The 276,691-nt window shown below is 38.7% G+C and overlaps 1 protein-coding gene and 1 non-coding gene across 7 annotated transcripts; both read left to right on the plus strand.

Moving 5' to 3' along the window:
• The first annotated feature begins 1,523 nt into the window (after positions 1-1,523).
• Positions 1,524-195,191, plus strand: MBD5 (methyl-CpG binding domain protein 5). 6 transcript variants are annotated; one of them, XM_061183814.1, is made up of 14 exons: positions 1,524-1,560; positions 12,360-12,481; positions 88,873-89,047; positions 99,449-100,121; positions 103,588-103,690; positions 104,756-104,936; positions 109,323-111,458; positions 123,674-124,000; positions 124,379-124,699; positions 126,332-126,540; positions 129,828-131,036; positions 141,540-141,613; positions 150,527-150,602; positions 153,608-153,756. In XM_061183814.1, the coding sequence occupies exons 4-14, from the start codon at positions 100,009-100,011 to the stop codon at positions 153,677-153,679; spliced, it is 4,821 nt and encodes a 1,606-aa protein (XP_061039797.1). In that variant the 5' UTR covers positions 1,524-1,560; positions 12,360-12,481; positions 88,873-89,047; positions 99,449-100,008; the 3' UTR covers positions 153,680-153,756. The 6 variants fall into 6 exon arrangements, with proteins under 6 accessions (XP_061039797.1, XP_061039801.1, XP_061039788.1 ...); XM_061183818.1 differs by lacking the exons at positions 150,527-150,602; positions 153,608-153,756 and adding an exon at positions 194,996-195,191; XM_061183805.1 differs by having other exon boundaries at positions 123,674-124,699.
• TRNAR-CCU (transfer RNA arginine (anticodon CCU)) lies at positions 52,145-52,217 on the plus strand. Its single transcript has one exon. It is a non-coding gene; the product is annotated as a tRNA-Arg (tRNA).
• Positions 195,192-276,691: the final 81,500 nt, after the last annotated feature.

The raw sequence follows: 276,691 nt of genomic DNA on the forward strand, positions 1-276,691 counted from the left end.
CAAGAGGGAGGAGATATGGGGATATATGTATATGTATAGCTGATTCACTTTGTTGTACAGCAGAAACTAACACACCATTGTAAAGCAATTATATTCCAATAAAGATGTTAAAAAAAAAAAGATAATGAAGATTGGTACACTATACAACAGATTTTCAGTATAGCCCTATGTTGGAAGAAGATGACGTCTAGGACTTTCATAGGTAGAGAGGAGAAGTCAGTGCCTGGCTTCAAAGCATCAAAGGATAGGCTGACTCTCTTGTTGGGGCTAATGCAGCTGATGACTTGAAGTTGAAGCCAGTGATCATTTACCATTCTGAAAATCCTAAGGCCCTTAAGAATTATGCTAAATCTACTCTGCCTGTGCTCTATAAATGGAACAACAAAGCCTGGGAGACAGCACATCTGTTGACAACATGGTTTACTGAATATTTTAAGCCCACTGTTGAGACCTACTGCTCAGAAAAGAGATTCCTTTTGAATATTACTGGTCATTAACAATGTACCTGTCACCCAAGAGCTTTGAAGGAGATGTACAATGAGATTCATGTTGTTTTCATGCCTGCTAACACAACATCCATTCTGCAATCCATGGATCAAGGAGTAATTTCAACTGTCAAGCTCTATTCTTTAAGAAATACATTTAATAAGGCTATAGCTGCCATAGATAGTGATTCCTCTGATGGATCTGGGCAAAGTAAATTGCAAACCTTCTGGAAAGGATTCACCATTCCAAATGCCATTAAGAATATTTGTGATTCATGGCAAAAGGTCAAAATATCAACATAAATATGAGTTTACAAAAAATCGATTGCAACCCTCATGGATGACTTTGAGGGGTTCAGGACTTCAGTGGAGAAAGTAACTGTGGATGTGGTGGAAACAGCAAAAAACTAAAATTAGAAGTGGAGCCTGAAGATGTGACTGCATTGCTACAATCTCATGATAAAACTTGAATGGGTGAGGAGTTGCTTCTTAAGGATAAGCAAATAAAGTGGTTTCTTGAGGTGGAATCTACTCTTAATGAAGATGCTGTGAAGATTGTTGAAATGACAATAACTTAGTTGATAAAGCAGCAGCAGGGTTTGAGAGGATTGAGTCCAGTTTTGAAAGAAGTTCTGCTGTGGGTATGGGTAAAATGCTATCAAACAACATTGCATGCTACAGAGAAATTGTTTGTGAGAGCAAGAGTCAATCAATGCACCAGACGTCACTGTTGTCTTATTTTAAGAAATTCCCACAGCCACCCCAGCCTTCAGCAACCACCACCCTGATCAGTCAGCAGCCATTAGCATCGAGGCAGGACCTTCCACCAGGGAAAAGATTATGACTCACTGAAGGCTCAGATGTTTGTTAGCATTTTTTAGCAATAAAGTTTTTTAATTAAGGTATGTACACCGTTTTTTAGACATAATGCTATTGCACAATTAATAGACAACAGTAGAGGGTAAACATAACTTTTATATGCACTGGGAAACCAAAAAATTTGTGTGAGTTGCTTTTTGAGAATAATATTTGCTTTATTGCAGTGGTCTGGAACTGAACCTGCAATATCTCCGAGGTATGCCTGTACCCTCTCTCCTCACTTCTGTGAAAGTGCTAATCTTTCAAGACCTAATTCATTTACTAGCTTTTCCTGACTACTCCAGTCAGGACTTTGAATTCCTGTAATACTTACTCAATGCTTATTATACAACAGGTTGTATTTTTAATATTTGTTTGACTAAGTCTTACACATAAACTTTTTAAGAGTTCAACATGCAGAGAAGCAAAAAAAAGGACATTTCGGGCAGTGGACACAGTGTGTACAAAGGCACAGGATTATGAAGTAGCACAGAGTATCCCAGTAAATGCTAGGTTGTTTACTATAGCTGGAATGTAGAATATATACTGGGAATGTGAGAAAAGTAGGAATCAAACCATGAAAGAATATATAACTCATGCTACGAAATGTACATCCCACCTGCCCCAGCCCCTACCATAATTAATGGGAATTCATCAAAGAAATCAAATAGGAAAGATTTATTGTATTAGTTTTAATCAACTTTGATGTAATTTCTCTAGGTTTTAATATTCTTCATTTTCTTAGATCTTATTTTTATTTTATATACCAGTAAAATTATCATATTTTTATGCAGTCTTTTTTCTTAATCTAGTATATATCCTCCATATACTTAATGTATATACACATATATACATAGACACATACAGAGAGAGGAATTGTTCATTGCTTTAAAAGATGGGATTACACACACACACACACACACACACCTGCACCTTGCACTTCTCACTCTACAGTGCTTTGTGGAAATAGCTCTAATTTATTTTTCTAATGACTGCAATATTGTGTAGTATGGAGGTACCAAAATTTTTTTAACTATTCCCCTATTTGTAGACATTCATCTTGTTTCCAGTTTCTTTATATTTTTTAAGGAGATATAGCTAAATCAAACCTTATGTTTATCTGACTAAATTTCACTGTAGCCTATGATTAATCCACCATAAACTATTAAATAATCCATGTAGGTTTGGGTATATAAGATGAAGTAAACTTATATTGATAATTTCTTATTATGATACTGTCTCATATCCTCTGTTTGCTACCAAATTGGTGGATATTTAGGAGTTGTTCCGAGTAGTAATATAACATCATAATGCATGAAATAGACCCATTTGATGACTCAAATTTTAAGTTGAAGTATAGTGATACCTTATATATTAAAAATAGGGAAATTACAATAATATTTTCCAAACTGAGTTGTTAACAGAAATTTTATGACAAAAATGTTCCATGGTCAAATTATTTGGGAAAACATACTGAATTGTACTGGGTTCTGCAAATGTTTGCATTTCTCTAAGAGTGTATTATTCCATGAAATGCCATTTGGTAAGGAGTGCTCTACATTATTCTAAAATAATATAGACATCTGAATTGTGTTCAGACATATGAATAGATTTTCACAGGCCATTTTTTGTGACACCATTTTGATAGACCTGTACTGTTGGTCCCCCGGTAGTACAGGTCTGGGAAAGATGACCCACTCAGATTGCTGCTAATTTGTCTAAGTGTTATTCCCAGTACCCCTCCCTATAGTTAATACATCTATCAATCAATCACAAAAGCTTGGAATTCCAGTGATACTGGATTATGAATATTTTAAAGCATACCCAGTACCTTCTTTACCTTCATAGTTTTGCAAACTTCCTGTTCCATCTGCCCATAATCCTCTCTCTCTTGTTATGTTTCTGTATATTAAGATCTCAGTTTTCTTTAAATGCTCCCTTGTTTTTGAAGCTTTCTCCAGTGGGAATTAAAACCATTCCTTTTCTGATTTTCTCATACCGCTTTGCCTTTCTTTCAGTAATTTAACTTCCTGCCTTATGATTCACACAGTTGTTTTCATGTACATTACAGTAGATGTTGTGCCATGACCTCTAGTTCATGTAGAGGAGCTCATAGACCAGCTGAGGGAGCAGATATATAAATAAATTTATACAATGTGATGTGATATGTATTTATATGGTACACAATGCTAGTGGTAAAAGGAATGACATGAGAAACTATGGACTAAAACGTTTGAATGTAAATTAGCTTATATAACTAAGATTTTAGCTTTATTTAGAATGTTTAAGTCTAGAACTGAAGTAGAATGTTGTACTGGTTATTGTACATAACTTTCTCTTCCACTTAGCTTATAATTGCTCTGAACACCTGGCCTGTATATTACTTATTTTGCTGTTTTCTATTGTACCTAGCACTCCTATAGATATATAGAATACATTCAATAAATGTTAAATTGAATTAATTTTTAGAAGCTGCTATTTTAAAAAAATTTATTCTCACAATCTGAAATTTGATATTTTATGTCTCCATATTCAGACTGCTATTTTATTCTTAATTTAAGACATAGTTATAGGGAAGGCGACAAACAACATTTTAAAATATTATTTTTTGACTCTCAGAAGCACTTTCGGAAACTGTAGACTTACTCCATGGATACTGCCTTTGCACAAAATATTTATGGAATTGCTTTTGTTCCTTAACATACTATTTTGCATGCACATACTAGTTTCATCTGAATTCTTAAACCAACTAAATGTCATGTCAAACTAAGCTTAGTGGGTCAAAAGTTATGTATGCCTTTTGGGGTCAGAAACAACAAGGGATCTTGTGTGGTACAAAAGTTAACTGTAGAGGCAATTACAAAAGAGAAATTCCAGAAATATTTTTCACAATTCTGGCATTTCTGGGCTTGGTTTACAGCCTCCGAAGATAACCATTTTGAAGGACAAAACTGACTTAAAGTATATTTATTAAAATACAGCATTCTTCATAGTCCAGTTTATTAAGAAGAGTTGTTGGTTTTGTTGGACTGGAATTTAAGCATTTTATTATATTTCCTGACTAATTATCTGTCTAATACCATTTTTAATTGGTATTAAACTTTTACCAGTGACCCTGATATTATAACTTGTTTTTCATTAAAGAATAGCATTCTTATCTCATCATTTTCTTTCTTTAAAAAATGCCATTACAGCCCAGTTTTTTTTTTTTTTTCATTTTGTATTGGATATTTTCCATCATGAAAAAAATGTATACATTCATGCTCATGATTTTCTCATTATTATATTCATTGTTATAATTAGGTATTGATAATGGAAGATGAGACCAAAGTCATCCTTATTACCTGATTATCTGATCCTTTACCTAAAGGAGCGTAATCTAGAGATAAGACCTAGGAGATATCAGATGAAGCAAATACTGTAAAGCAGCATTTATTTCCATTGCACTTATTTCGTTTCTGAGAAATGAAACAGGAGTTGAGCTAAAGTTTACTTTTGCTTTAGCCAGAAAAAAAAGAATTGTCAGTCAGATTAATCCTGTAGACATGAAGAGATGGATCTATTTAAGAAAACAAATGCCTTTTTATAGCCTTTGAGGTCATTTGGGATATCATTTATTTCTAATTTTTATTCTGACTTCAGAGTATTTTATTTTATACATTTATAAAATCAGCTTTTATAGGGACTAGGTACCATTTTTCAATTTCTCTTTAATTCGTGTTTTACTTATAAATAATAAAATAATTGTACTACTCTAGACTTTACTAATTAAGACTGATAAAATTCACTTGTAAGTAATTAGTACAGAATACATATTTTCAAAAGGATTCAAATAGGTTTATGGAGCATGCAACTTTAAATATCAAAGGGTAAAATAGAGATTTGGGGTGACTAGCCTAACCTTTTAAATTTGGTAGGTAAGGAAGCCATCTGAGCTGCTGTCACATGCATGACCTGGAATAATTTGGAAAATTGTGCATTCTTATATTTTTTATGCATAATATATATTCACAAATACTATCCATCATGTCCAGATTTTTAATAAGGTACTTTGATTTTTGTGAAAATAAGTTATAACTATTACAAGGATAGTATACTTTGTGAAGAAATTGGGCTTATGTTATTACAATTTTTAACAATTAACATTTGCATACTCTTTTACGTTTATCCAAGATTTTTATATTTATTATCTCAGTTGATCTTAGAAACAGTAGAGATAATACTTACATGGTTGGTAGGAGTTAAGACTCATTTAGCTGAAGAACACTCGCCCTCTCTGCCCTCCCCTCCCCCCGCCCCTCCCTCCCCATTCCACACACACAAGCTTAGGCTAAAAGGAGATATTGTGGTTTATAGGATAGAATGGTCTCCAGAAAGACTAATCTGAGGCTCCCAGTTCTTATCCCCTGAATTGGCTTCATTGTCAGCTCCACTCTTGGTGTCACTGACAGTTTTGAGTGTCAGTGGTCCTGATCTGATTAAGTATCCATCCTTGGAAACCTCACTGTGGACAGAGGGATAGGGGGCTATGCTGACTGGCTTTGGCAGTTAGGCCCACCTCTAAAGCTGTCGAACGGGTGAGTTGTCAAAAGGAAAATTGGTATACAGTTAGCAGAAGTAGCAGGAAAGCATGGTGGAGAGGCAAACTTCAAGTATCCACTCCAGCAGGTATTATCATCTCCACTTTACAGATGAGAAAATGGATAGTCAGAGAGGCTAAATGACCTACCCAAACTTAGGTCCTCTGGTTACAAATCCTGCTCCAGGCTGCCTTAAAGGAAAAGGAAAGTAAGAATGGATAAGACAAAAGAGGTGGTTCCAGATGTTTATTTCTAGTTTGTGTTTTGAAGTGAACCGGGCAATATTGATTTTAGGGTGATGGTTAGGGTTAGAGTTGTTGAACAAGACATTTGTGGGAAATAAAATGTCGTAAGGTCTGTGCAAGGGAGTAGGAGGAGGTACAGTAGACATGATCCTTAACATCCAGAGTTAAGATTTTGGGATTAAAATTAAAATAGCTAGCATTTATTAACCATTCCTTATGCCTCAGGCACTGTGCTAAACACTCTTCCTATAATATATGTTAACACTCACAACATTCCTATGAAATGAGGATTTTACAGATAAGGAAGCATAAACAAAAAGAGGTTTAATATCTTGTCCAAGACTATATAACTAGAAAGGGTTAGAGTCAAGGTTTGAACCCAGGAGATCTAGAACCCACCACAGTGCCTGTTTTTGTTTTTCATTGTTACCAGTTAAAGTAGCAATGTTTAGTTACCTGCCATGTGCTGGCTGCCATAGCAGATATTTGTCTGGTGTAACACCTGTTTTCTAGAAACTTATCTTTTAAGGTTGGACAATACAGCAATTCATACGCAGCCACATTTAAGAATTTAAATTTGAATAGCTAAGTTCCTACAGATCATTGTTAGTTAATTTTATACTGTTTTGTTCTATATTTATCAAAGTTACACATGCACATAGTTTAAAAAATCAAGTAGTCCTACTAGACTTATTTTTAAAAGAAATTAGCAGTTTCCTGTTCTATACCTCTTTTCACCATTTTTCCAATTACCAGAAGCAATCACTTTTGGTTCTTTTTAGGTGTTTCTTTTAGTATTTATGAAGAAGAATATCTCTAAATAAATGATTATATTTCTACTTCTTGATTTTTTTTCAGCTTCACATTTAATCCATTAATTTCCCACTGCTCATGTTTAAGGTGATAAGAAAGGGGATATCTAGATAATACATAATTGGGGCTTGATGACTGTGGATTCCATAGATCTGACTGTGCTGTTTTGTTCAGGAACTCCCAGTGTCAATTTATTGAGAACCTTCTTTTTAATCCAGTTAGATTCTCCAAAGAAGAGTCTTTCACTCTCCTACCTAGAGGTTATAAGATGCGCTACTAGTTTATTTAACAAACTAAGTGCAAGAGGACTTGGGATCTCATATTCAAAGTATAAAATTTCATTCAGTTCTGTTTTCAGTAGAGTACTCTGCTGACCAGAATTCTCCAAATTTCCCAGTTTGGGAACCTTCTGTTTTACCACTCCAAAGAATAAACATTGTCTTCTGCTAGGATGATAGAGGGAGGGGTACTTGTCCAGTTGTGGATGGTAGAGAGGGAATTCTAGAGACTAATTCTTAAACAGACTTCCAACCAGCCTTGCTCTTATTTCTACCTTTAACCTACTTCCATAAGTCTGGGTGCTACCAATTACTAAGTTTCTTGGAAACTGTAATGCAAATAAAATTTTTTCCTGGCTTTACCTCCTACTGGTTTAAGATTTAGTTTGTTTGGATTTGCTAAGTCAGTTAGCTGTAGCCCTTCTGCCGTCTAGTTTCCAAATTTTGGTACTGTCATTCATCTCTCATTCTCTTTTTCTTTCTTGTTTCATGCTTTTTAATGAAATATTTAATATTATATTGTATTTTAATGTGGTTTTGAAAGGGGATGGAATTAAGTATATGTTCAATCTACCATCTTTAACCAGAAATCAACATTATTATCTACTGAGTAGTTTTTTCTTTCTAACATGTGTTAGATTTGAGATAAATACCTCTGTTTAAAAATATCTTTTTTAAAAAGACAATTTCTATTTTAAGAAAATGGGAAATTACCATATCCAATCCCTATGCTCAGTCTCAGAGTAAGATTTGAAGAGATTGCTGTTTATGTATCATATATTTTTTTTAAAATTTATTTTGATTGATTGATTGATTTTTGGATGTGTTGGGTCTTCGTTTCTGTGCGAGGGCTCTCATCTAGTTGCGGCGAGCGGGGGCCACTCCTCATCGCGGTGCGCGGGCCTCTCACTGTCGCGGCCTCTCCTGTTGCGGCGCACAAGCTCCAGACGCGCAGGCTCAGTAGTTGTGGCTCACGGGCCCAGTTGCTCCGCGGCATGTGGGATCCTCCCAGACCAGGGCTCGAACCCGTGTCCCCTGCATTGGCAGGCGGATTCTCAACCACTGCACCACCAGGGAAGCCCCTATGTATCATATATTTTATATTGAATGCTTTTATTATGACACAGGCCTGCTTTCTTCACAGTGTGTGGGGATGTTTAGTACTCCATTGCCCTGGGAACAATAACCAAGAGCCATATATTACAGAGCTCAATATATTAGAGTCAGGACATGGACAAGATTATCAAAATTTCCAAATCAAAAACTGGGCAACATTATTTAACCTTTAGAGGAAGTAATTGTTTGTTTCATTATCTTAATACATAATATATATTATATTATATATATATATACATATAATTATATACATAATATATGTATACAATGATTTTTGGTTATTAAAGACAATGTCGTGTGTACATTTCATTATTTCACTTAATACAGTATAACATAATTTTTGATTGTCGCACTATGTTTTATGAATAAAGATTCAGAGACTCAGAGAAGTTAAGTTACTTCCCCAGATTCTTACAGCTAGTGGGTGACAGAGGTAGAATTTGAACTGAGGATTCACTTACTTCAAAGCTAATACTCTTTGGAAGTGGGCGTGTATAATAAAATCTGGAATTATGGGACCACAGTAAAGTTCCCCAGAACTTGGGGGGAAGTCACAGAAAGGTTGCTATCAAAAACTGTAACCAGCAGAAACTAACACAACATTGTAAAGCAATTATACTCCAATAAAGATATTAAAAAAAATTGTAACCAGAAAATCACACCATTTATTCTTTGTACATTTTCACACAACCATTTCATTGAATCCCTATAACAGCCTTATGAGCTATGTAGGTTTAAATTTTATTCAGTGTGTAAAATACTGTTTGCCTATGTGTGGAACAGAATTAACTCACAAACCTCTTCTCCTGGTCCCCCCACCCCATCACTTCCATAGATAAAGGAAAACTTAATCTTACCAACTGGTAGCAACTTGGTCACTTCTGAGTTAAAATTGAGTCAATTTAGGCTTTAAACTAAGATTCTTCTTCTTATCCTCTCCTTCCCTTCTGCTCTTCCCCAAGTTCCTGGGGAGACTCGTATCATCCTGATATCAGCGGATAAGCATGGGCTTCCACATTCTTCTCTCTGCTTGCTGGTCTCTGCTGAGTTACTCAGGGCCCTTGGCATTTGGGCACCATGTGCCGTCATCCACTGAGATGTGTTTCCTCTTGCTGGGCCTCTGGACTTCATATACTTAGTCTACTGCTGCGGTTCTTGCTGTGGTCTCCAGTTGTGAGGACCAGGTACTCTTCACCCTGTTTCCTCAAACCCCAGTCTCCTTAATGTCTGCCAGATCAGTCTTAGCCACTTTTGCACCCCTCTCATGGCAAAGGCTTCAGTAACTTTTCAGATGTTCTGCCACAATGCACTGGTACTCTCTGAATCCAGAGATGTCTTCAGACAAATCCTCCCAGCTACCTTTCTCAGTCGTCATCTTCAGTACTCTACATTCAGATACCTCAATGCTCTTTTTTGTCTGGTGGCCAGTATTTTTTTCCTTTCCATGGGAAAACACCTGTTGTGTCCTCTTGCGTTCTTATCTACTCTATAGTTTTTACAGTATAAGCTTTATGAAAATAATATATAATAATGCAGCTCTCTATGTACTGAAGTCATCAATTGACAACATATTACATAAGGAAAGCAAGGTATAGAACAGAGTGTATAACCTGCTCCATTTCTGTAAATACATGTATAGATATGGCAATGCATTAAACATTTCTGGAACAATACATGAGCGGTAGCAGGGATTGCGTCTGGGGAGGGAAAATAGATGTCTGGGGGACAAGACTGGATGGGAAATTTTTCACTGCCTTTTTATATCTCTCAAATTCTATATCATGCAAATAACCTATTCAAAAATAAATAAAAGATAATTATAAAACATTTATAATTTGGCTTCTTCAGTCCTGCCGAGCTCCAGATCATCTGATGCTCAGCCACAGACAGAAAGCAGCTCTTTTGGCAAAGCTATCTTTTTTTCCCTTCTCTGCTTCCTGATGTGCCACTCTTTCTTGTAGAACTTTATTGAAGGCTGCATGAAGCAGCAGCCTGCTCCAACATTCTGAATTTTTCCCCTTCATTAGAAGGGAAAACACTTCAGTAGGAAGATGGCCTGAGTCCCAAATATATCAGATGGTGGTTTAGCCACTTTGCTGACTTGCCAGACTAAGATAGAGGGGTCCGCACTACCCTTCACCTGACCTCTTTGGCCAGGCCAAGACTGTATTTTAGGGTCTGTTACTTGCAAGAATTTTTATTATCTGCAGGCCTATCACACTGAATAGATGTTTAATTAATTATGATGCATATAAACGCATGAATGAATAATTTTTACTTACAGGAATAATCCACCTAATTTTAAATGTATTAACTAATAAGGATTTTAAAAGTCTGTATTTTAAATTTCCCAACTGTTCAGTAATTATAGCTGTCTTTTTTTCCTCTGATTCCAAGATCCAGTCCAGGATCATGCATTGTATTCAGTTGTCATATCCATTTAATCTCCTTTAAACTTAAAAAAAAGAAAAATTCCCAGACTTTTTGTGTCATGTTGTTGACATGTTTTAAAAGTCTGGGCAAATTGTTTGCAAGATGTCCCTTAATTTCGATTTTTCTGATTTTTTTTTTGATTATTAGATTGAGATTAAACATTCTTGGCAAGAATATTCCATTGGTGATGCTGTGCTTTCTCAAGGTATCATATCAAGTGTAAGAGGAGATTAGTAACACAGTAGAAAAGCACACTACTATGGTTTGATGGAAGGTCCAGTTTGAGTTTTTCAATTCTACTTGCTTTATCTTTACACTAAACAGGTAATTGCTAAGTGGTTTGTACTTAAATAGACCAGGTAGCAGGAAATAGTATTATATCCAGTCCATCTGCTATCATTTTGGAACAACAAAAAGTTGCCTTTTTAAATTTATCAGTTCTTGTGAGTTTGTAACAGTTTGGGGAGCTCTGATAAAATCAAGTTTCTGATTTGCAAAGCTGAGGGCCAGGTGGTAATAATATCCATTCATAGCACTGAAGTGAGAATTACTTGAGATGTTAACGGAAGTAAAATATCACTGAAAGTAATATGCTCTGTGAAGAGTCTCTATTAATATAATCAACCCCACTCAGGTATTTATCTTTAAAAACCACATATATGGCATACACTATTGTTATTGTATCTGACACTGTTGTATTTTATGAATATAATCTTTATAATAACCCTTCTACTTGGGTACTGTTATTATCCCTATTTACAGATGAGGAAACTAAGGCACAGAGAGGATAAGTAATGTTCCCAAGGTCATATAACAAATAAGTGGTAATGGGGAACTTCCCTGGTGGTCCAGTGGTTAAGACTCCACGCTTCCAATGCAGAGGGCCTGGCTTCAATCCCTGGTCAGGGAACTAGATCCCGCATGCATGCCGCAACTAAGAAGCCCACATGGCACAACAAAGGTCCCTCATGCTGCAACTAAGACCCGATACAGTCAAAAGGAAATAAATAAAATGGTTAAAATGGTAAATTAAAAAAAAAAAAATAGGACTTCCCTCGTGGCACAGCGGTTAAGAATCCGCCTGCCAATTCAGGGGACACGGCTTTGATCCCTGGTCCGTGAAGATCCCACATGCCGCGGAGCAACTAAGCCCATGCGCCACAACTACTGAGCCTGCGCTCTAGAGCCCGCGAACCACAACTACTGAGCCCGCTTTCCACAACTACTGAAGCCTGTGCGCCTAGAGCCCATGCTCTGCAACAAGAGAAGCCACCACAATGAGAAGCCCACGTACTGCAATGAAGAGTAGCCCCCGCGCACCGCAACTAGAGAAAGCTTGCGCACAGCAACAGAAACCCAATGCAGCCAAAAATAAATAAATAAATAAATTTATTTTTTAAAAAAAAAGTGGTAATATTTCCAGCTGTTTTTCTGTGAGACCCCACTTGAAAACAGGCAGCAGCCTGTATAGCTCCACTGTGTACTTAAGGATAATTTTCATTCAGCCTGTCCTTTAAATAAATGTGTGTGTCTATGTTATTTCTGTTACAGAGAGAAGAGGTACTCCTTTATAGGGACTCGTAAAGGCATAGAGCATCTAGAGATTTACCGCCTCCATTACGCTGCTGGGTCTCACAGCACATGTTATGTTTTTATCAGTTTCTCTCCAGAAGGTAGGAGTTGTTTTCTCTCCATGAATTCTTCATACAATTATAGTTTTCTTGTCTGTGAACTTAATATTTATTGAATATGAAAAACATCTGACATCTATAGATTAAAATGCCAATTGGGAGATTGGGGTTGACATATATACACTAATATGTATAAAATGGATAACTAATAACCTGCTGTATAAAAAAATAAATAAAATTCTAAAATTCAAAAAATAAATAAAAATAAATAAAATGCCAGACTTCTCAAAATAGTTAAGACATACAAACACCTCTAAAGAATATTTCTATTATAAAATTAATACATGTTCATTGTAAAAAAAAAAAAAAAAAGACAATTCAGAAAAGTATAGTAATCTTACCACCTTGAGATAAGTACTTTTTATATGTTGTCATATGTCTTTCTGAATTTATTGATATGTCTATATGATGCATAATAATACATATATAATTATTCATTATATATTATATACTTATGTACATATATTATGACTAGAAATAATAAAATATAAATGCTCCTTGGCTAGAATGCTTCTTTTTAAATTTTTTTAAATTTAATTTAATTTAATTTTATATTGGAGTGTAGTTGATTTACAATGTTGTGTTCATTTCAGGTGTGCAGCAAAGTGATTCAGTTACACATATACCTGTATCCATTCTTTTTCAGATTCTTTTCCCATATAGGTTATCACAGAATATTGAGTAGACTTCCTTGCGCTATACAGTAGATCCTTGTTGATTGTCTATTTTATTTATAGTACTGTGTATATATCAATCCCAATCTCCCAATTAATCCCTCCCTGCCACTTTCCCCCTTGGTAACCATAAGTTTGTTTTCTACATCTGTAACTCTGTTTGTATTTTGTAAATAAGTTCATTTGTATCATTTTTTTAGATTCCATATATAAGCGATATTATACGATACTTGTCCTTCTCTGTCTGACTTACGTCACTCAGTATGACAATCTCTGGGTCCATCCATGTTGCTGCAAATGGCATTATTTTGTTCTTTTTTATGGCTGAGTAATATTCCATTGTATATATGTACTACATCTTCTTTATTCATTCCTCTGTCAATGGACATTTAGGTTGCTTCCATGTCTTGGCTATTGTAATTAGAGCGGCAATGAACATTGGGGTGCATGTATCTTTTCAAATTATGGTTTTGTCCAGATATATGCCGAGGAGTGCGATTGCTGGATTGTATGGTACTTCTATTTTTAGTTTTTTAAGGAACCTCCATACTGTTCTCCATAGTGGTTATACCAATTTACATTCCCACCAACAGTGTAGGAGGGTTCCCTTTTCTCCACACCCTCTCCAGTATTTATTGTTTGTAGATTTTTTGATGATGGCCATTTTGACCAGTGTGAGGTGATAACTCATTGTAGTTTTGATTTGCTTTTCTCTAATAATTAGTGATGTTGAGCATCTTTTCATGTGTTTCTTGGCCATCTGTATGTCTTCTTTGGAGAAATGTCTATTTAGATCTTCTGCCCATTTTTTGGTTGGGTTGTTTGTTTGTTTTTAAATATTAATTAATTTATTTATTTATTTTGGCTGTGTTGGGTCTTCGTTTCTGTGCGAGGGCTTTCTCTAGTTGCGGCAAGTGGGGGCTACTCCTCATCGCAGTGCGCGGGCCTCTCACTATCGCGGCCTCTCCCATTGCGGAGCACAGGCTCCAGACACGCAGGCTCAGTAATTGTGGCTCACGGGTCCAGCCGCTCCACGGCATGTGGGATCTTCCCAGACCAGGGCTCGAACCTGTGTTCCCTGCATTGGCAGGCAGATTCTCAACCACTGCGCCACCAGGGAAGCCCTGTTTGTTTTTTTGTTATTGAACTGCATGAGCTGTTTATATATATTGGAGATTAATCCCTCCCTGGTCACTTCATTTGCAAATATTTTCTCCCATTCTGTGGGTTGTATTTTCATTTTGTTTATGGTTTCCTTTGCTGTGCAAAAGCTTTTAAGTTTCATTAGGTCCCATTTGTTTATTTTTGTTTTTGTTTTCATTACTCTAGGAGGTGGGTCAGAAAAGATCTTTCTGCAATTTATGTCAGAGAATGTTCTGCCTATGTTTTCCTCTAAGAGTTTTATACTTTCCCACCTTACATTTAAGTCTTTAATCCATTTTGAGTTTATTTTGTGTATGATGTTAGGGAGTGTTCTAATTTTATTCTTTTACATGTAACTGTCCAGTTTTCCCCACACTACTTATTGAAGAGACTGTCTTTTCTCCATTGTATATTCTTGCCTCCTTTGTCATAGATTAGTTGACGATAGGTGTGTGGGTTTATCTCTGGACTTTCTATCCTGTTTTATTGATCTATATTTCTGTTTTTGTGCCATTACCATATGGTTTTGATTACTGTAGCTTTGTAGAATAGTCTGAAGTCAGCGAGCCTGATTCCTCCAGCTCTGTTTTTCTTTCTCAGGATGCTTTGGCTATTCAGGGTCTTCTGTGTTGTAAAATTGTAAAAATTTTTTGTTCTAGTTCTGTGAAAAATGCCATTATTAGTTTGATAGGGATTCCATTGAATCTGTAGATTGCCTTGGGTCGTATAGTCATTTTGATAATATTGATTCTTCCAATCCAAGAACATGGTATATCTCTCCATTTGTTTGTGTCATCTTTGATTTCTTTCATCAGTATCTTATAGTTTTCAGAGTACAGGTCTTTTGCCTCTTTAAGTAGTTTATTCCTAGGTATTTTATTCTTTTTGATGCGATGGTAAATGGGATTGTTTCCTTAATTTCTCTTTCTGAACTTTCGTTGTTAGTGTGTAGGACTACAGGAGATTTTTGTGTATTAATTATGTATCCTGCAACTTTACGAAACTCATTGATGAGCTCTAGTAGTTTTCTGGTAGCATCTTTAGGATTTTCTATGTATAATATCATGTTATCTGCAAACAGTTTCAGTTTTACTTCTTCTTTTCCAATTTGGATTCCTTTTATTTCTTTTTCTTCTCTGATTGCTGTGGCTAGGACTTACAAAACTATGTTGAACAAAAGTGACTAGAGTGGACATCCTTGTCTTGTTCCTGATCTTTGAGAAAATGCTTTCAGTTTTTCACCATTGAGAATAATGTTTGCTGTGGGTGTGTTGTATATGGCCTTTATTATGTTGAGGTATGTTACCTCCATGTCCACTGTCTGGAGAGTTTTTATCATAAATAGGTGTTGAGTTTTGTGAAAAGCTTTTTCTGCATCTATTGAGATGATCATATGGTTTTTTTTCTTCAGTTTGTTAATGTGGTGTATAAATTGATTGATTTGTGTATGTTGAAGAATCCTTGTGTCCCTGGGATATATTCCGCTTGATCATGGTGTGTGATCTTTTTAATGTGTTGTTGGATTCGGTTTGCTAGTCTTTTGTTGAGGATTTTTGCGTCTACATTCATCAGTGATATTGGCCTGTAATTTTCTTTGTTTATGATATCTTTGTCTGGTTTTGGTATCAGGATGATGGTGGCCTCATAGAATGAGTTTGGGAGTGTTTGTTCCTCTGCAATTTTTTTGGAAGAGTTTGAGAAGGATTGGTGTTAACTCTTCTCTAAATATTTGATAGAATTCACCTGTGAAGCCATCTGGTCCCAGACTTTTGTGTGTTGGAAGTTTTTAATCACAGTTTCAATTTCATTACTTGTGATTGGTCTGTTCATATTGTCTATTTCTTCCTGGTTCAGTCTTGGAAAGTTGTACCTTTCTCAGAGTTTGTCCATCTCTTCTAGGTTGTCCATGTTATTGGCATATAGTTGCTTATAGTAGTCTCTTTTGATGCTTTGTATTTCTGTGGTGTCAGTTGTAACTTCTCCTTTTTCATTTCTAATTTTATTGATTTGAGTCCTCTCCCTTTTTTTGCTGATGAGTCTGACATAAGATTTATCAATTTTGTTTATCTTCTCAAAGAACCAGCTTTTAGTTTTATTAATCTTTGCCATTGTTTTCTTCATCTGTATTTCATTTATTTCTGATCTGATCTTTATGATTTCTTTCCTTCTGCTAACTTTGGGTTTTGTTTGTTCTTCTTTCTCTAGTTGCTTTAGGTGTATTGTTAGGTTGTTTATTTGAGATTTTTCTTGTTTCCTGAGGTAAGATTGTATTGTTATAAACCTCCCTTTTAGAACTGCTTTTGCTGCGTCCCATAGGTTTTGGATCATTGTGTCTTCATTGTTGTTTGCCTCTAGGTATTTTTTTATTTCTTCTTTAATTTCTTCAGTGATCCATTGGTTGTTTAGTAACATTGTTTAGCCTCCATGTGTTTGTGTTTTTTACAGTTTTTTTCCTATAATTGATTTCTAATCTCATTGCATTGTGGTCAGAAAAGATGCTTGATATGATTTCAATTTTCTTAAATTTACCGAGGCTTGATTTGTGGACCAAGATGTGAACTCTCCTGGAGAATGTTCCATGCGCACTTGAGAAGAAAGTGTATTCTGCTGCTTTTGGATGGAATGTCCTATAAATATCAATTAAGTCTCTCTCGTCTAATGTGTCATTTAAGGCTTGTGTTTCCTTATAGATCTTCTATGTGGATGATCTGTCCATTGGGTAATTGGGGTGTTAAAGTCCCCCACTATTATTGTGTTACTGTCAGTTTCTCATTTTATGGCTGTTAGCATTTGCCTTATACATTGAGGTGCTCCTTTGTTAGGTGCATATATATTTACAATTGTTATGTCTTCTTGGATTGGTCCCTTCATCATTATGTAGTGTCCTTCCTTGTGTCTTGTAACAGTCTTTATTTTAAAGTCTATTTTGTCTGATTAAAAAGCTGCTATTCCAGCTTTCTTTTGGTTTCTATTAGTATGGAATACCTTTTTCTATCCCCTCATTTTCAGTCTGTATGTGTCCCTAGAGCTGAAGTGGGTCTCTTGTAGACAGCGTATACATGGGTCTTGTTTTTGTATCCATTCAACCAGTCTTCTTCTTTTGGTTGGAGCATTTAATCCATTTACATTTAAGGTGATTATTGATATGTATGTTCCTATTGAAATTTTCTTAATTGTTTTGGATTTGTTTTTGTAGGTCTTTCTTCTTCCCTTTCTGTTTTGTTCTCTTCTCTTGTGATTTGATAACTATCTTTGGTGTTGTGTTTGGGTTGCTTTTTCTTTTTGTGTGTGTATGTATTGTAATTTTTTGGTTTGCTGTTCCCATGAGGTTTTGATATAGCAGTCTATAAGTGTACAAGGTTGTTTTACGTTGCTGGTCTCTTTCCCACCTAGGGAAGTTCCTTTAACATTTGTTGTAAAGCTGGTTGTTTTTGTTTTATGTACTTTCTTTTTGCCATATAAAGTTAGCATTTTTATGAGGTTAAATCTATCATCTTCCTCATGGGTTCTGGTTTTGGTGTCTGCTGGTACATTGGCTTTTTTTTTGAACTGTGTATATTACGGACGGTTTTAAACACAGAATATTTGGCAGAATAGTATAATGAACCCCCATGTACCTCAGTCTGGCTTCAGTAATTAAGAACTCACAGCTAATCTTGTTTCACTTATATCGTCTGTATTATTTTGAAGCAAATTCAGATATTAAATCATTAAATACTTCAGTATGCACACTGACTTTAAAGGTATTTTTAACTAACCTGTATTTTACATCTGCCATAATTTGTCTTGCTGGAATCACTGACTTTCACTACAAGATACTTATAATGTTAAACCAAACGTCAGCATTAGTTAAGATTATTGTTACATAATTTAGGATTTTAAAATAGCCTCTATGAGAATTTAATTATACTAAATACTTATGTTGCTCCTCTCTCATTGATTAAATATACATATCTGTATGATATCCATATAACTTTTTTGTTACTAAAGTTATATCTTAATAAAAATCTTCAGCTTCCTTTTTTACTAAAGTTATGCCTTATTAGAATCTATAACTCTTCTTATACCATGATATAAATTTTATTTTCCTGTCCTCATAAGGCACTATCCTAAATTGTGAATTATGTTACTATATTAAAAAGACTTTCCAAGCCTTTTGAGTAGAACTTTGTATACGCCCCTCCAGAAACATAACAGGGTTTGTTGTTTTTTTTTAATCCTTGGATTAGATAGAATTTCATTTGTTATATGTGGTTAATATCTGATTAGTTTTTGAGCTATCAGTTCAGAAGAAAGCAATACCATCTTAGGGTCTTCTTTGGGGTTTGATACTGAATGTAAAAGTTCATCATAAGAAGTTAAGAAAGTATCTCATGATTACTAATGCCAGAAAGAGACAGAATATCCTTAGACATGATTCTTATTCAAAGAAGAAGGATAAAAAAACCAGAGTTAGTCTTAATTGGAAATAAGATTGTCAATACATATCAAACGCAGAGAAGGAAAATAAATCTGAACCTTCGTCACAGCTAAGTAATATCATGTAAGTTTTTATAGTTAAGAGAGTCCTTTGGGTTAATATTGCCAGATTATTTCATTTTATAAATGAGAAAACAGAAGAGCAGAGAGCTTAACTGAAGCTTATCCAAAGTCACAAGAATGTTTTTTTATCCAGTTTTCTCAGAAGATATTTAAGAAGTATTATAAATAAAAGGTTCTAAAAAGTTATCATTATTAGCAACAATAACAATTATTCAGTGCTTACTATGTAGCAGTCAATCTACTAAATACTTTGAATTATTTATCTCATTTAATCCTTACAGTGTGCTTTGAGGTAAAATCTTTTATTATCCCCTTTTATATAGGTAAGGAATCTGACTCTAACCCAGGCAGTCCGAGACACATAGCCCTCACTCTTAATTGCTGTTATTCAGAGAAGAGACTCTTAAATGTTATAATCAGTAAGAAATTGTATTTCTCTATCAACTAAAGTAGACAGAGTTACTGGAAGAACAGAGAGAGGATTCCAGCAGTCAATCCTAGAGATAAAGCAGGAATGGAAAGTTTTGGCAAGATAGATGGCAAGAAATTACATGCTAAGGGAAAAAAATGTGAAAGGTCTAATTAAAGAAATTTGTGGCATGATTTGGCTCTAGATTATTCCCTTATTTTCAGGGAATACTGCATCCCTCAATTCATTTTTGCATTTATAAAAATTATTTTGGTTTTCAAATAAAAAGATGGCTTATCTTTTTCATAAATTAATGAGGAAAGCAACACTCAAAACATGTTGACTGTTGCTCTAGGTTTTAATGTTTGCTGCAGTTCATGTCTAAAGGTGCACATGAATTAAACAAAAAAATGAAATCATGAAAGAAGAAAGAATTTTTTTAAATGAATTTGCAAGTTTAGTTCTAAATAGCAATCACAGTTTTAGCTTGAGGCTTTTCTGGGTGATTGTGAATAATGATTAGGTGAGATTACAGACCCCAGGCAAAGCCCGAGGACATTAATCCTCCTAGACAGTCATTTATCCTCAAAATAAATGGTCCTTAGTTTGTGGAGTATTGTTTGAAATACCAGAAGGAATCAAGACTTGAGTCTGTCATTTTATCCCAAGGGTCATCTCAGGAGTCTGAAGCTTAAATGTTAAGATAAATGTTTACCAAAATGAAAACCGTTGGCAGGCTTTTCATTTACTGTTGCTTTATTTTATTTTTACTGCTTTGGGGGTATGTATTTTTATTCACCCTCAGATGGAATTATGTATAAAAAATTGTAACCCCAAGAAAGTAATATCACTATTGAAAATTGTGTTCAACTGTGTAGAGCATCTATTCAGGGGAAATGGGTAAGTTTTTTTTAAAAAGATAACAAATTCCACCTCTCATTTTTATTAGATTTTCATGGAAATTTATGTTTGAGAGAATTCTGATTTACTACTCTTTGCTAAAAACATTCTTCTAGCCCGATCTTATCATGTAAAATTATGAACTGGTTAGTGTGGCTATTTTGAAAGCCCTGAAGTTTTGAATTCGTGGATAATTATGTATTTTCAGTTACCAAAATCTCCATTTCCTTCCATCCTTATAACTCTTTGCTCTAACTCTTCTCTAAAAACTTTGTGACTTAAGTTCTTAAAATGACTCCACCCTCTTTTAAAACATATTTACATAATAGATAGTAAGAGGGAGGAAATTAACAAACTAAAACATTTACTTAACTCACCCAATGTATGGAATAATAATGATGATAATACTAATAAAAAGGGTAGTGTTCTCGTAATCATCTAATAACATGAAGAAGGGTAACGAGGCTTTATATAGGGTTTACTATATGCCGGTCACTATTCTAATTCACATTCTAACTCAAAACTCCATTATTATCCCCATTTTTAAATGAGGAAACTGAGTCAATAAGAGATTAAATAGTAAGTAGTAAATTTGGGATCAGAAACCTGAACCAGGGCTTGAGGGAGCCACAGTAGAAAATTCTCAGTCCTACATGGTCTCACATCAATACATATGAGGCTTTGTACTGGGAACATAGTGGTAAATGAGGTAGGCACAGTTCCTGATTTCATTAAACAGAAAATTACACAATTTATTTCATTTCCACATTATAAGGTAATGCAAGAACATATGTAGGGACCTCATATAGTTTGGGAAAATCAGGCAAAGGATCTCCGAAGAAGGGGCTTTTTGGCTGAGATCTGAGGGATGAGTAGGATCCACAAGGTCAGGTGGAAATGGGGAGTAGGATAGGCAGGGGCCACACTGTGACTTTTATGGGCCCTAGGCACGTTTGCCTTCATGGGCCCTTTCCTCCATAAGAATATTAAAAATCGTATTTTGTGATTATACTGGTATGAAGACAAATATGTTAATATTATATACTAAAACATTTTCTTTCAACGAAAAGTGGTTTTTTTCCTTATTTTAATAGAAAGTAAAACATTTTCATGGACTCCTGAAAGTATTTTGGGCCCTAGGCACTTGTGCCCGCTGTGCCTAATGGATAAGTCAGCCTGGAGGTGAATATTGGGCCAAACATTTCAGATGGAAGGAACAGCATAGGGACTTGCTTGCTCAGGAAACTGAAAGGGGGCCAGTGTGGTCAGAGCAGAGAGTTCAGGGGAGGGAGGCATGAAGTGAGGCTGGTGAGGCAGGCAGGGCCCTGTAGGCAGTGTTATTTATCCTAAGAGCTTCCAAAGGGTGTGTGTGTGTGTGTGTGTGTGTGTGTGTAGGTAGGTGGGTGTGCTTAAGTCAAATTAATATATGCACATGGTTAAAATCAATAGTTCTTTGGTTCCCCTTTTCCCACTGATGCCTCACTTCTCTTTCCACTTTTCCTTCTGATATTTATCTTCATTTATCCAGGTAAAAGTAATTTGCTTCCACCTCAGATTTTTTAATTTATCACTTTTAGGCATCATATAGTAACGCGCACACACATACACACACACACAAATAAAGGAAGCATTATAAATTCACTCACTTACCCTACCCCACCCCTACCTTTTGTCTATCATTCTTCATTTGGTTTTATCTCTATTTTTGGTTTCTCTGTTGTAACTGTGGATACAACAGTATACCTTTATAATACCTTTATTTCTTATCCCATTAACTATAGGTGCTGCTTTGGGATTGTCCCCTCTAGCAGATGAGGATAAGTGTGTCCACATTCTCCGTGGTTCTGTTCTCAGTTCTTTCATTTTTGTATTTCTAAAATTGATGCCATTTACATCTATTTTATAACCATAATTAAGCATTTATATATTATTGTGTGAAAAGTGCCTTTGCATTTTCTGTTCCCACCACCTGGAACATCCATTCACCCACAGGACCACATTGATTGATCCTGCCCTTCCTTAAGTTCTTGACCCAAGTGGCAGCTGCTCAGTAGGGCTGTTCCTGACCATCTTATCGGAAATAGCAACTCCCCTACCTAGGATTCTTGCTTTACTGTCTGTTGTATTTTTCGCTGTAGCACTTATTGTTAATACAAATCATATATTGTATTTCACTTAATTTTTAAAATTATTGTCACTCTCCCCATCCTTGAGTACAGCTTCAAGGAGACAAGGATTATCTACTTTAATTTCTTTGATTTTTTTTTGGTTTACTATTTTCCCCCTCACTTTTATAATCTCAGTGGCTAAAATAGTGCCAGATACAGAATCATTTGAATTAATGATTAATTATAGTCCCAAGTAGTCTTCTTTGATTATATGCCCTTACTTGGGCCATTTTTCAGTTTTCTTAAAATTTCTGATTGCCTGTTTTTGTTTTTCTTGCATTGTTTTTCTTTGTCATATTTCCAATTCTTTCCAACTCTTCATTATGTGAAACATTCTGGGCATCTCTTTTTGTTTTTGTTGTTTTCCCTGGGAACTGCTCTTCTAGATCCTTACATCCTTTGGCTGCACAACTGTCATCCTAAGGCTTCCCTTTCCTCCTCTTCTCAACCCACATTTTTTCTATTTTTCATTGTACATCCTCCTTTAATGAAGCATATCCCTTAGCAACTTTCTAAGAAAGATTATATGGATGATAAATTTTTTGAACTTTCACATGTTTGAATGTTCTTTATTTTATTCTCACTAGAAGTGTATCCAGGTTCTAACATCAGAAGGTGCAAGCATGGGAGCAGGGCCTGACTGGGGGAAAAGGGAGAAGTGAGGTTTGTGCATCAGTATTGGAGAGGGAGAAAAAGCATTAAAAGGTGCCACGTTTGACTACTTGCTCTACATGAGACACAGTCTAAAAACTGACATTTTGTACCACTTCTACAACTGACTGTTTTTATAATAGTCTTAACAATCATTGTGTTAAAAATTGTAGAAAGAGTACCGCCTTTGAAGAATGTGCTGAGGATAGGCAGTTGCTGCCTATCTAACTGCTTGCCATCTGAATTGTAGGTTGTTTGGGATTCTAGGGTACAAATCATTTTCCCACTGAACTTGGATGGTGATGCTCCACAATCTTTTAAAATTTATTTACACCAGCCTGAGTTAGTCCTTTGTAGCTCATCTGTTCTTTCCTTCTGGTAACTTTTGGGGTCCATTCTTGTTTTTCTTGGTGTTTTCAGTTCCCAATGATGTGCTTGGTATAGGCTTTTTTCTGTTCATGTTGTATTCAGTGAGCACTTTCATCTGAGGAGTTTAATCCCTAGAAAATCATCTTGTACTATTTCTTTAGTAGTGTCCTTCCTTTTTTTCTTTTTTTTCTTCTTGTTCTTTCCTTCTGTAACTGTTGTTATTCTATGAAGGACCACATGAGCTGAATGAACATCTAATGTCTCTTCTTTATAATAATATTTTCTATTTCTTTTAAAATCTATTTCCAGGCAATGCTCTCAATTCCTAAAACCAAACCAAAAAAAGAGATTCATAGGAGGGTTGAAATATAAAATTATGTTTTCATTTTCCAAGAGTCTTTCATATTCTCTGGGAGTTTTGTTTGTTTGTCTTTGTTTGTTTAAAGATGAAGAGGGTAGTGATTAAGAGCACAGATTTTGGAGCCAGACTGAGCTTGAATCCCTATCTTCCACTTAGTAACTCTGTGACCTTGAGCAATTTTAAATTCTCTGTCTCTGTCCTAATCTGAAATGGGGATAATAATAGTCTACTTATCTCAGAGTTCTAAGGATTAAATGAGTTTGTAAACATAAAACATTAAGAATAAAATCTGGAATGTAGTAAGCCTTATATGTATTTGCTATTATCATTACTATTATAATCATCACTCATATTATTTTGTGTATGATGTCTGCTCACTGTCCCTGAGGATACTAGCTAGAGTTCTTTTTAAAATTCATCTTTTTTCCCTAAGTTACCCATTTCCTCCAATTCAGCTTCATTTTTCTGTTTGCTTTTTTTTTTTCCCCCTCTTTTTTATGCAGGAAGCTTTCTGTAAATATCTGGTAATTCTTAGATACAGGTTCATATATAACAGTGAGGAAGTAAACAGCTGATTGGGAGCTTTGCATACAGAGGCAGCTTTTCCCGATTTCAGGTGTTTAGGGTGGCTAGGACAGGGACCCATTCATTACAATCGAGAGTCCCTAAATGCCAGAGATAAAAGCTATTCATAGGATTGATTTTCCCCAAGAGGAACCCTTTGATTATTTCTTTAGGAATGCCTTGCTTCAGTGGATGTGGGTGCCAGCTGTTCCTTAGACAAACCTTAAATTAATCCCCCCGTTTTCAGCCCCACCTCTCACTGCTGCTCTCATTGCTGCTCTCTCACTGGGCATCCACGAGCCTTTGAACCTCTCTGTAGTTCCGCAGATTGATGGGTCCGATCTTAGCTTTTGCCACTCCATGTCTACTGTAGGCTGAGGTTTCCTGTGCTCCACCGCAGCATTTTTCTCTCTGTATTTTCCTGTTCACATTAATTTTTTGAAATCTGTTATCTGTTGATGGTCTGTCCCCCATACATTGTGGTGTCACTTATTTTTTATTCCTTTACTATCATTTTAGTAGGTCTTAAAAGAAGTAAAAACATGTATGGTCTACCTCCCATCTTTAACTAGAAGTCATTGAATGTTTGTAAGTAGAAAAATGACCAGATCAAATGTCATTTGAAGTATAGCAGCATAAACTAACTAACAGACTAGATTTTCCTGGATATAATTATGTGATGCTTACAGCACCTAGCACATGATATAGATAATAAAACTAGTTATTAAAATAATGACATAAATGTATGTTCTTAGACATAAATAGATCAGTATTTAATGAAATAAATATTATCATATTACATAAACATGAAATATTAATATGTTATATAATATATTATTCCCCAGGCTAAAACGGAAGTAACTTTCTTCAGAAATCATCTAATCTCTACCTACTCTAGCAGTGCTTTCCATCTGTTGCTGAATACCAACCTATCTCTTATCATTGAATATAAACGTGATTTTGCATAGAATAGCAGTAAATTAGTCTTAAACCAGCCTTTGACTTCTGGAAGCTTATAATCCTTTATTTGCAGTAAGATGACAGCTATGAGGATCAAAATACTATCTCATAGGGTGGCAATGGTGATTAAATGAGATAAAATATATAATTTCATTTTCCCCTTCTTCATACTGTGGACCCATTTTTAAACCACCTCTAGAATATTTCCATAACTAGATTAAATTTGCTAATCCAAATCCCCTAACCTGTATCTATATGAAAATTTTGGTACTTTAAAGGGGATTGTTGCCAGCTCATGGAATGTTACATCTAAAAAGTGTTTTTCCTGCTTTCTTGTTGTCTTAAGCAGCTCCTTTGGGTACTTGATTAAAAGATACTTGTAAGCTTTAGTGCTGTTAAAGAAATATACATTGATTATAGCCAAGTCTTTATACTATGAATCATTTCTTTATCAAAGTTCTATCTTTATAAATTCTAGTCACTTAAATGCAGTTTTTTAGTATCTCCCATCTAATTTGTTTCGCTGTCATGTGTGATTTCTCTTTAATGTTATTGAATAGATTAAGAAAAATGCACTTAGACAAGTTGCTTTCATTTGAATCTCTGTTAAAAAGAAATATACATACATAAAAATTATAAGTGGTAGCAGAGTTTTATTATAGATTATTAGGGTCTCTCATTTACTTCCTGTCTTTTACGTAACCTGGGGAAGGGGAAAGGAGAAATTTTAAATCCGAAACCTAATAAATTCAGTAGATTTCAAGGAAAATAATAAAAATTACAGTAAAGAAGATTCCAGACTCCAGATATCTACAACTATGTGATTATGGCTTAAAGAAATTGCAAAACCACTATGCATTTTTCATAATTAAAATATATTGTCCACCCTTCGAGTTTCCTTATATAAATAAAAAGATTGTAATTTCAGATATCATTATTGTCATACCTATTTGCCTTTATTGTAACTGGAAATTTTCAGTATCTTCTTCTTGTCTCTTTCTGACTGTTCAGTGCTCACACACACATACAGTGTGTGCACATACACACACACACACACACACACACCTGAGGGAGTAGTAAAAACAAAAGGCATTTTATTAAGTAAATAACGCTCCTCAATGGTTTTATTTGTTTTAAATAGTAGATCAGAAGTTCATTTTTAGGGCACTAGCTTCTATTTTTACATAGGAATTATTTTTAAAACCATACTATGCTATTTTCTTTCATAATTTGAATGTTGTTATGATTTCTTGGTAGCACTACAGAAATCTTCCTGCTTGTTTTTTTTTCTATTCACAGTATTCAAAGTGAGTCATGTGACCTAGATATTGAAAATTGAGGTAGAGTGTGCTACATTGCTGATATTTACTGTGAAACCTCAGAAACTGCTTCCACAGGCTAGAATTACCGGGTGCACACCGTTTAATATTGCTGCACAATCATTTTTAAAGCTGGCATTAAAATATTGTTTTAAAATATTCAAATAATAGAACATAATGCTTTTATATTCCAGTTTAGAATGCATAAATAATGATTGTTCATTTTAAAGTTTTAGATCACGCTAGATAAGACTCATTATGGATTTTTCCCCATTATTTACCTTGTGTTTAGAATTACAGTAATCTACTTATTTTGAAATCTAACCCCAATAAGGTGCAATTAGTCTGTTGCTATTTCCTAATTTTGGGTGAACTCTGTTAAATTATTAAAAATAAAATAGTATCTAGAGTTTGCAGTATAAAATTGTGCTCATCAAAAGAGAAGTTATTTTATCATCTGTCAGATTGGTGTAGAGCATCTCTTCAAGAAGTCAGCTTTTACATTCAGGAAGCCATATTCTCCCAGTGTGGAAAGCTGTTTCACCATTTAATACTTTTGTGTAAAAAATAAAACCCAGAAAGGAAAACACTGAATGAATTAAAGCATCTGAACAGGTGACTGACTTTCAAGTCATGTATGTACTGAAAGAATCTGATTTGTTTTCTCTTTACTCACTGCAAAAATATTATAAAATAGAAGAAATAACAGATTACATAACAACTCTTAGCTAAGAAAATTACAGCACAAATGTGCTAAGGATCAGCTCTGTAGTTTTGTTTGTCCTCTTGATGACAGAAAGATTAGCTTACCAAACTAATTCATAGGTTTCTTTATATAGCCAGGGAAAACTACAGAGTACCAGGGCAGATGACCAGAATCCGTACTGAGAAGTCTAAGACCATAAGCTGGCAACTCAGTGCCTAAAATCCAATCTGAAGTACAAGGAGAGGCAGAAATAAGTAAGGAATACAACCAGGTTTGGCCAAAGCTGGGTAGAATGAGATGCAATAAACAAATAAACAATAAGCAAATACAAGAGAGTGGCCCAGAACCAGGACTCTAACAGAAAGTGTGGGCACAGCATATTAATACCTTTCGGGGGAGTGGGAATGGGAGGCATTATCAGGACTAGAAACTTATTATAATTGAACAGTACATCTAGCTCTGATTTGTCTCCAGCTCCTGGATGAATTTGCTCGTCCTTTTTCCCGAATCAGTATTTCCCAAACTGGTGTTTCATGGAGCAGTCTTCTAAAAGCTGTATCATGAAGTCCAGGAGAAAATATCAGTTGTCAAGTAAATCTGGAAAATGAAAATACACACACACATATATATTCTTCATATTTTTCTTTCTTGAAAATTCATAATGCCCTTATCATGTAAAAGTTTCTTAGTAGTCCTGGAAAAAAGAAATCTGTAAACCCAACCATTCCCAAACATGTTTGACCTGGAACAGTATTTTGCATTATATCAAGTTCCATCTTTTAGAGCTGTGTTCTCCAGGATACCAGTTTGGGAAACTAACTGTCTTGTTTTATAAGTATTTCAATAAGCTGTTGCAAAGCCATTTTTAAAAGGTAGGATATATGCTGAATAAACGAATGAATTTGTCCAATATTTACTAATATAGTTGTTTCAACTTCGCACAAGATCCAGTCTTTGATACAAGAAGGGCTCACATTATTATTTGTATAGTCAGACAAATAGGAAATCACTATAGCTACTTATTTTTAAAGGTCACTTAGTGTGTTGAGTTATATAAGCTAGACTCTACAACACAGAACCACTGATCCCATATTTGGGGCAGCAATCACTATTCATTAATAAGAGCATCAAAGCATGTTTCACAACAATTATATTGTGCTCTTAGTAATTCTTGGTAAAGAAGACTCCAACTAAAAGGGTCCTGAAGTGGTCTTGTGTTAACAAGACACACAGAACTGCCAATAGCCAGGAGATTTGTACTTTCTGTTCTGGATCTGCCATCAGCTGTCTATGAGACTTTATAAAAGATATTTCTCTTCTGAAAAATGAGGAGATTACCACTTCCCAGCTAGATATTAAGAATGAACTTCTAAAAAATTCTAAGTTCTGTGCTCATTCTGTACCCAATATTAATGTGAATTTCCAAAAGATGGATGTAGTATTAAAAGTTTCTGTTACCCTATATTTTAAGTGATCTTCCAAACATAGTTTGGGAAATACAGGACTAAATATATTCCAAAATTCCTTGTAATTCTGAAATGTTATATTCAATTATTCTAAATTATATATTTACATTTTTCTCCTTACAAGAAAGAGGACAGTATATTTATAAGCAAAGAACTTTACCGTGTGCTCATGAGGGACCAGAGCTGTTTGAAAAATGTCCTAGGTTACAGCATTATCTTACAACAACTCAACATGTAATTAGATCTTTTTAATTTTTAATTAATTAAAAATAATATATGCATGATTTTAGAGTAGAGTGTTAAAGATTTTTAAAGTTGTTATATAGTATTGGTCTTTATGATTTCTAGATAAAATACTCTAAAATCATGAACATATTATTTTTTACTTTAAAAAATTGCATGTTACAACTCTAAGGAAATAATAGCTAAAGAAAAAATAGTTTTTCCAAAATAGAAACCGTGTTGGTTTTTGTCACTTAATTTAGTAGTTCATCAGTGTCATGTGTCATCGCATATTCTTCTAAAACATTTTTGAATATGACATTATAGTAACTTTCTGCTATTAAAAAAAACAAAAATAAAGGAAAAATATTTTATTTCTTTGGAGGTAGAGTGGAGCATAGAATGGTTGGGATTTTCTTAAGGAAAATTTAGTTGCAAAAAATATTTGGGACAGGAGACCGTTTGAAAAGATTCTCACTGGCCAAATTTGAGACAGTTTGAGCATCAAAATAAGTAATGATGATAATGAATTATAACACACTGAATAAAGTAAGAATCCAACCATTAAATGAATAAATAAATGAGAGAGAAGAGAAAGCTCTTTCTTAAATTAGAATGACAACTAATACAAGAGATCAGATCATGGAGTTAGAAAACCATCAATGGGATGCTAAAATTAGTGGGTAAAATTTTACATAAAATACTTCCAAAATATTTCCCCATGAATAACTTTTTAACTATAAAGGAAACAATCATTTGACAGTGGAGAAACCGGTGGACATCACATTAACAAACTGATCAAATTTAACACCATCAATATTGTGTTAAACTGACATTTCATGTGCCTCCTCATATGATACACTTGAAAAGCACACAGCATTACCTCTGTAGTATTCCCGCCAAAATGCATAACGCAAAGCTAATCATGAGGAAACATCAGACAGACTCAGAATGAGGGACATTTAACAAAATACCTGGCCTGCATTCTTTAAAAATGTCAAGATCAAGAAAGACAAAGAGAGGCCAAGTAAAAGTTCCATTTTAAAGGAAACTAAAGAATCTTTAACAACTAAATGTAATGTGTGATAATGGAACCTGGCCCAGGGGATTTTTTTAAAAAGTGTAAAATGCTAAAAGGGCATTTTTTAATAGTTATCAAAAATTTAATATGAACTATGAGTTACATATATTAAATTTCTTGATTTCAAAAATTGTACTGTGGTTATATAAGAGAATGCCCATGTTCTAAGGAAATGCTTACTGAAGTTTTCAGAGGTAAATTGGCACATTGCTCCAATTTACTCTCAAAATAAGAAATTAGATAAATAGATAAGATACTTAGATGACAAAACAAATGGGGCAAAATGTAAGCAATTGAGGAATCTGGATGATGTTTCTGGAGAGTTCCTCATCCTATTCTTGCAACATTTCTCTAGGTTTGAATTTATACCAAAATAAAAAGTTTTAATACTTCTTTGAACTCGAGTATGCCACTGAGAGTTAAAGCCTGTTTCATTATCATGGGTCAAATTGTTCCAAGTATTTAAGAAAAAAGTCCAAACGTTAGAAATGTATTCCTTGCTCTTTGTCCAAATTGATAAAATTATAAAGCTAAATTAATATGGTGATTAATCCCCCCCCAAGAAAAGGTAATTTATAGTGTATTTGTGAGCCATGTTAAATTCTTTTTTTTAAAGATTTATTTATTAGTTATTTATTTTATTTATTTTTGGCTGCATCGGGTCTCAGTTGTGGCCCGCGGGATCTTCATTGAGGCATGCAGGATCTTTCCTTGCGGAGCGCGGGCTTCTCTCTAGTTGTGGTGGGCGAGTTTTCTCTTCTCTAGTTGTGGCGTGCGGGTTCCAGAGCTCGTGGGCTCTGTAGTTTGTGGTACGCAGGCTCTCTAGTTGAGGCGCGCGAGCTCAGTAATTGTGGCATGTGGGCCTAACTGCCCCACGGCATGTGGGATCCTAGTTCCCTGAACAGGGATCAAACCCATGTCCCCTGCATTGTAAGGTGGGCTCTTTACCCCTGGACCACCAGGGAAGTCCCTCATGTTAAATTCTTCATGTTAAATGTACCATATGAATTCAGGGTATTAATATTTTAAGTGAATGCACTTAGAGAATGTACAATGGACAGCTATTTCAAGACACACATAAAACTTAGACTACATCCATTCTTCCCAACCTCCACCCCACCTGCCACACGCTTGTTTATTCCTCATCCTCCACTTTATGTGGCTAATTCAAGTGTAACAAGAGCTTTGTCCAGTAATCTTTTTTGCCTTCTATATTTTGTAATCATTGTCACCGCTCTATAAAGGTGATAGTTTATGTATTAAATTAAGAAAGGTTTTTTTAAAAAGACTTTCTACTAAAAAAATTACCTAGTTTTTGATATTTTCTTTGTGTTATAAATTACTATGTTTTATTTTTTAAGTGGGATAATCATTAAATTATCCTTTTAAATATTTTGAGTGCATTGCCATTTTTTAAAACCTGGCACAATATGTATATTTACATTATGTATGTTATTTACATGTATTATATGTATAGTTACATAAAGGAAGTAAAAATATGTTTTACTTCTTTTACCCTTCTCAAAGTATAAATCCTGCCTTCTTTGGACACATAAGCTATACAGTCTTTATACACTAATTAATATTTGTTTTCTTTTCAGAAGTTACATTTGAGAGTTGGTTGACATTGTGAGTTGGCAAGTCAGAGTAAAATTCAGAGGACTAAATTGTACTGTGGTTTATTTTTTTAAAGATATTTTCCGTTTAAAAGATAATCAGGAGACAAAGACTGTACTAGATTCAGGTATCAACTGGTATAATTTTTGAATCCAAGAGTCTACACCAAAAACAAATGTATAAGAGGGGTAAACTAAGAGGGACAAAGTATGTGTGAATATGTGAGTATGTTTGAAGCAGGATTTTTAAATTGTTTTGATGTTTCTGTGTAAGAAAGAATATTATTATTATTATTATTATTATTAGACCATACCACACAGCATGTGGGATCTTAGTTCCCTGACCAGGGATTGAACCCGTGCCCCCTGCAGCGGAAGCTGAGTCTTAACCACTGGACCACCAGGGAAGTCCCAAGAAGGAATATTCTTATTCTTAACATTATAAATATTGAGAGAGGTGGAGGATTGTTTTCTCACAGAACATTTAATGGCTCTCTAAGTAAAGGTAAATATATAAGCATTTCAGCAAATGATTTTTTTTTCTGTTGAATCTTATTTTTTTTAATTCCAGCAAGAACTTTATAGTCTACATTCAAAATGTATTGTATAAAACATGTCAGTAATATTCTTGCCCTTTTAACAACCATATAATTTCTCTGAGAAAATGGTCCTGTGTCATCATGTAAAATTATTTTATAGAATTAAATCTTGGCGCTCTTATCTACATAAGAAAGGATTCAGCACCAATGTTGACCTATTTTTTTTTTCTCATTCAGGTTTTTTTAGCAAGAGAATAACTGTCTCACACCAAGATTTGAAACCAGAATTTTATCGTAACATATTTAAAAAGAGAAACTAATTCTTGTGTTTCTGTAATCTGAATATCAGGTTATACCATATCAACAGCCAGCAGATGGAGAAAAAAAAAAAATGCTCTGGGAAGCTAGGCTATAAATACTAGGTTAATTCCAGAACTTCAAGATTTTCAAAATTTTGCTAAAGCTTCTATAAACTCTCTGATCTTTTAGTAAGAAATTCATAGTTTAGAGTGGGAAAAAAAGGCACAGAATCTCAAGTTGAGGTCTGTATACTTGAGGTGGTTTCATCATCCTCTTATACTTCTGTGAAAGCCATTTTTGGTTCTCTAATCTCCTCACTGGTGTCGGTTCAAAAAAATCGTTCAATTGGGAATAGAAAAGTGATTTTTTTCCCCCATAATACCAGTGTTGTGACTCTCTTATACATCTAGTGACCTTCCAATTAAAAAAAATCAATGTATTAAATTTACCCTTAGTGTTAGTAATTGAATGCCCCGTTGGAAAAGCTGCTTTGGCTTTCATTCATTAAGTATAATTCATGCACATGTGTGCCAGGTTCTGTAGTTGGATTAATGTTGCAGACATAGAAGATATAGTTCCCATTCTCAAGTTGCTTAAGACAAGCTGACTGAACCATAACAATGCAATATAATAAATATGATAAAAGTAAGCACAGTGTACTATGGAGGTATGTAGTAATAGCTCCTAACCCAAAGTGGGTAGTTGTAGAAGTCAGTGATTTTGACTACCAAAGATGGGGTTAGTAAAATATGAGGTGAATTCTGTGATCCAAATCAGCTTTTTTCAAGACAAACATTAGTCTTATTAACATTACCAATGTATTGAATGTCTGTGATATGTTAAATGTTACAACAAATGCAGTCTTATCATCTATATTAGATATCTTAATAATAATGAGAATTTTTTTCCCTAAGAAAATATTTGTCTTATTTCTTCTGATTGTTGGGCTCTTTATGCCAATTCAGGGCACACAACTCTCACGTACTCTTGGCTTTCAGAGATACCCAAGGAAAACTATGGATTCATTAGTAAAAATTCATCCTTTACTACTATAAACCCAACTCAAACTCATGTCATACTAATGATTGTTGGATCATTCCCTTCATCCTTGTGTGTGAAGGACAGTAAATCATGATTACATTGTGAGCCCTCAGTGGTAGGAAAAGCATTGTGATGTAGTGTTCTGAAAAGTAGTAGTAATGAATTTGGAGAAACAGCCTTGCACAGAGAGGGAGATTTCCAAACACAAGAAAAAGGGAATACAGAAATTAAGATGAAAGATAAGAAGGTGGGAAAGGTTAGCAGAGAGAACATGAATTTAAGTGAAGTAAGGTAAGTGGAAGAAAATGTAGTAGGCTCAAAAAGTTTGAGGACTTTAATAGTTAAATATCATGCAAAAAGACTTAATGGAAACTCACTTGAAGTTGGGATGTTGGGCAGTCTTTGTTATTTTCTACAATTCTGTCTCTGATTTTTACCAACTCTGCTACCACGGTAACTGAGGAAAACTACTTTAGCCTTTGATCAGTTGTTCCAATTAGCTGTGTATAGTGTAACGAAGGCCTATATCTTATCTTTAGTTGCATACTGCAGTAAACACATAGTTTAGTCGTATATAGTCATCTAATTTTTAAAAGAATTATGTGTTGATATGGCTACAGAATTAATTTTTAACTTTGGTAAGAACAGACTTTAGTGGAAAATGAAAGATTTGTTCTATAATATCACAGGAAAGCAAGCAGGCCCAATTTTTGAATAAGCTGAACCATTCAACGTTTTCAGGAAGCAGAGGGAGAGAATATCTTTGAGAAGGTTTTGTTTACTTATTTTTTATTTCCACTCATGATTTTAGTAGATCTCAGTCAATTGGGGGAATAATACCTCTTGTTCGGTGATACCATTTCATTACAGTGAGAAGTACACAGTGAATAACTGGATAATGACATAACATAGTAATGATTCTTGTTGATTTATATCTCATATGGGGAAAAATAAAAACATGTTCATTTGTATTTGCTGTTGAAAGGAGAGGTTTTACAAGTACCATTTTTGTTTTCACTTATCATGCATTACATCTATTATCTTTTCAATAATTGATAAATCATAAGACTTTTTGGACCAAAGTATGTTGGAACCTTTAGGATTTTGAAAATTTCAAACTGATGGTATTGATATGACATAAATGTTGATGATGGCTTAAATTTTAAAATGGACAAGCTTCTGTCTACCTGCAAGTCACCTTTTTAGGAGATTCTGAAACCAGTTACATTTACTGAAAAATCCCCAATTAAAATGTGAAGCAAGTAAAATACTCTCAATAGTCATCAGGTGACTATAATCCTTTTTTTTGTATTTACCAATTAGAATTATTCTTAATACTGTAATTGGCTTTCCACACCCTCCTTTTTCAGCACAGTCCTTTTAAGTGTTGAATATAGGCTTACCTGATGACATTACTGATATAATATATTGAGATACTTCATTGCGTTGGAGTGACTTACTAGATGCCAATTGGCCACACCCAGAATGTTGCAAAGCTTAGAACATGGCACACAGGCCTATTTACTTGTTCCAGACTAAATAAGTATCTTTGTGTATGTGTGTGTATATACACATATGCCCATGTATTCCTTTATTTCAATGATCTTTATTACAGAGATAGAGGGCGGAACAATTCTGAATGTATATGTAGGTGTTTAACAATCCTCAGTCATCATATTATCTTTTACATTGTAAAAGACCCTTGAGCAACATTAAGCAATATAAGACCATATTCTGTATTTCTTGTTATTGGTCTAAGGTATCCTGTTTTCTTTTTTTATTTTTAACCTCGATAAATTAGTTAGTTAACAGGTGCTTGTTCAACACTGGCCCCTGTTGACCTTCCATTTAAGTGTTTCCCCATAGTAGGAGAACCTGCAGGTGACCAGTCTACTCCCTTGCCCTGGGTTTGAGGTGTGGAGGACAGAGTACATCCTCTCAGGACCCTGGGATACTGAAGAAGATGATCTTTCAGATAGATGTGCAAATTGCTGCCGCAGATACACAGTAATAATAATACAGATTGTACTGTCCTCCTGAATTGTCATATCTAGCCTCCTTTCTGCCACACATACATATGACTATACTTATATTTTAGAGCATTTCTTTTTTTTACTCCTAAGTGTGCTTTTTTCTTAACATTAGAAAACAATACTATTTTAAATACTTGATCACTATTCCAGTATAATGATTTTATTTTGGTTTCAAGTTAACTTCTTAGCTAACATCATTTAATGGCTGTTGTATACAAATATTATGTTAAACATTGATCCTGAATGCCACAGCCCTGGACTTTTATTTTAGCATCCTTTCCAAAGTATAATACATGTAATTAATGAAAATTCTATAAGCACCAGCTCCAAAACACCATGGTTTAATAGTACATCTTAGGCCTACTGCTGAATCATTAGTAACAAGAGAGTTTAGGGAAGAAATATTTTTAAATCATATATTTTTGTATCACTCAAGATTCTTTATTACAAATAACATAATCCTCTTTGACCAGTTTAACATTAAAGGAAACACATTAAAAGGTATTAAGTAGGTAACAGACTCCAGCAGGACCAGAGAGCTGGCTCTGAAGTTAATAACATTTTCCAGGCATCTTTCAGGAGCTCCTCTAGGGAAAAACACTCTTTTCACTGGCACCCAGCACTTACGATGCATCCGTCTGAACACCACTACTGTCCCTGAAGAATATCCCAAAGAAATACTTGATATTTCCACCAACAAATCAAGTTCTCCAAGAAGAGTTGTATCCTCAGGTTGTTTGCTTCCAATGTCCAATCACACTCTGAGAATTTGATTGGTGGAACCAAAGATACTTGCCTAGCTGCAAGACAGTCTCAGAATGCTAGTTTTCTGATCTCTACCTTGAGAAGATTGGTATCGTATTGTAGAAAGTTAACAAAATATAAAGAAAGTGTTCAAAACTTTGTGACAGCCAGGGTGACCAATGCCATAGACAACAGTGAGCTAGGTTAATTTTCATTTTAAATCTTCTTTGCAGCATTTTATATTTTTAGGGGTCACATATAGGTCATCGTCTTTCTCTGGGAAATTTATCCCAATCTTTGCCTTCACTAAGCATCCAAATTATTTTCTCAGTAAATCACCCACCATATATTAACTTCTCTAACCACCATTCATTTGTGAACTGATGGAGAGGAGCACATCTGTAGTGTAAGGCAAGATTTCTTGCCCTTAGCACTATTGACATTTCAGATGGATAATTCTTTGTTGCTGGGGACTGTCCTGTGCATTATGGGGTATTTAGCAGTATCTCTAGCCTCTACCCATTAGGTGCCAGTAGCAGACACACACACACACACACACAATGATAATTAAAATTCTCTTCAGAAATTGACAAATGTCCCCTGGGGTGCAAAATCACTGCCAGTACTGAGCTCTGCCCACCAGAGCAACAGCCAGCTCTACCCACCACCAGTCCCTCCCATCAGGAAACTTCCACAAGCCTCTTACATAGCCTCATCAACCAGAAGGCAGACAGCAGAAGCAAGAAGAACTACAATCCTGCAGCCTGTGGAACAAAAACCACATTCACAGAAAGATACACAAGATAAAAAGGCAGAGGGCTATGTACCAGATGAAGGAACAAGATAAAACCACAGAAAAACAACTAAATGAAGTGGAGATAGGCAACCTTCCAGAAAAAGAATTCATAATAATGATAGTGAAGATGATCCAGGACCTTGGAAAAAGAATGGAGGCAAAGATCGAGAAGATGCAAGAAATGTTTAACAAAGACCTAGAAGAATTAAAGAACAAACAAACAGAGATGAACAATACAATAACTGAAATGAAAACTACACTAGAAGGAATCAATAACAGAATAACTGAGGCAGAAGAACGGATAAGTGACCTGGAAGACAGAATGGTGGAATTCACTGCTGCGGAACAGAATAAAGACAAAAGAATGAAAAGAAGTGAAGACAGCCTAAGAGACCTCTGGGACAACATTAAACGCAACAACATTCACATTATAGGGGTCCCAGAAGGAGAAGAGAGAGAGAAAGGACCCGAGAAAATATTTGAAGAGATTATAGTCGAAAACTTCCCTAACATGGGAAAGGAAATAGCCACCCAAGTCCAGGAAGCGCAGAGAGTCCCATACAGGATAAACCCAAGGAGAAACATGCCGAGACACATAGTAATCAAATTGGCAAAAATTAAAGACAAAGAAAAATTATTGAAAGCAGCAAGGGAAATACAGCAAATAACATACAAGGGAACTCCCATAAGGTTAACAGCTGATTTCTCAGCAGAAACTCTACAAGCCAGAAGGGAGTGGCATGATAAAGTGATGAAAGGGAAGAACCTACAACCAAGATTACTCTAGCCAGCAAGGATCTCCTTCAGATTCAATGGAGAAATCAAAAGCTTTACAGACAAGCAAAAGCTAAGAGAATTCAGCACCACCAAACCACCTCTACAACAAATGCTAAAGGAACTTCTCTAGGTGGGAAACACAAGAGAAGAAAAGGACCTACAAAAACAAACCCAAAACAATTAAGAAACTGGTCATAGGAACATACATATCGATAATTACCTTAAACGTGAATGGATTAAATGTTCCAACCAAAAGACACAGACTCGCTGAATGGATACAAAAACAAGACCCATCTATATGCTGTCTACAAGAGACCCACTTCAGACCTAGGGACACATACACACTGAAAGTGAGGGGATGGAAAAAGATATTCCATGCAAATGGAAATCAAAAGAAAGCTGGAGTAGCAATACTCAGATCAGATAAAATGGACTTTAAAACAAAGATCGTTACAAGGGGCAGGGAAGGACACTACATAATGATCAAGGGATCAATCCAAGAAGATGATACAACAATTATAAATATATTTGCACCCAACATAGGAGCACCTCAATACATAAGGCAACTGCTAACAGCTATAAAAGAGGAAATTGACAGTAACACAGTATTAGTGGGGGACTTTAACACCTCACTTACACCAATGGACAGATCATCCAAAAGGAAAATTAATAAGGAAACACACCTTTAAATGGCACAATAGACCAGGTAGATGTAATTGATATTTATAGGACATTCCATCCAAAACCAGCAGATTACACTTTCTTCTCAAGTGCGCACGGAACGTTCTCCAGGATAGATCACATCTTCGGTCACAAATCAAGCCTCAGTAAATTTAAGAAAATTGAAATCGTATCAATCATCTTTTCTGACCACAACGCTATGAGATTAGAAATCAGTTACAGGGAAAATAACATAAAAAACACAAACACATGGAGGCTAAACAATACGTTATTAAGTAACTAAGAGGTCACTGAAGAAATCAAAGAGGAAGTCAAAAAATACCTAGAGACAAATGACAATGAAAACACGACGATCCAAAACCTATGGGATGCAGCAAAAGCAGTTCTAAGAGGGAAGTATATAGCTATACAAGCCTACCTCAAGAAACAAGAAAAATCTCAAACAATCTAACCTTTCACCTAAAGGAACTAGAGAAAGAAGAACAAACAAAACCCAAAGTTAGCAGAAGGAAAGATATCATAAAGATCAGAGCAGAAATAAATGAAATAGAAACAAAGAAAACAAAACAAAGATCAATAAAACTAAAAGCTGGTTCTTTGAGAAGATAAACAAAATTGAATAACCATTAGCCAGACTCATCAAGAAAAAGAGGGAGAAGACTCAAATCAATAAAATTAGAAATGAATAAGGAGAAGTTACAACAGACACCGCAGAAATACAAAGCATCCAAGAGACTACTGAAAGCAACTCTATGCCTATAAAATGGACAACCTGGAAGAAATGGACAAATTCTTAGAAAGGTGTAACCTTCTAAGACTGAACCAGGAAGAAATAGAAAATATGAACAGACCAATCACAAGTAATGAAATTGAAACTGTGATTAAAAACTTCCAACAAACAAAAGTCCAGAACCAGATGGCTTCACAGGTGAATTCTATCAAACATTTAGAGAAGAGCTAACACCCATCCTTTTCAAACTTTCCAAAAAATTGCAGAGGAAGGAAAACTCCCAAACTCATTCTATGAGGCCACCATCACTCTGATACCAAAACCAGACAAAGATACTACAAAAAAAGAAAATTACAGACCAATATCACTGATGAATGTAGATGCAAAAATCCTCAACAAAATACTAGCAAACAGAATCCAACAACACATGAAAAGGATTATAAACCATGATCAAGTGTGGTTTATCCCAGGGATGCAAGCATTCTTCAATATATGCAAATCAATCAATGTGATACACCATATTAACAAATTGAAGAATAAAAACCATATGATCATCTCAATAGATGCAGAAAAAGCTTTTGACAAAATTCAACACCCATTTATGATAAAAACTCTCCAGAAAGTGGGCATAGAGGGAATCTACCTCAACATAATAAAGGCCATATACGACAAACCCACAGCAAACATCATTCTCAATGGTGAAAAACTGAAAGCGTTTCGTCTAAGATCAGGAACAAGACAAGGATGTCCACTCTCACCACTATTATTCAACATAGTTTTGGAAGTCCTACCCACGGCAATCAGAGAAGAAAAAGAAATAAAAGGAATACAAATTGGAAAAGAAAAAGTAAAACTGTCACTGTTTGCAGATGACATACTATACATAGAGAATCCTAAAGATGCCACCAGAAAACTACTAGAGCTAATCAATGAATTTGGTAAAGTTGCAGGGTAAAGAATTAATGCACAGAAATCTCTTGCATTCCTATACACTAATGATGAAAAATCTGAAAGAGAAATTAAGGAAACACTCCCATTTAGCATTGCAACAAAAAGAATAAAATACCTAGGAATAAACCTACCTAGGGAGACAAAAGACCTGTATGCAGAAAACTATAAGACACTGATGAAAGAAATTAAAGATGATACAAACAGATGGAGAGATATACCATGTTCTTGGATTGGAAGAATCAATATTGTGAAAATGACTATACTACCCAAGGCAATCTACAGATTCAATGCAATTCCTATCAAATTACTAATAGCATTTTTTACAGAGCTAGAACCAAAAAATCTTAAAATTTGTATGGAGATACAAAAGACCTCAAATAGCCAAAGTTGTCTTGAGGGAAAAAAACGGAGCTGGAGGAATCAGACTACCTGACTTCAGACTATACTACAAAGCTACAGTAATCAAGACAATATGGTACTGGCACAAAAACAGGAATATAGATCAATGAAACAAGATAGAAAGCCCAGAGATAAACCCACGCACCTATGGTCAACTAATCTGTGACAAAGGAGGCAAGGATATACAATGGAGAAAAGACAGTCTCTTCAATAAGTGGTGCTGGGAAAACTGGACAGCTACATGTAAAAGAATGCAATTAGAACACTCCCTAACACCATACACAAAAATAAACTCAAAATGGATCAAAGACCTAAATGTAAGGCTAGACACTATAAAACTCTTAGAGGAAGACATAGGCAGAACACACTATGACATAAATCACAGCAAGATCCCTTTTGACCCACCTCCTAGAGAAATGGAAATAAAAACAAAAATAAACAAATGGGACCTAATGAAACTTCAAAGCTTTTGCACAGCAAAGGAAACCATAAGATGAAAAGACAACCCTCAGAATGGGAGAAAATATTTGCAAATGAAGCAACTGACAAAGGATTAATCTCCAAAATTTACAAGCAGCTCATGCAGCTCAATATCAAGAAAACAAACAACCCAATCCAAAAATGGGCAGAAGACCTAAATAGACATTTCTCCAAAGAAGACATACAGATGGCCAAGAAGCACATGAAAAGCTGCTCAACATCACTAATTATTAGAGAAATGCAAATCAAAACTACAAAACTCACACCAGTTAGAATGGGCATCATCAGAAAATCTACAAACAACAAATGCTGGAGAGGGTGTGGAGAAAAGGGAACCCTCTTGCACTGTTGGTGGGAATGTAAATTGATACAGCCACTATGGAGAACAGTATGGGGGTTCCTTAAAGAAATAAAAATAGAATTACTGTATGACCCAGCAATCCCACTACTGGGCATATACCCTGAGAAAACCATAATTCGAAAAGACACATGCACCCCAATGTTCATTGCAGCACTATTTACAATAACCACGTCATGGAAGCAACCTAAATGTCCATCAACAGATGAATGGATAAAGAAGATGTGGTACATATATACAATGGAATATTACTCAGCCATAAAAAGGAACGAAATTGGGTCATTTGTAGAGACGTGGATGCATCTAGAGACTGTCATACAGAGTAAAGTAAGTCAGAAAGAGAAAAACAAATTTCATATATTAACGCATATATGTGGGACCTAGAAAATGGTACAGATGGAACCAGTTTGCAGAGCAGAAACTGAGACACAGATATAGAGAACAAACGTATGGACACCGAGGGGAGAAAGTGGCGGGGGGTGGGGATGGGGGTGGGGGTGTGATGAATTGGGAGATTGCAATTGACATGTATACACTGATGTGTATAAAATGGATGACTAATAGGAAAAATAATTAATTAAAAAAAAGAAAAAGACAGGCAAGGCTCCTGATCTCATGTAGCTCATATTCTAGAACAGTGGAGGATGAGGAGGCAGACAATAAACAAGTAAATAATAAATGAGCAGAATATTAAAAAAAAAATTACTGCCAGTTGAGAGACACTAAGTTGCAACTGTGTTTTTGCTTACACAAATAAATAGAAGCCGCCTTTGACTACTTTCTCTGTGTTTCTCACCATTGATGTTGTAGTTATATGTCTCTCACTGCTTCCCCTAGATTCTTTTCATCAAAATGTAAGAAATTGTATAAATCTAAAAAGGAGGTTGAAAAAGTATCTCTTCTGTGTAGCTTCCTCCAGTACTTCCCTTTTGCTTTGTCTTCTGTCCCTTCTGCAGGGTGTAACTGTTCTACATCCTCTCCCTTCTTCAAGGGTAGTCTTGACAGTGGATACCTATAGGAAGGAAGGGAGAAAGAAAGTTAGTTCATATTTTCAGTTTAAACTTTGTGCCCCAGAAATTTGGTTAATTGAGTGAGTACATATTTCTTAAGCTTATCGTTGGAACAAATGAAATACAAGTATCCATTTTGTCATTACATTAAATTTTCTTGAAAAGGTGTTCCCAGGATACAGAAATTAGCTATTATGTAGTCAAGATTTGGGATAGAGCCTGGAAAGCCTCTTTAAAAAATCTTCCAATGTTTCCTTTTGTAATTCAGAGCGTGCACAGGGAAATATAGGTAAGCCACATAAATTGCCTTTTTCTTTTCATGCTTACTGCAGTATTCATTAATTTATATATATTTTCACTCCTTAAAAAATAGTTTATATGAGTAAGATGATTTTATATATTAATTCTTAACTATCCTAAGCAAAGATAAAATAGTAAAAAAAAAAATCAGTTTAAGGACATTTGGTTTCCTGATAAATTTCAAAGTTGACATGAATCATATTGCTACTTTTTCAAATTAACCTCCAAAATTGCTAACCTGTTTTAAGAGTTTAGGAGCATGCTTTTCCAAAATTGAAAAGTAACATCTAATTTCCTTATTTTAAGCATTTCTTTTACTGCTTAATAAGTTGTAGCTTTGCAAGTATAAGAACATGATTAAATTTCTTTTTGTATTTCTTTTAAATAGAATGAATAATTCAGCTTTTTACAAGAATAGTTTCAGTTTTTATACTGTATCATAAATAGCTCATCAGCCATGTTAAAGAGATTTTTTTCTCCTTGCCAGAAATAAAGGTTTTTCTATTATTAAAAAAGAGAGAAAGAGAAATGTTAATGTTATTCTGTCTTGAAATAATTCACTTGAAATAATTCACTAATTCTAAACAATACCTTTTTATTTATTAATTTTGGCTAACTTTATCTTAATGTATCTCCAGAGTGTTTATTATTCCAATTAAACTCATTTAGAATTTGGTATAGCTCAGATATGTTTTAACAGTATATATAGGAAAAATACTTATTTACAAATGTGTGATTAGGTAATCACAAACATATAATTTTTTGCTATCCGTTGACCTATTTGGAAAGTAACAAATATTTTGTGGCTTACATCTTCCTATTTTTAATATTAGCAAGGTTAGAATTTTACATAATGCATCAAATGAAAAGAATTTGGAGAGATTGAGGTACACTGTGTAAAATATAATTAAACATAAGAAATTGATATTCATGTTTTATTATTTATGGTTAAAATTAAAGAAAATATTTAATTAGAAAGAGAAGAGTAATACATTCTTGCTCAAGTCTGAATTATCATTAAATTTTTTACAAAGTATTATTTTTATTATAAAATAATACTATTTTGAAAATAGTGGAATAAGTAGAAAATCAGAATGAAGACCTCCATTTCTAGCAGTGTAACAGATTACTCTGAAGGGCTGTCTTAATTCTAAACAACCAAATCTTGCATAAAACTTAATATTATTTCATTGTTAGGTTCCACAGGTTGAAGTAAAATCTCAACAAGCAAGGAAAGAAAAAAACTTGGACTGAAACTAAAGCATGAGCAGTAAACATACAAAACAGGGGGGTTGTCTTAATGGCAAATGAAAGTAAAAACACTTAATCCAGAAAGAAACCTATAGGCCAACAACAAGATAAAGAAGCTGGAAGAAATTCTCACTGAAAGCCCCCAGGTGGTGTTTTTTTCCTCCTGTTTTATTTACAGATTATGTCAACCATATATGTGTTCATAATCAAAGTCCAGCAAACACATAAGGAAATAACCCATTGTGAGTGAGATTTAGCAGTATTGACCTAAAACAAATAGACTGCCAGTTATTTCTCCAGGGGAAAAAAAGGGGGTTAATTTGGGATCAGCAGAGAAGTGCAATTTGGAGTCTGCATCCATGGTGAGCCACATGCAAGTCTCCACAAAGCAAGGAAAGGAGAACTCCTTTATAGAAGAGAAAAAGAAGTTGGAAGGGCTATAGTAAACTAAGAGTTTATGATTGGCAGAATTGTTGCCAGGAAAGAAGAGAAGTCTTTCTTCTTCCTCTAGGCTCTGCTGTCATCTCAGAGAGCTCTCTCTTCTGGTATCACGACTCTGTTTAATTGAGGTTTCTGTTTATTAATTTTTACAGTAGAAATGACAAATTACAAATTTAGACCCCAAGGACTGTAGATACTGAAATTATCTGATGTAGAATATATAAAAGCAAACCTGAAATACTTTTAAAAATAAGCCAACAGAATTGAACTTACAAGTGGAAAATTTAATTGTCAAAATGAAAAAGAAATCCTCAATGGATAGGTGTATTAGTCAGTATCTAGTCAGAAAAACAAGAACCATTCTAATTATTTTATACAGAGACAATTTAATACAGGGAATTGGTTACACAGGTTATTAGAAAGGACCAGGAAAGCAAAGAGAGGATGACTGGCAGAGCAAATAAAAAGGAAAAAGAAGTAATAGCCAGAGCTCAGAAGCTGCTAACATTTCTTGGTTGGAGCCTGTGATCCTAGACTCACTGAGATGCTGTTGCAGTCACTTTTGGATCCACCAAAGTGGTGTCATCTCAGCCAGAATTACCAAAAAGTCACACTGCCTCTTCTCAAAATGCTGGGTTCCAGAATCACCTCTTCCCTGTTGCCCAAATAGCAACTCTTTCTTTATAATCTGCAAAACGTGTCAGGGAAACCAGGTATTTTCAAACTCCTCACCTCATACAATACTAAGCAGAGCATAGAACAGTGGAAACAATGAGGACTTTAAGAGTCAACAGACAAATAGTGGGCAGAATGGGTTATGTATCAGTTTGAACACAGCTGAAGGGAGAATTGGTGGGTTAGATGGGATGTTTTAAAATGACAGAGTATATGAGAAAAACAAATACATTGAAAACATGAAACAAAGGTAGAGATTTGTAGGCTTAAATGGGAAATTCTGAGACTAATCAAAGTTTCCCACAGAAAAAATAGAGGAAATGAAGGATAGACAGTATTTAAAGGGCTAATAACTGATAATTTTCCAGAAATGGTGAAGAATAGAGTCTACAAATAGCAGAAGCACAAGATGTAACAAGCAAGAAAAATAAAAAGAAATCCATATCTTGAGATTGTATGGTAAAACTGTAGGCTATTCAGACAAGAAAAGGTAGTAAAAGCAGCCTGAGGGGGTAAAAACACATCAGCTGAAAAGAAACAGTGAAATGGACAACAGACCCCTCAAAAGCAACAATGGAAGCTAGAAATCAATGGAATATCTTTAAAGTGCAGAGAGAAAATACTTGTCAATCTAAAATTGTATGCCTAGCGAAACTTTTTTTCAAGCCAAAGTTCTAAAAAATGTAGACAACAAAAAACAGAGTTTACCACCAACAGACATAAACTAAAGGAACTTCTAAAAGGAAATGATTAATTAAGAAAAATATCATTAAAATGACAGAAAAAAGGAAATAATTTCAAAGTCAAATATATGATGCTAGAAGTAATGATGAGTGAAAAAATTGGCAGATAAAATAAATCCAATAAAATCTATATAAAATACCATTACTACTAGTAATAATAATAGATATTATTTAAAGTTTCGGGGGTTGAAGAAAATGGAAAGAATGTAATGTTAGACATCAACAGCATGAAAGCCTGGGAAGGGATACAGCAGGGATTATCAGTACGCAGAGTAAAATTTCCAAGGAAATTAAAAGAGTATAAAAGGAGTGTATGAGGGCAATTCCATGGCAGACCAGTGGTTAGGACTCAGCTCTTTCACTGCTGGGCCTGGAGTTTGATCCCTGGTTGGGGAATTATGATCCCACAAGCCACACAGTGCAGGGGAAAAAAAAAAAAGAGAGAGGGTATGATGTCCAGTCCAATAGAAGGGAGAAAATGGAATAAGTTCCAAACAAATAAAAACTATACCAATCAATTTTTAAGGCAAGAAGAGATTTTTTTTTTTAAGTGTAGAAAAGTGGGACCAATAGAAAGCAAAAGGTGTAAGGTAATTGAAACAAGTCTAAATACATTAGCAATTACAATCAATGACACTCTGAAAACATAAAGACATGAAAAAGTTAAAAATAAAAGGTAGTAGAAAGTTATACTGGGCAAACACCAAACAAACAAAAGCTGGGGCATCAATCTTAATGTGACAAGCATGACTAGAGATAAAAAGAGTCACCACATAATAATGAAAGGTTCAATTCACTAGAAAGATATATAACATGCTCCCTGGTTTCAAACGATATTACAAAGCTATAGTAATTAAAACAATATGGTATTAGCATAAAAACAGGCATGTAGATCAATGGAACAGAATAGAGATCCCAGAAATAAACCCATGCATGTATGGTCAATTAATTTACAACAAAGGAGCCAGGAATATACAATGGGTAAAGGATAGTCTCTTCGATAAATGGTGTTGGGAAAATTAAACAGTCTAATGAAGAAGAACAAAAGAGGACCGCTTACATCATACACAAAAATTAACTCAAAATAGGTTAAAGACTTGAACACAAGACTTGACACCATAAAAATTCCTGGAAGAAAACACAGACAGTAAGCTACTTGACATAAGTCTTGGCAATAATTTGTTGAATTTGACACCAAAAACAAAACAAAGCAAAAATAAACAAGGGGGACTACATAAAACTAAAAAGCTTCTGTACAGCAAAAGAAACTATCAACAAAGTGAAAACACAGCCTACTGAATGGGAGAAAATAATTGCAAATCTTACATCTGATAAGGGACAAATATCCAAAATGTACAAAGAACTCATACAACTCACTAGCAAAAAATAAAACTTAAAAATTGGGCAGAAGATCTCAATAGATATTTTTCCCAGGAAGACATACAGAGGACCAACAGGTACATGAAAAGATGCTCAACATCATTAATATACAAGGAAATGCAAATCAGACCACAATAAGATATCACCTTACACCTGTTAGAATGGCTGTCATCAAAGAGTAAAAAAATAATAAGTGTTGGCGAGCATGGAGAAAATGGAACCCTTGTGCACTGTTGGTAGGAATGTAAATTGATGCAGCCACTATGGAAAACAGTATGGAAGTTCCTCAAAAAAATTAAAAACAGAATTACCATATGATCCAGCAGTTCCACTTCTGAATATTTATCTGAAGAAAGTGAAAACATTAATTTGAAAAGATATATGCACCCCCATGTTCATTGCAGCATTATTTACAATAGCCAAGAGATGGAAACAACCTAAGTGTCCATCAGTGGATGAATGGATAAAGAAAATGTGGTGTATATGTACAATGGAATATTATTCAACCATAAAAAAGAATGAAATCTTGCCATTAGAGACAATTTGGATGGAACTCAAGGGCATAATGCTAAGTGAAATAAGTCAGAGAAAGACAAATACTGTATGATTTCACTTACATATGGAATCAAAAAAAAAACCAAATCAAGCTCATAGATACAGAGAACAGATTGGTGCTTGCAAGAGGTAAGGTTTGGGGGGTGAGAGAAATGGGTGAAATTTAAACAAAACAAAAACAAGTGTTAGAGAACTGACATGCCTAAACTTCCCAACAATCAAGCCAAACTAAAGAGATAAAAGGATGAAAATATATATAACAATGTTAAGCCTCTATGCCCATAAAAACATGGCTTCAAAATATATTAAAATATTAAAATTCAATAAAATTAAAGGAAGAAGGTGGTAAATTCAATACCATAATAAATTTTAACATACATTTGTCTGATTGAACTATGTCCCCAACAATTAGACAGTATGCATTCTTCTCAAGTGATTACTCATTTACAAAAATTCACCATATTTTTTAACCACAAAATGTCAATAAATTTCAGAGAATTATCTTACAGGCCACATCTTCTGACATATAAATAAAAGTCAATAGCTAAAAGATAAATTTTTAAATGACTATATGTTTGGAAATTTAAAGAAAAGAGAGTTTTGAATAACTCACAAACCAGAAAGGAAATACTTCTAACTGGACAAAAACTAAACATATCAAATGTATAGGATACATAACCTTAAATGCTTACATTAGAAAAGGAGGGAGGCTGAAAGTCAATGACCTAGGGTTCCAATTTAATGAGTTAGAAAATGAACAATAGCTTTAAAAACCAAAAGTAAGAATGAGATAACAAAGAGCAGAAACGAATGAAATATAAAACATTTAGCAGGTGGGATCAACAAAGCCTGAAATTCCTTCTTTTAAAACACCTATGAAACAGATAAACCTCTGGAAGTTTAATCAGTTAAAAATTAAAGAGAAAAAGCAGAAATAAATGATATTATCAGTTTTTTTAAAAGGTACACACCTACAAATCAAGTTAAAGGAGATTAAAGGATAAGAGGATACTCTAACAACTTGATACCAATAAATTTTGAAAACTTAGGTATAATATACAACCTCCTAAGAATTATCGCTTACCAGAAATGACTCAAGAACCAGATGAAAACCAAAATAACTCTGTAATCATTAAAGAATTAAATACTTTGTTAAAACATTCTCATTAAAAAAAAAAACCCCACTATTCTGGCAGAGTTACAACTGACCTCTGACATTTCAAATAAAAATTATTTCAAACTTACATACTCTTCCAGAGAAGAGAAAAAGAGTAAGTATCCCCAAATTCAGCAAATACATCTATATCAAAACCTTAATATCCAAACCAGACAAAGGCAGCAAGAGAAAATAAAAGTACGATTCATTCTCACTCACGAATGTTAATATCAAATCCTAAACAAAACATTAGCAAACTGAATACAACAATGAATAAAAGGAAAAAATAATCAGGACTAAGAAGGGCATCAAAAGAATGCAAATGTGGTTTAACATTAGGGGGGAAAATCTGTGTCATTTAGCATATTTACAGGAGAAAAAACGTCATCTCAATAGATTTTTTAATAATTTAGTTGACTCATTCAACTAAATTGGGGGAGGAATAAAACCTCTTAGCAAAAGTGGGAAAAAAGGGAAGATTCCCTAACTTCATAAGGGGTATCTATCAAGAATATGCAGCAAATATTATTCTTACCAATGTAATACAGACATTTTCTTTAAAATTGGAACAAGACAATTTAACATTGTAGTGGAGGTCAGAGTCCCCACAGCAAGAACAGAAAAGAAATATCAAGTATAAGCATTTGAAAGGAAGAAATAAAACAGCCTTCATTTGTAGATGACATGATTGTCTACATGGAAAACTCAAAATAATGAACAGGTAAACTGTTAGAAATAATATGAGAGTCTAGCGAGTTGACTGACTATAAAATCAATAGACAAAGATAAGTTGAGTTTCTAATGTTAAAAAAGTTAGAAAACATGCTGTTTAGTACAGCCACAAAGACTTAAAGTACATAGAAATAAAATGAACAAAAGTACGCAAGGTCTCTATGAAAAACTATAAACTTTATTGAGCAACAGTAAAGATCTAAATGGAGAGTTGCACTAATATATTAGATTCAGTATACTCAGTTTTTTCCAAATTGATTCATAGATCAATATGATGCCAGTAAAAAATTGTAACAGGGTTTTTAAGGAATTCTACTTCGGAATATCTACTTGCTATTAGCCTCTCTTGGAATTCCTTTTTATATTTCTATAAGAAAAGCAAGAAAAGTGTCCTGAATAGGAAACAGGCATGGTCATAAATCACATAATCTGTAAAGTCTGCATTTCAAGCCAGTAAATTGAAACTCCCGGGACTCTTTAAAAACCTAATAATGGAAGAGACCAAAGAAAACATTCCGAGGTTTCTGAATATTTTATTTAATCTTAGATAGTTGCAAGTTATATTTCAAGGTATTTTTTATCTTCTAGAAAGGACTTGGAGAAATGTTGATTATTTTTTAGATGTTTAAGAAAACAATGTTAAAGAACAATACTTACTAGGAAAGACATCTGTATCTAAAAACAGTTTTATCACATGAGTTTATATTTCAGCACACACAAAAAAATTTACAGGTTTAATTTGCAGCCAGCTATATTTTTGACATATTCTTGCTTTACTAGACTGAATGACTCAATGACTTAATATTTCTCTCTGCACTGAATGCAAGGAATTTTACCAACTACCCAATAACTTAATGTAATTTATACTGTTTAAATCTCTTTTTCCTGCCTGAAAGTAAATTTTGACTCTAGAATGCTTTTCTTTTGGCATCATATATTTCACAAGTAATGTACTTTGGGGGTCACCTAAAACAAAAAATGGGTTTCTTACCAGCAGATACCATTCCCATCTAATATGTTCAGTCTGCCTGATTTTTAGTAAGCATGTAAGAATTAATGGAAGTGCCCAGATATTTTTACAATAGGCTTATTTCTTCAATTATTCTGTATTTTTTCAAAGCTTAATAGCCTGAAACCTAATAGATATATTGATAAAGTTGTGGGATAAAAGCAAATATTTACAAATCATTATTCTGAAAACAGATGATATTCATTTGTTTCAGGTTTTGCATTTCTTCCTCAAGGGATATAGATATATAACATGTATTCTCTAAGGGAATGTTTCTGTTGACCTTTATATGTATCTATTTTTTTCAGTTCTCTCTGAAGTATTGAACTGTTGAAAAACAAATAGAACATTTAATAATTTTTTCCTGTAGCATCCCTCAATCTGGTGTACTATATTATATAAATTTCTTTTTTTCTTTTTTTACTTTTTTCTCACAAAGTAGAAATTACTTCATTGGTTTTTTTTCTGAATATAAAAGTGGTGCTACTTATTGCAGATGTCTGTTTTTCTAATAACGTAGACAAAAGTTTATATTAGAACGGGTTTTCTGGAAGATGTGATATCACATTTTATTATTGCCATAGATATTTCTGTAATAAGAACAATGTAGGCAACACACAGTAACATAACATAATTCCAAATTCCAAATCTTTGTTATGGGATTTGATTGGTTTTTATTAACAAAATCAACTGGGGAACTGCCAAATACTCTTTCTTTTTTATATTTTAGACCAGTGTTCTTCAATATGTGGCATTTAGACTTCCACTTCTATCAAAATTACCTGGAAGTGCTTGTTAAAAAGTGCAGATGCCTAAATGCTACCCTATAGTTTCTCAGTTAGAAAACTGTCAGTCTGGGCTGCACATATGCGTTTTAACAAGCAGCACTGGTGATTCTTAAGCACTCTACAGTTCCAGAACCACTAATGTACACTATAGCCTGAAAACTGAAGAAACTTTATTCTCTGCTTTTTTTGGTATACTTCATCTTCCAAGTTACTACTTTTTTATTGAGGTATAATTGATATATATTATATTAGTTTCAGGTATACAACATAATGATTCAATATTTCTATATATTGCAAAATGATCATCACAATAAGTCAACTTCTATTACCATACATAGTTACAAAAAAATTTTTTTTCCTTGTGATGAGGATTTTTGAGATCTACTCTTTTAGCAACTTTCAAATATGTAACACAGTATTACCAACTGTAGTGAGCGTGTTGTACATTACATCCCCATGACTTATTTATCTTATAACTGGAAGATAGTACCTTTTGACTCTCTTCATCCATTTCACCCACTACTGACTCCCCACCTCTGGCAACCAGCAATCTGTTCTCTGTATCTATAAGCTTGATTTTTGTTTTGCTTTGTTTCGTTTTGTTTAAATTCCACATGTAGGGAATTCCCTGGCAGTCCAGTGGTTAGGACTCTGCACTCCTACTGCAGGGGGCACGGGTTCGATCCCTGGTCGGGGAACTAAGATCCCACAAGCCGAGTGGCATGGCAAAAAAAAAAAAAATTCCACATGTAAGTGAGGTCATATGGTATTAGCCTTTGTCTGTCTTATTTCATATAACATAATGCCCTCACATTCCATCCATGTTGCCTCAAATGGCAAGAATTCTTTTTTTTTTTTACAGCTGAATAATATCCCATTGTATATGTATACCACATCTTCTTTATCCATTCATTATCCATTGATGGACGCTTGGGTTGTTTCTATCTCTTGTCTATTGTAAATAATGCTGCAATGAACATGAGAGTGCATATGTCTTTTCAAATTAGTGTTTTCACTTTCTTCAGATAAATACTCAGAAGTACAACTGCTGGATTATATGGTAATTCTATTTTAAAATTTAAATTCTATTTTAAAAATTTTGAGGAACCTGCATGCTGTTTTCCATAGTGTCTGCACCAATTTATATTCCCACCAACAGTGCCCAAGGGTTCCCTTTTCTCCACATCCTTGCCAACACCTGTTTTTTGGTGTGTGTGTGTTTGTGTGTGGTTTTGGTTGTTTTTTATTTTTTATTTTTTGTCTTTTTGATGATAACCATTCTGACAGGTGTGAGGAGATATCTCATTGTGCTTTTTATTTGCATTTCTTTGATGATAGTGATGTTGAACACCTTTCCAAGTTACTTCTTAATGCTATTATATCTGCATTACAGCCCTTAAACAGCAACTCAAACCAAGGAGAAGCAGCCTCAGCTCCGACTCTGAGCTAAATGGTCTTCCCTACACTAGTTTACCTGAGGAACTTCTCTTCATCCTTTACAGCCTATGGCTGCCCAGTGTTTGTCTGTCAGGTCTGGAGTACAGATAGCGTTTGTAAAAATCTGTCCCATTCTTTCTTGTTACAATGAGTTTAGGAATTATTATCTCTTGATTTATTTAAAGAAATATTTTAGTCCAGTATTAACTTAGGGGATAATGTTTACAGTGAAAGATTTGCTTTCATTCTTTAATTCAGTGTAACTGCAAATTGGAGCAGCTTTTAACTAAGTTCAAAAAAAAAATTCACTGCCCTTCAGCCTCTTAAATACAGCTTGTAATTCTCTACCAGGGGTTATGGTATATTTCTAAATTTTAGCTCTACGTTACTAGGATTTAGTTAGTTCCAGAAACCTTATAGGCTACAGGCCTTCTGATATCCTTTTTGTTATGTAGAGACCAAGGGAGGTAAAGATAAAGACCTTCCAGCAAATTATTGAGCTCTCACTCCTGTAAGAGTTTCTGGATAAAAGAAATAAACTGTCAGCGTGTTTTAGAGAATTGAGAAGTTTGACAGTCCTGTGGGGAAGTATTCCTATCTAATCTTTTAAATGTATGTCCATCTATGTTTTCCATAGTTTTCGGAATCTCCTCTTTAATTCCTGTGATACTACAATAAAGAAATAAATCACCTCCAGAGTCAAAAATCTGAAATTAAGGAAAGTAAACAGTACACTACTCAAGCTTTTCTCTTCCCCTAACCAGTTAAAATAACAAAATAGAAAAGCAACATGGTCTGTGATTAACATCTCCCTTTTCCAAAGGCATTGCTAGCCTTATGTCATCCTCACAGGTTAGCAGGGAGTATACGTTGAAGCCATGAGAAACAGATTGTGTACCCCCCAGCAGTGAAAACAACGAACTGCTAATTTCATTGGTTCCTATGCATTATAAACCAGTGCTTCTAAGTTATCCTAACAGGTTAACCAGACATACCAGATTTGGGGGACCAATGGCAGACATCTCCTTGTCCAGGACTCCATTCTCTTCTCACTTTTACCCTGATTTGGGAAGTCTGATTTTCCAAGCCTGAGAAGTCCACCAACTTTGAAAGAAAAAGTTCAGCCTCCTCTGAGATGAACTGGAGATAAAATCTTCTGACTTAAGATTTTACAAATAGCAAATGCATTTTTGCATTTACAAACATATGAGGTCATATTTTTGCTTTTCTTCCATACTAAATTCACCATGGAGCTGGATTGTTTTTTGCGGTGTTATTTTTATCTGACTAGCTAAAATTATATTAGCTTCATAAATAACTTGGGTAGCCTTTATTCTTTTTGTATTTTTCTGGATCAAATTACATGAAATAAGAGTTCTATATGTCGTAAAATTTGGTCGAACCTACCATCATAGCCATCTGGTCCTGGGGTTTCTTCACAGGTGTGGTCTTTGACTGTTACTTCAATTTCTATATTACTTATTCAAGTTCTTTATTTCTTCTTGTAATACTTGTGATATTTTACATTTTCCTGGGAATTTATTTATTTATAAATTTATTTATTTCATCTCTATTTTCAAATATTTTAATATATAGTTGTTCATAATACCCATTCTCCTTTTTTAATCTTTTGGTGTCTATAGTTATTTCCTTTTTTAATTCTGTATTTTGTTTATTTGCACATTCTCTTGTCTTTTTTTCAGTGTTGCCCAAAGTCTGCTTATTTTATTAATCTTTTCAGATAATCAGCTTTTGGGTTGCTATTCTTGTTTGTTACTATTGTGGAGGTTGTTGATGTTGTTCTCTACATCACCTGCCCCTATACTTATGTTTCCTTCCTTCTTGTTTCTTTGGGCTTGCTCTGTGGCTCTTTTCCAACTTCTTTAGCTGGATGCTTAACTTCATTTAGTTTCAATCTTTTTTTTTTTTTTTTTTTTTTGATAAATGTTTGAGCTATGGACTTCCTTCCAGCTCCTGCATCAACATGTGTCCTTTCTTTCTTAGGATCACTGAGCATTAGATTTTCAGTCCTGTTCAAAGCAACCCTTTTCACTTGACTTTTCTTTTCCTGACTCCTCCACGGCTTTGCTTTTAGTCCTTGTCTTAGTGTTGGAGTTTGGGATTCGAGGAACAGAAACTCATTCCCATTAAGAGAAAAGATGAGTTAATGTAAGGATACCAGTGAACCGTAACTGGAAAGTTATCAGATACCAAAGCAGTTCTCTGTGTCACTCCTTTAGAGGGACATGGCCTCTCTTGGAGCCTCTGCCTCTACCCCCACACATCTCTATTCTCTTCTGTTTCTCTAAGATCTAACTTCCTTATGCTCTACCTAACAGATGATTCCATCATCCACTCATGGTTTTTATTTTGTCTGACTTCAGCTTTAACATTGCTCATCACTGCTGCGCTGTTCCTTCTTTTTTTTAATCATTACTCTTTCATCTGAGTTTCCACTGCTAATCAGCCAATTATTTCCATATTTCTTAGTTCATACTCGTAACAAAGAGAATCCATTTGGCTCAATTCATCTTTTTTTTTTTTTTTTTAAACATCTTTATTGGAGTATAATTGCTTTACAATGGTGTGTTAGTTTCTGCTTTATAACAAAGTGAATGAGCTATACATACACATATATCCCCATATCCACACCCTCTTGCATCTCCCTCCCACCCTCCCTATCCCACCCTTCTAGGTGGTCACAAAGCACCGAGCTGATCTCCCTGTGCTATGCGGCTGCTTCCCACTAGCTATCTATTTTACATTTGGTAGTGTATATATGTCCATGCCACTCTCTCACCCTGTCACATCTTAACCCTCCCCCTCCCCCTCCCCATATCCTCAAGTCCATTCTCTAGTAGGTCTGTGTCTTTATTCCCATCTTGCCACTAGGTTCTTCATGACCTTTTTTTTTTTTTTCCCCTTAGATTCCATATATATGTGTTAGCATACTGTATTTGTTTTTCTCTTTCTGACTTACTTCACTCTGTATGACAGACTCTAACTCCATCCACCTCACTACAAATACCTCCATTTCATTTCTTTTTATGGCTGAGTAATATTCCATTGTATCTATGTGCCACATCTTCTTTATCCATTCATCCGATGATGGACACTTAGGTTGCTTCCATGTCCTGGCTATTGTAAATAGAGCTGCAATGAACATTTTGGTACATGACTCTTTTTGAATTATGGTTTTCTCAGGGTATATGCCCAGTAGTGGGATTGCTGGGTTGTATGGTAGTTCTATTTTTAGTTTTTTAAGGAACCTCCATACTGTTCTCCATAGTGGCTGTATCAATTTACATTCCCACCAACAGTGCAGCAGGGTTCCCTTTTCTCCACACCCTCTCCAGCATTTATTGTTTGTAGATTTTTTGATGATGGCCATTCTGACCAGTGTGAGATGATATCTCATTGTAGTTTTGATTTGCATTTCTCTAATGATTAATGATGTTGAGCATTCATGCAGCTCAATAACAAAAAAACAAACAACCCAATCCAAAAATGGGCAGAAGACCTAAATAGACATTTCTCCAAAGAAGATATACAGATTGCCAATTCATCTTTTCTTAATAGGTCATTAACCAATTTATATGCCTACTATAGTCAATCACCTGTACTGAGGGGTGTGGGCAAGACACTTTCCCTTAGGGAACAGGCTCCAGCCGTCTCTAATAGTTCTCTCGTTCTTATTTATTCAGTTTCACTCCATTAGCTCCTTCTCCTCATACTTTAATTTTGTTTTGTCACTCTAAAAAAATTCTCTTTTGATCCTGTTTTTGTCTGCCTACCATCAACTCATTCTTCTTTTCACCTCATCCATTGTATTCAAAAGAACAATATTTGCAGTGTTCACATCCTTGTCTCTCATTAACTTCTCATCCCACTGAAATTGGGCTTCCTCTTTTATTATATTCCTGGAACTGCTCTCATCAAGGGCACCAGTAATCTTCTAATTGTCATATCCAGTGGAAATTTTTCAGTCCTTATTTCACGGCTGTTCTTCAACATTTGACATTCACGGCAACTTTCTTCTACAAATATTCTACTCCCTTGGTTTCTGTGAATCTACATTCCATGGTGCTGCTTGTAACCTTCTAACTATTCTTGCTCTTTTTCTTTTTGCAGGTTTTTTCTATGCCCTCCACTTAAAATGTTGATATTCCCCAGTATTCATACTTACCCATGACTCTTTTTCTCTGTGTTCTCTCTATTTTTATGGTTTCAACTGTCATATATAAACTATTGATTCCAAAACTCCCATTTCCAGGCTAGACTTCCCCACTGAACTTCAGATTCATATATCCAGGGATGATCTTTGGGCGTCTCCAAGTCAACATAACCTAAACTGAATTTATCATCCCTGCTCCCTAATATGTTCCTCTTGTATTTTTTGTTTCATTTGTTGGTATAGCTATTTATCATTCAGACAAACTAGAAGTATGAAAGTCTTCATAGTCCAGGGTTGGGAAACAGAAGACACACATGCTTATTACAGGCATAGGATTCATGAGCACATGCCGACACTGCCTCACCCCATTCTCATAATAGGTATATGGCTTTCATGGTTATTTATCCTAATGAGGTTGGATGACATCACGGAATCCTTTTCTACATGGTGTTGTAGGCAACTACTGTCAATCAATTAGGCTTAGTATCCGGCTTATTCTTCACCCAACTCTTTGTGCAGTCACCTTTAGGACTACATCAAGAGCTTTCTTGTCCTGTGTTTTCTGGGTGGGTTTGCTGGGAGGCATCCACAGAAGATCAAAAAGTGGAAGAAGAGTGATATTGAGATATTTATTTTTACAGGTGTCGTCACAGTGAAAGACATAACTCCTGTCAATAGCCTCTTCAATTCCAGAAACTGCTCTTTTCTGACTTAGGGGTGTAATGGGTCTTTGGTATTGCCAGCCCCGGGGTCATATACTATCCCTTGCCAGTTCCCCTAAATCTTCTCCACATCTTTGCAGGTAAAGTTTTTCACAAATTACGCAATTTGAGTGTACTGTTGTCTTATTTTCTGCTGAAATCGCTATATCAGATAGCATGTGAATTAAAACTTATTTGCCATCCCTTTCCTAGACTCCTTACATCATCCTCAGGCCCCACACATCCATATAATAACTAAGATTTGCTTATTTCAGAACCCAAATATTGCTCTGTTGTATTCCTTCTCTCTAGTTTCATTCTCAGAATCCTAGTTCAGGCCCTCAGTATCTCTCTATGAGATAAAAATGTATGAAATGGGAAAGGATTGATATTGAGGCGGACTATTTAGCAAAGGTTGCCAATCCCTAGCAAACTGATTACATGGCCTACTTGATTATATTTGGTTTTATTATTCTCTGGTTAATTCACGAGTGTGTATTCTGTGGCCCCTATACTTTTGCCTTCTGCTTCTTATATTTTAAAAGATCATTGTTTTGGGGCAGGGGGTTGTTTTATTTATAAATATAGGAACCTTTTATCTAATGGAATCCTCTTATATAAAATAAAAGTGGAGCTGGTTCTTGTTAAAGTAAGGTTAGCACTTCAGACACAATAGGAAAATTACTGCTCAGCATCTATTACCAGTGCTTAATAATTATTTTTCTCCTGTCTGTTTCCTCCAGCTCTAACTCTACTGCCATCCTGGCTCTGTGCCAAATTAGCATGTATAAATATTCTCACCTGACCTTAGCCATGATACATTAATAAATAGGCTGTTGCATTTTGCTAACAGAGAGTTTGTTCTACCTATATTCACCAGGGTAATCAGAAACTGGTTAAGATGAGATCCTGGCTCTCATTCTATCTGGGGAAGATGATTTTTCAAGAAAGATTCTCATTTCAAAGGCATTTGGAAAGTCTATCTATCATAAGAATTTACTTATTCTCATTTTTCTATGAATTAAAGAAACTTGATGAGTGAAATATGGAAGATTTTACAGTTTGTCAGAATTCCCCATTCTTTTTCTTTATAACCTTTTTTTTTTTTTTTTTTTAATTTTTGGCTGCATTGGGTCTTCGTTGCTGTGCGCGGGCTTTCTCTAGCTGCGGCGAGCAGGGGCTACTCTTTGTTGCGGTGCGCGGGCTTCTCACTGCGATGGCTTCTCTCGTTGTGGAGCATGGGCTCTAGGTGAGCGGGCTTCAGTAGTTGTGGCGTGCGGGCTCTAGAGCGCAGGCTCAGTAGTTGTGGCGCACGGGCTTAGTTGCTCCGCATCATGTGGGATCTTCCCGGACCAGAGATCAAACCCATGTCCCCTGCATTGGCAGGAGGATTCTCAACCACTGCACCACCAGGGAAGTCCACAGAATTCCCCATTCTAATGTAGGCTGAATATCACTCTCTGATAAGTATGATCCTGTTGGCCCTTCTACCAACTATATTGTACAGCAAGATTTTATATCATATACTATAAATTATATCCCCTCCATCTTCCACTTGATCTTATTTTTTAAGGTGGTTTTTTAAAAATCCCTTTAAGGATATTAGGATCCTAATTCTGTTCTGCAACCATCAACCATTCTTCCATCTCAGAGTTTCTTCATCCTAGTTAATGGAAAATGGCTATTCGGATAGGATTGCAGAGAAGAAGCCTTTCGATCTGCCAATAGAGAATTCTAATAGGAGATTGAACTTGGACATTGAGTCATAAATCTGTAGTCATTCAGTCAATAATGAATATATACGACTTTTGAAATGTCATCTAGCTCTTATTTTACCATCTGGTCCACAAGCTTTCTAATGACTTTGCCAAATACCTTCTTAAAATCAAATTTACTAGGGCTAGAGTATTTTTCAGACCTGCCAAGCAAGTGATACTTTCAGGAAATGACTGAAGTTAGTCTAACATGACTTGTTCTTGGTAAAGATGAACTAGCTCATAGTTATCACTGTCTTCCTTTCTAAACACATGTAAAGCTATCTGTTCATTAGTTCCTTCCAGAAATCTTGCAGAGCTTAAAAAGCACGATTTAAAGCCTGACTGGTTTATAATTTGAGATCTCCACATTCTTTTCCTTTTCAAAAAAATTAGAGTTTCATTATCTAGTCTCTTATCATCTCTTCTAGTCTCTGTAGTTCTTCAAAGATTACCATCATCCAGGGCTTCCCTCATGGTGCAGTGGTTAAGAATCCGCCTGCCAATGTAGGGGACACGGGTTCGAGCCCTGGTCCGGGAAGATCCCACATGCCACAGAGCAGCTAAGCCCGTGCGCCACAACTACTGAAGCCCACATGCCTAGAGCCCATGCTCTTCAACAAGACAAGCCACCGGGGCTTCCCTGGTGGTGCAGTGGTTGAGAATCTGCCTGCCAAAGCAGGGGACACGGGTTCGAGCCCTGGTCTGGGAAGATCCCACATGCCGCGGAGCAACTAGGCCCGTGAGCCATAATTGCTGAGCCTGCGCATCTGGAGCCTGTGCTCCGCAAGAAGAGAGGCCGCGACAGTGAGAGGCCCGCGCACCGCGATGAAGAGTGGCCCCCACTTGCCGCAACTAGAGAAAGCCCTCGCACAGAAACGAAGACCCAACACAGCCAAAAATAAATAAATAAAATAAAATTAAAAAAAAAAAAAAAAAGACAAGCCACTGCAATGAGAAGCCCGTGCGCCACAACGAAGACTAGCCCCAGCACGCTGCAACTAGAGAAAGACCGCGTGCAGCAACGAAGACCCAACACAGCCAAAAATAAAATAAATTAATTTTAACAATATATTTTTTAAAAAAGGATTACCGTCATCCATCCAGTCATTTCATCTCCAGGTTCTCTCATTCATTTCTTTCAGGCAGTCATGTAGGTCAAACCCGTGCCCCCTGCAGTGGAAGCACAGAGCCTTAAGCACTGGACCGCCAGGGAAATCCCTGTGATTTATTCTTTAAAAATTTTTTTTGTTTTGAACTAATTTTAGACTAAAAAGAGAGTTATAAAAATTGTGCAGAGCATTTCCATGTAGGCTTTACCTACCCTCCCATAATGTTAACATCTTGCATAGGGCATAATCAAGTGATCAAAGCTAAGAAATTAATATTGATGCAATATTATTAACTGAACTATAGACTTTATTCTGATTTCACCAGTTTTTCCATTAATGTACTTTTTCTTTTCAAGATACAGTCCAGGATCCCACATTACACTTTATTTTCATGTCTCCTTAGTCTCCTCCAATCTGTTAGAGTTCCTTAGTCTCTCCTTACCCTTCATACCCTTGACCCTTTGAGTACCAACTACTCAAGCATTTTCTTTAATGTCCCTCAGTTTGGGTTTATCTGAAGTTTTGTCTGATTAGATTGCCATTATGCATTTGTGGGACAAATATTTGGAAGTGATGTCCCCTTCTCAGTGCATTCTAGCAGGTGGCGCATGATGTTGATATGTCTTTCTACTGATGATGTTAACCTTGATCACTTGGCTTAGTGGGTGTCTGTCAGGTTTCTCCACTGTAAAGTTGCTATTTTCCCCCTTTGTAATTAATAAACATTTGGAAGGAAATACTTTTATGCTATGCAAATATCCTGTTTCTTCTTATACACTCGTCTACTATTTTTAGCATTCATTAGTCACGCCTGCCAGAGTTATTACTGTGGTGTTCTAATAGTGATGTTCTGTCTTCCTCATTTCTTCTGCATTTATTGACTTATTCTGTAAGGAAGAGTTGATCCTTCTTTTATTTATTTTTAATGGTTTTATTGTGATATAGTTGACATACAATAAACATATTTAAGGAGTACAGTTTGATGTTTTAACATATGTGAAACCATCCCCACAATTAAGATAACTAACATATCCATGTCCACCAAAAGTTTTCTTATATTTCTTTATAATCTCTACCTCCCTTATCTCCGCACCATCTTGATGTCCTCAAGCAATCACTGATCTGTTTTCTGTCATTATAGATTAGTTTTCATTTTCTAGAATTTTATATAAATGGGATAATGCAGTATATACTCTTTTTCATTAGGCACTTTTCGCTCAAGATGATGACTTTGAGTTTTATTCTTGCTGTTACATGAGTCAATAGTTTTTCGTTTGTTTTTCTGAGTTATATTCCACTATATGGGTATACCACAGTTAGGTTATCTGTCTGTTCACCTGTGATGGATATTTGGGTTTTTTCAGTTTGGGCTATCACAAATGCCCCTTCTACCTTTCTTTTGATTAGTGTTAATAGAATTTATCTTTGTCATTTTGTTGCTATGTTTAAAGTATGATTTTTGTAGGCAGCATTACTTTTATTTTTTACAAAGTCTGACAACCCCTGCCTTTTTTTTTTTTAACATCTTTATTAGAGTATAATTGCTTTACAATGGTGTGTTAGTTTCTGCTTTATAACAAAGTGAATGAGCTATACATATACATATATCCCCATATCCACTCCCTCTTGCATCTCCCTCCCACCCTCCCTATCCCACCCTTCTAGGTAGACACAAAGCACCGAGCTGATCTCCCTGTGCCATGCAGCTGCTTCCCACTAGCTATCTATTTTACATTTGGTAGGGTATATATGTCCATGCCACTCTCTCACTTCGTCCCAGCTTACCCTTCCCCCTCCCCGTGTCCTCAAGTCCATTCTCTATGTCTGTGTCTTTATTCCTGTCCTGCCCCTAGGTTCTTCAGAACCATTTTTTTTTTCTTTTTTAGATTCCATATATATGTGTTAGCATACGATATTTGTTTTTCTCTTTCTGACTTACTTCACTCTGTATGACAGTTTCTAGGTCCATCCACCTCACTGCAAGTAACTCAATTTCCTTTCTTTTTATGACTGAGTGATATTCCACTGTATATATGTGCCACATCTTTATCCATTCATCTGTCAATGGACACTTAGGTTCCTTCCATGTCCTGGCTATTGTAAATAGTGCTGCAGTGAACATTGTGGTACATGACTCTTTTTGAATTATGGTTTTCTCAGGGTATATGCCCAGTAGTGGCATTGCTGGGTCATATGGCAGTTCTAATTTTAGTTTTTTAAGGAACCCCTATACTGTTCTCCATAGTGGCTGTATCAATTTACATTCCCACCAACAGTGCAAGAGGGTTCCCTTTTCTCCACACCCTCTCCAGCATTTATTGTTTGTAGATTTTTTGATGCTGGCCATTCTGACTGGTGTGATGTGATACCTCATTGTAGTTTTGATTTGCATTTCTCTAATGATTAGCAATGTTGAGCATCCTTTCATGTGTTTGTTGGCAATCTGTATATCTTCTTTGGAGAAATGTCTATTTAGGTCTTCTGCCCATTTTTGGATTGGGTTGTTTGTTTTCTTGATATTGAGCTGCATGAGCTGCTTGTAAATTTTGGAGATTAATCCTTTGTCAGTTGCTTCATTTGCAAATATTTTCTCCCATTCTGAGGGTTGTCTTTTCATCTTGTTTATGGTTTCCTTAGCTGTGCAAAAGCTTTGAAGTTTCATTAGGTCCCATTTGTTTATTTTTGTTTTTATTTCCATGTCTCTAGGAGGTGGGTCAAAAAGGATCTTGCTGTGATTTATGTCATGGAGTGTTCTGCCTATGTTCTCCTCTAAGAGTTTTATAGTGTCTAGCCTTACATTTAGGTGTTTAATCCATTTTGAGTTTATTTTTGTGTATGGTGTTAGGGAGTGTTCTAATTTCATTCTTTTACATGTAGCTGTCCAGTTTCCCCAGCACCACTTATTGAAGAGGCTGTCTTTTCTCCATTGTATATTCTTCCCTCTTTATCAAAGATAGGGTAACCATATGTGCGTGGGTTTATCTATGGGCTTTCTATCCTGTTCCATTGATCTATATTTCTGTTTTTGTGCCAGTACCATACTGTCTGGATGACTGTAGCTTTGTAATATAGTCTGAAGTCAGGGAGCCTGATTCCTCCAGCTCCGTTTTTCTTTCTCAAGATTGCTTTGGTTATTTGGAGTCTATTGTGTTTCCATACAAATTGTGAAGTTTTTTGTTCTAGTTCTGTGAAAAATGCCATTGTTAGTTTGATAGGGATTGCATTGAATCTGTAGATTGCTTTGGGTAGTATAGTCATTTTCACAATGTTGATTCTTCCAGTCCAAGAACATGGTATATCTCTCCATCTGTTTGTATCATCTTTTTCTTTTTTCTTGAATTTTTGAATTTTATTTTATTTATTTTTTTTATACAGCAGGTTCTTATTAGTTATCCATTTTATACATATTAGTGTATATATGTCAATCTCAATCTCCCGATTCATTACATCACCACCACCATCCCCCGCCGCTTTCCCCCCTTGATGTCCATACGTTTTTTCTCTACATCTGTGTCTCAAATTCTGCCCTGCAAACCGGTTCATCTGTACCATTTTTCTAGGTTCCACATATATGTGTTAATATACGATATTTGTTTTTATCTTTCTGACTTACTTCACTTTGTATGACAGTCTCTAGATGCATCCACGTCTCTACAAATGACCCAATTTCGTTCCTTTTTATGGCTGAGTAATATTGCATTGTATGTATCTACCACATCTTCTTTATCCATTTGTCTGTCGATAGGCATTTAGGTTGCTTCCATGTCCTGGCTATTGTAAATAGAGCTGCAATGAACATTTTGGTACATGACTCTTTTTGAATTATGGTTTTCTCAGGGTATATGCCCGGTAGTGGGATTGCTGGGTCGTATGGTAGTTCTATTTTTAGTTTTTTAAGGAACCTCCATACTGTTCTCCATAGTGGCTGTATCAATTTACACTCCCACCAACAGTGCAAGAGGGTTGGTTCCCTTTTCTCCATACCCTCTCCAGCATTAGTTGTTTGTAGATTTTCTGATGATGCCCATTCTAACTGGTGTGAGGTGATACCTCATTGTAGTTTTGATTTGTATTCTCTAATAATTAGTGATGTTAAGCAGCTTTTCATGTGCTTCTTGACCATCTGTATGTCTTCTTTGGAGAAATGTCTATTTAAGTCTTCTGCCCGTTTTTGGATTGAGTCGTTTGTTTTTTTAATATTGAGCTACATTAGCTGTTTATATATTTTGGAGATTAATCCTTTGTCTGTTGATTCGTTTGCAAATATTTTCTCCCATTTTGAGGGTTGTCTTTTCATCTTGTTTGTACTTTCCTTTGCTTTGCAAAAGCTTTTAAGTTTCATTAGGTCCCATTTTTTAAAATATTTTTTTATTTCCATTACTCTAGGAGGTGGATCAAAAAAGATCTTGCTGTGATTTATGTCAAAGAGTGTTCTTCCTATGTTTTCCTCTAAGAGTTTTATAGTGTCTACCTTACATTTAAGTCTCTAATCCATTTTGGGTTTATTTTTGTGTATGGTGTTAGGGAGTGTTCTAATTTCATTCTTTTACACGTAGCTGTCCAGTTTTCCCAGCACCATTTATTGAAGAGACTGTCTTTTCTCCATTGTATATCCTTGCCTCCTTTGTCATAGATTAGTTGACCATAGGTACGTGGGTTTCTCTCTGGGCTTTCTGTCATGTTCCATTGATCTATATTTCCATTTTTGTGCCAGTACCATATTGTCTTGATTACTGTAGTTTTGTAGTATAATCTGAAGTCAGGGAGGCTGATTCCTCCAGCTCCATTTTTTTCCCTGAAGACTGCTTTGGCTATTCGGGGTCTTTTGTGTCTCCATACAAATTTTAAGATTTTTTGTTCTAGTTCTTTAAAAAATGCCATTGGTAATTTGATAGGGATTGCATTGGATCTGGGTAGTATAGATTGCATTGTTTTGGGTAGTATAGTCATTTTCACAATATTGATTCTTCCAATCCAAGAACATGGTATATCTCTCCATCTGTTTGTATCATCTTTAATTTCTTTCATCAGTGTCTTATAGTCTTCTGCATACAGGTCTTTTGTCTCCCTATGTAGGTTTATTCCTAGATATTTTATTCTTTTTGTTGCAATGCTAAATGGGAGTGTTTCCTTAATTTCTCTTTCAGATTTTTCATCATTAGTGTATAGGAATGCAAGAGATTTCTGTGCATTAATTTTGTATCCTGTAACTTTACCAAATTCATTGATTAGGTCCAGTAGTTTTCTGGTGGCATCTTTAGGATTCTCTATGTATAGTATCATGTCATCTGCCAACAGTGAGTGTTATACTTCTTCTTTTCCAGTTTGTATTCCTTTTATTTGTTTTTCTTCTCTGATTGCCATGGCTAGGACTTCCAAAACTATGTTGAATAACAGTGGTAAGAGTGGACACCCTTGTCTTGTTCCTGATCTTAGAGTAAATGCTTTCAGTTTTTCACCATTGAGAATGATGTTTGCTGTGGGTTTGTTGTATATGGCCTTTATTATGTTGAGGTAGGTTCCCTCTGTGCCCACTTTCTAGAGAGTTTTTATCATTAATGGGTGTTGAATTTTGTCAAAAGCTTTTTCTCCATCTATTGAGATGATCATATGGATTTTATTCTTCAATTTGTTAATATGGTGTATCACATTGATTGATTTGCGTATATTGAAGAATCCTTGCATCCCTGGGATAAATCCCACTTGATCATGGTTTATGATCCCTTTCATGTGTTGTTGGATTCTGTTTGCTAGTATTCTGTTGAGGAATTTTGCATCTACATTCATCAGTGATATTGGTCTGTAACTTTTTTTGTAGTATCTTTGTCTGGTTTTGGTATCAGGGTGATGGTGGCCTCATAGAATGAGTTTGGGAGTGTTCCTTCCTCTGCAATTTTTTGGAAGAGTTTGAGATGGATGGGTGTTAGCTCTTCTCTAAATGTTTGATAGAATTCACCTATGAAGCCATCTGCTCCTGGACTTTTGTTTGTTGGAAGATTTTTAATCACAGTTTCAATTTCATTACTTGTGATTGGTCTGTTCGTATTTTCTATTTTTTCCTGGTTCAGTCTTGGATGGTATACCTTTCTAAGAATTTGTCCATTTCTTCCAGGTTGTCCATTTTATTGGCATAAGGTTGCTTATCGTAGTCTCTTAGGATGCTTTGTATTTCTGCGGTGTCTGTTGTGGCTTCTCCTTTTTCATTTCTAATTTTATTGATCTCAGTCCTCTCCCTCTTTTTCCTGATGAGTCTGGCTAATGGTTTATCAATTTTGTTTATCTTCTCAAAGAACCAGCTTTTTGTTTTATTGATCTTTGCTATTGTTCTCTTTGTTTCTGTTTTACTTATTTCTGCTCTGATCTTTATGATTTCCCTCCTTGTGCTAACTATGGGTTTTGTTTGTTCTTCTTCTTTCTCGAAGCATAAGGTTAAATTGTTTATATGAGATTTTTCTTGTATCTTTAGGTAGCCTTGTAGTGCTATAAGCTTCCATCTTAGAACTGCTTTTGCTTCATCCCATAGGTTTTGGATCGTCGTGTTTTCATTGTCATTTGTCTCTAGGTATTTTTTGATTTCCTCTTTGATTTCTTCAGTGATCTCTTGGTTATTTAGTAACATTTTTTAGCCTCCATGTGTTTGTGTTTTTTATGTTTTTTTCCCCTGTAATTCATTTCTAATCTCATAGCGTTGTGGTCAGAAAAGATGTTTGATATGATTTCAATTTTCTTAAATTTACTGAGGCTTGATTTGTGACCCAAGATGTGATCTATCCTGGAGAATGTTCTGTGCCCACTTGAGAAGAAAGTGTAATATGCTGGTTTTGGATGGAATGTCCTATAAATATCAATTAAATCTATCTGGTCTATTGTGTCATTTAAAGCTTCTGTTTCCTTATTTATTTTCATTCTGGATGATCTGTCCATTGGTTTAAGTGAGGTGTTAAAGTCCCCCACTATTAATTTGTTACTGTCAATTTCCTCTTTTACAGCTGTTAGCAGTTACCTTATATATTGAGGTGCTCCTATGTTGCGTGCATATATATTTATAATTGTTATATCTTCTTCTTGGATTGCTCCCGTGATCATTATGTAGTGTCCTTCCTTGTCTCTTGTTACATTCTGTATTTTAAAGTCTATTTTATCTGATATGTGTATTGCTACTCCAGCTTTCTTGTGATTTCCATTTGCATGGAATATCTTTTTCCATCCCCTCACTTTCAGTCTGTACGTGTCCCTAGGTCTGAAGTGGGTCTCTTGTAGACAGCATATAGATGGGTCTTGCTTTTGTATCCATTCAGCAAGCCTGTGTCTTTTGGTTGGAGCATTTAATCCATTCATGTTTAAGGTAATTATTGATATGTATGTTCCTATGACCATTTTCTTAATTGTTTTGGGTTTGTTTTTGTAGGTCCTTTTCTTCTCTTGTGTTTCCCACTTAGAGAAGTTCCTTTAGCATTTGTTGTAGAGCTGGTTTGATGGTGCTGAATTCCCTTAGCTTTTGCTTGTCTGTAAAGCTTTTGATTTCTCCATCGAATCTGAATGAGGTCCTTGCCAGTAGAGTAATCTTGATTGTAGGTTCTTCCCTTTCATCACTTTAAGTATATCATGCCACTCCCTTCTGGCTTGTAGAGTTTCTGCTGAGAAATCTATTTATGTTATTTGTCATTTTTCCCTTGCTGCTTTCAATAATTTTTCTTTGTCTTTAATTTTTGACAATTTGATTACTATGTGTCTCGGCATGTTTCTCCTTGGGTTTATCCTGTATGGGACTCTCTGCGCTTCCTGGACTTGGGTGGCTATTTCCTTTCCCATGTTAGGGAAGTTTTCGACTATAATCTCTTCAAATATTTTCTCGGGTCCTTTCTCTCTCTCTTCTCCTTCTGGGACCCCTATAATGCGATTGTTGTTGTGTTTAATGTTGTCCCAGAGGTCTCTTAGACTGTCTTCATTTCTTTTCATTCTTTTGTCTTTATTCTGTTCCATGGCAGTGAATTCCACCATTCTGTCTTCCTGGTCACTTATCCATTCTTCTGCCTCAGTTATTCTGCTGTTTATTCCTTTTAGTTTATTTTTCATTTCAGTTATTGTATTGTTCATCTCTGTTTGTTTGTTCTTTAATTCTTCTAGGTCTTTGTTAAACATTTCTTGCATCTTCTCGATCTTTGCTTCCATTCTTTATCCAAGGTCCTAGATCATCTTCACTCTCATTTTTCTGAATTCTTTTTCTGGAAGGTTGCCTATCTCCACTTCATTTAGTTGTTTTTCTGGGGTTTTACCTTGTTCCTTCTTCTGGTACATAGCCATCTGCCTTTTCATCTTGTGTATCTTTCTGTGAATGTGGTTTTTGTTCCACAGGCTGCAGGATTGTAGTTCTTCTTGCTTCTGCTGTCTGCCCTCTGGTGGATGAGGATATCTAAGAGGCTTGTGGAAGTTTCCTAATAGGAGGAACTGGTGGTGGGTAGAGCTGGCTGTTGCTCTGGTAGGCAGAGCACAGTGAAACTTTAATCCGCTTGTCTGCTGTTGGGTGGGGCTAGGTTCCCTCCCTGTTGGTTGTTTAGCATGAGGCGACCCAATACTGGAACCTACACAGGCTCTGTGGTTGGGCTAATGGCATACTCTGGGAGGGCTCATGCCAAGGAGTACTTTCCGGAACTTCTGCTGTCAGTGTCCTTGTCCTTATGGTGAGACACAGCCACCCCCTGCCTCTGCAGGAGACCCTCCAACACTAGCAGGTAGGTCTGGTTCAGCCTCCTATGGGGTCACTGCTCCTTCCCCTGGGTCCCGTTGCACACACTACTTTGTGTGTGCCCTCCAAGAGTGGAGTCTGTTTCCCCCAGTCCTGTTGAACTCCTGCAATCAAATCCCACTAGCTTTCAAAGTCTGATTCTCTAGGAATTCCTCCTCCCATTGCCGGACCCCCAAGTTTGGAAGCCTGACGTGGGGCTCAGAACCTTCACTCCAGTGGGTGGACTTCTGTGGTATCAGTGTTCTCCAGTTTGTGAGTCACCCACCCAGCCATTATGGGATTTGATTTTATTGTGATTACGCCCCTCCTACCATCTCACTGTGGCTTCTCCTTTGTCTTTGGATGTGCGGTATCTTTTTTGGCTGGCGAGTTCCAGTGTCTTCCTGTTGATGATTGTTCAGCAGTTATTTGTGATTCCAGTGCTGTCAAAAGAGGGGGTCTCCATCTGTTTGTATCATCTTTAATTTCTTTCATAAGTGTCTTGTAGTTTTCTGTATACAGGTCTTTTGTCTCCCTAGGTAGGTTTATTCCTAGGTATTTTATTCTTTTTGTTGCAATGCTAAATGGGAGTGTTTCCTTAATTTCTCTTTCAGATTTTTCATCATTAGTGTATAGAAATGCAAGAGATTTTTGTGCATTAATTTTGTATCCTGCTACTTTACCAGATTCATTGATTAGCTCTAGTAGTTTTCTGGTGGCATCTGTAGGATCTTCTATGTATAGTATCATGTCATCTGCAAACAGTGACCGTTTTACTTCTTCTTTTCCGATTTGGATTCCTTTTATTTCTTTTTCTTCTCTGATTGGTGTGGCTAAAACTTCCAAAACTATGTTGAATAATAGTGGTGAGAATGCAACCCCTACCTTTTAATTGGGGTATTTAGACCATTTATGTTTGATACGGTAATTGATTTGGTTAGGTTTGTGTATCATTTTGCTGTTTGTCCCATGTTTTTTATTTTGTATTTGTCCCATTTGATCTTTGTTCTTTTCCCCTTCTCCTTCTATTTTCCTTTTTTGTGTAGTATAAACCTCACGTTACATTTTTAAAAATTTAAATTGTCAATTATCTTTAAAGATATTTAAATGCAAGAAAAAGATTTGGTATGTTTAGCCAAATAATTTCTATTTCTGGTGCTCTACATTCCCTTTGTCTTAGATTCAGATTTCAATCTGGTATTATTTTGCTTCTTCCTGAGGGACTTTCTTTATCATTACTTAAATTCTTTCAGCTTTGTATATCTGAAAAAGTCTTTATAACACCTTCATTTTTGAAAGATACTTTTGCTGTCTATAGAACTCTAGGTTGACAGATTTGGGGGGATTTTTTAGTACTTTAAAGATGAGAGCTCACAGTCTTCTCACATGCATTCTTTTCAGTGAGGAATCTGCTGTCATCCTTAACTTTGGTCTTCTGTACATAACACATTCCCCCATCCCTCAGCTGCTTTTCAGACTCTCTTATTTTGAGCAATTTGATTATGATGTGCCTTAGGGTAGTTTTCTTCATACTTTTTGTGTTTGGGATTTATTTTGTTTCTTAGGTCTCTGGGCTTATAATTATCACTAAATCCAAGAAAATTTTAGCCATTGTTTCTTTAAATTTTTTTGTTCCTGTTTTCTTCTTTCCTTCAGGAATTCCAGTTACACGCTTGAATTACACTTGAATCATCCCACACGTCACTGACACTGTCCGTTTTTTTTTCAGTCTCTTTTCTTTCTCCATTTCATTTTGGATAGTTTCTATTCTTATGTCTTCACATGTACTAATCTTTTCTGCAGTGTCTAATCCGCTGTTAATCCCATTCAGTGTATTTTTCACCTCATAGTTTTTGTCTCTAGAAGTTCAATTTGGGTTGTTTTTTTGTTTTGTTTTGTTTTGTTTTACTATCTTGCATATCTCTTTTACAGTTACAGTAACTCTGCCAATGTTACAGTTACAGTAACTCTGCCAATGTTCTTATCTGCTAATTCTAAAATCTGTGAGTCTGGATCAGTTTCAATTGATTGATTTTTTTAATTGAAATTTTTATTCATTTAATTGTAGGTTCACATGCAATTGTAATAAATAATACAGAGAAATCCCATGTACTCTTTACCCATTTTCTGCCAATGGTAACATCTTGCAAAACCAGTGTAATATCATAACCAGAATATACTGATACAAAGCACTGATCTTGTTCAGATTTCCTTGATTTTACTGGTACTCATTCATGTGCGTGTATGTGTATTTAGTTCTGTACAGTTCTATCCCGTGTGTACAATTCTGTCCCTTGTGTAAGTTCTGTTCTCTGTTTCTAAAATTTTGTCACTTCAAAAATGTTAAATAATGGAATTATATAGTATATAACCTTTGGGGATTGGCTTTTTTCACTCAGCATAATTCCCTGGAATTTCATTCAAGATTGACTGGTTTTATGCCTCACCACATGTTTTATTTTCCTGCTTTTTCCATGTCTGATCATTTTTACTTCATGTTAGACACTGTGAATTTTTCCTTCTTGAGTCCTGGGTATTTTTGTATGCCTTTAAATATTCTTCAGCTTTGCTCTGGAGTGCACTTAAGCTACTTGGAAATAACAGTTTGATCCTTTTAAGTCTTGCTTTTAAAACTCATTAGGTGGGACCAGAACAATGTTTAGTCTAAGTCTACGTATTCCCCACTATTAGGCAAGACACTTCTGAGTATGCTACTCTATACCTAATGAATTATGAAGTATTCTAGTTCCCAGCCCAGTGTGAATGCCAGGTGCTATTCTCTCTATCCTTTCAGGGAATTCTTTCCTCAGCCTCAGTTATTTTCCTCACATGCATGCACTTATCAGTACTCTGAGGGATGCTCAAAGGGAGCCTTCCACAGATATCTGCATTTCTCTCCCTGCGGCTCTCTCTTCTCTGGCATTCTGTCCTGCAAATTCACACTGCCTTGATCTCCCCTGACTCTTCAGCTACATCTCCTCAACTTAGTCTGCTGAGCTCCAACTGGGTTCACCTTCTTTGCACACAGAATAGAAACTCACTCAAGGCAATAAGCTAGGGCATTTCTAGGGCTCATCTCCTTTGTTTCCTATTTCTGAAAGATCACTGACCTTGATTGACTGATGTCTAATGTCTTAAAAACCATTGTTTCATATATTTTGTCTAGGTTTTTTTTTTTGTTATTTCAAGCAAGTGGGCAAATATGACCCCTGTTATTCCATCTTGGCTGGAAGCCAGAGTCCTCTATGATTTATTCTTAATCAAATTTATTTTTTCATTTTCACATAAGATTTATTCTCTTTGATCAAGAAAACAGAAACAAAATTGAAATTTAATTGTCTTTTAATTTCATTTTATTATTTCAGTGTTTATCCAAATAAAAGTCTTTCTCTGAATCTTCTTGTTCCAATCATAACTTTAAAAGTTCCTTTTATATCTTTAGGATTTTTCTAAAGCCCAATTCATTCTGTACTTGATAAAAGTTTTTATATTTTTCTTGCATGCCTTTTCATTTTTCCCTTCTTTTCTTTCTACTTTTCTTCCTTCTTTCCATTCAATAAGTATTTATTGAAGGCTTATAATGTGCCAGATGCTGTGTTAAGCACTGAGGATAACTTATGGAAAAGATAGACAAAGTCCTTACTCTGTTGCTTAAATTCTAGTGATGAGAGAAAGGCAATAAACATAAACAGATTATTTTAGTCAGGAATATGTGCAATGAAGAAAATAAACAAGATGGCATTTTGAGGTGATGTTTGAGCTCGGATATTAGAAGAGTTTAGGAGAGGGAACAGCAACTGCAAAAGCCCAAAGTCAAGAATAAGTGTGACATATTCAATAAACTGAAAAAGGACACAACTGGAGAGTCATTTACAAAGAAGAGACTGGTACAAAATGTAGTCAGGGAAATATCAAGAAGTCAAATCACATAAAGTCTTAAAGGCTGAATCTTCGGTTTATATGACTTTTCTTTTGCTTTTGAAACATACCTCTTTATACCTAAGCCACATGGAAAGCTCCCTGTTCAACCCCTTGAGCCTCTACTTTCTTTGCGTTCCTTATAATAGACGCTGACAATGCACTTTTGTCTGTCTTTGAATACTTCGAAATACGCTTTCCCAAAGTGTAAGATACCTTTGTGACCACACCCAGTGTGCACTTCCTAGGCTATTACAATCTCCAAGAGAACATGACCAATTTCTCCAATTATATTCCAATTATACCTGTTATTATTATTCACAGTTAAACACAAAGAAGTGCTTTTAAGAGACAGTTGTGAACAGGCATCCAAAATTTTGTCAGGCTCTCAGCCTTTATCACAAAAACTTCTATCAGATTGCTTCTCCCAATCCATTCTTTTTTTTTTAATTTTTTAAAATTAATTTTTATTGGAGTGTAGTTGATTTACAATGTTGTGTTACTTTCTGCTGTACAGCAAAATGAATGAGTTATACGTATACATATATCCACTCTTTTTTAGATTCTGTTCCCATATAGGTCATTACAGAGTACTGAGTAGAGTTACCTGTGCTATACACTAGGTTCTTATTAGTTATCTATTTTATATATAGTATTGTGTATATGTCAATCCCAGTCTCCCAGTTTATCTCTCCCTGCCCCTTCCCCCTTGGTAACCATAAGTTTGTTTTCTACATCTGTGGCTCTATTTCTGTTTTGTTAATAGGTTCATTTGTACTATTTTTTTGGATTCCACATATAAGCGGTGTCATATTTGTCTTTCTCTATCTGACTTAACTTCACTCAGTATGACAAACTCTGGGTGCATCCATGTTGCTGCAAATGGCATTATTTTGTTCTTTTTTATGGCTGAGTAGTATTCATTGTATATATGTACCACATCTTCTTTATCCATTCCTCCGTAGATGGACATTTAGGTTGCTTCCATGTCCTGGCTATTGTAAATAGTGCTGCAATGAACATTGGGGTTCATGTATCTTTTCAAATTATGGTTTTCTCCAGATATATGCCCAGGAGTGGGATTGCTGGATCATATGGTCCAATCCATTCTCTTTTTTTTTAATATTTATTTATTTATTTATTTGGTTGCACAGGTCTTAGTTGCGGCAGGCGGACTCCTTAGTTGCGGCATGCATGTGGGATCTAGTTCCCAGGCCCCCTGCATTGGGAGCACGGAGTCTTAACCATTACACCACCAGGGAAGTCCCCTGGTGCAATCCATTCTTAACACAGCAAAAAAGAGATACCTTCCTAAAGTGCAATTAAAGTCTTGTCACTCCTATGCTTATACTCTTGAAAGCTTCCCGTTGCAATTAAAAAAAAATTCACAACATGATTATGAATAATGAGGCCCTACGTGATTCCCTCCCTGCCCATTTCTCCAGCCTCATCTCATGCCACTCCCCACTTCCCTCATTACATTTCAGCAGCGTGGATCTTCCTTCAGTTTCTGGATCACACCCAACTCTTTTCCAGCTCTGGAATTTTGCACATGCTGTTTCCTTTGCCTAGAATACTCTTCCCCAGATTCCCTTCTCATGGCCAGTTTCTCTCTCATCTTTCAGGTCTCACTTAAATTTCATCTCCTCAGGAAGGACTTCCCATCTCTCTAAGGGAGATCTTTCCTACCCCTCACCCTTGTTCTCCCTTAGGTCCTTATTTATTTCTTTCATAACACTTAACATGACTGCCAGTTATTTTATTTATATATTCACTTCTTGATTTTTGGTCTGTCTCCGCCACTGCATTGTTAAGCCTCCCAATTGTAGGATCCCCAGTGCCTACAACTATGTCTGATATGTAGTAGGCCATAATGAAGGATTTAAATAATTTCATTTGATTTTATACCTAGTTCATATACTTTTGAATGAATGAATGAATAACCATATTATAAACAAATCATAAAACTTAGAATAAAACTGACTTTTCAACAAAGATTTTCTTTAATACTGAAGTATTAAAAAGTCCAGTGAGGGAAAGGACATATAGGTATTGTAAAATTCTCATTATCTGAATTACTGGTTCAGTGTGACCCAGTTACTCTAAACACATCTATAGCTGAACAAATGAAAAAGATTAAGAACAGTATCATGTCACAAAATGCATTTTTAAATATAAATATAAATTAATATAATATAAATATAATTTCATTTTTAATTGTTAATGACAAGTCTTCTTTTTGTATTTTACAAGATTAATCAAGATTTGGTATATGAAATTTCCCTGTGGCTTTCTGGTATTTTATATATATGTATGTGTGTATGAATATTTATATATTTATATGTATAGTCATATATATATGAAGTAGGTTGAGGCTACCAAAAATTTTCCTAGAAAAATAGAATTTATACAGTAGTGAGCTGTTTGTGATGTCTGATATAACACCAAAGTTGAAAATATGAAATAGTGTGGGATTTTATCTCTTTATCATTCAGCATTAATCGCATAATACAGTTAAATCAAAGCACTTGTATTACAATATCCTGGTGTTTTTTTCAAACAGAATATTTTTGTCTGTTGAAAAAAAAAAGGGGTTGGGGGGGCGTGGAATTCCCTGGCAGTCCAGTGGTTAGGACTCGGAGCTTTCACAGCCATGGCCCGAGTTTGATCCCTGGTCAGGGAACTAAGATCCCACAAGCCACGCAGTGTGGCCAAAAAAGAAAAAGATATTGTCTGTTGAAGTGTTCATACTTAAAATATACAAATTAATGCTGCAGTTGTCTTTTAAAGCGTTCATGCCTGAAACATTAAAACTGTCATTGCAGTCTCATCTTTGGATTTATTTATTGTTTATTACTAGTAAGAAATGACCTGGTAATATAAATTTGAAATTTACTTGAGGGTTTCAGGATTATTTTCTTATAAATTTGGTAAAGTCCTTTTACTTGTCCCTCTTGTTTTCAGTGTAAAAATTCATAGCTATGTTTGTTGTTACCTGCTGTGTTTAATAGATGACTTATATGTCAGCATCTGTTTTCTGATTCTAATTTGGATATCTTTCTGACAAAAATAATGAATCAGTAAATAGTATTACTGCTCAGCTATGAGCTGGAATTAATAAATGCTCCTAAAAGTTACATAACTTATTCCAGATACTTTGACTCTCTAGGTCAATAGACACTAGTTTATTAGCTTACAGGTTAATCTGAGTCATCAGTATCCTTCTTGAAAATTATAAAAATAAAAATATTAAAACATATCCCCGTTGAAGGTTAGAAACAAAAAGCTTCAATAAAGAGTAAAGTTTTCAAACAGTATCTATAGTTAGAACTAAAAAAATCTTTATCTTTTTATTCTGCACCTTTGCTTCTGTATCAGGTTGCCATGGAAATTTTTTCATTAACATTAGATTGATTTTTCCAGAGATGAAATTGCTTGCATCATCTCATCTCCTAATATTCCTAAAGCCTCCTAAGCCAACTTTAGTGGTTTAACCTCCAAGTTCCAGATTCCCAAGAATTTCTGCCATGCTGAGTATTCTTGAAACTCAAATGTAACACACTAATGTGTTCAATGTTAATATCAAGGTTACTGCCATGTTTTCATTCTTGGTCCAAAAAAAGTGTTTTAAACATTTTAAGTCATCAAGGAAAAACTTTGAATTGTAAGCTGAAGAATTCCAAGGACGTTTACCTAATAAAAATAAAGAAACAAAATCAGATGCTTTTATAAAGGCTTATACGTAGTATTCTAGGCTTTTTTGCTATAAAATATTAAAGTTCAAGTTAATGAACAAAGAAAACAGTATTTGATTTGAGTAATTGGACCTTATACACCTCTACGTAATATGTTAAAATTCGTACCTGAGTCAGTTCTTAAAAGTAGAACTTCACCTTGTGTAGACTGCCAAAAATAAACATAATTTTGTCCTAAGTACTTGATTGCTTCATGCCTCTTGAGTGAAGATCCCAAGTGGTTTCCAAAAGTTATTCCTCAGGTTTTGAGGGAACATACCTTGTGTTACTTGTTTTTGAGCACCTAGATTTTTAGTAGATGCTCAGTACATGTTTCTTACTAACATGTTTCTTACTAACATGTAATTTTAGTCTAAGATAAGATACAAAAGGCACCCAAGGAAGAAAAGGTTGAAAATTCACGGCATTTGATGTGAAAAGGAACCCAATTTCACCATCGATAGATACAAAAAATCTATTATACATCCTTATGTATGATATTTTAATGTAGCTTAAATGTTTCTACTTTTTTTTTAGGAAGTAACTTTTTTTTTTTTTAAGAGCGATTAATTTTTTTTTTAAATAAATTTATTTATTTATTTTTGGCTGTGTTGGGTCTTCGTTTGTGTGCGAGGGCTTTCTGTAGTTGCGGCGAGCGGGGGCCACTCTTCATCCCGGTGCGCGGGCCTCTCACTATCGTGGCCTCTCTTGTTGCAGAGCACAGGCTCCAGACGCGCAGGCTCAGTAGTTGTGGCTCACGGGCCCAGTTGCTCCGCGGCATGTGGGATCTTCCCAGACCAGGGCTCGAACCCGTGTCCCCTGCATTGGCAGGCAGATTCTCAACCACTGTGCCACCAGGGAAGCCCAGGAAGTAACTTTTTATTTTTCTTTATACAAATACAATTTTTAAAAATTCTGCATCTTTTTTTTTCAAGCCCAAATTTTATTATAAGATTCAGTGAACATAACTCTGTTAAGTTGCTAGCACAGTTTCTCACTCTTTCACACACTGTTCTTACAGACTGACAGTGCTCTCCAGACCTCACTTTGATAGCACTTAGTAGTTAAGTGATCATTTAAAGTTAGGGACGGTACCTAACTTTTGAGCCTTACTTTCTTTATTTGTCCAATGGAACCAGTAATACTTAGCCTGGCATTGTCAGAATTAAATGAAATCATTGAAGTGTCTGTCATTGCCTGGCAGATGCTGTATGTCTATTAAATAGTAGTGCATTAATCACCCTCCAATGCCTAGGGAAATTCATAGGAATTTGATTTCTTTTCTTTCCTGCCTTTAGCAAGTCTGCATCACAGCCAACTGGAGATCTGGTTTCTTTCAGTCCGACCATGGTGTTTAGAGTCCTTAGGCTTAGCCTGGGAATGTTCATTGTTACTGGCTGGCCTTTGCTTCTACGCCTTTTCAGTAAACAGCATTCTATCCTGATGATCTCTCCATAGCAGTACATGAGTGATCATCTCCATTCTAAATGTTTTTACTTTTAGAACATGTTCTTCAACTCATTTTTCCTCACTTGACATTATGTCTTAGAAATTTTTCCGTATCACTGTAGAACTACCTCTTTTAACTGTTGTATTATCTTCCATATTATGAACGTTTTATTATTTACCCATTCCCTAGTTAATAGGCATTTAGGTTGTTTTGTATTTTTCATTCTAATGATCAGTGCTAGTGAATATCATTTTACATAATTCTTTGTGCACATATTTTATTATTTTTCTAAGCATGATAAAGAAGAGGAGCTGCTGTTTGAAAGAATATGCATATCTTAAGTTAATATTGATGCTGATATATATACCTCCTAAAAGGAGGTAAATGGTCCTTCTACCAGTAGTTTGACACTAGCTGTTACCCCATACTCTTGACCGAACTTGCTATTACCAGTCTTTTAAAAATGTTTACACATCTTAGGAGTGAAAAGTGATACTTTGTTATTGCTTTATTTTGCATTTTCTGATTACTACTAAGATGGAGCATCTTTTCTTCAGCTTACAGGCCTTTTGGCATTTCCTCTTCTCAGCCTATCCATATTTATGGTCCATTTTTCTTTTGGGCTTTATATCTTTTTTTTATTGATTTTTGGAAGTTACTTATACATTCCAGATACTAATGCTTTAGACTGTTATATATGTTGCAAATATTTTCCCCCTATCAATTGTCTTTTAAGTTTTTTGGTGATTCTTTTGCTGAACAGAAGTTTTAAATTTTGGTGTAGTCAAATTTAACAATCTTTTTCATTATTGCATTTGCTTTTTGTATCTCCTTTAGAAGGCTTTCATAGATATAGGTCAAATAAACATATTATTTTATATTGTCTTACTGCATTTATGTTTTAGCTTGATTTAGTTTTTGTTTTTGACTTAAGTCTTGAATCATCCGGAATGCATTTTTGTAAATTACATGAGTTATGAAAGTAACTCATTTTTTTCCCCAAGTGAGTATACAGTTGTCCCAATGCCATATATTGAACTGGCCATCCCTTTCCTACTGATTTAAAATACCACCTCATAAAAAAAAATAAAATGCCACCTCTATCATCAACTAAATTTGCATATCTATGGGTTTATTTGTGGCCAGTCTCTTCTGTTATACTACTTGCCTATTCTTGTACCAATACTACAACTTTTTAATATGTTTTACTGTTTGATAGGGCAATTATCCCTTTCTTGTTTTTGTATGTTAGTTTTATACTTAGCTACCTTCTAAATACCTTTGTCCTTGGTTCTAATAATTTTCCAGTTTGGGTTCTTTAGGAAAATGATCATGTTGACTTCAAGTACTGACAGTTTTATTTCTTTATTTCTGTTAATCATACCTCATTTAATAGTTATATGTCTTACTAAATATTCAAGACCAAGCCAATTCAACATAAACACCTAAGAAGGGACACATTTTTATCAACTTCTCCAGAAGGTTTTATCCTTCTCTACCTATCCCTCTCCCAAATTTAGTCCTCCGTTCACGCAAGATGGATTGGAGTTTTCTTTCTTTCTTCCTTCCTTCCTTTTTTTTCTTTCTTTATTTTCTTTTTTTTTTTAAATAAATTTATTTATTTATTTATTTATTTATTTTTGGCTGCGTTGGGTCTTCGTTGCTGCACGCAGGCTTTCTCTAGTTGCGGCGAGCGGGGGCTACTCTTTGTTGCGGTGCTCAGACTTCTCATTGCAGTGGCTTCTCTTGTTGCGGAGCATGGACTCTAGGTGCGCGGGCTTCAGTAGTTGTGGCATGCAGGCTCAGTAGTTGTGCCTCACGGGCTCTAGAGCGCAGGCTTAGTAGTTGTGGCACACAGGCTTAGTTGCTCCGCGGCATGTGGGATCTTCCTGGACCAGGGCGCGAACCTGTGTCCCCTGCATTGGCAGGTGGATTCTTAACCACTGCGCTACCAGGGAAGTCCCTTTTTTTTTTTTTTTTTTTTTTTTTTTTTTAATATAATGAACAGTTCTTTAAGTTTGAGTTACTCCAACCAATATGTGGGGCTAGGGGAATTAACAAGGTAGAGAGGCGATTCGAAAGTAGAATAGCCCATTATATTAATCTTTTCTGACCTGAAGTCGAATTTTTCTTTCTCCTTTATTTATTTGAGCATTTAATCACTTTGCCTTATAATCTTCAAAAGTCTATGTTTTGTCTCCCCAACATTTTAACTCCTTCCGATCAGACTATTTCTCCTGCTTCATATACTCACAGTTCCTTTCCTCCTCCCCTGATACCTGTACAGCATGTCCTTTAACTTCATATAAACCTGTCTTCCAGCTTAGATTCTGTGTTCCATATTTCAGTCACACAAGTGCCATATCTCAGACTTCATTGCCCCCTCTGTCTTTTGCCCACCCCTCTTCAAAACCATGGTCCTCTTTTATTTTTGTTTGATTTTCTTACATTTTTTGAAATAATTTCAAACTTACCGAGAAGTTGCAATAGTGCAAAGAACTCTATTCACACAAATTCAGCAATTAACATTTTACCATATTTCCTTTATCATTCTCTCTTGCCCCACTCTATGTGAGTGTTTGTGTATATTGTTTAGAATAGTTTGATATTAAATTGCAAAAATCATATAATCTGTTTTGTTTTTGTTTTTTCTGTGCCTATACTCAATAAGCCAGAGGTCCAGCTCTGTCCATACTGCTGTCTTGTCTGAGAAGTCATGTTCTGGTGAATAAGTTCACCTTTTGGATTCTGCCATAAATTCATGATCATTGACCTCAAATTGGCTTTCACCGCTACCTATATATGAGTGACTGTTTTTAAATTTACAAATACAGGGATGTTTGGGGATATCATTTTCTTATGATGTTCTGTATGGAAATTTGATCAGATGATACACTGTGTGTGATTTCATTTGTCTGGAGTCATTGAGATTTCCTTTATGGCCAGCTATTTTTATTTATTTACCAAATATTTACATAACGCTTACTGTGGGCCAGGAGCTAAGTACTTTACAAATCTTCACTTATTCAATTTGCTCAACACTGTGTGGTAGATATTAGTATTATCTTCATTTTGCAGATGAGAAAATTGAAGAACAGAGATGTAACTTACCCTAAGTCACACACCAAGAGGTAGAGTTGAAATTTTACTTTCAGCAGTCTGGGTCGAGAATTCGTGCTCTTAACCACAATTTTTAGGGTTTTCCCCCCAAGATTCTGCTCTTTTCCATCTTGTTCAACCTCACTTTTTAAGAGGCGGGTATTAAAAGTTATGCTTTCAACTTAATTTTCATGGAAACAGTCATTCTCTTTTTATATTTATATTTCATTTGTTTACAAAATATTTTATTAAATTCCTAAATGACACCAGCAGGTGTTATTGACTCAGACAGCTTTGGAAACAACACAGCTGATTTTCAAAAGCATATAATTCAGGTGGTAAGAGCAGAAGTAAGCTTTTGCCTGTTTTCAAATGGAAATGCTGTTTTGATTAATTCAGTGATTTGTTTATGTGGAGGTCAGTTAAGAGACTTTCCTCTGTAGTTCAAATCAGAATATGTTCTTCAAGTAAATAAAGGCAAAATCACTGAAAAGTTATTTTCCATCTGACAGATGTGATTATCAGAAAAGTACATAGGAATGAAGTTGCATTTGTAAATTAAGATACTTGTAGACCAGCAATGCTTATGTTAGAAATGTCATGGATCTATGATACCAAAGCTGTTTTTAGCTTCATGTGCATAGAGGTTCATCCTATGCTAGGAAGACTGACATGTTTTTTAAAGCTGTATTTCTGATACTCCCTAGCACAAGTTCTCCACTTCAATCTGGTCAGGCTCTTCCCCCATCCCACGGGTATCTAATCTCAGTAAACATATATAAGATTGAGTTGAAAACATTGAAGTCATCTTTATAAAGTATTTCTTGCTTTTCTAGCTTATGTAGAAACGATAGCATTGGAATGACCAGGAGAACATCTAGCTCAGAGGAGGTTCTTCGGAGTTTTCCAAACGTTGGACACAAATTTACATTTTTAAATTATATTAAGTATTTTAACACAGTCATAAAAATAACATGCCCACTCACATGTGTTATACCAAATTGTAACACATGAACACATCATGAAGCAAAAATAAACTGTGCTGCTAGTTTATATTTTTATGAACTGCTGACTAAAGCCTTGCCACCAATTTCCCTGTAGATATTTGAACTTCTTATGAGTATGCATTTTTATTTTTAAGTTTTTAGTTGGCCTTTTTTAAAAACTTGAGTCCATTGTTATATCTCCAAATCAAATTATGCAAGCAAGAGAATAGCTGCGGCATATGTATGCTCCATTAAATAAATACAAATACGACATAGAGGAGTCTTCCTGCCATGTATCCTTATCACTCCTTAACAACTCTGCAATGGCAAATTAATGTGATAATATTGTATTAACGAAAGTCTTCTTGCTTAATTTAAGTTTTTGGTAGTTCTTACCCATATTTTGTATTCATGATCAGAGACATGAGTAATGATTAGATATAGTCATTCAATTTTGGAAACAGGATTTTCTTTACTTCCCTTCAAGCTTCTAGACCATTTTGATTGCAGTGATTTTAATATTGCCAAAGCCAAATTTGCTATTTTTCAAAAAAGTTGCCATTTACAATAGCTTTTATGTGGTAATCAGAATTGTCTCAATATTATAAAACCAAAACAAAGTACAGAACTAAATTTGTTGATGAAGATTACTTAAATTGCAACTGTCACCTATATCCCTTGGTTTCATATGTTTTATTAATCAAAATAGCCCGTTATTCTTATTGATGGATTTTAATAAGTAATATTATAATTTGGTCTTCCAAAATGAATTATTACCAACAAATCTCTTTTTCTGCTTTTTATAATGGAAGTTCCATTTAGATTTTATTAGACAAAAGAGATCTACAACTAAAATAATTTGAAAACTACTGATCTAGTTCAGTCCATTATTCTTAACAAATTGAAAAATTAAAGCTCAGGTTACACATCTTGCTCAAAGTTATAAGCTAGAAAATTGTAGATACCAAACTTCCTGTTAGTTCACTGTTCTTTCTATTATGTGTTATCTCATCTCTGAGTTCCTATAGTACATTTAGTTTATGCCATGCCATTTAGCGTTTAATGCCATGGTTTGTATACAGGCATTCATTTATTTATTCAACAAGTAATTTTCTGTGTGCCAGATACTCTTTTAGGCACTGGAAATAGTCTCTGAATCCAAAAGTTGAGCTGAAAATAAAATAAGAAAAGTAGATTCTATTCAGCCTTCATTTGATTTTGGTTAAATAAATACACACCTACAATTAACCGCCTTGTGTATCACTGATTGGTTTTAACATATCATTAAGAACTTTTCTATTTGTGATTATATTTTAGGGGAGTAAAAAAAGTTCTCTAGGTGAGAAAAACAAATAATTCAACTCAAAGCACAGTGTTTTCATAGCCAGTACCTGATAATGTAAGTATATAAAACAGAATATGGTAAGGGCTGTTACATGCATGTAAGCAATACTGTAGAATGAGATAGTAACTCTAAGCAGGAGACTGGAAGAGGCTTCATGGAGGAGTTGACCCTGGAATTTAGTTAAAGGACAGAAGGTTGCTTTAAGAAAGTGAGAGGAAATCTTTCTATGCCCAGGGAACAATGCGTGCATAGGCATAGAGTTGTGAACAGTTGTGGCATTTCCAAGAAAGATTAATGCATTAGAATCCTAGGATGTCTTGAGAGAAGTGGTGAATAAGCATTTTTAGGCATCATTATATGATTGAACAACGGAAGTAATGAAACGTGAGGACTTTTTATATTGTACACCAGGTATTCCTCATGCGTCTACCTGTTTCTATTCCTAAGTTCTTTAAGAACACTGATGGTATTTTGTACTTCCCCATTTATGGTGACAAGTGCAGTGCCATACATGGCAAGGGCTCTGTATATCCTTACTGATTAATTACACTCATCATTCACTCAACAAATATTTTTGGCTCCAGCATGTGTAAGATTCTATACTTTGTGCTATGAGAAGTAAAAAAAGTTGCGATACAAAGCCAGCCTTCAAGAAGCTGTTGAGCCCAAAGCACAAATTAGTCTGGGATAAACCATAATGGGAAAGAATATTAAAAAAGAATGTCTATATGTGTAAAACTGAGTCACTTTGCTGTACAGCAGAGATTGGCACTACACTGTAAATCAACTATACTTCAATTTTAAAAAGTTTTTTTAATTAGCAAGGGTTTTTGTCTGTTATGGTGACTAATACATCCATATGTTCACAGAGCTTATGTTCTTATCAGAGGAGACAGACAATAATAGGATAAATAGTAAAATACGGTATGTTAGATAGTGATGAATACTAAGAAGAAAAGTAAAGTAGGAAAAGAGGGAAATTAATTATCAGGAAAAGGGAAGGTAAAATTATTTAATTTCTCTTGCCTCAGTTTCCTCAACTCTAGAAAAGAAAAAGTAGTAGTACTTACTTACAGGGCTGTGACAAGGCTAAGTGACTTAATATGTGTATGTATAAAGTCCCAGAAGATGGTAGGATATCAGCCAGTATTATTTATACATTTGGCCAGAATAACTTTAGCACAACAGTCATCTTATTTTCATCACTTATGGACTTCTTTTATTTTAAGATGTACTTTTATTAAAGGATATACTTCCAAACAGTTTTGAACTACTTTATCTATAGAGGAAGGCTCCCTCATCCATATCTTGTTTGTTTTAGCTTCTGCTTCCAATGCAGTCACATCTAATATCACTTTCTTACTGAAGTGAATCATCATTCTTTCATAGTATTTCTTCTACAGAACAATATTTGCTTATCTAGATGTCAGGGCATCATTTTCTATTTAAGGCATCAGGCAGGCATCCAGATCTTCCTGTGGAAAATATTCATTAATACCTCATCACTTATCACATCTCAAGGTTAACAGGTCTAACAAAATGAGACCTTTATGCTTGCTTACCAGCTAAAAATGAGTACCATATTGGGATTATTATTGCCAGATAAATATAAAATCTTCAATATTAATCTTTTGGAACTAAGATCATTTGCATGGATTAGGTAAAGTTTCAGGTCTCCTACTAAACTTTCTTTGCCTATGTAACCTCTGCACATCCTTAGATGTATCCTGCTTCCCCCTTTCTCTGATCCCTGAAAACTAGACTAGCTCTTTCTTTGTGTTCATTTAGCACTCCGTACTTAGCCCTAGCACAGCTGGTGTCACTCAGTGTTGTAATTAATTACCTGTTTACCTGACTGCCCAACTCCCTACCCTCCACCTCTCAGACAGTAAGCTCCTTGAGCTAGGGGGACGATGTTCTCTTTATGTCTGGGCCCCGAGTATCTGTTACAGTGCTTCACATGTAGTTGATTCCCAATAAACTTAAAACATTAAATATAATGCCAGGAGTACCTTTAGTATATCAGGATTATAGAAACGTAGTTATTTAACCTTGGTCCCACATCCCTTAGTTGTTTCTTTGTTTCTCTTGGCTGCTGTCTGAGGAATAGCATTGCTCAAGCATGCTGCTACACCCTGTCCTACACAGTCCCTTGTCCTGCTTTGGCCCAAAATCAAAAAGAAAAAGAAAAAGAAAAAGTAGGCCAGATATCTGGAAAGACCTCAAAGGTAGAGGAGCACCCTGTGGAGTACTATGGTCCAGGATGTGATCCCTACTCTAACAATTTTTAAAAATTGACTTCGCCATTCCTCTCAAGGGTGATGGGCCGCTAGGGTCTGACACAGACCATCTATATATATATATATTTTTTAACATCTTTATTGGAGTATAATTGCTTTATAATGGTGTGTTAGTTTCTGCTTTATAACAAAGTGAATCAGCTATACATATACATATATCCCCATATCTCCTCCCTCTTGCGTCTCCCTCCCATCCTCCCTATCCCACCGCTCTAGGTGATCACAAAGCACCAAGCTGATCTCCCTGTGCTATGCAACTGCTTCCCACTAGCTATCTGTTTTACATTTGGTAGTGTATGTATGTCCATGCCAGTCTCTCACTTCATCCCAGCTTACCCTTCCCCCTCCCCGTGTCCTCAAGTCCATTCTCTACGTCTGCGTCTTTATTCCTGTCCTGCCCCTAGGTTCTTCAGAACCTTTTTTTTTTTTTTTTAGATTCCATATATATGTGTTAGCATACGATATTTGTTTTTCTCTTTCTGACTTAATTCACTCTATGACAGTCTCTAGGTCCATCCACCTCACTCAATTTCATTTCTTTTTATGGCTGAGTAATATTCCATTGCATATATGTGCCACATCTTCTTTATCCATTCATCTGTCAATGGTCACCTAGGTTGCTTCCATGTCCTGGCTATTGTAAATAGTGCTGCAGTGAACATTGTGGTACATGACTCTTTTTGAATTATGGTTTTCTCAGGGTATATGCCCAGTAGTGGGATTGCTGGGTCGTATGGCAGTTCTATTTTTAGTTTTTTAGGGAACCTCCATACTGTTCTCCATAGTGGCTGTATCAATTTACATTCCCACCAACAGTGCAAGAGGGTTCCCTTTTCTCCACACCCTCTCCAGCATTTATTGTTTGTAGATTTTTTGATGATGGCCATTCTGACTGGTGTGAGGTGATACCTTGTTGTAGTTTTGATTTGCATTTCTCTAATGATTAGTGACGTTGAGCATCCTTTCATGTGTTTGTTGGCAATCTGTATATCTTCTTTGGAGAAATGTCTGTTTAGGTCTTCTGCCCATTTTTGGATTGGGTTGTTTGTTTTTTTGATATTGAGCTGCACGAGCTGCTTGTAAATTTTGGAGATTAATCCTTTGTCAGTTGCTTCATTTGCAAATATTTTCTCCCATTCTGAGGGTTGTCTTTTGGTCTTGTTTATGGTTTCCTTAGCTGTGCAAAAGCTTTGAAGTTTCATTAGGTCCCATTTGTTTATTTGTGTTTTTATTTCCATTTCTCTAGGACCTGGGTCAAAAAGGATCTTGCTGTGATTTATGTCATGGAGTGTTCTGCCTATGTTTTCCTCTAAGAGTTTTATAGTGTCTAGCCTTACATTTAGGTGTTTAATCCATTTTGAGTTTATTTTTGTGTATGGTGTTAGGGAGTGTTCTAATTTCATTCTTTTACATGTAGCTGTCCAGTTTTCCCAGCACCACTTATTGAAGAGACTGTCTTTTCTCCATTGTATATCCTTGCCTCCTTTGTCATAGATTAGTTGACCATATGTGCATGGGTTTATCTCTGGGCTTTCTATCCTGTTCCATTGATCTATATTTCTGTTTTTGTGCCAGTACCATGCTGTCTTGATTACGGTAGCTTTGTAATATAGTCTGAAATCAGGGAGCCTGATTCCTCCAGTTCCGTTTTTCTTTCTCAAGATTGTTTTGGCTCTTCAGGGTCTTTTGTGTTTCCATACAAATTGTGAAATTTTTTGTTCTAGTTCTGTGAAGAATGCCATTGTTAGTTTGATAGGGATTGCATTGAATCTGTAAATTGCTTTGGGTAGTATAGTCATTTTCACAATGTTGATTCGATATTTGCAAGAATTTAATTTATAAACCAGGTGACCTGTTTGTTGGTTGGTTTGTTTTCATTGATTGAAATACCTGTATCTGATATCTAAGTCACTAACTTAATGATATCAAAGCCCCTATGAAATCCATCAAATAATCAGAGGGTTGTTCAATGCCTGTGGAAACAGAACAAAATGAGTTAAACTGCACCAAGGATTATTTTACCCACGCTGAGGAGCAACCTTGTCCTTGTCTCCCTGATGGCCAGGAGAAAATTAAGTAAGGGGTAATAAGGTCTCAAGTATACTTTTGAAAGTCCTTATAAATTTTTTCCTTATTTGCTAAAAGGAAGCAGTTTTAAAAGTCAGGGGAAAATGTCTTTTTGTAACTCAATAATGATAATGTACAATTTGGTTTCATAATTCTTTGATCCCAACATTAAGTTCCTGAAATAATGATAATGTGGTATTGCTGACAGTGGTGCTAAGAAAGAAGGAAAGATAGAGAATTAAAGTTGGATGAGCATTCTCTGTACCCTCTGACTCCTCTAATTCAATGATCACCAGAGTCTCAGGGTCAAATCAATTTCATTAAGAAGGTTGACTATGTGTGCTTGTGGTTTTAGCTGGCTTACCAGCTGGTATTCCTTCATATACTAACAATGCATGAAGATCCACTACAGAGTAGAGAGTTCATCCTCTACCCTTGTGAAGAAACAATGAAGTGTAGGTTAAATGGTCATTAAAAGAAATAAGTTGTACCTCTTGTCAAGGTCTATAGTCTGTCTTTCAAGCCTTACCTCAAGGTCCTTTCTATTCCAGAAGGTTGGAAACCCAAGTGCCTACAGAGGCCAGGCTGGTGGGAATGAAGCAGGAAGCCACTGCAGTGTACTGGAGAGCCAAGTCCTTTCTGAAGGAGCAGCCACTGCTCCGTTCCAGATAATTGTTGCAAGGCAGGAATGCTGACCTAGTGTTACCACATTGTCCAGTTTCTCAGGTAAAGCAGGAAATGCAAATTTTCATGTGATATCTTTTGATTTAAATATTGTCAACTAATTGACTTGTATTATTATTCTCAAACTGTGCGCGTGCCAGATACTTCCACAGGTGGGATTTGGCCCAGAGCCCTCGTGTTTGTAACTTGGTTTTATATTTTGCTTACCTATTTGTTAAATTGCAGACTTTATTTTCTACAGGTTTAGCTTTTCTTCAGCATATTCTCTAAAATATTCTATGCCTGGTTTTGTGCTATTGAAACTACCTTCCTCTCCAACCTGAACATTTTGTGCATAAGTTTTCTTTGGCTGCTACATTTTCTCTGCCACCATCAGCATTCCACTGAGCAGTCAAATGCTAGATGGAGTCTCCTTGAGACACTTTTCTTATGCCACCACTAAACATCTACAGGTATTACTACTTACTCATTTCCTTCCTGATGTGTAAGCTAAATAAACGCAGTAAAAGATCATGGGACTTAGAGATTGTATGCTTTGGGCTCCCCCTTCTAGAATTTACACAGAGACTGTCTTCTTTCTCTTGCATCTTGAGAACCTTATCAGATAATTAATTAGACTATGGTTATCCTTTACATTTAATTATGTTTGCTGGAGATGTTGATTAGACTTAAGTGTTCCTAGATATTTATACATATAAAGAGACAATGTATTTGTTTCTTCAGTGGCTGAGGACTCTTCCTATTTTCACTTTGAGTAACTTGATTGTCAGTGTTACAGGGGGTGGGTGGGGACCATTACCTCTGTGTGGAACTAATTACTCCAGGTAGGAATTTGGCATCCATTGCCAGGTGAATTGAAGAATGCTAAAACATTTTTAAAGTAAAAGAGTACATAAACATTAGTTGTTTCAATATGTTGTACAACCCCCAGATGGACAAAAATCACAATTGTTTCATTCTTAGTACAGTTTTGATTTTAAAAAATTGATATACATTCTTTTTTTAACAATGATTTGACCTATTGAGCTACCTTGAGTAGCCAAAATACTAGTAATTCACAGATAAAATGTGAAAATAACCCCTTAAACTTGCTTAATGCACTCTTAAAAAGATTATGTAAATGTAAGCAAGTATTTTTTATAAATAATCTTTATGAGAAATTTTACTATACCATAGAAAAGCAAAAATAGCCAACTATGTTGATGCCAAATATACAGAAATATATCATAAATAAATTTTCCCTCAGAGTTATAGTGAGTTTATTAATTAGTTTATAAATGTTCTGGTGTGACCTGTTACTATACTTTAAAACAGTTCTCTGAATTTTTTTTAAAGAATATGTATTTGGGAGCTGTGATTGTTCACTTTTTGGCTTTTAAGAAAGTAAAATGCATCATAAGCATTTTCTACATGTGCATACAAACCCTCACTTTCCTTCTATATTTTTAAAGGCACAAGGGAAGCTGTAACTTGAAGTTAGCTGCCTCAATTGCTTTTTCTTTGTAGTCATGTAGAATGGTGAGGGCAAAGAAAAAGCTCAGTCATGTGTAGTAATGCATGTGAATTCCTGAATATTATAAGGGGGAGTTATAAAGAGAACTAAATTTAGACCTGGAAAGCCAAATAATGATTGGAGAAACCAGGGAAGGCCTCTCTGAGGAAGTGACATGTAAACTGAGATAAACAGAAGTTGGTTTAATGAAAAACATGGGGATGGCAGATGACATTGCAAGCAGAAAAGTAAGGGTGACAGCCTGAGGCATTTTAGAACCAATCAAAGGGATAGCCTTAATTTTTCTTTCTACTATTTAGGTCAGTCAGGTTAATGTGGTATTCTTCCTGACTCTCCCTATCTTTCTCTCCACTTAGCTAAAACAGAAAGAGAAATAATAGCATAATGCTAGGCACAAAGCTTGTGACTGTTTCCAATAAAAATCTTCCCTAATGCTTTTAAGTATTGGGGAAACATTAATTAGCTGTTCTATGGATATAACATTTAATATTTTTGGAAATAATAGTTTTCCTAATTACAGATCCAACACATTTTTATTATAAAAAATTTTTTGAAAATATAGAAAAGCAGTGAAGAAAATAAAAGTCACTCATGTTCCTGCTATCCAGGGACAAGCACAGGGAAGATAGTGCTGTTCTATTCCTATATCTACATAAATAGCATTTTTGTAAATGAAGATTTATAACTATACATGCAACTTTGTCATGTGTTTTTTCACCTGACAATGTCATAGACCTTTTCAATAACATGATTTTAATAACTATGTATAAATAATAATAACTTAGATATTTATTTATGTGCTAGGTACTAGTTTAAGACTTGTAACTTATTGTATCCCCAGAACAGAACAGTTCTATAAAATCACCATTTTATAAGGAAAGAAATTTTTTTTTTTTTTTTTAATTTATTTGGCTGTGTTGGGTCTTCGTTTTTGTGCAAGGGCTTTCTCTAGTTGCGGCGAGCGGGGGCCACTCTTCATCGCAGTGCGCGGGCCTTTCACTGTCGCGGCCTCTCTTGTTGCGGGGCACAGGCTCCAGACGCGCAGGCTCAGTAGTTGTGGCTCACGGGCCTAGTAGCTCCGCGGCATGTGGGATCCTCCCAGACCAGGGCTCGAACCCGTGTCCCCTGCATTGGCAGGCAGATTCTCAACCACTGTGCCACCAGGGAAGCCCCTATAAGGAAAGAAATTTTTTAAAACTTTTCCAAGGTCACAAGCTATTAAAATGTACAGCTACATAGCATCTCAATACTGTACTTAATTTAAATGAAACCCTATTTTAGACTTCTAGATCATTTCCAGTATAGTGTTTGGCTATTTGAAATAATACTCGTGATTCTATGGGTTGGAAGTCTAGGCTGGGCTTAACTGGGACAGCTCATGCCTGTTCCACATGGTGCTGGCTGGTCTCAGTTACATGTCTGGGGCTTCAGCTGGACCAGCTGGACCAGCTGGGCTTTTCTCTCTCCACAGAGTAATAAATCCCAATTCCTGACGGAAGGAACTACAAAATATTTGTGGCCAATTGCAGTCTACTACATTCAGCACTTAGTCCTCCAAAGGCTTCCATGTGCCGAGAATGTGTAAGTTGCTGAACGTTGGTAACATGAAACGGCCTGTGTAAGTAATCCTCCTGACCATAGATGGGCATAGGTCAGGATGCTTGTTACCTTGACTCTGAGGACTGGCCTCATTCTCAGGAGCCTATCCCTATACCTTCAGAGTTTGTGAAAAAATGTAACCTTCCACGTGAATGTGATCCTCATGCACAGTTTTTGAATGTTTACACTCTTCTGCACTGAAAGGGCAAGGACGTTTGAAACTAGAGAGTTTTAGCGATCAGAGCAGGAAAGATGTGCTTGTGGTATCCTGATACAACTGTATAAAACAGGTGTAAATGTACTGGGGTACTTTGGGGTGAGTAAGTAGAGCCTGGCAGAGGCATTAGGTCTCTTACAAAATATGTATCTGAGAGGCATGTTTTGGAAGAGGTGGCTGCACAGTGAATATAAGAACCAAATGAAAATAATAACCAGAGTTAAAATGAGGCTACTTTTTGGAAGGTTTTTTTTTTTTAAATGAAAGAAGATATAACTGTAAGATAAGTGTGCTCATAAATAAAAATGCATAGCTTGAGTAAATAGGTGAAAGGTGAAACAGATGGGAAGGTTGGATGGGAAGGCTGGCTAAGTACTTTTAAGGAACTGTTTAAATAATTGACATGAGGATGAAAGATCACTGAAAAGGGAAATGTCATTCAGGGTTACCCTAACAAGCATAATTTAACTTAATAATGATGGAAAGATGATGAGTATATCCATTCATTACCCAATCAAATGATAACGTTGTAGCCACTCAGACATTACTCTTCAAAATGCTAATGCTTATGTTATTTCTTAATCCAATTATACCTGTTGTTGCGTGTACATATTGTTTTGGAATTTAAGTATAGAGGTAGGTTTTATGTGAGCCTTTTTTTTCTCAATTGGAGAACATGAGGCATTCACCCTTGCAAATGTCAGAATGGAGGAGACTTCTTTTTTTTATTTTTTTAAATTTTTTTATTGAAGTATATAGTTGATTTCCTGGAGGAGACTTCTTAACTTTGAATATTTCATGAGTTAAGTTTATAATCATTGTATAAAAAGTACAAATGATAATTTATACTTATATAACATTAAATATTGGTGTTTTACCTAATTTACATCGTCTCACCTTGGTAAATCAATAGCTCATTCAGGATTCATTCTGTCCTATTGTGTATCCAAGTAATGGCCCTGAGCACAAGATTAATGCGTGATGTCATTATAAACATTTTAATAGAATTTACTCATAATATCACACGACTTAAAAATCAATTCATTATTTTTACCATTAATCAAGTTTGTGTGACATTATTCAGAAGAATGTATGATGTTTGATGTTATTCAGAAAGATTTATGAAGATTACCTACTTATTTTCATGATGTCATATTCTCTGATATTTAGTCTGCATGGTGTTTTGGGTGTAACTTTTAAAATATACACTTATCACTGCATAACATAGTGAATTTATTCTTAGGTTGACAAGAATGTCAGTAAAGCAGATAGAGAAAAAAGGTCTATTGCATTAATTATCATCCTGTTGAAATACAAGTTTCATTTTTATATGGTTGTATTCATCTATTTTAGTGGTTCCATTATTAATCCAATTAAAGTGTGTATATAAATCATTTAAATAAAACTCTGATGCACTTTACAAATAAAGTATAAAGTTAGCATATTGTTTTTTTTAGAAGCCCTATCATACTTTTGCTACACAGAAGTTATTACTCAGAGATTTTGAGATCATTAGGGACAAATCTAGAGCAATCCTAATAAAATCCTTTGTATTTTTTGTCAACATGCATAGTCACCGGCTTCTATTGACTTCTTTTAAAAATTTTTCTTTCATTTTAGACGCCTGTGTTGCTAAAACTTCACAGGCCTACGTGGTAAAAATCAAAATATAAAACTGTATTGGCTAACTAGAATGTAGCCATTGTAGTAACTTGTAACTAGTCTTCATCAAGTATTTAAGCACCTCCTGTAGGCCAGGGGTACTACACCAGGAAGTGGGACTATTGGAGGAACCTAGAGAAACAAGTCCCTGCTGTGAGGAGTTTACATTCCTGTGGGGAGAGATAGGCAATAAACAAACAAAAAATGATAAGAAAAAAATCAGGTGATAAGAGGTATCAGTGAATTAACAAAGTTTCAGAGAATACCTAGGATTTACAGTGTAGTCTCCTTGAGGAGGTGACATCTAATGTGAATTCTGAATGAAGCCAATGCAAAGAAGTGAATCAGGTCACTAAAATTCAATTCACCAAAAGTCAATTCTCATAGACTAATTTGCATATTGAAAGGTGGTTGGAAAATGAAATTGTTGGTAGAATGGTGGCAGATATTCTCAGAACGCATACACACACACACACACACACACACACCCCTTTGTGAATTTTGTTATTGCTACCAGAAATGTTTGTGAAATAAATTTAAATTATGTTCTAAGTATAAGATCTATCCCTGATCCTTAGTATTAGTGAGATGGAGGTGCCTTTCCTATTACAATATCTTTTCTGTTTTAACCTGTGTCTACTGGGCTTGAACCAAGCCATATAAACAGGGTGGGTCATAATGAAATCTTTGGGGAAGGGGTGAAGGAAAAATGTTGTGGATATGTAGTTTTTATGTTAAATTTGGAAAAGAGGAGAAACTGGTGTTTTCATCATAAACTATAAAAATAAAACTTGACTAAATCTTGAATGATTGGTCTATATAGAAGATAAAGTTATCAGAATCTCGGAGGCAAATAGAATAGATTTTAAAATTCAGCAAAAGAGGGCATGCATGGATTTCCAAAGTTTGAGAAGCATGGCCTGAAATGTTTTCCTAAAACTACCCTCTTGGCGCTTTAGGAAATTTATCAAAGGCCCTAAAATTATGCAATTCTATTTTAGCAAATACTTCTAAGTGAATTATCAAAATGACCATAGATTTATGTACAGAGATATTTACCTCAGATTTATTTGTAATTGTGAAAATTTAGGAGAAAATCTATGTCTACAAAAGGGAAGTAAGTAAATAAATTATAAACCTCTGTCCAAGAAAGTTCTAAGCAATTGAAAGTCATATATTGGAAAAATATTTAATGCCGTAGTAAAATGCTCAAGGTGAAAATAAAGTATAAAGTGGTAATAATTCAATATTTAAAGGAAAGAAGGCACTATTATACATAGAAAAAAAATGGAATTAGTGTAGCTACTTTAGAGAGCAATTTGGCAGTGCCTCTAAAGTTTAAATGTGCAGACCCTACAACCCAACATTAATATGATTGATATACCAATAGATGAATAATTGTAAAGTCGTATGTTAGAATACCATTCAAATGTTTAAAATTAACAAATTGGATCTATATATCTGCAACAGAGATAGATCTATGTATCTCAACAGAGATAGCACTCAAAGCAATGTTGAATTTTAAAAAGCAAGTTGCAGAATGATATATATGTATAATAGTATTTATGTAAAAACTTTAAAATACATGTAACAAAACCAAATATTGTTTACATATATACATAAGGAATAAACATATAAAAACATAGCCTCGGGCTTCCCTGGTGGCACAGTTGTTAAGAATCCGCCTGTCAATGCAGGGGACACGGGTTCGAGCCCTGGTCCGGGAAGATCCCACATGCCACGGAGCAACTAAGCCCATGTGCCACAACTACTGAGCCTGCGCTCTAGAGCCCGCGAGCCACAGCTACTGAGCCCACATGCTGCAACTACTAAAGCCCGCATGCCTAGAGCCCGTGCTCCGCAACAAGAGAAGCCACTGCAATGAGAAGCCCGCGCACCGCAAGGAAGAGTAGCCCCCACTCGCTGCAACTAGAGAAAGCCTGCACGCGGCACCGAAGACCCAACGCAGCCAAAAATAAATAAATAAAATAAATAAATTTATTTAAAAAAAAAAAACATAGCCTGGAAAGATACAGACCAAAATAAGGATGTTAGTTGCCTTTAAGCCAGAGGGGAGGTGAATAGGATGAAAAAGAAAAATTGGATGGGGGTGAGGGGTAGTATTTAACTTCATCTGTAATATTTTTAAGGTGTTTTATTTTTTTAAATAAGCAAAAGTGACAAAATGCTTACATTGTGAATTTGGAGTAGTGGTTCATTGTTTATTAGATTAAATTCTTTTTTTTAATGTGTGCTTTTAAAAATTTCCAAAAACAATGACTGAAAGAAAGTCATTCATGTTTGCAGTCGTTATGATTCAACAGTGAGATTATAGTTCAATTTTAATTTTCATCTCAAACATCTCTGAATTTTCCAAATTTACAAAATAAATGTTGAGGAAATCAATGCCACATAGAGATAAATAGATGATAACTATATAGTTACTGGACCTCAGCTGCATGAGGGGTTCCTAAGGCCCTTACAACTGAGCTGCCTCTAGAACAGTGAAGTATCAGCCAAAAAAAGGATGACCCTCCCAGGAACAAAAGGAAGTAGCGGCCTGGCTGCCTGCATGGTGTAGAAATGTAAAACCGGTCATGTCCAGGGAGGGAAAGCAGGGGCATTAGTCTAAGCCAGTGGGTCTCAAGCTTGAGCATGCATTAGAATCACCTAGAGGGCTTGTTAAAAAACAGACTGCCCCCAGAGTTTCTAATTTTGAAAGTATGGGGTCAGTCCTGTGAATTGTATTTCTGACATGTTCCCAGATGTTAGTAACAATATGATGCTTGTCACAGGACCATGCTTTGAAAACTGCTGGTCTAAGCAAAACCCAGCCGTCAGATATTTGTATTTTTGATTATTGAAATATGAGGGAGACATTTGGCAGAAATGAATCCAATGTTATTATCTGACAGATCTACAAATTACTTAATGGAGTGAGCCAGTCAGTCTTGGGGAAGTTGGAGTCACACGCAAGAGCAGGCAGACAAAAAAGAAAGAAATAGGCATCAAAAGGTCAGAAAGCTTGAAAGTGAGGAAAATGAGAGTTGGTCCAATCTAAAGACCACAGATCATGGAAGAGATTTCTTTAGGAAAAAGCAAGGTAATAAAATGAGCATGAAAAAGGACTGTAAAAAAAAAAGTTTTTCTCATCGGGGTCTGTTGCTATTTGGCCAAACTGGGAGTCCAGGATCACACAAAATTCTTATCTCTGTCACATCTTTCACTAGCACCGGGAACTCCACTAGGCTGGAAAGTTCTTGAGGACAGGAACTGTCCCTTCCTTGCTCTCTCCATCCTTTCTCGTCCCACTCCCTGCCTCTTTCCTTTCTGTTCTTCTCCACTCAGCAGCTTTTTTTTTTTTTTTTTTTTTGCCACACCGCCTGCAGGATCTTACTTACCTGACCAGGGATCAAACTCTCACCCCCTGCAGTGGAAGTGCAGAGTCTTAACCACTGGACCACCAGGGAAGTCCCTCAGCACCTCTTTAGTGCCAAACACAAATATTTCCTGGGGCTTTGGATAAACTGGTGTCTTACCGTCTTTGTAATCCAGCACATAGCATAGTGCCTCATACATAATAGCCACTCATTAACTGTTAAATGAAACATGAATAAAACACATATGTGATCAGCAGCGGTCGGTGAATGGGAGACAGAAATAGGAAGCTGTGCCTGCAAGCAGGTCATTTCTTTGAGAGGCATAGACCCAATGGAGTGGGCCCAGAAATGCAAATTAGCACCTTGAGTCACCATTGAGAATGTACTACTTGGCACTATCCTTTACACCCCACATTTTTCCCAATAAATTTTTGCTGGTTTTCCCATTGCCTGCCAGTGCTTCCCACACCCATCCCCACGGTTCCTGACTTTCAGCTATATTAGTATTTGCTTCATTACAACACCTTTAATCTGCCTCAGAGCCAAGGCTGCAATAAGGTGTATGCCTGAATCATGATGCCTTTTACTATAAAGCATTCTCTTGCTTTCCCAATGAAGAGATCTAAAAATAGATTTGGGGCCAACTTAAATATGTAGAGTTTTAAGAATGCAGATTGAGTAGTTTTGTGTATACTTACATTATGTGTTGATTGAGTTATACATGCACATATATTTAAAACAATCTAAAATATTAATTTTTATTTAAATTTTTTAAAGTTTTAATATTATGATATGAATCTTAAGTCATTTAACACAGTTTTTGAGGAACTTCCCTGGCAGTCCAGTGGTTAAGGCTCCTTGCTCCCAATGCAGGGGATGTGGGTTCAATCCCTGGTCGGGGAACTAAGATCCTACATGCCACATGGCCAAAAAAAAAAAAAAAGTGATTGGATTAACACACAACTTTCTAGTTGTCAGGTCATAAGAGGTGATAAATATGTTTTTATTGTCAGAAGGAGGTTGTGTGTAAATATGTTTTTATTGTCAGTTAGAAGGAGGTTGTGTGTGTATATGTGTAATACCATAATTATGGGTCTATCTCTAGTAATTAGAAAGTTGCAAGAGCAAGCAAATTGTTTTAACTGGAGTAAGTGGATCAAGTTGGAAGAAGAAAACACGTTGAGTTTGACATGTGATTTTGACAGCAGAGGACATCAAAGTGGTTTAGTACACTTACCAGTTTATTCTATTTTTAAAAGTGTACAGCTTAGAACAGTATGGAGGTTCCTTAAAAAACCAAAAATGGAACTACCATATGATCCAGCAATCCCACTACTGGGCATATACCCTGAGAAAACTGTAATTCAAAAGGAGACATGTACCACAATGTTCACTGCAGCACTATTTACAGTAGCCAAGACATAGAAGCAACTTAAGTGTCCATCGACAGATGAATGGATAAAGAAGATGTGGCACATATATACAATGGAATATTACTCAGCCATAAAAAGAAACAAAATTGAACTATTTGTAGTGAGGTGGATGGACCTAGAGACTGTCATACAGAGTGAAGTAAGTCAGAAAGAGAAAAACAAATACTGTATGCCAACACATATATATGGAATCTAAAAACAAACAAACAAAAATGGTTCTGATGAACCTAGGGACAGGACAGGAATAAAGATGCAGACATAGAGAATGGACTTGAGGACACGGGGAGGGGGAAGGGTAAGCTGGGACGAAGTGAGAGAGTAGCATTGACATATATACACTACCAAATGTAAAATAGCTAGCTAGTGGGAAGCAGCCGCATCGCACAGGGAGATCAGCTCGGTGCTTTGTGACCTCCTAGAGGGGTGGGATAGGGAGGGTGGGAGGGAGACGCAAGAGGGAGGGGATGTGGGGATATATGTATACTTATAGCTGATTCACTTTGTTATACAGCAGAAACTAACGCACCATTGTAAAGCAGTTATATTCCAATAAAGATGATAAAAAAAAAGAAAAACAGTGTGCAGCTTCTCAGTTTTTCATTATTAAATGTAGTGTTTACATATTTACATATGTTTCAGGCTACATTATTGGAATTTTGAAGACATGAAAACATCAGATGAACCAACCTGCAACATCTTGGATTCAGATTGGAAGATGAAGAGAAAGTTTAAAGAATGTGGCCTATAAAGGCGGGTAGTACCTGGAAATATTAACTGACTCACACTGTAAAAATGAGAACAGTTTCTAAACAATAGAGGTTATTTTAGTCCAACATCAAGGTTCAAGACAAAATGTTGAACTAAAAACTTACACTCCTCCCCTCCCCCACTTCAGACAGGTACCAGCATTGATGAATATGATTTTCCTTAGTCAGAAGCACTCATTTTTACCCATGTAGACCATCCTTAGGAATTAAATATTGATTATTTAATGTAGATTATAATGGGAAACTGATTTTTTCTACAATGGCAGATTTCAAGGACTTGGTTCCAAACTGAGCCGAAGCTTCCCAATGCATTTTGTACAGTCTGGGGAAAACTGTGCTGCGTTGGCCATTTTTGAAGGCCATGATGCCCTGTAATATAAGGATATCATCTTATTGCTGATATCTTTGGGGAGTCCCAAGCAGACACAGAAAATGAATGGAGGCAAGGAGTGTGACGGAGGGGACAAGGATGGAGGTCTTCCAGCTATACAAGTTCCTGTGGGTTGGCAGCGTCGTGTGGATCAAAATGGAGTGCTTTATGTCAGGTGAGCCCTTATTATTACCTGCGCTACCTCCAAGTTTGTGGTCCCCAGATGAAGGAGGTACAGTCTGTTGCTCTGAGAGTGTAAATATTGTAACTGACAGCACCTGAAATCAATTTGAATAAATGATCTTCGTGCTGGAAATATTTAAGTGTTTTTATTCTGTACTGTTTTGCGATGTAAATTGCCTTAGGTTACAAGAGAGGATTTTTATGCATTGTGATTATATAAAATGTCATCCTGCTTATTTCTCTAACAAGGATAAAGAAAAATAGGAAGATTTCTAAAAGAAACACATGAGCATCATTACCATATTCACAGGAGAATGTAAAATACTGAAAACAGACCCGATGTCTCCTGACAATATTATTGTGTCCTTCATAGTGCTTCAGCTGGCTATTCTGATGTAAGGTTAAGTGTTTTTATCTATAGGCAGTTTCAATTATTAGTTTTTTAATGCCTGATATTAACTAAAAATAATTTCCCTATTTTTTCTGTGCAGTTTTTAATCTATTCCCTGCATATAATAGTAAAAGAAAAAGTCATGATGAAGTCATCTCACAAGTAAAAATCATACAAATTACATATAAATGCCTGCTCTTTTAAATTTTGACAGCCTTTATTATGTTGAACAACTTGAATGAAGTAACTGAACTGTTGGCAAGAAGTTTTAGTCTTATTATTAAATAATTGGCACCTAAGTTCCTTACTTTGTAGTTTATCAGTAAGTATATGATTAGAATACCATAAATCTTCCTTTGTGATGTAATAAGAAAAACTATTACAAAGAGAACTTTTTAAAAGATATCACATTGCATCATTACATTAATGCTGTTACTTTCATTGTGGTTATTTGTATCTCAGCTTCAAAGGAATTCTCATTTGTGCAAAGATGTATTTATATAAATGAGGAATTTGCCATTATATAAACCCAAACGATTTCATACTATAACAACTCTACTGTCAGTTCAGATTCTGTCCTGGGTTGGTTGGTTGGTTGGTTGGTTGGTTTGTCTTGTGGAAGGTATTTCTTGAGGTAAACTTAAATGACCAGTTGAAATTCTTTTGCACACGTGTTTTTTGTTTCTGTAATATTCAAGATATGCTCTATATTAATTGAAGTGAAGGGATAAGAAAGCGGGGAATATGGAGCTCACCCCATGGTAGCTTAGATGGATGAGGACACATGGAATAGCTTTCTCAAAGTGTTTCTATTGCCAATGCTGTTAACAAACTGCCAGAAATACTTTGTTATCAATGTATCAATAATATAGCAAGATATCAGTGTTATGTTCATATTTATGGTTTTTCTAGTCTGTAAGGAGCAAATATATATTCAGCTTAGAGCAAATAACTCCAAAAATCTTGATAATTTAGTTTTGGGGGGATTTTGTTTGTTTTGTTTTTGTTTTACTTCATCTTTATCCCTATGAAAGATAAATCAGCTTTTCAGGTTGCTGAGAGTTAGGTTAAAGCAAATTAAGTCTGGGAATCTGTCAATTATCTTGCTCATGACTTTTCCAAGTCTGAGTAGACTTTGCTATCTGTTAGTATGAGTTAGTTTGAATTCTCCCAATCCAAATCTGTACACTAAGGATTATTTTGGAAACTAACTTTGCCAGATAAGGTAAGACACCTTCAAATAAATTCAGCCAACATGGGTTTGATTTGTTTGTATATAACTGGTTAAACTACTACTTGAACATGTATAAGAGGCTAGCCCTCCTTCTATAGCTTCCTTTGCAATGTGCAATTTGCTTATAATTTTTAGGTTAGTCTCCAGCTGCTCCTGCCTCAGGGTGGCATTGAGGCTGCACATTAAATTTCCCACCTGCTTCCAATCTTCTGAGCTTTATCTATGCCATAAGACTTGTAACTATTTTTATGTTAATTATTACTCCCAAAAGTTAATTAAAGAGCTGCAACTAAAGGAAAGAACCCAACTGACTGATTGAGAGGAAGTGTTTTTAAGTGTCTAGAGTAGAGTACTCTGATAGAATTCAGGAATTCTTGTCTTCAAGTTTAATTTTACAATTAACTGCCTCTAGGATTCATTCATACACTTTTTTTAACTGTAATACGTTAGGCAGTTTCTTTTCATAAAATTCATGAATTCTTCACATAACTAGTGATTTTGTTTTATCAAAATAACCAGACCTCCAAAAACATCTTGCTGCCCCTACTGCTAGGGTGGAACTCCAGTCTGTAATATGGGAATTATTATTCTTTGCATATCATCTGAAAAAAATTGTTAGCCCAAATAAATGAAAGAGTTAACAAAGTTGAGGATTTTAATTGTTATTTTCTACATGCATAAGTCACTTATATGATTGTCCATAAATAAAATATGAATTGCATTTTAAAGCTGGTTTATTTATAGACACCAAACTACTACCTGTGTTTTTGTAGAAGCAGAATAGTCTACCCCCGGTAATGTAAAGCTTTGTTTATGAAGTGGAGAGTATCGTTTCTGGATAAACTTTATCAGATGGCTTAAGTGAAAGTTTTGGTAAATAGTCATAAATAAAAGATATTCTTGAATAAAAAGTATATAATAATTTTCAAGACATAATATGCATGCAAGCTGTAAAATCAGTACATTAATAATAGAAGTCCTAAAACGCAAATTGCCCATTTTAAACTAATCCTCATTGTAAATAAACATTAGAGACTTATCCTGTCATCAGAATTAGTACCTAATCTGTAGACTTAAATGTGATCAGTATTCACATATCATACTAACTTCTGTGACCCAAAGAGTAGTAACGTTGAGAGCACTACCCAGTCACCAGCCACAAGGCCTGCAAGGCACCTTTCTGCCACCTAAAACCCTATCTCCTCAAGAGTTCCCCATCCTTATAAGTACAGCTTGGATCTTCAGTAGAATTTGAGCTGGGCCACACATCTATCTTCAAAGAAACATGAATGAGGGAGGAAAAAGAGAAGCCTGTTTTTACACAGGGACAGCTTGGTTCTAGACTCCAAGATTAAAGGGAAGAACTTGTTAGCTCGAATTTTTGTAAATTTAGTGACTTTCTGGTTTGACCTCCAGCGTGTTCCTAAATTTCAGGTTTTCCTCAAACAGCTTTAGAAGTAGATCTTCTAGTTTAAAATGATAATGATTACTTTCATGTAGTTTTCTTGTTCCTTTCTTACCTGCTCTTTCTTAAGAATAACATTTTTCCCATCCTCAGTCCACTCTTGGTTGTCAAAATACTTTTATTTATTTTTCTATGAAGATCTGTATTTTTCTGAGAAATATTTTGGTTCAGAAGAAAGAGTGATAGTGTTAAAGGCTATAATTTAGTAGCTAACATAATACTGACAAAGAAAATGCTTTTCCTTAGTAGGAAAATGTTTCACAGGAAAAAACCCTGTGAAGGACAGTAAGACTATAAATTATGCCGTTTTTCATATAATATGTGCAGTCAGAATTATTTCCTGATGTTTTTTTAAACTATTTTCACAGTCCCAGTGGGTCTTTGTTATCTTGCTTGGAGCAGGTTAAAACATACCTGCTTACTGACGGAACATGCAAGTGTGGCTTGGAATGTCCTCTTATTCTTCCCAAGGTAACCATTTCGCAATAGATGTATCAGCAATTTTTCATTTTTTAGGTGTTTCATATATTTGCTTTTCTCATTTGGCATTTCATTTTTATATTACTTCTCCAATCATTTATATATTTTAAAGTCTTAAATTATATATCTTTTGCATGCATTTTGGAATGCTTAAAGATTGTGGAAAATAGTTCAAGTCCAAGAGTCATTTTCAAAGGTGACAAACCTATATTCATATTAAATATTTCATCAAAACCTCTTTTACACTGTTTTATTAGAGCTATACCCATGCTCACTATTTAATAGTGCAGTATTTTTTTCCCTCCTGCTCAGTCTGCAATGTTATTTTTAGCACTGGTGTTGATAAATCTGCCACAAATATTTCTTAAATTACAAAGCTGAACCCTCATAGCCAAAAGTGAAACTGTTTTACTCCTTTGCAACGTAAAAAGTAAAATCATTTTAAATGATAAAATATTTGCTATAGAAACATGTCATTGTTTTCTGGATATCTATAATAGTCCCAATCACAGAACTAAAGATTAATAGACAACTTTTTCTTTTTTATTTGTGTCACCTCATTCACAAAAAAGCACTTGAAACAGCTTATAAGTATATGCACAATAAATATTTTTTTAAATAAAGTAGTAGATTTTTTAAATCAGTGAAAAGGTCATATTAATATAGCAATAAAGTAAAGCCAAAGAAAAAGTTAGCATATAGCAATGTCAGATTTTAGGGTTTCTTAACTATACTTCATCTGTTTTTGTACTGTTATAACATCAGGAAGTATCTAAAATTGGGAACATTATCAGATACTATTCCTTTCCATATATTTATCTTGGCTATCTTAGAATTAGGATAATTTTCATTATTTACCCTGCCACTAAAAACCATGAGTTCAGCAGAAGTATTTATTCCATTATATATAAAGTTGCTTTTCTTAAATTTAAAAACTTGAGAAAGTTTTATTCAGATTTATGGGTTAATCTATGCAAAACTTTTTTTTTAACAAGGGGATCTTTTTACTTAATATTTTTACAGACATATTTTAAACAAAGGCTGTGCTTTTTCCAGGTGTTTAATTTTGATCCTGGAGCTGCTGTGAAACAGAGAACTGCAGAAGATGTTAAAGCAGATGAAGATGTCACAAAGCTATGCATACATAAAAGAAAAATCATTGCAGTGGCCACACTTCATAAAAGCATGGAAGCCCCACATCCTTCTCTGGTGCTCCCCAGTCCCGGAGGAGGAACAAGTATGTAATATGGTGAAGGTTTTAGGAATTTTTCCTCCCCCACTCCTCTCCTGGAGGAGTCACTAGAAATCACTTTGCCAAGCATTTTCTGAGTCCACTTTTCAAACATTCACAATGCATTTAAAATTATGTATGTTTTTATCATTTTATTGCAAATAACAAATTAGTTCTGAAAAATTCCCATGAAGTTGTCACCCAAAGTTTCCTATCCAAATCATTTAGTTAAATGAGGAAAATAAACACTGATTAGCACATACAAATGCTATGGAGGTACATAGAGCTGAGCTAACAAAAGAGAAAGTGCCATTGGTTTTTAGGAAACAAATGTAGCCTTTTTCCTAGGGCTGTATTGGAATGTGTAGTATCAAGTGCTTAAATGCAACTAGCAATGTTATCAAGAACTGGCAGTGTTATTCTTTCAGTCATTTAATAGCTACATATTGAACACCTACTAACAAATCACCTTGCCAGGAATTTTTTATACCTCCATCCAACACACACATGCACACAGGCTTGTATGCACACACAAACTTTTTAAAAATTTCAAAGCTGCAGAAAAATTACATGAACAGTTCGAGCACCCTAGATTTACCAGTTAACATTTTGTTTCAGAAGTTGCAGATATTGTGACAATTCACCCCTAAGTATTTCAACACACATGGATGTTCTCTTATATAAACCATAGTCTAATTATCACATTCAGAAAATTTAAAACTGCTATGATAGTATTATCTAATATGCAGTCTAAATTCAGATTTCTCCAGTTGTCCTAATAATATTCTTACAGTTTTTTCAATCCAATCTTTTTTAAAATCCAGGATGCAAAGATTGTGCAACTGCAAAGAGACATTACTTTTCTTTAATCTACATCAATTCCCCAGTCTTTTTAAATCTTTCATGACGTTGATACTTTTGAAGAGTCTAGGCCAGTTTTATAGATGTTCCTCAATTTGGATTTGCCTGGTTGCTTCCTCGTATTTATATTCAGGTTAAACATAGTTTGATAGGAATACTGCATAGGTGATGTTATGTCCTCATTAGGAAGCACATAATGGCATTTTATCCCATATTGATGACATTAAGTTTGATTGCTCGGTTAAAGTTATGTCCATTATTGAGGTACATATTCCCTTTATGATTTATATGTAATTTGTGGAATTATACTTTGAGGCTGAGGAACTTCTTTTTGTAAGGGCTAGAATATGAACTCTCCAAAATATTACAATTAACTTAACAGTTGAATAATTCTGGATAAAACACAGCTGAACACCAAAGCATTTGTTTATGAAAGATAAGTAGCATTGTTCTGCACAGTTCTGAAAAATAGGTATGAGGAATATAACCTGTAGTGATCAGAGAAAGCTTTATGGAAGAACTCGGATTTGAACCAGCCCTGGAAAATGGTAGGATTTAGACATATAAAGGAAATAAGAAAATTCTTGTCTAGAATGAGTATCGCATAATTAAAGAATGATGTGGAAACTAATGTGACTTGAGTGGAAAATTAAACCTGCATAGGTAAATTGAGGCCAAATTATTGATAGCTTTAGATACAAAGAGAAGCAGTTGTGACACCAAACAGGTCATTAAAGAGTCACACTTAGAACTCATGTGAAGAGGGTAGGGAAAGACAAATTTGGCAGTTATTAGCAGAGAGCTCCTCTCCAATAACCCTCTAACCTTTAAACTTTAACAGGAATGATCAGAAAAAATTGCTCCACTAAGGTATGTAAGAAAAAAATATATTTTAGTGAATTTTTCTTTTTCTTTAATGAGCTATGTTTTTTAAATTAAAAGATATTGCAACAACTTAAAGGCATTTAACAGTAATAAATGATTTAAAATTTATCATTATCCTGCCACCTTGATGTAAGTATGTTTTCATTTTTGCATCTTACCTTGCACATGTGTTTGCACATGCTCATATCTGCTGCCATTCTCACTTCACATCATATCAAACCATTTCAGCTCTGTCTACAGAGTCTGCCTTGTTTCCTTTTAATGATTGGAGCAGAATCTTCGTCTAGGTCCTTTGTCCTACTCTATACATACAAGTTTCGTTATTGAAATTAAAGGTAAATATTTAACTAGTATAGGTATAAGAGGTATATCTCCATCTCCTTTTAAAATGATATACTTTATTGGATTAATTTCTACTCTTTTACCAACTTCAGACATAGCATTTATTTCAATTTTCTAATTTTAAATTATATTAAAAGGTTGGGATTTAAATAAAGATTAAGAAGACTCATGTAGTAGTTTTCACCTCTCTTTATTTTACATGCATAAACATACAACACCTCTTTCGAAAGGTCTATTTAATATACACAAAACCACTTGATGAGTACCTAGCATTTACATTTGCCAACTCTTATAATACTTTAGTTCCTAACTGCAACATAAGAGCAGTATGACTTCTGTTTGTTTATCTGTTTGGTATTCCTTTTATTTTAAAGATGGTAACTATTTTTCCCCAGTATGGAAGAAATCCTTTCTAAACGACAGCTACTTTCTAAATTCTGTTGAATGTAAAAATGCCAGTGTCTATATTTTTAATCATTGAATTGTAGATAGCTATATAAATGAACAAGAAAAGACACAACTTGGTGGTGGTTTTATTACTAAAGAGGACACAGTCAATCCCGTAATAATGTTAGTGATGTTAGTACAGACAACTGTGTTCTCACTATATGCCAAGCTCAGTGCCCCAAATATTTTTCATATATTATTTCCTTGATTACAAACTTTAAAAATCTTTCTTTAACAAGAAAATGAATTCACTTGAGTTTATCTGCTGCAATTTTCTTTTATGATTGGTTCTCAACTTTTCACATACTGTATTATGTACAGAAATCACTCTATCAAAGAATCTCTACCATGCCAGAAACAGAAAGCCCACATTTCCCAAGAAAAATATACGTTCACTACATTCTCTTACTTTTTGATTGTACCCTACCAAGACTTCTGTTTATCCCAGGTTGAGAACCACTGACTTAGAAATTGTTGTGTTATGATTTGACCTGTATACTACTCAGCAGGTAGGAGAAGTTTATTTATCTTAAATGTGTAATTATCCATTTAAGTAAATATACCTCTGATTGCAAATGAATCCAAGTATACTTGCTGATATGCTGTAAGTCTAAGAATTGGGATGGCCAATGTATAGTATGAATAGTACCACTCTCATCTCCTGTGCCTCTAATAGAATCATTGGCATTTTCTCATGGAATCCAGCTAGAGCTCAGCACCCTTTTCAACATAGCTCTCTAAGCAGCCACCACCAGTTGATAGGAATTGGTATATGAAACTAATTTTATTTGCCATCCCTTTTTTAGAAGTCACAACCTTATAAAATAGTTAAACTTCCTTAGGGGCTAAAAAAACTTAAACCTAGAATTCTGACATGATCAAATGAAAATTCTGTATGATGAACCAGGTTGCTTTTGTTGCCTGTATTCTGTCTGATCTCTGAAAGAACTGAAGGGATTCCAAAAAGCCAGCGAGGGAGCAATGCACTCTGTAAAAAGAGAATACTCAATTGGAGCCCAGTACTGAAGATTTTTGCACTCTGACTAAATTTTGCATAAGAATTCTATCCTAATAAAAGAATTGCAGTCTTTTACCTAATTTGGTTGACTGAGGCTGGTTTTACAACAATGACTAATTAATGGCAAAGAAATTGAAGTGTTAAAGTATTACAAACTTGATATGAAGTTCAGCATGATTGTTTAACTTCATTGTCTTTACTGTTGTTATCACTCCCTTTGTAAAAGATTCAGAATCTTATTTACTTAATTCACAAAAATTAAGACTCTGTTACTCTCACAGTGAAAATGTTGGGATGAGGAAGAGTTTTTGTAGCTGTCCTGAGGAGGTTTTAGTAAGGTTATAGAAACCTTTATCGGGCAACAAATTTTCTGGTGAAAATGGCAATTCATTTAAATCACTCAAGAAAATATTATGCCACACAGATTACCATTTTCTATTGTAACTGTGTTCTTAAAAAATTCAAATCCAAAAATTAATATCATCGTCATTTCCATCTGGGCTGTCATTCTTGATTTTGCATATTATAAATATTATTAGAATGGCTAATGTCAGTATGTACGGATTCAGATCCCCATCCTTTCTCAACAGACATGAGGTAAACAAGCATAATGAACAGTTATTGAGAACCTTTGGTCAACTAAGGGAGAATAATGTGCATTTTTTACAATCAAAATTTATTGTAGAGTACAGAACTTTTTTTTAATTGCAAAGAGTCACAGCTTCTGTTTGCAGATTTCTTTTTTCAGATGCCCTCCCCTCCTCATTTCCTTCCCTCCCTCCATCCTAACACAAAAGAATTGAGACTACTAACATTTTTTTTTCTCTCTTTCACATCAGATGCAACTCCAGTAGTACCTTCACGGGCAGCAACTCCAAGATCTGTAAGAAATAAGTCTCATGAAGGAATTACAAATTCTGTAATGCCTGAATGTAAGAATCCTTTCAAATTAATGATTGGATCATCAAATGCCATGGGAAGGCTATATGTACAAGAACTGCCTGGAAGCCAGCAACAAGAACTCCACCCTGTCTACCCCCGGCAGAGATTGGGCAGCAGTGAACACGGACAGAAATCTCCATTCCGTGGCAGCCATGGAGGCCTGCCCAGCCCAGCGTCATCAGGTTCCCAGATATATGGAGATGGCTCAATCTCTCCAAGGACTGACCCACTTGGAAGCCCTGATGTTTTCACAAGAAATAATCCTGGTTTTCATGGAGCTCCCAATTCTAGTCCTATTCACCTGAATAGGACTCCTCTTTCTCCACCTTCAGTAATGCTACACGGTTCTCCTGTACAGTCATCCTGTGCAATGGCTGGAAGGACTAATATACCTCTTTCCCCAACCTTGACTACAAAGAGTCCAGTAATGAAAAAACCAATGTGTAATTTTTCAACTAATATGGAAATACCACGAGCAATGTTCCATCACAAACCACCCCAAGGCCCACCTCCCCCTCCTCCACCTTCTTGTGCTCTTCAGAAAAAGCCATTAACATCTGAGAAAGATCCACTTGGCATTCTTGACCCTATTCCTAGTAAACCGGTGAATCAGAACCCTGTTATCATTAATCCAACTAGTTTCCATTCAAATGTCCACTCTCAGGTACCTGTGATGAATGTAAGCATGCCTCCTGCTGTTGTTCCTTTGCCAAGTAATCTCCCTTTGCCAACCGTAAAACCTGGCCACATGAATCATGGGAGTCATGTACAAAGAGTTCAGCATTCAGCTTCAACCTCCCTGTCCCCTTCTCCAGTGACATCCCCAGTGCACATGATGGGGACTGGAATTGGAAGGATTGAGGCATCGCCCCAAAGATCACGCTCATCTTCCACATCATCAGATCACGGAAATTTCATGATGCCACCTCTAGGACCCCAGGCCACTTGTAGTGGTATTAAGGTTCCACCCAGGTCACCAAGGTCAACAATAGGGTCCCCAAGGCCATCAATGCCATCAAGCCCTTCTACCAAGTCCGATGGACATCATCAGTACAAGGATATCCCTAACCCATTAATTGCTGGAATGAGTAATGTACTAAATACCCCAAGCAGTGCAGCTTTTCCTACTGCATCTGCCGGAAGCGGTTCTGTAAAGAGTCAGCCTGGTTTGCTGGGAATGCCTTTAAATCAGATCTTGAACCAGCACAATGCTGCCTCCTTTCCAGCAAGTAGTTTACTCTCAGCAGCAGCCAAAGCACAGCTAGCAAATCAAAACAAACTTGCTGGTAACAACAGTAGCAGCAGTAGCAATTCTGGAGCTGTTGCTGGCAGTGGCAACACTGAAGGACTTAGCACTTTAAACACCATGTTCCCTCCTGCTGCCAACATGCTTCTCCCAACAGGTGAAGGGCAAAGTGGTCGAGCAGCACTAAGAGATAAGCTGATGTCTCAGCAAAAAGACTCACTGCGGAAAAGAAAACAGCCACCTACCACAGTGTTGAGTTTGCTCAGACAGTCTCAAATGGATAGTTCTGCAGTTCCTAAACCTGGACCCGACTTGCTAAGGAAGCAGGGTCAGGGGTCGTTTCCCATCAGTTCAATGTCTCAGTTACTACAGTCTATGAGTTGTCAAAGCTCTCACTTGAGTAGCAATAGTAGCCCGGGTTGTGGGCGCTCAAATACTGCTTTGCCTTGCTCTGCTAACCAGCTGCATTTTACAGACCCCAGTGTGAACTCCAGTGGTCTTCAGAATCCACTGACACAGGACGTACCTTTAAGAGGGGAAGCCGTGCACTGCCACAATGCAAACACTAACTTTGTTCACAGTAACAGTCCAGTCCCAAACCACCATCTTGCAGGTTTAATAAATCAGATTCAGGCTAGCGGGAACTGTGGGATGCTCAGTCAGTCGGGCATGGCCTTAGGAAATTCATTACATCCCAATCCACCTCAGTCAAGAATTTCAACGTCCTCCACTCCAGTGATACCAAACAGCATTGTTAGCAGCTATAATCAAACAAGTTCTGAAGCAGGTATGGTTTTATTAGAAAAAAGTACCCAAAGGTACTAAACTTTTATACGTTTTTTAAAAAATTTATACCAAAATATTTATTATGATAAGAAATGATCCTTTCCCCATTGTGAAATTCTCATCATTTCTTTAGTATTTATAATTTTATTTACAGAATGCTAGGGATTTGTCTCTTAGAAAAAATAACAGCCAAGAGGATTCCATGTGTTTCCGTTATTTGTTGTCAACCTGTGTCATTTTGAATTTTGTTCGACTTTCAGTTGGTTCTATAACCATTGGACTCGAAACTACAAAAGAAGCCATAGAAGGCAGGATTTCCTGGTTCATGAGACATGTACTTGGTCTATGCCGATATAAAAGCTGTTTCCCCTAGCTCTTGTTTGTATTCAGGTAAATGAAGCTCATTTGGAAAACCCAAAAAAAAAGGCAGAAATACATGGATTTTTTGTTCTTGCTGCTGACCAGAAATAGGTGAATGGATAGGAAAAGGTAACTAGAAGTTGTATGAAGTAGAAAGCTGTCTTCTAATGTGTTTTCTTATCCTAGTTTGCTATCCTTTATTATTATTTGTTTGAAAAAATTCATAAATGGATATTGGCTACTCCCTTTTTTAAAAAGGTAATAATTTAAGTTTTCCAATAAAAAAGGCTTGAAAACCTGATTTCTAGAATTTTTGATCTTGAAATTATTTTACAGTCTTCTTGGAGAACTAAACCATTGTTTTTACCATTGACATTATGGTATCTCTTTATCCGCTATTAATGAAGGAGACAAATTTATTTAAAAGTAGACACATTAGAAAGAAGTATATTTTATTTCAGTAGAGTCCTCAGAAATTGTTACAAAAAACCGTAAGGAAGCACTATAGAGAGAAATTCACTGAGACATCAGAAAATTTGACCCTAAAAATAATAGAAAGAATACCCAAAACCCAACAATAACGATTTGAGAGATTGGTGGGAAATGACAGGGAGGAAATAAAAGATGATTGTAGAGACAATATTATTCAGCTATGAAAACAGTGGGCTTTTAAAACCAGATTGCTACTGGAAGTGGGAAAACTGCTGAGGCTTTTAATAATCCATTGTGTAGATATATATAGACTGTGTTATACCGCCATGCTGGAAAGGCGTTATGACCTACATGTCTTTGTTGCTGATAGTAAAATCAAGTGTTTTCCTTCCTTGTGTCACTACTTTTACCTACCATTCTCCACAACTTGTGTTATGTGTTATGTTTTGATGTCAGTATTTAATGAAGAACTGTTCATTGACCTCTTCTGTTAAAAAGAATATAAGGTGAAGATGATAATTGAAATGATTAGTGCCTTCTTGATATTCTTAGTCTAAGGAATCTCATGAAACTATTTTTTACGTGTTTAACAGGATTCTTATTCCAAAGGGGCTTCCAGCTTTTCAATGACTCATATTCCTTTTTAGATAATCCCAAACAAATGAAAATTTAATCTTATGCATTTAGCAGGTTAAGGTTACATAAAATCAGTAACTATTTAAAAATACACTATATTTATTAAGCATACCTTCAATCATTTAGATGAGGCATTGTTAGTCTCATTGTATTATATCTTTCAATTTTGATACCCCTTACCTCAACTTACTTTGTTTCAGGTCTAAGTTCATATTGCAAAGTGTACGTATTTTATTAATGATGTATTTTAATTTATCTATAATGGAAAAGACCAACATTTATTTATATTCTTGTTTCTTCTGATTGTCAAGTTTCGACTTATTTTATATAGTCTTAGACATGTATTTTCTCGTTCCATGCATCTCTGTAAAACATCAGATCTGGATTGCCAGTGCTGGGAGTGTCAAAACACACATGTTGAAAATTTACTAATATAAGTAAAGTGTTAGCATATAAATAGCTAAAAGGGATGAGAATAAATGTCTAGTAATGATATGGATGTGACCAATCATGTGTAAGCTAACAGAAAGCATATCCCTGATAAAAATCTAGGTCAATAAGAACTTTTTAAAGTAGTAAACCTAATAAAATTAAATACTGCTTAATGTACATAGCTCTGATGTGCAGCTGGTAATAAAAATGGGTAGATTTACTAATTAATATAATTCTTTTGATGAGCTGAATATTGAAGAGGTCTCTAATATCATGTTTCTTTTAGATACACAGTGAACTGTGTCAACTGAATGTACTGTTATTATAACTGCTTAGCCTGAATGTTTATTTTCACTGGTATTTATTCATCCATCAAATAAACACCAAAGCTGGGCTTTCAGAGTGAGACAGCTGATGACAGTCACAGCTATCCCTTTAAGTTTTGCTGAGTATTCCTAGCATGCTAGTAAGACATTAGAAGAAAACCACATTTTATTCTTAGAATGTTGCTTTTAGCTGTCATTGAGTACCTATGATGTGCCAGGTGATTTGCCTGTATTATTTCTAATTCGTGCAGTTTTCCAAAGTATAAGGTATTCTTGTCCTCGTTTTACAGATGAGTACATTGGGCCTCAGAGAACTTGAATAACTGTCCAAGGTCATACATAATTGAATTAGGATTTGAACTCGGGTTCATCTGATTCTAAAATCCATTTTCTTCCCAGCTGCATAAGTTCTTCATTTGAAACATCTAGTTGTGAAAAATACTGTTTTCACTTTCAAGTCTTTAAAAAATCCAACAGATAGTGAATCAAAGCATATCAATGCATGTTAGGAACCACATTTGTAAACTTTTGATGCACTTTGAGACAGAAGTCAGTAATTTTGCCTTCTCTATTTGGACTCTGATATCCTAGTGTACAATAATTAGGATGTTTGTGCCAATGCAGATGAAATGTCCACAGTATCAAAAGAACTACCCCTCATTTGTGAATCACATTTGGTAACCTTTATTTGAATGAATTTGTATCACTTCACTAAGATAAAAATGGGTGTCCCTAGTGGGTGATGCGTCAATAGGCCTTTGAAGAAGGCAGCTCTGCAGACGCTAGCCCTGCCATTCCAGGTGTGATAGCACAGTGAGGGTGAAAGAGACCCACAGGTAACATGGCCCAACTCTTCCTTGTGGTAATGGAGCATGAACAGAACTCAGGTGACCTCCTGCTCAATCCAGTGCCTTTTTTCCCCACTCTCCTAAGCAGCAGCTCAAAAATGTTACAGTAAGACCTTACTTAAGACCAGAAATCACTCTGAAAACATTTAATTCGATTGGCTATTTGTTTTCAAAAACTTCTTTTAAAGAAAGTTTTTCTATCATAAGCAACCCAAATATTCATTTTTTAGGCCTATATGTGAATACCAGTCCATATTTTAAAAGTATTAAAACTCATATATGAGAATCGGAGGCAAAGTAGTAAAAAAAAAAAAAATTGGATTAAAGATACGAAATGCTTAGAAAACATTTCTAAAACTTAAGAATATACAAGGTTTTACTAATTCTATTTGGTGTTTTGAAATTGCCTTTCCACTAAAGCTCTCTAAACACTTTGCATTGTAAAGTTTACAGGTTTCTATTAGCTTTCTGGATACGAAATTACAAGTGAAGTTTAATATTTCCATGTAACAGATTTAGAAAATGACCAGTAGGATACTTGGTGACATTCCTCAAGTTGTAAAGCAAAGCTCTGGTGGATCTGGCAACCAAACCCCAATCAGTTCCTGATTCTCAGTCCAAACACTCAAACTGCTGAATGCAGGTATGTTCTGAAATCCATCACTCGTGTACATATAAAGCAACTTTCAGTTTATGAAGTGAGATAAGTTTCAACACTTAAGTGGTTCCAGCACGTGTCCTGTGGTGTTTTGGTTTAGGGAGGAATTCAAAATCAAGTACCCCTGACTGACAAATTTCATCAGGTCCATGCCTCTTTGGGCCTCTGACTGCTGCCCACCTGTTTACCATAGAACAAAAACACACATGCCAGTAACCCGGGCCTCTGCAGAGGACCCAGCCCTGCCAGTGTCCACATGACAACCCATCCTTCCATGGCCCTGTGGGTTTTCACAATTTTCACAGAAGCAAAAAGATTTAGACTATTCTGCTAACCAACTTAATAACTGAACCTTACCTCCCTCCAATATGATAAAGTCATTAAATATAACTTTTTCACTTTAAAATGCCTTTTATATTCTCATTTTTTTTTCTAATAAAAAACATTTAATCAACTCTTCTAAAACACATGAAAATGTAGTCCTGTGAAAGGGCAGAGTATGAGTTTGTACCAAAAGAGAAAATAATTCAATCCTTTATTTGCCTTAACTCTTAAAGATATACATTGACTAACAAGAATATAAATAAACCTATGAATAAATATTTGCTTGTGAATATTTATATATATATATATTTTTTAACTCTGGAAAAGAAAGTGTTTTTTTCAGCACAAAATACATTTGATTGAAACTCAGTGCAGCCACTAATATGGTAGGTATAAGAAAATTAGAGATCACAAAAGAATGCTTTGGATAAAATATTGCAAAGTGCAAGCTTGGTTTTTTGTTCCATGTATTTATTTATTCTCAGAGCATGCCAGTAAAGAAAATAAAGGGAAATTGTCATTCCCTTCATTTGAGGTTATAGTTGCAAAAAGATTATGGGATAAAAATACTCCAGGATGGATTGTTCTATGTTAGCTGTCTCAGGATATGGGACGTTTGTGTGGAAATAAGCCTCTAGTCTTTTATAGACTTATGTAGAGTGAAAAAAGGCAGAGACTCCTTTAAGGTTGTGACTGAATTAATGATAATTGCTATTGAAAGTATTTCCACCCAAGTTTTTAAATGCCTAGATTTTACGCCTCACCTGATTGATGCATAGGCTTCTAGGTTGAAAGTTGCCCTCTGCTCTTGTTTTTTAACCAAATCTATATTAAAATCTTGATTATGTGATAAAAATCTATGTCTATTCTTTTAGTTAAATTTTTGCAAAATGAGCCATTTCTTCTTTGCTGTAAGTTATTTTTACAACAGGCAATGTCTTGCTGTTTAAGGTTTCCTAATATCAGGGTTACACCACTTGCTTTGTTTACATATTCCAGGTTTAATGTTTCCTTGTGTACAAAAAGAGGAGTTAAAATATGTTCGAATTTAGACACTGAGTCTATGTAATCAAAGGTGATAACAACTCAGAGTGGTGTGATATGTTTGCTGATTCAATGATCTATTTTGTACCTTTCAAGAAATAAATTGTCCCAGTGTGCAAATTGGGAGAATTTTATTCTATTGCAACACACTAAGCTCACTTATAAAATCACTAGAAATCCCTTCAATTCTCAAGGGGATGCCTAAGCTATTATTTACTAAAATCAAGTGGTCTAAGAACATTGAAGCAGCTTCTCAAAGTACCTAAATTCTAGGCAGTAATGTTAACTCTACAAAGACTTGACTCATTAAAAATAATGCTTAAACATTTTCCTAGTGTCATCAAAATAGATTTCACTTCCATGTGCATGGAGTACTAAATAAATCATAAACTTCCTACCTTCAAGGAACTTATATCAAACAACATTAATGCTAACAAAGCAAAGAGTAGAGTAAAAATTATTTTCTAAGAATTATACTTCTTGCAAAGTCAAAGTAACAACTCACGTTTTTACAGATTAGGAATGAAACTAGACAAACAGAAGTCTGAAGGAGTTGCTGAGATACTCCTGGGGTAGGAGCTAGTCCAGGGAAATTCTAAATATCTATCCAAGACCCATGGGTACAGGTATAAGAAAGAGTAGTATTTATCACAAATGCCCCAAAGCGGAGCTCCTGTGCTGCACGACTCCACAGGGATACCTCTCACATGAGAGTCTGATAAACATGCTTCCTGGAGCACAACTCCATAGACCATCCCCCACAGAGTTGAGCAACTGAGAGGCCTGATCCTAAAGCAGTGTTTTTCAAACTTTTTTTTACTTTTAACCACAGCAAGAAATTAACTCGCATTCCATTTCACTAGAGATACGTTTTTAATGTACAACAAAAGTTTCCTGAAAAAAACACTCTGTGATGCACTCTGACATTTTAGATCCCATTCTATCTTATCCTATCTTATTCTATTTCTTTTTTTTTATGACAGTCATGATCTACCGAAATGATTTCATCACCCACCAGCAGAACATGACCCAGCACTCACATGTATAAGTTAACAGAAACAGTTTCCACAAAATAATATCCTAGCTATGCAATGTACTCTTTCTTTTTTTTTCTTTTCTATTTCATTTATCAAAATCTACTGCTTTGGGGGCATACTAAATCGATTTTACAGTCTTAAATAGGTCTAAGCACTGTCTTAGAATATTCATGAGGTAATTAACTCAGCAAATATTTCTTGTAATACCTAGTATGTGCTCTGCACTGTTTAGCACTGAAAATAAAATAGTACACAATGGAAGGATACAAAGTTAACTATTCATAATCTAGAATCTCTACTTGCTCTGCTCATTAAACAAAATGAGATAAACTTCCAGTTGGTATATTGATGGATGGAGCATTTTAACTGTTATTCTAGCATATTGAGAGAACAGAAATCCTACCAAGCAAGAGACTTAACCTCTGCTCTCAGTATTTGCTTCCTTACAATAAATATTAAGAAAAATGTGATAAAAAGCATTTGTAAAAAAAAAAAAAAAAACCCAAAAATCTTTGTTACTTGAGAAACAGTGAAAAATCTCAAGCAATTTTTTTCATTTCAACAGTTTTCAGAGTAATTCTATGTATTAATAAAGGAAGCAGAAATGATCAGTAGTAAAACACCCTTTTTTTTTGTCTGACCCCATTGCCACCCGAAGACTGGCCTCGCTGCCTGAACACGGTCATAATCACTCAGACCTCATATTCCAAGATTCAAGCTACATTTCCTTCCACTGTTCTTTCCTCTTCCCTAAGAGGTTGGCCCTGTTGAGGGTGGAGAGTATTTCCTCAGATACTGCCACTGATCCCTTTCCCCTCTTCCTTTTCTCCTAAATTGTGTTGGTTTTGGGTCCCTCCCTCCCTTCCTTATGGAGAACAAATAGACACTAATCCCTAGGGCTTCCTGCCTACTTCTGGTAAAGGAATGCTAGGAATTTACATCAGGATCCAAAGCACAAAGATAGAGATTGGTATGTTTTTGTAAATACATATTACCATGTCATTACTAAGGCTTGGGAAAATAATACCTTGTTGGAAGATCTAGACTTCTCATAAAAGTTATCTTTCAATTTTTAAAATCCTTTAAATATAGAAGAGAAAATTTTACTATTTCCATGGGATTGAAAAGTGAATTATATTTATTAGACTCACTAGGGCATGATATTTTCTCTTGTCTCTAGAAGCATTCGTTTTTATTAAGGATTATCATTGACCCTGTTTGCAATTAAAGTACACTTGCCAAAGCAAATGATAGAGGTCAAATAGTGAAGGAGTGTGTTCCATATGATGTATTTCTTAGGTTCTTGAATTTATGGATAAAAAGCAGTATTTGGGCATATCAATTAAGAAAAAGTTTTCTAGCATTAAGTAGTATTTATTCAAAATTGGAGCTATAGATCAAACTGGTAAAATGACATTTTAAAAGCACCTATTGGTCCATTTGGAATGAGCTTTATGCCCTTTCTTGTACACATACAAAGCCATGTACAACAATATTATTAATACTTAAGGGCCAACCATGAGAGAGTTTAGCATGATATGAACAATGACTCTTCTCAAAGAATATTGGTGACGAAGAAGAGAAATAACTCTAAAGAAGTAGACATTACCTTTGTTTTGAAAAGCAGTGTTTAAAAAATGAGGCAAATAAAACACCTCAAGAATGAAATTATTAGTAATAGGAAAATATCCTTTAAAAAATCCTAAAAAAAATTACTGATGCTATTTCTGTATACACACACATATACAGACACACACACACACATCATAAATTATATGTGTGTGTAAAGAATACTGTTTATATCTGGAAATCTACCCCACTGGAAAAAGCTACCACTGTTGTTTCCTAATTGTACTGGACTATCTCAGTGCCTGATTGGGTGTCTAGGCATGTGATCTCACACCAGGAAAGTTTATTTGGATGGCTTTCTAGTCTTATTTCCTACTTCTTTAAAAGTAACAGAAACAATGAGAAAAAAGTTATGCCAGTTCATGGTGCTGCTGGCTGGTGTGAAATAATAATTTTTTCTAATTAAAGGACTTCTCCAACTTACTAACTTGTTCGAGGCTCCCAGCTGCCTTTTAGTTATTTAACTGCTAAATGTTTAGTGAATAGTTTGCTATTTTAAAAACTCTTTTAAAAAAAACTGTCTCCCTCATTAGATTAAGCTCAAAACATCTTATCTGCCAAAAGAAAAATCAGCTTTAAGAAAACTTTTTCCCCACATGCTTCAACAGACCATAGGTTTTTATGCAGAACTATGAAGTAAGTTCACCAGAGAATGCCTGTTCAAGATTAAGTGGTTCAGAAATAAGCAATTTCCAATTTCCCTCCTGCTATAAAAATTCAGGATCCTCTTTCAATGACCCCAAGCGTTAATGAGTTGACTTTAAGAATTTAGAGTACTTTGGGATGGATGGACATCTTCCTCCATAAGATTATTTTAACTCCCCAGCACACCTGGGAGTCTTCTAAAGTAACTTGACATCATTCAGCCATCTCCTTTCCAGCATCCCTTATCTCCTGGCATTGGACCAATCATACTCTACAGAGTAAGTTTTCACTTTTCTCCACAAATGGGTGGTACTCTCTCCTTCTCCACATACACACTTGCCACGCACACACAGCATCAAGTGATCTGATTCCTAGAAGTTGAATGCAAGTTTTACGATCTTGATAGATTGATTCAACCAACATTTTTTGAATGCCAACCATGTTAGAGACTCTTAAGTCTTGGAAATACAGAGGGAAATAAGAAGTGATCCTTGCCTTTAATGGTTTAGAAAGATGATTTTAAATTTCTTCACTGCTTGTCTAAGGCAGCAGGTTTAACCATGGGTGGGAGGGCTTGGGTGTGTAGGAAAGCAGCATACAATATTTTCAGTCATATTTCTTTGTTCTGAGGATACATAGGACTCTATTACCCTCCATGCACTTTATTATCTCCTTGCCTTTTTTAAAAACTACTTTGCTTCTACTTAGAAGCCTTTTCTATCTCCTTTTCCACTCTCAAATCCCAGATCAAATGTTACCACTTGCTTAGTTTTTCCTGACACCTTCAGTTTTACAATTGTCCCCTTGTTATATACCTGCTTTTGTTCCTGGCATATTGCCTTGTAGTTATACTAGATATATGAAAAGAGCTTTAAAATTTCCTGGTTTGTAATAAGCTCTCAAAAAATGTATATTTGAGACAGGGAGATCTGTGTGTTTATCACATTGCCTAAACTCTGAGTTCCTTAAAGAAAGGGCAGGGTGTTGTGTTGTTGTTGTTTGTTTGTATCACCATTTCTACCCTTTTGTTCAGTAGAGTGTACTTGATTGTTGAACTGGTGTGTTGAAAATTAGAGAAAATAAAAAATATGCCTGATCCACATATTACCCTTAAGAAGCTTGTGGTATTCACCCCCTTCTTGTTTGTAATGCAAAAATACACCCAGAGTAGCTATATTTTCTTTATTGTCATTCCTCAAGAATATTTAGATGGAGAATTTTTAGAATAATGTCCCCAAATGACTACTTTCATGAATCCTCAATATGGATGTTTCTCTCTTACAAAATAAAGATAAAAGAATAATAACCTCTACAGAAATCCTTCATCTACAAAGCCTTGTCATATACATACTAGAGTATTTTGAAAATGTACTCTGTGATTAGAGGAATGGGTGATCTGTACCTTTAAATATGCCGTTATTATTTAACAGATAGGGGGAAAAGCCGTAGATAGTGATTACTAGTAAATAAGAGCTTTTATTAGCTTGTTTAAAAAGATGGATTCCAAACACAAATAAAGCACAGTACCTATTTAACGGAAATAGCAGAAAGATTTAAGAAGCAATGAAATGTTTAAGGTGTTGATTGTTTTATTACAAATCTGAATTAATATTTAAAGAATTGTATACCATATGCCTACTTCGGCATTTTATCTCCTTTAAATGAAACACTGAGAGCTTAAAAAAAAAAAAAAAAAAAGACCACAACAGCTAGGAAAAATTGCAAAGTCATGCTATAGAGATATATATGTTGGATATGCTGATTTATACTTACTACTATTACCATGTCATCACAACTAACTGCAGCTACTAATGTCAATAATAATGATGACAATGATAACTCCTTTTATTTGTATACTTTTACACATTGCAAGCCTTTCACTTACCTATTTTTGAGTCTCACAACAATCATGCCAATGAGTTTCCTTAGGAAAAATTCAAAGGTAGGAAAGTTTCATATGCAGGAAGATGTCCATCCGTGTGTTATATATAATGATGAAAAAATCAAAATATAAATGCCAAACTTTATTGGATCAATAAATATGATCAATCCATATGCTACATGGTTAAAAATACTAGTATGGAGTTTTTATGTCAGAAAGGAAAAATTCTTGTGTTAGTCTGTTAGGAGGAAACAAGAATAATACATAGTTATATTTGTACTACTATTACAACTATGGAAACATTTCTGTGTATTTGAACAAGGCTTCAGTGGTAACGTGGTCAAATATAAAATTTGTTATGATGGCATATAGCACAGCAGTAAAGTTTTTGAATTATTTTAGATTTTCAGTAACACTGGTATTGTTCATTATAACATATACATGTTTAATATTTTAATAAATTAAATGTATGTGCTTATAATATTTGCCAAATGCATGTATTAAATAAAGCAATGCATTTCTTTAGGGTAAGACATTTTTCAAAAAAATGATTGTAGGTTCCTTCAACAGAATGTGATTCTCACCCTCCCCACCCCACCCCTTGTGCATCTGGATCACCAGGGGTGATTTCAAAGAATACTACTGCCCAGGCTGTACCCCAAGAGATGAGTTTTCAGCTGGTCTTGGATAGGGCCCAGACATTGGTTGGTTGGTTTGTTTTTAAGTTCTTTAGGTAATTATTTTGTATAGCTTGGATTGATAACAACTAAAACAATTATAATACACAACTGAAATTTTATTATTAAATTCCCTGAATTTAATATACATTACTTTGATATACATTAAAATATACATCTTTAGCATACACAAGACTTTCAAGATTAAGAATGCTATTTGGGTGAAGACTGGTCTGAATTAAGGAATCATGAGTATAAAGTATCTTTATACTATTAGAATGACAAAGATTTAAAAATAATGATAAAACACAGTGTTGGTGAGAAAAATGAGCACTGCCTACATTGTTTATAGAAATATAAATTGAATATATATTGATCAACTTCGCTGGAGGCAGTCTGACAATGTGTATCCAGAGCTTTAAAAATATGTAAATGCTTTGTCCCTGGAATTCCACTTTTAAGAGTTTTTCCTTAGAAAATAATTGAGCATATTGGCAAAGATGAGTTAATAAGAATGTTTATCATAGTGTTGCTTGAAATAGTAAAAGATTGTAAACAATCAAAATATCCACAACAATGGATTGAATACATTATGGTATATTCATACGTGATACTAGTAAAATGGATCTATAGTTAACATGAGAGGATATTCACAATATATTGATAAATGAAAAAAAGTTGCAAAACAATATGATTCCATTTTCGTTAAAAATATATGTAACATGTATACATACGTCTGCATATGTATATACATATAGGTGGGAAAAGCCCAGAAAACTATACACTAAAATATTAATAGTTATCTACATAAGTACTTTTTATTTTCTGTTTTGTATTCTTATGCATATTCTATTTGGGTTTTTTTTTTCCACTAAAAGAAAGTACTGGTATTATAAATATAGAACAAAAACTTTTTTTTTAATGTAAAAATATATTTTGAAAAATGAAGCATTGTTACTTTTATCTACCCAATTGAATGGACTACACCACAGCTTCCCCCATTTTCACCTTGTCTGGATGTGAAAAACAAAATATTTGATAGTTAGAAACAGGTATTGCTTAAAGTACTAAGCTTCTTCAGTATATTCATGTTCAAAGTAGGTCGAAGTATGAAGTCAAACTAGTTTCATTAACATGTCAAATCATCTCTAATTACAGTTTATCTGGTTAGAATCTATGAAGAGGACATGTAACATATTAATTGAAATGTATCTTGATGTATTTTTACAGAGTTGTCTCCCTTAACATCCATAATTAATAAGTGGGTTTTTTTCCCTTTATTTTAGGCGGTTCAGGACCATCATCCTCCATAGCCATAGCTGGCACTAACCACCCTGCCATCACAAAGACAACATCTGTTCTTCAAGACGGCGTCATAGTCACCACCGCAGCTGGAAACCCACTGCAGAGTCAGCTGCCCATTGGGAGTGATTTTCCTTTTGTTGGCCAGGAGCACGCACTTCATTTTCCATCCAACAGCACTTCAAACAACCATCTTCCACACCCCTTGAACCCCAGCCTCCTCAGTTCTCTACCTATCTCTTTGCCAGTGAATCAACAGCATCTCCTAAACCAGAATCTATTAAATATCCTCCAGCCTTCAGCAGGAGAAGGCAAGTCTGAGATCAACCTCCACCCTTTAGGTTTTCTCAACCCGAATGTAAACGCTGCTTTAGCTTTTCTCTCCAGTGACATGGATGGGCAGGTATTGCAGCCTGTTCACTTTCAGCTCTTAGCAGCCCTGCTTCAGAACCAAGCCCACGCAGCTGCCATGCTTCCCCTGCCATCTTTCAATCTGACCATCTCAGATCTTTTGCAACAGCAAAATACCCCTTTACCCTCATTAACACAGATGACAGCCCCACCAGACCATTTGCCAAGCAATCAGTCAGAGAACAGCCGAGCTGAGACCCTTTTAACCAGCCCCTTGGGGAACCCTTTACCAAGCTTTGCAGGCAGTGACACTACTTTTAACCCCCTGTTCCTCCCAGCTGTCACTGGGGCCTCGGGATTAATGGCCTTGAATCCCCAGCTGTTGGGAGGTGTCCTGAACTCGGCATCGGCCAACACCGCTAATCATCCAGAGGTTTCCATAGCAACTTCTTCCCAGGCAACCACTACCACAACCACTACATCATCAGCAGTGGCAGCACTGACTGTCTCAACACTTGGTGGGACAGCAGTGGTGTCAATGGCAGAAACATTGCTGAATATATCTAATAATGCTGGGAATACACCTGGTCCAGCTAAACTGAACAGTAACTCTGTGGTGCCACAGCTACTTAACCCTCTACTGGGGACAGGTCTGCTTGGTAAGTTAAATTTTTTCACAAATTTTTACAAAAGAAACGTTTTTCTAATTCTATTTTCTCCTTTTTAAAAAAACTCCATTTTGTCACACTATTTTTAAAAATGTTTTTGTTATGTCACAGCTTGCTTAAGGAACTAAATATAATAACACCCACACACAACCATAGTTATACAAACATGAAAATGACTTCTTCCTTCTCCCCTATTCTAGCAATACTAAATATCATTTTAATCTGCTTTCTCTTCTAATTCTGATGCCACCTAAACCTAACCTGCCCATCATTCTCTTAAGCCGAGTATTGTCTTATTTTTCAAATAATTAAAGCACAGGTGCACCTTAAAAATAACATTTATTTGAATTTTAGTTGGTGTGGCATCACAGGGTTAGTATGAGCAGCTGCACTGTGGATGAAAACGGTTTGAGGAAGTGTTTTTCCATGTGATCCCTAAATAAACAAAACTAAATGCTTATCCAGCAAAATAAGAAACAAGGCATAATAACATTCAAAGTTAAAGTTTGCCCAAGTTCAAGGAAACAGAAGGCCCCAAGAGCTACTGCTAGGTTTTCTCAAACAGTATTATTCTTTAGAACTTTGTGGCTTAAAAACAAAATCCTTTATGTAGATTATCTTATCTCAAAAAATATAGAAAATAATGTCAAGTATATTCAACTGTGTGATGCGAGTAATTGTAATATAAAGTATAGAGATGATGTCCATAAAGTCTGGAAACATAGGCAAATATACATGATATTGTCAAGGGTATCTTCAGTATCTTAAAAAAATATGTTTCCAGATTTCATGGACACCTTTACAAAAAAGTTTAATTAGTTCTATTTGGCAGTCAAATCAATGTAGTTAAGTAACCTACAAAGCATTACAGATTTACAGATTTCAAGCTATAGGGCAATTTCTATGACGTTATCCTCAAAATAATTTCAGTGTAATTTCAAAACAAGTTAATTTTGAATTTTGAATATAAATGTAGTTATTAACTAATCCTATCTGATTATATAATATTTATTTTTAATGACTGTGACAGTGAATCCTTCTGTATTATTAGCTTTCTTTACAATTTTAGTTTTAGGTAACCAAAATACAAAATACATATTTTGTATAAAAAAATACATATTAAAACAAAACAAAAACAAAATACGTATTTCTAGACGAAATCTGATTTTATTTGATGGTATTTATTGATGACTGTGGCTTGAGAACTAAATTTTGTAAACAGGCCTGATCAGACCCACTTGTTTTAACTATCTTGTCAAATACTTATGCTTGCTAAAGCAGTTAGGACTAATTTTAACTTTTAATTGTAGTTGCTCTAACAAAAATGGTTTCAAGGAATTCTATAACACTGAAAATCAATACATAAGGATTGGCTAGTGGATAGACAAAAGACTTAACTCGTCTCTCCATGATACAAAATCAAAACACTAATTATGAAAGATGAAATTAAATAATAAAACTACTCTTTCCTTACCACTTAGTAAGACTTTGAGGAGAAAAAGAAAAAAGAATTACCATGTTAAGTCTAGTTTTTAGTTTTTGTTTTAGGAATCCTCAACAAAGATAGGCATAGGACCTCCAAAGAATCACATTGACTTATATTTTATGTTTTTCAAACTATAGGTGACATGTCCTCAATAAACAGTACTTTGAATAACCATCAACTGACTCATCTACAGTCGCTGTTAAACAACAATCAGATGTTTCCTCCAAATCAGCAACAGCAGCAGCTTCTTCAGGGGTACCAGAATCTCCAGGCTTTTCAAGGACAGTCCACAATTCCTTGCCCAGCTAACAATAACCCCATGGCTTGTCTGTTTCAGAACTTTCAGGTACTCTCCTTCCCTGGGTTACTTTAGTAGAAAACAATATTTATTAGTTGTTTTACTTAATTGGGGGGGAAGAGACGAAAGAAGGTGGTTATGTACCTTTTCACCTTTACTTACTATTATTTCTCAATAATGAATATTGTTAAACATTCCAGTTTTTTGTGTGAAGCATTTTATTTTGTCTGAAGCATCTCACTGGTCCTCTTGGAGCTGTTAGTAAAAACTGATCATGTTACCCTGTTAAACCCTTTTGTGGTTTCCCATTGCTCCCCTGATTAAAATCCACATCCTTAACATGCTTACCCTGCCTCACTCTCCAGCCCCAGCTCTCACCACTCTCTCCCTGGCTTCAGCCACATGGTCTTCTTTTAGTTCTACAAACTGAATAAATTCATGGTAGATTAAGGAGCTGGATGGAAAGAGTAGCACTAAATAAATACATGAAAAAAATATAGAAGATTTTAAAATAATCTTGGGGTAGAGAAGGCTCTTTCAGCAAGACACAAAACCAAGAAGTCAAAAAGAAAAGAGGTAACAGAGTTGAATACATAAAACTTTAAAATCTGTATGACCAAAGGCATTCTAAACAAAGTTGAAGACAGGTGGCAACCTGGCAGAAAATACTTGCATAATAATAGCAAATAATTGCCATTCATAATATTTTTAAAGCCCCTACAAATTAGGAAGAAAAAAGATAATTGATTAGAAAAATGAGCAATAGAAATGAACAGACAATTCAAAGAAAATTAAATAATAATTAGTAATAAACATGAAAAGAATAATCAGTTATATAAATTACAACATTACTATGTTCATCAGATTGATGATATCCCTTGCTGACAGAGGTGTGGGAAAATGGATTCTTTCAGATATATTGTTGGTCTGATTGTATGCTGATATAGTCCTTTTGGAGGGTAATTTGATAGTTCAGCATTTTAAAAAAGGAAATATATATATATATATATATACATATACATATATACACATATATACACACACCTCCTTTGACCCAGAAGTTCAACTTTTATGTATCTATTTTAGAGAAATCTTCAAATGTGAACAAAAGGGCACAGTCTAGAATGTTCATTACAACTTGATTTGTGGCGTCAAAAATTAGAAACCACTTAAGCAACCATCAGGAGGGAAATAGTAAAATATGTTATGCTATATCCATCTACCTAGTAGTTTACAAGATTAGGTAGATTTATATAATCTGATATAGAAGATCCACAAGATTACAGAGCTCCAATACTGTAGTATTATAGAACAATACTAAAATACAATACCATTTATGTGAAAGAAAGAAATAAGGCAGGAAGAAAGGAAGGAATGGAAGAAAGAAGGGAAACTAGATATACACCTACACACCTTAAGGTATTAAAAACAAGTCTGCAAGGATGCACTCGAACATTGATTACTTCTGAGAAAGAAATGGCATCAGAGTGGCATGCAAAAGTACAGATTTGGGTGGGGAAGTGATGAAAGCTTTTCTCTTTTTTGACAATGAGAAAATGTTCATATATGTCTTATATAATAAAAGAATTTAGAAGGAAAGAGGTTGTGCTCAACCATGTCATTGAGTAAATAGGTAGATAAAGCCTGAAGGGACTCCATTAGATTTAGCAGTTAGAGAATCACCAGTGACTTGGTGGAATGCAGTTTTGGTGGAGTTGTGGGAGCAGGAACCAGACTGCAATGAATGTAAGGATGAAAAAAGAAAGAGTATGGATTACTCTTTCAAAAACTTAACTATGAAGAACATACGAGAAACAAGGTAGTGCCCCAAGGCGGGCGTAGGTTGAATGCAAACTTTTAAAATATCGAAGCCACGCACATATTGAATGCTAAAGGAAAGAGACAAAAAAAAAGTGGAAGAGATTGAACATAAAGAAGAGAAGGGGTAACAGATAAGGCAAGATCTCTGAGGAGAGGCTTGGGATCCAGAGCATGAATGGAGGACGACTCTCGGAGAGTAGAAGGGGCTCCTCTTACACTGGGAAGCAGGACAGGATCAGGGACACATATATTGCAGAGAAGTGTGTGCTGCCAGAAGGCAGGGAATAGCAGAGTATAAGAATTATGAGAATTCTTAACCTGTGAACTTCATTATCTCTAAGTAAGGTCATTTACTAAGAATAGTGTGGGATATGGTATAGCAGCTGGCTTGAGGAAGTGGATAAATATCTGAATAGTTGTGAGAGGGAGTGATACCTAACCAGAGAATCATAGGATTTATGGGAACATAAGCCCCCAGCTGTGGTTGGAAGCCATAAGTTCCTGTGGATAGATACTCAGCATCCTCACTGTACATATAGATATATAAGGTAGGGAGTTAAATTGATCCAAGATTGGGATTTTATCTGATAGGTGTAGACAAGGGGAGAATGGCATGAGAGTAGTTATGTGCTGATAGATCCCAGGTTCTGGTTTAGTAGGAAAGGATATAAGGACAGGAAGGGAGTGATCACTGTGGGGGAAAAAATCCAAAGTATCAAGGGTCTATAGCAGCAATTCGTAGCTGAGGTTGGTGAAATTAGAATAACCTGTGGACTTTTTCAAATTGCACTCATCATTCCTGTCCTGAGTATTGATATTCTTCTCTGGCGGGCATTCCCTCCCTTCACCTCTTCCCAATTAAGCATCACCTCTGTAGCGAGCCATTGTCACTGTTGGCAACATGGAGGTGTCCCTCAGGCAGTGACTTGGTAAGGTTCAAGAGTAGGCATTACTACCCTATTTAAAGACTTCAAAAATTTAGTGTCATATCAGAAATAGTTTATTGTTAAGAAAGGGGTATATGTATTTTGTTTTGTTTTATCTTATATTGTATTGCACTTAGATCAGTAGAAATATCAGTGAGTTAGAAATCATTTTTAAATCTGCTTTCCTTTTTAATTTGAGCAGTGCTGGTGACAGACTTGTTTCTCTCTTTGAATTCCAAGTTGCAAAACCTGTAATGACACTAAAAACATGGAGTCATCACCTGGAAACATTTTGTATCCAACCACCTCAACTTTAATTTTCCTAGAGAGTGTTTAGTAATGATGATTTTTTTAAAAAAATCTGTTACATGTTTCAATCAAAGAAATAGTACCCAAATATAATCAAGACATAAGCCTTTCTATACAGAGTGACTTTTAATTTCATTTTTGAGTCTTGTTCTTTCTTTATATTGCCTTCCTTGTTATATTTGTTTGTCTTCTGGTAAATCTTAAAATTATGGTCTTTCTCTTTAAGGACTTGAATATTTTTTTCTCTCTCTCTCACTGCTTCCTGTCTATTTCTTTAAGGTGAGAATGCAGGAAGATGCAGCTCTCCTAAACAAAAGAATAAGCACTCAGCCGGGGCTCACAGCACTTCCCGAAAATCCAAACACTACACTTCCACCTTTCCAAGATACATCTTGTGAGTTGCAATCGCGGATTGACCCATCTCTTGGTCAACAGGTGAAGGATGGCCTCGTTGTGGGTGGCCAAGGTGATGCTTCCATAGATGCTATTTACAAAGCAGTTGTTGATGCAGCCAGCAAAGGAATGCAGGTTGTCATCACCACTGCAGTCAACAGTACAACTCAGATCAGCCCCATTCCAGCTCTGAGTGCCATGAGTGCCTTCACTGCTTCAATTGGTGACCCATTAAGTCTCCCCAGTGCTGTCAGTGCGGTCATTCATGGACGAAACATGGGCAGTGTTGATCATGATGGTAGGCTGAGAAGTGTAAGAGGGGCTCGGCTGCCCAGCAATCTGGACCATGGGAAAAACTCAAACGAAGGAGATGGGTTTGAATATTTCAAGTCGGCAAGTTGCCACACATCTAAAAAACAGTGGGATGGGGAGCAAAGCCCTGGAGGGGAGCGAAACAGGTGGAAGTGTGAGGAATTTTTAGATCATCCAGGCCATATCCACAGTAGTCCTTGTCACGAAAGACCCAACAATGTCTCTACACTGCCATTTCTGCCTGGGGAACAGCACCCAATACTGTTACCACCAAGAAACTGTCAAGGGGATAAAATTCTGGAGGAAAATTTCAGGTATAATAACTACAAAAGAACTATGATGAGTTTTAAGGAGAGACTAGAGAACACTGTGGAAAGATGTACACACATCAATGGGAACAGACCTCGACAGAGTCGGGGCTTTGGAGAGCTGCTGAGCACCACAAAGCAAGACCTGGTCCTAGAGGAGCAATCTCCGAGCTCCTCAAATAGTTTGGAAAGTTCTCTGGTCAAAGACTACATCCATTACAATGGAGACTTTAATGCCAAAAGCATTAACGGGTGTGTACCTAGCCCTTCAGACGCTAAAAGCATTAGTAGTGAAGATGACCTAAGGAATCCAGACTCCCCTTCTTCAAATGAATTGATACATTATAGGCCAAGGACGTTCAACGTTGGCGACTTGGTCTGGGGCCAAATCAAAGGACTGACTTCCTGGCCTGGAAAATTAGTAAGAGAAGACGACGTTCACAGTTCTTGTCAACAAAGCCCCGAGGAAGGGAAGGTATACCAATCTTTAACCATTGTCAAATACTAACCTTTGTTCAGATATCAATTATTATTTTTTGTTATCATCACTTTCGATTCTTCATGACTCATTGAGGTCTCACAAACTTCTGGAGCATAAAATGAAGAGGGGATGGTTGTAGTCACCAAAATGTCGTATCGTCAAGGGGTGAGTTGTGAAGCATTTGTAGATCCCACTAGGGCTCAGCGTGGCTCTAACCCAGGAACCAGATTTCCAGAATTTTGTTAACTTTGCCTTCCTTCCTTGCATGTACCTAATTCTTCATTCATACACAGAGAATGAAGGCAAGTGGCAATGATGGGAGAAAAAAAAATATGGTGGTTGTTGGAAACCAGCAGTGTGGCAGAGGTAGGGGTCCTCCCAGGCAGCAGGAAGTGCCAGGGGACTGCATCTCTCCCATATGCTGACATGTGACACATAGGGCTGGCGAGAGGGTAAAATTGGGGTGGAGTTGCAGCCATTTCTGGAAGCAGCAGGTAACATCTGAGTTCAGAATGGAGTCTCCTTTCAGGAAACGTTCTGGGTCTTTATAACATATGGAAATGTTTAACCCCGTAGTCTGGTTCTACTTAACACAATCTGATCACATAAATTAAATGAAAAGTTCTCCATGAAACTACCATTCAATTTAGAAGAAATTAGTAGGGGTCTTCTGAGCTTCTTTTTCCCCCTCACAATTGGTAGAATTGACTCACTAGGCAAGAAATATGCAGAATGTTTAAAGTAGACAGAAAAAATTTATATCCGAGCAGGAGGAGATAATAATGTACATTCCCCACATATGATGAAGAAACATGTAATTTTTCATCTCCTTAGGAAATAAAAATTCCTCTTACAGGTATATATTATTCTCTTAAAGAGTATATTGTATAAAGCTCTTTCAACTCTGCTCAAACCTCCACTGGCATTTAGGTTTCATGGCAAAGGAAACCAAAAGCATTCTTGCCAGCACAGTAAAAGGATTGTCTTTCTCCAAATGACCGGGAGGTCCTTAAACCCATTGCTTATAATGCCTAATATATACTTGTCAGGATACACTCTGGGCATAATGTTTCTACCTTTGATAAGAAAATGAATTCCATACTCCTATTCACAAAACATTTTATTCTCTAATCTCTCTGAGACCAGACAATCATTCTTTAGGTTGATAAACCTAAATATTTTTGACAGTTTATTCAAAATATAATTAGAAACAGCAAAACTGGGCTTTTATGATATAAACGGAACTGCTACACATACAAGATGTAGACATTAAACTGTTTTATAATCTCTGTGCAGATGAAACCAAGTCTTTTTTGTGTGCCATTTTACCAAAAAAAGCTTAACTAAGGAAAAGATTATGGCCTCCCTTTCCTGGAAACATTCTTCCTGTCCTAAATGACTTGTCTAAATATCTTTTTATGTCCTCAGGAGAATAAAGGCATGTACTTTCAACACATTTCACATTAAACAGTGGTCCTAATCTTCTGCTTAGTCTGTGTTAGCAAACTCCTGAGATTTGAGTTCCTCACTGATGTTTAAGGAGATACACTTTAAAAAAAAAATCATTATCTAAGAGTCCAAGAAACATTTATTTTACTTTATTTAAATACTCAACTGATTTTCAGTCACTATAAAATAAAAGTATTTCAAAAATCCAGATTCTTCTTCTTTATTATAGACAATAGGTGAATTCCTAATAGAGAGCATAAAATTGTTTCTGTAAATTCAAATATCCCCCCTCCCATTGTCTAACATTGTAATTTTGCATTCTCAAAACTTTGATATCAAAATCTTGATATCAAGATACACTAAAAATACTTCTGGTAAATCAGAAAAAGTAATTGAAAGCAAACATTTAGAGGTGAAAAACTGAAAATTTATAATAAAATATTAATGATAACACATGAAATATTTATCTGTCATTAAAAAGCAAGGTATAACAGCCTTAAAAGCTCTAGGGCACTTAACATTTTAAACAACCTCTGGTCTTTTCAGGACCTACCTCACTTTTGCACATAAAAAAACAAAGCGCTATTTCACAAACCCTTTTTTTCCCCCTATAGTTCACCAAACAAAGGAAGGGCTTCCTCATACCTTATTTCATGATGCCCAGCTAGCCAAACCCTGTTCTCAGTTTATAATACCAGGAAAGGTGAAATTTCAAACACAGATCTCTCTGACTTCAAGCCAGATGTCCTCTGCCTGATGTCCTGGTGATCCTGGTCCACATAGAAAAGATTAAACTATGGTTAATATCTGTGTAAGACAAAGCATGGTCTATTTGAAAAGATCTCCTATGACACATGTTTTACAGTAAAATTGGTTTAAAATTGTGAACCAATTATGTAAATTTTATTTACATAGAACTCCTTAGTCCTCACAATATTGGATAAAGTCTTTCGCGTTTATAGCTAAACTTCTGCTTTTAGAAAGGTAAGCAGTGTATTAGGTTTCCTTCCATATACTGCCTGACATTTTAATAAAGTCAAGAGAGGAAGACAGAGACTGACTTCATAAACTATTTGTTTATTATAGTAAAATCTTATTAATTCCGTCTTGCTGATGTGGAATGTGGGACCATTTCCCCCAGTATGTGTCTCTGTAGTATCTCAGAAGAAAAGGTTTGCTAAACAATTTTCTTACACATGATTATTTAAAACCTTCTTAGCCTCTCAGGTTTTCATACTAGTATTTCTGTGTCCACCCAAGTATGTAACTTAATCCAAGATCCTGTCAGATCCCACCAGATAAAATCTGTGTTAACTCAAGTTTTAGAATAGATTTATTATCTTACCTCCTCCCATCCCTCACATCTCACAAACCTATCATTTGTTTTCTGTTACAATCTTTGTTCTCAGCAAGTCACTTCAAATCCTTTTTGGAAGCAGGCAAAGTAGAAAAAAATAATAATAATTAATGAACACGATTGCAGGTTACTAGTTCAGAGCAAGCCAGGCACCTCTCATGTTTTCAGGTTGCATGAGTGGTCTCTGGACTGAGAGGTCAAAGCTGTGATTGGAGCAGGCGCTGGGATCTCCAAGTTGTCCATAACCTGATACTTCAGCCAACTGTTTGTCATGTCTGACTTGGTCAGATTATGATTTTAGAAGACATTTTTAGTCTTCCGCGGGGTGTTAAATGTAGCAGAATTACTAATAATGCATTAGAAATGTCCTGCAATTTCTGAGATTCCTTTCTAGGAGGTATGATTTCTAAATATCAAATACTGTGTGAACACAGTCCTTGGAGAACTAGAGAGAAAGCCAGGTGTGGCAAAAAGAGGCCTGGGCTTCGGGCATTCTTGTGTGAGCTTAAACGCACCTCTGCCAGTTACCTAAATGGTCCTGAATGGGTATATTAATCTCCAGAGCTGAAATCTCCTCACTGCTCAAGTGGGAATATTAATCTCTACTCAGAATGATGTTTAAGAATTAAATGCATTACCATAAATAGATGGTACACAAAAGAGGCTCAGTAAAAATTAGCCTCCTCCTCTCTGTTGTCTATATTAAACAACCTTATGTATATGTGCTGCCAAAGCAAGCACTGTATTAAACAACCTTAGGAATTTGGATTCCACCATTATGGAATTGTGGTCATTTGACCTTCATTATTGTTTACCTATGCATTATCTGTGTAAAAAGGACTTACTAACCAGGTTGGGGGTGAAAGGATAATAATAACATATTTAATGAATGAAATAGTTTATAACTATTTTTTATGAACCTCAGGATGTTGCATACAAATTGGCATATCTGATTATAAATTCCTATTAGCTGTTCATTTTAAGCAGGAGTTCTACTTGGAAGCATTTTAAAGCACTTAGTTTGTTGAGTGAACTTGAAAGTCCCCCTCTCCTCAATGTTTCTAAACACTATAAACTCAGACTTTCTTCCTCTACCTTCCTACCCCCCAAAACACTCAACAATATTAATTAGTAGAGATTTTTAACAGTCTGTGAAAAGTTGCGCTGAATCACCCCTATATATAATACTGTCCCAATATTGAAGCTATGTGACAGCACCGAAGGATGTTATGTGCCTTATATAATACCATTCAGGAAGTGGTGTATATCCTTACTAATTCATTTTTTCCTTTGACTATCAGTTTGTAACGAAGTACATTCTAGAAGATATTTATACTTTTTCTAAAGAAGTGGTACAAGCTTCTCTCTGCACCATGAACCCTTTATAGGTTCAGATTTAGTGGCCAAGAATAAGACCTCAGTGCTGAGTCATGGCTGGAGAAATGTACTGCCAGATCTTGGCACCATATTAAGGAATTCTTGGAAAGGAAAATGGCTTCCACTGGCGTTATACCTATACACTATGATGTACAAACATTTTAAGCCTGTGCAACTATGGGAGGTAATGGTTATCTTTATGTATTTATTTCAATAACTACTTTAAAACAGGAAAAAGTGCTCTTTTTTTTTCTAAGATATATTTTGTAATTATCATCCGCCATCTTTGATCTTACATTAACTAGCCTAAAAGGATTGACTATCAAGTAATAATCAAAAAATAAAATTCTTATTTTTTTCTGAGTAGATTATTTTTACTCTTTTTGCACACTGTCCCATTGGTCTTCATATTTCATTGTTGTTACATTCGATGTGTGTTCTGACTCGAGCCAAATTTAGGAAAGAATTTGTTTCTATATTGGCACCAAAATGTTTCCTTTCAGTGAAATGTTTGTTGTTGTTGGACAGGTAGAGACATCTCCTGATTACCCAGAAAAGTTCTATATGTTGGTTCAACATCACCTGGTTAAATGAAGACGTTTTTAAAAGCAATGGGTAGGGTGCTCATTCTCTAGACTCACACTTTGACTTTTTCCCATACGGTTATATTTGACAGGTAGAGATTAAAGTAGCTCTCTGAATGGTAGTTCAAAACAGAAAGAACTCATCATTTTAAAAACTCATGCCGAATTTTTTTTGAGACAATCACTTTCTGTATGTCAGTTCAGTATCACATGCACTCACGTTTTGATGGTATGGAGCAAAACCAGAGATAGCTTACAGTGGCATTCTGGGGATGTGTAACTTAAGAAATTGAGCCTGGGAACTAAATTTGGGAGGTATGCCCTCCTGTGAGGTTTAAACACTGTTACTTTGAAGAACGTTCTTTCTGGGCTTGATTATCAGTGTTAACTATTTATATTCTTTGGTACTATCATTCTCTTTTGAAAGTGTTCTTTGTGTATTCCCTTTGCCTTATATATTTTCTTAACCACTTCTGGAAATGAATTATTTTCTCTATACCAATCGATATCCACAATATTTGGGCTGCATTTTGGCTGGTGGGGTGGCTGGGGCAATCAATGCTCTGTAGCAACAGAATCTTTTTGAAAAAGGAGCAAAATAGTTTTTGAAAAGGAATAAGCAAGATAAAATCCAGGCAAACAAAGTCAGTGCCTGATCAGAATTTGAAAGGTAATAAAAATGAAAAACTAGGTAACACCAAAAATATGAATATTAGGGAAAAGACTAAACTGAGTACAAAGCTTAGGTAAACTTTAGTAAATTGTGGAATACCATGAACTTTTTTTTTTCTGAGAAAGATTAAAGAGGAAAAGGAGGACTGTCTCCATTCATAGATAACTGAGACCAAGCACACAGTTCTTGAGCTTGTCAATACAGTTGTCATATGGTTAGTAGCAAATGGAATCTCAGGTATGAGGCAAATACATGCTTCTGTTATATGGACTTTTAAACAGTGTATCCTTAGAAGTACAAGTTTATTCAAAACATTTAATTCTATATGTCTTATGGATCTATATGAAATGTATTGTCATATTTAGAATAGATTTACTCTAGTCCTCTAGTATAGTTCTCTGGTACTTAAAAACGCTGCTATCTGAACTGAAGAGGAAAGGAAGCCAAGAAAAAGCCTCAGATAGTGCCACTGACTAAAACTATAATAATGTGGATTTGCTTAGTCCCTTTGAAAACAATTGTGATTCACTTTATGGATTTTTCCTTAAGTACTATTGTTGGAAAATTAGATTCATCCTTTCTGTCACAGGTGAGTCAACTTTTTACCCCAAATTATTTGTTTATCATTTATTCCCATACTTGCAAAACTGTTGAAATATTGCACTTAAGTTAGCAAGACACTTTCAGCTTGAAGATTAAAATAGTTACTATTAAAATAGTTACTATTTAATAAATATTTGATAACAACAAACCTAATAAATGCCTCCTATTTGCTTATTGCTTCAGAACTGCATTTCCCAGACTTCAGCTCAAGTCACATGTTACCTGTACTATTAGTTAAAATTTTTCTTTAAATTCATTTACTCATTTATTTATTCATTCAACAAATATTTTTGGCACGTATTATGTAGGCACTATTCAAGCCACTTTAAAAATAACTTCTAGTCTTATTCTAAGATATATGTGAAATCATAGGTATAATGTTTTCGTATTTTTCTAATATAAATTTATATGGGTATATAACTATTAAAAATGATTAAAGGTCTGTCCATGTTCCACCTAAAACAATTTCACATGCCACCGGTGGCACTTTGGGAAAGACTGCTTTGGTGTTTATAAAGCACCTTCCTATTTATAATCTTTTTAGATCCTCTCCATAAAGATGCGCACAATTATTTCCATTTGGAGCTCAGGGAAGTGGCATTCCTAAGGGCACAAGTCACAAGCAGTTAAACCAGGCCCCAACCCTGGTCTCCTAACTCTAAGCTTAGTACTCTTTGCATGATACCATTCCCCCAACAACAGGAGCTGATGACACTGTAGAAATGGGATGGGAAGTGAAGAGTGAAAAGAGGCAATTGAGGTCAGCTGTTTTATCTCTGTTATGAAATCTGTGACGTGGCTCTGCTCTATCCTTTGACCTTTGTGTGACAGCTTTGCCTCAGCACTAAGTACCAGCAAAGTAATCACCAAGAGATTTAATCCTGTTATCAGGGATTAAAACCTGTGGGGAATTTTGACATCTTCTCTAGTTAACTGGCTCTATTCAAAAGTGATCTAGGATCTTTGGTCCAGGTTCTTCTAATACATACTATACCTCGCTTTCAGAGGGTCACTTTGGCTCTCTGAAATGTTTGTGTCTCCTTTTGTCATAGACTTACTTCTGAGATACACTACATGCTACTGTGCTGACCCCAGATCAAACTTAATTAAATTACCAAATGTTTAATACGTGCCTTTTGAACAGAATAAGCAACCAGAGCTTCAGACTTGTTCAGAAAACTCAAACTTCCACCATATAATAATGTCTGGCTCTATGGGTATGTTTCTAACCCTACGGAACAGACTACAGGACTATTTATGTCAAAGAATTATTATATCTAAAGAATCTGAATGAATGAAAGAAGGGATTTAGGATTCAACATATGTGTATACTGATACATGAGGTAATATATGTACTATAAATACATATAAGTTCTGGGTATCTTTTTCTAATTCTAGAATGACATATGTGCAGAGTTATACCATGATAGCCATTACTGTTAGCATCATCACTGTTAGAATGAGAATATGTTGGCAGATTATCGGTAAAGATACATTATAAAGTTCTCCCCCAATTTCTCACCAAGATAGGAATCAACTTATGGAGCTTCTGCCTTTTGGATATACAGGAATATAAGATTATGAAATTACAGATTAAAATAGTGTCTTAAATTACTTGCTCCTTCAGTGTAAGTTTTATTTTAAAATATGTATGTGTTTAATCTTTTTAATGTTATATTTATGTATTTGATTCCCAGTACTTTCTTCATTTACAAGTTAGCTAAGTAATTTATGAGGGAGTATTCATTAAATCATTAAATATGATTTCTATTTGACTAGAGATGGAATTTATTTTGTTGTTCCCTGATACCTTTGGTGGGGGGGAGGTATCTTTAAAGACTTTCTTGAATATTGTGTAAGTAGATGAATATTTCCCCAGAAAAAACACACCCACTTCATGTATTATATTTCATAATACAGAAGAGTACTAAAATTGTGAAACCAAATAAACTAAACATTTACTTGTGGATATGTATGATCTTGTCATCTCAGAAATACAGAGTGATGTGTGTCTTACTTATATTTAGTTTCAGAAAGCACCATCATTGCTTTCTCTTTCAAGGTCATTGAATCCTTTATAAATAATGTAATTTATTATGAGATACCATAGAACCTTAGAGGCATATTTAAATGAAGAAATCATGGTAGAGAATTAGTTCAAAAAAATCACCAGAAAATTATCCAAGCATAAAAAAATTTTTGAAGATAAGTTTGAGCAAGTATCATCTAAATATCTATAAAACTATAATTGGATTTAAAATAATTTGACCTAATTTTTTGAGTATATGTGTATATACATATATACCTACATGTGTATATATGTGTGTGTGTATATATTTATATATATATACCTATATATATTATGTATATTTCAATGTATATTAGAGTTGGTGTGGTGGAGAGAGGCTGCTTTGGAGTCGGATCTGAGTTTCAGTGCTGGCCATGTTGCTTAAAACTCACTTAGTCCCAACTGTAAAATGACAAAACAATACTAGTATGCACTATTACCGCATTAAATAATAGAACAGTAGCTTCTACATAATAAATGCACAAGAAATGCTTTTACTGCCCCTTATTTCTTAATTAAAAACAAAAATAGATTATTTTTTAAAAGTAGTTCAACCTAACTTAGTTTTTAAAATTAAGACCAATTGGGTAAGTTTTCATTGTGGTGTGTTGCTTTGTTTCACTGTGAATCTGCTTTCTGTTGCCTGCATCAATCCCTGCTGAGATCTCTCACTACACCAGTTTGTGTCTAATAGAAGTTTATGTTACAGGAGAGCTTTCTCCTTGCTGCCAAGAAAATAATTTAAATATAAGCAGAATTAGCTATAAATTACATAAATGTAATGTGTGAAATATCTTTCATACTTTCTTTGTGTGAGTGAATGCAAGATAGAACCTCATTTCTAATGTGAAATGTGAAAAGGTATCCAGGCACCTTTTTTAAAAAGACAACACATGGATATATTCATCTTACTTAAGCTTTTCCAGTCATCCCAATAAGACGCTTCATCACTCCTGTAGAATTGTTACTGGAACAAAGTTCTCTCTTGTTCTGGCACAATAGATTAGGTATCCCCAATGAACGTGTGTATATAAGACATTTGGATCCTTTGGGACAAAATACAGAAGTCATGAAAAGGAAAATGTTTCCATTATTTGACTGTTTTTCTCATTGAATAATTAGAAATGCTTGTTTTCAGACTTGATAATGGAGACCCTTTGTTAATCATTACTGTGTACCTAGATTTGAAGGGGTCCAAGAAAAATTATTTATGAATGGTGTTCATGAGTCAGGAAGATTTAAAGACAAAAGTTAATCATTTCCTTGCTTATTAGTGTAAATTTTCTTACCCACTAGGCGTTTTGACAACCTCTGAATTTTTATACAAAAGTAGTGTAGGGGTGAGGGAAAAACTGGGTTGGGGGGGGATGGTGGGGGACTTACTTTGAAGCTATATTTACACAGCAAGCAGTACTGTTTCTACTTAGATTGTGTTTAAGATCAATAAAAGTAGCAGTGTTTTTCTAAATGTGTTTTTATTCACATACAACTTTTCCTATTTATTAATTGCTTTTCTTAGGAGAAGTGGCTTCAAGAACCATGATAGAGGTTATAAGGGGCAGGTGGCAAAGGCTGCACCTCCCCTTCCCCACTAATCCCCCAGCCACCATTTAGTGGCACACTGCCATGAGATAGCAGACGTCACATAACCTAGGCTGGCGGGGGGAAGCAGGACAGGGGAGAGGACACGCCCATCAGGTGTAGCAACACCCTCTTCCCACATCATTAAGGACTACGTGCAGCTTAGTGCCCCACTCGTTCTCTGGCCTCTGCAGAGCCTAACGCATACTGAATAACACTAGCTGCTCTATGCTTAGCTAAGTGTTCAGCGTGACTTGTTGCATTTTAATTCTCACAGCGATTCTAGCAGGAAGGTAGGTATTATTGTCCTCATTTTAAAGAGGAGGAAACTGAGGCTCAGGAAATTTAAGTGTTTTATTCATGCCAGAAAGTGAGGAGGTTGGATTCAGACTTCCATCTGCTGGCTCCAAAGTCCACCCCCTTCACTAACCACCGCTCTTGTTCATCCCTAATGGAATACAGCTTTGCAATTGCTGAGCATCAGACAGTGCAGAAAGCAAACCAGGATCTCTTGTTGATATGATTTTGTGAAATGAAGGTTATTTAAATTCCAAGTTTTGTTCTTAAAACATTATTTTGAAAATGTTGACACTTTTGAAAGCCAGTCTTTCATTTCCCCTGATGTTGCAGCCTGGGAGCCGCAGAATCAACCTCTGCTGGAGTGAGGACAGAGCATTTGACAGGGCAGTGAGAGTTAAGCCTCCCTTCCCCCAGTGCAGCACCTGCTTGTACAGCAGGAAAATAAACACACTGTTAACAATTGCAGGTCTGGGTAATGTGGTTTGGTCTTCATACCTTCACTCAGGTGGAGCCCGAGAAGTTGAAGACACTAACAGAAGGTTTAGAAGCTTACAGCCGAGCCCGGAAAAGGAACAGAAAGTAAGCACTATTTTTTTTCTGTTTTGTTTTTCAAGGATATAATTTACTGGTTTTCCTTCAAAGGGACAATGAAATCTCACTGATTTTGTCCATCTTGGTTCTTGCCTAAGTACTGCTTAATAGTTATCATCCAAGAGGACCATTATAGATAAATTAGCTACACAGAAAATATTTTCTTAACAATTTATACTGTGTGTGGGGTTTCCCACCTCATCAGCTCTTTCCTTACTCCTTCCGTCTCCATCCCTCCCATTTAATGGGAAAGAAAATATGATTAATATTCTCAACATGTAGCAATTAGTCTCTGAAAGTGTAGCAAAAGTATATCCTTTTGTAATTCAAATACTTTGGGAGGGGGAATACCCCCCCACCCCGAGTTGTACACATGTGAATAACTTTGGCAGATTAACTGTTAGTCAAAGTGATGGTAAATAATTATTTTTTCTTGGGGCAGGGGCAATAAGCTTTCTTTGAAATTATAATAATAAGTTGAACTTTGGGACATTATTATCATTCAATTTTTTTCTAGATCTTTATAGTCTGAGTAAATGTAGTATGGACAAGTAGATAATGTTTGAAACACAATTTGACTGTAATGCAATGTAGTTTTATATATCATAACTATTATTTCATTTTAAGGTAGAGAACTATAAATGTGCTTCTGTATATGTACATGGAAAGTTATTTTAAATATATATATAATCAATACACCTGTTCAGTTACTATAATTTTCATATTATCCAACATCTAAGAATTATGAAAACATAATGATTAGTAGTGTATCTTGTATAAAAGACTTATGTAATGATAATAATATCTATTAAAGGGCACTTATTCTCTTAGTGGTGTCTTCAGTAATTCTTGCCAGAGCTAAAATTTTAGAACTCAACAAATCTTGGGGAGACTCTCTTCACCTCACTAGAATGTCTCATAAAAAGATGCCAGCTGCAAGGAGTAAACTCCTGTGCTCCTATGTTCGGGACTCCTTTGGAAGGTAGCAAGTTGGCACTGGTTGTGGTGAGGGCCAAGTGAATTGCCAGATTCACTATAGATCTGATAAGGCACACAGTGAGGCAAGTCCCCTCCCCTCTATTGTGACTGAAGTGACACAATGCAGAGCTTAATAGTAGAATAAAGCCTATAAAATTCATACAAGGTCTGGATGAAAGGAAGGAAATTGCAAACTACCTACGTCACAAATTTTCAGTGGGCCATTTGCTTTAGAATATTCAATAGTACTTGTTTATTTTTTTATTTTTATTTTTTATAAATTTATTTATTTATTTTTGGCTGTGTTGGGTCTTCGTTGCTGTGTGCGGGCTTTCTCTAGTTGCGGTGAGCGGGGGCTACTCTTCGTTGCGGTGCGCAGGCTTCTCATTGTCGTGGCTTCTCGTTGCAGAGCATGGGCTCTAGTCGCGCAGGCTTCAGTAGTTGTGGCACGTGGGCTCAGTAGTTGTGGCTTGAGGGCTCTAGAGCTCAGTCTCAGTAGTTATGGTGCACAGGCTTAGTTGTTCCACGGCATGTGGGATCTTCCCGGGCCAGGGCTCAAACCCGTGTCCCTTGCATTGGCAGGCAGATTCTTAACCACTGCACCACCAAGGAAGCCCGATAGTACTTGTTTATTGGATGTAAAATATCCCTGAAATCTTTTCTTCGGTGAGGTATGCCTGTTAGCTGGATTATGTGCAATATATCCAAAACTGTTGATAACACAGAAATAAAATAACTCCTCCAAATATTTAGATATACTGCCTTGAAATGAGCTGTATTTTCCCCATAAATTTGCTATTAAGCAATTTCTGAAAGGTAATGAGTAACAAACAGCAGTTTAAGGATTTTTCCTCAAAGCCAGTTTACTATTTCTGGTGAATTTATACGAGTCCTAAGTGGCATTATCTAAAGGAACTCTCATGAAACCATAAACTTAAGAGTATGGATTGGAGAGGTAAAAGGCAAAAATATGAAGCAAAACAGCTTTGTTTATCAGACTGTTGTCTAAGTAGACTGACTTGCCTTATAAATGCCTAGTAGAATACTTTACATTTTGCATATATGATTTAAAATCCATTTTTCTATTCTCCCAGTCAGAAGATGGGCCAGAATTACTGAACCCATTTATAGATGAGGACACTCAGACTGAAATAGCTTAAATAATTAGTTGAAGGTTACATAATGATAAATGATATGTTGAACCCAATCACTTATTTATTTAATCATTTATTTATTCTCCAATTTAAGGAGATTAATTTAGCAAAAATTCTGTGCCAACCAGGCACAATGCTGTAGTCCCTGGACATCACTGTTTAGTGAAGAAGGCAGATGTAGAACAAATAATTAAGATGCTAAAGTTGCAATGACAGGAATATGTATAGTATATTTGGGGATCACAGAGAAGTGGCATTAAACTCAGGTAATGGAAGACATCCTAGAGGAGCTAATATCTGAGCCAAACCTTACACACTGCATAGGTATTAGCCAGACAAAGGAAACAAGGACGATGGGGTGGGGGTAGGGGGTAGCATTTAGATGAGATCAGCATTTGGATTTAGGGGACAGGAAACTGTAAAAGATGCAGCCAAAGATATAATCAGGAGCCAGACCATAAGGGGCCTAGTAAGGCCTCGTGGGTCTCTATGTTATTGGAAGTGCCTGAAGGGGACAGGTGGTTGGATTTTCACTTTAGATATAGCTATATGGAGGATAAATTTTAGGAGAACAGTATTGGAGACAAGGGCATCCATTTAGGAGGCCTTGTCAGAGGACAGGGGAGGATGAGGACTCAAACCAGGAGGGGAGCCATGAGAATGGAGGAGAAGGAATATGATCAAGAAATATTTGGGAGGTAAAACTGACAGAACATCATGGTGATTTGGTTGGAATGTGAAGGAGAGCAAGCAATCAAGGACAACTCTCAGGGTTTTAGCTTGGGTGACTTCATGGGTAGTGGAAACTGAAATGGGGAACACAGGAGAAAACTGTTGAGTGCAGTGTGAGGTACCTGTGATCCCACAGGTACAAGTCTGAAACTAGGAAGAAGTGGTATTTGATTATGTAAAACTGACTGCAGTCAAATAGGGATACTTTTACCAATTAGAATAGTGGGCTAAGGATTGAACGCTGGGGCACTTGAACATTTACTAGAGATAATGAAGGAGATGGAAATAGTGATCAGAAAGGAGGAGGAGAACCAGGGGGTAGGGGAGTTGGTTTTTGACCTGAGTTGAAATCCTGTTTCCATCACTATATAGCTGTGTGTACCCTTGGGTATGTTATTTAACCTCTCTGAGCCTAAATTCTTCATTTCTAAAATGGGGTTATTAATTCCAACCTCTTAGAATTGTTATAATATAAAGAGAACCTTAACATAGTACTTGGCACGTGGTATTTAGTAAAGTTATTTTTATTGTAAAGATACAGGTGAAACAAACAAAATCATCAAGTATTTTTGCCAGTTGAAACTTTCTATCCCCATATTAGGCGTTTAGAGCATTATGTAGTCATTTTAATTCTCAATATCCTATAATCAAATCAAACAGTACAATAAATAAATATCTTTAAAGTTATGTGCTTATTACAGCCTAATCACAAAAGAAATATTAATGTATTTATTGAAGAATCACTCAGGGTCATTTTCTACTTAAAAGAGGAAATAGCTTCATTAAAGAAAAAAATTACATAGCTTTTAGATATGTTATGATTTTAAGTGAGGATCAAATCTTCTGCCCATATGTACATATATATTTGTTCAGTAACCTTATTTTTATGAATCTGGAAAATGAAAAAGTAATAACATAAATCACACTTTTACTTTAAAACCAAGAAATGATACTTATTGTATTAAATTTTCTTTATCTTTTAAAATTGAAATATAGTTGGTTTACAGTATTATATTACTTTCAGGTATACAACATAGTGATGCAATATTTTTATAGATTAAACTCTGTTTAAAGTTATTATAAAATACTGGCTATATTCCCTGTGCTGTATGTTATATCCTTGTATCTTATTTTATACCTGGTAGCTTATACATCTTAATCCCCTTCCCCTGTCTTGCCCTTCACCCCACCCCCTCCCTACTGGTAACCACTAGTTTGTTCTATGTATCTGTGAGTCTGTTTCTGTTTTGTTACATTCATTTTTTTGTTTTTTTTTTTAGATTCCACATGTAAGTGAAAACATACAGTATTTGTATTTCTCTGACTTATTTCACTAAGCATAATACCTTCCAGGTCCATCCATGTTGTTAAAAATGGCAAAATTTCATTCTTTTTTATGGCTGAGTAGTATTCTCATTGTATATATATACCACTTCTTTATCCATTCATCTGTTGATGGACACACTTAGGTTGCTTCCGTATCTTGGCTATTGTAAATAATGCTGCTATGAACATTAGGGTACATGTATCTTTTTAAAGTAGTGTTTTCACTTGATATATCGGGCTAGTTCTCCTCCCTCCAGGTGTGGTCAGGGATACGTGCACTGGCAATGGCTGCCTCTGCCCTGGTCAGAGGGTCTGTGCGGGCTCCGTTCCCTCTAAGTGTGTGTACTCTCATTGGCAATGGCAGCCCCTGCCCTAGTGGAGAGCAGTGCCAAAGTGAGAGGGGCTGGAGCAGGAGCCCAATGCAGGCTAGGGAGTGTGCTGGCAAGCCAGCCAAAGCACCAGGCTGTTTCCAATATGCTGTCTCTCTGCTGTGTGTGTGTGTGTGGCTGGTGGGGGGGGGCGGTAAGCAAGTTTGTGCATGCACTCTTCAAGAGCGGAGTCTCGGTTTCTTACAGCCCTCCAGTAAGCCCCACTTGTTTTCAAACCAGCTAAGGGGCTCATCTTCCCAGTGTTGGACCCCAGGGCTGGGGTGCCTGAATGTGGCTTGAACCCCATGCTCCCCAGGGAGGATCTCCAAGCTGGTGATACCCCCTCCTCTTCTGTGTTGCGACTCCCGACCAGATATCTTCTCCTCCCTTCCTACCAGACTCCATGTGGACCTTTCTCTACAGTCTTTGTTGTAGAAGAGTCATTATTGCTAGTCTCCAGGTCGTTTTCAGAGAGAGTTGCTCAACAAGTAGTTGTATTTTTGGTATATTCATTGGGGCAGGGGGTGGGGTGTGCAGGTAGGTTCAGTGTCCTTGCACTCCACCATCTTGATCTCTCATGTGTTGAATGTTCTTAAATCTGCATACTTTCCCTATGGATTAGGTTTTAGAATCGAAGTTTCTTGACATTTATGTCTTATCCAAGTTTGTTCTGTTCTACATGAAGTGAGTTGCTTAAATTCTGAACTGATAGTCCAGAGCAACGTGCACTTCTCACTTCCCTTTTATTTCTCATACCATTCACAGATGTGTACCTGGCTTTTTTTTTTAACTAATGAGGATAAGGGTAATGTGTGACAATGTAGGCAGTGAAGGTAAGTGGCAATTATCTCCATTAATAACTAGAAATGTGATTATATGAACATCTTTTGCTTAATCAAGTAGCTTTTAGAGTGTCCATCAGTAAAAATGTTTATTATTAAATGTCAGTGGGGAAGAGAAAATAGTAGAAGAGACTCCATAAGGAGGCCCTCTGGACTAGAAGACTGAATTTTGACTAGTTTTTCATTTCATGGACTCATGGAGCTTTCTCTTCCTCTTTTAAGCTCATTCTTTCCCGACTTGACCAGCTAGTGTAAAAATTAGTATGCAGATTTGACATCTGGGAAACTCTCTTTACCTCTTTATTCCAATGATGTATTCATGTAATTTCCTGCGCCACGTCTCCATATTTATTCTCTCTTCCAAAAGTAGTCATTTCACCCTCTAATAACTACTTAAGTTTGTTAAAGGAAAAACATACTAATTACCTTAAATTGATACAAGGTGTTTATAAACATTTTAAATATCTCGTTGAAGAATGAAATCACAAACTCCTAAAATTTTGTCTATTTATTCAACAAATAATGTTGAATTATTTTTATTCTTTAATGGTGATGTCACTGTAATTTTTCATAGTTAGGGAAAACATTTTTATGACTCTATTACTTTTGAAAACTATTTGTAGTTAAATATCCATCTTCTTCGTTATAAAATTGCAGTTGGTTTCACCAATTTTCCCTAAAAAGTCATGAAGTATTGCATGCAAACAGTTGTCATAATATCTACTTCATCAGATTGTTATAAGGATTAAATGAAATAATGTATATAAAGATTTAATACAATTCTTGGCACATATAAACTTTTCAATAAATACTAGCTATTTTTGTTATTAAAGGTGAGAGAACCAAGATTCTCTTTTGGTTTTTCACTGAAACATTTTACCTCTTTTTAGATATTTAGAACTTTTACATAGTCAATTTTAAACCCATAAGATAGTAAATAAAAATGCATAACAAATATCTTTTAAACTTATGTTCATACTTTTATACAAAAGAAATAGTAAGGATAAAGCTATTTAACACATTACACAAGGTGTAATATTGTCAGGCAACTGGACAGTTTTTGATACTGTCAAGACGTTTGCTAAACAGTCCACAAAAGGGGCCCCAGCCCAACCCCAGCTCAGCTTAATTTGCCCTACAGAGTCTGGGATTGGATTCCTATCCAGTCACCCAGAATCATGCTTAGCAAACTCCTCATTGGGAAAACAACTCAGACTGACTCCACAAGATGCCCAGGGCCCCTTAAAACTGGAAAAGGTAGGTAAATAAAAGACAGTATGTGAATAGATTATATCAACTTGGACAGTACTCAAAAATAGCAATAAAAGGGAAAGAGAAAAGTTGCAGAATGGTAGGTATATCAGGACACCATTTGTATGATATATATATATAAAACACGTAAAAGGCAATACTAGGTACTGTTCATATATATATATAAAACACGTAAAAGACAATACTAGGTACTGTTCATGGATATATCATATAAAATATTAAAACTCACTGTAAGAATACACAACACAGTTAGTTGCCTTTGGGGAGGAGGGTGGGAGAGTATGGGACTAGGAATTGATAACAAATGGGAACTTCATCTTAATTTTTTTATAAAAAAGAATTAAAGGAAATATGTAATTTATTAACAGTTTATTTTTGGAAATGGGTTTGATAGGGATTGCTAATTTATTCTATGCACTTTTCCGCATTGTTTACATTTCTAAAAGTAAATGGGAAGAATATAAAAGCTAGAGACTAGCTTACAGGCCAATAAAAGGTGGGGGAAGAGGTTGGTGCTGCATTGCCCTTATAATTTAGTTACAACCACTACATTAATCTTTCCTTTCAGTTAAACTGACTTAAGTGCATATATAATTCCCAAAATATGGAGCCGTTGTTTCAGCTTTAGACAAATATTTTTATTTAGTAAATATATGGAGCATCCACAAGGTACCTAGCCGTATACTACTCAGGATTATATACAGAAACTAAATGTATGAATTTTTCAGGCCTGGTGTATGAGGGTAAAACTTGGTGAGGGCTGTGGTAAACCAAAAGGCCTCATCTAAAAGCAATCCACTAGGGCTTCTCTGGTGGCGCAGTGGTTGAGAATCCACCTGCCAATGCAGGGGACACGGGTTCAAGCCCTGGTCTGGGAAGATCCCACATGCCGCGGAGCAACTAAGCCCATGCACCACAACTACTGAAGCCCGTGCACCACAACTACTGAAGCCCGTGCGCCTAGAGCCCGTGCTCCACAGCAAGAGAAGCCACCACAATGAGAAGCCCGCGCACTGCAACGAAGAGTAGCCCCCGCTAACCGCAACTAGAGAAAGCCTGCGTGCAGCAATGAAGACCCAACACAGCCAAAAATAAATAAGTAAAATAAATAAATTTATAAAAACAAACAAAAATAAATAAATTTTTAAATAAATAAATAAAAGCATTCCACTAAAGCTCAAATATGTTTCTAAACATGATGTGATCCAAACCAAATGGGTCTGTGAGCCAAAATCTTCTACAACTGCAAATTTCCAGTCTCCATGTAGATGCTGGGATAGGACTTAATTCTTGGAAAGCCATGCTAACAGCCTATTTTGAAAAGGTTTACCTCTGCAGCTTTTCTGGTAATTGTCGTGACAAGATAAATGAAATGAATCACCTTAGTACTCAGAATAATTGGGTAATTCTTTATATGCATCAAGAAGGAAAAATTAGAGTGGACATAACTATAGACATGGATAGTGTAGATTTGCCTGATTTTAGTAATTAGTTCAACAGCTTCCTAGATAAAACTTTCAATCATGGCAGATGTTCCATGTGTTATAGTACATGTGATGGTATGCTGAGTGGAGAGAAAAGGTCAGACGAGTGATAGACACTCTGAGCCCATCATTCTTTATTTGCTCAAATAGTTATGTCATTTTTGTTTGTGGAGGGGAAAAAAAAAATGTGGCAGAGCCTCAGGTGTAGCGAGTTGAACTGTTTCCCACCTGGAACAAATGTACACCAGGATTTCAGCCTTCACTTGCTCAACTCCTGAAGCCAGGATGCTCCAGAGAGGGTAGAGGGAGCTCCCTAGTGGCCAGAGCCTGAAGTTCAGAGCCCTTCCTCTGGCCACACAGCCAGACCGCCTGCAAAAGAGACAAGCCAGAACAAAAGACAATGCAAAGCAGGCTGGACTCTAAGAGGACAAGCTACACCTGTGGGAAAAGAGACCTGTGGCCCAGCTTTCTTGCAAAATCATCAGACTATGGAAGAAACATGTGGAAGGGGAAAGAATCCGTTTTCCCCAATCATGTGTTCAATTTTTTTTCTGTAGTTATGTGACTTTATCATTAGTATTCAGTCGTGAGAATCCCAGAGTGTTTTGTCATCTGAATTGTCAAATGTGAATATAAATTGACTTTCTCTTGTGGAATGGGTACTTCTGTTCTCTGATTAGGGAATTACATTGAGATTTTGTTTCTTTAATTTATTAATCTGGTGTGTTGTTTTCATTAATTCCAGAAGTGGAAAGCTAAATAACCATTTAGAAGCTGCTATTCATGAGGCCATGAGTGAACTGGACAAAATGTCTGGGACTGTAAGTTAATTTATTTTTCCATTATATTGTGTTTCTTTGGAAATAAATTGTATTATACTTTTTGGTAAAGTCTCTTAAGTACTGTCAAGCAACTCACATAACAATACTAAATTACTAGGCTCAGAAAAAGACTGATATCAGAAAAGATTAAAAATAACTTAAGAAAAAATAACCTAGTGGTATTAACTATTTTTTTTTTTCTGAGATAAGTACCTTTTTTTCCCCATATAACATTCTTTTAAAATGTGAGCAGCAAAATATTGAAGTTCAAATCACAGCTTTTACATTTGACTCTCAGAATAGCAGTGATCATTAGTGTTGCCTAAGTATTCAGTAATATAAATTTCACTCTACCCATAAAACAAAAAGGGAAATTGAACATAGGGCCAAGATCAAGAGTATATAGATCTCTCATTTCCTTTCTACTATTACATACAAAAATAAAATATTTGGCCCAAAATTCTGTTGTTAAATTATTTAACACTATAACCACTGGTTTTAAAGAAGTAGAGTCTACTTTTTCTTTACATTTTTATTGGATGGTGCATATAATAGTGTTGAATGTGAGAAGTTTACTCATCATTCTCTAATTTATATATTGGCTAATGTAAATGCTCAAAATATAATTTTGGTAATCTCTAATAAATGTGAATTATCGAAAGCTACTCAGCAATGAAAGGTAATTTACTTTTACTTGACACTGTGTTAAGAAGGTTATCTGAATCCTAACAAGTCGTCTAGTGGCTATTGAATGACAGAGATAAGTTATACGTTCGTAGAGTGTTGGGATTGGTATGGACTTTAGAGATTTTGTGATCCAACACATCATTTCAAAAGTGGGTAAACTGAGGCCCTGAGATGTTAACTTTCCTGGTAGAATTATAGGAAAATTCTGGAGCAGAGATTATAAACTCAAATGCCTTCTAGGGCCAGGAAAATAATATCATTAAGTAAAAGGGGTCAGGTATGAGTAAAAGGGGTCAGGTATGAGTAAAAGAGCAATTTCAGTGGATTAAGAAATGCCAACCAAGATGCACTGGTCAAGGTAGGCTGTGTACCAACTCTCAGTCTTAGAGGCTCAACGCCATAAAGGTGGTTCCTCACTTGGGTCTCCTTCTGGTTGAGGAAGGGCTTGCTCCGCACAGTCATTCAGGGGCTCAGATTCTTTCTATTTCTAGTGTCCACCCTTCCCTAGGGCCTCAGAGTGCTCCATTACATCCTTTGCATCCAGCCCAGCAGGGGAGAGAAGACCGCGTACACAGAGGACACCAGGATAGGTTTTATGGGCCAGACCTGAAAGCTCATCACTTCTGCTAACTTTCCACTGGCCTGACCCAAAGGCCATCATGTGGCCTTCTTAATTCAAGGGGACTAGTAAATGTACTATACACCGTGCCTGCTCAGGAAGGAGAGAAATGGGTTTGGCAATATCTCGCTAGTTTCTGTCTCAGGACATTTGGCCTTTGTGGCCAGCAGGCAGTCAACAGTGCTGGGGACCCTGGGAACTTGGGGGCTGTGCTCTGTCCAGAAGGAGCTCCTGCTTCCATGCTGCAGCACATCTGAGCCATGTGAGGAGTTGTGTCAGTGTTGCAAGATCTTCCCATTTTTCATGAGATGCTACAAGTCTAGAAGTAAAATTTCTCATTTTTTAGTGTTGCCAACTATTTTTGAAATATTAAAACACCATATAGCTAAATAAAATCCCTTTCCAGGCCACATTTGATCCACAGGTTACTAGTTTGCAGTCTTGAATAAAGGCTTCTTTCCTCAATTTTAAAAAGGTTTCAGTTGGCTCTTTATCAGAGACTAGTGGTTTTAAAGAACGTATATGGAGGGGTTAGGATGAAGCAGTGTGAGAAACTCATAGGTGTTATTTTTGAAATATAATATTTTTTAAAGTTTTCTGTATTTGACTCTGAATAGCATTGGCCTTTGCTTTTATCTAAACATTACCTTTAAAACATGCATTTGAGCCAACTTGTAGTGGATCTTGAGAGCTGATTCTGCACATCTCTTCCTAAGTCTGAGTTCTGTGACATCCCATTGGTAGCCTGAAATTGGCCATGGTGAAAACACGTATTATACCACAGAGATTGACATATGCTACAGTGGGCTTGTGTCCCTCCACAGGGAGCTGGTTGTTAAGCATTTACTACACCATTGCCTTGGGCACATCCTGCCTTTCCTGGGTCTTGACCTTGCCCCCTCCTATCTGTATCACAACAGCCACAGTACAACGTGGGGCACCTGATCACCTCCCTTGCCCTTGTCCTCTGCCCCTCAAAACCATACATGCTGTCTGATACCTGGGAACCAAGTTCTACTGCTGCCCCACCCCATTCGATCTGATACACAGCCCTAAATGCGGCTAGTTTCTGCATTAGTATATAAAGATGAGTTGTATGAATTGCTCTTCCCAGACTACACACGCTTAGATTTGCCAACAGATGGTAGTGGTATTCTGTTTTCCATCCGATTCTTCTCCTAAGTAAACCTCCTTGGGCTGAGCTGTGAGCATGTTTGTATTATCTTTGACCCTTCTTAGCAGTTATAAAATAAGTACAGTGATGAAGTAAAGAAGAAAATATGTTTAGTATATATTTATCCACTTTTCCAGACTTCAGTGAAATTAGTGATCCAGGGAATCTCTGATGGGAAACGTCTTATTTTTGTCTTAAATGGACAACGGGGGGTAGCGATTGCAAGTCCCATTTCCCACATTGATTTTTTTTTCCAGTTCCTCCTCTGTATTCCACTAGTTGGGGGGGGGGGTCCACAGAGCGTTGCTCTGCTTGTTCATTTCCAAGATTCCTCATCCTCTGTAGTGACTGTGGGCACGCTGTGATCTGGGCCTTGGTAAAAATTTTAAATGCCTCAGGATAACAGTGTTAGAAAATGAGGGCCAGAGTCTGTTCCCTACCCTGCTTCTTTGTCAGAAATCGTATGGTGTTTGTGATTTCAATCTCTGTTGTTGTTGTTTTTTTCCCCATCTCTTTTATTTCCAGGTTCACCAAATCCCACAGGGAGACAGACAAATGAGACCCCCAAAACCCAAGAGGAGGAAGATCTCCAGATAACAGGGACTACTCCACCAATGTGCAGTGTTTATTAAAGGAATGTGCACAGACATAGCTGTATATAAGTATTGATATAGCCACTGTTATATCAATATTTATACTATGGCAGATAGTTAACACCGCCACAGGGTGCTAAAAGAAACAGTGATACAATATTTTTTTTTTTTTTGATCAGGAAGGATAATGAATGCTGGAAAACCAATCAGAATCCCTGAATGATGAGAGTGATAAATAGTCAAGAGATTACTGAGAAACTCTTTTTCTATAATACTAAAATTGTGATTATAAGAAATAGTCCAAATGTTTCTGAAGAATTTTCCATGTTGTATATAGAAAATGCAGAATTTCATGGTGATATCAAAAATGTAAATATTGTACAATATTGTCATGTACAAGCATACCTAATGCACACTTTATCTTTTATTGTACAAAGAAATAGTGTACAAAATTCTTTGGTTTCTATGGAGTACACCTACCAGAGACTACAAGTGTAAAGTGATAAATAAAAATACAACCTAAATGCTTTTCTATGATAATGTAAAAGATGCTGTTTTTGTATTTAACAGCAGAGAAAAGGCATGATAATGTATTAACTGAATTATGACATACACTGCACACCACTGAGTGTCCATTTATATTGTCTGTTTGGAATGAACCTTGCCTGGAAGCACTGGACTTGATTTCGGGTGTCTAGGAAATCGAAACCTTGCAGATTTCTAAAGGGACAAGGGCTCACAGGTCTAAATTAAGAATTCAGAAACTGCAACCATTTGTTGCATATTTTTTTTACCTAAGTTTTAAAGTAGAATAGGTTTTATAAAAAAAAAATCTTAGATGGGATATTTTACTCAATCATTTCTGTAGTTAACATTTGATAGCCACCTCTTGAACTAGAAAGCTTATGCTGCACCACCACTGAGGCTCAGAGTTGAGATTTTTTTGCAAACAATACCTGACAAGATAAAACTTTCTGTTTCCATACATGGAGGCAAAGCCCCACTTTGAAACCATTATCAGAGGTAAGGTTGATTATAATTCAGTTTTTCTATAGCAGCAAAAATAAGTACAAATCATCAAAGCAAGTTTCACATCCATTCATCAGTATTACTTACACCAGAAGTTAAGGTGGCTTACGAAATTATTAGCAATGGTAATTTTTTATCAGTATTATGTAACATATCAGATTTATTTTATTTAAAGAATTATTTATACCATTAACAGATTCTTATATATATTAATGTGGCTGAAATGTGCAGGTTGACTCTATTAACCAAATTATTTATATTATATTAAGTAAAAAAATGTGAAACAAATGTAGAGAGAAAATACTACATTGCAAGTATACAAACCTAAAACTGTGAGCCATTGTAAAGTACAAGGTTATTAATAAGAAATGTAGCACAACATAAATGTCTTTTTTTTTCACAGTTTTTGTGGTGGTGGTATAACCCTATCTCCCAGGCAATTGAGCCAAGTTTCAGGCCTTCAGCCTGAAATTGATTGGATTGGATTCAATTGATGGATTGTCAGAGGAAGGGATCCCTTATCCCTTTATTCTTAGAACCACCAACCCCACCTCCAAACCCTTAACCCTCTGGAGAGCGCTGCCTCTTCCCCTCGCCTGGGACTCCCTCCACAGCCGACTGCTCCGGCTTCCGGGAGGCCCTCCAATGGCAGGCTCTGAACCCGTTAAATGCCCACCACCTCGCTTCTCTTCTCTCATCCACCCCTCCAACTCCTCAGTCCCACGATGTAGCAGAGTTCCAGTCACTCAGGAAAAAGGAGACCAAGGTCATTCCTCTGTTTGGTTTCTCGGGGCCGCAGCACAGAGCACTGCACCTGGGCTCACTTTTGATATCAACAGCTCTTAGTTCTCCTCCCGGGTCTCCTGTGTCTCTCTGTCCTTTCCATTCCCACTCTCACCCCTACCCCCAAGCCTGATGGAATGCAACTGGCTACGCTGGGCTTCATGGCCTGGAGGCGGGAACCCTTCCTCCTGGGGGTAGGTTGAGTTTGTCTTTCCTGTCGTGGCCGGATTGCCTGCCTGGTCCGTCCTGCAGTCACCTGAAGTAAACTTGTGTACTTTAGTTGACTATTTTTGTTATAAGTTGATGTGTTTGGTATGTTTAAACCATTAATGTTGTCCTTTTTTTTTGTACCAATCTGCTTTTCTACTGCTTTGTCTACACGGTTGTTTTTATTTACAGATTCACAGCATATGTGTGTTTGCGTATTGGGTGTGTCTGCGTGTATGTGGGTGTTTGTGTGTGTTGATGTGTAGAAGTTTTTTTAGCCTTTGCTTTTTTGTCTTCAGACTGAGTTTATGTCTGCCAAGCCTTCTTTTTGATATTTTAAACTAATTAGGTTTGTGCATCCCTGACCCGTGTATACTTTACATCAGTAGACCATGTAAAGTATGTTTGTGCCCATGATTTCACTGGTTGCTTATGGCTTGATGTGGGTGCTAGGTATTATTTCAGTCCACACAGGTTTGGTTTTTTTTCTTTTTTTCTCTCTCCTACAGTTCTATGGTTTCATGTAAGCAGTTAATGTAAATATTGTTAGCATTACAGGTCATGCAGTGCTGTAACATTTTTTTAAATGTTGCACCTACTTTACAATTAAAAAAATTGGTCACTCGTACTTGAATTTTGCCCATAGAGCCATTTCTTTCTCTTTGTATTAAAGCCAATTCATTTTTTTTTTCAATTCATTTTTTAAAAATGAAGGCTAGCCCTTCTACATTAGTACATTTTTTTATTCCCTAAAATAAACTTTTTTTTTCCAACAAATCTGAGAATGGAAACAGAATGAAAAAAATTTTGCTCCTTTAAAGAACTTAATAGTCCCTAATTTTATTTTGTGCCCTTTAACAGTCTTAGGAAGCACAAGGAGAATAAACTATACCTTTAAGTGTTTTTTTAAGATTATTTCAAATGAGTGAAATCTAACTGAGCAGCACTTATTTGTCTTGTTTGTAGCATTAAAAGCAATCAGGGTTTTTATTTATATAAGGAACATTTTTGGTTTGTACTTTTTAGTCCTATTGTGCATGTAAATTCTTTGAGAAGAATATTCATCCCTTGTGATATCGTGGGCCACTTTTAGTCTTTTATTTGAACGCTGACTTTGAGTTATTTGCTATGTCTGTTTTTTAAGTAAACACAAGCTTCTTTTTTGAACGTAACACTGCAGAATTTTGGGAGGAGTGGAGGGTGGTGGTTCTACTTTCCGTAAGTTTATGAAGATTTTCAGCTGACTTGTCCCATGAGGTGATTCTTTTTTTCATTTCAGACCATGATAACATGTTGTAGTTAACTCTGGTAATCTTCCATGCAGTTTGCAAAGTTCCCTTGTAAGTCACAAGTGGTTTCGCATTGAGATTTTAAAATCTAAGATGCTTAAGATGCTGGTGACATTGCTCTTTCGGAAAAGAAAGCCAAGATTCTAGACCTTACTGAAAATCTGATATCTTGTTTACTTTGTCCATTTATGCCCAAATGATGTAATGCAAGACTCAAGACTTTTCAATGTAGTGTATAAAATGAGTTATGCATTACTTGACTCATTTGGGGACTATGAACAAATACTATCAACCAACCAGAACTGTAATACTGAATTATTGTTTATCTTTTTCTTTCATTCACTCTATCACATTTGCATTAGCCAAAGAGATAAGAACATTAGTAATTCATATGTGTAAGCAACCCAGAAGTGAATATTAAATCAGTGAGCCAAAAAGCAATAAACAACTCAAGCACGGGAAATCCTGCTAACAGTGGGCAGTCTGATATAGAAAAAATATATAAAAAACATTATCTTCAAATATGAAAGATTAATTTGTATCTACTGTAAATATGTATTATCAGCCTTATCTGCTTTTATACACACTGTGTGTGTACCTCAGTGACCTTTTATAAACCGGAAAAATGGTTGATTTAATAATTTGTTATGTAAATACAAAGTTGTCTATAAATTGGAAAATTTGATGCCAGATGGCTTCACAATATACAAATGTGTTTTGTAACATCATGCCTTTATGGATTAAGTATAAATACACTGGATTGTCTGTGTAGAAGAGTAGCAATTTACATTTCACCTGCATATCAAATGGATATTTTTGTCCAAATGGTTATACTCGTAGAAAAAGAAAATGACCTGAACAGTTTCAATGTGAAAAACAAATATGGTTTTGAATTCACCAAAACTCCTTTTCACACTCAAGAGTCTATTCAATTCCACACTAAATGCCTTGTATTATGATATTTCCATAGGAGAGTCATTGATTCAAGACTGGGATCTACCTAGGAAACCTCCCCAAACTGAATAATTCTACTTTAGAGACAGGCTGTGCATCTTAATTTCTAAATCACAGGCAGGGGAGGAACCACAGCCTTCTTATTGCTTTTTAATGTATTCTTTTCTGCTTTGTTTCCATACATCATGGAGAGCACCACACAGACAAAGAGGGCCTAGTTCTGTGCACCAAGGTATCTACAGAGTGTCATCTCCACTCAGAGCTCCTCGGCCTCAGCACTGTTGACATTTTGGGTGAGCTCATTCTTTGCTGTGGGGCCTGTCCTGTGTATTCTAGGATGTTTGGCAGCCTCCCTGGCCTCTACCCACCAGATGCTAGTAGCATCCCTTCCAGATTGCAACAATCAAAGGTGACTCCAGACATTGCCAAATATCTCCGGGCGTGGGAGTGGGGGGCGCGTGTGGGAGACAAAATGAGATTCGAAAACCACTGCATTAACGGAATCAGTTCTGGAACATATGTCTGTGTAAAATATGGGCATGTTTTGCATGCTGTAGTCAACAGGAAACTGATTCCTAGATCAAAATCCAAAACAAAATCCATGCCAAAGGAATGCTTCTCAGTCCATGTTTAAGAAAGTGAATATACTAGCTTCAGTTTCATTTTGAATACACTTGACACTTTTGATCATAAGATTGACCCAGGAAAATCCTGTTTTGTTTTTTTTTAAATTAATTAATTAATTTATTTTTGGCTGCGTTGGGTCTTTGTTGCTGCGCACGGGCTTTCTCTAGTTGCGGAGAGTGGGAGCTAATCTTTGTTGTGGTGCGCGGACTTCTCATTGAGGTGGCTTCTCTTGTTGCAGAGCACGGGCTCTAGGTTGCTTGGGCTTCAGTAGTTGTGGCTCGTGGGCTCTAAAGCACAGGCCCAGTAGTTGTGGTGCACGGGCTTAGTTGCTCCACAGCATGTGGGATCTTCCTGGACCAGGGCTCGAACCCGTGTCCCTTGAATTGGCAGGCGGATTCTTAACCACTGCGCCACCGGGGAAGTCCCCACAGCATTTTATTATTTTGAGGTATAACTGATTACAAAATTACGTTAGTTTCAGGTATACAACATAGTGATTAGTGATTTGAAGATTTTCGTAGAATATACTCCATTTAAAGTTGTTATAAAATATTGGCTATATTTCAGGTGCAGCATTTTTTAAAAGGAAAATTTTTAAAAGATCTGAGCCCACCATAATTCTTCATATTACATTTGTTGAGCAAGTTCCATCCCAGTCTTGAGTTATGTACCTAACTATGTTTGTGTAAATTCACACTAATAGTCATGAAGAAATGCTATTCAGTACACTTACAGTTACTGCCAACAACATGATTCCCTATGTCTCTCACACAAATTAGTGCTCTATTGGTAGAGCAATAATGTTTCTACTTTGATGATCAGAGACTGGGAAAGTTTGAAGTCCCAAAGCATTTTGTTAGATTGTTAGGAAGCAAGGCCTGCTTCCCAGAATGCACAGGTAAGTATAGGTCAGATCCAGGCCCTCGGCACCATCCCTTCATCCTACACACCTCACTGGAAAACAGGAAGCTGCAGAGGAGCATGCGAGATGTCAGAGGTACCAGGTGAGCACCAAGGGTTATGAAAGCACAGGAAAGCGGGACCACAAGGAGTCAGGGCCCAGAACAAGGCCATCTGGGTACAAGGACCTCTGCCCCACAGCAGGGGGGACCACAGTGGCCTTTCATCATCCATTCCAGCCAATGATTATGTACATGCCCTTCAAAATATCCCCAGCCACAATTAGTCACCTCCTACATTCAATGAACATTGAACTCGAGGGCTTTTTAAAGCTAATTATCTGTTTAAAAAGGGGGGGGGGGCAGAAGCAATTCTATGATCCAGATGCCAGCAAATAGCCCTTCTCTCTAGCACAGGGTCCTGTACACAGGAAATGGAGCCTCAACAGAGAGACAGCCCATTATAACGTTTACAAACTAGTCCTTGGAGGGGGATTGTCCACATTGAAATCTAGGCTGTACCACTAAATAGTTGTTTGACTTTGGGCAAGTTACTTAATCTATCTGTGCTTAGCCTCCAGGTCTAAGAAAGAGGGATAATAACAGCACTTCCCTCGTGGGGTTGATGAGGGATAGAATGAGATAATGCAGATAAACTCTTAGTGCCTGGCACATAGCAGGCGCTCAGGGACTGTTTATTGTTAAGCCGCAGTTTGAAAGGTTTAAATTAGAAAAGGGAACTTATTGCCAGGGAACGTTGTTGTCAGACATAAGGAGGAGTTGTGTGTAGAGTTGCTGTCTCCCCAGGAGGCCTTTTAAAGGTAGAGTGGTTCCCCTGTCCAGGGCAAAGTGCAACACAGAAGCCCTCTCTGGTGTACCCTGTCCAGCCCAGTTTCGGAATCTGCTTCCCGGGGTGTTTCTCAGATGAATTCCGTTGTCTATAATGCCACATGCGGAAATGGACCGGTGAAATGATGTCCCAAGAAACTAGTCTGGAAAATGATTTCTCCAAGAAGTGCACTGGCTGTGGGAACCAGAACAGAAGCGGAACTTCAGCCACAGAGTGAAGTTAGAACCGGCTCTTCACATAAGTAGCTCAAGATGTGAAAAGTTTAAACAATTTATAATCAGTCAAATCAGAGAATGCAGCGTTTAGAACAGGGAAAGGTGTATTTGACTTGAGAGACTGAAATTTGGTGTCCTTGTTCTTGCCCCTGACTGGCTCCGTGAGTTAGGACAAACCCCTGAAAAGATTCTGGGGCCAGACTTCTAGGGTGTGAGTCCAGTCATTCAGTGGCGGTGTGACCTCAAGCAAATTGCCCTCTAAGTGCTTTAGTTTCATCATCTGAAAGTGGGGCTATTAGGATCATAACGTTGCTTGAGGATTAAATCGACATGAAGCACTTAGAAGAGTGTAGGCTTGGAGTAAATGCTCTGCAAATCTAGCTATTGTACTGTTATTACTGTTAATAATAGAAGTGGAGCCTCACTCAGTTCCTTCATCCACAGATGGGAACGACGAAGCCCTCACTTGTCTTGAACCAGTCTTCTTGGGGTAGTCACTTGAGGGGGTCCTGCTCTTCGCATGGAACCAGTTATTTCTCTTCCCTGATTTCAACATGGGTGCTCTTGAGAGGAGTAGGCCTTTGAACCAAGCACGTGTCAGGAAGTTCCCCGAAGATTTGAGAATATGGAGGGTTGGGAGAAGATGTTCGTAACTCTCCTAGGATGAGCCTGCCCTTAGGCATGAAAATGAAAAGAGAGAAATACACGGAGGCACGCTTTTAAAGAGGAGAGGAAAGGACTCATAATCTGCTAGTACTTTTCAGCGCTATTAAGGATTACTATTTGTTTCTTACTTGGAAGTTTATGTCTAAATACTATACCTAGACTTTTTTGTCTAGGTACAAAAAAGTCTAGGTATAGTATTGAAGTATATGAAAAATACTTTTAAGACTGTGAAGCCTTAGGCACATCTTGCTAAAAGAGGGGGCAGAATTTGTCAAACACTGGTGAAAGGGGTAGGTTTAGCTGAACACTGAGTTGCCAGGGGCAGGGCCTCTCCAGGGTGTCCTGTCTTCAGCTCCATGGGCCTCTGCGGAACACTGATTATGGGGAACGTGGCCAGGATGACTGGTCGCCCGGGGCTTGGTGACTGAATCCCCCCAGAACATAGCTCTCCCCGCCAAGTTAATCTTCAATAGCTTTCATGGTCAGGGAAGATATCCGTAGGAAATCTGAGATCTGTTACAGTTTCTGTCCCCCTTTTCCAATCAAATAGGGATCGTCTAGAATCGGTAGGTTCCTTCAGATTTCAAAACAAGCATGGAGGTTAGGAGCCTGTGATTTCAGGCTGAGTCTCATTGTTCTGGTTTATTTGGCACAGAATGGGAAGCAAAAATTCACAGGAGCCAGGAAAGAAAGCATGCAAGGACTGGTGTGAACTAATATACCAGCTCTCTCTGGACAAGCCATCTGTCTGAACAAGAGCAGGCAAAGCTGAAGAGAGATTGTTCCCCCACCCCACCTTTCTCTTGGCTTCCCAGCTCTTCCCAAATGTCCAAGGTGATTACAGAGCAGGTGAGGCATCCTGGGAGGAGGAGAAAGTGTGTGCACTGTGTTTCTGTGCTTCGTAAGGCAACCAGGTTAGGCAAGAGATCAGGCCATATAGCAATGGCCATTCTCAGGAGCTCATAGCTTTCTGAGCAGAGAACAAAATAAAAAAGAGATGTGGTTCCTGCCTCAAAGAATAGCTTTCCTTGTTCTGAAGCAGTGGTTTCCAAACTTTATTATCAGAAATTCCTATCAGTAAAATAAAAATAAAATTGGGGACATACTATAAGTATACGCGCGCGTGTGTGTGTGTGTGTACTATGTGTACTACTGAATTAATACATTATGTGTGTTATAAAACACCCAAAATAAAAATTAGGAAAGACTGAGATGAACCAAACAGAAATAGAAATTTTTATTTTTTCCCTCTTTCTCACCCCAGTAGATTATCTTGCACTGTGCCTGGGGTGCGTGCACTCAACTTTGGAGATCACTCTAAGTGATGAAATACTGGGAGGTCATGGCATGTTGCTCCAATACCAAAGGCAGCGATGGAACCAAACCATCAACGGGAGCTCCTTGAGGAGGCACCCAGTTTTTCTTATTCAACTTTCTATGCTCAGTTCTAATTAAATGGTAGGTAAAGAAAGAAGAAAGGAAGGAAAGCGTCCTGAAAACCTGATAACTGACGTGGAATCCATGTTTTATATTAGGTTATATGACTAACCTTGATCTTTCTATAAGCTCAAAGTGTCTATCAAATCTACCTCTCTGGCTGTGAGACAGGGTCACCTTCTCAGGAGAGTTGCTGTAGGTGAGAGATCCAGACTGTAGGCCCCGCACTGCTGCACCACCCTTGTAGAAGTGAGAGGACACGCCAATGCCATGCTCACATACCTGGGCCAGGCACCCTGAGTGTGCGCATGCATGTGTATTCTATGCACTCCCAGCCCCAGGAAAGTTCTGGAGCTTTCTTGACAGATACCCAATGTGTGTGGTTCTAGGCAGCTCATTCATAAGGTCACAGTGTTGTAGAAAAAGAGCTGAACCAGGTTGTAGTCTCAGCTCTGCTGTGTGACCTTGGGCAAGTGCCTTAACATCTCTCAACCTGAGTTCTCTCATCTGTCCTGAGGGAAACTGATGTCACCCTACCTGACCCACAAGGTTATCATGAAGTTCACATGAACATGCTTATGAAGGTATTTTGCAAGAAATGCAAAACATAGTACCTTGATATCATAAGGTATTTAGACTTATGTGTTAAGGTCTTTTCAAGGCGCAAAGACAAACTTTTCCTAGAAATCTTGGAGTTAACTATCCTGAGAAACTATCTCTTGAGGAGACCAGCTTAGAGGGATACTGGCTCATAGTAGATTTCTAATCTGAACCCAGAGTTCTGGAGGCTTCATAAGCCTAAAGAAGAAACCAAATGGACAATGGTGACTCCCATAAAGCAATTTGGGTAGATTTCCATTTTTCTAGATAATGCCAAGATTTCCAAGGGAGGAGATTTGTCTGTTCATTTCTTCAATAAATATTTATAGAGCATCTTATCTCTGAGATAAAGGCCCCTTCCTCAAGGGCGCTTGTTCCTGAAAATGAGAAAAACTTGTGAACAATCATTGCAATACACTGACAAGAGCCACAAGCCAGGTGTGACTTACAAACAGCTTTGGATACTGGGAGGCTTAAATATTGGGGAATCGGGTAAGTGACTTATGGAAGTACAGGAATTCAGGCATTGCTAGGAGAGGTAAAGGACATTCAAGAGAGAGGGAAAGAAGTACAAAGGCCAGGGGCTGGGTGGGGGATGGAAAGAGGTAGAGAATAGCGTGGTTTTCAGGAACTCTGAGGGATCCAGTAAGTCTTGAATGTGATGTCCAGGAAGGAGAGAGGTAGATAATAAACCCAGAAAGTAAGCAGAAGCCAGCTCATGGTAAAAGTGGGGTGCCAGCAGGTCTTTTAGGCCAGCAGAACTTGGAAAGCCATTCGAAACATCTTAAACCAGATGAGTGACAGCCATCCATCTATACACACACCAACAAATATTTGTTGTGCGCTTAGCATATGCCAGCACTATTCTAGGATACAATGGTAACTATGGCTGTCATGTTCCTACTCTCACAGAATGGATAGTCTAGTGTCAAAGATAAGAAATTATTAAAGTATAACGAGTATTATGATGGCCATAGGAGCCTATGGCACCATATAATGTTGTTTTACAAAGGCCACTTGTCAGTATGCCTAAAAATGAGGCCACTTAGATGATATGTAACTCATATGTTGTTCTGCAACTATGACATTCACCCATGAAAACAGCTAGGAAATAATAAAGAATATAAGTGGCAACTCTGGTCAAGATTCACCACTGCTATATCCACATCCCTTGGCGGTGCCTACCCCAGGCTCAGCTAGGTGGCTATCATCTGAGGTGTTGGTTGCAGTCAGATGGTGCCTGCAGAGTCATGATGAAGGCTTCCTCCCCACGTGTCCAGTGGCTGATTGATGCTGGCTGTCAACTGGGACCTCAGATGGCACTGTTAGCCAAAACACATGGCTTCTCCATGTGCTCTGGGCATCCTCACAGCATTGCGTCTGTGTTCTCAGAGCAAGTGTCCCAAGACACATTAGAAAGAGCCAGCGGGAAGCTGCACTGCCTTACTAACCTAGCTTCCTAAGTCACATGTTATTACTTCTGCCCAGTTCGTTTGGTTGGAAGCAGGGCCCTAAAGCCAGCCCATATTCTGGAAGAGGGGAATTTGACTGCCTGTCCTGATGGAGTGACAAAAATTTGCAGACACATTTAAAGCCACTACATAGATTTTCAACAAAATATGTGATTGGAATGTATTCTCTTTGCTGGTATAAATATTGCTAAGATAAAAATAATTGCTAATATTTGGGGAACACTTATGTCCGAGGAACAATGCTAAGCACTCTACGTGTTGTGAGAATTAAATGGCATACCACTCCCCATCCTATGGGACAAGTACTATTATTTCCCCATTTCACAGATCTGGAATCTAAAACTGAAAGATTTCAGGTAATTTGTCTGGTTTTTTTTTTTAATTTATTTTTATTTATTTATTTTTGGCTGCGTTGGGTCTTTGTTGCTGCACGCGGGCTTTCTCTAGTTGTGGCGAGTGGGGGCTACTCTTCGTTTCAGTGCATGGGCTTCTCATTGCGGTGGCTTCTCTTGTTACAGAGCCCGGGCTCTAGGCACGCGGGCTTCAGTAGTTGTGACATGTGGGCTCAGTAGCTGTGGCTCACAGGCTCTAGAGCGCAAGCTCAGTAGTTACGGTGCACGGGCTTAGTTGCTCCGTGGCATGTGGGATCTTCCTGGACCAGGGCTTGAACCCGTGTCCCCTGCATTGGGAGGCGGATTCTTAACCACTGCACCACCAGGGAAGCCCCTAATTTGTCTGTTTTACCCAGATAGAAAGTGGCAGCCCCAGGAGAGGAGCCCAGGTGGGCTCAGGGTCCAAGCACTTATCCACTAAGCCAAACTGTCCCGTTTCCTGAAGGCTCATATATAAGGTGAAGTTCAGGTACTTGAAATAGACTTCTCCAAGTTAATGAGTGAATGTATAACCGTATCCAACCTCACATGAAAAGCATATTTGTACAGTTCATAACAAAATGGAGAAAATGTCTTCCTGCTAGCTCTTATGCGAAGGTTTCTGGAGGAAGGAGGTTGGCTTTAAGAGAAAGATGCTGTGATAATCCTTTTGTGGAGTAGAAGGGAGACTCCCCAGCCACGTTGCAGGGCAGGAGAGAGCATCTTGGAAGAGGAGGTGCTGACTGTTGTGGGGGAAGGATGAAGAAAGAGGCAGGTCTCCCACCCTTCAATCCACCCCATTTCCCACAGGCAAATCAGGAGGAGATTTTAGGAGAAGAGACTTATCTAAAAGAGATTTCCTTCTTGTAAAGAGATTTACAGGAAAGATGCTACATGCTGTGCAACATGAACTCCCTCCATGCCTCTGAAAATTTTCAGTGAAATTGCAAAAAATCATGATGAGTTTCGGTGTAGTTGGATTTATTGTTATAGCTAGTTTAGGGGCTGAGTTTTGTATCACAAATGGCTCAGAATCAGCCAGTGCTCAAAGGGGGGGAATTAACTTCCGGGGTCTTAAATCATGCCCTCTAACAAGTAGTTCATGTCCCTGACGGAGCGATGGAATTCATTAACTAGTTGCAGTCCCACTAAGGCCCTCTTCTTCCTTGCCAGGAATTGGCATCAGACTCAATCTGTTCCAGAAAGAATGAATCTCCTCCACTGAGCATAAGCTTACTGAGTGCCTACAACACTGATCATACCCAGATACTAACAAACCTCGGTGACATTAAATTCTGGATTAAGGGGCTGTTCACCTTGTTTTGCCCACTCTAGATACCAGGAATCTACCAGGAAGGTAGGTCCCACTTGGTCCAGACACATAACAATTCTTCAGTGAGTCTATGAAACCAATTCGAAGTACTCACTGAGACTAACCCAATGCTCTGTGGTGAGAACCAGGTAAATTAGACGGTTGTTATTCCTTTGGTCTCAATCCCAGAAAAAGGATGAGATTTGGAGACTGGAGCTGGGCAGAGCTGAGCAGAGCTGGAGCTGACCTGCAAGAGTCACGAAACGTGAGCAAGAAATATACCTTTGTGGTTTTAAGCCACTAGGATTTGGGGATTGTTATAAAACACTCATAATGTAAATTACACACTGTGTGGAAGGCTTTGTGGAATGTGGAGTTGTACAAGACACAGTCTCTGACTTCTAGAAGCTTACAATCTAAGAAGGATAGACACCCAAGTATCTTGTAAAGTAGCAGAAGCGGCCAAGATGATGAGTGAGGCAAGACGACCATAAGGACGGTTAGCAGCATGGAAAGTCAGGGGAGATTTCATACAGGAGGGATGACCGGAAGGCTCAATGATGCAGGGAATGCAAATAGAAAAAGGACTGAGGAGATGTCTGTGGATTTTGTTTCTAGAAGACAAATAGGGGCTTTGAGGAAATACTTCCAGGTGAGGGGGTAGAGGGGGCAGTTAAGGGGTAAAGGAGGTGGAGAGGAAGCAAACCCATCAAAAAAGATTACTCTTTCAACATGTGTGGTGAGAGAAACCATAGGGATGGGGGAAGTCAAAGGACTGTGCCGTTTTGCAGGATGAGGCAGCAAGCATACTTGAGGTCTCCGCCCTTCCTACTCTCCCTCCTCATAGAGTCTACCCCGCCCACTGTGCCTGCTGAGAGGAGAGGGAATTGGCCAACTCCAGGCTCCCAGCCTCAGATGACTGGACTGAGGGGGGCACCTGATTTGAGGAGGACAACCCAAGTTGCGAATGACATAACACTTCAATGACCAGGCTCAAAAAGATGACTGGGGAGGAAACTTGCACAAGCCTCTTAGCCTCATCCACCAGAGGGCAGACAGCAGAAGCAAGAAGAACTACAATCCTGCAGCCTGTGGAACAAAAACCACATTCACAGAAAGATAGACAAGATGAAAAGGCAGAGGGCTATGTACCAGATGAAGGAACAAGATATAACCCCAGAAAAAAAACTAAATGAAGTGGAGATAAGCAACCTTCCAGAAAAAGAATTCAGAATAATGATAGTCAAGATGATCCAGGACCTCGGAAAAGGAATGGAGGCAAAGATTGAGAAGATGCAAGAAATGTTTAACAAAGACCTAGAAGAATTAAAGAACAAACAAACAGAGATGAACAATACAATAACTGAAATGAAAACTACACTAGAAGGAATCAATAGCAGAATAACTGAGGCAGAAGAACGGATAAGTGACCTGGAAGACAGAATGGTGGAATTCACTGCTGTGGAACAGACTAAAGACAAAAGAATGAAAAGAAATGAAGACAGCCTAAGAGACCTCTGGGACAACATTAAACACAACAACATTCACATTATAGGGCTGCCAGAAGGAGAAGAGAGAGAGAAAGGACCAGAGAAAATATTTGAAGAGATTATAGTCGAAACTTCCCTAACATGGGAAAGGAAATAGCCACACAAGTCCAGGAAGCTCAGAGAGTCCCATACAGGATAAACCCAAGGAGAAACACGCCGAGACACATAGTAATCAAATTGGCAAAAATTAAAGACAAAGAAAAATTATTGAAAGCAGCAAGGGAAAAACGACAAATAACATACAAGGGAACTCCCATAAGGTTAACAGCTGATTTCTCAGCAGAAACTCTGCAAACCAGAAGGGAGTGGCATGACATACTTAAAGTGATGAAAGAGAAGAACCTACAACCAAGATTACTCTAGCTGGCAAGGATCTCATTCAGATTCGATGGAGAAATCAAAAGCTTTACAGACAAGCAAAAGCTAAGAGAATTCAGCACCACAAACCAGCTCTACAACAAATGATAAAGGAACTTCTCTAAGTGGGAAACAAAAGAGAAGAAAAGGACCTACAAAAACAAATGCAAAACAATTAAGAAAATGGTCATAGGAACATACATATCGATAATTACCTTAAACGTGAATGGATTAAATGCTCCAACCAAAAGACACAGGCTTGCTGAATGGATACAAAAACAAGACCCATATATATGCTGTCTACAAGAGACCCACTTCAGACCCAGGGACACATACAGACTGAAAGTGAGGGGATGGAAAAAGATATTCCATGCAAATGGAAATCACAAGAAAGCTGGAGTAGCAATACTCAGATCAGATAAAATAGACTTTAAAATAAAGAATGTTACAAGAGACAAGGAAGGACACTACATAATGATCAAGGGAGCAATCCAAGAAGAAGATATAACAATCATAAATATGTATACACCCAACATAGGAGCACCTCAATACATAAGGCAACTGCTAACAGCTATAAAAGAGGAAATCGACAGTAACACAATAATAGTGGGGACTTTAACACCTCACTTACACCAATGGACAGGTCATCCAAAATGAAAATAAATAAGGAAACAGAAGCTTTAAATGACACAATAGACCAGATAGATTTAATTGATATTTATAGGACATTACATCCAAAACCAGCAGATTACACTTTCTTCTCAAGTGCGCACGGAACATTCTCCAGGATAGATCACATCTTGGGTCACATATCAACCCTCAGTAAATTTAAGAAAATTGAAATCATATCAAGCATCTTTTCTGACCACAACGCTATGAGATTAGAAATGAATTACAGGGAAAAAAACGTAAAAAGCACAAACACATGGAGGCTAAACAATACGTTACTAAATAACCAAGAGATACTGAAGAAATCAAAGAGGAAATAAAAAAATACCTACAGACAAATGACAATGAAAACACGACGATCCAAAACCTATGGGATGCAGCAAAAGCAGTTCTAAGAGGGAAGTTTATAGCTATACAAGCCTACCTCAAGAAACAAGAAAAATCTCAAATAAACAATCTAACCTTACACCTAAAGGAACTAGAGAAAGAAGAACAAACAAGACCCAAAGTTAGCAGAAGGAAAGAAATCATAAAGATCAAAGCAGAAATCAATGAAATAGAAACAAAGAAAACAGTAGCAAAAATCAATAAAACTAAAAGCTGGTTCTTTGAGAAGATAAACAAAATTGATAAACCATTAGCCAGACTCATCAAGAAAAAGAGGGAGAGGACTCAAATCAATAAAATTAGAAATGAAAAAGGAGAAGTTACAAAAGACACCGCAGAAATACAAAGCATCCTAAGAGACTACTACAAGCATCTTTATACCAATAAAATGGACAACCTGGAAGAAATGGACAAATTCTTAGAAAGGTATAAACTTCCAAGACTGAACCAGGAAGAAATAGAAAATATGAACAGACCAATCACAAGTAATGAAATTGAAACAGTGATTTTAAAACTTCCAACAAACAAAAGTCCAGGACCAGATGGCTTCACAGGTGAATTTTATCAAATATTAGAGAAGAGCTAACACCCATCCTTCTCAAACTCTTCCAAAAAATTGCAGAGGAAGGAACACTCCCAAACTCATTCTATGAGGCCACCATCACCCTGATACCAAAACCAGACAAAGATGCTACAAAAAAGGAAATTACAGACCAATATCACTGATGAATATAGATGCAAAAATCCTCAACAAAATACTAGCAAACAGAATCCAACAACACATTAAAAGGATCATACACCATGATCAAGTGGGATTTATCCCAGAGATGCAAGGATTTTTCAATATACACAAATCAATCAATGTGATACACCATATTAACAAATTGAAGAATAAAAACCATATGATCATCTCAATAGATGCAGAAACAGCTTTTGACGAAATTCAACACCCATTTATGATAAAAACTCTCCAGAAAGTGGGCATAGAGGGAACCTACCTCAACATAATAAAGGCCATATACGACAAACCCACAGCAAACATCATTCTCAATGGAGAAAAACTGAAAGCAGTTCCTCTAAGATCAGGAACAAGACAAGGATGTCCACTCTCACCACTATTATTCAACATAGTTTTGGAAGTCCTAGCCACAGCAATCAGAGAAGAAAAAGAAATAAAAGGAATACAAATTGGAAAAGAAGAAGTAAAACTGTCACTGTTTGCAGATGACATGATACTATACATAGAGAGTCCTAAAGATGCCACCAGAAAACTACTAGAGCTAATCAATGAATTTGGTAAAGTTGCAGGATACAAAATTAATGCACCGAAATCTCTTGCATTCCTATACACTAATGATGAAAAATGTGAAAGAGAAATTTAAAAACACTCCCATTTACCATTGCAACAAAAAGAATAAAGTACCTAGGAATGAAGCTACCTAGGGAGACAAACTCATTCTTGAGGCCACCATCACCCTGATACCAAAACCAGACAAAGATACCACAAAAAAAGAAAATTACAGACCAATATCACTGATATGTATGCAGAAAACTGTAAGACACTGATGAAAGAAATTAAAGATGATACCAACAGATGGAGAGATATACCATGTTCTTGGATTGGAATTATCAATCTAGTGAAAATGACTATACTACCCAAAGCAATCTACAGAGTCAATGCAATCCCTATCAAATTACCAATGACATTTTTTACGGAACTAAAACAAAAAATCTTAAAATTTGTATGGAAACACAAAAGACCCCGAATAGCCAAAGCAGTCTTCAGGGAAAAAAATGGAGCTGGAGGAATCAGACTCCCTGACTTCAGACTATACTACAAAGCTACAGTAATCAAGACAATATGGAACTGGCACAAAAACAGAAACATAGATCAGTGGAACAAGATAGAAAGCCCAGAGATAAACCCACACACCTATGGTCAACTAATCTGTGACAAAGGAGGCAAGGATATACAATGGAGAAAAGACAGTCTCTTCAATAAATTGTGCTGGGAAAATTGGACAGCTACGTGTAAAAGAATGAAATTAGAACACTCCCTAACACCGTACACAAAAATAAACCCAAAATGGATTAGAGACCTAAATGTAAGACCGGACACTATAAAACTCTTAGAGGAAAACATAGGAAGAACACTCTTTGACATAAATCACAGCAAGATCTTTTTTGATCCACCTCCTAGAGTAATGGAAATAAAAACAAAAATAAACAAATGGGACCTAATAAAACTTCAAAGCTTTTGCACAGCAAAGGAAACCATAAACAAGATGAAAAGACAAACCTCAGAATGGGAGAAAATATTTGCAAACGAATCAACGGACAAAAGATTAATCTCCAAAATATATAAACAGCTCATGCAGGTCAATATTAAAAAAACAAACAACCCAATCCAAAAATGGGCAGAAGACCTAAATAGACATTTCTCCAAAGAAGACATACAGATGGCCAAGAAGCACATGAAAAGCTGCTCAACATCACTAATTATTAGAGAAATGCAAATCAACACTACAATGAGGTATCACCTCACACCAGTTAGAATGGACATCATCAGAAAATCTACAAACAACAAATGCTGGAGAGCGTGTGGAGAAGAGGGAACATAACAGTCCTATGAGATGGGTGCTATGATTGTCCTCATTTTACAGATGAGGAACCCAAGACACAAAGAAGTTGTGCCCAAGATGACTTGCAGGAAAGCCACGATATAAACTAAATAGGCTGGCTTTTAGCCACCTTGATCACTGCCTCTCAAAAGGGAGATGAGAGGTGCTCCCTGAAGCCCCTGGGAGTCGACCCTTCCTAAGGTCAGGCACTTGAGTTTGATTGGATTTCCTGAGATCATCTGAGCCTATCTGAGCCATCCAGAGTGGCTTCAGTTCCTGGCAACCAAAAGAACTCAAACCAAATCAGATGTGAGACTTGAGCTCTCTGGGTGAGAGAGACTGCAAATGTTAGAGAGAAAAAGGGATTGTTGATGGAGCGGACCTGCAAGGAAGCACAAAGGGGTGGGATTAAGGGTGAGAGAGAGATTGTTCTTGTCCCATAGCCAGAACCATATGGCTTAGTTTTACCATCAGGCGCCCACAGTGCCAAATGGCAAGTTAGACAACTAACCAAACCAAGAGGAGTTACACATAACCCGGGGCTGTGCCTTTCTGGCCTACCCAGCCACTAATGGAGCCGGTGAGACTGGGCCTACGTGACTCCTCCTTTCCGAGCCCTAGTTGCTCTGTCAATAAAATTGGGATGATGATAAAAAATGGAGAGCGTGTGACTTTCCAGGACTCTGGGGAAACTGCAGAGGTACAGAGCACCACGGTAGGGCTGCCCCCTGTGGCAGCCAGACACGGGGTCTCGAGCCAGGTTTTCCAGAGGCTGTCTGGGAGGTGGAAGTCTGAGTGCAGGCAGTTTATCAGGGAATGCTCTCAGGATCAACACCTGTGAGGGGTGAGGGCAGCCAAACTGAGCGGAGGGAGAAGTTGCAGCAAAGGCAGCAGCCAATTCCGTGGGGAACTTGAGCTAGGATGGCCCCTCAGACTTGTCCCAAACTGAGGCAAAGAGCTGTGCCTTTGAACCCCACGCCCTTCGAGAAGTCACTGGGCCTGGGATGCCCTGTTAGGTGAGGCAGCTCCCTTGAGTCAAGGGCAGGTCCTGGGGAGAGACTCAGCTGTGAGAGCTTCAGCAGGCAACATCCTGTGCAGATGCGAGTGGGGAGTGAATGCCTCAGCCTTGAAAGGGGGGCTCTGGGCAGCATACCACAGCACTTGCTACACAAAGAACTGAACACCACTTGTCAGAGGCCAGATCAGGCAGGGAGCCTGGGCTTTGGAAAAGTGGGGACTGAAAGGGGTCAGGAGGAGACTGCAGAAGGTTGTCTTGTACTGATATGATCTCGCTCTGTCCCCACCTGAAATCGTCAGGAAAGTACATGACCTGTGAAAATGCTGCATGTGTCTGGATGTGTGTGTGTGGAAACTCTAAAGAAGGGACTCCTGTATCTAGTCTGAGGCCAAGAAGCCCAAGGAACTTAACAAAAATTCAGAGAGAAACTGGAGATAATGAGGCAAGGGAACTTTAGGGAGGCCACAGAATTACAGTTTGGGCCAAGTTTAACCTAAATCTCCAAAGGGCAGGGAAGTCTCAGGTGTGTCATATTAGTCAAGGGCACTTTTCCTGGCATTCAGCGGGGTTTTAAGGATTTCAGAGCTCCCAGAGCGAAATAGAAACTGCTCTCTGCAGCACGTGTGTTCCCAGCCCACTTCTGGGCTGTTAAGTTACTGAGAATTGTACCAGTCCTGATTCTGGGGACACACTATGAAATGAGTGCGAGGATAAGCCTCTGCCCAAAGCATCCTCACTTCCGGGGAGCACACACAGAGAAAGGCCACGTGAGGACACAGCAAGAGGCATTTGCAAGCCAAGGAGAGAGGCCTCAGGAGAAACCAAACCTGCCAGCACCTTGATCATGGACTTCCAGCCTCCAGAATGGTGAGAAATACATTTCTGTTGCTTAAGCCACTGAGCCTGTGGTGTTTTGTTATGGCAACCCCAGCTGACTGAGACAGGGAGACAGGCAACCAGGAAGCAGGGGGCTGAGAAGGATGGTGCAGGAAGATAAACCCACCCATGTGTCCCCCATTTTCTCTCTTTTCTCTTTCCTGCCTCACACGATCTGACCCTGGAGGGGTCAGTGGCCAGGGGACACCAGGCAGAGACGTGTTTCCAAGGCTGCATGTAACTCTGGACAGAAAAATGTATAGCACTGGAGACCAGAGCCTCCCAGACTCCTTTGCAAATCGGCTTTCAGGCCGGAGGTCACCTGCTGCAGGCACTTGAGGAGGTAAAGGGAAGAGAAGCAGCTTCACACCCATGCCTCCTTCGCTTCCTGCCACTTGTTTGCTTCTTGTTGGCTATTGCCAAGGTCACTGACCTGAATTCAGCTTTCAAGGTAAATTTGTTTCACTGTAATACTTTTGGTTCCAGTTTGGAACTTGGGTAAAAAGTATCACCCAATTTAAGAAAATGTTCAACGCCCAAATCAGAACTGAAAACTGAGAACAAGGAAGGTGAGAGTTTACTCTCTGGGCCTCCTTATCCGAAAAATGAGGCAGTTGTACTAGATTTGCGGTTTAAAAAAAAGTTCTGTTTTGTTTTTTTAACCACAAGAAGGCTTTCTTCAGAGGAAATCTTACCAGGAAGTAGAAACAAGGGAGGTACATATGAGCTGAGTTGCTCAGATCAAAGGGGAAGCGTGAATTCCAGGATCCTGCCCACCGAGGTGAGGCTCTGCAGAGCAGGGTCTGAAATCACTTTACTGTCATCTCTGAAATCCTCTTCCAGCCTCTAGTCTGTGATCTCTGAGGACTTGGTGGTCTGAGCCGGTCACCTCCTCGCCACACTGTGGGGAGAGAGTGGAGCTGGGGCCCAGGGGAGGGTCCTCAGCTACTTCTCCTAAACTCACCATCCATCCGTTAACTCCCCATGGGGGAGGGAGGGCTGGGTGGGGAGAGAGGCCAGGTGAGGCCAACTAGCTGAAGCTCCTCCACAGAAAACCAGGAGGAGTGGCCCCAAATGATACATCCTATGACCCAGGATGGGGAAGCCCACTCACCTCCCAGGACAAAACTGCCCTGTGCCGTGTATGTTGCTGTCCTTTCCTCCTGACTTCTTGCTGCAGGAAAACCCTTGCTCCCTTTGTCTAAGACCAGTCCCCGTCTGCACGGCCCCTCCTAGCTCCCTGGGTGCCTCTCCCAGGCACCTTCAGCCTCTCCTTCTCTGCCGGCCTCTCTTCATCAGAGTTAAAAAAAAAAAACCCTGAGCGAAAAGGCCCTTGTTCCCTCTTCTCCTCCCTGTTCATGATGCTTTAGAAGAGCGCCTACAATTGGCATCTCCACTCCTTCCTTTGCATTCACTTCTTAAATATTCTTTTCTGTATTTACATGTCTTGATTCCTTGCTCTTTTCTTGGTTTGCATTGTCAGTTCTGTTGTGTCCTTTATCCTTGTGGTTGGGTCACCAGCTGAGAGCAGAGGTCTTGAACTTGCTGTTCTGTTGCCAGGAGGGGTGAGTAGGGGGTAGCAGGGCAGCCTCAGGCTTGCCCTCCCCCCCTGCTTTAAGGCTCGCATGGAGCCTTCCACTGAAACCAGTGCACCAAGCTTGCCACCAGCCTTCTTGTTATTTGAGATAAATCCATTAGGGTTTATCTCAATCTCCCTCTGTCTCACCAGCACCTCAGCTCTGGGGCACTCACCAGCTGCCCTTTAAACAGGCTCTTCACCAGCCTTTTTTCTTCTCAGCAAAGAGTAGCCCCCTCCACCAGAATGTCCCCTATGCCCCTAAACTGAATCTCCATTCCCCCTGCCGCTGCCTTAGTTCAGACCACCATCAGCCCATCCTGCATACACGCGACCGCTTCCTAACTGGGCCCTCTGCCCCAGCTCAACCCTCTCTAGTTGAGAACTCACATTGCTGCCAGGGTGGACTTTTTTTTTTTCTTAATTTTTATTGGAGTGTAGTTGATTTACAATGTTGTGTTACTTTCTTCTGTACAGCACAGTGAATCAGTTATACATAAACATATATCTAATCTTTTTTAGATTATTTTCCCATATAGGTCATTACAGAGTATCGAGTAGAGTTTCCTGTGCTATACAGTAGGTCCTTATTACTTATCTATTTTATATATAGTAATGTGTATATGTCAATCCCGATCTCCCAATTTATCCCTCCTCCCCCTTCCCCCCTGGTAACCAGGGGGTTGTTTTCTACAACTGTAACTCTATTTCTGTTTTGTAAACAAGTTCGTTTGTAGCATTTTTTTAGATTTCACATATAAGTGATATCATAATGATATTCATCCTTCTCTGTCTGACCTACTTCACTCATTATGACAGTTTCTAGGTCCATCCATGTTGCTGCAAATGGCATTATTTTGTTCTTTTTTATGGCTGAGTAATATTCCATTGTATATATGTACCACATCTTCTATATCCATTCCTCTGTCGATGGACACTTAGGTTGCTTCCATGTCCTGGCTATTGTAAAGAGAGCTGCAGTGAACATTGGGGTGCATGTATCTTTTCGAATTATGGTTTTCTCTGGGTATATGCCCAGGAGTGGGATTGCTGGGTCATATGGTAGCTCTATTTTTAGTTTTTTAATGAACCTCCATACTGTTCTCCATAGTGGCTGTAGCAATTTACATTCCCACCAACAGTGTAGGAGGGTTCCCTTTTCTCCACACCCTCTCCAGCATTTATTGTTTGTAAACTTTTTGACGATGGCCATTCTGACTGGTGTGAGGTGATACCTCATTGTAGTTTTGATTTGCATTTCTCCAATAATTAGTGATGTTGAACATCTTTTCATGTGCCTTTTGGCCATCTGTATGTCTTCTTTGGAGAAATGTCTCTTTAGATCTTCTGCCCATTTTTTGATTTGGTTGTTTGTTCTTTTGTTATTGAGCTGCATGAGCTGTTTGTATATTTTGGACGTCAATCCCTTGTCAGTCGCTTCATTTGCAAATATTTTCTCCCATTCTGTGGGTTGTCTTTTTGTTTATGGTTTCCTTTGCTGTGCAAAAGCTTTTAAGTTTAATTAGGCCCCATTTGTTTATTTTTGTTTTTATTTTCATTATTCTAGGAGATGGGTAAGATCTTGCTGCAATTTATGTCAGTGTTCTGCCTATGTTTTGCTCTAAGAGTTTTACAGTATCTGACCTTACATTTAGGTCTTTAATCCATTTTGAGTTTATTTTTGTGTATGGTGTTAAGGAGTGTTCTAATTTCATTCTTTTACATGTAGCTATCCAGTTTTCCCAGCACCACTTACTGAAGAGACTGTCTTTTCTCCATTGTATATTCTTGCCTCCTTTGTCATAGATTAGTTGATGGTAGGTGCATGGGTTTATCTCTGGACTTTCTATCTTGTTCCATTGATCTATAAGTCTGCCTTTGTGCCAGTACCATATTGTTTTGATTACTGTAGCTTCGTAGAATAGTCTGAAGTCAGGGTGCTGATTCCTCCAGCTCCGTTTTTCTTTCTCAAGATTGCTTTGACTATTCAGGGTCTTTTGTGTTTCCATACAAATTGTAAAATTTTTTGTTCTGTGGAAAATGCCATTGGTGATTTGATAGGGATTGTGTTGAATCTGTAGATTGCTTTGGGTAATATAGTCATTTTGATAATATTGACTATTCCAGTCCAAGAGCATGGTGTATCTCTCCATCTGTTTGTGTCATCTTTGATTTCTTTCATCAGTATCGTATAGTTTTCTGAGTACAGGTCTTTTGCCTTTTTTGTACTCTTTCTGAGTACAGTACAGGTCTTTTGCCTCCTTAGGTAGGTTGATTCCTAGGTATTGGTAAATACCTAGGATGGTAAATGGGATTATTTCCTTAATTTCTCTTTCTGATTTTTCATTGTTAGTCGTTTTCTAACAAAAAACTACGGGGTGGACTTTTAAAGACAGAGATCTAACATGTCAGTGCTGGGTAAAATCACGGGATAAAGGCTTAACCCCTGAATGTAGCTTTGGAGGCTGTTATGGACTGAATTGTGTCCCCTCCACCCCAAAATTTATACATTGAAGCCCTAACACCCCCAATGTGACTGTATATGGAGATAGGGCCTTTAAGAAGTAATTAAGGTTAAATGAGGTCATAAGGATGGGGCCCTAATCAGATAGGACTGATGTCCATATAAGAAGAAGGGACACCAGAGATGCAGGCAAACAGGGAGAAGGTCACGTGAGGAAACAGTGAGAAGGCAGCCATCTACAAGCCAGGGAGAGATGCCTCAGGGGAAACCAATCATGTCGGCACCTTGATTTTGAAATTGTAGCCTCCAAAACTGTTTGAAAATCAATTTCTGTGGTTGAAGCCACCCAGTCTGGGGTGTTTTGTCATGGCAGCCTGAGCAGACTAACACAGAGGCCCTTTACATGCTCTGCCCCACCCATGTCTCCTCCTTTCACAACAGTGCTCCAGCCAGCCGGACTGCCTGTACACCCTCGAATGCACCACACTCTCATCTCATGCGGTCACCATTTCCTCTGCATGGAATGTCCTCCCACTTCATCACCATCTCTACCACTTGGATGAATTCCGTACACATGTTGGTCACAATCTCCATCCAGGGTTCATAGAGTTGTCCACAAAAATGTTCTTTTATGTGAACTAATAATTCCATCTTTCTTTTCTTAACTTTTTATTGATGTTTCTTTATATTTTTATTATTTATTCTTGGGTATCCTCTGTGCTTTGTACCCCTCCTCTTCAAACTCGTATTAAAACTCATCTACCCACCTCACACCATCTGCAACAATGAACTCAAAATGGATCAAAGACCTAAATTTAAGCCCTAAAACTATAAAACTCTTAGAAGAAAATATAGTTGCAAATCTTCATGACCTTGGATTAAGCAGTTTTTTTTTTTTAATGTGATAACAAAAACATGAGCAACAAAAGAGAAAAAGAGATAAGCTGGACATGATCAAACTAAAAACTTTTGTGTTTCAAAGGACACTATCAAGAAGGTGAAAAGGCAGCCTATAGAATGGAAGAAACCTTTTTCTAATCATATATCTAATAAGGACTTTTATCTAGAATTTATAAAGGACGATTACAACTCAGTAATAAAAAAGTAAAAATAAAAATGGGCAAAGCATTCTGAATAGGCACAGAAGATATTCAAATGGCCAATAAGCACACAAAAAGATGTTCAACATCATTAGCTGTCAGGGAAAAGGAAATCAAAACCACAATGAGATACCCCTTCATACTCATTAGGATGGCTGTAACCAAAAAGTTGGTTAATAAGAAGTAAGGATATGGAGAAACCGGAGCCCTTATACATTACTGTTAAGAATGTAAAATGGTGCAGCTACCTTGGGAAACAGTCTGACAGTTATTCAAATGTTTAAACATAGAGTTACCATGTGATTTAGCAATTCTACATCTAGATATATACCCAAGAGAAGTGAAAATATATGTCCACACAAAGACTTGTACATGAGTGTTCACAGCAGCATTATTCATGATAGCCAAAAAGTGGAAACAACCCAAACATTCATCAGGTGATGAATGGATAAACAAAATGTGTTATATCCAGACAATGGAATATTATTTGGCAGTAAAAAGAAATGAGTTACTGATACATGAAACAATGTGAGTAAACCTTGAAAGCATTATTGTAAATGAAAGAAGCCACAAATGACTTCACATGTATGATGGCATTTATATACAATGTCCAGATTAGGTAAATAAATCTATAGAAGCAGAAAGTGGCTGCTTAGGGCTGAGGGAAGAGAGGTTGAAGAGTGATGGCTAAGGGGTGCAGGGTTTCTTTTAGGGTAACAAAAATGTTCTAAAGTTGATTGTGGTGATGAATGTACAACTCTGTGAGTATAGAAAAAACCATTAAGTTGTTTATTTTAAATGGGTGAATTGTATGGTATATGAAATATATTTCAATAAAGCTGTTTTTTAAAATCCTGCCTACCATATGACCCCTAGAGTAGAGGTCTAGATTATCCTGCTGTTATCTGGGGAAAAGTATGGTAACTGATTCATACAAAGGTGTTACTGACTAGGCATATCCCAATACGCCTTCCTCTCAAGTTTTATTTGAAGTTAGTAGAAGAACATTCCTTCACTAAAAGGAATTCTTTTTCAACTTTAAGCTCATTGTTAAGAATGTTTTTTTAAATAAATATTTTGACTTATTTTAAAATTTTTCAAAAATTTAACTCTTTAATTTTTGGTGTTATCATCTGTTCAGTGACTGACTTTTCCTGCCAGAGCTAAATAATCCTTAGCAGAACAGGGACCAGGTTTGTCTTGTTCTTCATTGTATCACTAGCACTTAACACAGTGCCTGGCTCAGAATAATCCCTTCATAAATATTTGTTAAATAATGTCTTATGAGTAAATGAGCAACTGAGTGAGTAAGAGGGAGAATCGCCTCTAGTGTCCCTAGAATATCTCCCACAGGCAGGCATCAATATGCCCCCGAGGAAGTCTGGCCCTGGAGAGAAGTTGAGGGGACAAGCAATGTCCTTGGCATGGGTCATGCAGCCCCCGGTGCGCTCTGAATTGGCCTCTTAGGACATTCCTGCATATTCCAATGATGCTGTCCTTGATCTAAACATTTCTGGAAAAGCCTGCATAGCCATGGGGTGAGGGTAGGATATCTTTTAGCTTCATAGTCACCTCTTATGTTTGACTCCAAATGCTTTCACCCAGCTAAATTACCCACTCTATCCGCCAGACTTGCCCGAAATGACTTTCTGTAGTTCTTAAAACTAAATTTACCTCCTGAATGATAAAGACTTGCTGTCATCAAAGTTACTCCAAAGACAGTGGCTGAGGCAAATCTAAAGCGGGCTTCAAGGGGCATCTGAGCAGTGGCTATGAACGAACACCTCGAGAGGGGAAAACTCTCCCCTAGGTACAGAACCTCCAAATGTGTGCATGAGAGAATGTGACCTCAGAGCGACATGATGCATGTGCCTAAACAGATACAGTCAGATCGAAAGTGACTGTGTGATTCAAGCTGGGGGCGCCAGAGATGCTGAGAAAGGCAAGACAGAGACAGAGAATGCCTCCTTATAAAAAGTAAGAAGAATTCGTTTAGATAAAAGAATCCTTTAAAGAAATGTAGCCAGTTCTGGGTCTTAAAAAGGCTTAAATCAAAGGGGCTGAAACAGAGCAATCATTTGCAATTATAAAATGCTTGTAAAATATTAAATGTGTTATATTTAATTTTTTAAAGTGTACACTTCCATGTTTCGTTTTTGGTTTGGTTTTCATCTTTTTTTAATTGAAGTATAGTTGATTTATAATGTTGTGTTAGTTTCAGGTGTACAGCACAGTGATCCAGTTATACATATATATTTTTTCAGATTCTTTTCCCTTGTAGGTTTTTACAAAAAATTGGGTGTAGCTCCCTGTGCCATACAGTAGGTCCTGTTGGTTATCTATTTTATAATAGTAGTGAGTATCTGTTAATCCCAAACTCCTAATTTATCTATTCCCCCCCCTTCCCCTTTGGTAACCGTAAGTTTGTTTTCTCTGTCTGTGGGTCTATTTCTATTTTGTAAATAAGTTCATTTGTATCTCTTTTTTTTTTTTGGATTCTATATATAAGTGATATCATGTGATATTTGTCTTTCTCTGTCTGGCTTATTTCACTTAATATGATAATCACTGGGTCCATCCATGTTGCTGCAAATGGCATTATTTTGTTCTATTTTATGGCTGAGTAATATTCCATTGTATATATGTACCACATCTTCTTTATCCATTCCTCTGTCAATGGACATTTAGGTTGCTTCCAAGTCTTGGCTATTGTAAATAGTGCTATAATGAACATTGGGGTGCATGTGTCTTTTTGAAGTATGGCTTTCCCCAGATATATGCCCAGAAGTGGGATTGCTGGATCACATGGTAGCTCTATTTTTAGTTTTAGGTTGTTGGTGTTTTTTATTTTATTTTTTTTTGTATTATCGTTTTTTAAATTTTTTATTGGAATATAGTTGATTTACAATGTTGTGTTAGTTTCTGCTGCACAGCAAAGTGAGCCAGTTATACATATAAATATATCCACTCTTTTTTAGATTCTATTCCCATATAGGTCATTACAGAGTATTGAATAGAATTTTCTGTGCTATATATTAGGTTCTTATTAGTTATCTATTTTATATAGAGTAGTGTCTATATGTCAATCCCAATCTCCCAATTTATTCCTCCCCCTCCCTTTGCCCCCTTGGTAATCATAAGTTTTGTTTTCTACATCTGTGATTTGATTTCTGTTTTATAAATAGGTTCATTTTTACCATTTTTTAGATTCCACGTATAAACGATATCATATGATATTTGCCTTTCTCTGTCTGACTTCACTCAGTATGACAATCTCTAGGTCCATCCATGTCGCTGCAAATGGCGTTATTTCATTCTTTTTTATGGCTGAGTAATATTCCATTATATATATATATGTGTATATATATATATATACACATATATATATGTATACACATATATATATATACATATATATACATATATATATGTGTGTATATATATATATATATATATATATATATATATATATATACTGCATCTTCTTTATCCACTCCTCTGTCGATGGACACATAGGTTGCTTCCATGTCCTGGCTATTGTAAATAGTGCTGCAATGAACATTGGGGTTCATGCGTCTTTCTGAAGTATGGTTTTCTCTGGGTGTATGTCCAGGAGTGGGATTGCTGGATCGTATGGTAGTTCTATTGTTAGTTTTTTAAGGACCCTCCCTACTGTTCTCCATAGTGGCTGCACCAATTTAAATTCCCACCAACAGTGTAGGACGGTTCCCTTTTCTCCACACCCTCGCCAGCATTTATTGTAAACCAAATTATTTTCTTAAAAAAGCATAAGAAACTGGATTAACTAGCTGTGTGATCTTGGGCGAGTCATTTTAACATCTCAGTGCTGCAGTTTCTCCATTTTTTATATAAGGGAGTTGGACTCCAGACTCTCTAAGTCCCTTCCAGCCTGAGGTTTATTTTCCACAACATCCCTGAGATTCCTCTGAGAGAAGTCCTTTGTCCCAGGCACTAGGAGGACATACAGCCTGCTGATGTGAGGAGCCACACAGCCACTCCTCTGGGAGGTCGAGCTCCCCCGGGTGCTGCCAGGAGAAGGCAGAGACTGGGGACCTGCAGAGCCTTCAGACCTACTCTCCTCCTCCCAGGTCAAACGGAACAAATTACTTTTCCCTGTGGCTCGATTTCCTATGAGGCACTGTTCTCTCCTTCCCTCCTCCTCTTCTTCACCCCCTCAAAGGGCTTGGACTTTCCAAAAACAAGGGCTTGGCCACCTGCCTGGGAAGAAGAGAGAGAGAGAGCAGTACACATGGAAGGATCAGGAAAGCCAGCCTTTGCATCCTTCGCAAGTCAGCCAGAAACCTGCCCGAGGGGTGTCCTTATGCCCCCCGCCTTTTCTCACCAGCTATGACTACAACCAACAAAGAGAAAAAGAAAGAGAGATAGAGAGGGCAGGGGAGGAGGGAGGGAGGAAGGAAGGAAAGAAGGAGAGAGGGAAGGAAGGAAGGAAGGGAGGTCCGCTCACAGGTGCTCTACCACTGTGAGTATGGGCAGCCCGAAGTAGGGGGCTGGGTGCAGACACTGGGCTGGGCAGGAACATCTGGTTCTTAATCTAGGCTAAGAGTCTCCCAACATTTCTGAAAGTACCAACCCCTAGTGAAAACTTTTTCTGAAGGCACCTGCAATATGTGTTTGTTTGTTTATTGACACGTCCTGCGTTCTAAACTATAACTATTAAAAATATGGGTAGAACATACACTAAAATGATACAATTAAGCTTTTGCACAGCAAAGGAAACCATAAACAAAATGAAAAGACAACCTACAAAATGGGGGAAAATATTTGCAAATGATGCAACCATCAAGGGCTTAATTTCTAAAGTATACAAACAGCTCATACAACTCAACAAGAACAACAAAACAACCTAATTAAAAAATGGGCAGAAGACCTAAAGAGACATTTCTCCGAAGAAGACATACAGATGGCCAATAGGCACATGAAAAGATGTTCAATATCACTAATTATTAGAGAAATGCAATTCAAAACTTCAGTGAGGTACCACCTCACATCGGTCAGAATGGACATCATTAAACCATCTTATAAATAACAAATGCTGGAGAGGATGTGGAGAAAAGAGAACCCTCACACACTGTTGGTGGGAGCCACTATGGAGAACAGTACGGAGGTGCCTCAGAAAACTAAAAATAGAACTAACATACGATCCAGCAATCCCACTCCTGTGCATATATCCAGACGAAACTATAATTCAAAAAGATACATGCACCCCTATGTTCATAGCAGCACTATTCACAATAGCCAATACATGGAAACAACATAAATGTCCATCAACAAATGAATGGATAAAGAAGATGTGGTAACTTGAGGACACGGTGAGGGGGAAGGGTAAGCTGGGACGAAGTGAGAGAGTGGCATGGACATAGATACACTACCAAATGTAAAATAGATAGCTAGTGGGAAGCAGCCGCATAGCACAGGGAGATCAGCTCGGTGCTCTGTGATCACCTAGAGAGGTGGGATAGGGAGGGTGGGAGGCAGACGCAAGAGGGAGAGGATATGGGGATGTATGTATACGTATAGCTGATTCACTTTGTTATACAGCAGAAACTAACACACCATTGTGAAGCAATTATACTCCAATAAAGATGTTAAAAAAAAAAAACCTATGAGTAGGAGTTCTAATATATTCTCTGCATCCTGGCCTAAGCCTTGGGGCTGATCACTTAGGGTACGTAGACCCCCTGGACATACTCAGTGATGTGCCGGAGGCACTGGAAGCCACCATAGACGTGACACATCTTCAGAGAGCATCCATTCCACTCAGATGCGAGTAACTCAAAATATAGATGTGAACCCAGCTATGTTATAGAATAGGATGTACAATCCACGTGAATTTTTAAAGTCAAAGAGGAGGCTTGGGAGATAGTTATGTTGCTGTGGGAAATCCTGGGATCTGGGTCAGATCACCAAGGTTCTGGCTTCTTCTGAGGCTGGGGGCACTTGGCGAAAACATTTCCAAAGCAGTGTTCCAAGTGGGGACAATTAAGCCCAAGGATGAGATGGTGCTGGGGGTTAGGGTGTCAACATATGAATTTTGGGAGAGGAAACAATTCAGCCGATAACATAACTATTTTCTCAACTTGGTTAAAATGAAGCAATAGGAGAAAAGAGAACCAACCAGCTCACTGTGTGAAATGTCATAAAGGCTTCACTGGGGCCTGATGTGAATGAGAGAAGACTGGTCCAACTTGGCCACTTCTGGGCAGGACCCAGGGGTGACCAGCCTCTACTAAGGGCCTTCTCTATAGCAGGATACTGATATGGGCTGAATGTTCGTGTCCCTTCAGATTCACTTGTCAAAATCCTAACCCACAGTGTGATGGTGTTAAGAGGCGGGGCCTTTGGAAGTTGATTAGGTCATGAGGGTAGAGCCCTCGTGATGGGATTAGTGTCCTTATAAGAAGAGACTAGGGAACTTTCTCTCCCTCTCTGCTCTCTAGCATGTGAGGACATGAGAAGAAGGCCATCTGCAAACCAGGAAGAGGGCTCTCACCCAAACAGAAAAGAAACCACCAGCACATTGATCTTGGACTTTCTAGCTTCTAGAACTGTTAAAAATGTTTGTGATTTAAGCCACCCAGTCTGTGGTCATTTGTTACAGCAGACAAGCTAAGGCAGACTGTGAGAATTCTAGGGGTGTGATGACCCAACCGCACATGTGCAAAGGAAGAAGCTCCTTGATCACAGTTTTGGCCCCATTGCCCAGTGAGTAGAGCCGTCTGAAGGCAGCAGCTGTGCAGGGCCTGCAGGGCAGGTTTTCCAGGGGGCAACTTCCCCAAGAATGTGCCCCCAAATTCTTGCTGCCCCACTGACCCCAAGGCAAGTCCCCTTCCTCAAGATGTGGTATTGCTTGGACGCTGTGCAGTCCAGTTTTGAGGTCTCTGTCACTGTGGTGGCCTGAGTCTCTGAGGGTCAATGGTGAGGAATCTCTTGCTGATCCGACAGTGGAGGTTTCCCTGGGTGCTGACACCAGGAGCCATTTGTAATGCTGGTAGCAGCTCTGCGCAGCCCTAATCTGGTTTATGCAAACCCTGTCATTTTGCAGCCCACAAGGAAGGCTAGGAGGAGGGATTTGCTTTGATCTATTATCGAAGAAGATTTTGCACCTACGTGGGGATGGCTAATGCTAAAAATATTGCTGTTTGGGAGAAACATGAGCCCATCTATGCCCTACATTCAGATATTTTAAATGATATTGTGGCATCTTGGAACACTCAGTACTAAACAAACAAACGTGAAACTCCCTGTTTCATTCTTCAAATGAAGACCAAATGAGGGGAGAGCAAAGCACCCAAGTGCTTGTGCAAGTTTCCTGCCCCTTTCCTTGTGCGGAGTCCTCCATGACCCTGTGCTCCAGCGTGGCCGGAGCTGCCAGAAAGCACGGCAGTGCTGTCCTGCTCAAGGTCCCGCCACAAGGCTCTGCACACGAGGGCTGGGGTTTGCAAACTTTGCTTCAGAAAGAAGTTTCTTCCACTTTCTGCTCCAGCCCATGGGACTGGGATTCAGGGTCTGAAGTCAAGGTCTGAATCGAAGCACTGCCTCCTACAGCTGTAAGGGATTAGCTGGGGTGAGCTTTTAACCTCTGAGTCTGGACTTCCCTGTTGGTAGGGTGGGAATCACAGTATTTGACCTTCCCCCTCGTGGGGCTTCTGTGAGAATCAAATGAAGTGGTGCAGGTGAAATTACCTGTAAACCATAAAGCATCATATACCTTTCGGGGGACATTTTGGGGGTTTTGTCACCCAGCATCTTTTACCTCTCCTTCTAGTAACAGTATAATGGTTATGCTACAACCTAATTTCCTCTGGACAACCAACCTCATCCCACTGTTAGTCCCCAGGCTGCAGGTGGACTTGACCCTTCCCCCAGTCCCAGAAGCTAGGGGTGTGGCTCAAGGCGTGGTTGAGGAAAGCCTTGTTCCCTCTAGCCTCCTCCTGTGGTGTACTGGCCCTCATAATCCTTTCCAGTGCCCTCCAGTGTGCTGTCCTGTGTTGCAGAGGCTGTACAGCTAAAAACTACCTTTTCCTGACTCTTCTATAGGCAAAGATCTGAACTCAAACTATAATCCAAAATTTTCCACTGAAACTAGATTTGGAAGGCAGAATTGCAGAAGAGATGGTGTCCCTGTGACTTTCACGTTTTCTGCAGGCATACATGCTCACAGAGACACTCTCTCCTGCAGCAGTGGTCCAGCATCTGGTCAGTCGTGTCCTGAGTTTGAGAAGCAGGTTGGTGGTAGTGGCAGTGGTGCCATCAGCCTCCTGGTCTCCCGATCCCTGATTCACAAATATGACAGGTGGTCTTGAACTCACCTGTTCTCATGGTTGCCTCTGGATCCCCCCATCTCTCCCGAGAAGGTCAGTTCTGCTGTATTCTGGGAGTCACTTCTAAAGATTCAACCTAGAACATTTCTTCAGACGATCCAACAATTTTGTAAGCTCCTGGTACTAAAGTTAAATCCCTCTCTGCTCTAAATATCTAGAGTGGCTTCTGTATTCTACCAATGAATACCTGTACTTGGTACAGATGAGATGGGTACTTAAGACCCCATTTAGACCAAGGAGAAGATCAGATCACAGAATTTCATTCAAACAGTTGAGAAATACAGGTTAACTTTCTGATGGACTTGGAGGTTTCGAGGCCAGAGCAGCTGGCCGCAATCTTGCCTCCACAAGAGGTCTGAGAAAAACACCAGCACGAGGCGGCCAAGCCAAGAGATGAGAGAATCCTCATCATGACACCATTTGAGTAGCTGAATCAAGGCAACTACTTGTTCTTGTGCCAAACCTATCCTTGGGCTTTCGAGTTACATAAGCCAACAAATTTCTCTTTCTGTCTAGGACAGTTGGAGTTGGGCTAGTCTGTCATTTGACCAAAACGTAACTCATCAGGCATAATGACGATCACAGGAGAGAAACCCCAGAGCAGCAGTGGTCAGAAGGATATAGATCACATGTTCTCAACGAGGGGTCAGCATCAGCATCACCTGGGAGCATTTTACAAGATACAAATGGACAGGTCTGGGCCTGGGCCTTCCAGGTCACAGGAGAGGATTTCTGTCAGGTGAGGTGGTCCTGTGCACCACCGGAGAACCTGGCTGCTGTGGATCAACTCACAGGATCCACGGCTGTGGATTAAAAAACCCTTCTCATTAAATCACTCAGTACTGTAACCACCAGATGAGAATCCTATCAAGTGAAACATTGCAGCCCAGCTTGCATGAGCCAAAGCAGCTGGGCCATTTTTTAAAAATTGTAATAAATAAGTGAATACATAGTCAATCCCTTGAGTGCCAGATCTCTGTTCTGTGTGCTCCCAGAGCTGTGCTTTTTCATCTTGATTCTATGCCCCCGAAAAGAAAACCAATGTAGGGGAAAATGTTGACAGACTGTTCTCTGTGACGTCAACCAACAGAAAAAGCTAAAAGATTGATGCTCATTCTAGAAAGTGTTTCTACTGTGGGTTTTGGGGGGTGCAAATTTAAATAACCCTTCCTTTTCTGGAATAAATATTAACTATTTGATACCAAAAGCCACCTGAGGAAAGAAAGCAAACGTTTTGATGCCTGCAATGTGTATAAGACATGACAGCGTTGGAAACAGCCCTGTGGAGTGAACAACCTCACAACTAAATACCGATCAAGCATTTCTGAAGTGCCTGGCCAGGGCTTGGGTGGCCAAAGATAGACCAGACATGCCCTGTTGGGTCAAGAAATTTACCGTCTCCAGAGAAACAGGCTTGGTGAAAGAGCATAATCATTTAATAGAGGATTTTGTCTTTGGAATCAAACAAAAATTACTTAAAGGCAAATCTGAAGAATAAGCTGGGTGATCAAACCAGCTGACTCTAAAGTATGACTCATAGGATGGTTCTGAAATCAGCTCCCAAAAATAATTTCTGCAAATATCGTGAGCCTCTTGGAACGTGCGTGTAACCTCCTGAGGTACCACTTTATTTTTATTTTTTTATTGTGCTAGAGTTGATGTACTATATTATATAAGTTTCAGGTGTATAACAGTGATTCATGATTTTGAAAGGTTATACTCTATTTATAGTTATTATAAAACATCAGCTATATTCCTTGTGCTATACAGTGTATCCTTGTAGCTTATTTATTTTATACATAATAGTTTGTGACTCTTAATCCCCTCTCCCTGTCTTGTTCCTCCCCACTCCTCTCTCCCCACTGTGACCTCTAGTTTGTTCTCTAGATCTGTGAGTCTGTTTCTTTTTTGTTATATTCTCTAGTTTGTTGTATTTTTTAGATTCCACATATAAGTGATATCATACAATATTTGTCTTTATCTGAGTTATTTTACTAAGCATAATACCCTCCAAATCCATCCCTGTTGTTGTCTGAGGTACCATTTTAAAGGGGCAAATTCATTCAATGTATAAATTCCAGTTTGGTTTTTTTTTTTTTTTTTTTGGTTTTGTTTCCAGGAACTCACATAGGCAAAAACGATCATGTAATTAAATGCCTGGTTGATGGAAATTTTCTCTAAACCGAATTTCCCCAAGCCTTCCCTGGATGTGAATGTTTATTAGGGCACGTAAACGTTAACAGTAAATTATCCTGGCCCATTGCCTCTGAGCAGGCATCCCCTTGAAGGGTCCCTCTGGCTATCGCTGGAGTCTTGTCTGTGTGGAAGAACAATCTCGTCTCTCTCTCTGGCCCCTCACTGCTGACTGCTGCCCATGAAGCTGCTCATGACCATTTTGGCCTGACCTCTGAGAGCACTGCCTTCCCTTTGAGCCTCTATATTCCCCACAGACCTGGGCAACCCTGTGTTGTATTTCATCCTCTGGATCTGGTTCTCCAAAGTCCCTGCTGCAAGCAGCTCACTGACTGTCTGCAGCTTCTTTCTCATCCCATCCCCTCCTCCACAGGGCAGGGGGGACAGATGCCACGATATCCAGCTCCATCCTGCCTCCCCTCCAGGCTCTGAATCGAAGTCCACATCAACTCCTCTCTTTATGCCAACAGATCTCTGAGCTGCCTGCTAGCTCATGAGTCCATCGGACGATGGCTCCCCATCAGGTTCAGCTACATCTAAAATCAAGATGAGCCGAGGACCCTGAGAAGCTAGATTCCCCTCTATCACCTCTCTTGGTTTCTGACAGAGCTGACTTCAGGCCAAAGCTTACATTTAATTAACAGAATGGGGTATGGGCAGGCGGCCACTGCTCTCAATTAAAAGGCTCAGAACCGTGTCTGCAAGTGACTGTACGGTCAAGACACACCGCATAGACTCCAGGGGCAGGGACGGTCAACAACATGGCAAGGCAGGTGGACATGATGGTGCCACGGATGCTGTTTACCAGGGTTTCTTTTAGGGACTCCTATTGTGGGGGATGCTCACATCCTGCTCTGTAAAGCCTGTAATGTTTTAATTCCTTTACAGAAAAAAAAAAAAAAAGGCTTTACCTCATACGGTTATGGGGAAAATTAAAAGGAATTCCAGATGTGAGGCATTAAACTCTCACATCTCTTCCTCACCACCCAGCCGCCTTCTCCCAGCAACTTCGTAGAGCTGTACACTTTATCTGAATATTTGAAGAAAATGATATATTTATATTAAAACCAGCATAAATATATTATGGAGTCAGACACAAAAATTCATGAATTTTTAAGATAGAACAAGAGACTTAAAAGAAATTTCATCTCTGCTGCTCCGGGGCATGCGTTACTCTTGTTAGGGATACTTCAGCAGAAAAGTTGCAGAAGTTCTGACGTGGGTCCCAGGAAGGCACCGAAAGCTTCCTTGCTGATGACTGACAGGGTTGGCTTGTGTGTTAGAGAAGCCTCTCTGAAGGCAGCGTGGTGAGGTGGGAGGAATGGAGACGAGGTTCCTGAGCTTGGCCCTGTGTAGTGATTGTACACGTTGGCTCTTGGATCCAGAGCCTCCTGGGTGCCAGGGAGTCCATGTGCATTTCTCCGCAGGTCCACGACAAGCCCATGTTACCAGAGGACAGTGAGCCTCGGGGAGCTAGAGAGCTCTCAGCCACACGGCCTGCTGAATCTCGCCCCCCTGCACCTTCTGACAAACCGTCCCCATGCTTGCACCTTCTGGCCTTCCCCAGCTCCAGCATGACAGGCTCCCAGGGGCCCGGTGGCCTGGTCACCTGAAGGAGGCCATGCTGCCTGAGCCGCCCGGCAGGGTCCAGGAACCCGCCCCTGGGCTCCCTTGGCCCTCACCTGCCCCGACCCGAGCCCGCACTCCCACTCCACCCCATCGGTGATCCACCCCTGGCAGCACAGTCTCAACCACTCCGCATCTGACTCCAGGAGAAAGTGACCTCATGGTTTTTCCAGAGGGACGCACGGCAATGAGTTTCTAGTGGTCGTGGCTGACCCTGAAGAGAAGGGGGTGTTCTCAAACCCAGAGCGGAGATGAGGCTCACGGGACCCTGAAAAGCTTGGCCCGACAGCCTTGTGTGGCGGGGGAAGGGTGTGACCCCGGGTCACGTTTCCTTTCAGGAAGCGGAGCTGCTCCAGAGGCCTCAGCGAGAGAGACCAGCGGTTCCCCCCGCACACGGCCCTTCAGCGGCCCCCGCCTTGGGCATCGTAGCTGTGGTTCTCCCACCAGATGTCTGCCTGCAGCCCAGGAGAGGGCACTGACGTGGGGACTTGAAACACTCTTACTTATCACCGAGGAAGCAGGAGGACGAGGACCCTCTCCCCACGCGGGCTGTGGGTGAACAGGAAATGGCTCCAGACTTTCTTCCTCTCTGCCTTTGCTTTCTGTTTCAAGTCTGTGGTGCGTACCTTTGAGTCACACCAAACATTTTAGAACAAACAGTGGGAAACGAGTCTGCTTACGAGGGGAATGTCCTGAATTCTAATACACCATTTTCTCTCCGTAAGGCAATAGCATTGCTTCCAGGTCCCAGACTGGATTCGGATCCATCTACCTCTGTTTCTTTCCATGCTCTGTCCCCTCGAGTGGGAACTTGGTAGATGTGAAGCTCCGTGGATGCTTAAGAGGCCAAATAGGGTCTCAAGGGGTCAGCGGGGCCGCACTTCTGGAGGCCTCAGCAACGGCTACACCGGCAGGCAGCCAACCAGTATTCATTACCTAATCGTTGATTATGTGCCAGGCACTGTGATAGGTGCTTGGGATGGAGCGTGAAGCAACGTGGACAAAATCTCTACCCTCCTTAAGCTTAATTGGCAAGAAAGATATTAAGCAAAAGTTTCCTGTAACTGTGGCAGCGGAATAACTGTGCTGCTTATTACGAAGGAGAAGGACATGATACGGCAGGCACAGGTAAAGAGGACGGAACTTGGCTGGGGGTGGGAGATAGAGTAAGAAACCTTCTCCCCAAGGAAGTAACAATGAAGATAAGACCGAAAGGGGTGGGCTATGCCCAAATGAGGGGGTGAGGGGATGGAGAGCAGACAGCTCCAAACTGAGGGATCAGATTACGAGGAAAGCCCTGAGGTGAGCAAATGGGTGTGTTTAAGGAATTCAAGATGTCCAGGATACTAGAGCAGAGGGGCAAGGGAGGTATGGAGGGAGGTCGGCAGAAGCAGGGGGGACGTGGTTGGTAGTGGGAAGAAATTCGCAGGTTCTGGGCAAGGAAAAGGCACTGGCAGATTTGCATTTTTTGTTTATTTGTTTTGCTTTGTTTTGGTCACACCCTGTGGCTTGTGAGATCTTAGTTCCCCGACCAGGAATTGAACCCACACCCTCAGCAGTGAAAGAGCAGAGTCCTAACCACTGGACCACCAGAGATTTCCCAGATTTGCATTTTTATTTTTATTTTTTAAAATTTATTTATTTTATTTTTATTTTTGGCTGTGTTGGGTCTTCATTGCTGCGCGCGGGCTTTCTCTAGTTGTGGCGAGCGGGGGCTACTCTTTGTTGCGTTGCGCGGGCTTCTCACTGCAGTGACTTCTCTTGTTGCGGAGCACGGGCTCCAGGCGCGCGGGCTCTAGAGCGCAGGCTCAGTAGTTGTGACGCACGGGCTTAGTTGCTCTGTGGCATGTGGGATCTTCCTGGACGAGGGCTCAAACCCGTGTCCCCTGCATTGGCAGGTGGATTCTTAACCACTGCACCACCAGGGAAGCCCCTGGATTTGCATTTTTAAAGGAGCACTCAGGCTGTTGTGGAAAGAATGGAGTTGGAAAGGGTGGAAATTGATTCAAAGAATCGGTTGGGGTATTGAAATCGTCTGGGTGAGAGACAGTGATGATTTGCAAAGGTGTGGTGGCAGAGAAACTAGAAAAGGGACGATGAATGAACAAGAGGCTGAGGAGTAATTGGGTGAAAAGTTGAGGCTTGGCTGCATGCGTTGGGTGTGGGCGAGAGGAGAGTCCTGGATGACCCCTACTCTGACGTTTTCCGCAGTTAAGTATTCATTGCTTCCTGAAGTGTTCAGCACCAGCTCCCATAAAAGCAGAGATGCTCCATTCAAGGGTGCTATCTTGGATTTCAAGTCCACTTAAGAAGGGTGAGAAGTGTGGGACACATGGATGGGGGAGAAGCCAGCAATTCCATCTCTAATGTGTGGGGAAAGCCAGAGCCTTCTGAAGGCTGCAGACCCTACCCGGCCACCTGTTCCTGTGAATGGCCTTTCTCAACATCCCTTAATTATAAAAATGGATTAGCATAATTTCTGTGATGAATGTTTTGCCAAGGAATGGGTGCCATTGTATTCCAAAGACGATCCACAGCAGCAAGGGCTGGGCACAACTTTCCTGCTGGTAGCACTTGGTCTTGTGTCTGGAGCTTCATGTTAGTGGCATTCAAAGCAGGATGGTCTGACATTAGGAAGCATTGTCTCTCTAGGCTCAAAATAGTGCAGGGCATTCCAATGCCTCCTCCTTCTGATAGACCTACTCCTACCGCTGCCCTTCCTTTTTCTCCTACACTGTCTGCTTTCTGCCTCCAAACAGTGGGGGTCACTGGGGGACAGGGGGCTCCCTCCCTTTAGCATAGTCCTCATTTCACAGTAGTCAGGGCGAGTGTTCACTGAGCACTGCATCTGTTAGGATACTCTTGGTTATATACGTTCTTGGCTGAAAAAATCAAATTTGCACAAACAAGAAAAGCTATTATATCATGTGATTGGGAGCCCAGAGGGAGAGGGTGGACTTCAGGGTTGTTTGATCCAGAAGCTCAGCACTCATATCAAGGATTCAGGTCCATGTCTCTGCTCTGCTGTTCAGCATGTCGGCTTCATCCTGAGCTGACTTTCCTCTAGGATGTAGCATGGCTGCTGATGGCATTTGGGACCACCTCCTTCCTTCTGGCAGGAGAGAAGTGCTGCTTCCTGCAGCCCCCAGGAGAGTACAGAGGAACCTTCTCAGAAGCCCCAGCAAACCTCTCCTGCATCCCATGTCCTTCCAGAACCAATGATTAGTGAGAAGGTTGGGCTCGCTCTGATTGGCTGAGACAAATAGGACTGGAGGTGGAGATGGGGTCACCTTGCCTTGATCACAGGGGCTGTGTGTGGAAGAGTGGACACCTGGATGGAATCAGGGATTCCTTTAGGAAAGAGCCAGGGAGTAAGAGTTGTTGGGTAAGCAACTAGCAGGCTCTGACTGGGATGGGTACTTCAGGGGCTGCAGGAAAAGAATTGTGATTTTTAAAAACATTTTATTATGGATTTTTTCAAACATATAAAAAGTAGACAAAACACTGTAACAAATTCCCATGTATGTATTGCCAAGCCTTAACAATGATCAACTCAAGGCCCTTTTCACCTATTTTCCTGCCTGCTTTCCTGTTCCAATTCATTATGAAGCAAATCTTGAACATCATATTTCTTCATCCAAAAGTATTTAAGCATGTATCTTTAAAAGACAAAGGCACTTTTTAAAACCAAACCACATCATCGTTATCTCACCTAAAATAAGTAACAGTAATTCTTTAACATCATCAAATTATCCAGTCAGGGTTCAAATTTCCAATTGTCTCGTATGTGACCAAAATTCTTCTTGCAGGACTTCCCTGGTGGCGCAGTGGTTACGAATCCGCCTGCCAACGCTGGGGGCACAGGTTGGAGCCCTGGTCCGGGAAGATCCCACATGCTGCAGAGCAACTAAGCCCGTGTGCCACAACTACTGAGCCTGTGCTCTAGAGCCCACGTGCCACTACTACTGAAGCCCGCGTGCCTAGAGCCTGTGCTCCGCAACAAGAGAAGCCACTGCAACGAGAAGCCCGCACACCGCAGCGAAGAGTAGCCCCCGCTCGCCGCAACTAGAGAAAGCTGGCGTGCAGCAACGAAGACCCAATGCAGCCATAAATTAATTAATTAATTAATTAATTAAAAAAATTTTTTTCGCAGTTTGTTCAAAGGTAAATTCTTAGAGATCAGCCTCATCCCCCCTTTTATCTTACAAGATAAAGACAGCGATCTGGAGAGATTAAATCACTTACCCCAGGGCCCTCAGGTTTTATTTGATTGATTGATAATTCTATCCTGCCTCTTTTCATGATGTGTTTGAGGCAGGTGATTACATAGTGGAAGACCTATAATTCATTCATTCTCTTAGCAAATATTAGTTGACATCAGCTATGTGCAAGGCACTTAATGAGGCCACTGCAGTCAACAGCACTTAGATGTATAATCAGAGAAACTGAGCATTGATTCTAGGGCTTCTGCCTATGACATTAGGCAAGTCTCCCCATGCATCTGCCATGGTGCCTGAAGTCCCCAGGAGAGGCAGCTTTTGGATTAGAGTTGTCCTGGGGACCCTCATGAATATACATACATATTATTCTAGCAGACAGTTGTTCTTGTGGGCTGCCCACATTGAACACTTCCTATTTGGGAGGAATTCTAAAATAAGAGGAATCCTAAAATAGGAAAACAGGCTCCACTTTCTACTATAGAAACAAAATTTATGGATGGTCTTTTCCCCACCTCCAGACAGCTGGAGAGAGACACGGGTCCTGGTGCTCCAATCCATTGCTGCAGCACTTGACCGTCAATCCTGGAGAAGTGGCCCAGGCCAGCCGGAGATTATCCACAGGTGCCGTGATCACATCGAGTCCAAGGGAATGGTGCCAAGCGTCCAGAGTCACCAGGGGCAGGAACCAAGAAGATGGTTCCCAAGAGTCACCTCTGCTTGGCCTTGTTTCCCACTGAAGCCTGGTTCATGCCCTCTGCCCACACTGTGAACGACGCCTAGCCTTTCAGTAAGTGACTTTTCTGCTTAGGTGCCTAGAGTCACTTCCTGCTCTGGGCAACCGAAATAAGAATATTTCGGTTGAGATTGAGAATTGAGGTTGAGAATTGAAATTGAGAATAATCATCTATTAACAGCTTAGTTCTTTTATGTTGTTCTGACTTGCCCGCTATTAGGAAACAAAATGAAACACAGGATAGAGACATTTTGATGGACACTGCCAGGGACATGAGTGGTTCAGAACTCACTTCCATCTAGAAGTCAAGAGTGTTAGCCCAGGATGCTGGGTGACTAGAGGTTGTAGAGAAACCGTCACCTCCTTTCCAAATCTGCTGAGGGACGACCCTGAAAAACAGGTCATGATTCCCTAGAACCCCAGATGGAGACATCTGCTCCACCGACCCCAGCTGTTTCATTCTTGGCTGGAACTATGGCTGAAGCCTTCGGAGCGGAGACAGGCCGGATGGCACTGGGGAGCCTAGCTGCCGTGAGTTCCTGTCTGCCTCTGAGGGAGCCGGGAGGACCTGGGCTGTGACTGCTCCCCACTGTGGGGTGGGGTGGGCAGTGCCTGGCCAGGCCCTGGGCTCAGCTCCCACAGGAAGCAGCTCTGCCAGCCCCCGAGCTGTGGTATCTGTCAGCCTGTTCTCAGGTCCACAGCTCAGGGGACCTGGCTCAAAATGCCACAGCCCTGGGCTCCTCCCACGTGCCCTTCCACCTTTTAAACCAACATGAAGCAAGACCATCAGCCTGCTGGTCAGAACACCCACTGCCCTTCTAGCCTCACGCAGGAAGTTGCTTCATGAACTCGAAAATAATTACTCGCAGAGATGAGATTTCCTACACTGAGTCTGTAGTTTCCTGTCCTTCAGAACGTGCCTCCCACCCTCCTTTCCCATGCCTCTCACCACCCGTGTATCTTCCTGGACTCAGACACCCACTTTCCCTCTCCACCAGCTCAATCCTTATTCTTGCCCTGCTTTCTCTTCCCTTCCCTTTCCTCTGCAAGACTTATTTTCTTCCAAACCCATACTCTTGTGCCCAGTATTGTTTGTTTGCTTTGAGAAAATATTTCCACTTCAAGAGCAGTTTATGACCATCCCTGGCTCTCTCTCATGCTGGACTATACTGAGGCCCTCACCCCATTTCTTCCCAATCTGATACTGTTATAGGTGAATTGTGTCCCCCTAAAAAAGGATATGTTGAAGTCCTAATCCACAGTACCTCAAAATGGATGTTATTTGGAAATAGGGTCATTGCAGATGTAATTAGTTAAGATGAGGTTGTAGTGAAGTAGGATGGGCCCCTACTTATAACGACCCAATCCAATCTGACTAGTGTCCTTATAAGACAACCATGTGAAGACACAGAGACACAGGGAGAATGCCATGTGACAGCAAAGGCAGGTATTGGAGTGATGTGGGTATAAGCCAAGTAACACCAAGGGTTGCCAGCAATCACCTGAAATTAGGAAGGGGCAAGGAATTGTTCTCCTACAGTTTTCAGAGGGAGCATGGTCCTGCTGACGCCTTGATTTTGGACTTCTGGGCCCCAGAACTGTGAGATAATATGTATCTGTTGTTCTAAGGCATCCAGTTTGTGGCACTCTGTTGTGATAGCCCTAGGAAACTAATACAAACGCCATCAAGAAGATCCCAGGAACTTCTTTCTAGAGCCTCTTCCGCTACCAACCCTGAGCTTTACCAGGCTCCCAGTTCTTACCTGAAAATCTCCTCGGAGAAAATAAGAGTGACATTTCCATAAGTGAAAGAGCTCTCTGGAAGTTTGGATTCTGTGACCCATAATATCCGAGGTGGTTGGTTGACCCTCACTGCCCAACTATGTTTCCCCACCCTACTCCACCTGCTTTTTTCCTGCTAGATTGTAAGCTCCATGAGGGCAGGAGTCTGATTTGTTCACTGGCACAAAGTAGGCATTCAGTAAACCTTTGCTGAATAAACAAACAACTGAGCGAGGACATTTCCACCTCTGACCACATGGAAGGGCTACAACTCCTCTGCAGGAGATGGGGGGTGGGGGCGGTGGAGTGGGGGAAGGTGGCAGGGCTAGGAACAGTGTTCGGGTGGCTGGGAATGAAAAGGTCATTTTTCACTTGTCTGAGGAATTCAAGCGAGAGATACAGCAAATGCAGGGCCTACCTTGGATCTTTTCCATCTTGCTATCTCAAGTTCCCTACTGCTTGAGGGACTTAACAACCCTTGACTCTCAGTGTGATCCCACCTGGAGTGACAGAGGCCACCCAGGTGGTTGCCATCCAGCACTCCAGCCTGGGGTTCCCAAGGGCCACCTTGGCGGGCACAACCAAAAGTTCTGATGGCTCCACAATGGAACAGGGAGGCTGTGCAAGAACCCTGGCAGAGCCATGAAGCCCACAAGCTGCATGTTTGGAGCCTGGAGTGTTCTCCCTCAAGTTCTGGACCTGATGCTGCACATGCAATTCAGCCCCTACTCTTTTGAGGTACTGTGCCAGATGTGGTGGTAAGGGGGGTGATGGAGGACATCAAGATAAATAAACTTTAGCCGAAATGATACAAATGAACTTATTTACAAAACAGAAACAGACTCACAGACTTAGAGAACGGAACTTATGGTTACTGGAGTGGGGGTGGGAAGGGTGAAGGGAAGGGATAGTGAGGGAGTTTGGGATTGGCATGTACACACTGCTATATTTAAAACCGATATCCGACAAGGACTTTCTGTATAGCACAGGGAGCTCTGCTCCATGTTATGTGGCAGCCTGGATGGGAGGGGAGTCTGGGGGAGAATAGATACATGTTTATGTATGGCTGAGTCTCTTTGCTGTGCACCTGAAACTATCACAACATTGTTAATCAGCTATACTCCAATACGAAATAACAAGTTTTTTAAAAATAAATAAAAAATAAACCAGAGCCTGCACTCTGAAGACGGTGAAGGCCTGTCTGATTGGGAAGCTAAGACTTGTCCATAGAAACACATTAACAACTCCAAGGCAGAAATAGGTGCCATAGAATCAGGAAGCTCGGGAGGGCTATTGGAGTTCAGATCAGGAAGATGTCAGTATGGGTGAAGGGAGAGAATGATTGTTGGATGTCAAGGGACCTAGAACCAGGCCTTGAAGGAAGAGGAGGAGTGGAAAGGCATCTCACAGGGCTGCAGTGTGAGAAGGATTGTGAGCTGGGGCTTGAGCATGAGTTTAAAAGACAGTCAGCCCCTGAGCAGAGAGTGTATGAGCCAGCTAATAATTCCAGGCAGACGGCACCAGGGGGACGACAACAAACGTGTCCTGATGTCCAGAGAGAGGCAGAAGGGCTGGGTTCTGAGTTAAAGAGGGAAACACCAGCCTTTTAGCTACTTGGATAAATAACATCCTGATAGTTTGGTAATGGGTGCTTCAAATAAAATACAGTGACAGAGGTAATATAATATCAGTCAAGTTATCATTAAAAATACCAAAAGGCAGTCACTGGCAGCGTTGGACCAGAAATACGATTCCCTTGAGGAGCTGACGTCACCCACTGCTGGCCTCTTGTTCTCAGGCTGGTTTGTGCTTGTTTATTCTCTGGAGTCTGAAGGGTGAGATGGGCTATTTAGGTAGTAGCCCAAGGGGGACCCCTCTGAGAGCTCGCCTGAGCACACCTTCCCCAGTGGCCTTTTGGGAAATGGACAGTGTAAGTTTAATGAAGGGGATGTGATGGGAGAAGAAAATCAGCAGCGAGGAAATGATCTTGTGACGGTTAATATGGAACCAATTTCCAAGAAGCGTTGAGTATGTGCCACCAAGGTGGACGGGATAGAATGAATGGACACAAGTCTACAAAGCTGCTAAATCAACCATCTTCACAGTAGGCCATTTCTTTTCTTTAAAATGACAATTATAGGCAAATTGATAACATACTGGAAAAGTTAATTGACGTTTTAGATGTCACCCCAAGGCAAAAAACAAGAGAAAATACATTGCTGGCTTAAGCTTCTTCCACTGAAGTTTGTCAAGATGGCATTCCTCTTGGCAAATGAAGTGCCTTCATTTTTCCAGACTCAACTCGTCCGTCTTCAATTTCAACTCAATTTGTTCAGCTGCTGTGTCTCTGGGTTCCTTTCGCCTCCCCCTGAGGACAGGCTCCATCTAGACACTCATTTGATCGTTAGGTGTTTAATTGCTGCCACTTTTGCCACTTCCTGGCAGTCTCAGGGATCTCGTGTGTGAAAAAGTGGGCCAAATGTGTAGATCTTCTTTGTCACCCGTATCTCTTATGACTCCGCAAGTAGACAGAGGTGGAGTTTTTAAATGGGGAGTGGGGTGAGATTGCGGGGCTTATGTGCTAACCCCTGTCTGAAAGATCTGCGCACGTTGCTTCTTGCAGTGCCTGGCATATAGTAGCAACCCATAAATACCTGCTAGCTTCCTGAAATGACCGGAAATAGTGGAGGAGCGACGGAATACAGCAGAGACATTTCATACACAGACGCAGACTTACAAAATTCAGAGGTAAATTGCGGGGCCAAGAAAGAGGGGCAGGGGGATTTTTAAATGGCCATTTAAGTGCTTTCAATGCCTCTGCCCGTGAGTCCCGCACAGATGTGAGGGAGGCGTGAGAGATGGGGCTCTGCTCCGCCCTCAGGGTCTCAGCTCCTGCCAGCGCCTCCCGGTGTGAGCTCCCACGTACTAAGTATGATTCTCGAATTTAAAGCAATATACTTTTTATACAATATAGTGCTTAGACGTAAGCCAGCCACACATCTAGTGTTTGACCAAAGAAACACCAATTTATCCTTACTTGGCCAGAAGAAAAATGTGGTTTTCCCACTGGGTATTTTGAGAGATGGTGCGTTGGTTTCCAATGTGGCACCAAAATACCACCCCATAAGCAGCATTCAGAGGCCGATTTCAGAGACTTTAAAGAGAAATGTTGACCACGTGCAATTTTCATCGTGTGAGTGACCCGCAGGTCAGCTATGACACCACCGTGTGGAGGACACTCTGATCAGCCCCGACTTAGCCTACTGTCCACTGGGTCAGCCCCTCTCAGCCCCGTTCCCCCTCTTCTAGTGAACTGTGCTTCTCCAAATCCATCTCCATTCTCTCTTCCATCTGAAGTAACTAGACAGAGAGGGGAGGAGGGGGCAACGGTGAGGAGGGAAGTGTTGGAGCTGCGTCAACTGGTAGGAAGGAACTAAGTCTTGTCCTGCTGATTCTCCCCAAGCCCTGTGTTTGGTCCTTTCCACCCGGCACAGGCTTAAAAATTCCAGGCAAGAGAAGTAAGCTTCTGTGGAAGAAACCCCAGGCATAGTTCTACCTTAGTGACAGCCTTGGAGAGCAGGCCAGAGGCCTGAGGCAGGGATGCTGACAGGGCCACCCTGTCTCCGTTTGAGGGGCACCAGGGAACTGTCCTCATCTTTACTCCTTGGCAGGTTTCAATGGAAACTTCCACAGCAGTAGCAACAGCAACAACAGGCACCTGGGTGTTGAGCCCAGCCTCCGTCTTCCAATGGCAGCTGTCTTCAAATCCAGGTTCAAGTACACCTGAGGTTCTACAGACTTTTCAAGGGGGTAAAAGTTCACGAATGACCTAAAGAGAATCCACTTCTAGAGTCTTAACTTCCAAGTACAGATTTCTAAAAGTATTTCATAAAATTTCCCATGTTCCCCTCACCCATCGTACTCTTACATGTAGTTTGCTCTGGAGTGTAAAAACCTCCTTGAGCCAGAAAAGGGGGAGATTGACATATTGGTTTCTGGGGAGCTTATTTAATGATTCATCAAGGCATCTTTGCCCCTTACGGCTTTCTGTCCTTCCCTGTCTTCTACGTATTTCTGTTAGGGGTGAAGTGTGGCCCCCATTGAGATGCTCTAAATTTAGAACAACTAAAGCAGGATAGGTTAGTGGTGCTAAATTTGTTACATGATTTCTTTCAGATTCAGTCTGCATTATTCAGTAATTAAACCTATCTTATCAAACCATCTCATGAAATATTTATTCTGATTATAGTTCATTCTCATCTTATGAAATGTTTAATCTTTTATAACTCCTAACAAAAATAAACTTTTAAACTAAGGACGAAGCATTTAGACGTCAACTCTAATTTTTGCAAGGGGGTATGTATTTCTTTAAAGTTGTTTTAGGAAGTACACGTGTAAAACTATTGGGAGACCATCGACCCAAGGACTCTCATGCTCCCCACGCTCATCCCATTCATGTAAGCACCGCCCATGTTCTAGAGCTGTGCTGTCCAAGATATAGCCACCAGCCACATGTGGTTATTAAGGACTTGAAATGTGGCTGGTATGATTAAGGAATTAAATTTTAACTTAGTTTAATTTTAACTGTAATAGCCACATGTGGCTAATGGCTACTATATTGGACAGTGCAGAGATATTTCTATCATCACAGAAAATTCTATTGGACAATAGTGGTCTAGAGCATCCTAGAAACTGACATGGCCTCTAGGGGTAAGTGTAGCTCCAGGCAAAGCTGCGACATGGTAAAAAATATTTAATTTTTTGAAAAGGTAATTCAAGCACATGATGCAAAATTATAAAAGATACAAAATGGCTTATAGGGCAAAGTTAGTTTCTTTCCTACTTCTATCCCCAGTTTCTCCCTTTACCAGTTTCTTGTGATTCCCTCCAAAGACATTCCACTCAAATGCAAGTATAAGTGTATGTGTCTCTGTGACAGTTGAAAAACATAGCCACAAACATTCTTTGACGTTCCTCTCATTGAGAGATGAGGTTTATGCCCCCTCTCCTTGAGTCTGGATAGGCTTTTGACTACTTCAGCCGTTACAATATGGTGGCATTGTGTTACTTTCCATCTAAAAGGTCCTAAAAGGCCAAACGGCTTCTACCTTGCTTGCTGGAACACTCACTCTTGGAGCCCTGAGCCGCGATGTCCAGCTATTCTATAACCACCATGCTGGAGAGACCACATTCAAGAACACGGGTCAACACTTCCAGCTAAGTCATGCTTTAGCCACAAAAGCCAAGGCACCGGACTCAAGTGTGATGAAGCTGTCTTGATTCGTTACCTGTGACTTATGAGAGGGGCTTTACAATTTGAAAAGTTTGGTAAAAACTTAGTACTAGCTACTTTAAAAACTAAGCGATGAAAAAATGAGGTAATTAGTAATCCCAAGAAAAACAAAATTGACCCATAGAAGAATAACATCCTATATGGTTCAGCTGTGAGTACTTAAGTCATGGTAATGCAAACACGGAACACTGATTTAGCCGAAAATGGTGATATGACTGACCACACTGGGAGGATGGAAGGGGGGAAATGTGCATGAGGACGGTGAAGGAAAGCAATCAAAAGTGTCTAAAATTGAAGAAGCTAAAAATAGCTGTATTGTTTAGAAGTACAGATATAAATTACAGAAGAAATGGATGGGAGATACTAAAGCATGGGTATATGCCAATGGGCATAATACAATAGAGAGGGAGATGCTGATGGAGGGTGATTGAACAAATGAGGGGAAGCCACTCAGCACCCATGGACTGACGGGCCTTTGATAGGGGACGGACACACTAACCAGAGAGAAGGAGAAGAGACCAACAAATGTAGATGTGTAGATTTAAGGTGGAAAAGTGAGGGAGTTCACATCTGATAGTTTGTCTTTGCTCATGAAATTATGAGCAGAGTTCATCAGCTAGAGGAAGAAGCAGGAAGGGTTGTGGGAGTTTTAAAGATAAAAAAGGTATAGAAAAATTGCTTCAAAAAATATGAATGCTGGTTTACCAGAAAAACACAGTAAAATTGCCTGGCTGTTGTGAGTACCCCTTTGAGGTCTGTGATCATGAACTTAAAGTGAAAACAGTCTGCTGACATGGCTTTTCCATAGTAACATTAAATTACTTGAGGGCAGGTATGGAGAAATGGATGGTGTTTTGTAGGATGCTATAATAGAAGGGGAGGGAATTATGAGCATGAGGGTTTTTGAAGGAGTATGTACAGTGATGGACCAGGAACCCTAAGCTGGACAAGAAGAGTGAACACAGGTGGTAGCTGATGGATAGTAAGAAGTGGTGGAGCCAACGGAAGGGCGATCCCAACAGAGTTGAAGAATTGTTACAATGGACACTCGAACAAGTGCGTTGTAGGAGCAGAGGCTGTGGAAGACAGTGGGCATTTGAGCTTGCAGAGGCCTGACAGGCTCTGAAGGTGACAAGGTGCAGACTATGACCTTGAGGTGGAATGGAGGTCATTAGAGATGAGGAGGTTGAGGAAACTGAGAAGCCAGTGTGCTGGATGGAGCGTCGGTGTGGTTAACTTCACTGTTGACAGGAGCCGCGCAGAGAAGAAGATGGAGAGCAGGGGGTGTAGCCCTCAGTGAACGAGAACATGTGGTCTAGTCTTAGAGTCAGACAGCAGGATCCTCTAATGGGCAGGGGCTTTGTGAGAGGCAATAAGACTTACACTCTGGGAGCAACAATGGAGAACAAGCAGGCACCAACACTACCTCCTGGCCTTGAAGTTTGTGGACTCTAAGAGATCAGACAGGCTCTGCCAGAAAGAACTGCAGGAATAGTGTCCTCAGGACCAGCCAGGCTCTAACCAGGGCAAGGAGGGGCAGGGAAGGCTGTTACAGGCTGAGATCAGGGAGCTGGGGGGCAGGGTTGTCCAGAAGACACAATGGGAATGTTTGGGAGGAAATGGAAAGGAAGGGTGGGAAATTGGGACAAATCAGGTGATGAGCAAAGCAGGAAAGGGATGCAACTCCAGGTGGCAATGGATGACTGGAAAGGTCTGCTCTTCTGGTGGTGACAGAGGAAAAGAAAGTCAGATCTTGTCACTCCCCTGCTTAGAATCCTCCAATGGCATTCCACCAAACAGAATATGACTGAACTCCCAACAAGGCCCCACAAGCCTCTACGTCAGTGGTTGTCGAAGTGTGGTCCCTGCACCAGAGGCATCAGCATCACCTGGACCTGGTTAGAAATGTAAATTCTGGGGGTGGGACCCAGCAATCTGTTTTAACAAGCCCTTCTCCAGGTGATTCTGATGTATGTGAAGTTTTGAGAATCACTGATGCATGTAATCTGGCCCTTCCCTACCTCTCTGACCTCTGAGTTTCCTAATTGACTAGGTTTCAGCCACACTGGCTTTCTTTCTTTCTGTTCCCAAGCTCATACTCTCCTCGGGGCCTTTGCTCTAGCTGTGCCATCTGCCTGGAATGTGCCTGCCCCAGCCTGTCTCATGTCCCCTCTCTCTCGTCGTGCAGGTCTGTATTCAGAGAGACCCTTCCTGAGCAATGTGTCTCACCCCCAATTGTTTTCTAATCCATGGTGCTCTTATTTCTTCCAGCATTTACCACTTTCTGAAATCTTTTGTTTTAAACTTGTTTATGTCTGTCTCCCCCACTAGAATGTAAAGTGCATGAGAACGGGGAACTTCTCTGCCTTTTTACCAGTGTGTCCTCAATACGTAGGACAGAGCTGTTGTATAGGGGGGTGCTCAGTAATTACTTTTGAACAGATGAAAAAGGATGGGATGAATCCTGGTACTTCTTCGACTTTGAGGTACAAGGGATACAAATCACTTGGGGATCTGTTCAAATGCAGATTCATCTTTGCTGGGTCTGGGGTGGGACCCCAGATTTTGCATTTCTAACAAGTTCTCAGTGTCTGGTTCAGAGAGCTCACTTGGTCTCAAATACTTGGTAGTTTGGCAGCTTCCAGGCAACATCCTGGACATCCAGTCACATCTGTACTGATTCTATTTTAACTATTCTCTGGCCAGGAACAATGGTAGTTTTCCTGAACCAGCTCTCCTTGGGGAGGAGAGATGTTTGGGCTCTTTCCAAAGATTACAGAATAATGAAAAGATGCTTACTAAGGAGGCTACTGCTTTTAAAGGAGCAAAGTTTTGCTGAGAATAAGTCCAATTTTTCCAAAGTAATAAAGAAATGAGAGTCTAGATAATTGCAATCTGTAGCTAATCAGCTAACTGTAAAGTGAGGAATTATTTAAATCTGTTCCTGACTAAATTGTTTGCTAGGAAAGCCGACAAGAAACAGCAGAGGGTTCGGTATGCATTTGGCCTCTTCTCTTTCCTGCTCACGTGCTCTGGGGTGGCATCAGCAAGGGAAAACGGCAAAAGAAGGAAGTCTGGGCTGTATTATCTGAAAACTCAGATAGCAAACACTGCAACTGAAGACCACAAGCATCAGATAAGCGTTTCTCAGAATACATTCTTAAGACATGATAATTCACATGCACTAAAGAGTTATTTCATCAAAAAAAAGTTTGGAAAATGCTGGGTTACGTAAACACAAGTTAGGACTCCCAGCTGCTGTACTTCTCAGAAGTGTCAACGCGCTAACCTACTTGTAGACTCCCCAAGGACTTTCAGTACGCAGCATCTTCTGAGAGTATCTTGTAGAACCAGTGTCCCGTGGAGTGAACCTTGGGAAAGTTCATTGGATGAGGTTGGCTTCTATTTAAGCATTTCTCAAAAGAGGAAGGCTAAGCAGAGATGAGAAATAGGACCAAGGAGAGAGACACAAGTAACTGGTTTGTCACCAGGCCCTTGACTCAGCCTTCTGCTTCCCAGGGATTTCCAATTTGAATGAGCCACCTGTGCCAGCATTCCCTTAATATCTCCCCTTAACCTCCCCTTCTTCATCTCCTGTGTCCCATTCTCTCCCTTAGTCTTCCCCTCTTCATCTCCTGTGTCCCATTCTCTCCCTTAATCTCCCCTTCTTCATCCCCTGTGTCCCATTCTCTCAGAGCTCTGTTAAAAAACTAAAAGAATCACCCACTGTTGTGAATTAATTTGAATATCCCTCCCAAGGGTATTAGTATCTTAAAGAGGATTTATGGAGTGGTCCTACTCGACCCAAAGGAATGGTTGTCTATTGAACTATCAGGCTGGTGGGAGTGGTTTTTGACTGAGGAATGCATCTATACTTACTGAAGGATGTCTGCTTCCAGGTCCTGGAATTGAGGGGCGGGGTTCTTGGCTGGTGAAGAAACCGCTCTATCTCCATCTGCCTTGTTCTGTGAAGTTTGGGGGGTAAGCCCAGCATGCTATCGTTGTGTACCCCGTCCCCACCCCACCACCCCAAGCTTTAATCACTTCTCTTCAAACTGGGACCCTGGGGAATACTTGCTGCAGTTCCAAGTAATACTTTACAAGCACAACATAGTTTTTAGCATTTTGGAGTAAAGACCAGTTTTGCTCCCATGCTCTGTTTATGTGATCTTTTTGAATCAAATTTTTTTCTAAGTATTTTTCTGCCTCTGAATTGTGTTCATTTTGACCTTAACAATATGTTTCTCACCGAGTATACAATCAACAGCAACACAGCAAGTGAAGAGTACAAGTGTTGCTGGATGAACAGTTTCGCATTTATTCTTCCATGATTTGGATAAAATATAACCTGGAAAAAGAAAATTAAAAAAAAAAACAATCTATGAGCTCCTCAAGGAAAATGACCAATGTCTCATTCCCATCTGACACCCCAGTGCTAAGAGCCTAGCATATAGCAGGTTTAATAGTTATTTGCTGAACTGAATATCCAGTTATGTTACAAAGAATTGTTTTTGTTTCACCTTTTTGCTGTTATTTCAGGCCCTCTCCCCGTTTAACGTGGTGGTTGACTAGAAATCTCTACCCATTTTGCTTTCCGACTATTTGCCAACCAAGTGTGAGCACGTAGAATACGTCATGAACATTTTTTTACCAAGGTTTTTCAAATTTTGAAAGTTTTTTTTTTTTTTTTAGGCGCTAGGATATTTAAAGCCAATTTGACCATCTCTGCCTTAAGGCAACATAGAACCAATCTAATTCTCCATCAATTAGTAGGCTTCCGGTCACTAACAACATAACCCCAACTCAAATTGAAATAAGCCATATAGAAATGTATTATTTCACATGACAGGAAGAGTAGGACCACCTTCAGGGCTGGTAAATTGATTCGTTGGCTCACTAGTTGACTCAAATTGGTGTCAAGACTGTTGCTGCAGTTGCAGGCATCATGCCCAGACATGCCCAAGTCTGGAAGAAGGAGAGGGACGGAAGGACCATCTCTTCCTGTGGCTCCTCACAGGAGCAATGAACCGTCCCAGAAGGCCGCTGGTTTCCCTCTGACTTGGCCAGAGTTAGGAGACTGCTTGGATGAACAAGGATCCACCCCAGACATCATGTGAGACAGGCAGGAAATGGGTGGCTCACGAAAACTGGGTAATGTGAGTTGAGTTTAAGAGCAGGACTATTGGGACTTCCCTGATGGTCCAGTGGCTAAGACTCCCCACTCCCAATGCAGCGGGCCCGGGTTCGATCCCTGGTCAGGGAACTAGATCCCACATGCCACAACTAAGACCCAACACAGCCAAATAAATAAATATTTTTAAAAAAGAGTGGGACTGGGCTTCCCTGGTGGCACAGTGGTTGAGAATCTGCCTGCCAATGCAGGGGACACAGGTTCGAGCCCTGGTCTGGGAAGATCCCACATGCCGCGGAGCGGCTGGGCCCGTGAGCCACAACTACTGAGCCTGCGCGTCTGGAGCCTGTGCTCTGCAACAAGAGAGGCCGCGATAGTGAGAGGCCCGCGCACCACGATGAAGAGTGGCCCCCCGCTTGCCGCCACTAGAGAAAGCCCTCGCACAGAAACGAAGACCCAACACAGCCAAAAATAAATTAATTAATTAATTAATTAAAAAAAAAAAAAAAAAAAGAGTGGGACTATTTACCAAAGTGTGGGGAAAGCATAGAGAGACCACAAAAATACCATGGCACCCCATTCCCACCAGGGCAGGTAACAGTGGGGACACCATTACCGCCTGTTTTAGTTTCCTGCAGTTACTGTAACAAATGACTACAAACAGGTGGCTTAAAGCAACAGAAATTTATTCTCTCACGGTTCTGGGGGCTAGAAGTTGGGAACTCCCTCTGGAGGCTCTAGGGGAGATTCCGTTCTTTGCCTCCTTCAGCCTCTGGTGACTGTGGCGTTCCTTGACTTGTGGCCGTATCACTCCAGTTCTGCCTCCGTGGTCACACTGCCTCCTCTCTCCTACCTGTCAAATCTCCCTCTGCCTCTCTCTTATGAGGACACTTGGCATTAGATTTAGGGCCCACCTGGATAATCCAGAATTATCTCCTCTTCTCAAGATCCTTAATTACATCTGCAGAGACCCTTTTTCCAAATAAGGTCACATTTTCAATCCGGGGATGAAGACGTGGATGTCTTTTGGCGGCCACCATTCTGCCCGCTGCACCACCCCAAGGCCTGCACGGGTAGGGCAGGGAACCCAAAGCCAGAGCTGCGTGGAGTGAGCCTTTTGAAGGAGTCAAGGCCTCCTAAAGAGAGACACAGCCAGCCCACTGGGAGGAAGCCAAGGGAATCAATACCACAGCCGCATGCTCCTGTCTCCCTTTGATTTCCTGCTGGTGTCCCCCACTAGCCAAACCCAACCAGAGCTTTTGATGTTGTCCATAAAGGTCAGCCTCCCAGGGCTCAAAGTGAGGAAGAGAGAAGTGGGTCTGGAAGGGCAAAGGGAAGATATGGAGCACGATGCAGACAGCATTGAGGCTTCTGTAGGAAGGAAGAAGGGGGAATAGGTGCTCTGGGGCAACAAGCTGTGCCCACCAAGCCCCCAACTCACTGGCCCACAGCCCACGGACTCTTTGACATGCCACACAGTTTACAGGAAACCTGTGCTACATTTACGTAAACAGTTACTGTTCTCCCTGTTTACAAAAGCAAGGCACACTGGTTATAGAAAATGTGGAATGTATAGAAAGACATGAAGACAATAAACATTCCCCACAAATGCTACTACGCAGAGCTAACCATTGTGGACGCTTTGGCGACTTCCAGTTACCACATTTCCACGTGTGTGTCTGTGTGTGCATTCAAGAAAATAAGGGGAATCTGTATGTAGTATTTGTAATACAAGCTTTTTTCACTTACAGATACATCATGAGCATTTCCCATCTACTTAAATAGTCTTAAAGAGCAGCATGGTTTAGTGGCTAGGTAGTATTCCACGATATGGCCATACTATCCTTGTCTAGCATTTCAGGTTCTGAAATCAGGTACTTGGGCTGGGGCTGGGCTGACCACTCAGCTTTGAGCTTCATCGTCTTCCTTTCTCTCTTCTGCCCCCCACCTTCCCCGGAACTGCTTCCCAAGAGATTCTCCTGCACCCACATGACCTCCTGATTGAGGAGCACCCCTCCTGTTGGACCCCTTAACCAGGTGCATAACAATGAACTTGGGGCCTCCTTGTTTACCTTCATACCTCTTCCCACCCTTGCCAACTTCTCTGTTAGCTGTACCTTGCAGAAGGCTTCCTATAGTAAAACATTCTCAGCTTAATATTACCCCCTCCCTACGTTTTTGCAGCTGTCCGTAACAGTTTCTTAATATCCCAGAAGAGTCAGTTTTGGGAATTTGGGGGAGAGGCAAGAAACACATGTCCCTCTGCGCTGGTGAAGTCCTAGGCTTTTTAGGCTGAGACCCGTTCCCAAAGACCATTCCTTGAATTTAGGGACAGATCTCATGCCTGAGGCCTGGCCAGCAGGCCTGGGAGACCAAGAGGTAAAGGTGACTTCCCAGGTCTCCCTGCAAGCAACCTCAGCCTCTGTCTCCCTCCGTTTATGGATATGGCCCAGACCATGGTGCAGCCTCCACCAGGACCAGCAGCCCTTGCTCTGTCCCCAGAGGTGTCCACAGCCACCCAGTAAAGAGCTCAGGTTTCACAGCCTTTTCTTACCAGAAAGTTTGAACAAACTCAGGACCCCGCACAGCTGGGAGTCATTAACCAGGAATCAAAGGGCAACATCAAGGGGAGGCGGGGCCTCAACACACTCAGCCCCCAGGAGCTGATGAATCAGCCTCCAGGCAGAGTTAAGGGGCCCCAGCTGGATGTCAACATGCCCTGAGCAGTGGGGGCAGGGCTGAGGGGTGTCCCAGCTGCTTCATCTTCAGGACGGGTGGCTGAGGGGGCTCTGCAGGGATGGAGTGGCTTCCCCTTATCCCTTGGTCACCGGTCCTTCTGCTAGAGTCCATTCCATTGCCTTGGCTTAGAAACCTCACTGGGTCTCTCAAGAGGTCAAGAGAAAGCCAGGACAGACTCCTAGCAAAATCAGGGCTGGTCAGGTGGTCCCAGGCAGAATCAATGCTTCAGGCCACCAGCCAAGCTGCACCTTCTGTTTCCCAGGGCTTGTAGGGGGACCTATAAAGAATTCAGCTGACACATAAGGCTTCAGCTCTACCTATCTGGATTCTTAAGAAGACTAGGTGATTCTTGACTCAACTGAAGTTACCTCGCTGCTGAACTGGACGGCTTTTATGGTTCAAACTCCTCTTGGGAACAGCCCCACCAGAGGCCTCCTTGGACAGGCAGGCCTCCCCTCTGCCACCCTCCCCAGCAACGCACCCTCACTCCCCAAGTCTGCCCTGTCCCAGCGTCTTTCCAGCAAACGCTCTCAGAAGCCCCCTCCCTCTGGGCAACGATTAGAGTCATGTTCTCTCCACAGAGCCCGGCCTGGGAGGAGTCGAGCCGCCAGCCTCCCCCTTCCTCCATCCCGGGGCCCTGTGAAGCCTGGAGCTCTGGAAGGGCTCGCAGCAGCGGCCTCTGTGCCCCTCAGGAGAGAGAAGCTGGAGGGACCAAGAATGTGCTGTTACAGACCAGACTTCCTGCCCCAGGTGCCCTCTGACCTTGGGTAATTACAGCTTCCGGAAGTGGTTGGCTCCCCATCTAGAAAATGGAGATAATGAGCCCCTACATCTCGGGGCTATTGAAGGTTTAATTGATTCATGGTGGCGACACCGTTGGGAATCCTGGCCTGGAATTCAGCGGAGGCTGCTCTTCAACAAGGTCGACAAGGTAAGGGGGTCTGAAGCAGTCCAGGAGTGGGAGAGCTGGTTGGTGGCCGGGCTCTCTCAGCCCCAAGTTCTTCTCTGCCCCCAATTCTTCAAACTGTTCCTAAGTGTTCTGCTACCAGAACCCTCTGTCTGGCCAGGGTGGTCTGTTCCCGACCCCCTCACCTTGCCCCTCCCCCCGCCTAGAGTACCCTCCCCGTGTTTCCCGGTCTAGTTAATTCAAATCATACCCTGCTGAAATCCCACCTTGCTTTTAGGCCTTACTGTTCCGACCATAAGCCCTATTTGATTTCATTTCTGTGATGTCCCATAGATCAAGTGCTTCTCAAACTCTAAGGTGCACGAGATCTTGTTGAAATGCAGGTCCTGATCCAGAAGGTCTGTGGTGGGGCCTGAGATTCTGCATTTGTCCCAAGCACTTGGGTGATACTGATGCTGCTAGTCTGAACGACACACTTTGAGGGCCAAGCCACATCTTATGCCCTGTACCAGTGGTTTTCAAAGGTCTTTTTTCGTAGCACAGGCCTTTATTTTTTTCCAAATGAGATCAGTATTTCTTTAATTCAAATGTATAAGTTCAAACTTAATGACGTTTACTTCTAAAGTCAATCATTTAGGCTGTTTGATAAATACAAAGATATGAAACCGTGAGTCTGTGTCAGCCTCAGCCTCCAAATGTGTTTCTGTATTTTGTTGAGAAAAACCTTGATACACACAGACAAATAGTTAGAAATGGCTAAATTATTTTAAAATAATGACTTATCTAGAAATTTTAGGATAGTCTTCATAGTGGGTAATCTTGTTAAGAAATTGTTCTCCTTTACAATCACTACGCTAGGAAGATTTATTCCAAGTTCTCCACAAAAGCATTTAAATTGGCAGCACAAGTTAATCCCTTGGTGAGTACAGTGTGTGAAAATTTAGTATGTAATAATTTTCAGCATATCTGTTGTTTTATTACTATTTTAAAATAAAGTGTAGGGCCTCCCTACTGGCACAGTGGTTAAGAATCCACCTGCCAATGCAGGGGACACGGGTTCGATCCCTGGTCTGGGAAGATCCCACATGCCGCGGAGCAACTAAGCCCATGCGCCACAACTACTGAGCCCGCGCTCTAGAGCCTGTGCGCCTAGAGCCTGTGCTCCGCAACAAGAGAAGCCACCGCGATGAGAAGCCCGTGCGCCGCAACTAGAGAAAGCCCGCGTGCAGCAACGAAGACCCAACGCAGCCAAAAGTAAATAAATAAACAAATAAAATTAAATAACAAAGTGTAAATTTAAAAATGAAATTCAAATCAAGGTAATTGTATTACCCTGGAGAAGGTTTCTCAACCTTGGCACCACTGTTGTTCTGGGCTGGAGAATTCTCTGCTGTGAGGGCTGTCCTGTGCCTTGTGGGGTGACTGTCAGCTCCCCTGCCCTCTACCCACCAGACGTCAGCGCCCTCCCCCAACAAAGTTGCGAGAACCAAACACATCTCCACTCTGTGCCAAATGTCCCCCATTTTGCCAAAGGGCAAAATCATTCCACTCCTTGAGAACCAGTGTCCTAGAGGAACTAGGACACAGTTTGAAAACTAATGGTTTGTAGCCTCCATTTGGCGCTTTGCCCGTCTGCCTTATGTTTTTATATGGCCCCCTGTAGCAACTGTCAACCCCTTGTGAGCAGGACCATGAAGGAAACTTCAGCACACACCCTGTGAGCGGTGACTCGCTCAGTGGGGATACTTGGCCAATGTTTGTTCATTGATTGATAGAGTTACGAGTATCGGCCCTGGCAGCCTCATGTAGATATTTTGTGAGAAATCTGAGATAAGGAATGTGAACATGTTTTGAAAGCATGAACATAAAATAAGTGTCAGTGTCAAAGTGCATTTGTTCACCCAAATATCTCATCAGCCTATCCCTCCCCCCACCAAATATGAACAATGAAAAATTCTTACTTCTTACTTCTTTACTGAAATTTTCTTTATTCTCATGGAGTGGTCTCAGCTCTACCATTTATTAACTGTGAGGCTTTTAGCACATTACTTAATCCTTTTGAATCTCACTTTGTTCATCTGTAAACTAGGAATGATGATATTCATTTCAAAAGACTCTTTTGAGGTTCAAATGAGGTAATATAGGTAAAGTACTTAACCACCGGAAGAAGTCACAAAGAAAACACCTAGTAAATGTGAGTTGTTGGTTCTTCCTTTGGTGTGTCTTTAAATATTCCCTGTCTAAAGAGGAGAGGTGGCAAAGACAGTATAAAACAGCAGATAAGCTAAATAGCTTGTCCATTTAGCTTTGGAAAGTGTCTTTCACTCAGTCCCCTTCTTCTACTCATATACACACACATTCCCCTACCCACCCAGCCCCTCCTCTCCATCCTGCATCCAAAAAGGAAGTTATCTTCCCCACTTGTACACCCTCTGTCTCTGGAATCGCCATCATCCCCTCAGTCACCCAAACCAGAACCAGGGCGTCTGTCTTCTCTTATGGATAAGCTCTCCAAGTTCTACTGATTTCACTTTCAGAAGGTGAATTGCCATCCCCTGGAGTCCTGATTTAGCTCAGGCCTTCATCAGTCCTACTCGAACTATTGCTGGGGGTCTCATAATTTTCCCACTGTCCAGTCGTGGTCCCTTCGAAACCCTTCTCCACTGTGTTTCTAAGCCAACATTCCCCTGCTCAACACCATTCAGTGATTTATCACAGCTTAGAAAGATCAGGTTCAAGTGCCCAGACAAGATACACAGCGTCCTAGCCTAACCCCAGCTCTCAGCCTCATCTTCCTCTCCTTGCCCTTTACGCTCGGGTAATACCCTACTGCTGGTGCATTCTGCACAAACCATGCTGTTCTGCATATTTAGACTTCAGACACATTCTTCCCCTTGCTTGGTATGTCTGTCTCCTTCCTACTTGTCTACTTGGAAACTCCTCTTCCTCCCTTGGTGGAACCCACATCAAGGCATTTTTCTAATACATTTGCCAGGTACTCAATGACGTGAAATATACTCAAATGACATGAAGCTCCCTGCCCTTTCCCCCACCATTCTTTTTTTTTTTTTTTTTTTAATAAATTTATTTATTCATTTCTTTTTGGCTGCGTTGGGTCTTCGTTGCTGCGCACGGGCTTTTCTCTAGTTGTGGCGAGCAGGGACTACTCTTTCGTTGCGTTGCGCGGGGCTTCTCATTGCGGTGGCTTCTCTTGTTGCGGAGCACGGGCTCTAGGCGTGCGGGCTTCAGTAGTTGTGGTTCGCGGGCTCTAGAGAGCAGGCTCAGTAGTTGTGGCTCGCAGGCTTAGTTGCTCTGCGGCATGTGGGATCTTCCCAGACCAGGGCTGGAACCCGTGTCCCCTGCACTGGCAGGCAGATTCTTAACCACTGTGCCACCAGGGAAGCCCCCCCCCCACCATTCTTGAATATATGAAGTAGTGGATTAATACTCTTGTTTCATATTTACGTCAAGAAATTTAATCAATAGAAAATTCTGCATATAATGTAACAACACATATAACACATATGACAACAAATGCTAAGTGTGTGGACTGATGTCCTTTAGGGTGCAATCACGGCTCCCCCACTGTTGATGCTGCATTATTTCCTGGGTTGACATGTGAAACTGTGGGGTGTGTATTCAGTCGTGGCCTCTCAGCTTCTCAGTTTTCTCAGAAATCCTGTAAATGTTCTCATTCTGGCTCCTGTGAGACCCTGGGCAATTCACCATCTTTGGAATATATAACTCACTCCTTCCCCAGGGGAGAAGACTCTCTCTTGGCCCACAGAGGCAAGTGAGGGACCCCGCCACCCACCCCAGGGACCTGCCTCCTGCTTCTTCCCTTCTTTTTCCTCTTCCTGTCCCATCTTTTTTCCTCTCCTCTTCCCTCCCCATCTCTTGGGGTTTGTTTTTCCTCTACTTTTATATCTACCTGGCAAGATGGAAAGATTCCCATCACAGGAAGGATAAAAGCAGATGTTCTAAAATTGTCTACTAGCTAATGCGTATTGAACACTTAATACATGCCTGGGACTGTGCTAAGAGCTTCACACGTGTTAACTCATTCAGTCCTCACAATAAGCCTGCGAAACAGGAACTTTCATTTCCCCCAGTTTTATAGATAAGGAATCCCTGACACAGAGAGGTTAAGTCACTTCCCCAAGGCCCCACAGCCGGCAGGGAGCAGAGGCAGAGTTGGACCTCGATGTGTGACTCCAGGGCTCACACTGCCATGTTCCTTCCAGTGAGTCCTGCAACAGTTTTATGAGCTGTATTTTAACATCCCACTCACCTGTCTACTCTATGAGTCTTCCTGACCACCACTTCTTCAAAGGAAAAACAAACAAAGAACCCAAAAAGAATAGAGAAAAAAGAAAAAGGATAATTTGGTTCTTCCCATGCAGTTTCTGTATGTGCTTTCATCATCACATGTGCCACACCTCAATGGCAGGACTTTAGAATGGTGCTTTCTCAGCCATCTTTCTATCCTAAGTTAGCACATAGAAGTTTTTCAGGGTGGAGAGATTTTTCTAGAAGCAGCCTGATCACAAAGTGATATTCATCAGCTCATTCCACCACAGCAGTGTTCTCGTTTCGTCTCTTCCGTGGACCAGCTGGCTGAAGCCAGAGGACTGAACGAGATTGCTGGACCCGCCGACGGTAGAAAGGTTAAAGGACATGGCTAATGAGGTAAAGGTTCAGAAAAGTGTTCAATAAAAATATCTGTGCCATGACAGAGCACAGTCCTCTGTCCTTCTGTTGAACCAGAAGGCTTCCTAAGCCTGAGGGTGGGCATGTTTGCTGGACTGCAGCCATCCTCGTGGGGTAAAACCATTTCTAAATGAAAATGAACTAAGAGCTTTCTGGGCTGCCACAGAAAATGTCCCCTTTGGGGCTAATGTTGCCCAGACCTGGGTGTGAGCTGGCGAAAGCAGCGTGGGTGTGTGTGAACGCATTGCCTGGGCTGGGCCACCAGGCACACCTCGAGGGTGTGTGGCGGAGCTTCTCAGCATCACCACATCCTGGCTCTGTTAGTGCTAACAGGGGCAGAGTGGCTCTGCTGTTGGGCCAGCTTGATGAAGCCTTCTGAAAACATCCCCATCCCGGTGCTCAGGAAAGGAGTCAGAGAATGATGCCAGGAAGAGAAGAAAGGAGGGTCAGGACTGGGGACCCCACAGAGGGAGAGCAAGGGGGCTGAGCAGGGCTCCGCTGGGCTTGCGCTTATTCCTCTAACTGCCTGTTGCTGCCTTGAGATACAAAACTGTCTGCTGGAGGAAAAGCACATTTGATAGCTCAGCCTTTGTAAGAGAGGAAAGGAGAGTCAGTTTATTAGGAAATTGATTGTGAGACCAACGGGATGCTGCATTGATGCATCTTATGGTAAACTGGCCCTTTAGTGACCTGAGGATTCTCAGGTAGGCACAGAGAGCGTCCATCCTACAAACCAGTCCTTCCCTGTGTGACAGGAAACCAGGGACAGGCTGAAGTGAATACCTCCAGTCATCTCCTTCCACGCACCAGTTGGCACTCACAACGCCCTACTTTCTGCCTGAGAGGAGAAAATTATGATACAAACCGAGTGGCAATCTCCTGCCACTATTCCTGGGGCCTGGAGAGTGAGCACTGAGTGGGGAGGGGATTGAGCAGGCCGACGGCAGGGGTCTTTGAACCTACGTGTGCTCCCCAGTTCCCTCTGTAGGATTGCCTGGTGGCAGGGAAGCAACAGCAGCAATCCTTCATTTAACCATTTTTTTTTTCATTCCTCGACTTGCCATTTGTCCCTACTCCAATGTTGACCTTAAAACATGGAGACTTCTACATTTGGGACTGTGGAAAATCTGGCTAAAATGTACACAGCCACTTTCTCACTCTGTGCTGGGCCCCCAAACCACAAAGGTTATCTTCTGGTTCATTCATTGTCTCTAACTTTGTTTCTGGTCTGCTCTAAATGTCTTTTTGGTGACTAATAGACTATAAAGTCACATTTAAAAAGTTGAAGAGAGTTGAAATGTGAAGAAATGGTTTTGAGGTTGATAAAGCTTCCTTTTAGATAAGGCTACCTTTTACTGTAGGCTGCTAAAAATATATTTTAAAAGAAAGATGTTAAGCCACGTCCTGCTTAGGAAATATCCCTTAGTTTCTCTTTGCGGAGACATTTTAGAGCAGGGTGGAAGGAGCACTTTTATTTCCATTCCTGGCTGTAGTTAGCGCTTTTGCTGATTGCTTAACAGGAGACCTCTCAAGGATGCCACAAAAGGCAGAATAATCAGCCCAAAAGAGTGATGAGTAGGATCCTCGGGCTTCAGGCTCTATGAGAAAAGTTGAGAGAGATGAAAAATGTCTGGGCCTGGGGAACGCCTGGCTTCACTCCTCCTGCTGCTGTTGTCCTAAAGAGCCAACCATTAGCAAGGATGCAAGGGGGTGTTTCTGAGATTTCTCTGCCGTCTTTCAGCACTCCCCGCCCTCAGCTTCCCTTTGCCTCTCAAAGATGCAGTGGTTGGTATCCACAAAAAAGCCGGTGGAGCCAGCTTCTAAAATGTCCAATCACCAGGACTGTAAGTTGGGTTTCCTAGGCAACAGACTGGGTGATGAAGTTTTGTGTGCAGGTGATTGTTGGGGTGTGCTCTCGCGAACAGCACCGTGACAGAGTAAGGGAAACAGGAGGACGGAGGGAGAAGTTCAACTGTGATGTGGAGGCCTGAACTCTGAAGCTGGGAAGACCCTCCAGAGATGTCTCCAACTGAGGCAGGGAGGATGGGCCTCTGAACCCTCATGTCAACTAGATCCTGGCTGACCAGCAAGGGATATAACCTCGGGTGAGGTAGCTTCCTTCAGCCAAGGGCAGTTCTTGGGAAGAGACTCAAGTGAAAGCCAAGCCACCAGCAAACAACACTTCCCCAGCAGCTGGAGAAATGAGTACCCAGTGGATTACCTGGGTGCCAAACATAATCTACCTTGTCCATTGTATAAAAGTAGTCTACCTACTCCTGCTGATTAGGGCCAATTACCCCTGCCAAGAGAGTAACCCCTCTGCTTCTCTGCTGGTCTCTTTGCTCAAGGAGCCCTAGTGAACAAGCAGCAGTCATAGCTTAAAGCTGAATGGGACTTTTTCTGTGACTCCTGATGGCAGAGTTTCTCCCTCTGGGAACCAGGACCTCCAAACCTGCAGGCAGAAATTTGCAGGAGCTATAAGCATACATTTCCCAAGTGGATCACTGGGAGTGATTGTAAGCACAGCCATCCTCTCCCACCCCTCCCCCTGCCCCTTGACTCCTGGACCCATGAATTCCACCTACTGGAGATACAGCCCTTCATAATGGTCATTATTTTAGGGTGCATACTGCATCCTAGAAGATGGTATCCTTTCTAAGCTGGCACCTTGGCTTTGTCATCCTATTATTCAATCAGGATGGCAAATTCTGGGTGGAATGGTATATAATAGAATCAGTGGATTCCATGGTCATGTATCCACAGCATGCCTCCCTGGCTGTAAAATGAGTTCCTTGGTCTTTTGTGTTACTATGCAGGATTCTGTGTTGGTGTATGAAACATTCTGGAAGCCCTTGGACAGCGATGTTGGAAAGGCAAAAGAAAACCTGTGACGTGTCCATACCAGTCAAGAGGAAGCACTGACCCTTGCAAAATGGGAGGAGTCCAGTGTAAGCAGCTTACCACCAATTGGTTGGTTGGTTCCCACTTTATGGGGAACTCAGCTTTGTTCCTGTTGCCAGTTGGTTGGACATTCAGCAGTGACAGTAGCTAGACCAGCCCTGGTGAGTAAGAATATAGATTACCTATTGTATTTTTTATTGTTAACTAATAAGCTTTGGGGGTTGTTTATATTAGTTTTACTGTTTTCAGTTCATTAATTTCTCCTTATATTTTTATTAATTCCTTTTTCTTGCTCCGCTCTATTTAGTATTTTGTTATTTTGTTATGGCAGTTGTTCTTTTTCTGATCTCCCTGGCCACTCTTCTTTTTCAATCAGCATATCTCTTGAACAGCTTGTCACAGAAAGCTCTTGGATCAGGTATCAGCCCAAAACTGCAGAGTCTGCTGCTGCAAAGGCTCAGAATGACTTCCCTTCTTCCCTTTCCCTCCTAAGTGGATAGTCATTCATGGCTGGATGTCTTCATCTTGCTCTAATTCAGGAGGCTAAACTGTTGTCAGGAAGGCATCAAGTTTCCTTGCTAGGACAAGAGACCTGTTGTACTTTTTGTGATTTGTGTGTGTGTGTTTGCTTGGCATCCTTGACTCTTCCCTTGACTTAAAAGGAAAGTAATAGAGAACATAATTTTGGATCTTAGGGCCCAAGGCGTAGCTTCCTATGGATAGCAACAAATGGACATGCTGCTTATTGGGAATCCCACCACAGTCTCATTTGGCCTGGCCAGCCCAGGTAGGTTTGTTTACAAGGCCAAAAGTGTGCAAGATGCAGTTTTTTGTTTTGTTTTTTTAATTTTTATTTATTTATTTATTTATTTTTAGCCGCGTTGGGTCTTCATTGCTGCGTGCGGACTTTCTCTAGTTGTGTCAGGTGGGGGCTACTCTTCGTTGTGGTGCGCAGGCTTCTCATTGCGGTGGCTTCTCTTGTTGCGGAGCACAGGCTCTAGGTGCGTGGGCTTCAGTAGTTGTGGCACGAGGGCTCAGTAGTTGTGGCTCGCGGGCTCTAGAGCAAAGGCTCAGTAGTTGTGTACAGGCTTAGTTGCTCCGCGGCCTGTGGGATCTTCCCGCACCAGGGATCGAACCCATGTCCTCTGCATTGGCAGGCGGATTCTTAACCACTGCACCACCGGGGAAGTCCCAAGATGCAGTTTTATTCTTAACTGCCAAAACTTTGAAGCAACCAAGCGGTCCTTCAGTAGGTAAATGAATAAATAAACTGTACCTCCAGAATGGAATGTTATTCAGCACTAAAGCTATCAAGCCATGAGTAGACATGGAGGAATTTAAAATGTATATTTCTTTTTTTTTTTAATTATTTATTTATTTATTTATTTATGGCTGTGTTGGGTCTTCGTTTCTGTGCGAGGGCTTTCTCTAGTTGCGGCAAGCGGGGGCCGCTCTTCATCGCGGTGCGCGGGCCTCTCACTATCGCGGCCTCTCTTGTTGCGGAGCACAGGCTCCAGACGCGCAGGCTCAGTAGTTGTGGCTCACGGGCCTAGTTGCTCTGCAGCATGTGGGATCTTCCCAGACCAGGACTCGAACCCATGTCCCCTGCATTGGCAGGCAGATTCTCAACCACTGCGCCACCAGGGAAGCCCTAAACGTATATTTCTGAGTAAAGAAGCCAAAGTGAAAAGGCTACGTATTGTATGATTCCAACTATATTGACATTCTGGAAAAGACAAAACTATAGAGACAGTAAAAAGATCAGTGGCTGCCAGGGTTTAGTTGGGAGGGAGAAATGTATAGGCAGAGCACAGAGGATTTTAGGGCAGGGAATCTATCCTGTATGATACTACAATGGTGGATACACGTCATTACACATTTGTCCAATCCATAGAATGTACAACACCAAGAGTGAAACCTAATGTAAACTATTGATTATATTGTGTCAATGTAGGTTCATCTACTATAACACATCCCATGTGAAGTGGGACGTTAATAGTGGGGGAGATTATGCAAATATGGGGGCAGGGTGTATATGGGAACTTTCTATACTTTCTGTTCAATTTTTCTGTGAACCTAAAATTGCGCTAAAAAATAAAGTCTATTTAGAAAAAAAAGTCAGCTGGATGAATGAGTGATGGATTTACGTGACAGGGATGCTGTGTGGTACCTGTGATAGGCAGTGCATCCAGGGAGTTAACAGGGAAAATGAAAACCTTTATGACGGGCCTATCTTCCCCAATCTTTTCTTGCAAAGGATCAATTCAGAAAAAAATAGAAATGATTACAGTCACATCTTCTTTTAATCATTCAAAATGAAAATAGCTCCTTTTTTTGGGGGGGGGGGTTATTTATTTATTTATTTATTTATTTATTTATGGCTGTGTTGGGTCTTCGTTTCTGTGCGAGGGCTTTCTCTAGTTGCGGCAAGTGGGGGCCACTCTTCATCGCGGTGTGCGGGCCTCTCATTATCACGGCCCCTCTTGCTGCGGAGCACAGGCTCCTGACGCGCAGGCTCAGTAATTGTGGCTCACGGGCTTAGTTGCTCCGCGGCATGTGGGATCTTCCCAGACCAGGGCCCGAACCCGTGTCCCCTGCATTGGCAGGCAGACTCTCAACCACTGCGCCACCAGGGAAGCCCCCGAAAATAGCTCCTTTTGACGCTGATAAATAAGAAGCCTATTTTTACAACCAAGGTGACCTATTTTATTGAAAAGAAAAATGTCAATAAGAAAATTGGCACTAACTTTACTTTTTAAGTTTAATTATCTGATCATGTTCAGAAAGTAGCAACATGAAGCCAGGTATCTAATTTTTCATCCTGAAGTCAGAGAATTGGCTGCTGAAGCTCAGCTGATCACCGTTAGCTCAGTTGGCCTGTCCTGTGCTAGCCGTCCTTGCATTTTCACACAACTTGTGAAGGCCAAATCACAGGTTCAGTAGGGAGCTATGGAAAGGTTGTGAGGAGGTACTGGGAGGCTATGTGGTTAAAGTGGTATTTTGTGAAGATTAATATGTCAGCTGTGACAAGAATAGATTCCACCAGGGGTGAAACAGAGGCAGAGAAACCTATTGCATGATGTTATCACAACAGATGGGAGGTGTCGACTGAAAAAAACGCACAACCTAAAAGTTGATAATTATGTTTTATTCGGCTGACAAAACTGAGGACTTACGCCTGGGAGGCAGCGTCTCAGATAGCTCTGAGGGACTCTCCGAACAGGCAAGGGAAGAGCCAGGATACATAGGAACAAAGGCCAGGCTTTTTTGCAACAAAGACCAGGTAGTCAGAACACCAAAAGATTACTGTTCATTAAAGAAAACCAGACATCTCAAGTTAACGAATTTAGCACTTTTCTGTGTTTGGGAAGATGCAGAAGTCTGAGTTCATTGAAATCATTCCTTTGATATGTGCCTCAGTTATCCGGAGCCAGTATCCTGTGCTTTCTCACCCTGAGTCTCCTCAGTGCATAGTCGGGGTGGCTGTAATGCGATGGCTTAATGCAACATCCTTTGTTTACTGATAAGGCAGGCAACACTTTTTCACTGACAGAAGTGATAAGGACCCAAACTCTGGTGAGAGCCACGGGACCATAAGAAAGGAGTATGAGGTGTGAGAATACATGAAAAGTCAAGACAGTTGAGGAGAGGAACAGAAGTTGGACACTGGGTGTAGATACGTGGGCTTCTCTCTTGGGAGGTATAGTGTAAGGCCTGAAATGAAGGCTCAAAATTGTGTGATACCTTGACAACTGGTAAAATCGGGAGAGCCTCAAATGGCCTAAATGTAAGTCCCCCTCCCCACTCAGCTTCCACAGAGGAGATCCTCTAGCCAGACAACCCTCCTTATCAAAGGGACCAGGCACAGTTCCTGCTTATCCCTGAGAAGTGGATTCCCGTTTCCCAGCCAGCCCATGGAACATTTCAAACAAGCCAATCACATCTCTCCATGGGAAGCAGGGGTCACCCCTATCCTCTTGGTACTACAAAACCTGCCTCCCACAGACCCTGGTTGTTCACTCTGTTTCCTGTGGCTTCACATGGCATGAGTGTCTTCCTTCCCTGGGCTGTGAGCATGTGTGAGTATACATGGCTGTGAGTATTCCACACACAGAGACAGAAATTCAAAGCTGGATAAACCTGTCTCACCCTCTAAATAAGGAAACAGACCTAGAGGTCAGGGTTTCTGACTGTCCATGCCTTTTCCACATCTCAGCAAGAGGATCTGAAGGGCAAGGGGAGAGGAGCTATATAAAGGTAAATATCATTGAATAATTGTATGAAAAAGTATAGAAGTTCTGGATGGTGTCATCTTCCTCCAGAGTAGATTTTTTTTTTTTTAACATCTTTATTGGAGTATAATTGCTTTACAATGGTGTGTTAGTTTCTGCTTTATAACAAAGTGAATCAGTTATACATATACATATGTTCCCATATCTCTTCCCTCTTGCGTCTCCCTCCCTCCCACCCTCCCTATCCCACCCCTCTAGGTGGTCACAAAGCACCTAGCTGATCTCCCTGTGCTATGCGGCTGCTTCCCACCAGAGTAGATTTACTTTTGCTTCTGGGAAGCAGTTAGAATAGGGCTGTTTGCCTTAATCCAGACTTGGATTGATCTGATCTGAGGTTGGATATCAATCTTGCTGCTGACAGAGCTATTTCTGGTTCTTCTTTTCTCCTTGGTGCAGCCCTTCAGGGATCACAGCTGTGAGCCTGAGGTCCCTTCTCCCTGGTGAACCCCCAGCTCCAGTTTTTATTTTCTCAACCCTGTGAGACTTTGCTCAGCTTCTCTGTCTCTTAATCATCCCTTTCTTTTTTCCTTAAAGCTCTATGAGCATTTGTTTTGATTTTTTTCCCCCAGCTTTTTTGAAATACAATTGATTAGCAATCACTTTCTGTTTGTATCCTTAGCCTCTCACCCCATTCCTCCTATGAATCAGCAACTCCCTGGAGGGGAGAAATGGCCCAACCTTGGTCTCACCTTGGTGCCTTTCCTTTCTCTCCAGGACCCTGCCCCTAATTTCTGCTGCTGTGGTAACCCTCTGATGGCTTTAAACAGGTGGCTCTTTTTAAAAATCCAGCTATTTTAGTTGGGTTCAATGGAGAGCTGGTCCCACGAAAACTGACTGTTATAGCCAGAGTGAAAATCCAGTTAATAAAGCATTCACTGAACATCTACTCTCTGCTCAGCATTGCGGAACTTCAGTGCATGAAAGAGAAGTAACAGACTTGTTCTCTGCCCTTCATTCACGTGGAGAGACAAGACAGCACGTGCAGTTACTGCGCACTACAAAAAGAGTACACTGTTAGGAGAAGGGACTCTCCTTTGTTCCTCACCTTCTGAGCCAACACAATACTGAAGTCTCCTTGTCATTCGGTAACCATGTGTGTGCAGGTGGATATGTTTCTGTGCCCGGAAACCCGCATGCTTTTAGGAAGAGACTAAGTCCGGATTGGGGAGCGGGTGGCCAGAGAGTGTTTGTGGTCTCAACCTTGCTTTGGCCAATCCTACGCCTCTTAGTAAGTGGTGCCCTGTTGTCAAGTTCCAGGCAGAGAGATGCTTCAGCATTAAGTAACTACTTTCCTTTTCTCACTTTGATTGTTTCTAATTTTCCTTTCCTACCTTTGAATCAAAACTATATTGAGATACTTCTATTGAAATGGGCAGGAGAATTTGCCTACAAATGACCCGTCATTGTCATTCTGCATCATCTCACTTAATATTCACCCTTGAGGCAGGAATTATTTTCGTCATCTGGAAAGTTTAAAAAGCAAACATTGAGGTTCAAAAAGGTTAAGTCACAGAGTTGGTAAGAGGTAAATGTTTGCCTTTTCCACCACACCCAGGTTATGCCCTTTGCCAAAAATCTTCTCAAACAAAAGGTGCTTTTCTTTTCATTTTTTCTTAGTCTCTCAAGTCTCCTAGTAATCACCTTTCTAGAAAGTCTAATACCCAGATGTATTAGGAGATGATTTTCAATAAGCTTTCCTGGTCTCTGTATGAACTCAGTTAGCTTACAAGTTTCCCTGAGGCAAAAGTACCTTTTATTTTGGCTGATGTCAGAGAATCAGAAGAACACAAAGGTTGTAAATGGTTTAGTTGAGAACAAAGTACTGGCTTTTCCATTGGGGAAACAAAGACAAAAACGAAACACAGAACCACTTAAACCACCACATAGCTTTGCAGCTTTGTTCCCTTAGGCCTGAGAGACAGTTAAGGGGTATGTTCTGTCCTGTAACAAGGAGGCCTAGAAACATCATGCGCGGGTTCGAAAAATGAACCAACATTTCAAGCAGAACTCCTCCATTTAATTTCTGTCTCATTCAGCTCATTTCCCTGCCTCCTACCCCCCACAGATGTGGCATTTTCAGCTCGTCCCACTGACCCCTTTACTCACAGATAAGACTTTTCCTGATCTCCGGACTTAGAGGGACAAAGGGTTCTCTGCAGGAGGGATCAGCATATCTGTTATTTGAGAAAGACACCTCAATAAGCTGCTTCCTTGGCTTTCTGCAAAGCAGCAGGTAGTGATTTAAGCCAGAGTGACTTCTGAGGAGGGTCAGAAGAAAATGTTAGATGGGGTTATAGCTTGGGAGAAGAGGTGGGGAGTGGGGAGGGGTGAGGAGCGGTAGGAACAAGGGTGAGTAGAGTAGGGAGGGTTTTTGTTCTCCCATAGGGATGAAGGGCAGGTCCTTTGAAACCCAGTCACTATTTTCACTCTCTCCAGTAATGACTGTTTCCTTTGAAATGATACCAAGTGAGTCCACTGTCATGTGGGCAAAAGGCAGAAAGAAACTGAGAGGATCTGCCCAATGTTTGGTCCAGTCTGCTGTCGAGGAAGAAAGACATAGCCCAGTCCAGCCACACACAGCTCAGAAAAAGTAATCCCCTGTTAAAGGTTGAATTGTGTCCCCACAAAATTTGAAGTCTTAACCCCCCAAAAACTCAGAATGTAACCTTATTTAGTGATAGGGTTTTTACAGAGGTAGTCAGGTTAAAATGAGGTCATTAGAGAGGGCTCTAATCCAATATGACTGGTGTCCTTATAAAAAGGGGAAATTTGGAGACAGACACACACCCACAGGGAGTATGCTGTGTGAGGATGAAGGCAGAGATTGGGGTGATGCTTCTACAAGCCAAGGAACACCAAAGATTGCCAGTAAAGCACCAGAAACTGAAGAAAGGCATGAAACAGATTCTTCTTCACAGCACTTAGAAGGAACCAATCCTGCTGACACCTTGATCTTGGACTTCTAGCCTCCAGATCTGTGAAACAATAAATTTCTGTTGTTTAAGCCACCTAGTTTGTGGTACTTTGTTACAGCAACTCTAGCAAACTATTATATACCCTCTAGTGTCCAACTCTAATTCTTAGATACGTTTCCCTAGATGATTGCAATCATTTCCTGTCAGTAAAGAAGCTGAGAAACTGAAGAAATGTGAAAGGAGAGAAAGATCAAACTACGGACAAGGTAGTCAATCTTTTATAAACAAAATCCCAGAAAAGATTTGAGTCAGGAAAATGAAGACAATATGGCTGGCACCTCATATGATTTTCTTTATCATAACTATTCCCTGGCAGTTAAATATCAGTGGGGAGTGGAAGAGAAAGAGTTGGTTTGATAAATGGGTGTTTGAACACTTTGAAGATGCTGGAATGGTAAGAGGCTATTGCAAAATTACAAGAAGAAGGTGTAAAAAAATATGATAGAAGTTGATAAAGAGGCAATTTGCAGGTGAAATGGGATGAACTATAATAACAAGAATTAAACTTCAAAGAAAGAATGAGATGTTTGGATCTATGTATTTTTATATGTTATATAATATAGATGTGTATTTATATCTTATCTCCTCATTCTAGAAATCAGGTGCATTTAAAAATGTAATCAAGAACACAAAGTGAAGGTTTGGGTAAGAGCATTAGTGAGAGATGGACCCAGTGAGGAGGCAAGAGCTGGAAAAAAGTTGTTTAATTTGTTCATAGATCCTTGTCCTACAATTATGCCATCATATGGAAGTGAACCCTCCTGCCAATGTCCTGGTTTCCAGGTGGTATCATGGAACAGATCTGTGTGTTGTCAGGGCTTCCGGAATTGAGGAACTTCCTGCTGCCTTTGTGTATATTCCTAGTGGTTGCTCTTTGTGTGTCTGCCTGAGAAACAGTGGATGCTTCCGTTAGAGCTAATATCTTCTCAGGTGAAACACTTCAGAACTCTAACTGCATTTGCAGTGGCTGATGCTGCAGCATGTGACCTCCTCCTAGAATATCCTACATAGAGCCTCACACACCAGATATATAGATTAATGTCAAATAGTGGAGAGCTCTCTATCATACTGGTATTTGGTGAAGAGACTAGCATCCACCAAAGAGGCTGACAATATTAGAACATTTATTTTAGGCTTTGTGAAATAATTTGACTCCCAGTCTATCCAAATCTCTGTTATAAAATGTTGTAATGTGGTGGGATGCTCGTACGGTAAGAACACAACGTGATACATCTTGTATACTGTGTACCAAGACAGCAAGATATGCTACCTAGGTTCTAGCATCACAAATTGTTCAAAGGAACTCCATTACAGAAGGTGACATTTGAATACAACTTGTAGACACACGTAAACATGCATAATATCCCTTGATCTTATGAATCTCATTCAATGCCTGAGAACTCAGTTCCACCATAGTCAGTCATATCAAAAAGGGAAGAATTTGTAAAAGGGCAAAGGTTTGACTCCAAGTAAGTAAATAAAGGAGATATTCTCACAGCAGAATTCAGTCATTGGCTACCAATGTTCATGGAATTCTTTTTCCTCCTATGGTGCCAGTGTTGTGTCTCATCCCCCGACTGAAGACACTCCCTGATCTCCCCTTCTGATCACAACTTGACCCTGGCAAGGAGGAGCCTCAGATGAAGGAGGGGAGGGTCCAAGGACCTCTACAGCTGGCGCAGAGATGGGCTCAGGGCTGTCTGGTTCATCTGTGGCAAAGAACTCATGCTACTCATTTGCTGCTGAGGAGATGGGTAGTAAAGTACCACAGAGCCAGGAACAGTGGAGCTAGCAGAGTTTCCATGTCTTCTTTTTCCAAGGAAGTAATATGGTACTATGTCACTCCATCATCACTTTTTTTTCATTTAATAAACATATATTTGATGGAGATGGGCCAGGCCATATGAATATGACTTCAAGAAGCTTCCCAGTCATCATCATTAAGATCTTCAACACATTTTTATCGATTGTACACTGTGATAGGTACTGGAGATAAAAGACTTGGCCCTTGTTCTCAAGAATCATAAAGAAAGATGTTCTATCTATTATGTACACTGAAATCTCAATAAATTTATCACTCAGACTTACATATGGATGATATTAATATAATACTATAATACACATGTTTCAGAGCAGTGGTTCTCAACTTTGGCCCACAGGCAGATCACCTAGGGAGTTTCAAAAAAACTCTGATGTCCCCAGCCTCACCTCAACCAATTGAATGAGAATTTCTGGGAATGGGGTCCAAGCATTAGTATATATTTTGAAAGACTCCAGGTGATTCTACTGCACAGCCACTACTGAGAACCATTGCGTTAGAATTTCTGCCTTAGACACTTAGAGTCCAAAACAATACCTGCCACATAGTAGGTCACCTACAATATCTTTTATTCTAGTATTTTGTCCACCTTCATTTCTCACCAACCTCCCAGCAGACTGCCTGGCACGGAATAGGGGCACAGTAATTGGCAGTTCCTTCCCACTCTTCCTCCTTGCTAGAAATACCTGGAGAAAACTAAAGCACGTTAATATTCAGGGTTTGAGATGTGCTCGTCAAAATGTCCTTATTGAGGAACATTTAAACTCAAATAAATGACTTTACTCTTATTCACATGGATATATCAAAGTCCATTATTACATATAATTACAAGACAATGTTCTGACAATAACATCTTATTATTCCCCACAGCAAATGTTAAGAGGCTAGTTGAGAAAATTTTTGAATATTTTGATGAAATAAGACACAGAAAGAAAATGGTGGCAGTGTTGGAGCCTGGTATATTTTGAGTTCAGAATGGAAACCTAGGGATAAGGAATTTGAATATGCAGAAATAAAACCTTTTTCTCTTATATCTAAAGATTGGAGTGTGGCTCACTTCAAAAGACGGAAACTCCATGATTATGTGCAGCCACTGACTGTTTGTTTATTTTCTGGTTGGCTCATTTCATTTGGCCTTTTAAATAACCAATTTCTACTCAGTCACTGGCAATTTTTTAAATGCTTTTGATTTATTCTGTTGATAGGATGGCAGAAAACATTCTATCAAATGGCTTTTGGAAAGAATCCAGAGTTTCCAGAGGGGCTGAGAGGAGAAGGAGGCTTTGTAGGCTATTGCCCATGAAGGGAAATGATTTCATTCATTCATTCATTCAATTAATACATGTTGGGTATTGACTGAATGAATGAATAAAGGAAGGAACAGGGGTCTTGAGTTCAGTAAAGGAGTCCTCTGGGCTAATGCTTTCAGGGAAAATGTTTTCTCATAGAAATGCTCATGCCTTCTCCACATAAAAGATGACGTTTTCTTTTCCATGTGAATAAATTCACCCATAAATATTTTCCTTTATATGAATCTTTATCACTTTACATGTTCAAGCTGAAGCTTGCAGTTTTACAATGGAGGACAGATGTGTTTCTAAGCCAGTGGGTACAGGGGTAGTGAGATGGTAGAGATGGTCGGAAGAAGGAAGAAAATGAGTATTATTTTAATATGATTCTTAGACTCAGTCAGCTGTTGGACCACAAGTCATGGCTTGGGGTTTTGATTTTAGTTTAAATTGATGTTTATTTTTTCCCCCTAAATAAAATACACCTTCCTAAGTCTTCTGTTTAATGTGGCATCCCTCAAAGATAGTGGAGGGGAAACACATGAATCTAATGTATTTAATCTATCAGGGACCTCTGGTCTCCTTGCTACCTGGCCTGGGCTATGTCCTTGAAGGACCATTTTTAGATAAGCAGTGGCTAAGGTAGGCTCCGGTGGTTAAAGCAGTTCTTCTCACACTTAATGTGCATATGAATCACCTGGGATCAGGAAAAAAGCAGATTCAATTCAGCAGGGCTGCAGTTAGGACCTGAGAACCTGCATTTCTAACAAGCTCCCCAGCCATGACGATGTTCACCAAATATACTTCGAATTGCAAGGCTTAGGGGACTTCTGGCTGGTCATAATAAAGGGAAGAGTTTGTGTAATTTCTAAAATCTTTTCTCCTCTAAGAGGCTTTCCCAGACTACTCAAAACGAATCTGTTCCCTTATCTCCCAAACAAAATCCCCAACACCCACTAAAATATTTAAGACAAAGATTATATCTGAAATCCCTCATGTGTGTTTCCAAGTATCAAGAGATCTGGTGCTTTTTACCAACATAAAGCTAATTAATCTTCAAGGTCCAGTGATTCCAACACAATTATCTTATTACTTAAAAGCCATATATTGATAAATACTTAATAGGATCTATTTTTGTGTTTAGAAATATGTATGATTGTATGTTTTCTCCCCCCACCACTCTTTTTTAATATGACAAAGAGTAATTGCCCTACAGAGAATTCCCTGTTCATGTCTGTCTTGACCCTTAGATTGTAAACTTTGGTGGACAGACTGTGCCCCTCTTAGAACCATAGAAACACCAAACATAGGAGCCAGGAAGACACCTAAGTATCAGCTAGTTCATTGTTGTCCAAGGATGGCACAGCTACCACTGGGGGACAAGAGAGTTGTTTTTTGGTGGAATGTGAGCGACATTTTACAATTTTTAATAGTTGTGTATATATTTTAATATGTTTTAAAGAAAGCTATAACTAGCATATCTTGCCCAGGACTCCACGGATATTATTATGAGGAGAAAGCTAGATTTACTTAAATCTTAAAAGTGAGTTACTGTAAAGACAAATATAATATGAATGTCATAACTGTAGAATGTGCATAGAGCAAAAATTGTAAGAGTTGTATGCAAATGACTGAGGTTTGGAAATAGTATTTAACCCACCAATGGGGCTCACAATTGAGGAAACTCGAGCTCAGAAGTATCACCATGTTTCAAAGAATTTAAGATGCTATGGATCATAGGCGGTATCCTAATTTCAAAGGGCTAAAATGTAAGGAAATTTGATGAATCAATGAAATATGGAAGTGGCTTACCTCAAAGTTAAACATCTATGATTGAGAGTGTTTCAAAGGTCATTTTCTTCTCTGAGAGCATTTCTGCCTAAATAGTCATTAAGTGTCGACCCGAAGGAATAACATTCTCATGGTGGAATTTCAGGTCTTCCTTGTGGCAGGTAGGTAGGTGAAGTAGTTTCAGGTAGGAGCCCTTCTGTGGTTCCCTGAAGTAACCCTTATAGAAGATGACCTACTCCCCCCATCAATGTCCTTCATCCAAAGACCAATAGAAGAAACATATCTGTAGATGAACAGGTTGTGTGCGTTACTTGTTTCAGCAAGAGATGTTGGAAAGGACTTAAGATGCGATTTGAGTTTGAGTTATGTGATTTTGAGGAGGGTCAAACAAGCAGGGCTTTGCTCTGGATTGGATGCTATCAGAAAGGACAGGCGATTCTATGATTTGATATCTTAATACCTCTTATCTAGAAGGTGAGAGAAACGAAGGTAAGCTAATGCTAGGGTTCGTAAGGAAGCAGCACCCACTTCTATTAGCCAGGACAGGAGGATGTTTGGTCATTTCTGTGGTTTGGAAATATTCACGTGAGTCCCTATTCAGACGTAATAACAGAGCGGTCTGGTCTTTGTCTTGATCCATCGTGGTCACAGAATGGCCTTGCCGTATGTTAGTGTTCTGTACAATTGTTTATGTTCAACAGGAGAACAAGACTTAGCTGTGAGTGCCAGACCGACTCCTGGGTGTTGGGCTGCTATTCTTTCTTACATCTTCCCATGTAGCTCTTTCCTGAACCACCTTGCTCCATTCCCAGACAAAATGCCAGACACAAATTGTCAGCAAGAGTTTTGTATTATGTTAATGAATTTAAGACCCAGTCTTGGACTCTGTGATGGCAAATGCCTTTGCTTAACTCTGAAAGAAATTGCCCTGCTACTTTATGTCTTCAGGAGGATGTGATCTTCAGCCATTCGTGACAATCAATCCTATACTTTAACAAAGGCAATAATCTGTGTGCTCATCAGTTAATCCTTCCCCAGACAACACCCCCCGCCCCCCCCAACTCTTTTTTAATATGACAAAGAGTAATTGCCCTACAGAGAATTCCCTGTGATCTCTGTGCTCAGTCAGTAGCATTTGCTGATGGTGGCAGAAAAAGAAAAGCATCCTTGGAAACAGAACTCTCTCAAGGCCTGTGATACTAATGGCCACCACCTCCCCAAGGCTAGAGGCACTATTATCTAGAGGTAACTAAAAGGAAATGAATCTCAGGGCCCTGGACAGTAGGGGATTCCTTTTTGGGGATGATGGAAGTGTTCTGGAATTAGATGGTGCTGATGAGTGAATATACTAAAAACTACTGAATTGTACACTCAGAAGGGTGCATTTTATGGTATGTGAATTATATCTCAATTTTTTAAGTCTTTTGAAGGAAGTGAAAAGCGAAAGAGGGCAGAGAGACTTCTCTTACTGGCAATTGTTAGATTTGCTTTTTATTTTTGTCCCCTAAATTATGAAGTTTTAAAGGTCACTGGAAATGTAGTGTTTGATATTTACTTAGGAACATATTTGCTATTCGTAATCAAAGCTTTCGTCTCTGGATGAAAGTAACTAGTAGAATTGGTAACTGTGGTTAATCCAGTATCCATGACACTAGCAGAAGTGTAAATTTTCTCTTTGAAATAGTGTCAACTGAACCAGGCTAGGAGGTTATATTCTGCCCTTGTCATAGGAAGGTTCATTTTTAAGAAGTCAGTCAGTTGTGTTTTCAGAGAGAATTTGTACTCGTCTTTTTAACTATTTTGTCACAAATTCCAGCAAAAGTAAATCAGACACATCTGTACCAGTAATTTCTTTATTTTTTTTTTTAATTTTTATTTATTTATTTATTTATTTATTTTTGGCTGTGTTGGGTCTTCGTTTCTGTGCGAGGGCTTTCTCTAGTTGCGGCGAGCGGGGGCCACTCTTCATCACGGTGCGCAGGCCTCTCACTGTCGCGGCTTCTCCCGTTGCGGAGCACAGGCTCCAGACACGCAGGCTCAGTAGTTGTGGCTCACGGACTTAGTTGCTCCGCAGCATGTGGGATCTTCCCAGACCAGGACTCGAACCCATGTCCCCTGCATTGGCAGGCAGATTCTCAACCACTGCGCCACCAGGGAAGCCTTGTACCAGTAATTTCTAAAAGGATTTCTCTAAAGGCTAAAACCCAGTTAAGAGTGAGAAGGAGAAAGGTATTAGAAAGCATGTCGCTCTGCACAGGTTTACAGAGTGAACATGGACGCTCATAGCATTTGTTCATTCATTCATTCATTCATTCATTTGTGTCAGGTGTTCTGTCAGGCACTGGGGGATGCAAGGACAGAGGGGGCACATAGCCTGCCATCAAGGAACTTCAAGGGCAGTGGCACAGCTGAGTATGTCTTTTTATGTCACCTGGGTACATGGCTGAGCACTTTTTTTTTAAGGTAATGTCTACTCATGCTGATTCCACAGTAATGGAAATTAAGACTCTGGAACTTGGAAACAAAAAAGACAAAGGAAACTCTTATTCCTTGATTAAGTAAAAAAACTCCTCCTAGAGAGGGACCCCATCTTTCCTTGGGACCTCTTTGAACCCAGGGGCAACTAGGGTGGTATTTATCAGTACAAAGGGAAAGGGCAGCTGGCAGGGCTGCCCCATCCCAGGCCTTGTTCTGCCATTTTCTCTGCATCATATTGGGTAGTTTTCTCATGTAGACAAGAGCTCAAATAATTACAGGCTTCCAGACATTTTACTATGAGCATCTTTTTTTGAAAGAAACAAAATCAAAAACTTCTGCATGATAGTGGTTTAAGGAGCTGTTGCTTGAGAAAATGCATAACGATAAATAGATAACTTAATGAAATAACATTTTGAAATGATTTTATATTTCAACAAGCACAGCAGCATCTATACACATTTGAAACATAGAATACCATCAATTCAGTTTACACACAATTTTTAACTTTTCAACCGTCAGATTTCCAAAGATTTAAAAGTTCTATGATCCTCCGTGTTGGTGAGAATATGGCAAAACTTTCATACTCTGTGGGTGGGATAGAAAATTGATACAGCCTTTCTGGAAAACAATTGGGCAGTATCTATCAAAAATTTAAATGTGCCTTCTCTTTGACTCAGCAATTCCATACCTATAAAAATTACCCTACACAAGTTTACAAAATGAAGAATGATGTATACTGCAATGTTCCTCATGAGAGTGTGAAATCTAGAAACAACAAAAATATTTTAATGAGGGACTGGCTAACCAGTCATGTAACAAAATACTTTATAGCCATTGAAAAGAATGAGTTCTGTGGTGTATTATTGAGTAAAAATTCAAGTTACAGAACAGCATGTATGGGATAGTCTCATTGATATTAAATATATATATTTATTAACAGTCTAAAGCCCGCAACAGGAACAAGAAACATTTTTTTAGCCTTACGCTGGAATTTCTCAAATTTGAGTAATGTATGGATCCCCTAAAGGAAAATAGTTCTTTGGATACTCACTATTAGTTTAAAATTTTTAATCCTAAATTTTACTTAAATAGGTACAAGAATTGTAAATCAGTGTACTCTTGGTGCTTTTAGCATCAACTGGGGATCCCAGAAAGTTGGAGCATTAGTAAAACTATAAATGCAAAGGCAATTTATAAATTACATGCCAAAAAATTATATAATAAAAACTCAAATTGGTAGATGATGTTGTTATGCTGAAATGAGATCTCTGATGAAGTTACAATTGTAGAGAGACCTCAGGTAGAAGTCTATATTAAATCATTTTGCATTTGACTTTGATAATACTCTTTATATTGCTATCATGCTATAAAATATGAAAAACTTGAGGTCTATGTTTGAAATTCAAGATTATCAGACCACATTTAACCAAAACTATGGATCAATTTTAATGATAAGATACTTGATAGCTCTAAATTGATTTTATTCCCTTAAAAGTAAGGTTATTATTATAACATTTTTAAAACATCAAATATTGTGGGGAACAGGAAAATATCTGAACCTGCTCTGTTTTTTGAAACAGAGCAGGTTCAGATGTTGAAAAAAATGCAGTTTCAACATAGAGTTCACAGTCAAAACTTAGAAAGAAAATGATAAAGATATGAATCATTCATATCATTTAGAAAATGACCATAATTCAAGTTTTCTTATCATTGTTTCTATTTTGTCTGCAAATGAAATGTTCAAATGACCAACAGTATGATGTCCTGTGGCTTTCAGAGAGCCCAAATGCACCATCTTCATATTAAGTCTGCTTCTGTTCTTTTCCATTACTCCTCATTAATTAAAGTAGTCCATTACTCATTTTAATTATGTTAATTTTCAGGATGTCAGCTTGAATTCTCAATTTATTAAATACTTTTTTAAACTTAAGTCTTCATATATGAAAATACCACTCAAGTGCAAATTAGAAAATAATTCAACATAAGGGTGACAGTTATCATTTTGACATTGGGACCTGCCAACATTATGGCAGTTAGATCTGCTTTTCAACTCATGAGAAGTTAAAAACCAGAAAAAGTCATGTTTATGGCATGAGGAGTAGGATTTTGAGTGATTTTTACTTTTTCCTTGCCCTTTCATGTGTTATTGGAATGTTTTTCAATGATTGTGATTATTGACACAACATTAAAAGTAAATAATAAGGCTGGTTTCATTGTGGGGAAAAAAGAAAAAGATAATATGCTGTCACTTTGTCACTTGACTCCTGAAGTTATAAGCATAAATTAAAACAAAGGTAATAAAATTGAGGTCTAGCTTTAAGTCATCTGGAATCTGGATGACAGTGTTGTTTCACATTTAATCATCAAGAAGGCTATGCAAATGAATAGACACAGTTACAAATAATTTTGTATAAAGAGCCCACAGGTTTCAGACAGTATGTCTGGAATCCCTAGGGGTCCTTAGACCTGGTTGAAGAAACACTTTATATCCTTGAGTTGTTTAAAGTTTTTATAATGATCAAGATAAAAATAAAGTGGTGCCATCTTACAGTCACCCACCTTCTCACCACCCCACCCTACGCTCCCCATCTCCTTTTTAGGGTTTTCCCTCCCCCTGTGTGTCTACTAGACATGCTCTTTCTCACAGGTAGGTGCTTTGATACACTGATAGGACTGCTGCAAAACAGCCCGCTATGGAGTGTGACCACAACAGAAAATAAGAGCAGACCAAAGATCTGGTACCAAGTCAGAAGCCCAGTACAGCAGAGTCCAGGCTGGGATGGAGAGGTTTTAAAGGTTTTTAAAGTCTAAAACCACTGGTAGCGGCTCCACATTAGAAAAGCAAAGTCTCTGAGCGCTGCTGACTGGCTGCCAAGGTCTGGGTTTATGGTAGGGGGAGCAGAGGGGCCCCTGGAGGGGCTCTGCTGCACTCTGGGCACCCACCTGAGATGACAGGTCTAGCTCCTCTGCTGTGTGGGTAGAGTCTGGATTTTGGAGCCCAGCCAAGTCTGTGGGCTCAATGGCCCAATCAAGACTGGTCAGCATCTAGAAGATGGTTTCAATCACCCACTTCACAAAGAGACTCAGAAGGTTAGAGGAAACCTTAAAAACTGGCTGATCTAGTTCTTTTTCAAGCAGAGGAAAAGGAGTCTTATAGAGATTACTACTTGCCCAGTGGATCGATTAGAGTTAGAATCCAATTCTCTTGACTCCACCCAGAGCTCTTTAAAATTACAACGCATTGCAAATTCATCTTCAGTAAGAAAAACTACCTTCCTCCTTTCTGAAAACCACCAACAGCAGCATGCAAAGAGTCCGCACTCAGCAAGAGAGGTAGGTGGCACCCACTAAGGCCAGAATTCTATTTTTAAAAGTTGTCTTTTATGAACTTCTCCCCCCTTCCCCACCCTGCTCCCACTCTCAGTGGCTGGGTTCCCCAGAAGAGAACTCTGAGACTAGGATTCATGTGTCCTCAAGTGTTAAGGAAGTGCTCTGAGAGGGAATGGGGCAGGTGGACAGAGAGGGGAGAGAAGTTAAGCAAGTGTATGATTCTGGCAAAGCCCAGAGGAGATGAACATGGCCTGATCCCACAGGGCACCTTTGCAGCTGGAGGTTACCATTCAGAGTTTTGTACTCATGACTTGAGGCAAGAGGATTAGCATTTAATACCCTTGCATCTTGGCCAAGGTCCTGCCTGCAGGAGCTGAAACTCCCAGGCACTGCTAGGTGGGCAGAGCCACTCCAGAAGTCCAAGGGCAGGACTGTGCAGAAAGCTGCAGGTCTGGGCTGTTAGAAAGCACAGATGCCAGAGGAGGGTCACACAGAACAGCATGGGGATCCCAGCGGCGTGGGGAGTAGTGGCAGTGTCCACGACACTCCCCAAATATCATATTCCAATCCTGTCAGATCGTTGCCCTATTTCTTCTACAAACCAAATTGCACAGATTTACAGACTTGAAAAACATACATCAAGAAAGAGTCTTCTAGATCATGGGTCAGTAACCTTTTCCCGTAATGATAGTAAATATTTTAGGCTTTATGGGCCATAAAGTGTCTGTTGCAACTGCTACTCAACTCTTGGAAAAGCAGCCACAGACAATACATAAACAAATAGGTGTGGCTTCGTTCCAATAATATTTACTTTATGTACAATAGGAAATATGGAATTTCACAAGATTTTCACATGTCATGATATACACTTCTTTTAAAGCCATTCTTAGCTTGCAGTCCATACAGACAATAAGCAACAAGTTGGTCTTTGAACCATAGTTTGCCAACTTCTGCCTTAGATCAATGGCTTTCAACCTCTTTTGACCATAACTATAAGAAAAGCATTTAATATTACATTATAACCTACAACATACATAAACACACATACACATATATGTAATTAAAACTTGTTTCACAATAGCAAAGGTCAATAAAACTAAAAGCTGGTTCTTTGAGAAGATAAGCAAAATTGATAAACCATTAGCCAGACTCATCAGGAAAAAAAGGGAGAAGACTCAAATCAACAGCATTAGAAATGAAAAAGGAGAAGTAACAACGGACACTGCAGAAATACAAAGGATCATGAGAGACTGCTACAACCAACCGTATGCCAATAAAATGGACAACCTGGAAGATATGAACAAATTCTTAGAAAAGTACAACCTTCCAAGACTGGACAGGGAAGAAATAGAAAACATGAACAGACCAATCACAAGCAGTGAAATTGAAACTGTGATTAAAAATCTTCCAACAAACAAAAGCCCAGGGCCAGATGGCTTCACCAGAGAATTCTATCAAACATTTAGAGAAGAGCTAACACCTATTCTTCTCAAACTCTTTCAAAATATAGCAGAAGGAGGAACACTTCCAAACTCATTCTATGAGGCCACCATCACCCTGATACCAAAACCAGACAAAGATGTCACAAAAAAAGAAAATTGCAGGCCAATATCACTGATGAATATAGATACAAAAATCCTCAACAAAATACTAGCAAACAGAATCCAACAGCACATTAAAAGGATCATACACCATGATCAAGTGGGGTTTATCCCAGGAATGCAAGGATTCTCAATAAATGCAAATCAATCAATGTGATACACCATATTAACAAATTGAAGGAGAGAAACCATATGATAATCTTAATAGATGCAGAAAAAGCTTTTGAGAAAATTCAACACCCATTTATGATAAAAACTCTCCAGAAAGTAGGCATAGAGGGAACCTACCTCAACATAATAAAAGCCATATATGACAAACCCACAGCCAACATCATTCTTAATGGTGAATAACTAAAAGCATTTCCTCTAAGATCAGGAACAAGACAAGGGTGCCCACTCTCACCACTATTATTCAACGTAGTTTTGGAAGTTTTAGCCATGGCAATCAGAGAAGAAAAAGAAATAAAAGGAATACAAATTGGAAAAGAAGAAGTAAAACTGTCACTGTTTGTTGATGACATGATACTATACATAGAAAATCCTAAAGATGTTACCAGAAAACTACTAGAGCTAATCAATGAATTTGGTAGAGTAGCAGGATACAAAAGTAACGCACAGAAATCTCTTGCATTCCTACACACTAACAATGAAAAATCAGAAAGGGAAATCAAAAAAACACTCCCATTTACCATTGCAACAAAAAGAATAAAATACCTAGGAATAAACCTACCTAAGGAAGCAAAAGACCTGTATGCAGAATACTATAAGACACTGATGAAAGAAATCAAAGACAATGCAAACAGATGGAGAGATATACCATGTTCTTGGACTGGAAGAATCAACATTGTGAAAATGGCTATACGACCCAAAGCAATCTACAGATTCAATTCAATCCCTATCAAATTACCAATGGCATTTTTCACAAAACTAGAACAAACAATTTTACAATTCGTATGGAAACACAAAAGACCCTGAATAGCCAAAGAAATCTTGAGAAAAAAAATGGAGCTGGAGGAATCAGCCTCCCTGACTTCAGACTATACTACAAAGCTACAGTAATCAAGACAGTATGGTACTGGCACAAAAACAGAAATACAGATCAATGGAACAGTATAGAAAGCGCAGAGATAATCCCATGCACATATGGTCACCTTATCTTTGACAAAGAAGGCAAGAATATACAATGGAGAAAAGACACCCTCTTCAATACATGGTGCTGGGAAAACTGGACAGCTACATGTAAAAGAATGAAATTAGAACACCCCCTAACAGCATACACAAAAATAAACTCAAAATGGATTAAAGACCTAAATGTAAAGCCAGACACTATAAAAGTCTTAGAGGAAAACATAGGCAGAACACTCCTTGAAATAAATCACAGCAAGATCTTTTTTGACCCACCTCCTAGAATAATGGAAATAAAAAGAAAAATAAACAAATGGAACCTAATGAAACTTAAAAGCTTTCGCACAGCAAAGGAAACCATAAACAAGACGAAAAGGCAACCCTCAGAATGGGAGAAGATATTTGCAAATGAAGCAACTGACACACGATTAATATCCAAAATATACAAGCAGATCATGCAGCTCAATATCAAAAAAACAACCCAATCCAAAAATGGGCAGAAGACCTAAATAGACATTTCTCCAAAGGAGACATACAGACAGCCAACAAACACATGAAAAGATGCTCAACATCACTCATCATTAGAGAAATGCAAATCAAAACCACAATGAGGTATCACCTGACACCAGTCAGAATGGCCATCATCAAAAAATCTACAAACAACAAATGCTGGAGAGGATGTGGAGAAAAGGGAACCCTCCTACGCTGTTGGTGGGAATGTAAATTGATACAGCTACTATGGAGAACTTAAAAAACTAAAAATAGATCTACCATATGACCCAGCAATCCCACTACTGGGCATATACCCTGATAAAACCATAATTCAAAAAGATACATGTACCACAATATTTATTGCAGCACTATTTGCAGTTGTCAGGACGTGGAAGTAATCTAAATGTCCATTGACAGATGAATGGATAAAGAAGATGTGACACATATATACAATGGAATATTACTCAGCCATAAAAAGGAACAAAATTGAGTTATTTGTAAGGATGTGGATGGACCTAGAGTCTGTCATACAGAGTGAAGTAAGTCAGAAAGAGAAAAACAAATACCATATGCTAATGCACATATATGGAATCTAAAAAACTAGTACTGATGAACCTAGTGGCAGGGCAGGAATAAAGTCACAGATGTAGAGAAAGGACTTGAGGACCTGGGGCAGGAGGGAAGGGGAAGCTGGGATGAAGTGAGAGAGTAGCACTGATATATATACACTACTAAATGTAAAATGGATGGCTAGTGGGAAGCTACTGCATAGCACAGGGAGATCAGCTCAATGCTTTATGATGACCTAGAGGGGTGGGATATGGTGGATGGGAGGGAGGCTCAAGAGGGAGGGGATATGGGGATATATGTATACTTAGAGCTGATTCACTTTGTTGTACAACAAAAACTAACACAACATTGTAAAGCAATTATACTGCAATAAAGATATATAAAAAAAATACTTGTTTCATAAAACAATTCTCACATTTTCTATGAACTATAAACTGATATTTTTTCATTTATCCTATTTGCTTTTATTTTTAAACACTGTCATGATCCGCTGAATTGTTTTTTCAACCCACCAATGGGTCACACTGCCTCCAGTCTGCAAAACTCTGCTCTAGATCAATCGAAGTCTGTGCTCTGGGGAGTGGTGATAGCGCTGTCACAGTAGCTGTTTTGCATTCATCAGCACTGACGTTACATGGAATTTGCCAGTAAATAACATAAAGACCAAAAAAAGATGCTATCACAAACCTGTCAAGGGCAGCATGACAGGTTTGCCTGCCTCAACCTGCCTGGTACCAGGTGTTTCAGGAAATTTCAGATGGCTCCCTGTCTTTCTTGATGTAGGAAGCATGAATTTTATTTGAACTGAGCAGAATTCAGAGCAAAGAGAGAATTTAAAGCAACTGCAAGACTCAACCTGAAACCTCAAGTTTGGCAGTTTCAAAGGAGACTTTAGACCATTTGCATTATAGCCATGCTCACCACCAGCTGAGGTATTTGAAAAGTGTGATAATTTCAAAGAGTAACCTCCTGATATAGCTCAGCTAAATATCAAAGAGAGACCAGACCATGGTTGACTTAAAAAAGCCAAAAAACCAAACAAAGCAACAACAAAAACCAACAAACGAGTTCACTATGACTGGAGGACAAACAAGGAAATGCCTGGTACTTTTATCTGATTGAGGCTAGCCTTATACACTTTGCCTGTAGTTCAGGGAACGTGACTGGCTTCTGGAAAACAGGACCTAGGAGAAACTTGCCTTTGTCGTTTCCCATTGTCCATTTCCCTCTTGTCACTTTCCTCTGGAATTCCTGTCTTGCCTTCTTAACTAGATCTTAAAAATGCGATGGGGGGTGGGGGAGAAATTTGAAATCCTATTAAATGGCTTCAGGGTGATTCCTATTTTAATGTTCTCCTCTTCACCCCTACTTTCCCCATAATGCATGTGGATAATTGGGATCCTTTTGCTTCTTTCTCTCCCCAACTTCAGTTCAGTTCAGAAAACACCTAATTGTGCACATTGCCTGAGCCAGATCTCAGGGACACAGTGGTTAATGAGAGAGGAACCTGATCTTAAGGAACCTAGAATAGCATTAGGCCCCTCAGTTCAAGGAGGTGAGATGCGCCGAGTTCTTTGTTAGCTGTGAAGTTATTGATAATCGGAGTAATGTTAGCAATTAATCATTCCGCACAGGCACAGCCATCCTCTATGTAGCAGGATTATGGTCCACAAGCAGAAGCTTCTTACTTCCAAAGTCCCAGCTCTTTCATGTTTCAGGTAGAAAAAGATAAAAACTCTTAGTAACTGTGTGAGAGGCGGGGGGGAAATATATTAACTGATGATAAAACACATGTAAAGAAATACTTCAGAAGAAAGGATTCCAGGATATCCTAGATTCTAAGAAATTTTATTTTCTTATCTAAAATGGTCTTCTTAAAATACCTTGAAATATGCCATAATGTATTCATATTATATTTTGAGCTTTCAAGATATTCACTAATTTTTACAGTGATTAGTTTTTCTGATTATAGAAGATTTAAACATGCTTATTTTTAGAGAGAATCTTTTTTTAAATTAATTAATTTATTTATTTTTGGCTGCGTTGGGTCTTCATTGCTGCGCGCGGGCTTTCTCCAGTTGTGAGCGGGGGCTACTCTTTGCTGTGGTGCACGGGCTTCTCATTGTGGTGGCTTCTCTTGTTGTGGAGCACGGGCTCTAGGCGCGCGGGCTTAGTAGTTGCGACACGCAGGCTCAGTAGCTGTGGCACGCAGGCTCTAGAGCGCCGGCTCAGTAGTCGTGGTGCACGGGCTTAGTTGCTCCACGGCATGTGGGATCTTCCCGGACCAGAGATCAAACCCATGTCCCCTACTTGGACAGGCGGATTCTTAACCACTGCGCTACCAGGGAGGTCCCAACTTTATTCAAAACTTTAAGTAATAATGATAGATAGAAGGTAAAATTTCTCCCAAATCTCATCTTCCTTCATCCCTAACAACCGTTATTAACATTTCAATGTATGCTTCTCTAGTCTTTATGCTACAAATTAACATGCAAGCATACATACACTTTGGACAAAAATGCGATGTATTTTATGTATAATGTATGTATGTTTAAGTATAAGGTATATGTGTATATGTAATGTAACATTTTAAAAGATTATAGCTGATATATATATATACACACACATATATATGTATATATGATAACTTTTTAAAAAACATTTCAGTATATTATGGGCATCTTTCCACATAAGCCTACTTTATTGTTTTAGCAGTAGCTTAACATTCCATTCATTGTGTAGCTATACAATTAAATGGTTTCCAGTTTTTAACTGTTAATAACAATGCTACAGCTAACAGCTTTAAACATTACTTATTTGTACAAATATAAGCATAGAGTAAATTATTGGAATTGAGGTTATTTACTCAAAGAGTACGAACACAATATGCCAGATTACTCTTCCTCCAACAGGATATACGCGTTTCTCTACAACCATGAAATGCTGTGTGTGTTATAGATTTTATTTTATTCTATTTATTTATTTTTTTTAAAAAATTATTTTTAAAATTTATTTATTTTTGGCTGCATTGGGTCTTCATTGCTGCACACGGGCTTTCTCTAGTTATGGCGAGCGGGGGCTACTCTTAGTTGCGGTGCGTGAGCTTCTCATTGTGGTGGCTTCTCTTGTTGTGGAGCACGGGCTCTAGGCACGCGGGCTTCAGTAGCTGTGGCGCACGGGCTCAGTAGTTGTTGTTCACGGACTCTAGAGCGCAGGCTCAGTAGTTGTGGCGTACGGGCTTAGTTGCTCCGCAGCATGTGGGATCTTCCCAGACCAGGGCTCGAAACCGTATCCCCTGCATTGGCAGGCGGATTCTTAACCACTGCGCCACCAAGGAAGCCCGTGTTATAGATTTAAAATCTTTACCAATCTAATGATGGGAAAAATGAATCCTGATTGTTAAATTAAAACAATTGAATATTCAAGATTGCTATTGAGTTTGATCATCTATTCCCATCTTTATTAGCCACTTGCTTTTTTTTCATTTTTTTGTTGAGATATAATTCACATACCATAAAATTCACCATTTTAAAGTATATATTTCAGTGCTGTTTAGTATATTCACAAGATAGTACAACCACCACCTCTGTCTAGTTCCAAGACGTTCTGGATATTTCCTATAAATGGAATCAAGTAATATGTGGACTTTTGTGACTAGTTTCTTTCACTTAGCATAATGTTTTCAAGGTTCATCCATGTTGTAGCAGGTATCAGTGCTTTCTTTTTATGGTTGAATTATATTCCATAGTATGGATATACCAAATTTTGTTTATCCATTCATCAATTGATGAACATTTGGGTTGTTTCCACTTTTTGCTTATTATGAATAATGTTGCTATATACATTTGTGTACAAGTTTTTGTATGAACATATATTTTCAATTATCTTGAGTATATACCTAGGAATAGAATTGCTGGGTCATATGATAACCCTATATTTAACTTTTTGAGGAACTGCCAAACTGTTTTCCACAGTGGCTGTACCATTTGCATTCTAATCAGTAGTGCACAAGGGTTCCAATTCTACACATCTTTACCAGTATTTTTTATCATCCTTTTTTCCCCCAAATTATAACCATCCTAGTACATGTGAAGAGGTATCTCATCATAGTTTTGATTTGCATTTCCCTAGTGACTACTGAGATCGAACAGCTTTTCATGTGCTTATTGACCATTTGTATATCTTCTTTGAAGAAATATCTATTCAAATGCTTTGCCCATTTAAAATTTATTTGTTCATTTTAAAATTTTTTAACTTTTAATTGTTAACTTGTAAGTTTTCTTTACATATTCTAGGTACTACTAATCCCTTATTATATGATTTGCAAATATTTTCTCCCATTCTGTGACTTGTCTCTTCACTTTCTTGATAGTGTTCTTTGATGCAAAAAAGTTTCTAATTTTGAAAAAGTCCTCTTTATTTTTTCTTTGGTTGCTGTGCTTTTGGCATCACATCTAAGGAAATTTTGCGTAATCCAAGGTCACAAGGATTTACATTTATGTTTTCTTCTAGGAGTTTTATAGTTTTAGCTCTTACACTGAGAGCTTTGATGTATTTTGAGTTAACATATGTATATGTTGTGAGGTAGGGGACCAAATTTATTCTTTTGTATGTCAAAATCCAGTTATCCCAGCACCCATTTGCCTTTTTTTAACCCTATAAATTTTCTATTTATACCTTTTCCCCATTTTTTCCTTATTGGGTTGTTTTGGGACATTTTCATGAATTTGTAAGGATCATCTGTATAGTAAGAAAATTAGCATTTGCCATATTAATTATAAATATTTTTCTCAATTGATGATTTATCTGTTAAGTTTGCTTATGGTAGGTTTGGTTTGTTGGTTGTTTTTAAACTCCTCTGTTGGATTTTTAGCCATGCAGATGTTTTAAATTTTGGATCATCGAATTTACCAGTGTCTATATTTAGGGCTTCTGGTTTCCCTGTCAAGCTTTTCTCTATGGAATTTCTTCCGAAGTGGTAATAAAACACTGAAGTGATAGACATCAACATCATTAGAAAGATGCAAGTGACAACCGAAGCTGTGAGGGTGAGTGAGTTCTCTGGGAGAAGGTGCACAGAGACAGAAGGGATGAGGGCCAAGTACTGGGCCTTTGGGAATATCCAGACCAGAGGTGGAGGGAGAAGATGAGAAAGAAAAGAAAATCCAGAAGAAACAAATGAGTGAGGCGGAGGGGAAAGGAGATGATATGGACCACTAACCAACAGAGGCAAGAAGGGATTTACTGAGTGCCGGCTACAGCAGTAGTCCCAGGAGAGCTGTGGGAGATCAGATGGCCAGGTCCATGGACAAGTGTACATGGAGATAAAGGAGACAGCTTGTTTAGGAAGTGTGGCAATGAAAAGACAGATAATTAGAGGGGGCAAAAGGGTCTAACAAAGGTTTATTTTCTCTCCAAAAAGAGAAAAATGGGGGAATTTTTCCATGATTTAAGGTTAAGAACAGGAGAGTTTTGCTGATAAAAATAAGGATTTAGGAAGCTTAGTTAATTCCCATGATGCTGGGGTTTTAGATCCTAAGAAATTTTGAAAGCTCTAGGAACAGAAGCTGGAAAGGAAAAAAAGCCAAGCATTTAAGTGAGTTAATATAGGTAAATTGCTTCTAACAGTACATGTGTAAGTTTTGGTCTCTGAGAAGCAGACACTAAGATGGAATTAGGAATGCAAAAGATTATTGGGTGTAATGCCTTTAAAAGATAAAAGGAAAAGGAGGCAAGATTAGGCAGGGAAAACCTTGAGACCAATATGCAGATCTGACAGCATCGCTGCCAACACATAGGGGAGCTCTGGGGTAAGACTGCCCATTAGAGGAGTCCTGGGCTAGGGAGCAAGGGCCTGGCCCCAAACAATATGTCAGGTGGTGGTAAGTGCTAAGGATGTAGGGAGGGCTGTGGAGGGTGGAGGGGCTTGCAAATTTAAATAGAGGCAAAGAGGTGAGTGTGGTGAGTGTGGAGTGTTGGGGGAGATGGGAGAGGGGACAGGGAATGTAGATTAATAATTGATGAGATCTGAGAGAATGGGAGTGCGGAGGGAACACCATGTAGAGTCACTGTAAGAATTTGGCTTTTATATAAGGGAAATGAGAAAACAATTGCAGGGGTTTGAGCAGGGGAGTGACATGATCTAACTAACGTCTTGCAAGGATTGTGGATGCTCCTTTAAGAATAGACTGAGGTAGTGAAGGCATGGAAGCAGTGAGATGATGGGCCAGGGTGGTGGCAGTGGAGATGGTGCGAGATGGTCAGATTCTAGATACGAGTAGAGCCAATAAGATTTTATGATGGGTTAGACATGGAATGTGAGCAAAAAAGAGGCATTAGGGATAAATCTGTGTGTATTAGTTCTCTACTGCTCTGTAACACATTACCTCCAAACTCACAGAACTGTGAGGTAGTAAGTGAGGGTTGTTTTAAGCTGCTAAACTTGTGATGATTTTTTATGGCAGCCATGGAAAATGAATAAACCTTCCCAAGAAGCTTATCTTTGAATAGCCCTCATAAGGAAATGTCTCCTTATTTATTGCACTAAAATCTGTCACTCCATTCCTTCCACCATTAGACCTAACTTTATTTCTTGGAGCCATTTAGACAGCCCATCCTATCTTAGAATACAGCCCATTTGAACCTTCCCTTCTTTGGACCAAAGATTCCCTGTGCATTCTCCGCCCTGGTTACTTTTCTTTAATGTAGTGTTTTGTTTAGGTCCCTGGATTTACATTCGAGATAAAAGGGACTTTACTATAACAACAGTATGTTTGAAAAGCCTTTGTCAATTTGGAGTATCTTATTCTTCCATTATAAAAGAGAATGTTTCCATCTGTATTACCAAAGATAAACATTATTTTCTGGACCATCGACAATTTTATTGTCCATAATAGAAAAGCATCATTTAGAATGACCTGGAATCGAGGAAAATGAAGTAGAACGTTGTCAGGAAGCTTTCAAAAGTATGAATTTGCATGAACATGATGGATTGTGATACTTAATTAGGATTAAAATTCAATGCTTAGGTAGTTAACAGAAATTTCCCCAAGTGAGGTAAGCTCAGGGAATAGCAGCAGCATCTGGGAATTAAGATGTTGTATTTTATCCAGCTGCGCATCTGACTGGAATAAGTCTCCTTCCTTGGTTCTTGCAACACAGGGCAGTACAGAGAGCTTCGCCAACACATCAGGGAAGGCAGGTGGGGCTGATTATCGTTATGATCTTCAGCCGAGAGCTCTTAAAATCTCCCGGCAGCATGATTCATGGCCAACCAGAACAAAAATGGATAAAATGAGAGGGAAAAAAAAACCCCTTAAGGTTAAAAAAACAGAAACCTACAAGGGAGAACAACATCTGAATGATCATTAAAATGATTAACTATCCCATAAAAAGGTGACTTTAAAGATAAAATGATATGAGGGAAGCAAGGCCTTTGGGAATACTTTGGAAAGTGACCAAGAAAAACTAGATCTGATAACTAATAAGAGTGGGTTCTTGTTTGCTTTGTATTACAATTGCAGTTTCCAGCTTCATGCGTATATGGGCATTTTCCTCAATTAAATTTTTAGCTCTTTTGGAAGAATGGCTATGTCTTATGTTTGCTTTGAATAAGATAAATAGCAAGTACTTCAAAAATACTCAATTAATTGAACTGAATCAAGTTGCCTGTTTGTTGACTGGCTGAATAACAAATGAAGACATTGTTGTTCTAATTAGAATACAGGTCTCTTGGGAGAAAGCTAGATTGAGTCAAAAGAAACCATATGTTCCTGATTCTTCCATCCTTCCTCCTTACATAATCCGCTACTCAGTGGTGTTTTTAAAATTGTGGTCCAAGGATTTCTGCATTAAATTGCCTGGGGATGCTTGTTAACAATGAAAAATGCCACATCCTACTGCCCAGGTTAGACCCACTGAGTCAGAATCTGGAAGGTAGAGGTACTTGTGTTTTTCTAAAACTGAAGTATAATTTACATACAATTAAATGCATATATTTTAAGTATATAATTCAATGGGATTTGAAAAATATGTATACCCTATGTAACCACCACCCCAACCAAGACTTCTATCATTCCAGAAAGTTTCCTTAGGCCCCTTTCCAGTCAATTACCCCACCGCTCTGAAGCAACCACTGTTCTCATTTCTATCACACCACATATACTTTTTTAAAAATAGATCTTTATTGGAGTATAATTGCTTCACAATACTGTGTTAGTTTCTGTTACACAACAAAGTGAATCAGCCATATGCATACACATGTCCCCATATCCCCTCCCTCTGGAGCCTCCCTGCCATCCTCCCTATCCCACCCCTCTAGGTCATCTCAAAGCACTGAGCTGATCTCCCTGTGCTATGCTGCTGCTTCCCACCAGCCAACTATTTTACATTTGGTAGTGTATATACGTCGATGCTACTATCACTTCACCCCAGCTTTGCCCTCCCACCCAGTGTCATCAAGTCCATTCTGTATGTCTACCTCTTTATTGCTGCCCTGCAACTAGGTTCATCCAACTCCATTTTTCTTTCTCAAGATTGCTTTGGCTATTCGGGGTCTTTTCTGTTTCCATACAAATTGTAAGATTTTTTGTTCTAATTCTGTGAAGAATGCCATTGGTAGTTTGATTGAATTGGATTGCATTGAATCTGTAGATTGCTTTGGGCAGTATAGTCATTTTCACAATATTGATTCTTCCGATCCAAGAACATGGTATATTTCTCCATCTGTTTATGTCATCTTTGATTTTTTTCATCAGTGTTTTATAGTTTTCTGAGTACAAGTTTTTCGCCTCCTTTGGCAAGTTTATTCCTAGGTTTTTTATTCTTTTTGTTGCAGTGGTAAATGGGAGTGTTTCCTTAATTTCTCTTTCTGATTTTTCGTTGTTGTTGTATAGGAATGCCAGAGATTTCTGTGCATTAATTTTGTATCCTGCAACCTTACCAAATTCATTGATTAGTTCTAGTAGTTTTCTGGTGGCATCTTTAGGATTTTCTATGTATAGTATCACATCATCGGCAAACTATGACAGTTTTACTTCTTCTTTTCCAATTTGTATTCCTTATATTTCTTTTTCTTCTCTGATTGCTGTGGCTAGGACTTCCAAAACTATGTTGAATACAAGTAGCGAGAATGTACATCCTTGTCTTGTTCCTGATTTAGTGGAAATGCTTAGCCAGACTCATCAAGAAAAAAAAGGAGAGGATGCAAATCAATAAAATTAGAAATGAAAAAGGACAAATCACAACTGACACTGCAGAAATACAAAGCATTATAAGAGACTACTACAAACAACTATATGCCAATAAAATGGACAACCATGAAGAAATGGACAAATTCTTGGAAAGGTACAATTTTCCAAGACTGAACCAGGAAGAATTAGAAAATATAAACAGACCTATCACAAGTAATGAAATTGAAACCGTAATTAAAAATCTTCCAGCAAACAAAAGTCCAGGACCAGATGGTTTCACAGGCGAATTCTACCAAACATTTAGAGAAGAGCTGACACCAATCCTTCTCAAACTCCCAAATTCATTCTACGAAGCCACCATCACCCTGATACCAAAACCAGAAAAAGATATCACAAAAAAAGAAAATTATAGACAAATATCACTGATGAACATAGATGCAAAAATCCTGAACAAAATACTAGCAAACAGAATCCAACAGCACATTAAAAGTATCATACACCATGATCAAGTGGAATTTATCCCAGGGATTCAAGGATTCTTCAATATATGCAAATCAATCAATATGATACACCACATTAACAAATTAAGGAATAAAAACCATATGATCATCTCAATAGATGCAGAAAAAGCTTTTGAAAAAATTCAGCACCCATTTATGATAAAAGCTCTCCAGAAAATGGGCATAGAGGGAACCTACCTCAACATACTAAAGGCCATATATGACAAACCCACATATACTCTTTTGAGTCAGGCTTCTTTCACTCAACATGTTTTTTGATATTTATCCATGTTGTTACATGTATCAATAATTAGTTCTTTTTATTGCTAAGTAATATCCCATTGCAGGAGTGTGCTACAATTTGTTTATACATTCACCTGTTGATGGACATTTGAGCTGTGTATTCCTTTTCTAGGCAGTATAACAAATTACCACAAATGTAGCAGTTTAAAACAACGCACATTTATTATCTCACAATTTCCATGGGTCAGGAGTCTAGACACGGCTTAGCTGGATCCACTGCTCAGAGTCTCACAAAACTTCATGCATGGTGTCAGCCAGGCTGCACTCCTGTCTAGAGCTCAGGGACCTCTTCCAAGCTCAGAATTCATATCCTTGCAGTTGTGGGACTGAGGAGCTTGGCTTTTTACTGGCCATCAGCTGCCCTCTGCAGTTCTCTGCCATGTGGCCTTGTCCATAGATGGTTAACAACATGGCTGTCTGCTCCTCCAAGGCCAGCAGTAGAGGCTCCCCTTCAGTCTACTAAAACGGAATCTTATAAAATATAACATAATCGTGGGGGTGACATTCCATTGCCTTTGCTATATTGGATAGAACAAGTCACAGATTTCACCCAGACTCTAGGAGAGGGGATTATACAAGGTTGTGGATTACCAGGAGTCACCTTAGAGTGTGTCCACCAGAAGTTGTTTCTAGTTTTTAGCTATTATGTATACTAGTACCAAGTCTTTTTTTTTTTTTTTAATTTTTATTGGAGTATAGTTGATTTACAATGTTGTGTTACTTTCTGCTGTACAGCAAAGTGAATCAGTTATACATATACATACATCTATTCTTTTTTAGATTCTTTTCCCATATAGGTCATTACAGCATATTGAGTAGAGTTCCCTGTGCTATACAGTAGGTCCTTATTAGTTATCTATTTTATATATAGTAGTGTGTATATGTCAGTCCCAATCTCCCAATTTATCCCTACCCCTCTTTCCCCCGGTAACCATAACATTGTTTTCTACATCTGTAACTCTGTTTTGTAAATAAGTTCATTTGTACCATTTTTTAAGATTCCACATATAAGCGATATCATACGATATCCATTCCTCTGTTGATGGACATTTAGGTTGCTTCCATGTCCTGGCTATTGTAACTAGAGCTGCAGTCAACATTGGGGTGCATGTATCTTTTTGAATTATGGTTTTCTCCAAGTATATGCCCAGGAGTGGGATTGCTGGATCATACGGTAGCTCTATTTTTAGTTTTTTAAGGAACCTCCATACTGTTCTCCATAGTGGCTGTACCAATTTACATTCCCACCAACAGTGCAGGAGGGTTCCCTTTTCTCCACACCCTCTCCAGCATTTATTGTTTGTAGCTTTTTGATGATGGCCATTCTGACTGCTGTGAGGTTATACCTCGTAGTTTTGATTTGCTTTTCTCTAATAATTAGTGATGTTGAGCATCTTTTCATGTGTTTGTTGGCCATCTGTGTGTCTTCTTTGGAGAAATGTCTATTTAGGTCTTCTGCCCATTTTTGGATTGGGTTGTTTGTTTTTTTGATATTGAACTGCATGAGCTGCTTGTATATTTTGGAGATTAATCCTTTGTCCATTGCTTCATTGGCAAGTATCTTCTCCCATTCTGAGGGTTGTCTTTTTGTCTTTTTTATGGTTTCCTTTGCTGTGCAAAAGCTTTTAAGTTTCATTAGGTCCCATTTGTTTATTTTTGTTTTTATTTCCATTTCTCTAGGAGTTGGGTCAGAAAGTATCTTGCTGTGATTTATGTCATAGAGTGTTCTGCCTATGTTTTCCTCTAAGAGTTTGACAGTGTCTGGCCTTACATTTAGGTCTTTAATCCATTATGAGTTTATTTTTGTGTATGGTGTTAGGGAGTGTTCTAATTTCATACTTTTACATGTACCTGTCCAGTTTTCCCAGCACCACTTATTGAAGAGGCTGTCTTTTCTCCACTGTATATGCTTGCCTCCTTTATCAAAGATAAGGTGACCATATGTGCGTGGGTTTATCTCTGGGCTTTCTATCCTGTTCCATTGATCTATATTTCTGTTTTTGTGCCAGTACAAAACTGTCTTGATTACTGTAGCTTTGTAGTATAGTCTGAAGTCAGGGAGGCTGATTCCTCCAGCTCCATTTTTCTTTCTCAAGATTTCTTTGCTCTAGAAGAACTAAAGAGCAAACAGCAGGGATGAGCAACACAATTACTGAAATTAAAAATACTTTGGAAGGAATCAATAACAGAATAACTGAGGCAGAAGAACGGATAAGTGACTAGGGAGATAAAATGGTGGAAATAACTGCCAGGGAACAGAATAAAGAAAAAAGAATGAAAAAACTGAGGACAGTCTCAGAGACCTCTGGGACAACATTAAACTCACCAACATTCAAATTATAGGGGTCCCAGAAGAAGAAGAGAAAAAGAAAGAGTCTGAGAAAATATTTGAAGAGATTATAGTTGAAAACTTCCCTAACATGGGAAAGGAAATAGTTAATCAAGTCCAGGAAGCACAGAGAGTACTATACAGGATAAACCCAAAGAGAAAGACACCAAGACATATTAATCAAACTATCAAAAATTAAATACAAACAAAAAATATTGAAAGCAGCAAGGGAAAAGAAACAAATAACATACAAGGGAATCCCCATAAGGTTAACAGCTGAGTTTTCAGCAGAAACTCTGCAAGCCAGAAGGGAGTGGCAGGACATAATTAAAGTGATGAAAGGGAAAAACCTACAACCAAGATTACTCTACCCAGCAAGGATCTCATTCAGATCTGAGGGAGAAATTAAAACCTTTACAGACAATCAAAAGGTAAGAGAATTCAGCACCACCAAACCAGCTTTACAACAAATGCTAAAGGAACTTCTAGGTAGGAAAAACAAGAGAAGGAAAAGGCCTACAAAAACAAACGCAAAACAATTAAGAAAATGGTCATAGGAACATACATATCGATAATTACCTTTAATGTAAATGGATTAAATGCTCCAACCAAAAGACATAGACTGGCTGAATGGATACAAATACAAGACCCATACATATGCCGTCTACAAGAGACCTAGGGACACATACAGACTGAAATTGAGGGGATGGAAGAAGATATTCCATACAAATGGAAATCAAAAGAAAGATGGAGTAGCAATTCTCGTATCAGACAAGATAGACTTTAAAATAAAGAGTATTACAGGAGACAAAGAAGGACACTACACAATGATCAAGGGATCCATCCAAGAAGAAGGTATAACAATTGTAAATATTTATGCACCCAACATAGGAGCACCTCGATACATAAGGCAAATGCTAACAGCCATAAAAGGGGAAATCGACAGTAACACAATCATAGTAGGGAACTTTACCACCCCACTTTCACCAATGGACAGATCATCCAAAATGAAAATAAATAAGGAAACACAAGCTTTAAATGACACATTAAACAAGATGGACTTAATTGATATTTATAGGACATTCCATCCAAAAACAACAGAATACACTTTCTTCTCAAGTGCTCATGGAACATTCTCCAGGATAGATCATATCTTGGGTCACAAATCAAGCCTTGGTAAATTTAAGAAAATTGAAATCATATCAAGTACCTTTTCCGACCACAATGCTATGAGACTAGATATCAATTACAGGAAAAAAAAACTGTAAAAAATATAAACACATGGAGGCTAAACAATATGCTACTAAATAACCAAGAGATCACTGAAGAAATCAAAGAGGAAATCAAAATATACCTAGAAACAAATGACAATGGAAACACAACAACCCAAAACCAATGGGATGCAGCAAAAGCAGCTCTAAGAGGGAAGCTTACAGAAATACAATCCTACCTCAGGAAACAAGAAAAATCTCAAATAAACAACCTAACCTTACACCTAAAGCAATTAGAGAAAGAAGAACAAAAAACCCCCAAAGTTAGCAGAAGGAAAAAAATCAGATCAGAAATAAATGAAAAAGAAATGAAAGAAACAATAGCAAAGATCAATAAAACTAAAAGCTGGTTCTTTGAGAAGATAAAGAAAAATTTATAAACATTTAGCCAGACTCACCAAGAAAAAAAGGGAGAAGACTCAAATCAACAGAATTAGAAATGAAAAAGGAGAAGTAACAACGGACACTGCAGAAATACAAAGGATCATGAGAGATTACTACAAGCAACTCTATGCCAATAAAATGGACAACCTGGAAGAAATGGACAAATTCTTAGAAAAGCACAACCTTCCAAGACTGAACCAGCAAGAAATAGAAAATATAAACAGACCAATCACAAGCACTTGAAATTGAAGTGAAATTTCAATTTCACAAGAAATTGAAACTGTGATTAAAAATCTTCCAACAAACAAAAGCTCAGGACCAGATGCCTTTACAGGTGAATTCTATCAAACATTTAGAGAAGAGCTAACTCCTATCCTTCTCAGATTCTTCCAAAACATAGCAGAGGGAGGAACACTCCCAAACTCATTCTATGAGGCCACAATCACTCTGATACCAAAACCAGATAAAGATGTCACAAAAAAAGAAAACTACAGGCCAATATCACTGATGAACATAGATGCAAAAATCCTCAACAAAATACTAGCAAACAGAATCCAACAGCACATTAAAAGGATCATACACCATGATCAAGTGGGGTTTATCCCAGGAATGCAAGGATTCTTCAATATGCGCAAATCAATCAATGTGATACATCATATTAACAAATTGAAGGATAAAAACCATATGATAATCTCAATAGATGCAGAAAAAGCTTTTGAGAAAATTCAACACCCGTTTATGATAAAAACTCTCCAGAAAGTAGGCATAGAGGGAACCTACCTCAACATAATAAAGGCCATATCTGACAAACCCACAGCTAAGATTGTTCTCAATGGTGAAAAACTGAAAGCACTTCCTCTAAGATCAGGAACAAGACAAGGGTGCCCACTCTCACCACTATTATTCAACATAGTTTTGGAAGTTTTAGCCACAGTTATCAGAGAAGAAAAAGAAATAAAAGGAATACAAATTGGAAAAGAAGAAGAATAACTGTCACTGTTTGCAGATGACATGATACTATACATAGAGAATCCTAAAGATGCCACAAGAAAACTACTAGAGCTAATCAATGAATTTGGTAGAGTAGCAGGATACAAAATTAATGCACAGAAATCTCTTGCATTCCTATACACTAATGATGAAAAATCTGAAAGAGAAGTTAAGGAAACACTCCCATTTACCATTGCAACAAAAAGAATAAAATACCTAGGAATAAACCTACCTAAGGAGACAAAAGACCTGTATGCAGAAAACTATAAGACACTGATGAAAGAAATTAAAGATGATACAAACAGATGGAGAGATATACAATGTTCTTGGATTGGAAAAATCAACATTGTGAAAATGACTATACTACCCAAAGCAGTCTACAGATTCAGTGCAACCCCTATCAAACTACCAATAGCATTTTTCACAGAACTAGAACAAACAATTTTACAATTCGTATGGAAACACAAAAGACCCTGAATAGCCAAAACAATCCTGAGAAAGAAAAACGGAGCTGGAGGAATCAGGCTCCCAGACTTCAGACCATACTACGAAGCTACAGTAATCAAGACAATATGGTACTGACACAAAAACAGAAATATAGATCAATGGAACAGGATAGAAAGCCCAGAGATAAACCCACGCACATATGGTCACCTTATCTTTGATAAAGGAGGCAAGAGTATACAATGGAGAAAAGACAGTCTCTTCTATAACTGGTGTTGGGAAAATGGGACAGCTACATGTAAAAGAATGAAATTAGAACACTTCCTAACATCATACACAAAAATAAACTCAAAATAGATTAAAGACTTAAATGTAAGGCCAGACACTATCAAACTCTTAGAGGAAAACATAGGCAGAACACTCTATGACATAAATCACAGCAAGATCCTTTTTGACCCACCTCCCAGAATAATGGAAATAAAAACAAAAATAAACAAATGGGACCTAATGAAACTTAAAAGCTTTTGCACAGCATAGGAAACCATAAAAAAGACGAAAAGACAACCCTCAGAATGGGAGAAAATATAGGCAAACGAAGCAACTGACAAACGATTAATCTCCAAAATTTACAAGCAGCTCATGCAGCTCAGTATCAAAAAAACAAACAACCCAATCCAAAAATGGGCAGAAGACCTAAATAGACATTTCTCCAAAGATATACAGATTGCCAACAAACACATGAAAAGATGCTCAGCATCACTCATCATTAGAGAAATGCAAATCAAAACTACAATGAGGTATCACCTCACAGCAGTCAGAATGGCCATCATCAAAAAATCTACAACCAATAAATGCTGGAGAGGGTGTGGAGAAAAGGGAACCCCCTTGTACTGTTCGTGGGAATGTAAATTGGTACAGCCACTATGGAGAACAATATGGAGGTTCCTTAAAAACTAAAAAGAGAACTACCATATGACCCAGCAATCCCACTACTGGGCATATATCCTGAGAAAACCATAATTCAAAAAGAGTCATGTACCACAATGTTCATTGCAGCTCTATTTACAATAGCCAGGACATGGAAGCAACATAGGTGTCCATTGACAGGTGAATGGATAAAGAAGATGTGGCACATATATACAATGGAATATTACTCAGCCATAAAAAGAAATGAAATTGAGTTATTTGTAGTGAGGTAGATGGACTTAGAGCCAGTCATACAGAGTGAAGTAAGTCAGAAAGAGAAAAACAAATACCATATGCTAACACATATATATGGAATCTAAAAAAAAAATGGTTCTGATGAACCTAGGGGCAGGACAGGAATAAAGACACAGATGTGGAGAATGGACTTAAGGACATGGGGAGGGGGAAGGGTAAGCTGGGACGAAGTGAGAGAGTAGCATGGACATATATACATTACCAAATGTAAAATTGATAGCTAGTGGGAAGCAGGTGCATGGCACAGGGAGATCAGCTTGGTGCTTTGTGACCACCTAGAGGGGTGGGATTGGAAGGGTTGGAGGGAGGCTCAAGAGGGAGGGGATATGGGGATATACGTATGCATATAGCCGATTCACTTTGTTATACAGCAGAAACACAATATTGTAAAACAATTATACTCGGATAAAGATGTTAAATATAAATAAATAAATGATCTGTGCCCTGTCGCCCAGCTTTTCAAACACACTGGACCCTATCCCATTTAAATCTGAAAGCAAGGGAGGACCTGGGCTCAGGGAGGTCACCCAACTTGCCCAAGGTCCCCCAAAGCTCAGGGGCAGAGCCAGGATTTAAAGCTCACCTGTTTGAGGCACAAGCCCACCTGTTTCTCCTTCAGGGCATCACCTCCGAGCTCTGACCCCCATACAGGGTTGTTTTGAGATCATGTGCCTTCCTGATACCTTGAGTGCAGCCTTTTTCTATTACATCATCAGCCCAGCTCTTAACATCGTGGGCTTCAGGAATAAACTTTTTGACACACCAGTGAAAGTGATGGACCCTTTCCCCAAACAACTGAAATTTTGCATTCAAGTGCAAGGCATGTGCAAGACCCCTGAAGGCCATCCCTGGACTCTCTTAGGGATCATGGTCACAGGTAAAGAACCACTTCTTTTATCTGTAAAATTCTTAATGTCAGAGATCAAGGCCTCTGTTCTTCTACCTCCATCTAACTACAGGGCTGGTACTCAGTGGAGCTCTGGAAATGTTTGTTCTCATGTGAAAATGCTTTAGAAACTGTTGGAGGAAATGTAAGGAGTAAGTGAAGCAGAGAATAAAGAGGAAAAAAACTCTTCCAATAACAGTGGTATTATAGGTATTATAAGGCTCAAGGAATGATGGTTCCCTTCCCTTTCAACAGAGTCCACATGATTATAAAGGCACACTCACGAGGCAGTAGCTGTCGGTCGTCTGCTTCCCATCTGCACTGCAGCCAGTGTGCCCGCAGATGTGTGCCCATGCACGCACTCCAACCCTAACTGTCCCTTGGGGTGAAGGCACAAGGGAGGACAGGGACATGGGCAGAAGGTCTCTTCCATGGGCTACCCAGGAGACTTGACCACTTCATTTCCTACCTCCTGTACAAGTAGACACTGATCCTTCTTTGAGGTGCTGGTCTATTTTTTATTGCTGAGAGTCAGAAAGATCTATTATCTCCGATTTCCCAGAAAAAGGTGTAATATTAAACCAACCTTCAAAACCCTTTGAATACAGGATGTTCACTCCCTCCAAGCTCAGAAAATACGTTGAGAATGAATCAATACCTTTCAGATTTTCCTCCTGACTGCTCCTTGTCCCCATATCCCTCCCACCATCGCCCAGCATCCTCTGCCATGCCACACACACCCCGTCCTGGTGGCTTTATTGTCCCTCCGGTGAGCATTTCTCACAAACAAAAACAAAGCACTCACCTCACACACAGACATCTTCCATCCGTGTGAGAGGTGCTCATTCACTAATGATACGCCTCCCTGGGGCTTCAGGGACAGGGAAGGCAAATGCAGGACTAGGGACCAAGAAATGCAATTACTGATCTCTTGGGCACAAGCAGCTTAATGAAGTGAGAATGAGCCAGCGACTAGACCGACTCTTGGAAAGTCTTTTCCAAGCTGCATTGTTTATATCTTTAATAAATATGTTCTGCGTGGCCTCGTACCAGGTCAACTTGACAGCTGCCCCCATGAAGAGATTTCATGCGACGCAAGGAGTACATTCATTCATGCACGCAATAAACATTTTGGAGTACTCACTACGTGCTGGGTACTGTGCAAAATCTGGTGGATGCCAGGAGCTTGTGGTCTAATGGAGACACTCCTGAGCATCTGTACTAGAGGGAAACACAGGTGGCTCGGAAGCAGGTAGGAGTAGCATTGCCTCCCAGCCCCAGGCAAGGCGACTACGGCTGGGCCACCAGTTGAAGCTCTGCAGGAATTAGGCTGGAAGTGTGTGGGGAGAAGTGGAAGAACTTGGAGAAGGTGGTTCTAAGCAGAAAGAACAGACTGTGTGAAGAGCCAGAGGAAGTGGTGGGCTGGATCCTGTCCATACCTATTGGAAGAGCTGACCATGTGCCTCTCCTCGCAGCCCTACATTTACCGACTGGATGCCGACAGCCTGAACTCAGTCACAGCGGGAGCGTTTACACCACAGAAATGGGCAAACACCACTTATCAGGGCTTTTTGCCCCAGGAAAGCCAGTTGATGAACATTCACCAACACACCCTTGCGCAGAGGTGACAAAGAGCATGTTGGTCTGTTGGAAACTGCCAGAAGGGCCGCCTTTCCCTGTTAATAGTGAGATTGGTTAGTTGTGACAGCTGTGGCTGGGTGGATCTTCAGAAATCAGGTCATGAAATGCCTCATCACCACGAAAAGGAGTTTGGGAGTGACGCTATCTTGCCAAGGTATTTGTAGTGGAAATCTGTTGTTTATGCTTGCCTAGCATCTATTTCTTTCTTCTGGTAAAAGCAGCACATGCTCTAATTGGGGACGATGAACTAGTTGATAGGACATAGCTCATGACAGCCCTGATGACAAAGGGGACAAGCTCTGATCTTCCAAGTTCTGGCCCCTGTAATCTCACATTCGTTCTTGTATTGATTGGGTGGGGAATTTCAAGTCAAAGGTCTTGCAGGTTCAACTACATCAGTGTATATCAAAATGTGGTCCTTGCACACTCACATCAGAATCACTGAGTGGTTGTTTACAATGGTGGGCTCTAACCCAAAAAAGCTCAATCAGGATAACTGCAAAGAATCTGCATTTTTACAAGAACCAAGTGATTCTTATATACACTAAAGCTAGAGCTCTAAAGACTACAAGTACTTTTTCTCTTATATATTCATCATCAACTCCATTTTATTTATGAATTCATTTATTTAACTCATATTTATTTGTATCAGTCACTGTCTCAGGTGCTGGAGAATAAAGTGGTAAACAAGATCAACCAAGTCCCTGCCCTCAAGAAACTTACAGTCTCAGGGGGAGGGAAAAGAGAGGCAATAAATTATCTTTTAATGTAATTTCAGATAATAGGAGCTATGGAGGAAATAAAGTGATGAGGAGTTGGGGGCAAGTGGCTCAGTGGTTCCTCTATATTTGATGGTGAAGAAAGGCCATGAGGAGGCAACATTTCAATTGAGATGCATATTCTATGGCATTTGTTTTTTCACTCAGAATTCTTATTCAGGATAAAACACACACACACAAACTTTAGTCCTGTTAGACAAATCAATTTTTTAAAATCCTCAATATAAATTTAAATTAAGAGGATATTTTAACTGCATACTTACACATTTATATTAGACATGTCAATCGTGGTACCCACCATTGTTAATAGGACTATTAACAATCTCCTATCATCTGCCCTATGCACTGCACCCAAGCAAGAGACCTCCAAGACTTCCCCATTTTGAGTCACATGACCCTATTCATAAGTTACAACTGGCTGTATCTAAGGGCAATCAATCCTCAGGATAGCCAGCTGTATAGGAAACGGTGAACTGAGCCATCAAACCCTCTCCCAGAGCCCAGAATGAGGAAACACTTGGCCAGTGAGGCAGGGAGAAGCAAGCTCAGGGGCTGAGAGGGTGTACTGAGAGAAATTGGGAGGTACAGTTAGATCCACACATGGTCAGAGAAGTTAAGGGGAAACAGAAACTGTGAGTAAGATGAGGAAGCAAAAACTCTGAGAAAGCAGAAATGGTGAAATGGAGGCACAGGCGGTCAGAGTAGCTGAGGAAGAGCGAGTGATGGGCCACCTGTGTGAAACTGGGCAAATTCCTTCTCCCCCTTTCACCCAACGCTACTCCAACTCCTGATCTCCCTAGGGCAGGGTATTTGGCTTTGGGGGGGGGGTCCCATTTTTTAAAAATTGGCAGCAGTAGCAGCAGAAGCATGGCTCCCAACACACATTTTTAAAGGTAACTTGATTGTGTCTCTGTCACTGAAACTATTTATAGTCTTATTTTGAGTGATGTAATCGTAGCATGATTGTAGCTTACAGACACACACACTTCCTGCTTCCTGGATGAGAGAGAAGTGAAGTGGTTGTATACTCACTCAGACATCACTTCTGGAATTCCACTCACACCCCCCAAATAAAGGCCATGACTCTTGAGTGCCCCTGACACATCCTTGCTTACTTTTCTATGTGGGGATAGGCTTCTTTTGTGGGTCTATGACAGCTTTAAGAGATTTGGAGTTCATTGATCCCAAATAACAAGAACACTTTGCAGTAACTCCCCTGCTTCCTGAAGTTGATTTTATCCTGATGAACTCTTATCAGTGAGCAGTTGTTCCCTAAAAATAGTTTCCGAAAAGCCTTAAGCATTGGCTATTTCTTTAAAGAGAGAGAAACAGAATGTATAAACGGAAAATGCATCTGATGTCAGACCCCATCACCAGTTTCTTTGACTAATATGAAAAAGATATGTTTTGCAACAGCTGAGATATTTAGCTCTGAAAATTAGCCAGTAAGGAACTACTTGGATAATGTTGAATTTTTTTTTTTTTTTTTTTACAAACCCCCCTTTGAAATAAACGAGACAGAGATTCCTTTCACTTCCATGGGAGTTTTCAGCAAAAGGAGAAAGGAGGACTTGATAAGCTCTAAACAGCTTCAGAGGCCATTCATGGACTTCCTAGCATTCTCTGTCATTTCCCAGTGCTAAAGGCCCTGAATGTGGCTTCTTACTGTTGGCATTGTCCCTCTCCGGCACTTGCCTGCCAGCTGAGCTCTCTGAAGCTTATAGCCTTTGGGGTATACGAAGAAACTGCCATCAGACATGGTCACAGACACTGCCGAGAAAGAGATGAGCTGGGAACTGTGGCTGTGGGAGATGAAGCATATAGGCCTGTTTGCATACCCTCCTGAATCACACTTCCTGTCTCCTGAGCCCAGAGCTCCTATAGCAGTCTGGAAAAACCTCTGCTGTGGAGCATGGAGGGAAACCATCCCATCCAGCAGAGAGGTCTCTGACTCTGCCTCCAGAAACAAGATCTACACTGCCGACTTCATCGAAATGTCCTCCTCCCTGCTCCACGGCTGTTGGCAGTCCCCTGACTTGGCTGCAAGATTCTTGTCATTTGGGGGGGTCATAAGCAGATTCTGACACCTGGCCAGTACATCATGTGCGAGTTCACTATTTCCTCCGCTAGAAAAGCCTCATCCTCTTTGGGTTCTTATTTTCTCACATGTATGATGACACATTCTTCTCAAGTTTTGTTTGAAGGGGTAATAGGTACAGCGTCTAGAGAGCCCTACCACCTCCTCCAGCACTCAAAACCTCTTTCTCTGTATCTTTGAGTCTGCTTCTTTTTTGTTATATTCACTGGTTTGTTGTAGTTTTTAGATTCCACAGTGGTTACCATTGGGGAGAGGGAAGGGGGGAGAGGCAATATCAGGGTAGGGGAGTAAGAGGTACAAACTATTAGGTATCAAATAAGCTATAAGGATATATTGTACAACATGGGGGAATATAGCCAGTACTTTATAATAACTATAAAGGGGGTATAACCACAATTGTGAATCACTATCCTGTACACCTGTAACTTATATAATATTGTATAGCAACTATACTTCAAAAAAAAAAAAAAACTCATTTATTTGCCAGCTGTGTATGAATTTCCCAGATATCCTTTCTGGTAAGCATTCAGAATAAGTCTGGATAAAGTAATCCAAAGAAGATCCTAATGATATTGTGCCTAGGGGAATACCCTATAAGTTCCTTTAAGAACTTCAAAGTGATGCCCATCTTTGCTTGATTCAATTATAATAGTTGAATAAATCCACATAGGTCCAGAGGGGAGTTCCCAGACCCATTAATATCTCCCCTCCCATTCCATACCTATCTTCTCCTCACCACAATATGGTCCCCTCTCACTCTGAGCCCTTGCCCTTTGAGATTAGAGCCAGGGTGGGCTTTATAAGTAGGTGTTAACTACAAAGTGTAATCTAGGGAACTTTGAAAAGACGGCCGCACTTGCAATATATTGCCTTCCTGTATTAGATAGGAATTCTTTGGACTATAAGTAATAGAAAAATATAATTGTGGTTTAAACCATTTTTTATTAGTGAGAGCCATTTTCAATGGCTCAATAATGCTGTCACAGAAATAGACACTCTCCACTCTTCCACTCAGACCTCCTCAGGGAGTTGGCTTTTCTCCCGCCTGCCTGTTGTCTTATGGTCACATGGCATCCCATCCCCATACCAAAGTGAATGGGCAGAAAAAGACTCAAAGGCTTTCTTCTAACAAGGGTCTGCTTTTTTTTTTTGAAGTATTGTTGATTTACAATGTTGTACTAGTTTCTGGTGTACAGCAAAGTACCAGTGTGTGTGTGTGTGTGTGTGTGTGTGTTTTATATATATTATATATATATATATATATATATATATACACATACATGTTCTTTTTCATAGTCTTTCAAATTATGGTTTATTACAGGATATTGAATATAGTTCCCTGTGCTATATAGTAGGACCCTGTTATTTATCTATTTCATATATAGTAGTTTGTATCTGCTCATCTCAAACTCCTAATTTACCCCTCCCTAACCCCTTCCCCTCTGGTAACCATAAGTTTGTTTTCTATGTCTGTGAAAATGTTTCTGTTTTGTAAATATGTTCATTTGTATCATATTTTAGATTCCACATATAAATGATATCATATGGTATTTGTCTTTCTCTTTCTGACTTACTTCACTTGGTATGATAATCTCTAGGTCCATCCATGTTGCTGCAAATTGCATTATTTCATTCTTTTTTATGGCTGAGTAGTATTCCGTTGTGTATATATATATATATATATATATATATATATATATATATATATACCACATCTTCTTTATCCATTCAGCTGTCAATGGACATTTAGGTTGCTTCCATCTCTTGGCTATTGTAAATAGTGCTGCTATGAACATGGGGGTGCATGTATCTTTTCAAATTAGAGTTTTTTCCAGATACATACCCAGGAGTATGGTAACTCCTTTTTTAGTTTTTTTAAGGAAGCTCCATACTGTTTTCCAAAGTGGCTGCACCAATGTTACATTCCCAACAACAGTGTAGGAGGGTTCCCTTTTCTCCACACTCTCTCTAGCATTTGTTATTTGTAGACTTTTTGATGATGGCCATTCTGACCGGTGTGAGGTGATACCTCACTGTAGTTTTGATTTGCATTTCTCTAATAATTAGTGAAGTTGAGCATCCTTTCATGTGCCTATTGGCCATCTGTACATCTTCTCTGGAGAAATGTCTGTTTAGGTCTTCTGCCCATTTTTTTGATTGGGTTGTATTTTTTTTGTTATTTAGTTGTATGAGCTGTATTTTGGAAATTAAGGCTTTGTCAGTCACATGGTTTGCAAATATTTTCATTTTGCTGATGGTTTCCTTTGCTGTGCAAAAGCTTATAAGTTTGATTAGGTCCCATTTGTTTATTTTTGCTTTTATTTCTATTGCCTTGGGAGACTGACCTATGAAGACATTGGTACAATTTATGTCAGGGCCTATGTTATGTCAGAGCCTATGTTATGCCTGCATTCTCTTCTAGGAGTTTTATGCTGTCATGTTTTATTACATTTAAGTGTTTAAGCTGTTTTGAGTTTATTTTGTGTATGGTGTGAGGGAGTGTTCTCTCTTCATTGACTTATATGCAAGCTGTCCAGCTTTCCCAACACCACTGGCTGAAGGGACTGTCTTTTCTCCATTGTATATTCTTGCCTTCTTTGTTGAAGATTCATTGACCATAGGTGTGTGGGTTTATTTCTGGGCTCTCTATTCTTTTCCATTGATCCATACGTCTGTTTTTGTGCCACTACCATGCTGTTTTGATTACGGTAGTTTTATAGTATTGTCTGAAGTCTGGGAAGGTTATGCCTCCAGCTTTGTTCTTTTTCCTCAGGATTGCTGTGGTAATTCTGGGTCTTTTATGGTTCCATATAAATTTTAGGATTATTTGTTCTAGTTCTGTGAAAAATGTCATGGGTAATTTGATAGAGATCACATTAATTCTGTAGATTGCTTTGGATCATATGGAACAAGAGTCTGCTTTTTTATCCAAGAAGGGAAGCCAGAAATCAGTTATATGAGTGCTGCTAGACCAATCAATGGTGAGGGAGAATCACACTGCCATGACTGACTAGAGCAATCGTGATCCATCTCTGGGGCTGTAAATTTGGATCAGAGCCTACCTTCCCTGAAATCAAGGAATCTAGTTTGGTGATGAGGGAAGAAAGGCAGGGTGGGGGGCAGTGGTTGTTGGAGAGGCAGCCAACAGTGTCTGTTATAGCCACTAAGCTTGCTGATTCCTGGAATCCCACAATTGCTCATTGGTGCTTTAAACCAACAGAGGCTCTGCCCCAGTGAAAGAAAATTCATCGCATCTGCAAGACATTTATACCCAAAAAATATTTAGTTCATCCTATTTTTTAGCACAATATTGAATAGGAGAAAAGAGAAAAACATATTTATTAAGAGCGGTAGGGACTTCCCTGGTGGTGCAGTGGTTAAGAATCCACCTGCCAATGCAGGGGACATGGGTTCAAGCCCTGGTCCGGGAAGATCCCACATGCCACAGAGCAACTAAGCCCGTGTGCCACAACTACTGAGCCTGCGCTCTAGAGCCCGTGAGCCACAACTACTGAAGCTCATGCGCTTAGAGCCCATGCTCCGCAACAAAGAGAAGCCACCGCAATGAGAAGCCCGCGCACCCCAACGAGGAGTAGCCCCCGCTCGCCGCAACTAGAGAAAGCCGGCCTGCAGCAACGAAGACCCAACACAGCCATAAATAAATAAATAAATACATTAAAAAAAAAAAAAAAAAGAGCAGTAGTGGTGCATTTGTAAATTTTTAGCGACTGGGTGGGGAGGAACCCTGATTTATAGTTTGCTAATTTCTGTTGTGTGAATACTCTTAGCATGATCGGTCTCAGACTACCAGTGGTTTAGCAGCTGGCTAGCAAAGTTCAGGAAAGTATAACAATCAGCTCTTGTGAGCTCATACAAATCAACTCCAGCACACCATCGAATGAGTTTACTCAGCACTACAGTGCCAGGCAGTTGTGCTGTACACATTTACCTGTGTTGTGTCTCCTTTACTCCAGCACTTGTAAAGTAGATATTGTCATCGCATTTCACAGACGTGAAGCCTGGGCTCCAAGAAGTTGAATCTTTTCCCAATTCTTCTGACATTAGGTGCCAACAGGAGGCCCATGGGAGCTTAAGGATGAGAAAGTCCTCATACTGGCGATTTTACCCGGGTACCAAACAAACGCTTATTACTGGAATTGTGTGCACTATCAAGTCTTAATGCCCTTGGAGTGATAAAGACTAAGGCAAACTGAAAGTCACTGGATGCCTTTATTCTTGTTTTGAAGAAAAGAAAAAAGAAAAGAAAAATGTAACGATCTCATCAGAAACCTCCAAAACAGAATACCTTCTGTTCTCATTGTGAATGTTCTACGTTTGAGAGAAAGGTCAGGTCCTTCTTGTTTTTTGTGACATCAAAAAGAAATGTTTCTAAAAGCACTCACATTGGCATTCATTTCTACCTTTAGCTTTACACCGAGGAGCAGCCTTGTGGCTCGAATGTACGGGCAGCTCCTACAAGTCGTATATTTCCTTATTCTAGAAATATTCCCCAGCAATCTGTGAGTTGTGACGCTCACTTTTCCCTTTGCCCACCTCATTTGGTTGTAGTGAGCTGCAGCCGTGGTGACACGGAGTGTGGAAATGCCCCATGACGGTGTTGTACTTTTGAAAATGTAAGGCACCCTTGTTTTTGTTGCCATGGGCAGCCTTGGCTCAGGCTGAGTTTTCTCCCGTCAATGAGCCTTTCCTCAGGAGAAGAAAAACATTCTGGTTCCCTTTCCCCTTCTCCTGGTTCATATTTCATAATCTTTTCCGTCCTGACTATTTTTTTTTTAACTTTTTTGGGGGTTTTTATTTATTTATTTATGGCAGTGTTGGGTCTTCGTTTCTGTGCGAGGGCTTTCTCTAGTTGCGGCAAGCGGGGGCCGCTCTTCATCGCGGTGCGCGGGGCTCTCACTATCGCGGCCTCTCTTGTTGCGGAGCACAGGCTCCAGACGCGCAGGCTCAGTAGTTGTGGCTCACGGGCCTAGTTGCTCTGCGGCATGTGGGATCTTCCCAGACCAGGGCTCGAGCCCGTGTCCCCTGCATTGGCAGGCAGATTCCCAACCACTGCGCCACCAGGGAAGCCCCCTCCTGACTATTGACACAGCAGGTTGGGAAAATTTCTCTTGATTGCAATTCATTGGTCAGGGGCTACAGCGGAGTCCGTGCCATCCACTCTAGGGGTGGAGACAGGAAGCAGCGGCTGATCCACTCCTGGGATCCCACTGCTGTGTGCACCCCCATACCCTGCCTCCACAGTCTCAGGGTAAGGCTGCTGGTCAGCAACCTGTCTCAGTGCTTCTGGCTCACTGGCCTGGTGCTAGAGTGAGGTTTTGGTACAAGCCTAATCCCCAGGAGTGGAATGGGTTCTGCCCAGGAGAACTCTGCCTGCACTGTTCAGAGCCAGTGAAGAGGCCAAGAAGACAGAAGGTTTTGTTTTCTCTGACGACAGTCAAACTGCACCAATGTGACAAATGTGGCCTGTTCTCCTCCCTCTTTCCCCCCTCATCCAGATCCTACCTGGATTGCTCCCCCTTGGAGGTCCCTTCCCCTAGGGCCGCTGTGCAAACACAGCATCCCAGGTTGTTCAACATTACACAAAGGGACTTAAGAGCTGGGCTCCCCTGCTCACTGCTCCTTGACTGTGAACACAATGCATTTGCTCCACTCGGAGAACAGCCCTATGGCTGCCACATGCTTTAAAGGAACCACTGTGCTTTGCATTTTAAAAATAAAGCCTGCCCCCCCAAATAAATATCTTACTCACAAAGTTGTCCTCTCACAGATGTCATCAGGCATTTATGAATTAGCTACTAAACACTATCAGAAAAGTACCCTGGAAAGAGACTGTAGATGAAGTGAAATTAGCCAGAGGTGAGAACTCAAATCCAACTGGTATGAAGCAACTGAATTTGTGCTAAAAGGCAAATTCTGGTTACAGGTAAAGGCGCCTCCTCCCTGAATTCCTGTTACCTTTCCCCCTCAAAAGCAAATTCATATTTCTAGAGTTTGTATTCTGAGAAATAGGAATTAGAAGAAGCCAGAAAGAGACAGTGACCATTGTGACTGTTCTCGAAGCATGTTGTGGGCAAAGAAAAGCAGATTTTTAGAATCAGTGCCACGATAATCTGTTTGTACCCAAATATATTGTAACAAAAAATGCTAATCTCGTCTATAACTGAGTCTCTCTTCTCACACATTCTCTTTTCTCTCATGGTTTTTGAGCCATTTTCCAGTTTCAGGCTTACACTGTTTTACCAGCGTATTGTCTGGTCACATTATGCTGGAAGATAATGCCACACCTTTGCTGAAGCCTTTTGGAAAGTTTCACAGCAGATAGACGGACACAGCCGTTCTCAAAGAGTGGTCTGCAGATTCCTGGAAGTTCACAAGACCTTTTCAGGGGATTAGAAAGGTTAAAGCTATTTTCATTAAGATACTAAGATGTTATTTGCCTTGCTGCTGTGTTGACATTTGCACTGGTGTGAAAGCAATGGTGGGCAAACCTGCTGGTGCCTTTGCACAAGTCAAGATACCAGGCAGTAGTCACTGTGTTCTTAACTGCCACAAAATCACAGTAAAAAAAAAAAAAAAAAGAAGAAAGAAAAAGAAAAGCCAGTTTCAGTTAAGAATTTCCTTGTTGAAGTAGTAAAAATTATTAATTTCATTTAATCTTGAATCTTGAGTACAAGTCTTTTTAACATTCTGTCTGATATAATGGGAAGTACAAATAAAGCACTTCTGTATGCCGAATGTAGTTCAAAGAAAAGCAACTGTGTGATTGATTGAATTGTGAGCTAAACTACCCATCTTTTTTCACGGTTATTTTGCAGACATTTTCTTGAAAATGAATAAAGTGGGCCTATCACTATGAAGGAAAATAACTGACAACATTTGTTGCCAATGATAAATTCATGCTTTCAAACAAAAATTACTAAAATTACTAATTTTGGAAATCTCGTATTGCCACTATCAACTTGACAACTTCCCAGTACTTGAAGATTCCTGACAATGTTAGTAGTGATATTAATGAATGTTATTTTTTGATATTGTATGACAAAATGCACAGACTTTTGGAAGATGTTCATAACTCAGTGAACCAATATTTGGTCTAACTGAGCAAATACGTGATACTACAAAATCACGCATGGGTCAATCCAAATCATGCAAGATAGGGGAATGGATTTTAATGTAACAAAGTACAGAAATTTCATTGACATGGTTTCTTATTTCATATTGAAATAATCTTTAAGAAACTACCAATTGTTAAGTTTGGGTATAATATCAAAGAATTCCACAATTATCTGAAAAGGCTATTAAAACACTTTTCCTTTTCTAACCACATACATGGGTGACGCTGGATTTTTTTTTTTCCAAAACAACATAACAAAAGAAATGTAATTTTTAAGCGATCTAATAAATCGATGATTTTAAAATTTCTCAGTTTTCATTTTTAGTATGGTGAGTATTCATAGACAGAATCCTTATTCCAAAAGCTCTTTGAGGATCTTCAATACTTTTTAAGAATACAAAAGTCCAAAATGTTTGAGGACACTGGACTAAATGAGGCACACTGGAAATCTAATTAGAAAGCAATAAAGCTAATCTTGAACAGGTGTGCTAGAATGTATGTGACCAATTGAGTTGTTCCCTGTAGATTGTACACTGGTGAGGAACACGGCCATCGGGCAATTAGAAGCCCTCTTCTGCAGTGTCCGTAGGACATACACATACAGCCTTACTATTTTACAATCACAAGGCACCTTTGAACCAAAGTTAGGTTACCTAGTTGTGACAAACTTGCTCCTTGCAAATTTGATCTCAAAAGGCTTTTATCTACCTCTAAAAATAAAATCTACCTTCAAAGGATGAATGTGTGCTTTCTCAGCAGTAAGCACACAGCAAAAAGCATTTGCCACAGACCCAGCAATTTAGGTACTGCATGGAATTTTGAAAGGTTCTGCAGTGAGGAGAATGCCAGAAAGAAGTCTATTCATTTGTTCCTTTATTCAAAAAATATTGACCACTATGGGTCAGTTGCTGAGCTGAATGTGAGGAACATGGCACAGAGCAAAACAGACCCCGTCCCTTACAGAGCAAGGTAAGACATTCGACAAGTAAACACGCAAAGGAATGTTTGTTGGGATAAATTTAACAGAGGAGAAAAACAGGATGCATGAGAGAATATAAGCAGGGGAGACTATCCTTAGCCAGGTGAACAGGGAGGTCTCTCTGAGGAGGAAACATGTAAACTGAGACGTGAAGAAGGATCTCACTAGGTACAGAATGAGGGAAGGTGTTCCAAACCGGAAGGAAGGCAAGGTCTTGGGTCATCCCCTTTCCGGAAGGTGGGAAATGTTCTAAAATGCGTGGGTGAAAGCGTAGGCTCAGCAGTCTGACTGCCTGGGTTCCAATGCCAGCTTTACCACCAGCTGGCTTTCTGATCTTAGACAAGTTACTCAACCTTTCTATGTTTTACTATTTTCATCTGTAAAATAGGAAAGGCAGTATTCGCTTACATACATATATTTCCTGTGGATTACAAGAGAGAATTCATGCAAAGTTCTAGGCTTATAGGAAAAAAACAATAAATATTAGTGATATAATATTGGTTTGCAGGAATTGAGGTAGTTGGCCAGGCTGGAGTATCTTGAGGATAGTGGCACGAACTTGGTTTAGCATCAGACCCCAACTGGTCCTGGTTATGAGGTAAGAATAGTGTATATCAATATTTCAAGCCAAGACAGTGTCAAGAATCCCAAACAAAATTGGAAGAAATACAGTGCTGAGAAAAGCAGCTATCAAAACTTGGAATTCAAATGCATGCTAGGGCTAGAGTTTGCAGAAGGGGTTCATCAACGGCACACACGGGTGGAGGCTGAGTTTGTGAACAGGAAAGAGTGCCAAGTAACGAGCAGGACAGATGGGAGCATGGGCGACAAGCCCAGGTCAGGACTCAAGAGATGGGACAGACAGAAGCCCAAGCTTGGTCTCAGCAACTAGAATCACCCCAGTAGGCTTCATCATCCCAAGATGGGGTCTGTCTAGTAGGTGTGGCCGCCAACCCATTTGTTAATGTTTGCACGTATTAGTGTGTTGAGCTAGGCTGTACTTTCTCCATGTTGCCCGTGGTGAAAGTGCTTTCTCTTCCTGGAAAATGTAGGTGAGAGTAGGGGAGAGTTCACCCAGGCATCATGTTGATGCTGGCATCTCTGAGTTCCCATGCTCTTTGGATCTTCCTTCTGGCTCTAGGGCCCTTGTCCAGATGGCCATCTGTTCTTTGCTCCTATAGCTTATAGAAGGCTGAGATGACTTAGGGTCTCTTTCTGAACAGCTTCATATTTAAATTGGGAAGTAATTTGAATCTTTATTTAGGTCTCTCAGAAAATTCCAAGGGGAGAGATGTATTATTGCATGACAAACAGGCAAACATCCTAACATTTCTTTTTAGCCACCTATTGCCCCAGCATCCCTCTCATCCCAATAGCTGTTTATTTCTTCTTCTCTTTCTCTCTCTCTCCCACCCTCTCTCCCTCCCTCTAAACTTCTTCAAAGGACCATGATGACTCTTCTCATGTCTGCTGCTCCTACATCCTTCATAGGGAAAGTTAAGAAGGCTCTACTATGTGATCCTATCACACCCCTAAAGGAGAGAGGCAGAAACGGGTTAAGTTTTGTGTCTCTGTCATGCAGCCATGTTCAAGAGTGTAACAGGGTACTTGGAAGCTGGCGCTAGACTAGTTCTTAGTCTGAGTCACTACAATGACCATGGAAATTATCAAGTCTCTGAGATAGCCATGCAGGATTTCCTATGTTGTGTCTACCTTCAAAGTATACACACAATTGAAATATACTCTATCTCCCAGTAAAAAAGTGATATCACAAAATCAATGTTATTTTACAAAACATTGGTGTTAGGTCCAAAATAACATTACTGACCACCATCTGGAAATGGTGTGTAATGAAACAGTGTGCTGGATATTTTCTGCTGCCCCTCCACATTCTCTTTGTACCCTTCTCCTTCCTGTCCTGGGCCCTGGAGACTCACCTTTGTGAACTGAATCAGCAGGTAACCTTGCCTACTGGATTGCTACCACTAAGGAGCAAAAGCAGCTGAGAGGGAGGTGGACATGGGAAGCAGAGCAAAGCTGGGTATAGATTCATTTTCTGTGCTCCCTCCCTGCCTGGTCACTACAAGCCGGCTGCATTCTCTTCTGCATTCTCTATCTCCGTAACTCTCTCTCTGTTCCTGTAACCACTCCCCTCTCCTTTACCCCTTCAGGCTTAGTGGTGACAAGAGTGCCTCACTCTTAGACCCTAAATATAGCACCATCCTTGTGGTTTCTCAACACATCCTATAAACAATCCCTTTATTGTGTCCGTCTTTTTCCTGCCAAGACCCCGACTCCAACACCCCTCTAATAAACAAACATCAAACAAATCAAAATGGAAAGTTTAGAGTAAGAAAAGATGAGAACAATTTAAGAGCCCTATTTGGAAAAGACGTTGACAGCAGACAGATTAAATTGTTTAGTTCCTATTTTGCTTACATCTTCACAAAGGAAAATGATCTGTTATTCATTCAGTAAAGTAAATTTTTAAATGTTTGCTTTGTTTTGAATTTAGCCATGGATACAGTATGTATCAGAAACTGGGAGTGGATGATGCCATGCTCCCCTAGCTTCCTCCTTTCCTGGGTTCCCTTAAGGACTACAGGGCTGCTGCTTTCTGTGCAGGTCGAGTCCTGCCATCTAAATATGATATCTTAAAATTTTTCCTGTAGTCCATTACATGAGCCTCAGCTCCTGGGCTAATGTTAGCCTCCACAGCACTGTTCTTGCAGATGACTCCACGTCTGTATGTAGCCATCCTCTCACACCCCCATAGTGTCTCATCAGAGACTTTCCTGAGACATTAATTTCATAGCTGCTCTCCACTGTCTTTCAAGTATATGGAAAGAATATTACTTACAAGTTCCCATCTCCCGTGAACTACATTGCTTCTTAGATGCCTCTGGCCAATGGTTCATATCTATGTTTCCTCTGAAAGTTTTTGAATTTTGCTATTGAGGGCATCTTTGATCTCTGCATTCCCGTTCTCCCTTTTACACAGCGTTTGTTTACGGTGGTACCTAATATGAACTAGGAACTGTGCTAAGGGATATGACAGGGAGAAAAGTAGACCCAGTTTCCATTTTCATGGATCTTATAGACTAGGAGAAAAATAATAAGCAAATAGCCATGCTAATAAATATATAGTTGCCACCCTTGATACATGTTCCGAAGAAATGGTGTACAATGTTATAAGAACATGTAACGGGGCATTTGATCCATTCTGAGGGGTTAAGGAAAGCTTCCAAGAGGTGGTGACACATTAGCTAAAATACGAAGGGTGAGCAGGAATCAATTATGTCAATGACTCTCTAGCAGGTGTGATTTTGCCTTCCAGGGGACATTTAGCAATACCTTGAGACATTTTTGGTCTCAGTTGGGGTGGGGGTGTTGCTGGTGTCGAGTGGGTAGAGGCAAGGGATGCTGCTAAACATCCTAGGATGCATTGGAAAGCCCCACAGCGAAGAATTATCTGGCCCAAAATATCCATTGCACCAATGTTGAGAAACCTGAACTAAATAAATTATTCCGGACAGAGGGAAGAATATGTGTGAAGACCTAGCTCACACCCCGGCCGGCACAGAGAAACCATGCAATATTGAACTGAATTTCCAGTTTAAATTGGTTGGTATATCACCTTTAGTTTTCTTTTCTGTCATTACTCAGTTGGGTAAAATTCTATTTTACAAGGCTTGGGTAGAAATGAATATGACAAAACCATTTCTCTCCAAAGTGTAACCGAAAGCTTGATTCAGGCAAGAGAGTGCAATAGGGTTGATGGATGTGAGAATTTTTTCTTTCACTCTAGTCTGCTTGAAAATAGAAAATGGCCTCTTCATCATGACTGGCAAGATGACTCCCTCCAAGTGGACATCTGTTGTTGGGGTCCCCATATGGTGACCTGGGTCGAGCTGAAATGGAAATTAAGGTTGTTAGACACTAAAGAGAATAGGGGATAGGAAAACGGGCGAAAGGGAACTAAGATTTGTAGAGCACTTTCTAAAGTCAAGGTTTGTGGGTACATTATTCATTCATTTAACAATGATTTATTGGGCTCAACTGTCCTGGATACCCAGGCTTGCAAAAATAAAAGGCTCAGTATCCAGTGTGGCAACAAGTGAGCAAACAAATAGTGATAATGAAATACGAATAGTGCCCCAATAGAGTTAATTTTGCACGAAGTGCCGAGAGAAAGCCTGAATCCATGATGTCCCGGGTGGGGATGGGGAAGATGGGCGGGCATTCCCATCAGAGTGTCTTCATCGAGGAGGGATTGATAGATACGAGACTTGAAGGTGGGCTCTGAGGATACTGAGTGGAAACTCCAGGGGATAGCACATGGAAAAGCCAACTGTGGAAGAGCACAGCAGGCTTGGAGTGCAGTGGGTGTGGGGTGTGTCTGAAAGGGCACAACACCGGGTGGGGTGGTGAGGGGTGGTGTGGAATGGCAGAGGGGGAAGTCATGGAGGGCTGTAGGCCGTGCTGAGGAAGCAAAGGAAAGGCGCAAGCAGATGTACCTGTTCAGAATGACCATTCTGGCACCGTTGTGGAGACTGGACGGGAAGAAGGTAAGACTGGGCAGGAGCATCTAGTTAGGAGACCAGTAGGAGTCCAGGCAAAAGTATCTGATTACAGAGAAATGGTGCTGCATTTGGGAGCAGTTAGTGGGTGGGCAGCAGGAAAGAGGAATTCACTTTACCTTTATTCTGAATGGTTTTAATTTTGCAAATAATCCACTGTTAATGACAGTCAAAAAGTTAAGTATAAAATAAACACCAGCACAAATTTCAAAACGATGACAGTTTAACTTCTACTGCAGGTCCTTTGAGACATTGTCGCCAATGAATATACTCACCCTTAATGAATTTAAATTGCTTTCATCTATGTGAAGCAGGAACTACCTTCCATGTGAGGTGAGCAGTGCGTTCCAAACCTCAGACCAGGACTGAGTCTGATTCTTCAGGAATCAGTGGAGCTGGGAGGCATGTCCTAGTGTGGGCTTGAGAAGGGGAGTTGTGAAAACAAGAAATTTGAAATGGTGGTCCCAACGTCCAGGCCAGAGGACAAACCTGTCAATCTATAGAAGAGGAAAACAGAGAAACCTGGAGGGTTGTGCTTAAAATTTTGAAACTGTAGCAAGTTAATTTAACAAAGTGAGTTACAGGTGTGTAACCTA

The sequence above is a fragment of the Eubalaena glacialis genome, chromosome 1 (assembly GCF_028564815.1).
Source record: "Eubalaena glacialis isolate mEubGla1 chromosome 1, mEubGla1.1.hap2.+ XY, whole genome shotgun sequence".
In the NCBI taxonomy this organism is placed as follows: Eukaryota; Metazoa; Chordata; class Mammalia; order Artiodactyla; family Balaenidae; genus Eubalaena; species Eubalaena glacialis.

Coding starts and splice junctions, on each gene's coding strand:
- MBD5 (XM_061183805.1), top strand. CDS start 100,009: ATGAATGGAGGCAAGGAGTGTGACGGAGGGGACAAGGATGGAGGTCTT. Junction 126,541..129,827: donor GTCTGTTTCAGAACTTTCAG/GTACTCTCCTTC, acceptor TATTTCTTTAAG/GTGAGAATGCAGGAAGATGC. Junction 150,603..153,607: donor TGGACAAAATGTCTGGGACT/GTAAGTTAATTT, acceptor TTTTATTTCCAG/GTTCACCAAATCCCACAGGG.